Below are 269,350 nucleotides of genomic sequence, written 5' to 3' on the forward strand. Positions count from 1 at the left end.
TACTCATGTCAGCTGTGTGTAAGGAAGGAAAACATCAATTTTATCTGAAAATAGAACCTTCATTTTCAACATTTGACTTCAGTGACCAAGGATGACAATAATGAAGTGTGAAGATAGCAATGGCAAAGATTGGAATGCCTTGGTTTGACGTTTTAGGTCTTATACGCATTATGTAAATGCTTGCATGTTTGCACACAACACTGTAAATAACCAAGAATGTATTTCTTTTCTGTGTTAAGGAATTCAGACACAGGCAAAACATCTTTTATACATATTTGAAATCTGTACTGCATGAAGCTTGCTGCCACTTATGCTCAGCCACAGGTACAAAGATTAATAAGATATTGTTAAGTACTAGAAGTTTCAGGATCAATCTTCTGGTTAAGCCCTACCCAGTCATACAGTCTGAATCCAAAAATATTCTAAATAAATTGCTGAATTTCTGGAAATAATGGTCAATAAGATTTCCTCTACTTACTTCTGTATTGATTTTCATTATTTATATGCCTTAAAAAAAAAAAAAAAAAGGTAAAGAATTAGAAAAAGGGATCCTTCACTTATAATATCAGCTGAACTTCAGCTCAAAGAGGAAAGGAGGATCTGAGATTTTAGCCCGGGGAATAAGAAGACTAGGACTTTGAGATTTGGCTTTGTGTAAGAAAAAAAAGAAAAGGCATTATAGAAAAGGAAAAGCAGCTAAACAAGATTTTGGGGAAGAGAGAAGAGTGATGTGTGTCAGCAGCTGCAGACCGCTCAAAGGCTTTCTCAGAGGTTGGTGAGCCCAAAGGGGGCACTGCACACGTGCAAGGCTCCAAGTGGAAGCACTGTCTTCAAGTCACAGCCAGGAGAAATAGACAGCCTACAAGTTCTCAATAAGTACCCCCAGTATACAAATAAGACTACTATGTAAGCCCAATATTAAGTGTGTGCTGTTCTGCAACAGCTGAAGTACCAGAGTTTGGACTTTTTCAAGTTGAAACATGTTGTGGGGTTTGACATCACACTCAGTGCCTTGTTCTGGCTGGTACACAATGATCAGAGATGACAAACTTTGTTTTGAAGGTGAAACAAAGTCAAATTCTGTAACCTCAAATATTGCCATGAGACAAAGCAGTCGTCTTCTGGCCGTACCTCATCATAGGTACTGGCACTAATCCATTTTCAGGCATCACAGCTCATAAACTCAGAACTATTATGGACTCGATAAAGTCAATCAATACATTAGTTAAGTGAGATGGAATAATTTAGCTCTTAGGAAAAAACATAGGTCTCAGTATTTTCCACTGCTGTTTTTGAGCACCCCAGAATAACTAAACTCAAGAAAACTGACAGCACCTATGCCTTGGCACATTCACTTGAAATAGAAAAAAAGAAAGCAAAGACTTTTTGTTTTGTTTAAATAAATTGAGAGGTCTTGAAAGTAAGGACTGCTTCTTACTATCTGTTTTACAAAGCCCTCTTGAAGGGGTTTTCTTCCGAGCCCCTGCTTCATACTGAAAAGCTGCAACAGCTTGACAACATACTATTTTCATTCCCTATAAATCTGAGAAGTCAAACTCCAAAGTATCATCATATCACTAGTGAGTTTTTCAAAAGTGGAAAAACCTATAGTACTTAAACAACTTTTCCCCAGTGCCAAATCTGAGCTAGATAGAAAACCATGGTATAATGATAATGGGAGGAAATATGGTACACTGGATGCCACAATATGCATTAAAATGCATTTTAATGCAAATTCTCTTCAATGTTACATGTTCATTTAAAGTAAGAAAGGTAAAAATCTGCTTGTATTTACACACATAAAAAAATCAATAATGTATGCTGACTTATCACAGGCTTTACAAGGCCTATTTTACCAGCAACTCTGCTTTTTATTTTAGAAAGTGAACTATATTTAATGCTTCCTATTTTGGAGAAAAATAATTATTCACAACATGGGATAGGAATACTACATTTTTGTAATTAAAGAAACCCTGGAATACTTCAATGAAATTATATACAATACTCAATATTGCAATATTCAGTACTCAAATATACAATACCTTCATATAATAGCAGTTAGATCTTCTGTCTCCTCTATTAGCCTACATTTTCATTTCAGACGACCTTGCTCCTGTCGCAAAAGAAGGGTCCCAAGCTGACATGGACTATAAATTTTATTTTTTTTTAGCTCTAATAAATCCAGAGGCTTCTAGCATAAGCTGCACCAGTTAAAATGTGCAGTGAAAGGATTGTTTAGCATAACTACTAAAACCAGTGAAGTTCTTTCTGACACAGCAAACAAAATAGTAGAAATATTATTTCAATTGATTATTTCTATCAAGTTTCATGTTTCTTGCAGAAAAACAAGGTGTGCAAGACTTCTTATTAACAGTGGTAACCAAGAAGGAGTAAAATCCTCAAGTAATAGCTCAGAAAAGCAGATTACAGTACAACTGTCAACTGCCTCTTCTTTAAGTGTGGCTGAGGGCCAGAGAATGACATGACCAAAACACAGGCATCACTGATAGTTTAACCCTGCAAGCAACCAAAGGAAAAGCATCAGAAAAAAACATTAATATTCACTGGCAGCCTTTCATGCTTTCATAATTTAGATTTTACCTCAATGAGAAACTTGGCCAAAGACTGTTGTGTTCCTGCAATTCTTGTATTTTATGAAAGGACAATAACCCCCCTGCATCAGACCTTCACCGAGAATGCCCAGTAAGAACTTACAAATGTTTGATAACTAGGATTTTGCAGACTAGAACTGAAGAACACTGGCAAAGCTGATACGTGTAGAAGTCACTATGGTTACTGCCTACACTCACTTTGCCTCCAATAAAATCTTTCATTTCCATAAGCATTAAAATTCACCAAATGCACCAAAATTATTCAGATGAAAAAAACCCACCTCTTTGGTTTATAAGCCTGTTAGCTGTGTTGCTTTTATCTTTTTAAGTTTAGACTCTTAGCTGAGGCATATTATTACACATCTGTGCATAAGGACAATGGCAGCAGAGACAGTACAGTGGAAATGCTTCGTTAGTCCCCAGCTTCAGCAGCGTGTGTGGAACAGCTCAGTGCTCTTGGCCAGTGCAAAGCTGAAACCCAGAAAACACAGCATAAGATGCCAAATGAGAAGTACTAGCTGGAGATTTAACAAGCCAAATTCAGATGAATATACTTAGTATTATTGTAAATCTTCCCACTTCTAAGAAAAATAGAAGCTGGTCTTCCCTGCTTAGTTCCCCTGTCTGCTGTGATAAGAAATTTCTACAAGTAAAACTGATTTATTTATTTTTCTTTATCTTACAGTAATCAGCACGATTCTTCCTTTCAGTACTCTTATATAAATGTCAAATAGGCCAGAGCTTATGTTTTCTGAATTCACTGTCATTTGGTATACCATAAAACTGTTATTTAAAATTAAGTCCAGTGTCTGAGTCCTCAACAGTCACTTAAAATCATGTCTTGCTTTCATTCTTCTACTGCAGGTAGCTTTCTCTGTAAATTCCTCCCAGTATGCCAGGCCAGGCCATTTTCCTCCCTACTATAGTCTTTTATTTTGAAAACCTGCCTGAACCACCATAACCACTCCTCCACACCACCATCCAAGTAACCTATTCTTCCTCTTTTCACCGCAATAACTCCTTACAGCTAATTGCCTTTAGTCACCAGGTGACATATCTCACAGAGGTAGATCAGTTCAGCTATTTCCCTTCATTTTCCCTGTATCTGATTTTGCTGATGATCCCTTTAGTTGAAAATTCTTAATATTACTCTTTGAGAAGGTTTCACTGAGAACCTTTTCCCTCTTTTTCAGGGAAGGCAGAGTGCTCACTGCGTACAGGACAGGCAGATAGAATCCATGAAACTTTCAGCAGAAATTGCACTGAACTATAACTACAGATTATAAAGAAGCAATGCTGTCAGAGGCTTAATGACTCTAGAGCAGGGTAGTTTTAGATTGGATATTAGGAAGAAATATTTTACTATGAGAGTAGTGAAGCACTAGAACAGGTTACCCAGAGAGGTGGTGGAGGCCCCATCCCTGGAGGCATTCCAGGTCAGGCTTGAAGAGGCTCTGAGCAAACTGATCTAGTTTAAAAGGTCCCTGTGCACTGCAGCAGGGCTGGACTAGAACCTTTAAAGGCCCCTTTGAACCCCTCACATTCTATGATTCTATGATTCTGTGATTCTGCCTGCCTCTGAGGCAGGATATATAGTCCCCTTGACAACCAATTCCATATAGCCTCTTCTAGCATTTTCAGCCTCAAGTACTCAAACAACGCCTCCAAAAGTCACAGATTGAGTTTTCCCAAAATCATAAGTGCTTTCTTAAAAGATAGGGAAATTTCCCTTGAGATTGACTGTTTAGTTGGTAGGGTATATTCAGACCAGATTTCCAACCTGTAAGAACGAAGAATGCTGTGTATCGTATCATTACTTTCTTAACCCAACTGAAAAACAAAGCTATTCTGTAATCCCTCATTTTCAGGGTAACAGACTTTGTCCAATGCATTCAGTATCACATGGAAAAAAACAGATCAGCAGTGGTTGCTTTCTCATGTGCATTTTCCATTTCTGGCAGCTAGGTATGTTAAAGAGGGAGGAAAGCACTTTCTAGAAGTTCAGAGGACTCAGCTGTTGGTTTCAAACAGTGTAATCTATTGCCTGAAATCTCCAGTGTTCAAGCACAAACATGTCACAAGTCAACCGCTTTATGCCTTCAACGGAACTCATCAGTAGCTATATAACTCATAGAAAGTGGTATGAATAGTATTGAACAATTTTTTGCCCCAAATTTTTCAATATAAATGAGAATGTGAAGAAGTTTTTCCGTCTGATGAAGTCTTACTAAATATGTGTCCAGGTTTCAGCAAAAAAAGAATAGCAGTTCAGTGGGAGCTTATAAAAGCTGGGCAACTATGGAAGGAGAGTACACCAAAAGACTGATACTGGTAGAGTGCTACTCTGACTTTTAAGCAGTTTTCTGTTATTCTTGTCTACTTACTTGTGCTCCTGTCTTCTTTCCTGGGAAAAATGCCAAAAAATGATCTGACCTCTGTATACTAGCTATTAAGTATGTCACATCATGCTACTTAAAATATGTTACAAGCTGGTTGGCACAGAAACACATTTTCTTCTGTTTGAGAACACATATACTCAGTGCCATGAAAATTCATGGCCCCAGCTTCTTGAGAACCAAGCAGTCAGCTAAATATGGCTTCAAACAGGAGTTTACTGCAGCATTACCAGATATGTCAGAGTATCTTAATCCATAAACAAGGTAATTTGGGACATTATTGTCCCATTAAATGGGACAGTATTTAAGACAAATACAGTCCTTGTTCAGATTAAAATAATCCAAATTAGGAATTAAATTACCTTTAAAACTATTAATTATGCTTTAGAAATCATTCCAAGTACAGCTGCAAGTGCACAGAAGACATGCCCCCACTTTACCTAAAGCACAAATTTAGTGCAGATTCACAATCGTAGCAATTGAGTACACAGTATAAAGAAAACAAAGCTATAAAAGAGATGTAATGATATAGAGCACAGCTGGCAGATAGATTTAGAGACACAATGAAGTCGCTGAGGAAACAGTGACTTTTGTGGACCTGGAATATGCTAAGAGACAAAGTGTGCTGTAAGCAGTAAACAAGGAGCAGAGAAAGCTTGCAAGAAAATAGCCAGGGATGGAAGTAGGGACCAAAGTCTTTGCCATAAACAGGGGAAATCTGTCCTGCAGCAGATTCTGTGCCCTATTCTGCCACATCTGTAAGACAGGCAGAAGAGGGTTTGTAGTTGTTGCCCCCTGCCATGCTTGAGCAGGGCATCGGCCGACCAGCTTTCCAGGAGGAAGATTTCATCCTGTCTTCATGCTACTTGCTAGCTCTGCCGTAACACAATGGGACAGCTCCATCTAGAGGGCAAATATTCCCTCAGCTATTAAAATAACCTAATTCCGGCTTTGATGCCTTTTCCACAGGTCAGCATGTATTCAAAATAGCACCCCAAGCTGCTGTCCCTCCAGTGGGAGGGAGCAAGCCATAGCCACCTCACCTTCTGCAAGGTCTAAGTAGCTGAGAATAAACCCAGGCGTTCCCCAAAACCTGCCTCTTTCTTTGAATGGTCTCCAATACCAAGCCTGCCAGACCGATTTTGCGGCATCCATAAAAAGCCACAGATTGAAGGCTACTCTCATTCTGGTGAAAAGAATGGGTCCCAAAGGCAAAAGCCTCATTAACTCCTTACCACTAATGTCTCATAAGAAATAGACCGGCAAAGTATTTCCCACTAATATCCTGATAAACACATCTATATTCAGTAGCAAACAGAGCATCAGTTATTATGAAGTTAAAGAAACTTTTTTTTAAAAGCTGAGATTATCAGAGGATGTTTATAATCCTTTCTGTTGCAAAGGCTTTCTCTACTGAGCAAAGAAAAAGCTATTTGATTTTATCGATTGATTAACAAATATCTCCAGCAGCATCCTAATACTTTTAAGGAGACTGACAATCTCCCAGATCACACACTTTAAAAATTATATGCAAGTCTAACTTCATCTTCTCCATTCCTGTGATGTGGGCTCTGTGCCAAGCTATTCCCACAGAATAACTCCTCTTCTGCACAGATCAGGAATTAAAAAAAAAAAAGAAAAAAAAAAAGAACAAAAAGCCTTTGAGTAGATGTGTCTGAACTCCCTTTTCTCTCAGTCACAGGGCAAAACCTGTAATGTTCCAATGTAATTTTAAAACATTAACTCCGTGGTAATTTACTGTACTCATGTAACAGCTTATTCGAATAGGCAACCACTTATATCAATATTATTATTCCTGTTCACTGTTTTTCAGGCTCACAGGGTATGTATCACCAAATATGCACTTTTTATAAATCAATATATTTAGCTTCAGACAAGCTGTGTATCTGAGCAACAGCACAGCATAGGAGAGACTGTTGTCTATGCATTAAATTTTCTCAGATTACTCATTTATTATACAATAGTGTTCTAAATTTTACCCATCACCTTCTTGTGGTGATTGTGAGGAAGAAAATTTTGACTCAAACCAAGTTTACCTTTTTCATAATTACGTATTCTGCAAGTTAGCTATAAGCAGTTAATATGAACCAATTTAAGACTAAAACTGCTGAGCTGATTACTGTAAGGCATATTGGGGAGTTAGGGGGGGGAAGAAAAAATAAATGCTTCTATAAAGTTTAATTGCGCAACTGGCTACTCATCTCTTGAACTATTCCTCTTCTGTCTTTCTCATTTAGTGTGTATTTTTGCAATAAGAATACAAAGGTAAATAAACAGAAGCAGAGGCAGCAAATCTTACAGCTCTAAGTTTGAGGGTGTTTTTAAAGGGCATATATTTCATGAAGCATTGTTTATTTTTAAGGGATTCATTGCTTAAAAAAAAACCCTATCAAACTATACAGTCATTTCTTCCCCAACTTCTTCCTACTTTAGGAATTCAGATCCCATTTGCTGTTATTCAAAACAAAATTAGTTGCAGTGATGAGTCATAGTTTTATGGCAGCAAAGAATGCAAGATATATGTCTATTTATGTAGCACATGTAGAATAACACATCTGAAGTTTTTTAAGGTATTTTCTAACAGAAATGCAAGAGCATAGAAGAAAAGCAAGCTCAATGGTGGCGAAGAAAGAGCATCGTGGACTCATGTTTGCAAGTACATACACATATTACTCAGTGGCACTGAATCTGTATAAACACCCGTGGTAAGAGCTGGGTATCAATAAAAGGAAAACACCAGAGCTAACCTCCAAGAGGGTCTATTGATTAGCAATCACTTATGCTCAAAGACATTCCCACCTTGCAAGCTCAGCTCCATCCCTTGGCTTCAGACCCAGAGCAGACCATTCCTTGAGCAAGTCCTGCCTCTTTGCAGTGTCCAGCACTGATAAAAATCAATGTCTCAAAAACCAGCAGGCTAGGTGGCCACAAAAGTTGCACTGTTAGTGTACCCCTGAAACATACCCCAGATTCCCAGTCTATACTTGGGTGGTCCAAAACTGAAGCAGATACAGGTGAGAGATGGACAACACCCTTTGATTATTGCAATACATTTTGGAGGCAGTCTCTGCATGAAAACTTGAACTAATCTAATTGGATAAAAGAGAAGGACAGCTTAGGTCAAGGTACAGTGCTCAGAAAGGTGAATAAAGTATGGCGGACAAGGTAACATGCTCTGAAAGATGAAGATAGTTTATTATGGTATATATCTAAGGAAGGAGTATAGGGTAGAGGTAAGTTACAAAAAACATCATAGCCCTCTATGTGTCAGGAACACACAGGAGACACAGGGAATCTTCCCCCTTCGGTGATACTTGGAAGAGTTTATCCCTTTCTTGCTCTAGCTGAAAATGGCAGAATAGAAGAGTGACTTCCAGAGACTGGACTACAGAAGTATCCATGAATGTACTCCCAAAACTTCAAGCAACAAAATCAGAACTAGACTCAGACTATTTCAATCATTGTAGATCAATGTTCCTAGTCTAAATTAGTCAGCTGCCTGTTATGCAAGATCATCCTCCCTGCTAGTCATTCTCACAGGGTATTTACAGAACACTACATGGGAATGGTGAGAATCTGAGTGAAGGTACTAGCTGGAGGAGGCTACTTAAAAAAGAACATACTGCATGCATTTCCAGGCAGACATTTAAGCAGACACTTCTATAAAGTATTTGCTTTTTCACATTCCATCATATACACACACACACATACATATACACACACATGCATACACTGTTCACATGTCATTGCAGGTAGCATGGGAAGGAAGGAATACATCAACTTGTTTAAAAAATATTTCTAGGGCAAGAAATATTTCTGTTACTTCTGGATAGCACAGGCTGACTTGGACATAGCTGTCAAAATGCATCATTTGGAGAGAAGTATTTTACAAATCAAACTGATTCTCTCAAGGCTTATTTTGCCATGATAACAGCTACTGGAGTAGAAGGAAGAGAGAAATCAGAGAAATTTTCTTTATATCATCCCAGTGGATTAAAATCTTTCCTTTTCTGGAGGTTTGAGTCAAATCCTGAACAAATTGTAAACCACCTCATTAAAAAGATCACAATCAAATACACACAAAATATTTTAGCACAATCACCTGCTGCTCTCCTACTCCCTTTCTGTGTTGCAATATAATTTCCTTGCCCTAGCTGGCTTGGGGTCAAGATACAGTTTCATCTGTAGAGGATAATTCTTGTCTTCTTAACTCATGCTAAAAGACTCCTTTTTGGAAAAAACCTAACAAGTGAAGTCAAAATAAGGTGGACTAGCTCACAAAATCTCTCTGAATAGTCTTTTGCTGCTTGCATCACACAAGAGCATTCATTGCTCTGTGTGCAGAGTTATCTTAATTACTGTTCTACCAATACACTCATAAAGAAACCCAGGGAAGAGAAGTCATATTCTGATTTGTCTTCATTATTTTTCCTTATGTTTTAATTTTTATTTCTTAAGAGGTATAGTACATGCATTAAAAGAAGTTTGTTTCAATTTATTCAAACTGAATACAATGTGATCTGCACTGATTTGGGGTCCATCTTACTTGCTAAGGCATGGGATAGGGACTGGGACTGTTGAACCAAGATAAGAGTTAGGCTACTTCTGTTTGATAAATAGCAGCATTTCTCAATAGCACTTGACCAAAAATGCAGGAGTTTCAGCAAAGCCCGCCAAACTCCGAATGGACTGCTTTATGATTTGGCACAACTGGAGATAATGCCGAAAGCATGCACAGCCAAATTAGTACTTGCATTCAGTTGAAATAAATTATACTATAATATAAATAGATCAAAATTGGGCCCAGATCCTGCAATTCACTATGCAGGCAGACTGTCAAGTGCAGAATCAGCACTTTGGTGAGCAGAAATCTAATGAAGGAAAGCTCTAAAAAACTGAAATTAATTTCTAGAAGAAAAACTACAGAAATCCAGCGCATAACTAGAAATATTTGCTAAATACTACAGATGTTAATAAATTATTTACGAGCAATTACTTCCAGCCTATAAATGGTTCTCTTAATGTAGTGAAAAGAAATTCATACAACAATGTGTCACGACAGTTCGGAAAAAGCTTTAAAATAAGCATAACGTTTATGTTTACCTACAGAAAAGCGAGTGTTTTAGTAAGCATTAACCAGTCCAAGAAGCATTGCACTTCCTGAGCGCAATGCAAGTGGCACAGAATTTGGAAGACTAAAGATAAGAGATGAGGAGCAAAAGGTTAAACATACAAATCCCAGAAAGAAAGGAGTCTTTAAATGCTGGGCTTTTGTCAGAATCTACAGTGCAGCTCCTCTGCTTCATGTTAGCTCTGAATTCAAAATAATAACAATAATAGAAAATAAAGCACTTTGATATTCTTAAATAACCAATTTTATACAGAAATCCATTTACGCTAACACGACAGGTTGCATCATGTTATATAAATAAAATCTTATGCTGTGACACAAGGATCTGCTAGGAAAGTCAGAAATTCAACTGAAAAAGATGCTGTGAAAAATCTGCAAACCTGGACAGGAAGGAGAAAAATTAAAGAAAACAGAACAGGTTTCTAGACATTTTACAGAGAAAAATATGTACAAATAATAAAGGAACAACAACAACAACAAAAAGCCTTACCATGATGTTTGCACAACTGTGTGTCTGTAGCCCATGCTATAAATGTGGATACCTTCTGTTCCCATCATCTCAGCCCCTCTAGCGGCCAGTACCTGAAGATCTCGCCTTCAGGAGGGACAAGATCTACCAGTATGTACCATTTGCTGCTGCTCCTGTATCTTGTCAGAGATTTTTTTTCTTAATTGTGCATTTTTTTCTGGAGATATAACTTGTCACCTTTTATTAGCATTTTTGTCAGTGCTGCTGCTACGTGCATACATTTAATTGCTAAGCAACAAAGAATAAGCTCTGCACAGCACATTCAGTCACTGCATTCTCTGTGCCATGCATTGTTACTAGTGTACTTACATAACATGAGATACAAAAAATGGTAAAAATATTTATTTCTGTTTCCATAGCATCTAGAAACCACAATCTGGAATCAAGCTCTATCATGCTACCCAGCAGGCAGAGAGCTAATGACTGAAGAGACCATGTGAGCCAGTGCAAAGTGTAGAAAAGTTAAAGGTAGAGCTGAGTTCCAGCATTTCCAAACATGAAGGCTTAGTTTAAGGCTCAGAGGTGACTATCAACCTACAGCTAGACAGTTGTGATTTTCAGGCATTAGGGAACTATTCCTATGGCTAAAAATCCTCAAATACCTGAGGCATTTGTAAGTATGGTGATCTCAAGGTGCAAAGCAGTAACACCTTGAAAGAGCTTATCACTTTAGAAAAAGAGATACATCTGCGCTGTATCAAGACACACCCTCTCTTCCCTTTTCTCTTTCAGGTGCGTTATAAACAGGGCAGGAAGTGTTTCCTCACCAAAAAAATATACTTCACTGTCTACTTTTCCTGTCCAAATACACCTTCGCCCCTATAATTGAAGGGTGTTGCCTCTGGAATCTGAGCTTGGTGTGGACATGTATTATCTGAGTTTATCACAGAAGAGACTGCAGTTCTACCTTTACTGAAGAACAGATATGTTTATCGAAGGATTACCTTTACTCCTGAAATGTAAAAGAACAGTCATACATACTTGCTCTTGTCATGATTACCAGCCATTGTGCCCATCACAGCCAGCATTGCTTTTCTAAATAATGCCTCATCTGCAATTCGCAGGGGGAAGAGAAGCTTGGAAAATGAAGCCAACATTGTTTAGGTGTTTTGTCCTGCGACAGATCTAATTTGCACAACCACAGAAAACTACATTTATTTCTGCAGTGAAATGGAAATTTGAACATTAAGCCTGACTCTTGCTATGTCTCTGGTATCTCCCAAGTAGTCCAAATGGGATGCAAGCTGGGTGGCTTTGGATGAATCCCATAAAGAAATGAGAAAAAGATTTGTGAGATAAGTACCAAAAAAAAAAAAAAAAGACAGACTTTCCAGCTACTAGAAGGAGCTCTGTGGTTTTCTTATGATCCAGACTGCTACAGCTCCTTGAACTAAGGATTCCACAAAAGGTAGCACAGAAAACAATTCTCACATCACTGGCTTTTAAGATAGAAACTTTTAAAACACACTGATTGAGGTGAATTAATGGCATATTACATTACACTTTGTGTGCAGATAACAGTAAGGACTTAATAATATTCCTACCATTTAACTTCCTAGAATTCAAAAACTACTAAATTAATAGGTATGCTTCTGCATTTTGTAACACATAGCTCATTTCTGAACTCTCACAGTGAACATTAATGGCTTCTCCTGCTTAGCTCAAGACAGCAGATTAACTTGTTTGATGGGATTTTCCCTAAGCACCGGTTTGAACACCAAACACATCTGGACCTAGCATAGTCTTCTTGAATCTGGTGACACAGATAAGCTGACAAAACTTCCAGGGTTCAACTCTTAGCAATGACTGTAGCATGACTGTGAAGCACAACGTAGTCACTGACTTTGAGCTGCAGTGACAAGACACGCAATACAGGCAATAGCGAGGGAAAAGAAAGGTCATATTTGATCATTTCAATCACAAGTTTTACAGCACAGAGTTCTGATAAACGCTTTGGTAATCCCACATTTTTTATGATTACCCTTTCATTCCTTCAAAGAAGAATTGTACCTATCATCTGTTCAGGTTTGAGGAGTTCAAGAGGAAAGCACAGAGGTGAAGTGTTGGCCACAGGAGGCACAGAGATCAGGGCAGGCAGGGATGCCCTGATCCACAGGGGGGCTGGGGGTCTGCAGCAGCGATGCAAGAGCTCTGGACTAATGCAATTTGGAAAGGGAACATTTTTCCCTGCAGAACCCCATTAGAGACCATACATACTTACAATGATAATGAAGGGAAACTGAGCCTGCACTTTCCAGACTCTTGGCCCCCTTTTGCCCAATACAGCACTGACAGCAGCAGGAGCTTTAGCTCATACTTCCCACATAATGAGTGTTAATGGGGCCACCCTTCTAAATGAGGTGGCAAGACAAGCCTTACTGGGCTCAGAAAATTACTTTTTTTTCCTGAAAACAGCAAAATGGAAAATATTTCTATCTATTACAATGACATTTTTCAGGGACTGGATTAATCTTACAGAGACCACCAGCAATAATTTTCAGCCAGTACAAAGCAAGATATCTATACTTCTAACTCAAAACAACTTCAGATGTGAGTCACAGAAGACTGAGTTCAAGCCATATTAGAACTGTGGCTAAAAAAGACATTTTCAAAAAGTATGTGTGTAAAAGGCTCTAAGACATTTCTCAGTTCCAAAAACAAAATTGCTTTTTGGTTGCTTCTTTCCTTTGCAGGCAGACCATTCACAGGAAGCCAAAAACACACATTCACTGAGAACCAGCATATGGAGCACCCAATGGGGCTCTTCCTCAGTTGCAGTGCTTTAGGCATAATTAAGAACAGCTTCCACATTTCCTCCTGAACGATTATTTTCACCTTTTCTATATCCACCATTTTTGTGAGATACATCCCTTACATCCTTAAACCAATCTGTTAACATATATAACTAGTGTGCCCTTGTTTGCAACACCACCATGGGGACAGAATGTTATCCATTATCAAGGTTGAAAGTACTCACAGGACGGACATTAATCAAAGAAGGAGCCGAAAAATAGCTGTGAATTTTATTGTTTTAATATTACTAATTTAAGCCTTCTATAAAACAGTTTGTTAGGGATAGGCATAAGGGAGTGGAACATTATAGGTATTTCTGTAATTTGGTACCTCAGAGCAGTGAACAGTAGAGCACATCTTCAAGCACTTGTCTCCAAATCAATTCTTCCTCGATTGCAACACAGAGGCAGGGAATGTTTTATTTGCAATATTTCAGAAATGGCTAAATGCATCTCAAATGACTAAACTTTTACTTAACCTTTGAATCTGCTAGAATCTGGTAGGATTTACACATTACAGAAAAAGGGATCTTCAGCTCCTGAAATAGTGAGGTGTAGTCAACGTCTATTATGTTATAAACTCTGCTGTCATTATAGTAAATGAAGAATTCTTCTGAATCCCAGACATTTTAGTCAGCTAAAAGTGGTTTATGGGGTGGGGAGACATCAGCATCAATTATATGGGGTGAGGGGGCACTGGTAAAGTTTCAGGAATAAATCAAATCATAGAGTAGTAAGTCTCCATAGAGACAACAAATATTTTATGAAATCTTATCATTTGTAAAAAGTACTTTGTGACGTTCATCAGTGAAAAGGGTCTTTGTCTGCTGACTTCATCTGCTCATGACAGCGAGAACAAAACACCAAAACTGACAAATTTTCAGTGGCCTTTATTAAGACACACATATTTGCATATCCAAGACTGAACTGAATGGCTCTCCTCTACATTTTCCAGAAAAAAAGGGAAGAGGTAGGAGTTAAGAGTGTTCTTCATGTAGAACTCTACTCTCTGTAGCTGTTGCCATCTACCAGCTCTTATGCCCGTGCCAGTAGTTGCATGACATTTGGTTAAGTTTGCCTTTGTCTTGATTTAGTCCAAATTAGAAGGTTATAGAAGAAAGGAGACCTGTTGGGAAAAAAACCCAGTAATTAGAAACTTTCAGATATTGAAGATCAGACTGATTTTCTTCAAGAATACTCACTAGGCTGAAGAAAGCCTTCACCTGTTTTCTAAAATAATGAAGGTATTGGATATGGGGCACTCTGCTATTCTTGACTATAACAAAAGTGGGGACAATTTTTTACTGTATGTCCTAATGTGAAGAAGAAAAATGTGATGTTCTATCAGCATGTAAACAAAAAGTGTATATGAAGTAGTGATATATTATGCACAATATAAAATTAAGTACGTACAGCAGATTTAAGCAGTATGCTCTCCCTCACCAGCACTGGTAAACTTCAAGTGTTTTCACAAATGGAACAGCAGCATCCATTATGTTGTTTCAGAATACACATGCTTGATAATTAACATTATTAGAAGAGGAAAACCGTTCTGCAAAAGCAGTGCAGTGAAGTGACACTCTTCATACCCACCATGCAGCCCATTAACCTCAGCAAATTTAAGTAGCGCCATAGTCATCCATGGCATTTCAAATTTCTCACAGCTTCCAATCTGTGGGCAGCTTCACCAGCTTTTTGCAAAGTTTCTCATGACTAGGACATCTGTAAACTTCCCTCCAGACCTTTTTTCAATTCATCTCTTGTTATACACTCATTATTTCACATCTCTGGGTAAGGATAAAGGTATGTTTTTAAGACCATGCCCTACTGAACACAGTATCTTTTTTTAAATAACTTTTTGGTAATTTTAGGTGCTGTAAGATATTAAAAGCATACTGTTCCTTAATCTTACCTTTTTTTTCCTCATTTCAATGTGAGGTTTTGATGAGCAGTGTTCCCAGCTGAGTCTCATACAGAGGAGTAAAAAAAATCAGATATCAATCTTCTGGCTTTTATCAACTAATCCACCGTCCATCATAGATGTCTTCAAAGGTTTTAGCAACTTCACTATTTAGGTGAAAAAAAATGTATGCATTTTATAGTCACATGAAACAGAGCAACACTGCCTGATGTGTTGCTTAGAAACAACAGCTCAAAGTATAATCCTAAAATATTTAGAGATTGCATTATTATGTGAGTATCAGCAGTTAGTATTTTAATGTTCTGGTTTCATATTTTGTAAAAGTGATTTTCAATCCAGGAGACAGCACAGATAATCCACTTCTCTTCAGGTAAATTGTCATTGAAAGTTTTCTCTTTTGGTTTTTAATTTCCACTTAGTTGCTCTCAAGTTTGGCCTCTCTCCTGAGGTTCCTTTTGCTGAAAATTTTTGTTATTCAATAACTGTGAAAGAAAGAGTACTAAATACTGCTTCCCTGACAAATATTCTTCCTGTATGTGCACTTGGGAAATACGAAAGGGTAGAACTCGGCTGGTAAATTTTGGCATAGTATTCTTTGTTAAATTCTTTAATCCAGAGAGGGAAGAAATTGGGGTATCTTCGTTAATTCTGATTTCATAAAACTCGTATTCTTTTCTGAAAATGAACTGACTCAGACTTCATCATAAAAATGGACGAACTGCTATAGCAATAAAATGTTTAAGTTACCTCTCTTACAACGTACTTGGAGTCCTGCCTCCATGACATAAATACTTTTGTATTTCTGATACAGATACGTGAGAGGCCTATCTGAGGAAACAGGATGATGATGTTAAAGGAATTCAGAGATCAGAATGCACAGAAAAGGACGTCATCTCTTCCCCTCTGGCTAACAGTGCTAAATAATATTGGACTACATAACTCAGTGTAATACAACATGAAATATTTAGATTCTCAGAGCCTGATAGTGTCTAAGAAAGAAACAGAAAATACGCTGGATCTTATATTCCAGGGCATACCTCCAATTTACACTAATGTTAGAGAAGAGGCCATAGCTAGCTGTACTCTCTCAGAAGTGAAATCCTACCTTTCCAGCTTGCCATTCACCTCATATAAAGCAGAATCTAGATACAGAGCCTCCAAATGGCACATGAGTAGACAGCTTTAACTAGCCTGAAGTATCCATAAAAAGCTCATGTCTCAGCCAGTTTAGGGTTTTTAGTCTAAGGGTCAGTCCGCAAATTCATTTGGATTTGGTGTTGGTGGATATGGTTTAGGGGAGAACTTTGTAGAGTAGGGATGATTGTTGGACTCAGTGATCCCAAGGGTCTTTTCCAACCTGAATAGTTCTATGATTCTATACCTGTGCTTATACTCATGAACAAGTTAAAAAACAACAACAACAACAAAAAACCAGAAACAAAACAACAACAAAACAAACAAAACAAACAAACACAAACAAACAAAAAAACCCAGATCTGAATAGAATGGAAGTACAGATCTTGGTTTTTCAGGCAACCAAATTTGCTGAACTAAAAACTAAGTTAGCAATGTCTCATCTGTATTAGGGTAGCTATGATTTACTAACTCCTGGCGAAGGCAGGCAGCAATCACACAGGATGGCTCAGCCTGCTTCCTTACAGTTCTGCCATGCCAGACCCCGCTGTGCCAGCAAAAAACTCACTTCAGCCTGGCAGCTTTCCTAGTCCATCTATTGGCCCTAGTTTAAGCATGCTTTTTGACAGAGGGATGCATTAAATCTGCAGGGATTTCTGGAAATGGGCTCTCTAGAAGCTGCTGGAGCCAGCGTGTCCCCAGGCATGGGGCAGAGCCCACGGAGCCCTGCAGCCCCCTGGGGAGTCGCTGCCGCCTCCGCTCCCTGCAGCTCCCGCGGACGCCTCAGCTCCGCTCCCACAGCCCACGGGGATGGGCTGAGTCACAGCCCAGAGCCTAAAACCACCGTCTGCAAGGCGGTTCCTTCTTTGCAAGCTATGGGAGATGATACTCTGAGTAGGGGAAAAAAATAAAAAACAGGATGTGACTTTCAGCTGAAGAATGATGATGTAGCCAACATCCCACACTCTCAGGCAGCTCCATCTTTGATTGAAACTTGTCCAAACGGGAGGGAGGGAAGGGAGGAGGAAATTTCCTATTTGCTTGTCATGCAAGAGATGACACTTTAAATTTAAGATAAATAATACAGAAATATATTTCTGTACTTTTTAACATATAACCAGTGCTGTCTACGTCACATTTTTTATATATATATTTTTAAGAAAAATATAAACTAACACAACACTAAAAATATGTTTGATAGAACAGAGTATCCAAATTTGTAAGATACACTTTCTAAAGGTCATTTTCTGTAATTTTACACTGATAACCACCTTATTAAATTGCCTGCTGCTCGAAATTTAATGAGAGACCGAAAATTCTCAATGGTAATTGGGACAGCCAATTCTTTAAAGAGAGAAAGTGAGTGGGTAGCTAGTTGAGCACAGAAGAATGCTTATTAGTGTGGAGGTGGAAGAAGTCTTTACTGAGAAAAACAATTAAAAACTATTTTATTTGGAAAACATTGAATTTTTATTTGTACTGTTTCACTGGAGTCCTGGGTACAATATTAATTCAAAACAAGTCGAGGGAAAAAATAAAATTAAAAAAAAGCAACAACCTATAAGCCAGCACTCTCTGTCCTGCCTACAATTGCATACTGTATGGTATATTTAATGGTTTCACATTTTTCAGTACAAAAGATGTGCAAGTATTGTCAGGAACTCACTAAGTTATTTGTGTCACTCCCTGTTTGTCTTAAAAGTATAACGTTTGTTACCCGAAACAAAGCCATTCTCCAGAAATGCAATCACACAGAAAGATACAAAGACAAAGACAGTAACAACTACCTGATTGAACACTCCAGAACCACTACATGAGCAAATAAGAATTTCTTTCAGCTTAATTAATAGCAAGTCCCATCAAGACACTAGGTATTATGCTCTTGCAACAATATTATCAGAAAGTTTTACTGGGGACTGAAAGGGCACTAAAGTAAGGCGTTGTTAAGTATGTGGCTCAGATGTGCACTGAGAACACAAAGATAAAGGGGACAGTTCTTTTAAAAATTACTATATTTTTGAAATCATAATCAGATGTTTTTTCCTCCTAAAAGATAGAGTCCATTTCAAATAAGTATTATTTAATGGAAATCCCATGAACTGCAGTATATAAAAGATTAAGTAAGGTAATTGCAATAGACCTTCTGGGTTCATAATCAACAGATTTACTGATATACTGAAGCTATGATGAGTCTGGGATCTTCAGGTGACGGCTGGTGGGCTGAACAAGATCCCCAGCAGAAAAGCATTCTTTCAGAAGCTGTATTAAATGTTCTCTGTCCATTCTGTGCCAGGAGGATGTCAAAATATGGAAGATTTGTGGATTCAAGACTGGTGTAAAAATCTGTCCTCAAGCATACGATCATGTTTTGTTGTTCAGTTAAAAGACTGACTTGTTGTCTGGTTCCCAAATCTCTTTTCTTTCAGAGCAGGTATTTTATGTAGGGTCATATCTGACAGGGCGAAAAGGACAGACATCAATTACTTATTCATCAGTCTGGCATAAAATGTTTAACAAGGCACTGGGAGAGTGGCAAAATGTGCAAAACAAACAGCAAAGTCAAGCTATAAGCAGCAGAAGAGATTGAAGTGTGAGCAACCACCAGCATGAGCAACCTGGTCTCTCTTCCAAGCAGCCAGGAGAAATGGACTTCAGTAAAATGTTATTTCCTTTTTTAAGAGAAAGAAATTGCAGGTTCAGGCAATTCACACCAGGTCTACTATTATTTACAATGGAGGTGTCCTGCTCAAGGAGAATAGGGGGAGGGGGAAAGCAACAACAATTTTCAGCAGAAGGGAGACTTAACTCTTCACACAGTCATTCTTGTGTGCAATGAGAAGGGACTTTACTGCTAATTATTGGTTATTAGTGTTATTGCATTTTAAATTACCATAAAAGATCAAACAAAACAAAACAATATTTAAAATGCCCAGGCACAGTAGTACTTTCAGATTGCCTGCAGCAGTGGTCCAGGTTAGAAAGCAAGTTCTTGTTTTGAAAATATTCTGGCTTATCTTTCCCTGAAAAGACTGAAATCGTTTTCCCTATAGCATGAATCAAAATTAACTTCCTCTAGCCACATGGTATTAGTCTACCTCTTCAGGCTTGGAGCAGATGCCCCAGTCCCTGATAAGAGGTCTTCTCTGCCCTCAGACATATCAATTTGTAAGGCTTTTGGTTGCAAAGGAACAAGGAAGAAATCTTTGCAGACCCCTCTGTTCACAGGAAGGCAGCCCTTGCTCCAGCTCTTCCCCCCCACAATCCCTCATTTCCTGTGAGAGGTATGAGGGACACAACAGAACAAGATGCCTGCATAGGTGAGAGGTTCACAGAGCTGGCATAAGCTGCATGGGAACCTTATCTATCAATACTTCAGGTCAACCCTTCAGGTCTTCTAACTTGAGGAAGGATCATGTAGCATTTATTCCATCATCAACCTCAAGTGCCTCTGACTTGAAGGCCAGGAAGCAGGATGGCACCAGCTCATGGCTTATTCTGATGCTTGGAACATGTTGTGTCCTCGCCCCTACTAAAGGAAGCAACCTTTGTTAAAGATCCCATTTCCTTACCATATGCCCTTACCACGTGGGGTTTTTTGGACCTGTTTCAATGCGGTTATGTTATAATATGATTGAATTCTGTTCCTGTAGAGGAAGCATGGAAGTTCCTTCTCTCTTCCCCTTAAGCACAGGACAGTGAGGAGCACCTGCAGCAGTGCCCAGTTTTCCTATTTGAGCTTTCCTTCATTTTTTCCTTAAAGACGGAAAAGTAAGACGCTAAGAATGTTTTTGCTTTAATTGAACTTTCAAGCCAATGTTTACCATATGGTTTGTAATTCTGGGAGGAAAAGGGGGTAAAAAAAAAAAGAAGAAAAATAAAAGAGAGAGAAAGAAGAGAGACTGTAAAAGCTCCAGCCATCATTTTTCTAGGACTGTTGCCATATTGCTCACATTCCAAAGGCACTATAAGATCACCATTCAATGATCAAGTGTGCAAATTGCCACCTCAGAGAATGACTATCCTTAACAGAATACGGAGAGGAGAGAGGCAGATAAGTGCAAGACAGTTACAGTTACTGAACTACAGTGTTTATTCATTTCACCTCTAAGGAGAAAGTACATTTCAATATTCACTCCTTCTGAACCCTGTTCTGTAAGTTTGGTTCTTTTGTACACTTAAGACTACATTACTGAAGTACTAAATGGATATAAATAACATTTATTTTCCACTTGTAGTTCCTATGTCATAAAGCTTAAGAATGCCAAGTAGATAAATCCAAGCAAATCTAATTTCACATTTCATGATTGAGAGATTCAGGAATAATAAAGCATAACAATATAATAGTGGAAAGGCAAATAAATCCCTACATCATATTTGGTTTGATTTTATTCTCCAAGAGGTACACATTGCCATTAATTGTGCAGGCTATATACTTAACAAGGACATTTACTCATGAAGTCACTGCCAGTGAATTGAAAATTGTCAAGAATCTGTTCATCATACCACTTGCTTCTTCTTGATTCACTTTAAAAAACCTGAATATTAATGCACAACAAAAATAGTAGGCTTTGCATGCAAAACTTATGTGTTTCGCTGAAGACACCCCCACTTCCTCCTACCAAACAGCTGTGTATAATAGTACATTCCAAAAAAATGTATTTAATCCTAGAGCACCAAAGAATGGCTGAGGTAAAAGGAAGTCTTTTTGTCAAATGCCTTGTTTAGTGAAGATACTTGAATGTATTCTTGTTCTATTTACCAATCAAAAAGCTGCTATCATATTACATAATTTATTCCAGGCCGGAACTAATCTCCAATAAAGCTATGATCTGAATGAATCTTTAAAGAATTACCAGCACTTTCTACACCATCTATTGGTGAACTAGAAAGAGACAACAAAAGAGGTCTTGCTAGGAAAACAAGCTTTATGGATAGACATAAAAACCTGTTATTAACCAACTGTTCATTTGTGCTCAGGGAGCAAAGACATGTTGAGAAGTGCACTTTTTGGTCCAAAATAGGAATAGTAAATCTCAAATAGATACATGATCCAAGAACAATAGTTCACAGTATTTATCTTGCAGCTAATGGTGCACTGAATAAAGTATGTTCTATCAGAGAATCGTAGGTTTAGGGGAGAACTTTGTAGAGTAGGACTGATGGTTGGACTCGGTGATCCCAAGGGTCTTTTCCAACCTGAATGGTTCTATGATAGAATGGTTTGGATTGGAAGGGACCTTAAAGATCATCTCATTCTAACACCCCTGCATGGGCAGGGACACGTCCCACTAGGCCAGGTTGCTCAAAGCCCCATCCAGTCTGGCCTTGAACTCTTCCAGGGATCTATAACTTCTCTGGCCAACCTGTGCCAGTGTCTCAGCACCCACACAGTAAAGAATTTCCTCCTAATGTCTAACCTAAACCTCCCCTCTTTCAACTCTGCTTACAACTGTTACTCCTCATCCTATCACAACGTGCTCTTGTAAAAAGGGCATATTTTGCTACATGCAAGGACATGGTCTGAAACACAAGGCCTTGGATAGTTTTGCTACAGAGAAAACATATGATGATGACACCTCTTGTTAAAGTCCAGAAGCTCACACTAATGCCTTGATCTGTTTCAGCCTGCAAGGAGTTTGTGCAAAATAACGTTAGCTAATTCAGGGTAGCTTGAGTGCTACAAAGGGTAGTTCTGTGATTATTTATTTCAGGACATGCATTTCATCCACTGCAAATTGCAACTGCTAAGTGATGTAACGAAGAGCTACCAGACTGGAAGGACATGTAATGATCATGTACTGAACAAACATCAGTTTTATATTATACTGTACTAAGTTAATGCATGGTGACCAGGAGGTATTCTCACAAGTCTGATCTATTTTTACTAATAAAGTATTCTTGGTGATCATCAGCTTCCTTTAGATTGTGCATAGGGCCTCATCTTGACTGATTTGCCTGTTTGCTATGCACTGTCCTGATTGTGAACATGTTGCTTACCCATTTATCACTAATTTGGGTTTCCAGCAGAGAACTGGAGTAGCCATTTCCTTACTGAAGGACAATGGAGCTGTGGCTAATACCCCTGAATGAAATGGCATTGCACTGAAACTTTACATGCAAGAAAATACTTGTCTGTACAAAACTAAAGAAAGCAAAAAGAATGTTTCGGTTACTGTTTAGAAGTATTTGTTCCCAAGGCTTTACTCTGAGGAAGAACTGGCTGAAAGCAATGCATTGGCTGCTAAAGCTCATGCATCACTGAGCATTGTGCTTGGACTAACATGATGAACTCATTAAACTTCAGCAAGGGGATTCCTGATGATCCAACTTCTCCATTTAATGCAGACAGCAATTTAGGATCTCCTAGCAAGCACTGCTCAAGACAGCACAGAAGTTAGGTCAAGTCAGAACTTGCACTTGACTAAAATACAACAGCAGCAAGAGGCAGAGATGAGAAAAGGATAGGGTAGAGGGAATCTGTCATGTATTTTTAAGGAAAAGAGACATGTTCCCCATAGACTTGGACACAAACGGGACAAAGTATGCTCTGTTATTAGCCAGGAAACAGATAAAGGTTGCACAGAATGCAGTAAGTAGAAAGACATGTTGGAGATACTGTTCATTTGACAATTACACAGGAAAGTGGAAAATCTAAGATGAGAACTACTCCTGAAATGAAGCTGTGGGTTTCTACACACAGACATTGGGGCTGGTTCTCTTTCATATCTTTATCAATGACCTGGATGAGAGGTCTGAGTGCACTATCAGTAAGTCTGCAGATGACACCAAGTTGGGCAGGAGTGTTGATCTGCCTGAGTGTAGAAAGGCTCAGCAGAGGGACCTGGACAGGCTGGATCAAAGGGCTGAGGTTCAACAAGGCCAAGTGTTGGATCCTGTACTTGGGTCCCAACAACCCTATGCAATGCTCCAGGCTTGGGGCAGAATGGCTGGAAAGCTGCCCAGCAGTAAAGGACCTAGGGGTGTTGGTCAACAACTGGCTGCATGTGAGCCAGCAGTGCTCCCAGGTGGCCAAGAGGGCCAGCAGCATCCTGGTTTGTATTAGAAACAGTGTGGCCAGAATGACTAGGGAAGCAATTTGCCCCCTGTACTCAGCACTGGTGAGGCCACACCTCGAGTACTGTGTTCAGTTTTGGGCCCCTCACTACAAGGACATTGAGATGCTGGAGTATGTCCACATAAAGACAGTTATGCTGGTGCAGGGTCTGGAGCACAAGTCTTGTGAGGAGCAGCTGAGCAGCTGCTAAACAGCAACTGGCCCTGGAGAAAAGGAGTCTCAGGCAGACCTTATTGCTCTCTACAACTACCTGAAAGGAGGTTGTAGTGAGGTGAGGATCAGTCTCTTTCCCAAGTAACAAGCAATAGGACAAGAGGAAATGCCTTCAACTTGCTCCAGGGGAGGTTTAGATTGGATATTAGGAAAAATGTCTTCACCAAAAGAGTTGTCAGGTACAGGAACAGGCTGCTCAGGAAGTGGTTGAGTCACCACGTCTGGAGGTATTAAAAGACATGTAGATGTGGTGCTTAAGGACACGGTTTAGTGGTGGACTTGGCAGTGTGAGGTTAATGGTTGCACTCAATGATAGTATAGGTCTTTTCCAACCTAAATGATTCTTTGATTCTTTTCTATAAGGGAAGCACTGCTTGAACTAATAGGCATGGAAGAGATTTTCTTTTCAGATTGGGAACAGAGGTTTGCAAACACGATAGTCAGCTATCATAGAAAGGCACTTTTTTGCTTTCAGGAATAGGAGTCAGAATAGATGTTTTGGATACAAAATATAGACTACTAGCCTCCAGGGGGGTAGTAAGAGAAACTGAACTACAGTTGAACATCAGATTCCCAGACACTGAAGTTGATCTAACAACTTTATTTTCAAGATGCTCAGTTCAGTTAGTTATATATAATTTTCCTAGGCTTGATGTTCACGTTAACTGAGTATAGCTATGCTAATTATAACCTCACTGCACTCTTGCTCTCCATGGGGCTCCTACTTTGCATAGGGCCACATTTTAATTAAAGAGAATGTTTTCTTCTGCACCACTGATACCCATCCAGACCTCCTTGCTGAGGTTTCTTCTGGTCCAACTGTATACATATATAATAAATGGGTGCAAAGGGTAAAGTAGCTGTAGCTTTAATGTGATTGAAAATAAATCTTCAGTCTCTCTTGCTCACAGGTTGCCTCCTTTTTTACTTCAACTTTCAGAGGTTTGTGAACCTGGAATTAATAATGTTTGCTACCTCTGTTTTTTGTTGTTTTTTTTAAAATCTAGAATCCTGGTGTAATAACACTGAGACTTCTCCAGAGGTCTCCACAAAATTCAGATTATGAGAGATACTTATATTCATTGACAAAACTAAAGTAAGAATAGGAAAATGCCTTCTTCCACAGACCTCAAGACTTCATTGAAATACATTTTTTTTTGTATTTTCCTTACATGGATTGGGCTTTTGGGCATAGATCCAACAGATTATAAGTTAATTACTTCCATTCACCTTGAAATATTCAAAATATAAGGTGCTGTCATGAAGAATGTGTAAGGGACCTTCAGTGGAATAATAATAAGCCCTTTTTCCTCTCTTCTCAGGTAGCAGAGAAATAATACTAGAGATAACAAGAACAATATTCTTATGTTAACATCTTATTGACAGATTTTGTACATTCAACAGAAATATTAAAAACTTACTTCCTCTTTGTATCTTCATTCAAAATAATAATCTAATTAAATTTCTGTAAATAGTAATCTAGGTTTCTGTAAATTGCAATCAAGAGAAAACAGTTCATAAAAAAAAAGTGAAAATGCTATAGGCAAATCTTTTCTGCATACAAAGGTCTCTTACACTGAAACCACAATTTTCTATTTCAAGTCAAAAATACTGGTCATCGGTGATCTTGGAGATGTGCTACAATATCCTCCATGTGAAAAAGATGGTCACAAAGCTGCTTAATGATCACACAGAAACAGTTCAACTAACCAATGTATCAGTGACCTAGGTGACATAGTTACCACCTTTCTCTTTGCAGCAACAAATCTACGAGTGTAAAAATAACTGTCTTTTCAGTCCCTCCAAATTGTTTGTCTATATGCAATTTTGCCATTTTACTTAGAATACAGAGGTAGCTACATATAGCCTCACTACAAAATGTGTATGCTGTTTTAATTAAGTTATTTTGGCAGAAGTTGAGGAACATGCTCGCAGAATTGGGAGTCTCTGGAGGACACTTAACTGTGACCACTGAGGCATGGGACACCCCTGTCCTGGCAGGGCAGCAGCAGGATCCAACTCTGCCCTTTCCCAGTCCTGCTAGTCCATTCTCATTTATTCTCACGGATGCTGCCAGCGCATTACTACTGTCATTCTAACATTTAAGCAAAATTCTTCTAGAGAGACAGCAAGCTGTAAGTCTTTGTATCTATTTTTAATCAGAATAGAAGATGTGTGTGATTCAGCATCCATGCCCTTTTCACATCCCAAGTTCCCACCAGTTCCAGCAGAGGCATTATCCGTGTGCCAAGATGGCACTGTGGGGTGTTTGCTGCAAGTGATCAAGTGTTAGGAAGAAAGATGAAAGCACTTGAACAACTCCTGGTAAGAACACAGAGAAAGTGCCTGAGCCAAGAAAACAGCCAAAGACCACTACAGGGAATATGGCATTAACAAAGTTACCAGTTGAAAAAGACCTTTAGAATAATATAGCCTCTGCTTTCAAACAGGTCACTATCAGCTTTATTTGCCTTTTTATTGGAGTAAACATTAAGACCTCAGATACGTGTGTGACCACTCCAAAGAAACAAAGAATTCAGGGCATATGCATATCTTGTTTCTATTTTAACAGTTTTCTTGAGACATGAATGTCCACATATTAACAATGCCCATTATTATTGTGTGTATGATTACTAAGAGGTTGTGACCTTTCCTCCCAGCTACTAAGTTTTCTACACAGATATACTCTTGTCAAACAGCCTTTCTAGTACACTGTAAGCACCAAAGCAAGAATATGCCCTGATCCAAAGCTTCGAAGCCTTACTTTGCTTTGGTTGGCTCATTTCACTAATCTTTCTCCAAAAAAAAACAAAACCAAAAGTATACTCTTATTAAGAATAGCCAAACTAAGAACTTGAGTTCAAAGTACTTCTGCTTTCCAGGGAACACCAGTATTGACTACAATGGGAAGTTCAGAGGTGGAGACTCAGACTTCCTCAGAAAGGAGCAAACCAGGAGCAGGCAGCCTGAGAAGAGATAGAGAACGAGGGAAGTGATGGAGAGATGGAGATGGAGAACCCAAGCTGGGAGAGGTTGAAAATGAGACAGAAGGGATAATTACTGATCACCAGGCATTTAGAATGCTCAGCATTACTTTTTTAGTATTACAGGAAGAACCTCTGACTCTGGCTCACAGGCAGACCCATTGCTATTCAGTCCTGGGCCACAGGCTGTAAACAACCTACCCCAATATTGCCTGTTCTGCTCACAAAGGTCAGTGCCACAACAACACCACTAAATAAAAGTCACCAAGGAATATTCTCTTACTGTGAGGCCAACATGCACAGCCTGTCCAGACAACTCTCTGGACAACTCACTCATCAGAACTAGGGTGGTTACATCCAAGAAGCTGCTGCAGGGTCTTGTCCCTAGCCTCAGTCACCACCTGTCCATGACTGGGAACTGCCTGAGAGACAGATAGTTTTGGGGCCCAAACAAAAACAACAGCGTCAAAAATCCCTATGCCAATAATTTAACAAAACAGAAAATAAAAAAAATCTGTGGATTGGAAAATAATATCTCTGGATCTGTGGAAAATATTAAGATCTGTACACTGCATCATTTCATTAACTAATATATATATATAGCCTAGTTTCTTATTTACAGTTTGGTTAAAAATATATTTGTCATTTCTAATTCAAAAGAAAAAAAGGAAAGGAGGAAGGGGAAGGAGAAAGGGAGAGGAAGAACAAAGAAGAACAAAAAAGAGCTCAGAGAAGCAATCTGAAAAACAAATCAACACAAAATCTGTGTTAAAAATAAACTAAGGCAGTGGAACCTGTAAGTGCTCTCAGATGAAGAAATGTTCATCTCAAACTGCTATGAGGGACACAAATACCTAGCTACCAGCCCTGTAAAAACAAAAATCCTGCAGTTTTGTAGTGCTGGATACAAACAAAATACTTATTTCAGTGTTAATAACACTGTTATTTGGACTTTAATCTGGGAGACATGAGGTAAAGGGAAAAAACAACTTTTAGAAATCTAGTGAGTAGCTATTGAAAAAAAATCAACTCTTTACTTTGCAATAAATCTCTGCTGATACCTAACGTGCAAATCTTGCAAGTGCTGGAAGCTGGAACCTCACACAGTACTGCAGATGGCAGCTCTGCTGCCCCAACATTTGACCGCTTGGTTCTTGTGGCTTCACAATGGGACTTGTAGCTGCACAACTGGGAATTAATACAGGTTGCAAGAGTGAGTATTCATCTGGTTCTTTGATTCCCTTCACTACATGCTCACACAGATGTTTCCATGAGCTTAGCAGTAGGGGACTGTAGATACATCTGCCCCTGCTCAATATTGGCTCCTCCCATGTCAGCATTAATATAAATAATTCTGGGGACCACAGGGCAAGGACAGGCAGCCAGACCTTCTCAGCAGTGCCCATGTAGAGGCAGCTGCACAAAAAATTCCAGCAACGTGAGCCCATGCTTGTGGTGACATCACTGTTAAGTTTTGAAAAATATTAATAAGAATAATCAGAAGTTCCAGAGACCTTTGGGAGCTACCACAAGATAAAAACACACAATATTTTGATATCTCTCTTACTCAGTTTCTCTATTTTGGATTCTAATATCACTGCTGAAATAGGATAGTATCACAGGCCAGAACTGGTCAAATGGGAAATTAATTTATGACTGAACATGAGTAATTCAAGATGAGTCCTGCTTTCAGCTTTTTCAGCTTTCAGCTTCCCCCACAAAATAAAGTAGATTGCATGCCCCAGCTGCCCTCCTCTTGCCACACTCCTGACATGCAAACACAGACAGCTCAGGTTTGGCACGGTTGTTCTCCAAGAGAGCAGGTTCTTACTTCCTGTAGTGCCTCTGCAGCACAGCTCACAGGTAATTACTGCCTCATCAGGTTTCCAGGATGTTCCCCATCCATCTTACCCATTCTTTTCACCAGCTATTGTCAGGAGCCTTACAGATTTGATAGTGTAATCTTCCTTTGCTTATTATTTGTTTGTATTATTATTGTACCATTATAATCTCATTATAGTCTTTTCTAGTTTCAATTATTGTATTTTTTTTTCTGAGTCACTGTAATTGCTTTTAGTTTTTAATAATGTTTAAAATTTCCACTCTCTGAAGCACACATTATCATTCCCATTATAGAATTCAGTTAAGAGGTTGTCAACAATCTTGGTTTGCACTACTCTTGGATTGATCTTTTTGCAATGCATGATACATGGACCCTGCCTTGCCAATGCCTGCAGCCTACAAAGGTAGATTCACTTTTAAACAACAGGCTCATCAACATATAAGAACTCATAGGAGAACTGGTCTTCATATTTGTGTGGAAAATAAGTATTTTACAAAGTCCTTAGAGCCCAGGAGGACTATGAGCTTATTTTCCAATCCATCCAACTGTGGGAATTGTTGGTATTGTACCATGGATGTGCTTGGTAAAACTACAATTTTAGGGCAAGACTCTGAACTTTAGTACAGACACTGGTTGAAAGAGATCTCAAAAGTCTGTGGTAACTGCAGTGAAACAGGGCCGTTTCTGGAATGGCTGTGCAACAAGTGGCACCAAGCTCAACCCTAATTCAGTGCTAAACTGGAGGTAAATATGAAAAGAAAATCTAAAACTTGTATCTGAAACAAACAATTGCAACACCATGAATAGAGTAGACAGTTGTATGAGTCAGTTTCATTTGTGTCTAGTAAGCTGTACATACTCCAACCAAATTATTTTGGTTTAAGTGAAAATGTAAAGGCCCATTGGGACCATGAAAGGAGCATCACAATACTAGAAAAGTAAAGAATATGTTCTTGGAAGTTTCAGCTTTTCCTGCATAAGAATACTTCTTTAAAATCAGAGCTTTCTTTTTTAAAATACCTTTGGACCTCAGTTCATCAACTAGACAAGAATCTGAACCCTTCTTTATCTGGGACCATTATTTAAAGATATGCACAAGTCTCACTGCAACTATGAAAGAATTTTCAAATGCAAGAGGAAAAATATTGCACTATACTGCTCAGGAAACATTTTTCAGTGTTTTGAGAAACCTACCTCTGCATCTAATTACATGCAAGTTGCATTCATCATACACAGCATAAGCATGTAATATTTACAAACATTTAAAATTTGACTTTGAATTCAGCAACTAGATGCTTGAGGACACAGCACATGTATTTACTCGTGTGCAAAACTAAATTAGAAAAGTTCTTTAGTATTTTGTGATACAGGATGGCTGGAGCAAGGGGACCATGGTTCTAGTGGATGAGTGTACTTCTTGGCAAGGTACAGCTTGACATCCTGCTATTCTGTACTGCACTTAACATCCACGTTCATTCAGAGGTACTGCTATGAAATTGCTCTTCAGCGTATTAATCTGCATAACTAATGATCACTTCAGAGACAGAAAGATCCATCCATGATAACATTAAGATAAAAGTTAAAAGCTCTGAAGTTATAGACATCCCAGAATAGGATAGTAATTTAGGTATAATTTCCATGATAATATGCATGCTACATTGTACAGGTAACAGGGTGTGATGAAGAAAGCATTTCGACCTGCTCCTGAAGCCCTTAATTACCAGAAAAATAACTCACATACAGCTCATTGTTTCACAAAGTGCTAGAAAGGATCATTAAATCATCTAGTTTAGTTTCCATTTCTCCACAGGTATCTACATTTTACACAAAAACTCCAGTCAACTTGCTTGTCTAAATCATAACCTTTTAAAGAGGCACACATCAGGTCTACCCAGTGGACTCACCAACAGCAGCATCTGCACCTTGGCCACTGAAACACCAATGTTCAAAGCATTCACAGAAAATGACACACAATAAAAATGGAAAAAAAACCATGGTGTAGATGGAATAACAGAGAGAGAAAAGGGAATTACGTATTTTTAAAATTTAGTGCTTACTTCACTACAGCTAATATCTAGTTTTATATTTAGCAAAATTGGCAAACAGCAATTACAGTCTTAAAAGCAATCAGTGCATGCACCCAGCTATGCAAGTAAAGAAGTACAGTGGCATAGATTAAGATAATTTTAGATTTACCTGAAGTGCATTAACAAGGTATTTGAATGACAAGTACCCTGCAAATTCCCCTAAACCAAGGTCAGAAAGACTAAGGAGCCTGGTGTTCAAAAGGGTTATCATTTGGATAGGTATCATACTGCACTGCATATTTTAGAAATGCCTGACCTCTCCGAGTTGAAAGGGTCAACCCAAAATTCCACAGTTATGTAACAAAACAGACCCGAGCGGGTGCTCTTCAGAGATGAAGTATTTGCCATGGGAAGTGGATGTTCCACTGGCCATTTCTATCCCCATCCTTACCATGGTAAAAAATTGCTTAATATGTAGTCTGGGTTCTTGTTCTACTTGTCTCAGATACATTGAACAGCCTTGCATTAAGTGATTCTTTTACTCTAGAGCAATGCTCATGTGGTTCAACCAAAATACACCTCCACTTCTGAAAAGTCAAAGATCAAGCTTGAAGTCTGACTGTGAGGCATTTGACCCAGATCTTAAGGGTTTTTTTTCTCCTTTCTGCATGTCCATCCATTTTCCCAAGATCACTTAAAAACTGCAAGCAAGAAAACTGTGATGTTCTAAAATCAGATTTAAGAACACCATTTATAATGCCAAAACCCTCTTCCTGTTCACTAGTCCTCTATTTAAATACCATATCCATAAGTTAGCCCTTCAGCTCCCAGCATGATCTTAAAACAATAGTGTTTCCCTTGTCCATCACCACAGAACAAGAAAAGCTGAAACTTCCAAGAACATATTCTTTACTTTTCTAGTATTGTGATGCTCCTTTCATGGTCCCAATGGGCCTTTACATTTTCACTTAAACCAAAATAATTTGGTTGGAGTATGTACAGCTTACTAGACACAAATGAAACTGACTCATACAACTGTCTACTCTATTCATGGTGTTGCAATTGTTTGTTTCAGATACAAGTTTTAGATTTTCTTTTCATATTTACCTCCAGTTTAGCACTGAATTAGGGTTGAGCTTGGTGCCACTTGTTGCACAGCCATTCCAGAAACGGCCCTGTTTCACTGCAGTTACCAGACTTTTGAGATCTCTTTCAATCAGTGTCTGAGTTCTGCTACAACACAGCAACAGTTTTAAAATAATCTGCATGAAGTCGAACAGTTTACAGCATTCTGTACACATTTGGCTGAAATGAACTTTTTTTTCCAAGAAAAAAAAAACAAACTGTTGACAAGACCAATTTTCTGAAAAACACAGGAAAATCCACTAGAGAGACTAAACTTGTAACTGTTTATTAACAAAAAATGTGAGATGGAATTTTGGTTTTATATCAAATTAAATAAATTTGCTTCTGCAGTCATTCCAATTGTTAATTAGAATACTGTTATAATACTGAGATGTCTCAGTTATCCTTGAATTAGTTTAATTTTACCAGTGAACCAGAAAACTTTCTCAAACAACTCTTTTCAGACTCTTGGATGTAAATAACCTGACTCTACAGATACCATTATTCCTCAATACCACTGGCACAGAAAGTCTAAGTGACTTTCATAATACAAGGCTTTGAATCTGAAAAGTCAAATACAGCATAGAAACATTCTTTTAAATCCCCTAATTTTTCTTTTAGCATCACTAATGAAACCTTCTTTGACTACAATAGGTTTATTGCTGTGCTAATTTTTTTTTGTTCTTACTTTATCTAAAGTTCTCCATTACACTTTTTTCTACCAGTTATGCATTTCCTTAGTGCCTTTGAGGGAGCAAACTTTTAAGTGCTTTGCTGTATCAAGTTCTCATCAAGGAAGGAGTCATGCTTACAGAAACTTTCCTATCTGTGATGACAGAAAGCCCAGGAGCCAGTTCCATCTAATTTTAATCTTTACAGCTGTTCTTGGACATAATCTTTGCATTTGTAAATCAAGCCAAGGTGATCCAAACCAAAGACAAACTCATTGGAACTAAAAATATTGCATTAATGGATTCCTCAAAAAGCATTACTGAACACTCCACACAGAAGATAAAGCTCTTTTTGGATTGCAAAACAATAGTCAGACCTAATCAATAGAGATTAAAAATTAAACATTGAGATTGAAGTAAATGCTTCTAAAAAAATTAAGAAGTTATAAATTTGGCCAGCTTCTTCAAACTCCTTCATATCAAAAACAACTAACACACACAGGCTGAAAAAAAAGCTGATTAGGATTTAATATTAAGAAATATGCAGGAAAAACCCAATTTAAATGGAAGGCAATTACACAGCTTTTACTACATGCATATATGCCCTTTAATTAATTTGCATTAAATACTTAATGTTCAAAATCATCATTGCAGCAATATGCCTAACTGAATTTGTATATTTTGTATAATATAAGAAAACCAAGTCATTAAACTCCTACAGATTTACTTCTCAGCGTGTAATTTGAATGTGAACACATCCATTAAAAACACTTAAGTAACAAAACCAAGAATTATCACTGAGATGGTAGTTGTTTCATAAAAATACGCCAAGATGAAATGCAGAAATAGTCAAGGGTAACTGTAGTCAGTCAACTGATTTTTTACTATCATTTACTCATTGGCTGCTGAACTTTTATTATTATCTGTGCATGCCAAATTCAATAACTTTTACATAAATGAAGCTTTAATGTTAAAAATTCCAAGGCTGAAATTAATGAGAATAGGCTAAATGTTTCTTGCCCTTCTGCAAATATTGCTTTTAAATTAATTTTATTAAATACTATGGATAAGGACACATATAGGAACAAATTTTTTTTTTCAAGTGCTTGTTTTAGCACTGATGGAGGTCTGGGGGAAATGAAAGAATGAGGAAAAGGTATATTTGATAATGAAGAAGTTATTGTGCCCTAATTCCTATTTAACTGGGAGACAAACTGTAACTGAATATATAACTGACTTCTTAAAACTCAGCTCTTAAACTAGGGCTTCCTTGTTATGCTTCCAGTTCACATAGCTTAAGAAGGATTAATTCTGTGGGGCTACTGTTTTGGCCTGTGTCATCTCCTTTTCAACTAACATCAGAAACAGAAGAAAGTGTTCAATAATTTTTTAAAAAAAAACAAAGTTGGGGTTTAAAAATAACCACAGGACAAACACTGTTGTGATCTATAAACTCTAATGACATTTTCTTACCTGTGAAAGAGGCTATTTCAATGCACTCACATCACACTTGAGGAATAGACTTTGAAATAAAGAGTACAAGGCAAGATTTTCTTTTCCCAAAGAGGTTTAGAAAAAGTGGTCGAGGGCCAAGAAACTATTTCAACTTTTTTTTTTCCCCAGGAAAAGAGAAATGTCAAATCAAGGGCAATGGTTTCCAGATATATAAAATGCCATTGTGAAGAGAGATGGCAATCATCTATTCTCCAAGGCCATGGTATTACCGAAAAATAATAGTTCAGTTTAAAGTTGCATCAGAGTACATTCAGTTTGAAATACTTTGCACAATATCTAGCAGTAAGATGAATCAAACATAGACCTACATTGCTTCAGAATGTTGTAGAACCTGTCACAGGCTGCACATCCATCAGGAATGACCCCTGGCAGGCATGAAGAGAGCTTGCATTGGACAAGAAGAGACTATATGATCTGCTCAAATTTTCCTCCAGACCTAGAGGTCTGTGATTATTTAAATGATGTAAAATGGAAAAGTACATGAAAAACCTATGGCCATCAAATCAGATAGATATGATTACAATGAAAAATACTGTTTTATATTGGATTAAACAACATGCCTTTAGCCAGAAATCTTGCATATATCACATTCTCCGAAAGGTCAAAATTATTATAAAAATATTTCATGAAACTATACAGAGAATTAGTAATCAATTCCACGAGAAATTATGTGTAGAGGCAGATTGTGTTATAAATTAGCAGTTACTGTCCACAAAGGGAATGCTCCAGTCAGAACATGTTCCTAAAGACACAGAGATACTACTCTACTGTACCAGAGAGCCTGAAATATGGACAAGTCTTAAAATAATCTGAAGAATATTTCTGAAAACCAAATCCCTGGAAATTTGAATAAATGGTGTTAGAAAAGACATGCTGTTGAAAACTCAATCTAAAGAGCAGCAGCACTGTGGTATATGACAGCCCTGCCTTCACCCTGGCTGGCCAGGGTACAAATATAAAAAGCAGTGAAGTTAAAAGAATGGATGCAAATTCCATCCTTAACCGTATTGCTCATCCAGAAGAAAAAAAACAACACCAAAACAAAACAACAACAAAGAAAAAAAAAAAAACAAACAGAAGACCACCAATAAAAAAATCCATATCTTTGTTTCAGTTACCAAATGAGCTGACTCTTGGCACTCCCATCCCATCCCATGCTACCCATTACGGCTTGAAGGACTACATTCAAGAATTAATGACCTGTGTGCATGTGCCCAATGCCAAGAGGAAGCAGAGAGGAATTGAACAGGAAAATATTTTCACTGCCAGCTAAACATCCCAAGCTCTCCTAGAATGCTCAAGGTTAAGCCTTGGCTAACATCAGATTCCTTGAATGGGAAAAGAAATATTTATGGTACAGTATTTATACTTCAGTCAAAAGATCCAGCAGGAAGGCAACAAAATTCAAGTTAAATAACGACAGTTTTGTAGGAAGCCATATGTCTTCTAAAACGCCAAGCAAAGATGTCATTGACAGTTAAGGATGCTCTGCAGTTTACTGTTGAGAGTAATTTGTCAATAACGTGCATGACAATATGCTAAAAGATTTTTTCAGATAAATCAGCCAAGCATTACACAACGTGAAACAGCTAACAATCTGCTAGCCCAAAAGACTACATTACTCAAGTGTAAGGATAGTCAATACCCACCTAGGAAGTGCTTCTTATATGATTAAAAAAAAATAAAAATGAGAGAAATAAAAAGTTAGGTTAAGTTATGAAGAACAAATTTACAATATCTAAAAGATAGGCAGCAGAACTAGAGAGATGATAATAAGCACATAAAATCCTATAGGGAACTCCAAAACATTACGCATGGAAATCAGCAAAATATCTAATAGTGATAAAGCTGCCAAATAAAAAAAAGAATGAAAAGTACTACCAACAAGGGACAAGATTGGAGTTATTGACTATGAGGAGTCATGAAAGACCCCGAAGAAAAGGAAAACACAAAACATCAGATAATATATCTGTGATCTGTGATGCTCTTGAGTTATAATTCAACAAAATAAAAAAAATGAAATGGCATAGGATGCCTTCCACAAGGACTTAAATGGTAGAGTTTCAAAAGAAGAAAGATGACTACAGCCTCCCCACACATAATTTACTTGAGTAAACAAGTCAGAGACCAGCTCTAACAGAAAACAATTAATACAGCCCAGCAACTATTACTTGTACTGATTTCCTACAGAGTATTATCTGCATGGCTACAAGGCTGATATTTTGAAGATGTCCATCTTATGGTCAAAGTCTGCCTTACTCTATGAAGGTGAATCTCATACCAATTATAAGGGCAAGCAATCAAACCTATCCCAGAATTTACCCTTTCTTAAATTTTAATTCAAATAACACGAAGTCAAATCAAAACCAAAAAATCATAAAGCATAAAATGGTTGGGTTGTAAGGGACTTTAAAGATCACGTAGTTTCAACCCCACTGTCATAGGAAGGGACACCTCCCACTAGACCAGGTTGCTGAAAGCTCCATCCAACCTGGCCTTCAACACTTCCAGGGAGGGTTTTTCTACACCTTTTCTTCTAGTGTCTCACCACTTTCATTGTAAAAATTTTCTTCATTATGTCCAATCTAAACCTACTCTCCATTTTAAAACCATTGCCCCTGGTCCTGTCACTACAAGCCTTGGTAAAGTCCTTCTCTTTTTTATAAGCCCCCTTTAAATCTTGAATGACGTATCATGCAATCTATTTTCTTTCAAGTTAACACAAGAAGTGGAAAGAAAATAATACTGAAGACTTATAATCTGCCCCCCTGAAAAGAGCAAGCAAAATTAAACACTATTATATTCAAGACCATCTTCTCTGCCTATGCAGGCTGGTGTTCCCTCATTAGCACCTTAAATTCATCTTTATGAAGAAGCTTGTCTCAGTATGAGAGACTCATTCAAGAGACACAATCTCTCTGAAGTGGTAGAAAATATCACAGAATCACAGAAGGTAGGGGTTGGATGGGATCTGTGGAAATCATTGAGTCCAACCCCCCTGCCAGAGCAGGTTCACCTAGAGCAGGTTGCATAGGATAGTGACCAGTCGGGTTTTGAATGTCTTCAGAGATGGAAACTCCACAACCTCTCTGGGCAGCCTGTTCCAGTGCTCTGTTACCCTCAAAGTAAAGAAGTTTCTCCTCATGTTTAGAGGAGAAACATCTTATAATGAAGTTTGTGTCCATTACATCTTGTCCTGTCACAGGGCACCACTAAAAATAGACTGGCACCATCCTTCTGACACCCACGCTTTAAGTAACGATAAGATCCTGCTTCACTCTTCTCTTCTTCAGACTAAAACGACCGAAGTCCTTCAGCCTTCCTCATAAGAGAAATATTATAGTTCCCTAATCATCCTCATACCTCGAAGTGTCCCTGTCAAATGTGATGGTCTGCCTAAAGAAGCTGTCTCATTTGGATGATACCAAGACAGTGGTGTTTGCACAGACAAAAGTAGATACCTTAAGCACCATCCAACAGCCTGCTTCTTACTGGACAACAAAGCATTCTGGGGCTTTGAGGAGCACCATTTCCTGCCAAACTCCAAAATGTTTCCAAATCAGATAGATTATCTCATTTACTGGAGCAAAATGATATTTCAAATACTGCTAACTTACAAACTGGGTTTTTGGTTCCTCCCATCATCACCAATAGAACAGCAAGGCTTTGAGCAGTGCTTTGTGTTCTCTAGATCAACTTTTTTTCCTTCATTAGTTCCCTCATCCCCATCAATTTCTCAAGAGCATTTTTAAAAGCAACTATCATTAAATAAAGATACCAACTCATTTGGTAAATTCTTGACACAGCAGGTCTTGAATGAAGTAAGCACAATAAATTGTCCATAGCAAAGAAAAAAATGTGTCTTGCTTATGGTATGGCAGTTCTCTATAAGTCCCTGAAGTCTTCTCAACGTTACAAAGCAAAGGTGCCTGCCTCATTGTCACCCTGCAGCCCAGAGGAAGAGTTGAGAGTAAATTGGCAGTAACCTGAGTGCTGGCAATTTCTTCACCACACCAAAACCAAAGAGGCTTCCCCAATCCTAACTTGAACTACGTGAGCTTTGGTGTTTTCACTCCCCATAAATCACTCCACGACTACAGCACAGGCTTACCATTCACCGAGCCACCTGAACAATTCATCCAGACTACCCTTTTCAGTAGCAGTAAGTTATATTGAAACTGGTTTTACAAAAGCAAGTTTCATTTCTAGAACAGAAGACAAGATTGGTCACTGTGCGGGAATTCCAGAGAGTATGAAGCTGGCCTCCTCAACTCCAGGTCCCTGGCTTGGTGCATGTGTCTGCAGGACACACAGTCCTCAGTGCTGCAGGGATGTGCTGCATGCTCCTGCCTGCAACCTGCCAGTCCTGCCAGGCAGAGCAGGAGCAGGTGGAGGTCAGCCTCCTTGCCATCTTTGCAATGTTTGGTAGTCCAGAACATACAGAGCTCTTGTGGCTGTGCAAAATACTCCAAAGACTGCAACTGTGCATTGCTCTGGGAGATGACACTCCACTTTGGGAGATGCAAGTTGTTCCACAAGAGGCACATTCTTCATTCCTAGACAGCAGGCTATGCCTTTCCGGCTATGCCCCTGGAACACCAAGCCACATAAGAATGCTCGAAATAATCACAGGGAAAATAAGTTTTTCTTTCTGCACTAGCTAGCAACAAGTGTACTTCTGCACTTTAAAATCTTCCTACTTCAGAGGCACTTTATAAATATTACTAAGCCCTCACTACTCTCCTCTGAGCTAAGCAAGTCTTACCAGCAGTATTGCACTAACCACTGGCACAAACCACGCTATCACTGGGCTAGGAAAATGATTGAAGACCAAACTAAAAGCCCTTGAAGCTAGAAGATTCTATCTATTTCATTGAAAATGAAATAGATAATTTACAGCTCATAAAGTCAAATGAACAATACCTGTCATCAGACTAATTTAGACAGATATTAATAAATGTCCTGCTAAAGAGGAGGCTTCTAATACAAAGCATTTGTTTACTGTGTCTTCTTACTATTACAGTTTCCATAGAAACAAGAGACAGAAAATTTCAGCACTGGGCAACAAATTCTAATTATCTTTTTAATACAATCATTATATACATATTTAGCACAAGCAGACTATATCAGCAAGACTTATACTCAGGTATATGAAACATGGATCGGCAGTCCTAATGCAGAGGTGCTCGTGACTGCTACATCCTTATGGCAACAAAAGAAAGGACACTTCCTTTCACATGCATTAGTAACAGTCCATGCCATGCTGGTCCTTCCTCTTCAGGCTTTTCCGTTCCATATTGCTTCCTCAAAAAGCCCTCCAAATGAGCAGGGGAGCAAAAAGCACTGAAGCATTTTCAAAATATACTTCCCTTTCCTTGAAGCTTACATTTATAATCACCTACAGCTCAACCATGATGTAATTTCTTTTGCCTTGTGGGCTGATTTCTGTGACTCATAATTTCCAAATATATTTGTGAAGGTGGTTCATGAATTCAACTTCTGTCAGCTGAAGCCTCCAGCATTGTTCTGCCCATGTTCAGTATGGAGGCTCCTGGCTCACAGGAAGTTTTAATGGTACAGTACAGCGGATCAGTCCTTGGTTTATAAAGGACATGCAAGAAGCCATTATATAAGGTAAGAAAGACTGCAAATGTGCCCATGGTTTTTTGTCATCCCATCATTATTCTTTGGTAAGTTTAGGTTTCCTATATATACTACTGAAAACCTTCAGATGATTCATCCCCAGGTTTTGCTGTCAGATGAGCAACATTATGAGTTCTGCTTCTCAAAGTTTTTCTGGTACTGTAGCCTTATCCCTCACTTCTTCCCTAATGTTAAGCTGTGTCCAGATAAGACCTGGGAGACCCTCAGACAGCAGCCATGGTCAACTACAAATTCACACTTTCTCACTTAAGCATTTAACTACCTAAATCTAGCTAAACAACGTATTTTAATAAAAGTATTATAACCCACAACTGACAGCATGCATCTAATATTGTAAAATTATTTTCACAGAGGTATACTGAAATATTACCTGCCTTTCTGGTGTAACATATTCACCTTCCCTGCCCCAGTAATCTTTGCCCCAAGGAGGATAAGCTAAGAGGACAGTTTTTGCTGTTCTGAGGCTCCTTCTCTGCTCTTCCCTGCTTAACAGCATCATTGCTCCTGGCTAGTCATTCGGGAGAGATTCTCTGGAGATACAGCTGGTGTCTCACCCAATGCACAGTCATAATGAGACAGCTAAACCACACGCATGGAAGCATTTGCTACTGTTTAATCTCAAGTGCAGAGGGTGCAGCAGTGCCTCTGGTAATAAGTTTCTACAATACGCACCACTAACAGCTTTGGGGATCATAGGCGTTATTGGTGCAGAAGTGCTTGATATTTCCCATTGTGACAGAAAGGAGATGAGTGGTTAAATTACTGCCTGTTGTGCATGATTGTAGACATTAGCAGCTGATATTTATAGTGCCTATTATGTTATAGTATCCCAAAAGGCAGGAGAACCACATCATACAGCATTACTACAAATAAAATCATTCTAGCACAGAAAAAAACATTGAAAGCATATAGAACATAACTGTATTTTATCTTTAAAAGGAAAGCATGAATAGCTCAGGTGTTTTAATAACAAAGTGTATGTTTTAGCACTCCCACCTCAACAACTAATACAAGAAGAAATAGGAAGGACAGGAAAACTTGCATATTAATAAAGTCAGCTGAAGAAAAAAGGTATGTCTGGAAGAAGTCTCCATCAGTATATCAGTGGAAGTGGGATGTCCTTTTCTGGAAAATACAGAGCTGGAAGAAAAAAGAGTTCTCATGGTTTCAGTCATGGAGAGGCTTGTATGCTACATCTTTTTCAATCTTTTAGTCAATCCTGGGAAGTCAAATACAAGTCCAAAACATGTGGCAGACTACTCCAAATTAAGCAGCATGGCTTAGAGCAAACAGTGTTCAGGCATTTTATGAAAATAAAAGTTATCTAACACTGTGAGCATCCTAGATTCAGAACCCAATACCCAATATTCCCCCACTCCTCTAGTAAAAAGGAGTGGTGGAGGAGTGGTGGTATGGAGAAGGACAACACAAAGCAAAAAAGATTTCTTAAATAGATTTAGTTAGATAAGTTAGCAATGTGAATGCTAGTCATTCTTTTTTCTAACTTTTTTTTTTTTCCCAAGAAAACTTTCATGACATAATCCATCTCCACATCACCTGAAAAATTGTTTGCTCTTCAAAACCTTGAAGAGCTTCCACAAAATTGGAGATTACGATACAACTGAAGTGAACCTGGTAGAAAAGACTGATTGTCATTTCTGATGCTGTTTCTATTTGTTACTCCTCTCGGGGCTGGGAGTCTTTCTAGATCATGAAAAGATATATTTTTAGGATAACAAACACAGAATCATCATGGCTGGAAAGGACCTCTAAGATCACCAAGTCCAACTGTGAACACAAAAACCCCAAACAACCTTGGCCACTAGAGCATGTCCTGAAGTACCAAATCTACACTGCGTTTTAATACCTCCAGGGATGGTGACTCAACTACTTCCCTGGGCAGGCAATCCACTTAAACAGTCTGATTGCAATTTAAGGCAAAATGGAATAAAATCAACATGTTAAGAAATTGGTAACAAATCAAACATACCTATCATGCTATACTTTACACAATCTAATTATGTATGATTAATGCATACCAGCAGAGACATCTGTCCTTGCTTCTAATATGCCTCAAGGTAGCCAGGCAGAGGCAAGACACTACTGAAATGGGGTATGCAGGTAACTCTGTGTGGGAACCCCTGAGACCTTGAAAAGGGGAGGGAACAGTTTCTTTAGGCCCACAAACTCCTCTAGTGGTAATTAAATATCAGTGTGGTCTACTGTAACCATGTGGAAACAATTAATCCAAGATCCCTCCAGCATTACATATATATTCCTCTGAGACTAAATTAATTCCCTTTCTCCTTGACATTAGTTGCTCTAAAAAAACAGTACTAATATTTTATTTTACTAACTGTATGAGTAGAAATGTCTGTCTCTTCATTTCTCTGCTCAATTACACACTCTTTAAGTCTACCCACACACTGCACTGTGTTGGCCAAGTCGTACATTCTGGCAGTGGACTTCAAAACTATGTTCCTCCACAAGAGAGTGCCTGTGTATAGTACACTCACACAGGCATACACACCTCCTCAGTCCACATGATTTATACACTTCCTGTGCAACCATTTCACAAATAGATGAAAGCACTAAAAAATAAAAATCCCAAACTCTGGCATATAGAACTCAGTCATTCTACACACCACTTTCATTCAGCAATACTGAGTCACATTACTAACATGACCAGTTGTCAGAGCTGCCTGAAGCTTCTGATGATGATGATGATGTACACTCCTCCCTTCAGTAGCTGAGCTGTAAGCACTGGGAATGCTTTACAAAACATTCCAGAAATAAAGGTCAACTAAGCTTTCTTGCAAGAAATGTTGTTTTCTGGAAAGAATTTCCTTCCTACACACCTTCATTCATCAGCGCCCTTATGACATAAGCCAAAGAGATTGCAAACACACATACTTACATTTCTGCATCTAGGATTAAGCTTCACTGAATTAGAGCCCCTCTTCAGCCACTGCTCCCTATCCCCACCTCCCCTACCTGTCCCCACCCCCTCCCAGCACATATGAGGGCGAGACTGTTGTCAAAGTGCTATTTTATAGCTAACTGGTTTATATCCGGTCCTGAGAGCACAGGGGCTCATCAGCACTTGCCTTTTAGGGGAGCATGTTTTATTTATCTTGAAACACTTAACATGACGGCTAAACAGTGAAACCTCTTGCTCAGTTTTCTTTTTTCACAACTATATCTTTTTGGGTGAAGTGTAACCGCGCCTCTCATACCAGTAATAAGAGGGGAAAATCATCTCTCAGGAGGAGAGGTCCTCTTCTAGTTATAGTGGAGGACTTTAAATTCCAAAAAGGACTTTGTTCTGTGTTAGCAGCCAGCTAGGCCATTGGTCAAAGACAAGCACCAGCACCTCGTGCTGTGATCATCCTTTTTTCTCTGTAAGCACAGAGATCTGCACCAGCTGGAGTCTTAGAATGGCTCACACGTATGCAGAGCCTCCTGGCCTGTCCAATTATTTTAAGAGGGCTAATACGTTAATTAGCTCTGTACTTGGAAGTCTTGATACTGAAGTCTGAGGACCTATTGATCCTGAGATAACAGACTTGACCCCTTTGAAGTCTGATTCTAGCCCAAATTGTGCATATTTTTGCACCATAGAGACCACATTTTAGTGGATTAAGATGGACAGTTCTAGGTAGATACAAATCCAATAGAACAAGGCAGTATTCTGGCTGATTTGAAACTGAAAGTTATCGTTCTTTATTCTGTATAGACATCTAGCAGTACTAAGTCAAAAATTACCCAAAGGATGCAAACTAACTCTAGAAGATAGTTTCTTCTGCAGTCTGCAGGTTTTGTCTGAACACACTGCGAACTACCTGCTTCTCAGTGCCAGTTCTGCCTTATCCAGAATCTGAGTCCCTGGGAGAAGTGGAACCAATGCCCTGGTCCCTTACAGATCTGTCCCCTGTTCTGCTGATCTTCTGTAGATATACCCATCTGCACAGCAGCTGCTTCACTGTCCTGCCTTGGCTGATACCGTAGTGTCAGTAACGTGGAGGAAAAGAGAGCAGGAATCTCTAGGGAAACGAGAGCCCTACATTATGTCCTGAATGCATTAGAGAATATTCTTTGTTTGTGCTCTTTCAGTCTGGAGCACTTAAATTAGATCTTCCCCAGACTGGACGTTTTCCTGACCCCGGTTCATACGGCATTATTCAATTAATTACTGTCTGCATTTTTCACAATGCAAGCTCTGTCTGACAAGAAGTTCTGTCACAGGTTATCACCTCTGCCACTGGACATTGCCTCACCTCCTTTCATCAGTGTATCCTTGGACAGTCCAGTTCAGTTCTCCCTTCTTCATCCTTTACTGGTGATTCCCAACACCTCTGCAGAGTTACAGTAACAGCTGTTGCTCGTAACAGCTCTAATGACAGTTGTACTTATTTTGCAAAAGTTTGCAACACATGCCTAGCCAACTGAAAGGAAAACAACCTTGGTATCAAGGTTTGAGGACTTCTGGATTAACTAGAAGATTAAGAAAACACTTACTCTTGCTTTACTTTCACCCCTCTAATTCCCATTTCCATGGAAACCAGGCTGGAAAGTACCAGCAGGCAGCCTGCAGCTGAACATCTGAATGGGAACGCTCATGTTAAACTTGGCAAGCAGACAGCAGGTGAAATCTGCAGGAACTGTCTAAAAATCTATAGCTACACCTTGAAAGTAAAAGGACAATCTCAGTTTAAGCAAAGAACTAAAGAGGACAATATATAACCCTAGTGAATATTCTTGCATTACTCCAACTGATAATTTTACTTTCTCTTCTATAAAACCTAGGAATAAAATTTATCTCAACAGCACAAGACAAAAATTCATCACAATTTACTGAGTACTTCAAAATGTTCAGATAGAACATGATTGGTAGTGAATATGTTATTTTTGTAGCAGGACTTTGGTTTCTGAATATTGTCCTGTAATTCCTCCTGTGAAATTAAACTGGCTGCTGCACAGTTCATATATATGCATTGTGTGCCCAGTCATTCGGATGGCTCTTCTTACAAACATTCATTGCATTTGAATAAATATATAAGTGAAAAAAAGTTAACTAGCAGTTAGTTAACATATTTGGTAGTTATAAAACACATTGGTTTTGAGCACCAACCCATACTCCTTTTATTTTAAAAACTACTGAGCCAATACCATTGTAGATATAGGTTTGTTTTCCTGGTTTTGTTGTTGTTGTTGTTGTTTAAAAAAAAAAGTCAAAGAAAAAGCAATGTTAACTTTAGTGCAGTTTAATGCAGGAATTAATTTAATACCATCTTAGATTTTTCTCCTGTTCAATATTTGCTCTTCAAGCAACAGGACAAAAAGCAAACAAGCAAAGGATGAAACATTACTGTCTTGAGCTATACTTTACCCAATGAACAGATTGGTTATTACTAAACTCCTGCTTTTGTATATGAAGCAATTACCACCCCCTCAAGCAGGTATTATTAATTCTTTGCAGAGAGCAGAACTTTGGTCACACTTTTTTCAATGTAATTTCAGCCAATGCAATAGACAAAAGATAATTATTGTAATGAAGGCTTGAGAAAACAAACTTTTTTTTTTTTTTTAAAGAGTGTTCTTCAACGTTTAAAAGAGCTATTTACCAGACTCAAGAATCAAGGCAGACAGATAGGAGCGAATGTTCTTTATTTTACCTATGCTCTCCTTCACTATGAGAGGGGAAATTCAAGCTTAAAACACCAAAGAACAAATCAACCCAAGAAGCTGTTAGTGGCTATTGATTAGTTTCTTCCTTTGGGATCTTCAGTAGAAAAAATGAGCCTGAATTTGCAGCCCACAACATATTAAACTCACGGCTCTGATGGAAAAGGACAGTACAGAAGCTGTTTGTGCCATTTCCTTGTATGACAGGAAACTAATAATTGTGCAAAGAGCACAACAGTGGCAAAGCACACATATCAGCATCTCTGTACTGCAAGAATGTCCATTAAACAGATGCAAAAATGGTAAAAATCACACAGAACACCTTCTGTTAATGAGTCCCTTTGATAACACACGTTTTACTGCACCAAATGTATTTGTGTTCACCTTGAGAATCATTTACTCTGCTAGATCACAATACAAGGAGCTCTGGGATAAATGAAAATCAAATTCCAAATAATTCACTTATCTGGTCTAAGACTACTATAACACAGCATATACAAAAGCAGAAGCTTTTGATAGATTTCCTCTTTTTATTTGCATTAAATTATCCATAACTAAACAACCCATATGTACTTCTTGAAGAGCTCTATTTCGAGCAGGACTGGAAATAAAAATACTTTTTAAAAACACATAGGTTTCAATAAAAATCAACCCACATTAAGGTACATTGAATTCTCTGTTTCAAAGCTGCATTCCTATCCCTCAGTTGTTTTTTTTAGGAATGCCAAATCTTAATTTCAGTAGAAGCTAAGTGTACTGCTCATACTGTGTGAACAGCTCTCTTCACCAATATTGTAACTGAGAACCTTGCTAAGGAGCAAGGGATGGGGAAAGGACAGCCTTGGCATATGTTTCAGGTTTACAGAATTGACAGTAGAGAGAGACTTCTGACTTGGCTAAAGAGTTTCCGTTAGCAGGGGATGGATCATTGCTGGGAAATATTTATAAAGGGAATGAGAGCTGGCTGCATGTGTACACAGAGGGTGGTGAATGTCCATCAAAAGGGGTGGGTTATTTCTCCCAGCTGGAGCTTGAGAGAGAGAGGGTTATCATTCAAGAAGATAAGCAAGCTGCTCCCCACCAGGTCATTAGTACCTTCACACTGTTTCCCCTCATGATCTTGTTAGTAACACCTGTAAGAGCATGTACTGCTTTTCTTCCAATTAACTTCATAACTGCTAATGCATCCCAGTTGCTGCTGGCTGGTTAAGTTATGGGAGACAGAAAGACACTGAGAAGGGACACAAATACAGCTGTTATCGTATGCTTATGGCATATGAGAAGGAAGCGGGGAATAAAGGTGTCTGTTCTAGATCTTCTAGTTTTTGAGGCACAGGGTTTGTGACAAATAATATTTCTGGATACCAGCTAACATGATAAAGAACATGCCTTATGCCAGTGCATGCCTTTTGAGCTTTCTGTTTAGAAATGAAAATATGTTTATGACTAATGGAAAGTCACAAATAAATTTGCACTTAAGAAATGAAACACCACTGTCTGTTAGAAAAGCTTAATGCAAGCAACCATCTAGCAGTATTCAGCTAGATTCAGAGATGGAGATTTTGTAAATGCTTTACATTTTTGAAAAATGAATCATTCTTTAACCTCTGAAACACCTAATCCTGCTAAACACATCTGCATTGATGTAGAATGGCTGAATTACTTCTTTTTATCCTTCCTTTTGAAAAGCTCTGCAGGAGATGTTTTTATAGCCAAGTTATAAGCACTGAGAATAAAAGTTGATGGTAGAAGTGCTACCACACAGTCACCAAGGGAAGGTGATCATCACTCCACTCTACCTTCCCTTTTGTGCATAACTCTCTCTGCTAAAGTGTACAAATACAGAATTTCAATACTGACAGAGTAAGTGTTGCCACTCTTTTTTTCTCCCATCCCTGCCCTAGTCCATCTCTCTTTATCCTTCTGTCCTATTTATTAGAAGCAACACTTAAGTCTGCACGTTACTAAATTCCTTCAAATGTCAGCAACTGAACAAAACCTAGTCCTACAGCTTGCAATCAAGCAATTTTTCTGGGCCCACTTAAGGAGAACAGAACTGGACAAGATTATATATGATTCATACATTTTAATGCAAATAGCACATTCCACATTTACACAAATGTAATTAATGTCTTCTTAATTTGAACTAGTTGATTCAGACATAAACAAGAAAATGGTTCCCCTATCTCTGATAGACTTAATGAATCAAACTCCAAAACTCAGTTTTCTTTTCCTCTGGAAAAGAGCTGAAAAATCCCTCACATCCTGTCTGAACTCTTTTCTCCTTCCCTCTGCCAAGTATTTAAACACCACAGCTGGGGGAAATGGGGAAAAATGGAACACAGACATCATTTACAACTGTTGACAAATCACAACTATATAAAACATAGGCATAAAAATACCTCATGAATCAGTCATACAGAAGCAATAGAAGACATAATTATTTTCATACCTAAGTGAGATTGAGTTGTACAGCAGTTGCTACATACCAAAAACCTGATACGCTTTCTCTTCAAAAAGCTTAGGTCAAAATTTTCAAAACCAAATTTTACATTTGCAAGCTCCCCCCTTCTCTTATGCCCAAATGAAGGTACTTTTGAATGTGACCAGAATTTTAGATAAATGGCTTTCCTGCCACTGCTTAGAAAAGCATATTTCACCCTCTTTAGATAAATGGTCAGTCTTACTGCCCAACTCCAGGAAACACTGGCTTTGACATCCACTTGATACACATCTGTACAAATCAAGACAAGGTGGGTCATCAAAGGAATCTAGATCAAGCTCTTACATTACAAATACAAGAAAAAAATATATCATTTGCCCAGGAGCACACCAACCGTCATTATACCATGATTCCTTAGTCCAGTTTTCAGGAAAGCTTGAAATAAACATGAATGCCAAAGTCTGTCTGCAATCTGTTTTCTAATTCTAAGCTTTCAATTTCTTGCTAGAAGGGTCTTACTATAGTACTTCTCCTATGTTCACAGATGAAAATGGAAACGATATTTTAAATTCATTTGAGCAGCTGCAGGTAGCCACAAGTCACGCTACAGTTCAACACAACTGTTAAGTTCTTTTTACAATTATCCTTAGTGCAAACTGTGCCTGAAATGCAAGTAACAGCAAGCCAAGGAATAAACCAGTTTATTTTAATGGCAGATACTGGGGGAAGGGGGAATGAAGCTTTAGGAGCTACAAGCAATCACATATGGTTCCATTAAAAAGATTCCCAAAAAAAGCTGTATTTTTCCTCCTACCGCTCTGAAATTAGTCTGTTAAATCAAACTCACGATTGCAGATGCAGTCACTTTCACCCAATTTATAAAATTACAAAAAATATTTTAAATCTTACTTTAAAAAAAATTGTTTTCCTGTAATAAAACAATGTAAATCATCACTTTCTTCTCATCCATATTATGTCACCAACTGATTTGTTCTGGTCACAAACATATTAAGTCCCCTCCTGCACAATAACAAGGCATCATTAGTGATACTCTTCCTATCTGCTCCTTCAATCTACTCCTCTAGTCTCTGAAAAACAAGCATAAAGCAAGTATTTATCTGCAGTCAGAGCTATGCATAAGACTTACTGCGTAGCACCTTTTGAATCAATAGGACAAGATGGCTGACTCCAGCATTAAACCTGTTTTCTTGCCAAAACGGTAACTTTATAAATAACAACTGACACTTCAGAAGTTCACACACACACACCATTATAAGCAAGACCTGATAGCAGTTTCTACAACTGTGATAGCTCCAGAAAGTTAACAGAACATACAAAATCTTCATATGAAAGCAGGTAATTTAAACAAAGCATCTGAGTTGTCACTGAGTTGTCTCAGAACTTCAATTACCATAAATAGCAAATGACTTCTGTGTTATCTGATTTGTGTTGGTATTTCTCCAAATCATATCATTACAAAAAGTCATTAAGAAAATAATCAAATCATTAAGAAAAAAGCTTACCTGTGTTCCTGTCAGGTAAAATACAGCAATGCTTCTGCAGTATGCCAGGCAGAACCTGTTGCAACACAAAAACAGACATTTATGTACATACATATTTTAACATAATATGATGAATAGCTGATGATTGCTGGAGTGCATATCTGACCAAGCTTTGAGCTCTCATTCTGCATCCAAATCAGCTATCATGCAATGTGAATGGGAAACCTGCTCATTAGGAACTGCACAAGGAGAAGAATCTTACAAAATTACCTGCTTATTAACTGCCTGTAAAGTTACTTTCATCCTCTCCCATAGACTATAATATTAAAAAGTTGAGTACAAAAATAAGAACATAATTAAACATCCTCAGCTTAAAAAGTCAGTATGTTATCAGTCAACAATCCTCCTGTTTCTGATTTCACACATGTGCCCCTGGGGTTTTGTGATCCAGCTTTCCATAAAACACTCAGGACCAAATTCCAAAGCATAGCATTTCCCTCCTCACAGAGCCAGTTCCAGCAGACAACTAAAAGCTCCAAAGGCTTGAGTAGGAAACTCAAGAGTATGTGGACAAAGAAAATCCCAAGTTTGTGGTTCACCATGCTGAGATGCTGGGGGCAGTCGGCAAGAAACGCTGCAGAAGCCCCCTACCACAACTACCCCTTTCTTACAAGCAGGACCTCACCCTTCTTCACAGATTTATGTATCAAAATCACCTATTTTGGTGCAACCAGCTTTAGTAGTCCTACCAGCAGCAACCTGTACTTGAAGCACCCAAGACCTTATTTTAATCTTACTTCTAAATCTATAATTGACATCTTCTACAAGGGTATTGTCATTGGTAAAACTGTTGCTTAAAGTTTAATGGCTTTTCCTTTGCTATTTCTGAGTAAAAGCCAATTAAAAATCATGCTCTGAGATGGCTTTTTTAGATTTTCTCTTGGAGGTCAACCTGCACCCTTTAAAGTCTGATTTTAATATATATATATATATTTTTATATATATATAGTTACTTTCTACAGACAAGAGGCCAGCATAACCACTGTCTGGAAATACTGAGCTTCTAACCTCTAAGAAGACCCCAAGCACCACCACAGCTTGCATTAGTTTTGAAATTCAGGAAAGAAAATACTTCAGGAAGTAGACATTTTTATTTTTCACAGGCTGCTATTGCTGCTAGGTCAAGGTTAAGGGATGAGACTGCTGAGAGCCAGAGACATATTGCTGCTCCTGCAGCAGCACCGCACCTCCCCACCCCTCCCTGCAGGACTTTTCCAGGAACACCAGGGGGATGAACACCTTGGCTCGTGTGTCCTCCAGCACAACAAATTAAAGCCTTAAGAAACTGGCTGCACCATGCTTCCTCCTGAATGCAAAGGAAGGAACATTACAAAACTCTGCTTTATTGTCTTATAACTTGAAGAGTCAATCTGTGATCAGAAAGCTGCCCTGGACAAAAAACTGTGGGTAGAACTGACAAGGGTAAGAAAAGTTCCCCCCCCCCAACTCCCCTAAACTCTACTCTACTCAAGCCTTTAAATGTAAGCTCTTACCAAAATAATTAACTTTTGGCATAATTCTTAAGTTAAGTTTGTGGATGAAAGGGAAAACAAATGGGGCTTAAGCAGCAGATGTTGGGTCCAGGGTAGTTGAGTCACATGCCCAGAGACACATATCAGCAGGTTCCCCCAACACCTTATCAAGAAACTGCTTTGCTGCAAATACAATTTATGGTCACATTGAGGCTTTATCACCTTACTATGCATACATCTTGTAAATGTTTTTGACTGGCTAAGTTGCTTATACTTCTCAAATGCTCACTCTTTCACAGACACATGAGGATGGACCTTTTTCCTGGGGAGGTGTAGACCTGTAACCACTGGTGCTTCTTCTGGCTGCCAGACCTGTACTTCCTCCCCTTAACATGACATAGGACCTCATGGCCACTCTTGAACATCTTCCCACAAAACGTAGGGAAGAAGAGCTGCTGTTACATGCACATCCACCTACTTCCTGTCTTCACGCTGTTGCGGCCCCATTTAAGAAGCTCCCACCACCCTGAAGTTAAGGTACTTGACATTCCAGCTTCCTGCCTACAGCAACACCCTCATCAGGAGACAGACCACGCTCAGGCACATGTGTGGGCATCTCGTACTTCCAAATTTCTCTATGCTTAGCTGTACCAGCTAAGTACTGTCCTTCTCATCTCTTTTGGTCTACACAAGACCTTTCAATAAGTAAATTGCTTCCTGAAGTAGAAACCCTTCTCCCTTGAGGTAATCTCAAAACTAGCCTGTTTGCTTCAGAGAGGACTATTTGAGGGAACAAAGTAGGACTTGAACCAAAGTATTAGCTTGAGTCACAGGCAGCAGGCAGCTTGCATTTTAAGAAGAATCAAAAGCATAAATAACATCTTCTGAAAAGCACACTTGTCATTCTATAGTGTTTCTTAAATTTTAAAATGAAAAAAAAATCCAGTCATTCTTAGGAGTATGACATCATACATACAAACTATAGCATTTTCCTTATGGCTACAGATATAAATAACAGCACAGTCTTACAGGCATCAAAAGCATAAAAATTAGGAGCAGAGAACAAAGAAATCCGAAAATGAACAGAGACAGTCATTCAAAGCAAACTAACCCAAAGACTGAATTTTTTAAAACGCTGTCTTACTCAGACATAAAGAAACATTTTGTTCCTAGTGAATCGTCATATTTTTTTTCCCCACATTTACAAACCATGGAGAAGCATTATGAATTTATCATGCACACACAGTTAATCAAATTAAGACTGAAATTAAGACAGAAAAAGCAGGGCTGGAGTAGTAAGACAATTTCAACGGAGGAAAAAGCTCTAGAACATAATTTTTCCTTTCTGGTAGACTGTGTATGGCTGAAAGACTACCCATACTGAAAGGCACAAGCCGGAACAACATTTATTTACCCCTTCCCTTCGCTCTCTTAAGTGTTAAGTAGGCAAACAGAATGGCAATGCTTCCTCCTCCCCAGCCCTTTAACATGTTTACCCTGTGCAAAGCCAATTTCTGGCTGGTAGGAGTTTGATATCAACCTCCCACTTACTTATCTATAGTATACAGACTTTTACACTGTGCCCATCTCCATGGTATCCAAGAGCCTCTTCACACTGCTCTCCTCCCACCTTCCCCCTACTTCGTTTCTCTCCTCCCTAGGGAAAATGACAGGAGAATTCCTCAGCAAAACTGTTACCTTTCCCTCTTCATGTCTCTCCTTTCCCTTGCTCCCTTCCTTTCATTCATTTGCATGATGTAACCTTCAGTTCATTCCTTAAAATTCTTTGTCTCAGTGCTTTTTTCTTTAATGTCACAGATAATCCCTCCTTTTTTTTTTCTTTTTTTTTTTTTTGGTGGTTTGAAACTTCACTGACACAGGCAATTTGTGTGAGAATCTTCTGTGAAATCACCTGTAGTGATATCTGCTGTAGAAATCAAAACATGGGAGCAACTGGAGGGATTCATATACAGGGAAAATAAACTCTGAGAGAATAGAATATTGTTTTAGAACATTCTTCTTTTTCCTCAGCAAAAGAGAAACAAGTTGTAATTGTATTAAACTGATGATTTAACCTTCAGTTGTTTTATAAGCTCTCAGCTGGGAGCTAAGGCATTCCAATACTAAATTAAAATTGGACGCATAGATGCAGAAACAGAATAAATAATCCAGCAGGTGGTATGTCCTTAACATGAAGGTGCTTCCCTAGCAATAGCCAAATTAGCTCTGGTTCACTGTATACAGTTAGGCAGCCTTTGTTCATGATGCCAAGTTGCAAGCTTCCTCAAATTCAGTGAAAAATTCTAATTAGTGTTGGTAGACATTGATCAGGACCTATTTACATTTGTTTTCACTGCAGCTTGCTGTGCTTAGACATATAGAAATATATAGCTGCCATAATCAGTTAAATTGCTACTTGTACCAATATGTAATACAGGTATGCAAGAAACTTCTCAGAGCAGCACAGGGTAGTTACATAGCTGTTTACAATTCATTAAAACTATTATTTTTATATGTTTGCTTCAAAACTTTCCTTCATTTCTTAAAAATAAAACATCTGAGTCCTCTGAATGTTCAGCAGGTAATACTTTTTTTAGAGTGGTTTAACAAGAACTGAAATTAATTCCTTTAAAATCATTTTAAGCTAGGAAAGTACTAATCTCTAACACAATTTTTAAAAAGAAAAACTTGCAGAGAAACAGAAACATGTGAAGCAAAGTAATTCTAGTATGGAAAAATGCCTCTGTGAAATGGGTATCTTCTCACTTAAAAGGATCTGCTGCACAAAGATGGTCAGGCCTCTCTATGGTACTGAATGATAAAAATGTTTTGCTTTCTACTCCACTTATAATTGGACTGCTAAGATGGCCATAGGCAAGTGAGCTAATTTCCCTTTTCCATTTACATTTTTTTCTGCTGAAAAGTAAGTCAACTGAAAATGAATGTTTCACAGATCCAAAATTACAGAACACCCAACTCAGGAGTCTGAATGCTCTACAGGAGAAATTCAAGGCAGAAATAACAAGGATTTATACTGTAGATTGTAACTTGCCAGGAGGAAGGAACCTCAACTTGAATTACAGGTCCCAAGCTGAGATACATTTGACTCTGCTTTTCACATCCTAGAAATACAGTAGTCCTAAAGTCTGAGAAGTCAGAAAAAACCCTTTTGGCCGTGCCAACCAAAAAAGCCATGCTCGTGGCCCTTTTGCTTATGTTCAGCTGCTTCTAAGGACTGCCTCTGAGATAGGCCCTATCCTCCTAGTCTCCCTCCACCAGAAAATTATTACAGTTAGCATGTGAAGCATTTTGATTGCAAGAATATGGTAATATGCAGGAAAAAAATGTGTCAAACACATAGTGGGAAAATACACATAAATCTATAAAATTTCAGAGAGAACATTTCAGAAGTTGATCTTTACTCAGGCACCTGTGGTTACATAGAAATGGTCCTTGGACAGAGTCATGCCATCAAGTATGCCTTGCAACTTCTGTGGAAGCAGTACAGTACTGGAGAGAAGAGAGGTTAGATATTTTTATGTGATCCAGTGAGCAAGTTCCTATCTTTTTGTCTTCCAAATGTTGTGTCACTGCTTTTGAAAAGGTGGGCACCTCCTAGACCTTGCTGACCGCACTGCTTCATGCTAAGCACTCCTGCTTTTCTACCATCTGCATTAATCTTGTGGAAGGATATTTAACTGTTTTCACTTTAAGGATTATATTCATTCTATCGCTGTATTTGCCTTTCCTTATATTTGTCTCAGGGCTTTTGTTTTAGGCAAGATTTATTTGTCAGCTACTACAGATATGTTTTCAGATAATGTTTGTAACAACTAGATCTTAAAATCTGTGAAAATCCTGCACTCGTACTTCTCTGATAGTCTTTTGTTGCCTTCTGCCACTACTACAGAGGCTTATTATATTTTGAGTTCTCTTTTTTATTATTGTTTTCTTCTATTTTGGACTTCATACATGAGGATTTTAGTTGTCTCTGTCCCAGTGACACTGTTAGAAGGAGGTCTTACCACTCTGTAGCCAGTTCCCTGCTTGTTCTTAAGCAGAAAGGAAGCACTTGGGGTTGGGCCATTCACAGCCTATCTAACAGGTTTGTAAAGGTGTATGTCTTTAGATAGAGTGTGATAAGTAGGCAAGGTTTCTCATTCACAAGTAGTTGTGTGATTTGAGCCATCTTAAATCAAAGGTTTATCATAATAGCATTACCATATTCCTTCTTTCAGAGCAGACAGGTTCATGAAACCAGGTGCTGAAATACTACACCAAGCTATTGCCTTCAGCTTCCTAACAAGTTGCAGTTGGTTCAACCTGCGAGAAGCTAAATCTGAACTTCATTCCACTCTCACGAGCACACTTATGTTTGGTTATGCTTTTTAAGGGTTATCTAGGGAGTGTATCAACAAACATCTGTTATCATTTTAGTTCCTGTAAGAACTCAAAAGCAACCTAAGATTACTAGTGGGTCTCTCTCTTCTGTCTCACATGAAGCTGTTATTGATACAACCCATATCAGTATAAGTAACAGTTCCAAGTTACTCATAAAATCAGTCCTTGAAATATCTGACTGTCGTAGAAGACAGCAACAGGACCAGAGAGACCTGCCCTCCCAGGGCTTACCTGTATTCCCTGCCAGAGCAATGCAGACCTGGCTTACCATGGCAAAGCTAGCACAGGTAGAAAATAATTACTTGATTTTTTTTGTGTATCTGGTACTGCTGAAAATAGTAGAGATTTTGCAAGGCCTTTCCATCATTGCCTGCTAGCTTTTAGCTCCTCTGCCCTCCCATGGAAACAGCCTTTTCCTGCAGCTCCTGGAGAACTGCACCCTGCTGCAAAGGCAGCCTGTGCCAAAATGTCTCCCACCCACAGCGGTGCAAGCAACAAGCCTGTCTTGTCAGTTTATTTCATGGCATTCTGAGGAAACAGCCCAGATTTGTCCAATTATGTTTCTTGAAGATTTTACTAGACTGCTGTTGCCCAATATCCAATTTCACGTACACACTGGTGAACCTTCATGCTAGTTTAATGTCAAAACAGAACTTGCTAATGATTAATCTGCTTTCTGGGGGTTTTAGTAAAAGTATTTTCTTCTCATATCATTCTCTACCTTAGTCCATCATTCCCAATTAGATATCAAGGACATAAATAAAACATGATTATTTGTCGAAAAAACAAGCTACATTGAAGAAAGATATAACATATTTACCTTGTATCAAATATTTTGATATTGTATCAGTGTATTTACCATCTTATATAAAATCCCATTTACATATGTATATTGTCTCCTTTTCAATAAAAATGAAATACTGGGTTAAGAAAGATAAATCTCAGAAATACTCTGAAAACATTACAATATCCATACTAATATGTGTTCTTTCACGTTGTATTACATGTCAAAAATAGACATTTTCTAAAGCCTTTTCCATGATTAAAGGAAGTATTGACACCAACAACACAAGCAGTATTTCTTTAGCAGAGTTTTCAACTAAAAGTGACAGACATTTAAGCAATGAGGAACTCACTGACTGCATAATCTATTTTGTATGTCTGAATCAAAACTAAACAAGGGAAAGCAACCCTAGGAAACAAAAGGTATATTGCTAAAATGACCCCAGATGGCCTAGATCACCTCCATGCACTGTCTTTGGCTTTATCATTCTTTTTATTCAAGTCAGCATGACAAATTAAGCTGAAACACGGGTTTGATAATTTTTTTGATGGCCCAGGAAAGAAAACATGATTATCATTATGACACACTTCAGATTCATGTTAGCATGAATCCACATTAGCATGAACTAATTATAATTGTCCTATGATTAAGAAGTACTTATAAACATGAATATTTTAAAAGTTATCATCTAAAGTATAATCCCACCACATAGCTTTCATAAGAATATAATATGCAGACTAAATAGAGTAATTAGGCAAGCCTGTGGGGAAAAAAAAAACCTATGTACTCTGAAATTAGCAGCACATCTAGCTCTGAAATGATCCAAAATACCACCTTAAGATGGTCTTTTCTCTATTGAATAGTATGGGAAAATACATGTTGGTATTAGCAAAGGCCATAAACCCATTTCTTTCTGGTTTCCTCTTCAGTGCTCAAACACTTTGAGGACCCAACATCAGAAACAACAAAAATTCCTTTATAGCTTACATTTTTCAGAAGTTTACACTCCTTATTGACAGAACAAGACTTTCCTATAGTGATCCATAGATTTGTGACTTTCAGGTAGAATTACTGTAATTGGCTGCACTTATAAGAGAATCCACAAATTATTTAAGATGCCTCAGACTAAACACAACGTGATAAATACAGCTCTATTGGGAGCACTTCTGCTTGTTGCTCAAATAATTGCACTGTTGTCCAAAACTAGGCCTCTAAAAATCTGGAATAAACAATGTCAAAATTCTCTGAATCTGAGAGATTATGATGTTGCCCCTCCCTGAGTAGCGTTGCTGGGAGGAAGACACCAACACTTTTCTGTGGATGCTGTAATTTCTTTTTCCAAAAGCAAATGAATATGAGGATAAACTTCAAGCCAATTAGACCAAGCCAACTGTATTTTCAGCCTTCCTTCAGAAGGAGTATTCACAACCAACTCATCACATGTACAGTCATTGCTCTTAGATAAAGCAACGAACATAAACAAATTCACTTGATCCTGCAATTGGACCTGACAAACAGGTTTTGGTGTAAACCAGAAATCACAAATATTTCTTCTGCCTGTTACCACCATGAGCAGCAGTAGCATCTCCTACCTAAAGGCAATATCTAGATGCAAGATAACCTACCTCTGGTGAGGGTCATGTGGATCATGGGACAGAAATAACTTAGCAGACCATTGATACTCTAAAGGTTGGTCATAATTCTCCACAGACACTCTGTGTCACCGTTTGACTCAGGTCCGACAACAATGCTCTCGATCCCCTCCCCCTCCCACCCAGGTAGGGAAGGAGAGAGAGAAAAAGAGACTTGGCTGGATTGAAAACTAAGCTACACAGCTTTAATTAAACACTAATGGTATAAGAAAATATATACAATTATATACAGATATGTTCAGGTATATGCAAGAGCCTCTTGCCTCCCCCCACCCCCAGCAACTCCCACCACACTCCCCTCAGCTGAAACAGTTCTGAGAAATCCCGGAGCTGCTGCTGGAGAAAGCAGAGAGTGATGAGGGCCAGGAGAGCTTGAGCCTAAGGGTCGACGGTGCTGGATGGACGGAGTCCTCTGCGGATGCTGGCCATGGATGGAAGAGAAGGGAAGAAGAAGAAGAAGGAAGTTGTCTTCTGTGATCTCTGAGCTTACGTAGATATATGGAATGGAATATCTCTGGCCAATTTTGCTGTCTGTCTAACTCAGCCTCCTACGGGGGGGTCACAGATCTCCCCGTAGTGTCTGAGCTGGCAGAGTAAAGGTGCGACCTTGAAGCCCCAGCAGTTAGAAAAACATTTCACTGTCTTATCAGCCTAGCTAGAACAGAATGTTGCTAGTTAAAAGAAAGCTTACTGAAGGAAAAAAAAATCAGTAAAAAGGAAAATTGGCTTCATCCTGGCTCAAACCAGGACACCCTGAAAGGCCAAGAGCCCATACCTTATCTTGTGCTGATGGAGAGATGGCCAGAGACTACTCTCCAACGGGGGGCTGACAAAAACCCACAGAGTGGTAGAGAGTGGCAGCTAGTGATTTTCAGGGGCTAACCCACAGGTGACGAAGAGGAAGTGATGGGTATTAGCGGTTGGATAGTCCTTTCTGTGTGGACAACCACTTATCTGCTGACAAGACCAGATGTCTCAGGAGTTTGCTGCTTGCCAGGTCCTGCATGACCTCTAGAAGTCTCTTCCAACCTAAATTATTCCACCATTTTAATATATTAGATTTAATGTACTAATTCAGTCAAATATCACACTAAAATATAAGATTAAAATTCTTCAGTTCCTCCATCCTCCTTCAAATATATTTAGAATTGACATATGTAATTTCTATTTCTACTAATAAATCTTAAATTTCAGTAGTGAGCACATTTACATCCACCTGCAAAACCCAAAAGCCTTATAGAAGCAAAGTATCTTTAGAAGCCAGCTAAAGGCAGCTATTCCCTTAGAAGTGATAAAGCAGTCACTCCAGGGTTGCAATTATTTAATTAATTTAAGAGTCATGTGGCAGAAGAAGTTACTTATGAAAAGAAATTTCTGAGTTGTTATGATTTATTTATCTTTAAAACTCTGATTCTGGTTTGGACAAATACAAATTCTAGAGTTTGTTGTGTATATTATTGGAGCAGAACAAACATCTTGAAAGGTCTTTAAAGCAGAGACCTGGAGGTATTGATCAACAGCCAGTTGAACATGAGCCAGCAGTGTGTCCAGGTGGCCAGGAAGGCCAGTTGCATCCTGGCCTGCATCAGGAATAGTGTAGCAAGCAGGTCTAGAGAGGTGACTGTCCCCCTGTACTTGACACTGGTGAGGCTGCACCTTGAGTACTGAGTTCAGTTTTGGGCACCACAGTATTAGAAGGACATTGAGGTGCCGGAGTATGTCCAGAGAAGGGCAACACAACTTGTCAAGGGTTTTGAGGACAAGTCTTATGAGGAGTGGCTGAGGGAGCTGGGCCTATTTAGTCTGGAGAAAAGGAAGCTGAGGGGAGACTTTATTGCTCACTACAAAGTATCTGAAAGGAGGCTGTAGAGAGGCAAATGCTGCTCTCATCTCACAAGTAACAAGCAATAGGACAAGAGGAAATGGCCTCAAGTTTTACCAGTAGAGGTTTAGGCTGGATATTGGGAAAAATTTCTTCCCAGAGAGGGCTGCCAAGCACTGGAAAAGGCTGCCCAGAGAAGTGGCGGAGTCACCATCCTTGGACATATTTTAAAGTAATGTAGATATGGTGCTTAGGGACATGGCTTAGCAGTGGATTTGGTAGAGTTAGGTTAACGGTTGGACTTGATGATCTGAAGGGTTTTTTCCAACCTACGCAATTCTATGATTCTATCTTCATTTACATCCTCTAAAATACAAACATGGTAATAATAGCTCCTTATTTCCCCCACACTAATAGATAGAAAATATGTATGTGCCTTGCAATGCCTAGACTGCAAGGCCTCCTAGTTGGAGATGATGGTACTACATTGGTTGGGATAAACAATAAGGTTGCTCAGGTGAAAGCAGCCCTCCCAGGGAAAAGGATGTCCTGGTATCATTCTTATTACTGCAGTACCGTGGGGGTCCACACCTGAAATGGTACAGATGAAAGTAAAAAGAGAGCAAGGGTACAGCAAAACTCAGTAAATGTTTTCAGGCCAGGGAATTTTAAGCCCTTTGGCAGACAGGTCCTGGCTACCTCTCCGCACATGTCACTTGCTGGAGTCGGCTGTCAGCGCACACACACAGGCACTGCAGATACAGCTGCCACCCTCCCTGTCACATAGGTTTCTCAGTTATTTCTCAATAAGTAGAAGGTCATAGTGCTCCTCATGAGTCAGCCTGTATCCTACATGCCAAGCTGCTCCTTCCACACGGTTCTGGGCTGAATCCCCACCAGTCAAAGCTGGCTGGGCCTGCAGTAGCCTCCAGCAGACCTACTCAGAAACAGACTCCAGTGAGCACTCCAACACCAGTGCTGGCTAAAGTGGAGGTGCCTGGCTATCAGGGAGAGGGCTGGACCTGATGGCACCAACCTTCATCATGCTCCTGGTGCTGCATTGGGCAGTAACTGACCCTTCAGAGGTTTTGTTTGAGGAGAGGTGAAATGTCTCACCCACACACCACTGAACAGAGGCAGCTGTGGCTTGGTCCCTCAGGTTTTAGTCTGAGAAGGTGCTGTGGAATATTATTATTGTGGCTTTTAGCATTAAGTCTTTTTAATGCACAACATCAATAAATTATGTGACTCAAAAGCACAGATTACTCAGATAATAATAATATATACATGGAAAATGCCAGGGAATCCTGAGTGTTACTTCTTCTTGCTGCTCTGGAATTGTATTTCAGATTTATGTGTGAAGTACATGGATCTTAAAGATATTGATACCTGTATTTGCACTGCAGAAGCAAATCCATTAAATATGTAAAATAGAGTAATAATCCTTCCCTGCATCTTTGTTAGAAAGAAACTAATCTTCATTAAAAATTAAAGTTTATGCTTTTGTACTGAGACTTGGCAACAAAACTCTCCCAATGGCCTGCTTTATTCTGTTGTGCAGAAGTCATAGATATACAAAAAAAATTCAGTTCAAAAATTGAGTAACATGAGAGAGGATGTTTTAAGTATAAAAGTTACCACAACTAAAATAGAAAAGGAAACATCCTAACAGTTCACCTGCATTTATGATCCTGGAATCACAGATCTTTCCTACTGTGAATCAAAGAATAGCTCATGTCCCAGAAGTTGTGAATTACCACTTCGACCAGCAGGGAGGTAACTTAATACTTCATAATTTAGTAGTAGTTTAATTATGACATATGGCTGCTTTTAGAAGCTATTTGCTATATCCAATTTCAACTTTTTAATAGCTAACAAAAATAAGTCACCTATGTAAGTGCGGGAAACTGAAGTCCCCACTGTATTAGGACCAGGGTCTACCTGTAAAAACTATCTGCCATTACACTGCAAAGGTAGTTTTTATATGTTTGTCACTTTGGAGAAGCTGAGACTCTAGACATAATCAGCACTCTCAGTCCTCAATGGGACAACTGCAGAGATGAAACAGATGTCTACAATTTCATCTAGCCATTTCCCCTGGCCAGGTGAAAGATGCTCTGAAAACTGGGAACCAAGCATAGTTTTTCCAACAGCTGTTTTGTCATTCCATGTAAATCAAGTCCATTTTGTCATCTTTTGGCCCAGCACTCAAACTGAAGTAGCAGCACACTATAGAATCCATGCATACACAGAACTGGGACATTTCACTCCTGATGGACAACTGCAAGTGACAGCAGAAAAACAGAGAAGGAAAGATTATTTTTAGGAATACTTATTTCATAAATTTAGGTTACACAAATCTTTCATGCAAAGAGAACAAACAGAGAAGGATGTCTGCACCTCATTCATGCCCCTGGCAATGTCTGATAGCAGAGAAGGATATAGATTTCAGAACACAAACTGACTACCCACACCCCCTTTCCAAACAAGCATATGTTCTTACAGAAATAATAGCTTTCCCTTGGAGACAGAAATTTGTCTTTATTACCCATGTTTTGTTCAATATTGAACAATATGATAGCTTATTGCAAGGCCTAGTCATTTGGGGAGATTTTGCTGTAGGTAGGATAAAATAAGGCTATAATTTTTTCAATACCAGTTGAGCAGTTATGCTTCTGGAGGAGATTTCTGAGGAAAGAGACTGCATAATTTGTGCAGTTTTTGAGAATGCAAAATGGCAATAGCAACAGAGCAGTTTTAATCTGTGAGCTGATGGTACTACACTGCTAAAACTATGTAGCTTCCACAGGTTGTTCTAACCTTTACTCAGCTTAAGGTCTTCATATAACAGATGATCCAAAGATGCATACACAGAAAGGGTATTTTTGAGGCCTATAAAGGTGAAAATATGAACTAAAAACATGCATGAAGGTGCCTATTTTTTGCAAGATGGTGCTGCTCCAGTGTTGTGGAAGGAGCCGGGAGCCTAGATGAATCCCCAAGAGTATTAATGAAGCCAGCAGTAATCAAAGTCCTGATATGCTCTTGGGGATTGTCTCAAACTGAGCACTGGAGATGACAGTGTTGCCTCATCTCTTCAGAAACATGCAGCAGAGGCAACAACTTATCTACAATATGGGAGATCGAGCTGCAAGTCAAACACCTGCCAAATAAATATACTAAACCCTTATCTTTTAAAAGGCTGCCACAGTTATTGTGAGATGACATTTGTCTGCTCTGATGAAGATTTGCTTAATTTTGCAGAATTAGAAAAATGTTACTCAAAGATCTTTATAATTTAGCCATCAAAGGACATGCCAAAATAAACAAAAATATAAGTTCCTGCTTCTTTCCCAACACCCAATTTATGCAAGGCAGAATTACTTTCACAGAGTTTCAGAGAGGGTTACCGCACCCTCCAAAGAGCAAGGAAGAGCAAAGGTAGACACTTCACTTGGAATTAATCAAAGGAGTATAAGGACTCGTGCCAGCTACATCCCAGAACAGCATGCCAAGTACTTCCCTAAAAAGAAACAATTACCCTTTCCTTTCAGCTCTGTATGTTTGGGGGGTTTTATAAGGCTTGCAAGGGGCAATGGGGCTGAACAGAGTTAATTAGTTTTCCGACCTCGACAAATATTTTACTGTTCTTTTGTGACACTTCAAGAGCCTTCATTTGCCATCAGAGAAATAAGTACAAGAACTATTGGAAAGCTAGGGAAACATTTATGATTTTTTTTTTAATCTATTATGTGGAATGACAGAGATTTTACATGTGTGCTTTAACTACAAGTTAAAATAAATGTTGTTTTAGAGGGATTTTTTTCCTAGCTTTCTTGGCTATTTGGTTGAAAATAGGCTTTTTTCAGCCTGTATGTTTTTAATTCTTCCTTTCATGTTGCTTTCAAGGAAATGTCACCTCCCGAGAACAGAAAGGTTAAGTCACACAATGGTGAACTATATAATCAGTCTGCCTGACAAGCCTAGTCTGCTGAAAATATCAAAGAATAAGCACCTGACTAGTAGACAAGCCATCTCCATTGGCATAAATTTCTGCTTCAGCATTTCAGTTATTCTCAGGGGTCATCCTATCTTCAGACACCTCAGCACTGGTGTTACCTTATCACTGGTAAACATCAGCATTTATTTTTTTCCAAGGACTGAACTTTGCCTCTTCAAAACAGCATCTAGAATTAGCAGGGCAATTGCTTGAGCCTATCCCAATCTCACTGTCCTGATAAAAGACTAAAGGACTCTGCCACTCACTATGCCTATTGCTCACTCTAGCCAAATTGACATTAAGAAAGCTACCAAAAATGTTATTTTTATACCAGCCAAGATTCCAAAGTGTAAGTGGTTTGTTTATTTACAAAAATATTCTGAAAAATATTTAAGCAAATCATATTGTGCAACTCAAGTGTTTTTGCAGCTGCTGAACACATGACTAGCACTAAAAATCTTGCTGTATTCCCAAATAATAATAAAAATTTTGCAAAACATTGCCCACCTGGAGTAAATGGGTAGTACATGCCTGGACTCTCCTGGCTGTTTATGAGAGAACTCATGTAATATCCAAATGAATTTCAGAGTGCCTTAGATCAGTTCTTGCTATTCAAACATACAAAAAGCCATGAAGTAGCTAATTTGCAGTTTAGAGTGCTTGGAGTAAACTTTATAAAAAGTTGAGTGTTTATTGGCATCAATACAGATAGCACAGAAAATAGTATGCAATCACATGCAAGGAATCTTTGGATGTTTCAAAATTTCACCCTAGAATCCTGAGCATTTTTAATCCTTTTTCATTTTCCTGTGATTACTTTATACTATCTCACAGCAGTAATGGCAATTCATTTTTTTTAACCACCTCATTATACCACCAACAGGAGACACTGTGGTCTATGAGCTGGAACAGATACATTATTGTTATGTGATATAATGTGGAAATTCATATAAATGCAAATGTGGAAAAAAAAGTGTTAAATAAAATAAAAAACTACTTCAACACCCATAGGTACTTGACCCAGCTTCAGGAAAGGATGTTTCTTTCAATACCATACTGATTTTTGTGTCAGGTAAGTAAATGTTTCCTGTCTTTTAAAGGTGACCTGTTATTTGCTGTCCATATTTTGTCATATCTAAAATAATGGAATCAGCAGGAATAGCAAAATTGTGTTTGTGATAACACAAGGCAATACTTATTTTCTTCTACATTTTGTTACTGATGAAAATATATTTGAAGACCTTTCTCCCATTCACTTAAAAAAAATAATTAGTTCATGCTGTAACCTGTTCACATTCACGGCTATGGCATGGTCTGCTCTGGATCACAAAGAAAACAGCATGAATGCTGGCCCACTCCACAGTGCTGGATTCCTCACTGACATATTATGCACTTGTCATCCTTCCTAACAATGAATTTGAACAACTAGAAATGGGAAGCAGACACTTAGCATTCTTTGCTGGAAATCAGGCATTTAAAAACATGAAAAATTGGAAGTCTGAATGTGGTTGCAGATTTAACAACAGGCATCAGGGTGAAATAATGTAATAAGCCTTTGTTTAAGATATTTGCACAATAATGTCAGCACAGAGTAAGGTACACAAAATTTGACATATAACTGGGGGAACCATGCAACAGAGTGATATTAATTAGCCTCAGAATAATATAATAAATATTTCAGGGGTCATGTATGTTTGCTCTTTGACTCAGCACACAGATGCTCGTTACAGTTTAGTATATTGCTGTGATCCATTCACAAGTCACTGACTCGAGCCTTGATTCAGCAGTATGTCCACAGTTAATCACACACTTAACTTTAAAGTATATGCTTTAGCATTTTGTTGGGCTGCAGCATAGATGCTATTATTAATCTAATATTAGATTAACAAATGTTTAAATTAGTGGATCTAGTAATATTTGTCATGGCTTATGGAATCCATACACAAGGCTCTGAGTACTGCTATTTTGAAAACTCAACAAATTTCAACAGAAGCAAATTAGGAAAATATACTTATGATCTCTAATTATTAGCGCCTTATACATGTAAGTACACAGCAGTATTATAAATAATGATCAACCTTTTGGTTTTGATCATGTAAATAAAGGAAAGTTCTGAAAGATTTGGTCAATATTTTTATGCTTTATTGTCTAAGGTTAAAATTCATCCTTCAAGTGCTGCTTTGAGAAGAGGGTGAGGGTAATACTCACTAAAGCAGAAGCAGTCCCATGAGGATGCTTTGCATCTCCAGAACTGTACCAACAGCAACACCAGTTCTGCTGACTCAGTTACACTGGAGCAGGTGGGTTTGCAATGAGAGGACAGGCACTGCTGAGGCTATAAAGGAAAACAGGAATATATAGTGTATTTTCCCATACATATGTTTGTAGTTCTTAGTCCACACAGTCTAGACATATGCATTTTCTGAATGCACGGGGGGGGGGAGGAAGTTTGTAATTGACTTTTATATATATATATTTTAACTAATGCCAGCTATATTTACTATATTTTTGATGCTCACTAGTGCAAATGAGATGACAATTTGGTCCTACTGTCTGAAGAGCTACAACAATGTAGGAAATGCAGAATGAAAAATAAAATGTACAGCATAATTCCTGGGATCTGACTGATAATGCTTTGCCCCCTGATACTTTGCTCAGCACCACAACTGCAAAGAAGCAAAAAAAGAAAACCCATAGAGTTCTAATAACTCAATGGTCAAACTTAGCTCTTCCAAGTTATGCAAAACAATCATTACCAAAATATCACAGAATAGCTAGACCATAAAAATTAATCTGGCTATTAATGGCTCAAATTAACCCAGTAGTATTTCAAAGTATTGGTACATTACTGATGACATTTGTTACAGTAACAGCTTGGAATAATAACCTTTTGTTCTTCCAGTTTACACAGCAAATTTCTGATTTACTATGGTGAAGAATGCTACAACAGATTAGTGATGTGGGGTTTTTTTTATGGAGGGGTGATCAGGTAAACAAGAAGAAAAAGAAAATGTGAATACAGAGCCTAAAATGTCAGGATTTTACATGCTTTCTGATACTTCAAAAAAGCATTATCAGTTTGTGTTTTTCCAAACATGTAATTAGCTTCTGTAATTTCATATACAGTTTTACATTCTATGTGGTATCCTAGATGTGTTATTCAATAAACACTAAAAATAGTAGTGTAAATAGATAAAACAGTAACTCCTTAGTCTTCCCACATTTTTTAACTGATTAGACAGTATTCCAGATTTCACAGCAGCAGATACTATAATTAAGTCTATCAATTTCATTACAACTTCACTTTTTTCATCTGCTTATTCTACTTCTCCAAAATTTTAATTACATATCTGGTTTTATCCAAAATAGCATCTGGCATGAATTATTACAATTTGGGGTTTGTGCTGGTTTTGGGAAGTCCATAAAATACCCTCTTCATCCCTGTGAATTTCGTATACAGGATAAAAGAAAACAAAGATGGGCTCAGAGGCCTCAATGGGGATGGTCTGCCTTGGGAGGGCTGTTGAGGTTCCTGCCCCTTGATATCGACTCCATTCAGAAATTCCACTACATTGGAGGTACCTCAGCTATCAGACCATCAACAACCAGCTGCTGAGCTGCCCCTGCTTGCAGCACAGGGTACAGGGAGGTCACTAAAAGCAACATGAGGCAGTGCTGCTCCTAGCAGAAGAGGCTGTCCTGCTCCTCCCACCCCCTGCCCAGACACATTCTCTTATGCCCATTTGGCTCCTCATCTAGTCTAGCAGGCTGCATAAGCACTAGAACACAGGACATGGTTTTGTGGTGGACTTTGCAGTGCTAGATTAATGGTTAGACTTGATGATCTTTAAGGTATTTTCCAAGCAAAAAGGTGCTATGATTCTTTGATGCTCATCCCATTAAGTTCACTGAGCTGGCAGAAACCAAATCCATAATAAATAAAGAACAAATAAGTTAATTTCTGCTGGCTTAGTGAGACAGATTCTGGCCTCAGAGAAAGCACAAGATGAGGGTGGCGAGACTGAGCAGAACTACCTCATTTTACATCAACAGCCTTGAGAGTTATGAGGTTGGTGTTCTCCTCTGACCTCATCCCGAGTTAAACAAGCACTGATTTCAACAGTTAACCTCTTTGTTCAGTGTTTAAGTTAAACTGACTCCTTTAGATAGAACAGTCCTAGAGCTGAGAGGACAATAACCTCAGTGGAAGGGTGAAGGCACTAAGCAGGCAGAGGCAGGTCCAGGAGGGGACTCGCTTGCAGGGCTGAGCTTAGGCAGATCACAACCATACTTCTTCTCTTGAGAGAAAACTTAAAAGAGCTTAAACTTAAAACATCAAAGCTTAATAGAAGAGGCAAATAGTTACTTTGCAAGAACTGGAGATGAGCAAAGTCAGCACAGTTTTCAGCTGAAACTTCTGTTTAGTGCCACAAAAGGTAAGAACCAGATCTGGCAGCATCAAACACTGCTGGGAGGAACGACCACCAACATTCCTTACACAGTCAGCTAGACTTTGACAGGTACAGGGTCATTTCTAAGAGTACTGATATAGCCAATAATAATGTATTTTTAAACATTCAAACTAAAGCTCAAATTTTGCCCAGTACTGAGGCTGTCATTTTTCCTTAAAATATATTTGAATTTTTTCAATCACCCAGGACAGTAAATCTACTCTATGTGAATGATTCTTTCACGTGAAAAACTCTCCTATGCTCTGTATGCACAAATAGAGTTCAGACATTATGTCTGGTGAAGTGGATATCTTATGAGACTGTCAAAAGCATTTCTGTGCCTTTTATGAAATGTGGGTGACATTATAAAACTGCTGTATCACTGAAAGCCTTTATGTATGTGTAATGTGCTGTTTCTGGTAGCATTTCTGTCATTAATCTCCCAGGCTAGAGATTGTGCATGATTATTACATGTAGAAGACATCCACACAGGGAGGACAGTCATGAAGCAAAAGGCAGACTAAGGAGCAGGCATGACATAGTAAGGCATTCCCTACTTTTTTCTTCAGAGAGATCACTTCAGGCAGTGAAATTTCCCTGGATGACTTCTAGATTTTGATCAGTGACTATATAAATATACACAATGCATCCTGAAGCAGGGATCAGAACCACATGCCTTTGCTCCCTGCAGAGAGCCCTGAACAGGCAGCAAGATCTTCCTCATCTTCTCCTGGAGACTAGCTGAATTTCAAAAAAAATACAATGCAGAGTTTTTCTTCTCTAAAATGACCCACAGCAATTACATGACTTATTCTGACTCATGTTTATACCTCCAAGAGCTGAAAAATTAGACTTCCTCCCCTGCTAGGGACAGAAGCTACTCCAAAATAAGCCAGGGCTTAGATATACCCTGTGAGTTCAGCTCCCAGAGACAGGCACCTGACTTCATATGCTTTTGGGTCTGTATCCAAAAGTCCTAACTACATTTCCCTGCTGCACATTTTTCCTAAGTCAGCTGCTCCAAAGCTGGTCTTGTTCCTGTACCACACACAAAGATCAGTTTTCTTTAGGCAGTTTGCTCTTGATTTCCATGTTAGATGGTGCAGCATATGCCCTCATTTGCAGATAAATTCACAGTATCTTATGAAATTCTGGGAACAGAGTAACATTCTGATGTCTGCACTTTGGCCTTAAGAAATCTTCTTGTTCACTAAGTGTAAGCATTGTAATGTTAAAAAGAATATACTGGTTCTCTCATTCTGTCATTAGAGATTATTATTATGATCATACCCTAATGTGCTATTTTCCAGATGTCCAGTGATTTACAAGATGCTCTGATGCCTTGAAACAAGTCGTTACATATACACACACACAGAGAAAAGGATTATAGCTCTTCAGTCTCAGTCTAATAATGAATTGCAGTATCTCTGTTCTTTCTTGAGGCTTCTTTGATTTCCAGAAACCCAGGGCTGTGTTACAAAAACCTAATGTAACCGGTGCCTGTTTCTCTACAACATCCCATATAGGATGGCAGAGGACACCAATATCACATAATTAAAATCGGAAATACACAGGCTCACTTGTAAAAATCTTTTTTTCCTTTATCAGTCAGATAGTTTTCTGGAAAAGGAAATGTGCAACAGTTCTCTAAAGCATCTTTAACAATTCTTTGTAGTTGACATCTAGCCTGATCCAATCTCCTTTGCTACTCCTTCCTTCCTTCCTTCCTTCCTTCCTTCCTTCCTTCCTTCCTTCCTTCCTTCCTTCCTTCCTTCCTTCCTTCCTTCCTTCCTGCCTGCCTGCCTGCCTGCCTGCCTGCCTGCCTGCCTGCCTGCCTGCCTGCCTGCCTGCCTTGCCTTCCTGCCTGTCTGCCTGTCTTTTTCTTTTCTTAAAAATGCTCCAAAGCTATTACAGAAGTTCCAATCCCATGCTTCAGATGGGAGAGAAGAGAGGAATACATGATGGCTCACTCTCTACCTGTATGTTTAAGCTTCTGCCCAACAAACCGTGACCGTCTGGCCTGAGCACTCAGTTGAAGGGACTGGGAAATGGTCCAGAAATCCCCCAGCTCAGATGTGCTCAAAGTGGCTCTTATGGCTATATTTATTTACTTTTAGTATCCTTTGCAGTCTCTACTAACACACACTTCATAATGATTTCAAAGGAAAATTATATGAATCCATACAGACACTTTCAGCAGTGGCACTTGCAACACACTGACCTTATGCTTTTATAGATGTAGCATCTTTAGTACTTACATTCGAGCATATTGGCTAGAAGCAGGCACTTTGATGACTTGTGATAGTGGCTGCTGCTTGAACTCAAAAGTTACTCATGCAAGTCATGTGGAAAGGCTGCTGAGATAAAACACTGAGAAGAAATGAATGGAGTGGCTAGCAGGCTACTGTACAGCAGAACAGCATTTGCAACTGTGATCAAGGAGCCCACAGTAACACAAATCAATTGGGATGCAAAGTGAAAAGCAAGGCTGACACGTGAGAGAGGGGGAGAGAAACCACTTACAAAGTGTCCATAGTGCAATTTGTTATGGCTCATCACTAACCAGCTCAGGTGCAGCTCAGATTTGCCAGCAGTTGGTGGGACACAGGGCTTTGGCGGTGCTTTGACTTTAGCCACCATCCTGAGGGTAGCTTTGGAGTAGCACAGTGGCAGCCAGCTTGTCCCTTCTCGCTGTAAGATCGTGAGAAGACGTGCTGCAGTATGGGGAATCCCTGTCTTTCACACCAAGCAACAAATAGGCAAGGTGCTCCAAGAGGCACCGTACTCCATCAAAACTCTCAGGAGTGCATCAGAGATGGGTGAAAATGCAGCATGGGTCTGTCCAGAGAGAGCTGTGAAACAGGCAGATGTTGCTGGACAATGAGCAGATCAAGCAACAAAGCAAGATCTGAGGACAAACTCAGGCTGTGGACAGGGATGGGAGGAAAGGCAAATTCTGGAGCTCGTCAGGGGACCACAGTCCCAAAACAGTGCTGGCTTTGCAACATAAGCACAGCCTCAGGTCCTAACACAGGATTTCTGTCTTTCCTTAAAGCCGTATGTCTTTCAAGCAAAGAAAGGTGCAAGAGGTGTACGAGTCATCTGCTGCCCTCTAGAGACCACTACCAAGAACTGAGCCACCTGGAGATACCTTCCTGCCTGCATTGCTTGAGTATCACCTTTTGCCCAACATAAAAGTTGCTTCAATCTTGTCCAAGCTCCGAAGTAGCTTGTTGAAGCAACCTTAATGAATACTTAACTTGTGGAAATGTTCAGCTGCATGTGTTGGTGGTGATGGGCACTGGAGTGACCACAACCTGCTCTTACACAAATGCCTTAAATAGAAGAACATACAAGTCCTACAAAAGGTTGTTATTGCCAAGTACAGATGAGACTTGCAGCACCAGGCATTAAACAGAAGGTCTCGGGAGGTGAATTCTATCTAGAATTACCTACAGGGACTAGTGATCACAGAATCATAGAATGTTAGGGGTTGGAAGGGAGATCATCAAGTCCAATCCCCCTGCCAGAGCAGGACCACCACAGAATCTAGGGAAGGTCACACAGAAGCATATCCAGACGGATCTCAGAAGTCTCCAGAGAATGAGATTTCACAATGTCTCTGGGCAGCCTGTTCCAGTGCTCCGTAATCCTTACAGTAAAGAAATTTTTTCTCATGTTGAGGTGGAACTTCCTGTGCTCTAGTTTGCATCCACTGCTCCTTGTCCTATCAGAGGGCATGATTGAAAAGAGACTGGCCCCTCCCTTCAGATATTTATAGACAGTAATATGATCCCTTCTCAGTCTTCTCTAGACTAAACAGCCCCAGGTCTCTCAGCCTTTTCTCATACAACAGGCGTTCCAGTCTTATCTTGATATCTCTGCTAAGGAAAAATCAAGGGGGAGGACAGACATAAAAGATCTGCTGGAGAATCGAGGAGAGAAAATACTCAGAAGCTGCTGATGACTCCACTAGCTACCAGTCAGGTTAGGAACATATCTTCAGAATTTTGTTTTAACAAAAAGAAAAAAAAGTTTGACATTTTAATGATCTGTGACACAGACATACCAAATATACTACTGTTTTGTTTCCTTACATCCATTACAATATGACTCAAATCAGCCTATTTGTATTGGAACACTTTTAGACACAGGTATCATGAAGGCTTGTCCACTACCAGGATAGACTGCTTTGGGTTTCTTTGCTGGCTGGGTATACTGTTCTGCAATATCTTCAGAATATCTGAGGACCTGTTTGTAATTCCTGTTCTAAACAAAAGAAAGGGGGAGAAAAAAGGGCTTCAGAAGGATGAAGCAAGATTCAAGGAAGCACAGCAGTTAGGTATTTCAAAGGTGACAATCATTCTTTAAAAATCTTCAATGGTCTATCTTCTAAAGAAAGCCACATTGATAATAAGAAGGGAAAACTAGTTTTGAAAGCAAACACTATCTTGGGATTAGGGGGATGTGATAAGGAAGATACCTGTGTGAGTCAAAGGGTTTGGAGCAGGGTAGCCAGCAATGAGGAAGATGAAGTCTTTCATGGGTTTGAAACGATTCATCTTGGGTTTTGTGCCTTTAGCCAAGCTGCACCTGGTATTACTTACAAGGAATGTAAGGTAAGTTCAACATGACATTTACTTTGCTTTCATGCAAATTTCTATATCTTTTTTTACTTAAGATTACTGGCTGTAATGGTAACTTTTTATAGATGTACTTTCTCCTAGACAAGAGACCCTTCTAATTTGTAATGAGAAATGCCAAAAGGTTAATGGAGTTCAGAATTGACAGTTGCCTCATAGTCATATTTAAAGGGCTTGCTCAGAGCAGATTTTGCCGTTTTGTGCTCCTCCACTATTAACAGGTGGGGTGCTGGTGATGAAAGCAGCATCAGCAGCTTGAAGAAGTGCTAAGAAGCAGGGGAAAGGAATAAAGTGGCTACATATCCAGAAAACTTGTCTGGTGCCTTCAAACCAAGGTGGGCCATAAGCCAGACTGCTAGTTCACGTGTCAGCAAAGGTCAGTTCTTCCTGGAGAACCACAAGTGTGAGAGACACAGCTGGGAGAAAGCTGGATGTCTGGTGCACAGTTGAATCCCCTATCAGTGTTGAAAGGAGACCATGGGCAGAGGGTGGTATGAGCTGTTCTGGCAGGTAGTGTGTAGATCACAAGTTGGTCACATCTGATCTAGGAGAACTCTCTGAGTACATTAAAGCACAAAGATGCTTGAGTGATTTAACTGTTCAAGGATGACAGCATATCTGATGGCTGATGGCCTGCTCCTTAAGCGTGGCATAGATACTGTTTTTTGTGGCTTAATTTATTGCTCATATGAGTTAGTTACCCACCTGTATGCATTTTTTTTTTTTTCCCCAAAGGTTACAGGTACATCATTATGAACGAGAGCCTAACACTTTTTAGTGTGACGGGTTTAAGTTATTTGAATTTAAATAAATATGGGAAATAGCTATCTCTATGAATATATTTTTTGTTATTTCTTTTTTGGTGTGTTAAAATTTTCAGTTGTTTAATAAGATACCAGAAAGGATAGTATCGCACTGACAACTCTTGTGTTTTTATTCTGCTTTCCTTAATTTCTTCTTGAAGATCCAGATTAGATTAGGAGACTGCAAGATAAACATAACTTCCTTTACAAAGTGTTCTAATCCACACTTGCAAAGAAAAGCTTGAAAATGTGAGGCAAAGGAAACCTCAAGGTTCAGAAGCGTAGTAAAAAACAAACTGCAGAAGTATTTTTTATAGGAAAAAGGCCCACATAATTTTTAAACAATCCCATGATTTTTTGAGGCTGACTCATGATTTTGTAATGTTTAAAGTTGGCAATACTGATACCCTGTGATTTAGATGACTAATCACACACTGAAAAGCTAATAATCAAAGTAAGCAGTTTGCGAAGTACCCACAGACTAGGAAATGTGTATCTCAACTACTCAGCAAAGGCTTATGCATAAATTGACAACAAATAGAATCAGTTTATATAACTGCTTCACAAAGAGAGAAAAGAGCTAATCAGTTAATCAGTTATTTCATTTATATCACATAATGATACCAGATGCAGTAGTGAGTGTGAAGAGGGAAGAGTATGGAATAGAAAGAATAACAGGGTAGCGCTTCAGCTCTGCCTTTGCAGGGAAGAGAGGGGCATGGATGGCATTCAGAAAGTGAAATGCAAGAGTAAAAATCAACTGAAGGAAGGCTGCAGTTACACTGCCTGCCAGACAAGAAAATACCTGGGGGAAGGAGGGATGCAAGCACAAAAGAAACTCAGGAGAAGTGGTCAGCTGGCTACAAAGAGTTAAATCTAGGTGCAATGTGCAGTCCACAGAGGATGACTATGGGAAGGAATAAAGAGAATCAAACCAGCAGAGGAAGTGTCATTTGAAGACAGGTTGAGGCAACAGGGGTGAACCCTAGCCTCTTGGTGGGTCTCCTGATTAGATCATTTACTTGTGCACAGTAGTTCTCAGCTGGGCTCTTTCCAATCTTTCATCTTTTCTGATACAAAGCAGACAGCAGAAGGTGTATATAGCACGTGCTTGGCACCAACAATGTTTCCTAACAAGAAGATGGATTATTTTCTGAAACTCTGCTCATAGCAAAATGACACTGATAGAAGATAAACTATCTACATGTATTGATGCTGCTCAAGCAGCTTGGTTCCCTCAAAATAAAAAATGGCAAGGAAAGATTATTTCTAATTTTCAGAACCTAAAGAGGAATTGAAGACAAATGGCAAATATGGTGGGACTTCATTTATTAATTTGCAAAGGCAGAAACCAAAACAATTTTGAAAATAAACACTACATATTTATCTAAGTATTTTTGTAACTACTTCCTTGCAAAATAGAAAGAATACATGGCATTGGCCTACAAACTTTTATCCTCTTTCCATAAAATTTATATTCTCTTTATCTAAAATTAAATAGAGCAGTTACTAGTTTCAGAAAATTCTCCTGCTAAGGCATATTTAATTACATGTCTGCCAAATGGGAGTTTCATTTTCTTTTGAAGAACCTGATATAGACAGGATATGACATTAGCAGGATCTCTAGTCTGATCCTGTATGGAAGCTCCTGTATCCCTAGGAAAAGAAAACATAAACCCACACACTGTTTGAAAAAGAAGGTCAAATCAAAGCAGCAAAAAAAAACAAGACACTGTAGTGAACGGGGCAGAATGTTCCATCTGTATTTGGGCTTTCTATAGCAACTGTCACTGACCAGACATCACCATAGTGTCTAAGGTGCTGTGTAACTGGAGGGGACACCAACACTGCAAACTACCCGGGAAAGATGGAGGGACGTATTTCACAGCTGTCAGTCAGACAGGAAAGAGATTCCAGTCTCAGGTGGGGAGGGGTATCAGCATAATTCATCCCTTAGTGTAGTAGAAGTACGGATCACTGAAAATGAGTACTGTCACAGGATTTGTCTCACATTCAGAACCTGTCTATTTTGCTTTTATATTCGTTTTTAATAAATGCCTCAATGTTAACTAGCTGCAGGGGGCCGTTCTCTGGTACAATTTTCTCCCCCTGTTGACATAATTTCTTAATTACCCGCAAGTGCAAGATTTAGCCAAAAACATAAATACTTGTATAGGAAGGCATGCAAGCACACAAATGAAAACAAATATTTAAATAAATATGTTGGAGGGAACAACAGAAGAGTCAATGTGTAAAAGCCCTAACAATATCTCATGCAGCAAGAACAGAGAGCTCTGACATATGTATACGAGGAGCACAGAGTTGCTCTAAACATTCCCAAAGAGCAACTCACCATGCAAAATACTGCCAATGTACTGACAACACCACCGGTATATTTTCACGGGGTGCTTTCAACACCCAGAACATTTCAGTGCATTTATTTTACTGAAACAAGCTATTACTACTAGTGATGCAAAACATATAAAAATTAAAGTGGAATCAATCTTCATTATGCTGCCTTGGCACATAGACGTTGAACAGCACACCCTGCGTGTTCTATCTGCTCTCACTATGCACACCGATTAAGATGTGTTTATGTGATACTGTGTAATACTGTTCCATGCTCACTTCTCTCACTGATCTATTGGTAGTCATTAAATATGATAGTTTGGGGAGCTGCCTAGAGGAACTCATACCTTTCTATTTTATTTCATGAGCATTTTGCAAGCTTGTACCCTTGCTTATGTTTTTTTTATTGCAACCTTGCATAGTTAATTTTGTTTCAAGGAAATGAGATACTGATACATGAGGGGTCGTTTGCATGCACTTCTCTATTGTATTTTGACTAAGAAAAATATCTAGTTAATGTAATCACACCTTTGCTAGGAGACTGCCTGTCCCTAACAGTCACAGTCCCTGAAGAATGAAATGTCAGTCCAGAACAGGCAGCATAGGGAAAAAATAAGGAATTGTGCACAAATTGTTGGCAGAACGAAATCTCAACATGGCTCTGAAGGGCAAGAGGAACTTCAACATTGGGCTCAGGCCTCAGTTTTGGTGCTTGTATCCTCACTTATGATCATATAATCACAGAACCATTTAGGTTGGAAAGACCCTTCAGATCACTGAGCTGAAACCCTTAACCTAGCACTGCCAAATCCAGCACTAAACCATGTCCCTAAGCACCACATCTACATGTCTTTTAAATACCTCCAGGGCTGGTGACTCCACCACTTCCTTCATTGATGCAAAGGGTCAGGCCAAGACATGCTGAACACCTGACCTATTTTTTTCTTACCTCAAAACTGCCAACTGTGGATGCAGAATGACAATAAAACCCAAAAACTGATAGTACTTTATGCATGAACATGAATTCTTGTATTTCAGCCTCTATGTCACTCAAAAAAAAGCTGTTTGGTGTCCACCAGAACCTCATCCTTGTTTCACTACTCACGCTCACATCTCTGTATGCTATGCAGCCTCTTAGATGACCACTGAAGTCTCATAATTAGAGTCCTTCACTGAAGACTAGTCTAGTCTGCAACAGATCTGTGTTTTTTGCTACAGAAAGAAATAATGGGCAGCCGTCACACAGTACCAGTAGGGTACATTTGATTACTGCAAACTGCCAGGATATAACCCTTAACTCCTCCACTGATGATGATGCTGTTAGGTTCCCTGACGCACAGCTAGAGGATTTTTTAGAAACGAGTGACTGTGCCCCCAAGGAAAACTTAAAAGCAGACAGCCAGCATTGCTGCAACACAACAGCTCTGGGCCAAGGTCTGCAATGGGTGAGCTCATCTTGTGGCAGTGGTGAACCCAGGGATAAGACTGGGCTGTGGGTCGGCAGCAGGGACCACCAACAGTGTCAGAGAGCTGCCAAAGAGGCTGGGAGTAGCAAAAGGCCAAACCACCACAACCACACAGGTGATGTAGATAGAGCGGATGGGACTCGTGTGATTCATATTCATGCTCTCAGTAGGCAACAGAAAGAAGCAGGCGCCCTAAGAGAGTGATCCAGATGGGTTTCCATGGCAGACAGATGAGCCATCTCTGAAAGCCTGTTCTCTCCATTCACTGCAAAGGCTGACTACGCAGGATCCAAAGCAGTGTACTCTGCAGCTCAAAGTAAATGGAAATTATTTCACCAAAGTTAGATTAACTCTGTTTTTTAAATATACACTTCATGCCAGACTTCTATGCCTCCTGAATTTTGAAAACCAATTGCTTATTTCTGCTGGTTTAAATACTACAGTCACCTGCCAGTCAGTTTTATATTTTGCTTCTTTTATATTATTTGATGAAAGGCATGGAAGATTTTTTTATTATAACATTTACATTTATCAATATATTTACATGCATTTATTTAGCCTACACATGCACACATGAATGTGATTTTTTTTAAATTCCATTGCCAACCTTTACTGTCAAGTATAATTGTGGGTTTTTTAAAAGCATTCATATGAATATTTACATTTGAAAGCATGCTGCCAGATATTTACAGCATGCTTTCAACATGCTGTATCTCAAATGCATATAATTGTATATAACTCATTTTTTTTTTCAATAGACTTTAGCATAATCTGGTTTTTATATTGCTGGGCTTTTCTGCAGTCTTTGAAACAGCAATGAAACTGCAGTGATCTCAAGGGGCTTTGGATTGCACTTTATATTACTCTACTAAGAGAGGTAGTCAGTTTACTTCTTTTTTAAATTCTCCCTAGGTTGGGAGCTAGAGCAGTAAACACTGTCATTCTGAGAAATACCACACATCTCACCTGAGCAGCAAATTGTACCTCTTGGACAACCACGTTTGCAGATGTAACATGCGCATTTGGAAAGAAAACCAGTCATCATTGTAGAAGTCACAGGTACTCTGAGGTTGGAAGTGAAGAGCATTGAATGTGGTAGCTAACCTGAGCCTTATTATCTGCTCCATCCTTCTGTATAATCCATTTCTGCCTAGGCTGATGTTCATATTGCAAGCTCTACATGAAGAGTTGTGGCTAAATCCCCAAGTCTCACACCAAAGCTCATGTTAATTTAACTTAATTTCCAGCCATAGGTTCTTTTCTGTGCCTTTGCCTGCAAAAGCTGCTCCTCTCCAACCCCTTCACTGTGCCCAACGACTGGTGCACAGGAATCTGGAGACCTCTCCACCTCCCCTTCCACAGGAGCAGATGTTGCTCCAGGCATGCCTGTTGCAGAGCTCTGTGCCTCTGCTGCTGCGGATGATCCCCTGGGATCTCCGTCCAGTACCTCGGTATATCTGCTGGGAAATGCCACCCGCAGACCACAGCACTCTGACCACAGCCCTGCCTGTTGGGACAAACTTTCATCTCAGAGCTTCTGCCTGATACTCCTTCCTCGCACACCTTCATTCTTTGTTCTCAATTAGTTATACTGCACTTTGATTAATTAAAACAAATTTTTTAACAGAAACAATTTAGAGAAGAATTCATATCACTGCAGAGCATCTATATGCCTTCCTCACACTTTACCAGCCATATTTTCATATAGACCACTGAAAAAAGTACTGAGCAGCTTTCAGTCAATAACCAGTCTCTGCAGATCCTCTGCAGGAAAAGACATGGTCAAACCTGTAAATGAGACAGTTGTTTATTCTTCCTAACACAGCTGTAAGTTTTAATCAAAATGCCCTGTGATACTGAGCCAAATACTTTGTAGAAATGAAATTGCTTCTGAATCCACAGAGCTGTTTCCATAAACCAATCTATAGTTCTGTGAAAGAAAGATATCAGACTAATTTGACAAGTCTTCCTTGCCATCAAAATGTGTTGACTGGCATTATTTTTATTTGCTAACCTATACCTTCTGTTGGCTCTTCCAAGATAACTGTTCCAGTATTATACTGGAATCCAGATTCATGCAAGGGGGCATTTCTAGGTCTCATTTTCTACCTTTTTTTTTGACATCAGCACTTTTCCAAGTCTCTGAAATGTTCTTAGCTGTCCAGGATTCACATTAGTGGTTCAGAATCCACCTCAGCTGTTTTTGCCATAACTCTTGCGGAGAAAAATTATGCAGAACTGACAACCTGGAAAAGCTTGGAATGTTTCTATTATCCAAGGCAAGCTCACAGCTTTCACAAAGGGCTCTCTGCCTTTTGCTGAGACAAGGACAGCTTGGCCACTTCTGCCACAGAAAAGGAGAGCTGGGGCTGGAAAGAGAGAGCGCCCTGATGACTCAAGGTTGTTCCCATCACTGCTGTGTGCACTTCTCCTCCATAAGGAATGCCCACCTTTATTACCCTTTTGTTATTTTCTTCTAAATACAATTGTAATCAGTGTAATTATACTTCAAAGACAGCAAAGAATGTGCCTGCCCAGGTCGAGCGGAATATGCACACTTCCAGGTGGGTTTCTCAAGGTGAAGAGCTGCTGGTAATATAACTGCTACTGCCCCTACTAAATAACCACAAATTCAATGGGAGAAAATGACTAAACCTAACTATAGCTCCAATAGGACAAAATAAGGAGAAAGTATTCAGATTTTATCATAACAAGGGGGAGGAAATCAAAGGACAATGATTTGTCTTTTGTCTTTTAAATGCCGTCTTTTGTCTGTCAGATTCATTCATCTTAAACAAAGAAGAGTAATAGTATACATGTTTCCAAGATAAAATCAATTGTGCATTATCTTAGAGTTGTAGAATCTCATTCTCCAAAGAGGCCTTAATATGACTTACATGTAGCATAATTCTTATTCCAGATCTCTGAACAAAGCTAAATTTCACTGACAATTCATTATACAAATTCCAACTTACGGTCAGTTTTTCCAGTGTTCTCAGAGAGTAAGAAATTGCAAAAGCCATCTCTGCTTGAACCAGAATGTGAATCTTGAAATATAATGAAAATAAAGGAGGAAATTAAGAGACTTGTTTGATTCAATTCATTGCCTCAGAGCACTTTTGCTTATAATACCCTCCTATATTTTATGTCAGTTTTTTAAATGAGTGAATAAAGGCTTTGTTCCTCAAAAACTCCCAAACTGTGGCCAAGTTAGCCACACTTTAATTAGTTTCTTAATTTATCTCCATTATGAAATAAATGAGGGAAATTACTCTTGTTTCTGTATTCCATTAAAATGTTCCTGTACAAGTTAAGGGTGGTTTTATTATCATGGTATTCCAAGTTTTAAGCAACTGGTTTTCATGAAAGCTAAGAACAATATATCACAGTTCAGATTATCTTAATATGCCAAGTTTTGGCAGAGCTCACAAAGGTAGTGCAGAATTTGCTGGAAAATTAGTAGGGTTTACAATGCTTAGCCCATTTTCAAAGGGAAAGATGATCCCTAATCAGTTAATTTCCATTTCCAATAAAACTCCTTCAGAAACAGCATACTTTTTTTGTTTGGTTTGGTTTGTTGTTGGTTGTTTTTTTTTTGGAAATGACATTTCAGTTGAATTTGAACTTCTTCTTGACTATGAGAGCTGTGATCATGTAGTATTTCACGAGTGCTCTCAATGGCAAGACCGTGGCCAGTCTGTAAAACTTTTCATTCATTCACTCTGAACAGATCTATTCCCATTAAGTCATTCTCATGACATCTCTTTGGCAAATTGGGAATGGAAGGATAGCTACTGAGAAAGTGAGCCTCCATGCAGCAGGGCAAAAGCTATTTTGAAAATCACAGAATCACAGAACGAACAGATAAACAATATGATGCACCAATAGGTAAGTTCCTAACCTGGACAAAATTTGCTTTGAGAGCACAGACAATGTAAGGTACATTCATTCAGCATATCCAGGGTTTTATTTTTAAAAGGAACTATCACCAAAAAAGCCAAACCATAATCATTGAGTCTATTGACAGAACAGCTGAATGCTGTGCATACAGAAGAAATTTGAAATCTTAGGCAGGAATGAGAGATATGTCAAACCATCTGTGTGAACTGTGTTTTCTTAACCATAAACTTGAATTTCTAAGTAATTAAATATATGTCCAAAACAAAATGTAGCACATAAGCAATGTTCAGAAGAGCATTAATTGTAATGAATAGTACAGAATAATGAAGGTACTCTCAAGTCTACTTGATGTGGGAGTATCTGATAAGAAGGAGTGACGTGTACCAAACAACCCCTGCAAGATGCAAAACAGATTTTTTTAATGCAAAAGAATCTGTCAGAGACTGATATTCATAACAGCCACATGACTTCTCAGGTAGTCTGCATTGAAATGCAATTGTCCAAGTTGAAGAGCAAGACTATTACTGCATACAGTAATCATGGCCATTAGAAAGGCTCTACCCTAAGGTAAATATGCTCAAGCCCAGCTCCTCACTGCCAGCCCTGTCAGTAAAAAGAGATGCTCCTTCTCCTCTCTTCCCTGGTTCGGCTCCCCGATTCCCGGTCAGAGCCACCATCATGCTTGCACCATTTACTGCCTCTCTGCCTCTAGTGTCCCTCAGTGGACATGGATCAAGTGTGCTTTTAAAATAATTTCCCTAAAAAGCAGCTATGTATTTTGCATAATTGTGATAATGTATATTTGCTACCCACTGAGTGCTGTATGTTTTATTCACGCATAAGGAGACAAAATGGAACTAATTTATGGGCTCAGGTGCTACAAGTCTCAATGCTCCACTAACTACCTAGTGCAACCAGGAAAACTCCTGGGACCTAGAAGTGCACCTTCAGTATAAAACTCATGAAAACATGTGCATAAAATGGGAATCACAAGACTGCTGCAGTGAGTATAGGAGTTGTCTTTGCAACGGAAACAATTGAGGGAGGAATGTGACCTGATGCCCAGTTCTCTTAGGCACTTGATTTCAGGCTGCTGGTCTTCCTCAGTTAGAATTTTCTTCCATATATGGTTGTCTGTGACAGCTCTTTCCCACAAAATACAGCTGGAATGCTTCAGACTCTGACAGGAGGTGAGAAAATGGGATTTAAGTTGTTGCCATATCTGACTAGATTCAAACAATGAGCATCTTCTGTCACTGAGGTGAAAACTCGTATTACTAACTGCTTGATCCCTCTTATTACAGCTATTCCATTTTGCATGGTGAACTAATTTTTTCTTTAATTATTTATTTATTTATTTTTAAATTACCAGACAAGGACAAATACACAGCCTGAAATAGTTGCAAATTAATTCTCCCTGTAGTGCATATGGAGCTATTTCAATAAGCATGGAACACTAAGCATTCACAACTGCAGAAATAATACAGGCCTTCCATTGCTCAGACAAGTACTCCCAACTACAAGCTTTAGCACCTATTTCTCTCTTACCTCATTAAGATTTCATTATATTTGGAAAGGGAGAAACTCCAAAGGATTTACTCCAACAGAAAAAAACTAAGACACTCAGACCAATTGCCGACAAACTGGAAGACAAGAAGCTGAGCCCCTTTCAGGAGAGGGAACTGAATGCTGTTCCATCCAGCTGGGAATGCTGGAGCTCTTCTATTCCTAGAAGTGGACTCTGCTCTCTAGCATGCTTTCTTTGTGCAGAGTTCTAGTGGAAAAATGGTTTATCAGAATGAACCCCACAGTTAAATAAACGTGTATTTTATAAATTCTAGGATTTAGGTGGGAGACCTCAGCTGCTGCAAAAATAACTTCCTATTTCTATCACATCTCCTTGAGGTACGGAGCAATTTCAGCTGTGATAGAAAGAAACTGTCTTTGAAGAGCACAGCTGGAGTGTGTTTTGTGGGGATTGCTGCTCACAATACAAAGAAGGACAGGAAAAGTAGTGCAGAAATCAAACCCAGCAGACCCTGGAATCAAAATGATGTAGCTGTTGTTCTCTTTCCCTGAGAGATGGCCTTCATCAGCAAAAGGCTGAGTGTCCCTTCAGCAAATGAATGAAAGGAGCTAGGACCTTCTTTCTGATTCCTATTAGACTTGCTCAGTGGGCTGGGGTTTTTCTGTTACTGTTGGAGGTCTTTTTAAACCCCCATGAGAGTTTTTGCTTAGTAAGTGGTTAGGATAACTACACTCCTTGCTTGATGCATCTAGACTGATGATATAGCCTAGTCTCATTGCCTACTGTGCCTTTGTCTACACACAAATTAGTCAGTATTTCTAGTATAGTATAATACAGTACTCTGTAAAGGAAGAATAAGTGGCACCATTTACTGATAGCAATCAAACTGTACTTTACAAATCTTTCAGCATATATAGCAAATATAAGTCAGAGAAAAAAAACAGGCTAAGTAACATATTTATACATACTCTAGGTTAAATCTACAGTGGTAAATCCCACTCAGAACTAATCTCCTAATTTGAGGCTTAAGAAATAGAATACAATCCACATGATATCTTCCTTTCATTGACTGGATAATAGCCGAGGGGAAGACAGCTCACATAGAAATAGATGAGAAGTAGCAATGAATTCTGCAACAGATACCTTAGCATATGTATATATACATTTTTGTATATATATGCACACACAGTCTAGCAGTTATAGCTAGCTGGATTAACTAAATTATCCTGCAAAAGCTCGAGGCTACCAAGCTTTAATTTAATGAGGCAAAGCTAGCCTCTAGGGACGTGGTTTAATGCTGGACTTAGCAGTGTTACACGAATGGTTGGAGTTCATCTTAAAGCTGTTTTCCAACCTAAATGATTCTATGATTCTAGCTCTGCAAAACTGCCATCAAACTATGTCAGGTAAGCAACCAAGAACCACAGTATTTGACATACCTTACATTATTTGAGCACATGATGCAGTCTGACCATTTGCAACAATTCAGCAAGTCACTTTTCCATTAAAACCTGCTGGACATTTGCCTAAAAAAAAGCCATGCTCCTTTTAAGTGCTTAAAAAGGAACTGACATTTTAAAATTCTAGTATTTCAGGTATTTTTTGTCTGCCATTTGTTTAGGATCATCTTTCATGTTTATTTAGAAAAAAAATAAAAGTGTATATCACAGTAGCTTGGCATAGGATAACCAACTGGTCACTTGTAAAAGAAAATGTAAGATTATAACAAGACATTTTATCAAACTTCAGAGCATGACACAGATTACAAAGCAGGGTCATTGTACATATGATCCAAATTACGGACTGCTTTATCAAGCATCAGCCAGACTCAACAGAGTCTTTTAACTCCCCTGTTGCTGCAGTTACTCATTTCAACCTATTTCAACTGCATTAAAATAATACCAGCATCACCATGCACTAGTTACAGCCTGTGCAGGGCTTTATTTCAGAAAGTGTTGGAACAGTCAAAGCGTGTGGTGCTCCAAGGGAGTTCATAGCCTGTGAAGGCCTCAGACACCATTTCATGGAATCCACAGTAAATATAAAATAAGAGAGGATCTGGGACTCAGAAGCAGTAAGACTGGCTTTAGCCAACCATTAAAGATCGATGCATTTCTGGTTTTGTGATGGAAAGTTCTGATTTGGCCACAGTAAACGGAAAACATGCTAACTGGAACAGATAAGTAACAGCAAGGCAAGCCTGAAGTGGCATTGGTTGTCTGCTTTTATATGCCAGCCATCCATCACTTCTGTTCTCCCAGGGCACAGGTTTCCAGCTGATGCTGGGCAATCGTGTGGAAGCTTCTGCAGTTTCTGTGACTGATGGAAGGCCTCAGGATCAGTTCACGTTACTCAACTATATTAATCTTGGCCACTGGCATGAAACACACCCAAGACTTTCGGTGGGCTGCAGAGAACCAGATCTGCTCCTCCTCCCCTTGCCCAGGTCCTTCTCATCCCCTTGCTGTATGTCCTGTGCTGGCTGAGAGGGCAGATCCTTGTGCTGGTTTGCCCCAAGCTTGCTGCCAAAAAAATGGCTTTCCTTTTCTCCCATGGTGCTCTGACACAGCTCCTCAGTGTAAGATAAGCCCAGGAGTCTGGCACAGGGTGAGCTGCACACCAGCAGAGCCAGCAGCAGCTCACCACAGCTGCCATCCTCCAGAAAAGGCCCATAACAGTACTAAAATTGCCATGAAAAATGGAAAAAATCTGCCCAAAGCCCACAAAGCTAGGTAATGGTAAGTAAAGTGTTTCAGAGATTTTACACATCCTGACAACCCGACATTTTGGAAATCAAAACTTGTGGCTTCTGTGTTTCTGCTCCTTTAACAGCTTTAACTGCTAGTACTCAAGACACAAAACTCAACAGCTTTTCTTTGGTATGTGTCACAAGGCAGCATTGGTTTAATTTTAAGGTCATTTAATTTCTCGTCCTCTACCTGTGTACCCCTGCTCCAGCAAAACAAGCCTTTGAACTTTCTGATGAGAGGTACGCCAGCTAAACTGATCTGCAGAATCTCATTAGAGCCACCCAAACCCTGGCACTCAACTAACTGAGTGTCCGTGTCCCCTGGGCTCCCGGGTGGGGTGCCCAAGGACACCCCACCAGACCTCCAGCTCTCTCACAGAGAGGCACAGCTCCACCACAGAGCCTGTACCAGCTGGGCCAGATGCCAGGGGCACCCTAGAGATGTTTATTTCTCAGCCTGACCCATTCCAGGCTATGTAACCATTCAGAAACTATTCCAGATCTTTCTCTATCCTCTTTCCTCCTTGCTGTTTTTTTTCCACTTCTACTAAATCTTTTTTCGATGACCAGATCTAGGAAAATAAAAATGTCTTCATGTTTTTAATCAATTATGTATTAGCTGCAGCCGTGGTTTGAGTAATTCCACCCTTGATTGCTATTTATTTTTATTTTAAAAAAGAACAGGTGACTAATGGGCTTAGTTTTCCCTATAAACTGTGGTGAACTTCTGTGTAACTGGATTTGAATACAACACAAGTAGTAAATAAACAGATCTGTAATTGAAGTTTATAGCATGCACACTAGAGGTAAGAAGTTCTTTGTACTGGACATGAGGATAACTAATATCCAACTGGAAACCAGTTGCTTCTGTATGAAATTTAGAGTATCACAGTTCAGCAGTCTAACCAAAATGAAGCACATATCCATGCTGCACTTCAAATGACAGTGGAGTTACCCGGTCTTGTGGAACTGCTACTGTGAACTTTTACTCCCCTGATAAGAAAATGTATAATTTGACCTTGGAGGGTAACTAACACATATGCTGTATCTGTATGAAGCTATGCTGGAGAAAAAGCACTTTAGCTGCATCATGAAGTAACCTAGTCAAGGTCAACCACACCAGAGATTCCATACAATCCTACAGATGACTCACCTTTGAGAAAAAACCCATAGTGTTTTCCCACAGTGACTTTATCTCAGAATGGTTTGTGTCAATCAGTTACCCTCCAGCAAAAACATTTTTCAAGCCAAAACTACATGCTGTAGTCAAGGACAAACAGCAGAGATGAAGGCAGCCATCAGCTCCATCTTCAGAGTTTATTGAACAGTTGAACCTGGCTGGCAATCAGGCACAAGGCAATTACTGATATGCAAACAGCACTTTGCACTCAGTTTTAATTTTTTATATATGTAACAAGAAAACACAGATTCCACTAAATCTGTTATGTATGTAGCCTTTCTCTGCAACAAAAATTTACTCTTGCAAAGCAAATTCATTTGATTGCAATAGGAAAGTTCAATACCATGCTCAATAAAAGCAAATATAATGCACTTTCCCTGTCCCAGGTTTTAGTTGGTGCCTTTCTTTCTAAAGACACACAATGTTACAAGGTTTTCCGGTTTTTCATTACTTTTAAAAATTATTATATCTGAGGCTGGAATTATTCCTACAGCAATTTATAACTGTACTGCATACAGCTCTGGAGCCCTCATCACAAGAAAGACATGGAGCTTTTGAAGAGGGTCCAGAGAAGGGCCACCAAGATAATCCAAGGGCTGGAGCACCTCTGCTGTGAAGACAGGCTGAGAGAGTTGGGGCTGTTCAGCCTGGAGAACAGAAGGCTCCAGGGAGACCTTATAGCAGCCTTCCAGTACCTGAAGGGGCCTGCAGAAAAGCTGGGGATGGACTTTTCACCAGAGAGGGTAATGACAGAACAAGGGGTAATGGTTTTAAACTGAAAGAGGGTAGATTTAGGTCAGACATCAGAAAGAAATTGAGGGTAGTAAGGCACTGGAATAGGTTGCCCAGGGAGGTTGTTGATGCCCCCTCCCTGGAGGTGTTTAAGGCCAGGTTGGATGAGGCCTTGAGCAGCCTGGTCTAGTGTAAGGTGTCCCTGCTCATAGCAGGGGGGTTGGAACCTGATGATCTTTAAAGTCCTTTCCAAGAACCTTAACTATTCTCTGATTTTGTAACTCCTTTCCCCCATATCCATAACCCTTCCTTGTCCTTAGCAGCAGTCTAACAAAGGTGCTAACATTTATGGGGAGATTCCCCAAAGCTTGCTCTGCCACTGCACACACATACAGAAAATGTGCAGAATGGCTGGCTTTGGTGTAAAATGTTTTTTTGGGGCAAGGGGACAATGAAGGACCTTAAGCAACCTATAAATTGCTTAAGCTCTGCCTAAGCACTCAGAAAGGACAGATTAGATCCTGTGTCTACAAAGACAGGTTTCTCACTTTGCTTCATTAGCAGTGGGCTCTGGGCGTAGTGGGTGCACAGGCATAACTGCATGCACATATACCAGATGCTTGATAATTTGTCAAGCAAGTTGCAAGAGCTGTGATTATAAAGTATCTGATGACTGAAACAATTACAAGCTGAAAGGTAAAAGAGAACAAAGTGCAGTCCAAAGGCTGCCATACACTGGTGCGACATGTACACAGAGAGTGAATCAAAAGTGTGGGTTTAGAGGTCATACGTTTGCAGCTGATCTGCTCCAGAGAAACCACAGCATTTGGTAGTTACATAGGTTAGCATCTAAGAAAGGAACACTGAAAATTTTCATCTAGGTAAGAAAGAGTGGCTACCAAAAAGTATATTAGAAAACAATGGAATAAAGAAGATAGCTTTCAAGATTATAGCTATCCTATATTAAACCATATACATTTAAATTGCTAGGCTTGGAAAAGGTCGTGGTCTTTATGAATCATTCATAATGCCTTCCTTACTGGGTTACTTTATATATGATGATAAGTATCTTCCTCCTTAAAAGGATACATATTTACATCTCAGGCACCACCTGTCATTGGAAGGCCCTCGTGTAGTAGTAATTGCTTCTATCACTGCAAAGAGAAGTAGCCTGCTCATACTAATGGCCAATAGTTTATCTGCAATGTGGATAAGGATACTGAATGAATTCTTAAAGTGTATGAGATAAATAAATTGCATTTTGTACTGCATCCATCACACCTCTTCACTTTCACTGTTCATTTTTCAATATCATATGATTACTGGGTATAATTAGAAACCAAAATTAATGCCTAGAAAGCAGACAGCTTAAACAGGATTTGTAAATGATGTTATGATGAGAGATCAGGGATGAACTTTTAATCAAAAAATTTTAATATATCTTTAATGATAATCAAAGACTGTATAAATATTAGCCAACAAAGAACAATCACACAAATACCACAGAACCTATAGAGCTGCACAAGATCTACTGTATGTTTATCATATAATGCTTAACTTCAATTAGAGACAACGTAGTTTATAATCCACTTTACCATTAGATACCATAACCCAAAATTGTGCTTGAAGTCCTGCTCCCCTACTTACAGCATTGATATTTAATTAATTATTAACAAGTAAAAAAAAAAACACCAAAAAACCAAACCTACACTTAGTTTAGTTCAAGCACATTCTGAATTACAGTAACATATTTATTCTTTCAGTGTAATAAAGTTAAATCAAATTGTAATAGCACACAAACACCTAAAATGGACTTAAGGCTTAAGAGTTTTTATTTCCTGAGTTGTAAGTTCAGGGGGGAAATATATTACAGTATTATTAATGTTTTGGGAAACTATTCACTCCATTAAAAAAAAAATAATTAAAAAACCCAAACACAAACCAAAACATATAATCAACTAAACATAACGCACAGACTCATACCTTCATTTTTAGGCAAATAATTTCCTACCAGGGCAGGGCGATACAGCCAGAAGCCGCTCAGCCTCCCCGCGGCGGGGCTGGCTCGGCGGCTGCCAGCACTAGGGGGCACCGCGGCACCGCTCCAGCGCCCGCCGCGCCGCTCCCCGCCCCGCATCGCCCCCGGGCCGCCCTGCTCCCCGCCCCGCATCGCCCCCGGGCCCCCCCTGCTCCCCGCCCCGCATCGCCCCCGGGCCGCCCTGCTCCCCGCCCCGCATCGCCCCCGGGCCGCCCTGCTCCCCGCACCGCCTCATCCCCCGGCCGCACCGCTCCAGCGCCCGGGCAGCCGCTCCCCGCGCCGTGTCTCCGGCAGCCGCCCGGCATGGGGTCAGGCGCAGAAAATCTCTCCCGCCCGGTGCCGCGACCAGCCACTTCTGCCCAGCCGGGGCGGGTCTGCCCACCCCAGCCGCCCCGCAGCCCAGGGCGGCCTTGGACACGGGGCAGGGGCCTGGGGCGTTGTAGCTGTCGCTGCGTGGCAGACTGGCGAGGAAGGAGAGTTTGGGGAGGCTTCGGGAGTGCCACTGTGAGGGGAGTGACAAGCATCGCCCAGGAGCAATGACCTCTTGTTGGGTCTCCCCACCCCAGAGGTGGTATCGCACATGGACCACACCATCGCGCTGAGGCTTAAATAACAAACTGTACCATCAACCCTGCTTTCGCCAGAAATACAGGCTGTTGTCCTAGGAGCTGAGGGCAGGACCTGAGCTGACCCCACCGTGTCTGAGCCTCGTGCAGGCACCCACATGGAGCAGCAGTGGGTGAACTTGTTTGTGGTTCACATCCCCATGCCGCAGAAGCTGGGAAACCCTAAGGTGAGGCATGAATAGCAATGGGGAAAATTTGATAAAAACGCAGTTCAAAATGAAAAGAGGAAAAAAAGAGAACAGGTTTTAAGTTCTTGTGGTGTTCATATAATGCAAAAATAAAATCATGGTCCCAAGCAGCTTTTAATTTAATTAAGGGTAGCAATGTAGCATGAAACAAGCAAGCATATGGACACATGCTGCATTTTAAGAACCATATGATGGAAAACTTCTCTGATGTATTTAACTTTGTCATCATATGCTATAAAGGTTGCTCTTTAATATGCAAGATACAGGAAAACAGAGACAATCTGTAATTGAATCACCTAGTCGTTCATTCACCAAGTAGGATGGAGACACATACAGGCAATTAGATTAAGGAAATAACTGAGCTTGTTTAGGATAACCAGCATAGCAGTTTAGGTAATGAGAATTCTACTGAGTGGAAAATGCAACCTATTACTATACTGAACCCTCATTACACAATCCAAGAAACATGATACCACAATGGAAAAAAAGGAAAAGTCGCATAGCTAAGAAAAAATAGTTTAAATAATGACCCTAACTAATACCCAGTACCTTCTGGGTCAAGTTAAACAAACAACAACAACAACAACAAAACCCACATAGAAATGCAGTAAGACAAGTTTTGTATTTGCATAAAAAACACAAATAAAGCATCTTTAGGGAAGGCTGTTAACTTGTTGTTTAGAAATTAGGAAACAGAAACCCACATGGTAAAATGATACAGTAGATTCACAGTGATCCCAAGATATCTGAAAAGGATTACACTGATAGAGCTGGTCTCTTACGTGTGTGCCCCACAGAGGTGACCTATGCACGTGCAGGGATCATGTCTGGGGGACACTGCTGTTGTTAAATAAATGTATGTCAAAAGTGGTAGGTGTATCCAAGGGACACTTTGAACAACATGGCAACTCTGATGACAAGCAGGAACTTGTTAATCTGCCATAATTCAGGCTCATTGCATTATGTACTGACACCCTGTCCTTGGTATACTAACTGATGAAACAACCAAAGTTGAATTTAAAGACAAAATCTGATTATACCCAGCAGAAGGTTTACAGAGGAGGCCCTGAGGGCTTCCCTGGGCAGACACAAGGAACACCATGTTGACATATTGGCAGCTATTTGTCCAACTGTCTGTGAAAGGAGCTAAAAAACAGAGAAAAAAAAGAAAAAAATAATAATCTGGACCTGAAATGTCATAGCCAAGGCCTTACATAGCACAGAAAGCTAACTTGGATATAAGCTGCCATTATTTGTACAGCAGTCAAGGAATTCAGGTCTTGGCTTTATTCCACAATGCTAAGCGATGCAGTACATCTACTACAAGTGATGGTCCAGACATCTCAGATCAACAGCCTCCCATAATCACTGTTTAGGCTTCCTACACCATATTCCTATACAGCCGGCTATGTGACTGGTGCTACAGCCAAGGGTTTGGCTATCTGGATCATGGGACCAGCTCTGACAAACCTGATCTGGTGGGGACTGATGGATTTGTCTGTCAGAAAAGGGGAAGAGCATAGAATCATAGAATCATAGAATCATAGAATCATAGAATCATAGAATCATAGAATCATAGGGGTTGGAAGGGACCTCAAAAGATCATCTAGTCCAACCCCCCTGCCAGAGCAGGGTCATCTAGAGCACACCGCACAGGAACGCATCCAGGTGGGTTTTGAATGTCTCCAGAGAAGGAGACTCCACAGCCTCTCTGGGCAGCCTGTTCCAGTGCTCTGTCACCCTCACAGTAAAAAAATTTTTTTGAATATTCACCTTGAACCTCCTATGCTCCAATTTGATCCCATTACCCCTTGTCCTATCACTGGTCAACACTGAGAAAAGCCTAACTCCATCTCCCTGACACTCACCCCTTACATATTTGTAAACATTGATGAGGTCACCCCTCAGTCTCCTTTTCTCCAAGCTAAAGAGACCCAGCTCCCTCAGCCTTTCCTCATAAGGGAGATGTTCCACTCCCTTAATCATCTTTGTAGCTCTGTGCTGGACTCTTTCCAGCAGTTCCCTGTCCTTCCTGAACTGAGGGGCCCAGAACTGGACACAATACTCCAGATGCGGCCTCACCAATGCACAATAGAGGGGGAGGAGAACCTCTCTTGACCTACTAACCACACCCTTTCTTATGCAGCCCAGGATGCCATTGGCCTTCTTAGCCACAAGGGCACACTGCTGGCTCATGGTCATCCTCCTGTCTACCAGGACCCCCAGGTCCCTTTCACCCACACTGCTCTTCAGCAGGTCAGCCCCCAACCTGTACTGGTACATGGGGTTTCTCTTCCCCAAATGCAAAACTCTACACTTGCCCTTGTTGAACTTCATCAGATTTCTCCCCGCCTAACTCTCCAGCCTGTCCAAGTCCCTCTGAATGGCAGCACAGCCCTCCCGTGTGTCAGCCACTCCTCCCAGCTTTGTGTCATCAGCAAACTTGCCGAGAGTACATTCTATACCCTCATCCAGGTTGTTGATGAAGATGTTGAACAACACCGGTCCCAGTACTGACCCCTGAGGGACTCCACTAGTCACACACCTCCAACCAGATTCCGCCCCATTGACTACAACTCTCTGCCTCCTTCCTTTCAACCAGTTCTTGATCCACCTCACTACCTGATCACCAAACCCATTCTTGATCAACTTATCTACAAGGATGCTGTGGGAGACCGTGTCAAATGCTTTACTGAAATCAAGATATACCACATCTACCGCTCTACCATCATCTATCCACCTAGTAATTTCCTCATAGAAGGCTATGAAGTTAGTCAAACATGATTTACCCTTAATAAAACCATGCTGACCCCCATGTCCTTGATATGCCTAGAGATAGCAACAAGAACACATTGTTCCATCACCTTTCCAGGGATGGAGGTGAGGCTGACCAGTCTATAGTTACCTGGGTCCTCCTTCTTGCCCTTCTTGTAGACTGGAGTGACATTTGCTATCCTCCAGTCCTCAGGCACCTCTCCTGTTACCCATGACTTACCGAAGATGATGGAGAGTGGCCTAGCAATGACCTCCGCCAGCTCCCTCAGCACCCTTGGATGCATTCCATCTGGACCCATAGATTTATGGATGTCCATCTTTGGCTGTAGGCTAGACAAGCTGGTGAAGAGGGCTTTAAACTGATGAGGCTAGGGGGAGGGAACCATGCCGATCATGGAATGATAGAATCATAGAATGGTTAGAGTTGGAAGGGACCTTAAAGATCATAGAGTTCCAACCCCCCTGCACGTGCAGGGACACCTCCCAATAGATCAGAGTACTCACAGCCCCATCCAACCTGGCCTTGAACACTTCCAGGGATGGAGCTTCTACAGCTTCTCTGAGCAGCCTATTCCAGTGTCTCATCAGCCTCACACTAGAGAATTTCCTCCTGATCTCTAACCTAAATCTCTCCTCTTTCAGTTTAAAACCATTACCCATCAATTCCATTGTGATGCCAGCATCCGTAATAGATGCCCAGAACCTACAGAAGGGGTGCAGGGCAGCAGGGGAGTACCTGGAGTAGAGTAAAATGAAATCCCAGCCCATCCATTTACCTTCACTGGAGGCCCAGCTTAAATGCCTCTATGCAAATGCATGCAGCATGGGCAATAAGCAGGAGGAGTTAGAGATGTGTGCGTGCCTGCAGGGCTATGATCTTGTTGGCATCACAGAGACCTGGTGGGATGGCTCCTACAACTGGAGCATCAAAATTGAGAGTTATAGACTTTTTAGGAAGAACAGGCAGGGGAGACAATTGGCCCTCTGCGCTGCGAGCACACACTGGTGGCTCATGTTGAGGAAAAGGACTTGGGGGCGGTAGTAGGTAAGAAGCTCAACATGGGCCACCAATGTGTGCTCGCAGCACAGAGGGCCAATTGCGTCCTGGGCTGCATCAAAAGAAGTGAGCCATGGAAATGCATTAGGAAATAGATTTTTTCCTTCAAAAACTGCAGAAACATGTCCTTCCTTTCAGAAGATGCCCAGAGAAATCCCACTTGGTAGTGGCGAGATATAGGTTCCAGAAAATATTCCCATGAATTCTCCCTATAAATATGGTAACTTCAGTACTTCAGAGCAGGTGGAGCCTTACCAACAGAAACTTTTAATTGTATCTTTTAAGACTTTTTTGGATGTGTACACCTATCTCCTGCCTACAGTTCTCTGAAAATTTAGCTCTGTACATACATACTCTGAAGGGAGGGCTACACTAAGGACAGAACTGCCTTATAAGTCTATAATTCCATCTCTTGGGAGACCTCAAAACACTCCAAACACACAGCAGTGCTAAATCTGGATGCACTGGTATTTAATCACCACCAGCATCTTATCAAGCCCAAAACCCTTCCCAGCCTTTGTGCCTCAGTTTCCCTGTGACAGCATTCTCCTAGCTCAAAGTGCACAGTAGAGATGGGTACCACAGGGCCTGGACGATGCTTAGATATCATCTGAAGCCCCTGCAAGAAAGTACAGAAAAGCTCAGAAACCCGTGCAAGAAAATAAACTTGGTAATCTTCTCAGCCACACCACCCCAAAGGCAGATATAGCAGCTGAGGACCTGGAACCACTCCCTGTTGATGTAAGTACAGCCTGAGGAATGGGGTCACCTCTTAATAAAAGGAGCATCAAAATTCTGTCCCGCCAAAAAATATAGGGCTTCATCAGAGCAGGTGTCAGGGGGTACTCCTACAGGCAAGCACTGTGGATGTGCAGCAGTGTTATTCTTGATCTACTCCTGAGAGTGTAGCTGCTGCCAAAACCACTTCTGTTAGTTATATTGGCATTTAAAACTGAGATAAGCTCTTTGGTTTGATTTACAGTAGAAACAGGACATTTTTACTTTAGCAAAATCAAATCAAATCAAATCAAATCAAATCAAAACAAGTTAATTCCTTTTCAGAAATTAGTAAAATATTTTCTTCCTTAGCCTTTAGAAATAAAATGTTAATTTGACTTTCCTGTCAGCACTGAGCATTGAATTACAGCTCATCTTCACTGAGCCTAATAAACCTGTTTGTAGATACCAAGTCAGCTTGCCTGTCGTTGGAGAACTCATGCCTCCTTCCCAACATCTTTAGTGTATGCAGCATGGTCTACATTCTTCTACATTCATGTGTGGTGTTTATTTCCCCACTGCTTTGCTCTGTGTTGGTTCACAAAGAAAAGGCAGCAACTTACCACAGCTACCAGGACAGTCTTACACGGAAAACAGAGTTCAGCAATACAGGATAAAGTGGCAATTTGGCTTTCTCAGAATTTCACTTCAAAGAAACAAAAAACAAACACACATATCACAGGAACTGATACCTAATAGCAGTGTATCCACCCAAAGGGGAAATAATGAAATCAGCATTAACCAGCTGTGCTGCTCATAGACCCACATGTACCAGTGGTGGGGGAGGAAGCCCACAAGATGAGCTCAGAAGTACAGAAACAAGAGACTTGAAATTGGAGGACAAGCCAGGAGCAGGGTAAGCAAAGCCTGTCCCTACACTCACAACACCAAGCAGAGTGACCCATGGCCTTGAGGACAGGGTGGGCTTGGCCCCTCTGGCAGGGTGGCAGCCACCAGCCCCTCACCTGACCCCTGTACAGGCCCCATGCTACCACTCTACTGGAGTGAAATACCAGGTTTTAGGTCTCACAGCCAGCATCTCATAGTCTCACCAGGCTGCTTCTGTGCAAAGGACTGAGGAAACCCAGCCCCAGGCAGCTGCAGTTCAAAACCAAAGCCACCAGCTGCTTCCCTTTGCAGCCTCCTTCAGCAAGGGGATGCAGGACAAGAACACCATTTCCTGATTCCCACGTTGCAGCAGGAAGGTCCTCCACCCTGTATAAGTCTTTTCTTTTACCTCTGTCCCCCTCATCTCTGGACACATGCTTGGAAACAGCACAAGGAGCAGTGTTACCAAAACTAGCAATTCCACATTATTACTTTTAAGTGTTATTGTATATATTTATTATTTATATTATTATTTAATGTTTTAAATAGTTAAATGTCCTGCTTTGAGCCAGGATGAAGCTTATTTTCCTTTTACTGATTTTTTTCCCTTCAGTAAGCTTTCTTTTAACTCTTAGCAGAGTATTCCAGCTAGGAATGATAACAAATGGTGGAATGTTTTTGTAACTGCTGGGACTTCAAGGTCACATCTTTGCCCTGCCGGCTCAGACACTACGGGGAGATCTATGACCCCCTTGTAGGAGGCTGAATTAGACAGACAGCAAAATTGGCCAGGGATATTCCATTCCATATATCTATGTAAGCTCAGAGGAAGGTCAGATGACAGAAGACAACTTCCTTCCTGCTGCTTCTTCCCTTCTCTTCTGTCCATGGCCGGTGTCCGGGGAGGACTCCGTCCATCCATCACCATTGACCCCCAGGCTCTCCTGACCCTCATCACTCTGTGCTCTCTTTGGCAGCAGTCTGGAATTTTTCAGGACTATTCCCAGCTCAGGAGATGCTGTGGGAGTTGCTGGGAATGGCGGAAGGCAATAGGGGGTTTCTACATTTCCTAAACACATTTGTATACAATTGTATATGTTTTCTTTTATCATTAGTGTTTAATTAAAGTTGTGTAGTTTAGTTTTCAATCCAGAAAAGTCTCTCTCTTTCTCTTTCTCCTTCCCCACCTGGGTGGGAGGGAGAGAGGATCAAGAGCATTGTTGTCAAACCTGAGTCAAACGGTGACATTTAATGGTATTTATTTCAATAGGATTGCATTAACTAGGTTAGTTTATTTAAATTTGATTTATTTAGTAGTGCTCCCTAATTCCTAACCTGACCCTCAGCACCAAAAGTAGTTGAGACCAAACACCAATTTCAGGCAGGAGGGGAAACTAAGGACAACGTAATTCCTTTTGCAAATGCTTCAGGATTCAGAACAGGACCAAATGCCACAAAAGGACAATGGGTTTGCTTCAAAATAAAACCTCAGAATAAAATCAAGAAAGAAAGGATGTAATGACACATGTTTATGAGATGTTAATAATTTCAAATAAGGAGCAGAGGGAGGTCCCTGCCATATGCATCTAAATCTTGCAAAGGTCTTAAATGTAGGTCACATCTATTTAGGACACTGAGCATCCCTTTTGGCTAGTTCTACCTGGCTTCACACCGAGCTACTTGAAGAACTGTCTGGTTCAACATTTTAGCTACTTAACATTCAATTCGGAAATGTTCTTCTCTCCCCTCAGGTGATGTATAAAGTTTCTGTGGGCTTCATCTCAGGACTGAGGACTCTGCTTTTGGGAGACAGGACTAAAAAACAGGTACTGCAGTGCTAGGGACCAGAGTGCATACCTCTTTCACAGATGCTTCTCTCAAAATGCTTCATTGGTAAAAGGTGCCTTAAAGTGACCACACTAATTTAAGTCATCTGAATAGCACACAGTTCCTTTGTGTAAGGAAGAATCTGGCTGATTTTACTTTGACTATTAAATTATTAATATCTGGGTCAAAAAATAGGAAAATTCAATGGGATTATAAAGAATTGATTCTCATAAGCATGGTCAGTTCTTAATTTTGAACATTCTCATTTCTCCAAACTTCCAACACTGAATTCCTTCAAACAGTTGCTCTATCAAAGCTTCTGCATGAACCTATGAATCAAAGAATGTGTTCAGTCATGTGTATATTCTTTGCTTGATGCTAGACCCTCTGATGATTTAGGAAAATAAAGATTAATTTTAGACAGTCATTTGGTTAGTTTCCTTTGAGGACAAAGGATATGTAGTAACTACTACATCAGACAAACACAACCAATGCAGCCAAGATCTGAACACTAAAACATACACCAACTTGATGTTTTCTTATTACTTAAAGCTAATACATTACTTAATTGCTTGTTATTCTTTGAACCAACACAAAGATCAGGAGATTTTGAAGCAGGAAATGCAAGACATAAAAGGGAATGCAAAGTATCTAATCCTCAGACAGATTTAACAAATATCAGATTTAATGTAAGGATTATTGACAGATACAAGCTCATTTTTTTTTACCTGGCAGTCTGGGGCCTTTCTTTCAAATTAGACAGTGCATCTGGGCATTATTTTAGACTATGGCCCAAGCAGAAGCATAACTACAAATTAAGGATTCTTTCAGAGTGTTTTTGATAATATGAGTCAGAAAGTACAAGCAAAACCAGAGAACAGCAATTTTTACCTCTGCGAAGGAAAATTTTCTCCTTCAGCTTGACAACTTGTGGTAACATAACACGCTCTCACTGCTAAGGCGGAAGGCAGAAGATATTCTTCAATTCTTTTTACAGAGCAGTTTGTCTATTTGTCCATGTGTACCTACCAAAGGCTAATGAAGTATTAGGTAGCAGAGGTTATCTGCACCCAAGAAAGGGACCATAGTGGAAGTGGGAAACAAACTGGCTGTAAACTGCTAGGTGTTGAAAAAATAATGATTTTCCTCGGAATACAGTGAAACTGAACCATTACCTTCTCATTTGCTCAAGTAACCATCTCACACTTCAGTTGATTTATTGATGAGGAACTTAGAAAAAGAGCTAATAAGCATCTTAGAAACTGTAAGGCATGTTTTTTATTGCTCACAATTGAGTTCCCTTGAGCTTGCAACACTGCTGCAGATGAGTAAGCTGGATGGCCACCATTTTATCTGAAAATCTTTCTCTACAACAAACTTATTTACTGTAGAACACATTTCCATAACAATGCAAACATAAATAATAAGTATAGTCTATTTCTATAATGTCAGGTTATTGCAATCTTGCCTTTCCACTAACAGAACTAGTGTCTTCATACACAATCTTTTGCATAGATTAGATGCTTGGAGAATATGAGCATTTACAAGCTTAGGTTTTCCTTTCTTATTTGAATTTCACAATTTTCAAGAAAATTAGGGCAACTATTTTCTTTTATTGTGGAAGATCCCTATGGATCAGTGAAGAGGCTCATCCTTCTAGCTATAAATCTGTATCTGTTGTCTTACTCAGCACCTGTGTCTCAGGTCTAGAACAAAACTTCAAATTGCCTGTTTTGTTTAGGGTTCACTATTAACTTAGTTTGTAAAGATTAGTTAGTGCTGGTTTAGGCGTAAGTAGAACATTATATGGAAACCTTTAGCTACATATTACTGATACAGTACATTTCCTAAACTGCATCTGGGACCATTTATTCAGGAAAACAAATGAATGCAAGTCTTCTTAAAAAAAAAAAATAATAAAATAAAAAGAGGGGGCGGAAATGAGAGACCTTTTCTTGTGTAGATTTCAGGCTGCAACAGGCATGGTATCCACCGCAAAACCACCGCCATTCTAAAACACTATAAAAGAATACAAAGATGCTCCCCATTTGCAATAAAGAGAACTGAAGCTGAAGGTGTTTTTGAAATACAAACTTCTTTATGACATCCTATTTTTCTCTTCAGAGAAAAAAAATGAGACTGACTTTTAAGAGTTTTAGAACTCTTACAGCAACTGGGGTTTTAATAAGTAGTTTAGAGTCTTTATTTTCTGGATCCTAAGGAAACCATGCCCTGGGTATGGTCTGGAAATGCTTCATTGAAATAGTGTTTTAGTAACACTGAAATATGTGTATACAAGTAGTAGTGTAACCTTGAGTTTACATTTTAATCTGGTTTGGATGCAATGGCAAACTTTTATACAGTAATTTTTTTACACTGTAACCATGAAAGTAGTAAAATATTTCACGTTTACATACAGCAAGTTCATCTGTAGAACGAGTTTTGGTATCTAGCAGTAGCAATACTTAATCTCTGCTATTGAAGACTGATGAAATGCAAGGGGTAACACTGGCAGAGGCCTGAATCAGTGTAGGAAACCTAACCATGCTCTGAGAGGTTCCCTATAAATGAAAAACACTTTCAGCTCCATGGCATATGTATCAGCAGATTGCAAATTCATGTGTTGGAGAGGCTCCCAAAACAATCTCGCAATGACTGCTGAACACCAATGAAAGGCCAACACTGGCTGGTATTTGAATCTAGTCAGCTCCTAAGTGTGGGTTTTTTCTGCTTTTCCTATTTCTTCAAAGAGATTTGAGAAAGAAAGGACACGCATATCTCTGAACCAAGAGAATAAAGAGCAATACTCTTAATTCCAGCCTATTAATTTCCACAAGCTACCAGGAGCCGCAAGGAACAAAGAATAGAGAACAAAACACTGAGTAACTTTATCCTTTTACCAGCATTTTTGTAATGTGATGGCACCCCTGAGATTTTAATATCATTGCTGAAAGGGGTTTTAAGCACTGCACTGCAGTGCCATTTTGCTTGGAAATCACATTATAACCTTTATTTGCTAGACCAGTTGAAGCTTGTCCTCCTGTACCCTAGCCTGTGACTTGACTGCTTAAAGATGCCACTCTCATCAGTTTCTTGTAAAATTTAAGAAACAGCCTAACAAAATTATAGGAACTAAAAAAAACACACCAAAAAACACCAAAAAAACACCACCAAAAAACACTGCATCAACATTTCCCACATTGAAGAAAAGAATCTGCAATCCATAGTGAAATTTTTAAATCAATCCATGAATGAGTCAAACCAATTGGAAATAGACTCTTTCAGAAGTGCAGCAACTAGTTATCACTTTTCTTTGGATCAGACAGTTTCAATAATGAAGTAACATTAAAACTTCCCAACCAAACAGGCCAAGTCTGTGCTGTAATGGCAGACTCATCCGTGCCAAGTGCAGGTACAGTCTAAGGTGGATGTTGACCCCTGCCAAAAGAGTAGCTTTAAGCTGATGAGTTGGACCATCCAAGAGTAATAAACACTTCCAGTTAATTGTCCCAGAGACATCAAGTAGCAACCAAAAGGCTTTGATGTTAAATGTGTGTAGTATGCAAACTGCTGGGCCATCACCCTATCAGTGCACTCGGGCTAACTGCTCAGCTAAAGAACCGAGACATTTGGTACAAAATAAGGGCTTTTGCCTGAAAAACCAGTGTCTGAACTGAGTTCAGGCCCAGCTGTGCCAGGAACAAAAGTGGGACATGGAGTTTCCCAGGCTGGGCCCCAGGAGGAACAGGCAGTGGGGAGGCAGTGGCAGAGGTCTGAGAATGAGGAAGGTTGCTGGCAAGGAGCAGGGCTGAGCGGGTCCAACCCAAATGCTAGTTCAGGGACTAGCTCCAAATGGAGCCATGGCCGGAGAGAAAAAGCAGACAGGGTAGTGAGGGGAGTGTAGAAAGCAAAATCACTGAGAAATATCTTAAAATGTTTGGAACTGCTACACTAAAATATTTAACTTCCTTAAAAGGAAGTGGCTTTATCCCTTGAAAAAAGAAGCCACTGACTTGTCTGCAATGTGCAGCATAAAATAGTGTACAACCAGATAAATACATAAATTAGCTATGGCTTGTAAAATACTTCCCTCTAATGTTCTGGCTAAATCACTGGCTAAATACTGCCTACACAGTAGCTAGAAAACAGCAAAATGAAGAAGCAGGAGCCTTCAGACAACTTGAATAGAAGCTGAGTAACTCAAATAAGAGCTGGAACAGCACCTAGATTCTGATCGCAATGTAGGTTAAAGGCTGAGCTTACATTCAGAGACAGAACCAGGCATCAGACCTGACACCTGGAGGACTCATTCCAGGGGGACCAGAAATGGGACAAAGATACTATTAATTCCATAACTGTGTCACCAATCTTAAGCAAGGACTCATGGCCAGAAACTTCATATAACTACACAAACCTAGCTCTTCATGCTACATCTCTGTCTGTGTTTTTTGTTTTTTTTTTTTTAAATCACCAACCATTTTCTGTTCGGGTAATACACTCCTTGAACTACTTTCCATAGGAATAATAATAGTCATAGTCATAGTCATAGTCATAGTAATAATAATGGTGTTAGTAATGGATTGTATTGCTCTGTCAATAAAGGTTCAGCTGAAATAATTAAAAATTAACTAGTATTGTTGTTGATATATTGTTGTTGTTATTATTATACCAAGAGTCCTCTATAGAAGAAGATGCTCTAAAACTCTAACTTGTTCACACAGGAGACAAAGGCTTAATATTGTGGTCTCCTCCCCCACTGGTTAATAAGAAAAATTGTGTAATAAAAACAAAAGTTTCCTAGTTGTTTCTGATTACCTTCTGAGCAAAAATAAATCACGTGAACTCCAGAAGTATTTTTGACAGTGAGCTAAAGGTATATTATGAGAGAGTAGGAGGCTTGATGGGTGAATATAACCACTGCTTATCTGTGAGAGGTGTATTAGAATCTATAAAAAGAAATGTTGTGGTTGCCCTGTTTAATGGACATTAGCCAGAAGAGCAGTCACACAATTCATCTTTGCTAGCAATTCTGGTGAGTGCGGTAGGGTTTTATAGAGCAGAGCCATAGCTCAGCATAAAACACAATTATTCAGTTGGATGGCAAAAGCTAGTGCAGCATCTCTGCTTCTGGTAAATGCTATTGTTCACATTTTCATGAGCACAGAAGAATTAAAAGAGAGTAAACATTTTCATTTTTGGCATTCCCTTCAGATTTCCTACCCAGATCTTCATGCAGCTGACTATTACTGTCTTCTCAGTATTTTCTAATACCTGCAAAAGCAGATAAATGTAAACCTGCAATCAAGCACTGACAGTCTGAAAACTATGCTTTGCTCTACTCCTTTGAAATGCATATTGTGATTTCTGTGAAAATATTTTGTTAAATTACCACGTAGTGTTAGTATATATATAATGCATTATATACAGTGCTCTGATGGAATCTTCACAAAACAGTTTTGAGACAGGAACTTAGATAATGTGGTTGGGTTATGTAAGATGATGTTAAATTCTGTTTCTAAATTCTGTTAAAATCTCCTGTCCTATAGGTTCATATTAGGACACAGTGTCAGGATTTGGCTTTGGTGAAACTGGGCAAAAAAAGGAAAATTAATCAGTTACAGCTCCAAACTCAATATGGGCAATTTTATTCAGATTAGTGTAATTCATACAGTAAATTAAGCAACTGGTAGATTGCTTTAATAAGCTGGAGATCGTTTATGTATCTTTGTTAATTTTTAATTATTTCAGCTGGACCTTCATTCACAGGGCAATGTAATCCATGATTAGCACCCATATTACAATTTTCTTCTGCTAAAGTGTTCCTTACCTTAAAGACTAATCTTTGCCGAATCTTAGCATCTGATTTGGAAAGCCAGGGATGCTGTCCAAAAATATGTTCCAGTTTCTGTACAGTATGTACTCCCAACAAAGTGTTTCACTGATACATTTTTAGTTAGAGCACAGTATTCCACATTAAGCATAGCTGTCGATTCCAGCATTCATAATTATATTGCTTACCCATGCAAACAAAGCTGAGGTCTGTTTGGTTTTAATTAATTTGACCAGTATCATTAACATTTCATAAGCCCTCCTATAAACAAAATATTGGGTCAAATCAGTTATTGCTTTAAATCCATTAAAAACAATAGAATTACTCAAGAGAATAATTTAGCCTATTTAGTTTTCATTTGATAGTGCATACTTGACCTGTAATTATCTGCTTATTAAAATGTAGATACATCCATTGTAGCTGGTGGGTCTGGATAACATCCTAACCAGTGGAAGACTGTACTGACCTCAGAGACTTCAGGCTGCATCCAAAATATGCTACACTTGAGACTCCACATTCAGCAGAAAAAGCTTTATTCAGTATCTTGATCGCCAAGCTGAGGGTATCTCCTTAAACTGGGACCTCATGGCCTGACCAAACAACCATATAGCAGGAGAGGCTCAACATCTGTACCTCTCTGAGATCTGCAGTCAAAGCTGCAGGATAAAACAGGAAAGGCAGAGCAGGGAAGGTAGAAGCAGAGCTGTAAACCATTGCTTGAAATGGCAGTCCAGAGTGAAAAGGCTGATGAATATCTGGAATGTTTTATGCCATCCTAATACCCTACTTTACTGCTTCCCCATCATTAGAAACTCTTACAAAAGCACCTCCTGGCACAAGAAAACAGGCACATTTCTGAGTTCATAGCGAGTCTTCTGTCCTAAGTGCTAAACTTCTAATAACGAGAAAGGAAGCACCTGAATCTCTTCTATACTGTAATAGGTTTCTAGGTGGGAGCCAAATGCTGGCTGTGACCTACAATGCCTTGTGTGATGTGGGACCATATCACCCAAGAAATTGCTTCTGTCCCTGTGAAATCTTACTGGAGCCATGATCCGCAGGGATGCTCAATTCTGGTAATATGGCTTTTTTGTGATGGGGGCTCAGTTGGGGATACACTTAGCACCAGGGTTTCTGAAAGCTCAGGTTTGTTAACCTTCAAAGTGTGCTGTAAAACTCCTTTATTCTTGCTTTTCTTAGGCTGCAGTACAAGGACAAGCTCAAAGCAGTGGAAAATGTTATATTCATGAGCTGTCCTCCAGGCACTATTTAATGTGTGTTAATGTATAGAAAAGATGAGCAGAACACAGCTGTACTTGTTGCACTGTCTGTAATGATCATTTATGAATGGAAAGAGGAAGGGCATGTAGAACAGGTGAAGAAAAAGTGCTAACTGGTGAGCTGTTAAACTTGCCTCATCAGCACCAGCCATGTGGTAAGCTTAACAACGGAAGTTCATCTGACTATTCTGCTTGTAACAGTATAGTCTTCTCTGTATGGCTACTTCATTGCTATTGTCTTAATTTATTTTGTTTGAAAAATCAAACAATCTATTTTATTTTCCTTCTCTATTTCCCCCCATTTCATCTCTGTTTTGTTTTTGGTTTTGTTGTTGTGGTTTTTTGTTGTTGTTTTTTCTTTTTTTCTTTGTAGAACAGTAACTTCATTTTTCTTTTGAGAAGCTGATGACTCCAAGCAAGAATTCTTGGATGAAATTTTAGGGGAAGAAGCTCCCAATCGTTGCTGACTGATGGGCAGCATTAACTGATAATCACTTCTGGAATATGCTTTATTTTGCTCTGCTGGCCACAACTGTAGACTTCTTAATTTCAAGCTACCGTGAACAACAACAGGCAGTCTTGAGAGGAGCACAGGTTGAGGATCATTGGTCCCTCACCAGCAGCATTCAGAAAGCAAGTTCAGATAATCACAGCAGCACTTTTAGCCTTAAATTCTGTGAATTAGTGCAGCTGTACTCTATTTACCACAGTGTCATCTTCTTTCTAGACCACGTCCTATAACATAAGCATAAGAGGTGACTATACCTGCCCCAAGCAGATGTCTAGGCCATCCCCACTCTTTTGCAGGTGGTGGATGCAATGTGATACACAGCAGAAATACCATCAGACATGGAGTATTTATAGATGGATTGGATAGGATATTTATAAAAAAGGAAGAGTTGGAAAGCCAAATGATGATGGAAATGCTGTAAATTCCCATGACACCATACTGAATATAACAGGGATATCTTCATAGTGATACATCCTGCCCAAGAGATCTAAGAGTGTGCATTAGGCCTGCCAAATTACCAGCAAAACTGCTTTAAGAGATAAAAAGAGACAGAGAACTCTGAAATATCAGTCATGATGTCCAGGAGAGGAATTCTGATTGCAAGGAAAGCCTGGAGGGAGCTAAGAAAAAAGGTGCAATGTTAAGTTGAGGAAGCTGAAGCAGTGTTGGGAGTGTGTGGTCCCAAACCTGCATACATGCAACTAACTTTAAACATGAGAGTTAACTCAATTAATTTAAGTGGATAATTCCACAAATAGACATATTGGCTACATTGGGTGCCCTCTTTCTGCAGGCTGAGATACACTGAACAGGGAAAAAAAACAGTAATCCTTATAATTCTTATGTATTAATTCCCACTGTATTTACCATTTCCTTTGAAATGTTCTCTTCACAATTTTCTGCAAACTCGAAACTTTAGCAGGCATGTCAATCATGGAGGTACTTTTTGCCTTGCCCTGGAAAAAAATCCATTTTTATTTGGAGATCACTGAATGCCAGCATTTTTTGTCTATGTATCAAACAGCACAGGGCACTGTTGTCAGCCTGGTAACACTCTTCAGTGTTTTATTGCTACTCTGTATACATTGCTTTTAGAATTAATACTGGTTAGGAACAACTTGGTAACATAGATATTTTACATGGAACAATATCTAATTTCTGAAAACACTTCTCAAGTTATGAGTGATATTTTAGTGAGAGTGGGAAAAAACACTAGCAGTCTTTATCTTGAGCACTGAGCAATGACGTCAAAAAGACAAATTAAGTTAAGCCACTAAGTCTATGCACAGTAAGAACTGAAAATTGGTCTTCCTAGAAGAATACCTTAAGCATCTTGATAGTATTGAGGTGGGTGAGGAAAGGGAGAACTGTCTTAATTACAAATATATTCAGTTTGCTTTAAGCACTTGGAATTGCAAAGATATAGAACTGCTTTCCAAAATAAGAACTAAGGACAAAAATAAAAATAAGCAATAAATAAAAATGGGACTTAAATCAGTCTTACTGAGATTATTGAGATATATGGTGATGTTGTATCTCATTCTTTTCAGTCCTAAATGCTGTATTCCTAAGAGTTATTTTTAATTAATTAAATTCTTGTTTACTCATCAGGCCTGTTCCCGCATGTCACTATCACAGTTAAACAGCCATATCGGGGTGGGGGGGGGGAAGGAAGTAAATAATTAACAATTATCAAATGCTCCTGCTGCATTTTTTTTTTTCTTTATTTGTTTATTTATTTATTTGTTGATTTGCTGCTTCTCTGGCAATGAGGAAGCTGTGTGGCTCTGGGAAGCAGCACACCATCCCTTCCAGCCTCATGTCTGTGGGTCCTCTGAATCCTGCACATTTCCCAGGCCATATGACAGAGCAGAGCTGCACTATCTTGTCTGGCATGGTGTTGTCTTGTGGAGAAGACTCTTGGTTTGTAACTTCAGACAAGACACCGCACTTCTCTGTGAGTGCTTTTCTTTTAGACAGTGTTATGCAGATTGTGAGAAACAAATGAAGTCAGGACCTTTTGACATATGCACTGATACAACAGAAATAATTAAGGTCAAGAGAAATACAGGAAAACTATGTCATGTAGGTGCACTGTCTCTCAAAGTCACCCAGGCATCTGTGTGCAGCTAGTGTTGAAACCCTGTGTCACCATTCTCAGTTATTACCCATCTTCTCCCCATGGCTGGTCTAACTAGAATAAATGCCTTCTCTTCTTGTTGCATAAAAGTCATTCTTAAGCATGAGTGACAGAGGTGTGTGGTACCTAATAAGTGTGCTACTGATGTAAAGTTTATTTAAAATAAAAACCTTTAAAAGTCAGCGAACATGAAATGCCTGTATTTGGGCACTTATGAATATGCATTAGGATACAAACTTAAATTACACCATGACTGACTGATGATCAGGACTCCTGTTTCATCCATTCAGTGCAAAAAAATAATTGTCACCTTGTACATAAAGTCATGTTAATGATTAAGGGAACCCTGGTCTTGCTAAGGGTAATAGCAGCCATACTTCACTAAGTATACATGCAAGAGGACATTACAATACTGCAAAGAACAAGATAAATGAAACAACAGGAGAACATCCAACATCTAGACCCCATGCAGAATTGTTCAGGAGAGACTCACCAGGTCCTTAGTGCAAAGTGCAAGTGGGGGTTGAAAGTGCAAGCAAAAAATATTTCAATGTTTCTCAGGGGGAAAGAAAAACAGACATTACTTCAGCCTCTAAAATTTAACAGGGAAATCAAATCTATGCTCGAATAAAATAACCTGAAAAGCTGAAAGCAGGGATAACCTTTTAATCTGTAAAGGGATAACAATATGTAATTACAGAGTTATACAGCTGAAGTCTGATAGCCAAAGGCTTACATGGGATACATTAATTAAAGTAAAAGTAGATTTGATAATTTACTTGCCCTGCTGATGAGCAGTTTTCAAAGCTATTGACTGGGAAGTTGATACTCTTTTATTTAAGTGATTCCTGAATATTAGAACTAAACTCTTTAAGTCCCTATACATGGTTGATACTTTCAAAGCAATCCAAGACACTAGGAAAAAAAAAATATATTTATGTAAAGTGCTTTAATTTCTTTAATGTAAATACAAAGAATTTACTCATGTGGGATTTGGCCAAATGTCCACATCCTTAATATATTAAACTTAAGAATGGCTACACCAGCTCAGACCCACAGCACATGTAACACTAGTGCCCTGCTTTCTCCCACAGTTGGTAGGAGACACTTGAGAGAAGTGAAGAGACTGACTCTTCTGTGCATACATACGCTTGGCTTTCAACATTCAATGGCTGGAGATCCTCCTGACCAGAAATTCTACCTGATCACGCTGTGAAATAGCTGCTAGGGGCTCATTTTTCTATCTTACGTTGAAAAAAGTAATTTAAAAAAAAAAAAAATTAAAATCAGCAAACACATAGAAATCAATAGAGCAATTACACAAATGAAATTACTTGCATGCTCAAAAGTGTAGGCCTGTACAGTGAGCTATTCTGCATGCAGCCATGTCCACTGCTCTTCTGGCTCCTCACTCTGTTCTCAAGTCAACTTCTCACATGCTGTCTTTTTGAGTTTAAGCTGACAACAGATGGTCATAAACAACTGAAATACAAGTCCTTAACAGCTGGGAGAGCTGTTTCCAATAATAGGGACTCAGGGAGGAAACACAGGCTCTTTGAAAAGCATTGCTCACAGTGAAGTTCCCAGAAGGGGAGGCATGTCTCAGCCATGGGAACTGAGAAGCAAGGACGAGGACATAAGAGCTGGGGGATACAAATCAATGATTAAGAGTGTGACTAGAGTATGATAAAGTAAACCAAGTAAAATGGAGAACAGCAGGAAGAGGAGCAGAGCTACAAGCAATACAATGAGAGGTTTTGTAGAATAAAAGCTCTAATTTGATGAAGCTTGGTGTTGCATTAAGTTTTTTTAATAATGTGATATTTTGAACAGCTTCTCTATCTTTCATATAATGTAGGGTTTCTTTTGTCAACTCTTCATTTTTACAATAGCTATTCACAGTTCTAGGGTATTTTTTATCACAGGCATATCCATTCTGAATTTCTGAATCTGCACTTTATATTCTCAGTATACTGATGTAAATTTAGAGGGAAAATCTGAATAGCAAGTTAAGAGGTTACACTGCTAGGCTGCTTTTTTCATTCTCCATTTAGGACAGAAACAGCTTCATTCAAAAGCAATCACATAAAGGCACACTAGAACATTTAATAGGACTGATCTAAAAATGATTATTGAAGAAAGACAACAGTGCTTGACAGATTTTAAGAGATGAAATAACAAACCACATTCATATATGGACTAATAAGACTCCCATTGAAATTAATACCAGGATTGTGACTTTGAACATAACTCCCCTTTGTACGTATGAGTAATACCATCACAGCATTATGTCAACACCCTAATGGCATGAGAAGCTGCTGAACTGCTACAGATTGTGCACAACAGACAACTCGGTTTATCCTCTCTTTACTTATTTACTCTCTTCTTTTCTAAGCAAGGACATGGTAACTATACCATCATCCCAGTGTGTTTACCCTCTCAACAAGCAAAATTTTCTTCACAAATACAAGATCAAAAAAGTTATCTTCCACAGTGAAAATCCAAGTGCATGAATTCAGAAGATAGGTTAATCCAAAAAGATTTTATATGAACTTGTAACAAGCCTTGATGAGCTTTCATATCTCCTTGATGAGATATTACAGTTTTAGAATAAATGTCAGGGTGGTGCTAAATGTAACAGAAAGCTTCCTTTCTACACTCAGTTTGAAACATTAGTTATTTTCTTAATAGAAATGCCAGTCATGTAATTTCTGAATATGCATGATGAGTTGCCATTTTCCTGAGATACACCATGGTCAAGCCCTTATGCTCATCAGCAAAAGTGGCAAGAAAAATCATTAAAACCTGCAATTTAACACATTTGTTCAGAGACACACCAGGGCTTATTAGACCGTGCAGGACATTGTCCTCACGCAGCTTCACAGCTTTTGGATGAGAGGAGACACTCCCTTACAGTTTGCTTTCCCACCCCTCCGTTTAGTTATGCCATTTACACTGCTCCTGATGGAGACAGTGAATATAAGGCTGCTGTGCAGTTGGTACAAGGTAAAGCAAATACACACTTGTCTATTTCTCCTCTTAGATACACACAGCCTCTTAACATGACTCACATTACTCTTCCTGTAACTCCCACCGTGTATAATTTGCCTTTCCTGTGGAGTCCCTGACTGGCAGACTGCTAACATGGTTGGCCTTTTGTATTGCCTGGCATTTTAACTAGGACAAGAAGGGCTCTGGAGTTGGTACTAAATCCAGATTGGTAATCATGGATTTGCCCTTCCCAATTAACATAGCTTACAGCTAAACTTTCCTAAGTTTAACCATTAACATTTTATTATGGATTTTTATTAAACACATGCCTCGTAGCTACAGCACTTGAGCAGGTTTCAGGACATCACAGTTCTGTGGATCCACTAGCCACACTGACTTAGAATGGATAGCCCACAAAGCAACACTCATGGTTTCACAGCAAATACAGGGCTTGAATATTCATCTAAACCATGTTCCTACTTAGAAAGGTTGGACCAGATGATCCTTGAGGCCCCTTCCAGTCTGGCATTCTATGATTCTGTTATTCTATGGTCCATTTTAATCTGAATAAGCAACATGCTGTTTCTTCTTCATATTTACATCATTTTGCATTTGAATAGCAAATGGAATTTCAAAGATTTTCCTAGTTAATTGTATGATCAGCATGTGATTACATTGTTAAAAAAAATGTGTGAGAAATTCAGCATCAAACTATCTATGTGTTTCAGTATCAATGACACAGGTCAATAAAGGACTCGATATAGAGCTTGTAGACATGACTTGACAATCACGGTACTTGAATATTTGTTAATTAAAATTAGTGATGCTCATTCAAAAATTTAATCAGACACAAAAGACATAAAAACCAGGGTATTATTTGGAGGATTTCCAGTGAAAATTTTGAATAAGATTTATAGGCCAAACAGCAGAGAAGGTTAGTTTATGAGAATGGAACTCTTTAGTTGAGGGACTAGCAGTTTCTCATATATATGTGAAAATGAAACCTTGAGTTACCACAGGCAAATAGCCAAAGAAGAAAATTACGTTAAAACAGTATCTAGGTCCTCAGCAAGGCTTACAGATCTACAATGTTCAAATTCAGGTGACTGCAGTTATCAAAGTGCCTAAGCCTCTTGTACTTTCTATGGTGCCTAGGATCATACATTGAGGGCTTAATTCAGCTGCCCACACCAGTGCCTTGTGTCACTGCAGGTGCTCTCAGACCTAACCTCATGCCTAACCTCCTACTGCCATTCCTAGAGAACATATACCCTCTGTAGGTCCTACAACATATGCTCTAGTCCATGCATGCAGTTTTCTCAGATAACCTAAAGCACATTAAATACCATAGGGTGCTTAAGTTTAAAGCACACATCAGCTGATCAGCTGAATTTCTCAGATGCCTTCACTAACTTGTTCTCCATGCACCCTAGTGGGATCTTAGGCACATAAAGATTGAGGTCAGTGCATCAATACAGGTGTCTAATAACTTCTGGGGCTGCTTATTTACTCAAGAGCTCTGCTGAGGCTGGGAGACATTACACAGGACCTAAGAAGGACTGGAGTCCTTCAACATAGTTGCTGAGAGCCACATGGATTAATTTAGGGCTTCTGAAAAAGCGCTAGATGTCTAAGCAGATGCAGCTGAACCCTCTCATATAGAGGCAGACAGCTACATTCAGGTATCTTAATCCTGAACTCAGTATCATCATTAGATTCTGACCAAAATGGTAGCCCAAGAATTTGTAGCTAGAGCATAGAGCTGATTACAATAGGACAGAAATAATGTAATTTTTAAAAGTAACCATTAATGCTCACAGAGAGGTGAAAAGGGGTCTGATGGAAACAAATACACACTACAGTGACATTTAGTAGCTTAGTAGAGAACACCAACATGACCAAAGAATTTACTGCCTGAAAGGTGACAATGCACCAGGCTACAGTTGTACAGAAGAAAAAAGTTTACATACATCTTCCCTACAAAGTATTATTTATCTATGCTTAGATATTAATCTAGAAACCACATATTTATTTTATGAATTAAAAAAAGTAAATGTTTTATATGTTTCTATAGTATTAGAATACAATTAATAATGACAGTGTTGATGAGGATTGCAGGGAGAATAGTTGTATCTGTATTACACAGCTATCTTCTTTTTCCTCAGTGTCCTGCAGAAATAGGCTAAACTAAATATTCAATAATCAAAAGCAAGCAAAACCACTTCAGAAGTCAGTTGGACACAAAAAATGTTACCTGCACATGCAGCTTAAACACAAAGCATACAGGCTCTCTGGAGGAAGAAGAAATATTGGATTTCCAATACTAAAAATATTTAAGGATCTAATGTAAAGCCTTTGGAACAAAGAATCACAAAAATTATTTTATTTCACGCTTACAGGGCAACAGAGAAGGCTCTGTATTTACACAAGAACATGTGCCTATTGAGGATGCCAAACTCAGCAGGCCTAGAATGACTTACAGAAGTTTCATATGAAGCAATGCTGTTACCTATTAGGGCTTTTTTAGGTATTACAAGTATCCAAATGTAGAATATTTTTAATACTTTTTTTATTTTTACATAGAAAAAAATTAAAGTCTTACTCTGAATAATTCCAAGCATTCCCAGCTGAAACCTTCTAATGTTGATTGAGTTTGAGAGAAAATCTGTATGACTTCTAAAAATAGCTGTGTGTGCAGCCAGGTAAAACAGAACTTAACATGCTTAAATCCCAATAATAAGGGCTTCATTTAATTAAACATTTTTTTCAAACCTTAAAAATCGTCAGGTATGTCTGCTCCTGTCAAAGATAATGGGTATGTGTATAACAATGTTCACAATTAATACCTTTTACATTATCAGAATTTTGGATGTATAATGTTCGACTAAACAAGCAGTTTCAATGGCAGTTTTCTCTTTAAGATTCTTATGGTCTGTAGCAGATGTAATTCACAAAAATGCAAAAACGAGTTCAGTTGGAATTAAAATGTGCAAGAACTGTTGTTATTTTAAAAGAACGATATTCTCCTCTTACTTTTCAGTTGTCTTGTAATTTTAAGCCAGGCCTAAGTTCAAGGCAGCACACTATTGTGTTGCCACTTATGAAACCGACAGGCAGGACACGTGCATTCCAAGAGCACTATGGATGGAGCTGGCATTTCCAGGTCACTGTAGAGTTTTCCACTTTTTAGCACGTTGAAACCAGGACCACAACTATTTAGAAATGAAAAACCTTCTCATTAAAAGGACCAACTTAGAGATCAAAGCTCTCCAGCTGAAATGCAGCTGATGAGGGAACACAAACATGTCTCTTACGTGACTGCTGAACTTCCCCCACCAACACTTGAAGCAAAGGCAGTATTGGGTATTCTAAGTAGATGCTTTTGTCTCTGTCTTACACTCCTTAATTCTTAATTGCACCCACTTCTCTACCCATCTACATTTTTCATGCCAAAATATTTTATGCCTCTGATATTTCTATGTACTTAACTACAGGCCGCAATTAGAATGCTGGCACTTCCTGGCTACTAATATTTAAAGCTTCCATCACAAAAAAGGAGCATGTAATGTACTCACAAGGAATAAAATAATTACCAACAACTGCTATGATTGCCATGTTCCAAATAAGCTCCAAACCATCCTTTTTCTATGCCTTAATATTCTGTTGCTCAGCAAGGAATAGAATCATGAAGCAATTCTGGAGATCAGGCAAAATTGTATTTACTGTTAAAATAATAATAATTTTAAAAAATTAAAATCCCACATGATCCCCAACCCTGCTCCTGTGTAGGTCTACTCTAAATCAGATTTTTTCTGCTATTAAAAAAACAACAACAAACCATCTGTGCATGCAGGACATACAGCTCTAATTGCTAATGCAATGTTGACACAATTTTCAACTTCCTGTAGAATTCAACACATGAGAGCAGTGGGCTCAATTTCAGCCTTACACTAATGAAAAACCTATTATTTTTTATGCCTTTGCATAGGTGCTTATTTTAAAAGAAGCTCAAGCAACAGAGAGAAAATACAACTATAAGGTTGATACCTTGAAGACCTGTTTAAATGTATGGCCAAAATTCAACTGGAAGGTATTAAAAAAGAGACAACCTGTAGATTTCCTGGATGGAATTTACCATCCCAAAATAAACATCCTCTATGATAGAAATCAACCTCTGAGACAGTCATTCCAAGGCACAGTGTGGAGATAGCTGGCACTTTTCATGTGTGATGCAGCTTTTGGGAACCTGCTTTCAGGAGAGGCTGCATCATCCCTTAGGACTGCCCAGCTCACTCCACCCCCTGCACAGGGAGCCCAGAAGAACCTGTAACCACTAGTTACTGCTCAGATTGAGGCAGCTAGAACACACACATTCAACCAGATTAATCTCATGTCCAGTAACAAAAGCCTCAAAGAAAGAACTGAGTCCATGACTCCACTTGACCACAATTTGCCTTTCCTCTAAAATCAGGATCACAAAAGCATGTAAAATATATCAAATACTGTGAGAAGTAACAGATGTAAGGTATGAAAAGGAACTAACATATTTCATCCGGATTTGCAGAATTTGCTAGGCAACACTTTCCAGACCATACATATGGGACCAGCATTATCCACGGATGTAAGCAATGTTCTCACTTATTTCAGAAATATTCAATACAGCAAATTAAAGAACCAACATCATCAGAATTATAATGGTGAGGCAAGAAGACAGCAAAGAGAGAGCATTAGGGGAAAGAAAGCTAGCAAGGAAGAGCTGCATTATTTTTTATAAAGAACTTTAAAATGCTTCTTTGTCAGGAAAATCCAATCCACTCCAAGATCTTTGACTGTGAGAGAAGGGGCAGACCCCAGCACCCAGGGAGCTCAGCCATGCACTACCAGCATGCAACAGCGCAGCTGAGGGAGACACAACTCAGGATTTTACCAACACTTGACCTCCTGCTGCACTAGAGACCAGCCTTGGGAAGATTTCCTGACATACACGAGAAGCCACAGAGAACAAGGCCCAGGCTGTGAAACAGGGACCCAGGAGGGAAAAGGGAAGCCTGGAATAAAGGAGGAGACATCACACCTGCACCTGTTACTACTCATGCCTTTGAACGATTTCAGAGCGAGAAGGTTTTGTTGGCTTTAGTAAGCTGTCTGCTTTACAGAAAGCAGCTATTAATTAGGTAATAAAGGTTGTCATACCAGCCCTGACACATACGATAAATGCTGAGGGTCACTGGATATTTTTTTTCTCACTTAAACCTTATCTTATGTTTAATACTACTTATTGATTTAATTTAGACCAAAAATAATTTCATCTTCTGAAGCAGTATTTAAAATAGATCATGCATTGTCAGCTCTTTCAAAGGAAATTTCTAAAAATTATGGAAAAGCACAGGCAGCTCTGTTCAGGGTGAACACTAAATTTGTTCCCCTTCTCAGTCCTTACTGGAGATCAGCAGAGAGGATTGCTGACTGCGGGCTTCCCCAGCACAGCATAGTTGGTGTCTGTGCAGTGGGGCCAGCTTTAGAGCTTGCAATTGTGGTTTGGTACTGAAACATGAGTCACCATCCCTGGAGGTATTTAAAAGATGTGTAGATGTGGTGCTTAAGGGCATGGTTTAGCAGTGGCCTTGGCACTGCTAGGTTAATAGTTGGACTTGATGATCTTAAAGGTCTTTCCAACCAAAACGATTCTATGATTCTATGCTGCTCAGTGTTAGTAGGGCCTGAAGACATCATCTTGGATGGAGAGGGCAGCAGTCTTCAGATGCTCCCTCCCAGGCACCTCCTTCATGTTTCTCTGACATCAGCAAAGGAATGTCCCTAAACGCTGCAGTAATTCCCATTGTGCTGGTGACTGGGGCAGCTCACAGCAAGTTTGGAAAGATGGGCAATTCACTGACACCACACAAAAATGGACTTGCCCACTTGCAAACAATTTGCAGTTGGCCACAAGCCCCAAAGCTTAAGTGCTGCCATGGCATTCCGTGAAGTCTTGCTCTCAGGCACTTGGCACACTGTCAGTGGTCACTGATGGACGGGGAGGCTATCAAACAAAGGGAAATGCAAAGTTTGGGAAGAAAAACTTGGTGATTTGGTGATGCTTCCTTTTCAGGCACCAGTTAACCAAAACCCCAGCAAAGTGTTCTGGGGCATTTGGCTACTTTTGTGACCAAAAAAAAGAAGGAAGCAAAAAAAAGTGCTGTTTCCCAGTTTTCTATTACATGAAATAGGAACAGAGATTATTTGCTCATATATGACATAGAGGAGCCCCAAAGATACAGCTTCTCTCATAGGGAGTCTTAGCTCTCTGTGACTCGAAAATGCCCATACTTGCTCTGTTCAAATTAGGTCTTGGTTTTTTTAAACACATTTTGCTCAAAGAGTTAATGTAGTCAAGTAACTCCTGGGTAAGGCTACAATGAAAAGAACTGAAGTTCAACACGACCCATATATGATGCTAGAACCAAAAGCTCTGCTTGTGGCAAGGTGTGTGCTCACCAACGCCTAAAAAACAGGTCTGATTCCAGTGGTAAAATCTTCCTTGTTCATCCGTAACTCAAACAGCTGAATTAAAACATTTCAAATATTTGAGATGGCTGGATTGCATTCAGAAGTAGGCTAATTTGTGAAAACTAAATACAAATAAGATGAAGTCTGAGCAGCTGACACCTCAAATTTTCACACAGGCAGCACAATGTTCTCCAAGCATATCTGGAGAGCACTTTTATGTGTGCTCATTTATTACATCAAATTACAAATGCAAAGGTGCTTACATCTCTAGGATTGGTCTGGTTTAAATCTGTTTTCCCTGTGAAGTTGTTTCCATCAAAGTCAATGCGTACAGCTAGGCACAAACTCTCAAACAGCTCCCCTGGATGTGATGGAAACACATGCCTAGGGCAGGATTTGGTTGCTTGTAAATGGGAGCCTGGGGATACTTGAGAAACCTGCAGTTTGCTGATACGTATCAAATTGGTAGATACAGCACATGGGTTACATGAACTCTTCTAGGCCAATGGTTGAAGGACAGAAGGCTGACTACCCAGAGTCCCTAATGTGGCCCTGAGCTTTTCTGCAGTGGCAGGGGAAGTCCACCCTGGGCAGCTAGTGCTCTGTGAGAGGCATCGGGTGTCCCCAGTCTAAACTCCAGCCAGTCTTTGTTGTACCATGCAGGTCTGTGTGGGTGTCTTGGAGATGCTATGGCAACTCAGGTGATGCTGGGCCCTAATGGGAGCCCAACTGCATTTAGTTACTAGTGCAAGCCAATCAAAATCCTAACAAAATGTTTCCTACAGTCAAAAATGAGGATGCTGCTTTCCCCTTTACCTCCCACACAACTCATTGAAACACAGAATCAAGCACAAGTGAAGCAAACTGGCTGCCATTGAGCAAGAGAACACTTGCAAGTTTAGAATCATAGAATTGTTTTGGTTGGGAAACACCTTTAAAATCATCAAGTCCAACTGCTATCCTAGCACACTGCCAAGGCCACCACTAAACCATGGGCCTAAGCACCACATATACACCACATCCCACATCCAGAGACAGTGACTCGATTACTGCCCTGGGCAGCCTATTCTAGTGTCTGATAACACTTTCAGTAAAGGAATTTTTCCTAATATCCAATTTTAATCTCACCTGGCACAACTTGAGGCCATTTTCTCCTATTGTTTCTTTTCATAGGGGGCAAACCACAAAAGTTAACAGTTTTCAGTCAGCCCCTTTTACTGTATCAAGACACTAAGTGAAGACCCTGGTTCAGGCACAAACACACACAGAGGGTATTTTTAAGGGAATTCACAATATGTCACTTCAGCACCAGATGAAATTTCCTAGTAGTCTGTTGGGGAGGAGCGGGGGAAGAAAAAAGTTAATATCAAGGAAATTCAGAGAGATGTCATTGCTTCCTGGTGATGACAGGCAACATTCCAGGAAATTCTTCTCATTGATTTCTGAATAAAAATTTTAAGTCACATGTTAGGAAGAAAAAAACTCTATAAATAACTATTACATTATATGATACCATATTTCAATCTTTATAGGAATCAGTTATATTCAGTTTTAGTCTTTCCGTTCATTAATCTTTCCATATACTTATGAACAATTAACTACTTCCATATGGAAGAAAGTGTAATTATTACTAGTTTAATCTTCATAATGACTATATGAATACTAATTTGCTATTGCTCAGTATTGTTAATTCTATATATTCTTCTGACTTTCCACTTTGTTTTGTTTTATTATACTTTAGTCACTTCTTTCATCGTTTTTTTGCTTTCTGTAGGAATATATAAGTTATTCTTAAAATTTATGTGAAATCTAAGGATACTAAAGATGTTGAAAAGCTACTGTTAGGTCTGCAGTCTCCACACTCCTTTGTGAAAGGTATATATATGCTTGGGTATAATCACAATTTGTTGCTTACATATATAGTCAATTTTTAATAAGTTCATGGTATATAGATTGGCACAGATTTCTTTTAAAACAATACATGAAAAATCAAACAAGTAAGACCACCACAAAATAATCTAGATTAAACCACACAGTATTAGTAGCTACAGCCATAAAATAGTAGTCCTCCATGGTAAATTTTCATAGATATGGTTTTAAAGAAAATGCATCAAGAAGTTTTTACCAAGTAATATTTCAGTTCATCTTTATTCTTTCATAACCAGGACATCTTGCATGCACATATACTGCTGTTTATTTTGGTAGTTCTTGCAAATCTTTCAGATGAGATTTTTCCAAGGGAGGACAGGGCTGCAGAAGATGTTTTTTTATGTTTTGCTTTGAAAAAAATTAAGACTAATGATTACACTGATGTCTTTCAGAAGAGAATTCACACGGGAACAGTCTGGCTGCCAAGAATACTTTGTTCCCTGTGCTTCAAAATCAGAAACATAGGAAAAAATTGTTCCATTGGTCAAGAGGAACACAGCTTACATGGCAAGTCGTGGTAATAAATGGGTAAAATATTTATTCAGGGTAACCTGGACCAGTGCCAGGAAAAATGTTGAAAAAGTGAGGTAAATTTTATCCATCATTATGTGGAATCATGCAACTGAAATTAAGAGTGGCATAATGCTTTCTTGCAATGAATTCCTTCTTGGGTTTACTTCCTTTTGACAAGTTATCCTATTTTATGGGTAATCTGTTTTCCACATAAAGAACACTACAAACGCAGCCTGGCAGCTACATCACACCAGCTGAGCCCCTTCAATATGTTTTTAAATAGCAAGATGCATTATATGATGCTGATGACTGTTTCTAATGTCTGTGCAGTTTTACCTTGCACACATGAAAATATTTAAGTCTGTCGATCTTTCACGAGGCAGTTTCTGAACTGCGTATGACATCTCAGAAAAGAGATGTCACGCAGCTTGTTCCTGCCCCTTACATATAACCAGAACAATACAACCAAAAGAGTCATCCCCTCTACTGCCCTATTAGGATCTCTTCAGTGTTGCATTTAGACACTTTCATCTATCTCCTTGATCGTATGCCTCCTTTCCTTCTGGTGCCAAGCAGTATTATGATGCTTCCCTAAACCTGTTCATAATACTTTCCCTTTTTTCCAAGGTGAACCTGGGCTGGCTCTTGTGTCTGCTCACCCTTCAGCTGATACATGGCAACATTAAGAAGTGCAGAAAAACACAAATGTTCACACAACCAGCTGTGCTTATAGCAGTGAAGCAAAATGTTATCTTTAATTTGAATACTGTAATCAGAATATAAGGCTGCACACTCTCTCTTGGTTCCTGGGCCTCACATTAGTTTGCTAAGTTTCACTGTCTATGTACACGCAGTGGAGTAACAGATGGACATTTGTCAGAACATTTTAAATTAAATGCATCAAATTAGGAAGCACACCACAATGTTTTTTAAAATTAGTGTAATTCAAAAAAAATAATAAACACATAGAAAATATTCTATTAAGGGAAGTTTGGAAAAGGCCTTTGTTATCTTTCTAAAAAAAAAACCTGAAAAGTAAAATGCATTACATTACTTGGGTATGCAACTAGATAGAAGGTTACCTAGGAGTAGATGTCAGGAAAGCTCCTGAAAGAGATTGCTGTCTAAATGTAATACAGGTATATAGGAGAAACTTTTATATTTTATTGATCAAAGCAGCCTTCTACAGCCTGGCATGCACTGCACTTCCCAGCTTTATATTTTGCTCTTTCTGCATCATTTTTAGGTAGCAGTTCATTACAATTTTGGAATGTAAAAAGAAACAGAAAATCACAGGGAACTGATCATAGACCTGACACTGGTTAGCAAAGAAAGTGTGTTTTGTAATTTATCCATGACAAGGACTATTTGAGAGTGACTTCCACTCTGCTCTAAATCATACACACAGTACATGTTAACAATAATAATGTATCGGATGAGACTTTCACTAAGGAATGTACTAGCACCATAAAATGAAAAAGCTATTTTGAAACCTGGTAAGAAAAATAATTAAATGTATGCCAAAGAGAAAATTTAAAACCAAACAATATAAAAGAATTGCTCTACAGATGACCTTTAGAATGAACAGACATTACTATAGGAGATCTTTTATTGGTGGGTGTAAGAATATTGCCACTGATTAATATAATCTTTAACAATTTATTTGTGGAGAAAATTTGTATATCTGTAGAGAAATATTTTTAGGGAGGAAAAAGAGAGAAACTTTGGGAAGCATCCAAAATCAGTATATCACTTCTTAATGTGAAAAGAAATATATCAGACCTTCAAACTATTGAATTTAACTATTTAGATCTACTATAATTCTTTGGTCATCTGTTTAATTAGTTTCAAAGGTCAGTGTATGTGCCTTTGAAATTGTAAGTAATATGTAACTTTCTAAATCTCGTTGCAACTGAAATCTTGAAAGTATAGAAAGTTCAAGTTTTCCTAGGAAAGGTCAGCATGATATAAGAATGCACTGCTTTACAAAAGGAGGAATGAGGCTGAAAAATAACACAGAGAAAAGCTTTCTTGTTTTAGAAGTGTCATACATATTAAGATCTTGAAGTAGCAGATTCTAAATTATTATTTAAGAAAATTGTTATCAAATTACCATTCATATTATTATAAAAGTATGGGATATCACAACTAATTGCATCCCTCTTCAACTTAAAATAAGTTCTTTTGAAACACCTAACACACCTTGCATAATTAATAAAAGCTGACATGCATGGAGATGGGAGATGCTAGAGAATCCAATGTATTTCAGGACCGGCAGCAAAAGAAACACTGCATTTTCTGCTGTCTTTTCTGCACATAATGCTATGAACTGCAAATACTTGTGACAAAAACACTCTGATCTACAAATCATAGCATACTGCAGTTTAAATAAACTGTGTGCTGTGAAGGAGCCATACCTAGTCCATGTGTAATATTTTGATTTCTCAGCCTACTAAAACTTACGGAAAAAAGCAGCAGTCCTTTTTACTCACTTCAATTCCAGAAAGAAAAAGAGTAAATTTAAATTTCTGTTAAGCTACTAAGAAAACATCACTTACATTAGTTATTTTCAAATTAATCTCTTAAATACCAGATTTATTTGCTTCAATCCTATGATTTATCCAGCTCTGAAAACTAATTTTGTACATTTGCCATGTGAATACAAACATAGCAGCTATTCCTAAATGACACCATTTGTAAACAGACCCTCAAATGAATGAGATCAAAATCTCAGACTTAAATAAATTTCAAATTATTGTGTATACAATGTATAACAGAAACACTTAACAATCACATTTTCAAAATGTCTTACCTCGAAGCAAAATATTATGGCAAAGATAACGTCAAAATAGCCAAGGAACAGGCCAGATACTAGGTAGTAAACCCACAAGTCACCATCAAAGAAAAGATCAGTTTCACATCCTGCAGCCAAAAAGGGCTGGAAACATCAGAGGAGCTTGAATTCTCCTTCAGAGGGAAGGCGAACCTTATGTCACTCTTACCAACAGGAGCCCAAAGTCTTCCCAGCTGTAGGATATTAATACCTCTTCCTCATATGCAACTTCTTCTTGCTATGGGATGTCTTCGTGCCCCAATTTTAAAGACAAATAAGCATTATTAAGTCTACATATTATTTCACCTCCATCATGCTAAAATGAGAAAGCTTGATTAAGGGTTTGATTAAGAACTCAGACAGATATGTAGTCTTTTCAAAAGCTGGATTGTGCTTTCTCATTTCCTTTTCTAGTATGAAAAAAGACCCCAATAGTCCCCATAGCTTCAACTATGCAGGAATTGAAAGGCTGTATGATCAAGGAGAGTAAATCAAAGGAAGAAAATAAAGCTTTATCCTCCTTTCTGCTCATCAAGGAAGATAATTGTTATTAATCTCTAAAACTAAAGCAAGTTTTTGTTAATTTAAGTGAAATCTGCTGTTGCACAGATGATACAAGGTAGCCTCATTCTGATGCTCTTTGGAAAGAATTTCACTTTGCATGAATGAAGCCAGAGTGTCATCTTTTATCTTACTTGGACTCTGTTTAGCCAATTTCGATAGATTAAGAGCATTTAAACTCTGTAACTTTACATCCCAATGACTTATTAAGCCATAAATCAACAACAGTGTTAAACTGGAAGATGCTCAATTTTTTTTTCCCTTCCCCCCTAATTTTTAGACTACTCTGTAAGAAATAAAAGGAGTAGAAACTATGTGAGATCTTCCCTCTACTGTCCACCATTTAGGAGAAAAAAGAGGGTAAAAACCAACCTCCCACTTGTGGCAATTGAAGCTATTTGTTCTGTGTTATTTTTATAGGCTACTTGTGAAAGTAGATGGCAGGTGTGAAAGCTACAAAGTTCTTCCTACTCCTCACAACCAGTAAAATATGCAATAATACAATAACATACTCCTGTATCCCTGTAGCTGCATGAGCTCTAAAAAAACACCATGCAAAAACGAAATAGTTTGGACTAAGTTTTCTTAAAAGCTAAGTTGATTATATGCATCATTAATAATATTATACATAGTTTCTGTGAAAAGTCACCAGTCTATCCAGTTACAAAAGTAGTATAAGAATTGCTGGAGACTTTGCTGATAGTTTATGTAATATTCATAAAATTATTAAGGCATTAAAAAGTTTTACAATGCAAGTCAAGAAGTAAATGCAATGTCAAGAAGTAAAAAGAATCACAGGAAACAAATGCACAACAATAAAATTAATGTAGGAAACCAACGTATTAAAACTCTGGCATGCTAAGAGCAATTAGATTCCAAACAAGCTTAAACAATTAATGTGCATTCTCCCACACACCTTAGGGATTAGTGAAAATACAGTATCATCTAAATTAAAAAAAGATAATAAAAGACACAGTACAAAAAATGTTTTGAAATGTTATTCTCAGTACCTACCTGCTACCTGTCCAGGGCAACACAGGAGAGTTGTTCCCTCTGAGAGGCAGCTCTCCAGGGGCGGAACACAGATCAGCAGCCTCTCAGCTTCCAAGGTGAAGTATGTACCAGAGACCCCTTAAATGACCACTACACAAGAGACTGGTGTGCAATTACTTCCTAACTTTGTGTTTCTTAGTTTTATGCTTTCCTAACTCTGCTTTCAGCGCCATTATTGAGACTTAACCTTTACACTTGATAGAATAAAATTTCTTTTGCAACAACTTTTTGGGTTCAAACTGAGCTCAGGTCAATCCGACAACTGCAAGATGCCCTCCTTTCCTTTGACATAACAAATCTACTTTTTAAGAGAATATTTTAAATGGAAGTTAAAAAATTGAGAGTGGTTGAAGGATTTCAGTGGAGAAGGAGCAGTTATGAAGGAACCAAGGTGGGACACGATAGATAGATAGATAGATAGATAGATAGATAGATAGATAAAAAGCAAAAAGCTCTGGTACACACTTCTCTTTATATTATTTGAGTATATGTGTCATCTGAATCTCTAAATTACTGGGGTTTGCCTTGTTGGATTTATGTATGTACTTGATGGTATTTTTAAAATGTTTCACTACTGTCAATTTTTCTACTTTATCTGCACACAGCTGTAGCAGCATCTACTTAAGATAAGACACTGATTCCCCTTGTGAGATAAAAGCTTTAATCTATGGTATACCTCAGACATCTCTGCTAACTGCAGGTGTGGTTGTGCAAGTACAAAAAAAACAACAAAGAGGGCAAAAACCCAGTGACATACTGGAAGCTATTTGTTGTTCATTTTCAAAACTGGCAAGGACAGAGAAGTGTGACAAATGTGGAATGAAAATGCATGGAAGAGAAGTAAATTTTATGCACAAAACAAGTGTTTAAGAAAGTACAGTGAGAAACAGATAAAAACAAAGCGAGACCAAATATATATGTATGCACAGAAATGCTGAGAAATCTAACTGCTGTGATTTCCACCTTCTCATCACAACTGAGCATGCACCAAATGAATAAACTGCTACTTGACATTTCCTAAATAAATATCATGGGAAGAGTACTTATTTTACTCAAATTAATCATTTTGGCCCCTGCAACAGAAACTAGCTGTGATGAACGATAATCTGTTTTGGGAAATTAAATTCTATAATGGAGATATATATGGACTGAAATATGAGAAGCTGTGGTCTCCAACAGGTCTACATTAAAAGAGGTTCTGATTCATCCATGCCCACTTCTACTTACATTTGATCATAGCTGCTGTTGACATACTGTATCTACCATGCAGAGAGATATTTCCCTACTGGAGGTAAGAAAGCCATATGGTTTGTAGATGACTGTGAATTTTTGCAAAGCAAACTGAACTACATATATTTGTTTTTCTGTATTATTCAAACAAAACTACCCATTTAAGCAAAGAGATTATTTTGTATTCATGTGGGATATTTTGGCCCATATAATACATTTTAAGCACTGAATGTCTCTCTTAAGTACAGTAATAAGTGATGAGCTAACATTGACTTTCTGCATTAGTCGTCCTCTCATTCACCATGCATGGTTAGATAAACAAACTCACTGTAGTGATGAACTGAAGCAGCAAGTGAGACTTGCCTTGTTCATGGAGTAGAACTGAAGCAGCTGGTTTTGTTCAACCGATGCAGATTGAAAGGGCCCCCTCACGGCGTAACTCAGAAAAAAACCCAAGGGTTTATTTCAACGTTCTTTTTATTCTCAAAACTAGTCAAAGGATTATCACAGCTATACAAGGAAATTGCTTTGACTACATGTAATTGCAAACAGGAAAAAGAGCTCCTGCCAAAGGTAGGTGTAAAATAACATTTTACCACCTTTGTTAAGGGACACAAAAATTATCACAGTAATTACTCCAATGGCCATAATTTAGCCACGCAAAGCTGAAATTTAGTCTTACGGACTATGACTATTAGTATTTCCTATTAGAACACTGTTGCCGGAAAAACACTGTTGAAACTGTGGATTTAACCAGGAGAAGCAATGATGAGGGAAGCCTGCAGAGGGGACCCTCTGGGTGGGATGCTACCTGGTATGCAGAGACAGAAGAAATTGAATACACAGGATCTACTTGGGTTCAGGTGTGAATGTCCTATTCAGGGATACATTTCTGCTATCACATCCTCAAAACTAATATTAAAATATTGGATTTATTAGAATATCATTTTTAGTTACCCATAACAGATCTTGACATTTGTCTCTTATTTGGTAACTTTTCCTTTCAACAGCTTGGCATAGCCAATGATATCATCATTAATACTGGTGAGACTATCCCCTAAACAAACGTGAAATCCCAATCCCATTATGTCTTTACAAACATTACCACTGACTCAGTGAATCTTGGATTTGACTGTGCAGTTTTATGCATTATATAAGCAAAACACATTCTACTGAACACCTCTGTCAAAAGCAGTCTGTGTTTGTTGGTTATTAAATGCTTCTTTTAAACATTTCTGACTTCACTCTATGTGTAACTTCAACTTGTACCAGAAATTTAAAGTAATTTCAGAGGGACTAGGAATTCTAAACAGTTAATGAAGAGGTATGCCCTATACTGTTGCAAACTGCACTTTATGGTGATAAAATTAAAGGCTAAAAATAACCTAAAATAGAAAAAATAGATTTATTTGACAGTCCTAGGTTTTATTTCATGTGTAACTGAACAATGGGATAATCAATGCATTATTTAACTTAGGAATATTATGTCAGATCACACAGGGTCTGACTACAGCAATGAGAATTAAATATCCAATGCATAACATTGTAATTTATAAAAATATTAAACATTGTGTGAGTCCATTTAACTATATACCAGACATCTTGAAATGCATGCAAAATGATGGGGGGGTGAAGGGGGGAAACAAAATTTCAAACCTAAACGATAAAATCTGGGTAGCACTGTAAAAATGCTACACATACATTAAAATTAAAACTTGCTATTCTGAAAGAAAGTGCTTTGTGCACAATATCTGGAAATGACTTGAAAATATAATTGCTATATTGCTGAAAGCACAGAACTATCAAACTTCTACTCTTCCTACATCCCATGTTCTCCACATAAAACATAAAGACACAACTGAAACCAGTCACACATGAGAAAGGCTGATACTTCAGATACAAATACATTCCAAACTCCTGTTATCCCTTGCTCTAAACCAGAGGGGCTTTTAAAAACAAGCCCAGTGCAACTAACAGGATCCCCTGACAAATCCCAAGGTGCAGGACATAGCATTCAGCTACTAAGAACATCATCCCCCCTCTACCCACCACCATCGCCACCAGATTTCTCAGTCATCTGCACTTGGCTTTGCACCCGGTCACATTCAGGGAACCCTTCCTCCTGGCAGGATGACTTGGGGCATTCAGTATTTCGGATGTCGCTAGTGCTCCGCGTGTGACACCGCTCCGGAGCACACAGAAATAGACACAGAACACTCCAGCACTGAGAAGGGCACTTGAGTTCCACAGCCTTGTTCTTGGGCTAACACCACCTAGAGTGATTGGCGCACCCGATCTCTTTCTAAGTCCTTTAATTTGGAAGAGATTCAAGTATCACTTGCCTCCAAAACACACTAAGCCTGTGTAATCCTGGGCCGTAAAGAAGCACAATCGGAACCGAACAACCAAAGGTTCGTCCCTGCAGATGAGACACCTTTGGAAGTTTCAGGGAAGTGAGGCCGAAGCACTTACATGTGCACTTACTGCCCAACGCCGAGTGGTAGGGCACCGGCACCGCCGGCAGAACGGGCGGTGTAACAGCCAGGTAACGACGGCGACAGGAGCGGGGCAGTGGGCGAACGCCCCTCCGGCGCTTCCCGCCGGCTGGAGGGTGCCCCTCGCGCCCCTCTCCCGAACCGATCCGCCCCACCGCACCTGCCCGCACGGCTCCGGGGGCCGCCCTCCCCGCCCCCGCTGCGAGGTGGCGGCCGCTGGGCCGTCTGCCGGCCCCGCTCCGGGAGGCGAGACGAGCCGGAGCGCGCTACGCTTTTCGCATGATGCTCGTCAATGGTTTTATTTCTCCGGCACACGCTGTTCCCAAGGACCGCGGAGGCGCTCGGCCGAGCCGGCTGCAAACGCCACCCTCCCCGCAGGGCGAGCCACCCGCGATGGCCCCGGCGACCGAAGGCAGGGCGGCGGATGCGCCCGACGCCCGCCCCCGCGCTCCGGCTGCGCGCTCGCGGACTTTTCCAACTGCGCGGAGCCCCGCGGGCCCGCGGCGGGGCCGATGCGCAGGGCGGCGCGGGGAACGCGAGGACGCACCCGCTGCCCGTCCTTCCTCAGATGCCGGGCTGCAGCCCCGCAGCCCCTCGGGGCCGGGCAGCCCCTCCGGGGGACTGTACCCGGCCGGGGGAAGGAGCGCAGCCCTTCCGACGTGCCCTCCGCGGCGCGGCGGCCGGGAAGGGAAGGAGGGGAACGGAGAAGGCAGCGGAGCGGCTGCAGCCCCGGCTGCCCCGGCCGCTCCACGCCGGGAAGCTCCGGGAATCACGCGTTCCCAAAATTTAAATCACCACCGGTGCTGCGGCTCCGCTTGCGGCACCCCCCGCCCGCCGCTCCCTCCGGCCAAGCCGGCTGCTGCAAGGTCCGTCCGTGGCCCCCGCAGCCTCTCCCCGCGCTCGGCGGCCGGTGCCAGCCCGCAGCCGCCCCGCGCCGGCACAGGGCACCCCGCCGCGCAGCCGTCCCCGCCACGGCGAGACCCCGCCACGGCGAGACCCCGCCACGGCCAGCGCGGCGCTGGGACGCGCGGGTGACAGGGGAGGACACCACAACCGACGGCGCGGCTGGAGCGCCCGCGCCCCGCTTGCCCGGTCACCTGTCCCCGACGGCTCCGGTCGCCGCACACGGCGGCTCCCGGTTCCCCCGTCCCCTTCACTGCCTGGGCGAGAGCGCCCCGACGGCGAGTCTCTCCCTCCCTCCCCGCCGCCGCCGCCGCCGCCGCCGCCGCCGCCGCCGCCGCCGCCGCCGCCCGTACCTTTTTCAGCGCTGACATTATTCTAGTGCATCATCGACGCGGCGGGCGCGGGCTGCGCGCGGGGCTGGCGGTCAGGGGCACGAGACGCCCGGCCGGGAGCGGGAGCAGCGGCGCGCGCCCAGCATCCCCCCGGCGCCGCTCACCCCGCCGGGGCGGCCGCTCCCCGCGCGCCGCGCGCCCGGCCCCGCGCGCGCCCTCGCTCCCCCGCGCGCGACGGCGGCGGTGCCCGCCGGCTCTCGCGCAGCCGCGCTCCCCCTGCCGGAGCCCGCGGGCACCGCGGAGGGCGGGGGGCGGGGGGGGCGGGGCGGGGGGGGCGGGGCGGGCCCGCCTCCTCGCCCCTCCGCGCCAATCGCGCGCCTCCCGTCCCGTGACGGACACGCGCGGCCGCGAGCAGGAAGAAGCGCGAGCGCGGGGTTGCGCGCCGGGGCTCGCCCGTGCGCGCGGGGCCATGGCCCTGAGCAGGAGGGAAGGTAAGGCCGGGCAGGGTCGGGCCGTGCCCTGGGAAGGGGCGGCAGGCGCGGGTGTCTGCCCTGCCCTGCCCTGCCCTGCCCTGCCCGCTCCTCGGGGCTGCGGCAGAGGCAGCCTGGAGGGCGGTGGCTGACGGCCCCGGGCGCGGCCGCCCGCAGCCGAGGCGCGGTTCCGACCGGGCGTACCGCGCTGCCGTGGTTTCTCAGGGCCGCGCGTGTCCCCTCTCCTCGGCGCCCTGCCCCGCGGGTGGGTGAGAACGGCGGGACGCCGGGGGTGAGCGGAGAGGGGAGCCCGGCGGCGAAAGAGGCGAGCAGGCTGGGCGCTGTGGGGGCTGGCTCCCCGCGGGAGAGGCGCTGAGGGCGAGGTGGGGAGGGCCTGTCGGGGCAGGGCAGGGCGGGGCACGGGGGGTGGGTGTGCAGGGGAGCAGGAGCAGGGCTGTCCGGGCGGCGGCAGCGCGGCCGCGTGGCCTGAGCCCTTCCCGGAGCTCCGTGCGGTACCCCCTGGCTTGGAGGCGGCGGGGAGAGTTCCCGCTGCTGCGTGTTCCTGCCGGGGGACTGGGAAGGGAAAGCAAAATTAGTATTTTAAGATTAACACTTATTTCCTTAGTATACACCTGCATGTGTACTCATTGTCCGTGGCGAGGTAGCTTGGCTTGTTTAAAGTGCGTTAGCACAGTTCTGAAATAATCGCGGCACTGGGCTTAGAAAACAAAACAAAAAAAAAAAAAACAAAACCCAGGAGCTCCCCACTATCCAGGTGCCACTTCAGTCAGTTTGGCCTGCCTTTATAAGGACAGCCTTGTGCAGGGAGAATGCATAATAAAAATACAGTTGTTCTTTAAGTGATAGCCTGTTCTGAAGGGGGAGCTGAGTAGGGCTGAGATAGGAGAAAGCTGAATGCTCATCTAATGTAGTGATTTTGTGGCAGGCTCTTGAGTTTTCAAGCAGTTCCAGCATCCTGCAACTCGAATTCTACTTGCAAGTATAACAATGTGAGGGAGTGAGTCTGACCAACAAGGCATAGTGTTTGAACTATTTGCTGGGTAAGTGCAACAAGTGATAGTTTGGAAGGAAGCATAGAAACCGAGTAGTAATCTCTGTGTGTTAGATGCAGCTCCACTGTGAGAAATGGAGAAGGCTGATGGAATAACTGTTTGTAGTGTGACTTATTTTGATGAAAGGCAGAGGGTTACAAATTGATGTCTTGTGGGAGAAAGTTACAGTTGTGAAGAGTGAGGAAATCGAGACTCCATCAACAGTAGCTGTTAACTTGGGAAGGCAAATGCCATCAATCTGAACACACCCCACTTCCTTCTTCCTGCAGCTTTTTATTGCCAAGCACGATGTCATATGATTTGGGATATCCCTTTGGTCATTTGGGGTCAGTTGTCCCAGCTTTGTCCCCTCCCAATATCTTGTGCTTCCCCAGCTTATTCGCTGGTGAGGTAGTGTGAGAAGCAGAGAAGGCCTTGACTCTGTGAGCTCTGCTCAGCAATAAGGAAAATATCCCACTTTTTCAAGCACAAATCCAAAGCAGAGCCTCATAGTAGCTACAAGAAAACTCTGTCCCAACCAAAACCAGCACAGATTGTTATTTACCGTAGATAGTATGCAATTTCTTATGTTTCCAGTTGTTATTAGTTCAGAAGGTTGAAAACTGCTCTTTAGAAGTTTTCATTTCCCTTAAGGGTTGCCTAATGTGTTACAGTAAAACCCTCTTTATGACTATAAAGAAAAGAAACTCTCTCACTGAAACTTCCAGTACTTTGTAATTGTGGGATATTTGCAATAATATGGGTTTCTGTTCTATGTATATGTGGAGACATTTGCAGAAATTGCTGGATATCGTGCTACAAACAAATACTCAAGTCTCAGCAAGCAGTGATATATTTAGTCCCTGAAGAAGTCTATATAGACATTAAATTGTGTTTATATTTTATATAATATGAACTCATGAAGATTCCTTTTAAACGAAACTTAAATGATGCACAGTCTTGTTGAACTTAGGCCTGTGCTCAGTGATATTACCCCTGCCAGTTTCAGTTTCTTTTGTAAATACTAGTATATAGAGCTTTGCTTTAATTTCATAAGATCAAAGGGAACAAGCTGTCTCTTTAAAATTTTCAGATTTGTCCTGGTTTGGCAATACGAGCTCTGAACGACTTTTAGTTTCAATGGTGTTCAGCTGTTCTTATGGCAGTGTGTTAGGCCGTTGTAGCACTATTCTGGTTTTTGTGTTATCCCCAACATCTACCATAACATTTAACTTTAACCCACATGTATAGTATAGTTTGATGTTCACTTCATGCCATATGCTTTTTGTATCTGGATGAGAGTCCTTTAGGTTGAACTGAGGTTTAAACTTTCAGGAATTAAAAAGTTTATACCTGTACTGGCAGGGACTGGTCTTGGTGATGTTACAAGCTCACAGCCTTTTTTCTTCCCCCCCCCCCCCCCAAAATCTTACTTGGAAGAGAGGGGAAAAAAGAGTCTCTCTCTCAGCTAAGGTTTACAGTTGACCCAAATTTGAGTAGTCAGAATTATTATTAGCAATAGTAATATTCAGCAAAGTTGAGCTTCTTTAAGGATGGGTGAGATATCTTAAGATCAAGATAATGGTGCAATAAGGAAAATGTGTTGTGAAGTGTTTTGAAAGATGCTTGGCAAAATGGACAGCATGCACAAATTGAAATAATGGTGAAGATGCTCTGTTTTCCCAGGGCTGTAGTAAGGAACACGCGTCTTACAAGGTTTCATTACGAAGCAAATAGGGCTCTTATGAACAGCTGGAACAAAATCGTGATGTTCTCATTGTATTGATTATGTAGCTTCCTATTGTCTATGTCTTGTCAAGTTTATTAGATGTCTAGGAGCTTGTGGCTGCAATTAAGGTGGCCTACTGAGAGATCTCTAAAGCCTTTATTGAGGCAGGATGGCACAATCTATTAGATTCTTGTTGAACTACACAGTCATGCAGAATTTGTTGACAGATGTAACACTAGTCTTACTGATTTAAAACTGCAGTGTGACACAGAAATCGTGCTTGGTGAAGCTGAATCACTTTTCGTTTAAGCTAAGGAGAGAAAACAAATGTCTGCTTTTTGTAGCTAATAACTTACTGTTTTGTATCTCTAATTGGTATGATTTGTGTTGACCCATGTGCATCCAGGCCAGTCTTTGAGTGGTGAATCACTCTCCCATTGTGACTCATTCCTTCATTTAGGTGAATACATAAATATGGGGTATGTAATCAGTATATTCTTTTAATTTTATTCCTTTCTATCCTACTGACATTTGCTGCATACTTAAATTCACTGCACTTCTTCAAAAGTTGCCTCAAATATAGGAGACTGGCGTATTACTGAGTCTTGGATAATAAAGTAGTTTTCCATATATAATGATAATTAGTGCTAGGTTAAAAGATAAATGGAACCAGGTTTTATGGGCTACTATGTTAGAGCACAAAACTAGTTTTTTACACGATATGGTTCTTGAACTTTAATAAAGAAAGACAGGAGTAAAATTGAGGCAATTACCATCTGATTTTAATGTCTAATGGGATGTTGAACACTAATAGATGCTGTTTCAGTGAAACAGATAGAGGTCCCAAGACCAACTTCAATATCATTAAGTTAATATTATACACTAGATTTAAAATGACAGCATCTTGTGCAGCTCCCTGTGATGTTTTGGCTAACAGCTGTACTGAGATGCAGACAGGTGATACCTGGTAGTTCAAGCATAGTATTCATGTGACCTGGCATACAAGCAGCTCCTTCTGTTGTTTGATTCCCCAATATTACATGTGGGTTCTCCTTTTTCCCCACTAAATATGTAAGAATAGCTTTAGCGCTTGAGAGTGAAGTGATCTCTGTTCTATGGAATGTCAATGTGATCAATTAGAAAACTGGGAAAGAGGAACATTCTCACCTTATGTGCAGACATTTTGTCAAAAGCTGTACAGATTGTTCCCTTTAAAGCTCAAGTTTTGCTCAAGTTTTATGAGGCTACTAAAATTAAAAGATAGTCAAGTTCAAAATAACCAGTTTGTGGTAACAGCATTTCACCATGGTCTTCCTTCTCCGTCTCAACTCCAGAGTTTTGTAGTTCCAAAGATGCCAATACCAGGCAACTCACCCTCCTTGACTGCTGCTGATCCAGATGATAATAGCACCGGGAGGGGTGGAAATGGGGAATGACCTTTGTTTAAAGAAGTGCTTTACAAGTAAGGTATGTGAGGCTCTGAGACTCTGCCTTCCAAACCAAAAGTCTCTTCAGAAACTAGGTTTCTAATCTATAGGTAAGTCTTCATAACAAACAAATTACTATGTAATATTAGATAATATAGGCAGGAAAAGGACCAAGGCCAGAAAACATGAGATTTTTCAAATGTGAATAAAAACACATGGTGTGTGTGCTTTTTGTCAAATATGATTAAGCACTGAAGGAAAAAAAAATAACAATGGAACTACTTAGTTTCTCCACTTTTTGAAGGGCCTCTAGAGTTGTTTGATATTCAGGCACAAGTTGCCAGTATCATTATGGGTAGATGTGTAAGGTTACTTCTTCCTGTCGTGCATACAAAGTAGCCTAGTTCTTTTTTTCTGGTCTTAAGGTGCATGTGAATTTCACCCTGAAATTTGAAGTTGAAAAATAACTTAAGAAAGAATTTCAGAGCATAACAGTGCTATTTGGAAACAAGAACTATAAATTTATGGATTAATGCAGTTAATTCTGAAGTGTGAAAACTGAAGATGATGTAGATATGAAGAATGGCATCCTCTGTAACCTAACACGAGGTCTTGTAAGATGTTATTTTCTGTCTTTGTCTACAAGTGCCTCTTTCAAGAGAGAGTCAACTTGAGCCTGAATTTTTTGCAGCAGATCTTTCAGTCCATACTTTTATTCTGTTTTGTCCTTTACTCTTGTAAGAGGCTGTTACTGTAGCCTCACCTGCCAGATGAAGACTGCTTGCAGACTGTGAACACAAAGCAAAATACTGTAAAATTGGAGGCTTCCCACTCCTATATACATAAAAGTGTACTTGGACCATGACTAGAATTCTGTGGATTTCTCACTTTCTTTCACCCTCTGAAAAGATCAATTTTGTTATTCCCCTGACAGTGCTTTGCTTAGGTTTGTGCATGCTCTGTGGTGGAACAGCTAACCTCACTGGTAACAGGAAAGCTATGCTGTCCTTTTTTTTCTCCTGATTTGAACAAGAACATCCATTCTTAAAAATAACATACACCCTTATGATGATCTGAACCATCAGGCTATCAGGATGATATGTTGCATGTCACTGCATTTTTCTTTTTCTCGTGTCTCTGTGCAGATTGAAGGTTTTTGGAAATCATAAGTCATAAAAAATGTCAAGGAAGTCATAAAAAATGGGGGTAGTGGGAAAATGATACACTGTTCAGCTGTCATGGGATGTTTTGTTCTAGTTAATTCCTCCCTTTTTCCTCTTTGATTTTAATCTGTTGGTAGGTGCTGAACTGGTATCCCAAGTCTGAGAATCTTTAGCTAAGTGTTCTTTAATCAAAGATACATTATTTTTTTTTTAAGTTAATGTTTAAATAACTAGTCATTGCCTTCAGGCCTAGAAAGTGTCTGTGTGTCTGTCTTGACATAATCCAAGCTTCTGTTCTCTCCCATTTCTAGCAATGGTTCTGGGTCTTTGAGCTTTCAGCTGTGTCCTTTTTGTTTTGCTTGTGGGCTTTTGACTGTGTCAGTTGCTTGTTGGAGTTTTCCATTTTTCTCTGGGAGCAATGCATGTGTGGCTTTTCTGGTACTATGAAATTTAGGTCAAGACTGATAAATTTATTCTCAGACGTCTTGTGTATTGATTTCCATTGACTATAATGGGGACTTACACTCAGCGCAATATCATCTGTACTGAGTCCATCGTGAACACCAGTGGGTGGTCAGCAGAATTAGTCTTGTATACATGAGGTCTTGGGATGGAAGTGTCTAGTGTGTAAACAAGATTATGGTGCCTTGAATGTGTCTACCACTAGGCATCATAAGTGCAAGCTGAATTTTGCCCCTAGTATTTGAAATATAAACTAGGTCTTTTTGAAACTTGCGGAGCCATGACCCAAGAATCACTATGTTAGACCAAACAAATAGGCAATAAAGAGCTTTGTTCATCAGTTTTGCCAGTTGAGCAACTCCTTCAGAAAGAATCAGAAGACCTAAAACATGAATGCCTTCAGGGAATTAACGGATAGCAGCTCCCAGCCAGAAGCTGTCATTAATCTTCCAACTGCTAGCTAATAAGAATGGCAGTCTGGCTAACACTTTCTCTATGTAGAAGTCTCTTTAAAATGCTTCTACACTTCATTTCTTTGGCTCCTAATGGAATCCAGGTATCTCTTTTTCAAGAGCCGCTCTTTCGAGTGGTCCTCTTGAGCCTCTCCAGACAAGAGTTGACTATCCAGCAGTAGGGTTGTTATACCCAATTAGACAAGACCCTAAGGTCTGTTCTAGTTGATCCTATTTTGAACATTAGGATTAGGCTAGGTGATGTTAGGAGCTCCCTTCCAGCCTTAATGGTTCTGTGATTTTTATGACATTCTGAAACTGTCCAGTCATAGTGTTTGTAGGAGATGATACTGTATAAGAGACTTCAAGGATTTTTAAATCCTTTTGAATGTAAGAGAGTAATTCTGCACTAGCAGAGATGAACTCAACATTTTAGCAAAGCTTTGTTCATGGACATGGATTATCATCCTGTCCGCTCTTTCCATCCTATTCTGTTCTGCTGTACTATCTTTTCTTCTGCTTTAGCAGAAATAGCATGTTAACACATGGGATGGTTTCGGAAGAAATTCCTGACTCTTCCCTTTTTGGAAAACTATTCTGTTTATAGGATAGAGAGAAGAAGTAGGACAACTTGCAAGCTTCACAGAATTCTGATATGTTCAGCACTCGTGATGCCACTTACTTTATTCTTGCTGCCCAAGTTGCCTTTGAATAGGCAGGAGGCAACCAATTGAGAAACAAGGTTGGGGTGCTTACAGTATGTGTGGCAAGTAGCCAAAAGTACGTGGCAGTCATTCTCCACAGAAATGCTTTTGAGGAAACTGTTGCCTCCTACACTCAGCTAGGCAGGAACACTTCTGATGTTGTTCAGAACTGTATTTTAGTTATGCAGCTTAAGTTACACTCTGGTCTTTGCTGAGTTTTAAGTCATGCTTTCAACCCCAGGAGAGCCTTTGTAAACCTGCAGTGCTGTTCCACTGTTGGCATGTGTGTGCTTGTGGGTAGTCTGCTTATGTACATAAAGAAACTTAAATTGGTCTTGATTTAGTACATAGATGCCAAACAATGCATTTATTTGAAAGAGGCTTTTTACTCTTCTCACAAAATTGTGGTATAAAGATCCTGCGTGTTTGTTATTTGTATGACTAACCAGCATCTGTTCTGCACTCCGTTTCTTGGAATTATACTTTGCTTTGTTGATGTTATGTCAAACTGTAGAGACCTGATGCTTATTCAGCTTTCTGATGTATCTGTACTTCACTGTGTCCACGTGTGAGTTGTCAAGAATTAGCCATGGAACTAGTTTAGTACCTATTGCATCTTGTTCTCATTTCTGAAAATACTGGCTCCTTTTGGTCATTGAGGAATTCCTGGCAAGGTAAGTCTTATGATGGTGTTGCAGCTCATTGCACAGTAGGAACATTCAGTTCTTTCAATTACAGGCTAGGTATTTTGATAATGTTGCATGTTTTCAGCTGTAAAACGAATTTTCTTTACTTTTGAAATAGATAACTTACTCAGAAGACTAGAGTATGTAAGCTTTAGTAGGTCTATTAGAACTGAAGTTTTGTACTGAATACCTGCAGGCAGTTGAACTAGATGATCGCTGTAGGTCTCTTCCAACTGAAATACTCTAACTGCAGAAACACACCAGCTGTTTTCTTCCATCTTGAGTTTACAGCACTCTGCATCTCAGATACAAGACCACAGGGTTTATTGAAGCTATAGAAGTACATAGAAGCAAAATACTTCACTCTAGAATGGCATAGGCTCTTAATGGTGTGAGGAAAGGTCATTAAAAATATAATTAAGCATATGAAAATACAGTGGCTCTACAGGTTAAAGTCTTCCATTGTTGGCTTCTAAAACTGTTATTTACCACTACTATAAGCCAAATTACACTTACTTTTCTTAAGTAGAAGCCTTGATGTCAGTGTGATTTCTGTGAGGAAACTGAGCAAAATCTCATCCTCATGATCCAAAGGAGTTGTGTGTATGCATTTTTATGTACTGCCCTTAAATGTGACTGCCTTAGGTACTGCTGAAGTAGGAAGTGAAGTTCAGGATCTTAATTATTGCACTAAGACGTAATGGGCTTTTTATCCCTTTTAAAAAGCAACAGTTGCATAGTGGGTGTAACTAGTAACTTACTCTTTCTTTATGAATGTCTGTTGTACACCATTCATGTACCTAATGAAGGTCAACTTATGTGATTGCTTTTTCCTAGCTTAAACTTCAGAGACCTGATTTAAACCCCTTTTTGGTCTAATTTTATCATACAGTGGTGTCAACATGTTGTGCAAATAATCCAAAATTTGTTTTGTGTAATAGATCCACCATTATTTTAGGAAGAGTTTTATTTCTGTGGTGACCTTGGTGATAACCAAGATAAATTTTGTCTACTTTTTAACAAATAAAAGATTCCAGTGTGATCACATACATCTGATCTTTGGCTTAGTTTGTGTAAATGTCAGTAATCAAATGTAGGGAATGTGGAGTGACCTGTGAAGAATATAGTATTAAAGGCAGTTTCAGTGCAGTGATTCTGTTTCTAGTCAGCCCTGCAGTGTTTATAGGAGTTAGAGCTTGATGTAAGAGACCTCTCTAACTACACTATTTCATTCTTTTAGCTTACTACGAGAGTGTTGCAATGCTTCTAGATGTTCATCAGCACATTTAGATTGGCAATTCTCATTCATCTTTAGTGTCTAATATTTTTGTGGCGTAATCTAATGCAATTTTATTCTTCAGCTACATAACACTACTCCCTATTTGCTTAAAATTCTTTTGGCCTTTGTATACTTATGCTAAACAGCCGAAGCTTTCCTTGTTCTTCTGTGTCGTGTCATTTAATATAAATTTTTTCTGTTTCCCCTCAGGTTTTAGTTCAGCTTGATTTGTACACAGCAGACTTAAGGCCGGAGAAGATTTTAATTTCCATGTCTCTAGATTTATATATTAATGTATTTAATTTTCCTGATTCAGATTAAAAAAACTCTTGGCCCTATAGAGTCTCAGATCATATTGTACATTACCTCTGTCACAGTAGTGGCTCAGTCTCTCTCATGATTGATTAGCCACACAGGTGTTTATTTGTAGTCACCTCCAGCTTAGTAATTGCCAATTAGGAATGTTTGCTTGTTCCCCTAAGTGTAGAGCCCCCCTACCTCCCCAGGGGTGAAAAGGGCTGTAAGGTTTTATTTCTCTCGTTAATCTTTATAACCTTGGTAACAAAGGCAGCAGAAGACTGAAGACTGTCTTTAAACCTTTAGGATTTGGGCCACGTATTTGTGTTTAATATTATTACCGTGCAGTACCTCCTTTTAGTCATATGTCTAGATGTAGCATTGGGAAGCATTATTCCCTGTGTGTAATCTCAAACTGCATTCAATCTATTCCACAAAACTGGTGTGGCATACACAACTCTTGCCCCTGCCACCCACCATGTGTGTGCACACAGAGTCTGATGTGTGGCAAATCCAGGCAGATTCAGAACACGGTCATCTTTAATTGATGATCATAAGAAGTCTGGTGCTTCTCTCACCTTCACTTACCCTCAGTGTCTTGTTTTCAACACTATACATCTTACAGCATAAAGAATCTATCAATTGTAGTATTAAAGCCCTATCAGATTCCAGGAGGTGAAAGACCACACAGAATGTGGCAGGCACTTCTTCACAGTTCTGTTTGTGCTTCTGTTCAGACTCTGGAAACATCGGCATGGAAACAATCTTTCTACACACTACTCAGAAATAAAATGACAGCTAAGTCTGCCATGATAACACAGAACTCCGAAATATGGTGGTCCCTGGGCTGTGCTCATCTAACCTAGAGTCTTAGTACTTCCTCCAGTTGTCACCATGTGGCCAGGTGTTCAGAATCGTGTCTTCCTGCAGTAACATATAGCAATTGGGGAATTTTTCTTCAGATTGCAGAGTACATTTCCTATATTTCAAGTTCCTATAGAACTTGAAAAGCATCTTTAGTCTTCAGTAGGTTGGGAGTAATGAGCTATCAATTATACCTTGGAGAAACGGAGACATGATAAGCTACTGTTTTTGAAGACTTACTGTAGATTAAGTGAGCAGATGTTCTACTTTCGTTAATTCTTGCCTGGTCTATACCCTATAAAACTTCTTGGATTACTATCTGCTGTCCCAGATTTTGTAGGGAAGCAAGAGCAGCTGAAAGCAGTGCAAAGCATTCTCTGTTGCTTTCAGCTGCATCCACATCACTACCATTCCTGGCCCCTAAACCTCTTAGTTTATCTGTTTTCCTGTCCCACTTTCTGATCTGTTAGTTTCAGAGAATGCTTTGTTCTAAGAGGATAGATTTGCAGTGGTCTGTGCAACAAGGCTTCCCTTTTTTTCCTTGTAATTGTCTTTTTACTGCTGTTCGCATTTCTTTCCTGTTTCACTACAGGCTCAGTTCCAGATAATTTCCCTCAAACTGATTTTTCTCTTCTACACGGGTGCACCAGGTTTTGTAATGTGAACACAATTTTCAGTAATTTCCACAAAAAAATACCCAGTAGAATATATTTAATTAACTCTCTTGTAGGTTTTGCATTAAAGCTGTATATAAAATGGGCAATTTTCATTGGTTCTGACTCCCAGTAGTGTATCCCTCATCTTTGTGGTCTCTCTAGTCTTTCTTGAGGTCTTTTTAAAATCGCATCTCAAAATTATATGACCATGAGTCAGCAGTGTGCCCTTGTGGCTAAGAAGGCCAATGGCATCCTGGGGTGTATTAGAAAGGGTGTGGTTAGTAGGTCAAGAGAGGTTCTCCTCCCCCTCTATTCTGCATTGGTGAGGCCACATCTGGAGTATTGTGTCCAGTTCTGGGCCCCTCAGTTCAAGAAGGACAGGGAAGTGCTTGAAAGAGTCCAGCGCAGAGCCACAAGGATGATTAAGGGAGTGGAACATCTCCCTTATGAGGAAAGGCTGAGTGAGCTGGGTCTCTTTAGTTTGGAGAAAAGGAGACTGAGGGGGGACCTCATCAATGTTTACAAATATGTAAAGGGTGAGTGTCAAGACGATGGAGTTAAGCTTTTTTCGGTGAAGACCAGTGATAGGACAAGGAGTAATGGATACAAGTTGGAGCATAGGAGGTTTAAGAGGAATATCAGGAAAAATTTTTTTACTGTGATAGTGACAGAGCACTGGAACAGGCTGCCCAGAGAGGTTGTGGAGTCTCCTTCGCTGGAGACATTCAAAACCCGCCTGGATGCCTTCCTGTGTGATGTACTCTAGGTGACCCTGCTCTGGCAGGGGGGTTGGACTAGATGATCTTTCGAGGTCCCTTCCAACCCCTAGGATTCTATGATTCTATGAAATCAGTCTGCTACAGAAAATGATGAAGTGTTCTCAAATCGGTCTATTGAAAGACCACATGAATCTGTACAGGTCCTCCATCAGTTGTGTTGACTGGAAAATAACAGCAGTAAATAAGTATATGTACTTGGCTGTTATGTGGGTACAGTGAGAGCAACTCTTACTCTATTTTGGAACTCCAACAGGTTAAATACCTGATGCTGTATGCTGCCAAAGACATCAGGTGAAGGAGAGTTTTGAATAGGGCAGAAAAGCTGCTCTGTAGCATCAGACAAGACCAACCTCCTGAGGTTAAGCCATAAGCCAATGCTTGTGAATATCACAGGATATTTTTTAAGTAATTGCAGTAATAAAACCCAGAGGAAGGAGCATCTTCTGTCATCTGAAAAATGTTTTAGAATCTCAGCTCTGAGACTGTTAACTGCAAAGCAGAGTGCTTCTTTGGAGCATGCAAGGCTGCTGAGTATAGCAAGATAGATATTCTTCAAGAGTGTAATTGCAGTGTTCGTTGGTACATGAGACAGACTTGTCCAAAAAGCTTTGGGCGGCATGCAGATTTTTTTTTTTTTTTTTTTTCACACTAGAATATATTTAGAGTTCCAAACAGATCACACTCATGTAGTCACGGGTTTTTTTCAGCTGCATTCTAGTGATACCACCTTCTTCATTCTTTCAAGGAAAATGTACTGTTGGGATACATTGCCTCCTCCTCTCTTCCGAAGGCTTGAAATACATCTGGTTCCAAGCAAGGACCTTGTCATGCTGTGACGATCTAAGTAGGGCAACCCAGGGAGATTCAGATTAGACCCCCTTGCTTTCTAAACTCCTTCTCAGAGAGGAGCCCAGGTGTGGCTGGATCCAACCTTTGTCTCAGACCTGGCCCTTCCAGGGAGAGTGATTAAAATGTCATGGAAATGCTCAACCATTAGTTACCCTTTGATCAGATTAATGTGAAACAACACTCAAGGTCTGTATTTACATATTAGGTTTAATTAAAACTATAGAAGGAATATGGACACTGCAATTACTATCTTAGGCTGCACGATCATAAAGGCTGACATTTATATCACAGGAGTACAATACATATATGTTTAACCTGCACAACCTGAGAAAAAAATCGTAGTTTGGCCTTGCGTTACTTAATGATGGTAGGAAGGGAGAGAGAGAGAGAGCAGGAGAAGAAAAGTTTAGAGAGAGAGAGATAATAGAAAATTACCAGTCCTGGATCCAGCGTTGGGCCAGCTAATGGGGGAGAGTTGGTGTCAGTGGGGCTCCCCAAGCCCACTATTGCAGTCCCCTGTTTTATAGGCAGTTTCCTTGTTTTGAAAGTATGAGCAAGCTGTTTGAGTCATAAGCCTGAGCAGCTGGAGTGGACCTCAGCCCCCTGTCACTTGCTGTACCTGCAGGCCATATGCAGGCCATCAGCTTTGCCTCCATCCTCTCAGGCAGTCCTTTTGGGATGCAAATGACACTTTATGTTTATGGGTTACAATGGGGTTTTGACACCAATTGCAGCAAGTATAGGTCCTGAGAGCTGGTCCCTCACACATGCCTAGGTATCACTGCTGCTCATTTCCATTCAGTTGTCATTATTGGGACTTACTAGTCATCCTAAGAGATGACTTTGCAGTTCTGAGAGGCACTGGCACACGTGTGAAAGCTTTGCAGGCAATAAAGATATCCCCCTCTCTGCACCCAGCTGCTGCTTCTTGTCTGCTGAAAACTCCTGCCTGTAAGATTGGATGCTGTTTTGGTGCTGGCAGCTAAACCACATCTTTGCTGAAGTAAATCTGTGGCTGCTACTGTTCTAGATATTTTTTCTGAGCAGGAGAGATTTCTGTGGAGGAATACTTCCCTCACTATTCATCCCCTCCCAAGGCAGGTGTTTCAGCTTGCTTTCTCAAGCATAGGTATTGGAGATTATGAGAGCCCCATGTGAATGAGGATAAATGAATATATCAAAACTGGTCTGGTTTGGCTTTCTGAAGCAATGCTAATGTGTGTATGAGTAGAGTCCTTGTATTTTAAAAAGGAAAGAAAAAGAGTGAAATGTTTTATTTGGTTTTGGTTTTTTGTTTTTTGGTAGTTTTGTTTGTTTGTTTTTTTGTGGGGTACCTGAACAGATGATTAGAGAAGCCACATTTCAATATGAGAAGCATAAAATCCACTGTAGCTTTGAGGAGGCTGACTTTCCTCAGCAGATTTCGAGATGTAGAACTGTATATAGTTCATCAGTATCTCAGTGATCATTTGCTTTGGGAGAGCAGCTTCCTCATGTTAATTTTGTGTACAATGTTGGTTAAACTCGAGTTAATTTTCTTCATAATAGCTCCTGTCTGCTATGTTTCTGATTTTTGGTGAAAAAACTGTTGATAGCACACCAGTGTCTTAGTTATTGCTGACCAGTGCTGGTACACCACGAAGGCTTTTTCTGTTTCAGGGACTGCCCTGCCAGTCAGTAGGCTGGGTTTGTACAAGGGGATGGGAGGAGACACTGCTGGGCTAGCTGACCCCAACTGAACAAAGAGATATCCCTATACCATGTGACATTTTGCACAGCAACAAAAGCTGGGGAAGGATGAGGATGGGGAGATACTTGTATTGATGGTGTTTGTCTTCTCAAGTCACAGTTGTATATCATGGAGCCCTGGAGGTGGTTGAACACCTTCCTGTGATGGGAAGCAGTGAATGAATTCCTTGGTTTTTGTTGCTTTTGTGCACAGCTTTTGCTTTATCTAATAAACTACCTTCATCTCAACCCATGAGTTGTCTCAGTTCTACCTTTCTGATTGTTTTTCCTATCCAACCCCGGGGGGGCAGTGAGCAAGCAGCTGGGTGCTGCTTAGCTGCCTACTGAGGTTAAATTGTGACATTTAGCAGCAGCCCTACTGGAGTGTTAAATGCTGCAGTGTTATAGCAGTACTCAGGGAAAGGATCCAGGATAAAGTTCTTAGATAACTTGCTTTAGAACCAAAGATCTGCAAAGGGCAGTTAACTTTATCTTACTACTCATTTCTTTCTACTTTCTCTAGTTGGCCACTGAGGAGAGCCAGTTGTGGATTTTGTCTTGCTAGCCATAGAATATCCTGGCAAGAGAACCTTATGCAAAGAAAATACACAGTCACATGTTGGTATCTCTTTCAGGGAACAGTAGTCTTAATCCATAACGGGCAAAATTGATTGTGTTTACTTGATGAAGACATCACTAGCAGCTTGTCACAGGTTTTTTTGCATCATAGATAGGCATGGAAAAACTAAAATTCAGGTTTCATGTACAAAGCTTTTTTCACTAGTATCTTTTCAGGCTTACATGTTGTCATAGGCATTTCATAAGGTCATCAGTTACTCTAGAGGTTGGACACGTGTGAAGAGTAAGTTATCATGTGTAAACTAGTAAGAGCTCAAAAACAGCTTAACAAGATGCTCTAGTTAGTAATTTTCATGATGACTGAAGCATATCCCCCAGATACATGTGGAGATAAAATTTATCAAGGTGTAGTTCAAAAACTTCTCAGCTCTATTAAGGTGATTTTTTTTCAGTTGTGAAGGAAAATAATTTATTGGAAAGAGTTATAAGATGATAGTGTTCTTGTGTTGAGCTGCAGTAGGAGCCATTCTTATAGCAACAGTAGTCCTTTTCTCTCAGCAGAATTGTTTTGTTAATAGTCTGCACCAGGTTACTCATATAGTGTCTGTACACTGGATATTAAGTTTAAAATTGGAGTTTAGATAACATGTTTTCCTTCAAATCTCTTCTTTCCTCTTCCAACCCACAATATTTGCTTAACCACATAGAATTGATGAAACCAAGGATGTTCTTTTGCAACAGATAAAAAAAATCTAATTATGTAATTTCTTATTATATAAAAATAAAAACTAATATGACATCATTTCAAGTTACTGAAATAGGGATGCATATGAAATGTGCTTCCATATAAAGATTATTTTGTTGATGAGTACGTTATCATTTAATCAAATGATACTTGCATTTGAGTAACTGGTAGCAGATTGCCAATGTCATCAGAAAGGGGCCCATAAAAGGAAGAGGCACATAAGAATACTGCTAGTTCTGTAGAAGTAATTGGGTTACCATGTGTTTCTGCTGCTGTCTACTTCTAGTTTTTCTGTGTGATTAGTAGTTGTAGCTTACTGAGTGATTCAATTGCCATGCCTCTGTGCCAAAAGAGACCTGCATTTTGAGCGGCCTTATAGCACTTATGTAGGAAGATACCTTTTTTAAAAAAATAAATTAAAATTAATGTTATGTTTAGTCTGTAAATGTACTGTATTAATTGTCAAAATATAGTCAGAATACTTAAAAATGTAACCTTGCTAGTGAACTCTGGGGTTTTAAAGCTGGTTTTCTGACTCAATTTTAGGCGTTTAATATGTTATTTTCAGCTTTACCTGTGAAAGGATATGGACTACTGAAGACAAACTGGCATGGAATATGAGGGAAATTCTTGCATCAGTTGTTGGGGTTTTTTAAGTCTTAAAATACCTTTAAAACACTGCATTTCTTTAATTTTTTTTTTCTATCCCACAGTGTTCGTACAGAAAGTACTGAAAAGACTCTATCCTGAAACTTCATCATCTTCTCATGTTCATACTTGGAGTGGAGAAGAGGAGGCATCTCTCAGAAATTTAGGCTCAAAATCCCAAGAAAAGAATTTGGATAGTGTTCAGACTTCATCAGCAGATGCTAGTACATCAACTGATACACCCTGCGAGTCATTTCAAGGTGAGACTGCATTTTTCTAATAAGATGCTTTAAAATATATTTTCTTAAGAACAGCAAAATACATACTTTTTTCAGCTATTGATACCAACAGACACCTTTGAATACAAGCACTAGTGGTACTTAATACCTGAAACACTTGAGGTTCAGCACCTAAGTCTATGAAAGTCAACAAACCGTGTTGGTATATATATGTGAACGCAATATTTAGCAGCAGCTAATATGAAACAGTGTTAGCTGTAACTGTCTTTGATGTGATGTTTGAACACAGAGAAAATTATGCTCATACAACTCTGCTCAGTTATTAAAGATAAGCCCAAAGACAGGGCTGGGTCATGTGTTCCCACCATCTGCTTGGTCTCGTTTTGCAACTAAAACTGCATGGGGAACATAAACCCAACAGAAGACAAGTATCCATTCAGGGTGATGTTAGTACCCTGCTAAAGAGCCTTTTTTTGTGTGTTTATGCAAGGAAAGTGGCACCTGAATGTTTTGACAGGTAAGTAAAATCCCTTTTTCAAGTGGATTGTACAATGTGAATGTTATGCCAAAAGATGGGGTTGCAAAATGAGGTAGCTGTGATATTACTAGTGGGTAAAAGGGTTTGTGCTTAAGTATAGATGTGGGAATTGCTTTGTGTTGTAGCTCACCTAAAATCAAATGTTGCCGTGACTGAAAGAGGTTATTAAACTGACTGGAAATGAAAAGGCATGTTTCCTGAGAGTATAAAAAGCTTTCTGTACGGGAGCTACTCAGCCAAACCTGTTACTTTCAATGCTGTCTCCCATAACATCCTCATTAGGAAACTGAAGGAGTGTGGGCTAGATAAGTGGACAGTGAGGTGGATTGAGAGATGGCTGTGTGACAGAACTCAGAGGGTTGTGATTAATGGAGCAGGGTCAAGTTGGAGGCCTGTAATCCGTGGTGTCCCCCAGGGGTCAATACTTGGCCTGGTCTTGTTCAACGTATTCATCAACAACCTGGACGAGTGGACAGAGTGTGTCTTCAGCAAGTTCACTGATTATACCAAACTGAGAGGGGGTGGCTGACACTCCAGAGGGCTGTGCTGCCATCCAGTGTGAGCTTCACAGGCTGGAGAGCTGGGCAGAGAAGAACCTAATGAGTTTCAATAAGGGCAGGCGTAGGGTCTTGCACCTGGGGAGGAAGAGCCCTATGCACCAATATAGGTTAGGGGTGGACCTGTTGGAAAGCAGTTCTGAGGAGAAGGATCTGGGAGTCCTGGTAGATAGTAAATGTTCATGAGCCAGCAATGTGCCCTTGCTTCCAAGAAGGCCAATGGAATCCTGGGGTGCATAAGGAAGAGTGTGGCCAGTATGTCAAGAGAGGTCATTCTCCCCCTCTACTCTGCCCCGGTGAGGACACCTCTGGAACACTGCATCCAGTTCTGGGCTCCCCTGTTCAACAGAGAGAAAGAACTACTGGAAAGAGTCCAGCAGAAGGCAACAAAGATGACTGGGGGACTGGAACATCTCTCTTATGAGGAAAGGCTGAGAGAGCTGGGACTCATTAGCCTGGAGAAGAAAAGGGTGAGGAGAGACCTTATGAATGCCTGTAAGTATCTAAAGGGTGGGTGCAAGGAGGATGGAGCCAGACTCTTTTCAGTAGTTCGCAGTGACAGGACGAGGGCCAATGGGCACAAGCTGGAACACTGAAAGTTCCATTTAAATATGAGAAAAAACATCTTAATGGTGAGGGTGACAAAGCACTGGAACAGGCTGCCCAGGGAGGTTATGGAGTCCTCTTCTCTGGAGATATTCAAGACCCACCTACATGCAGTCCTGTGATGTGTTCCATGTGATCCTGCTTTAGGAGGGGAGTTGGACTAGATGATCTCTGGAGGTCCCTTTCAACTCTGACAATTCTGTGAAACAAGGAAGAACTGATCATGGATGTGGTCTGGGGCAGGACACTGAAGTCCTGAAAGAAGTTAACAAAATGAGTAGTAGGATTAGAACTGTGTACTATGGAAGGTTGTCTGTTTTACAGAATCTCTTGGCAGCCTGTTCCACTGCTCTGTTGCTCTCAGAGTAAAGAAGTATTTTCTCATATTCAGGTTAAAGCTCCTGTGTTCCAGTTTGTGGCCATTACCCCTTGTTTAGGGATCTGCTTTGTAGGATTGAATGGAAGACTGCTCTGAATTGCAGAGGTGCTCTGAAGACCTGGTTGATCTTCAAGAATAATTTTCTCAAAGCACAAGAATCACTAATTTTGATATGCAGAAAACTGAGCAAGTGTGGCAGGATGCCTAACTGAGCTCAGATGTGTCAAAAACCAGCAGGGGGAAGGTGAAGAAAGGCTAGCTGGGACAAAGAAGCACAGGAGCTGTCGTCACTATGGAAGCAGTTCCACAGTACCTGAAAAAGGAGGGCAAAGCATGTCTGATAACAGTAGCCAGGTTTGGTCAACAGTCTGGTGACACCAGGCATGTCAATAGTGACCAGGCAGGTCTAAGGTCAAGCCAGTATGTAAATTCTGTGAGTCAAGGTATGCATAGCATGGCTGCATTGTAGCTCAGGTTGGGAGCTGCTTTAAAAGCCTCAGCTTAAAAGCAGCTCCTGAGTGTTGTAAATGGAGCCCCTGCTGAGGTGGCTTCTTTCATGAAGTCTTTCATAAGTAGCTCTTTCTTCACAACAATCTGAATCAACAGCTGCCTGTAAGTGCAGGCTGGTAATCTTATAAAAGGGAACTTTGGGCCCTTAGACAAAAAGTGAAAATACAGAGAAGGTGAGAGCTGGTATTGGCTACCCAAGAGAAGCACAGAAAAGTTGCTTGAGTGTGCGAGAATGAAGTTAGAAAAGCTAAAGCTCACCTGGAGTTGAAACTTGTGAGGGATGATGGAAGAAACAAGAAGGATGGGAGCAACAACTGGAACACTAAAGAAAATGTGGAAGTACTGTTACCCTTGGGCTCCTTAGTCAAAGAAAGGTAGTGACAAAGTAGAGCGAGTCCAACGGAGGGCACCTTAATGGCCAGACAGCTGGATGATACATATGAGGAGAAACTGACAGAATGGATTTTGTTCAGTCATAGGAAAAGAACAAGAGGAAATCTCATTACTTCAGCTACCAAAATGAGTAGGAGAAACATAGAGAAGACTGAGCTGTGAACTTTCTGGAGATGCTCAGCAATAGGAGAACAAGCAACAAACAGGTTGTGGCACGAGTGATTCCAACTAGATGGGGGAGGGAATGCCACCTTCGGGATGATCAAACATTGGGAATGGGCTACCTGGAAAGAGCGTTTGGTGTCTTCATCCTTGGAGGAGCTGAAAACTAAACAGTATACTAGAAAGCTTGGTCTAATTGGGTCAAATTTTAATGGGATTTGGGCTAATGACCTCCAGAAATCCTTTCCAACGTGCACAGATTTCTAGAGTAATGTTATTGTGGGTTATCAGTTACCCATGTGTGAAACCAAGAGATAACCATTCTCTCATTATGATTTTGTTCAAATTTATGGAGCCCTTGCATGAATAGTCATTTACATGCTGGGATTCCGTGGCATTGGACACTGCATGTTTAGTGACAGGCTTTAAGGTTTGGAGCTGCAAACTGTGTGGCCTCTGAAAAGGAACAAATATCAAGGCATTGATTGAATTTTTAGATCATATACTATTTTAAGTAACTTTTTTTCTGATAGACCAAAGGTTATGAGCACAACTATGAAACAGCTGATAATTTAAGTAGCAGTAGCCTAAGGTGGACAAACGAAAATGAGAGGGTTTGTTTTTTTTTGCGTAGATAGAAGCTGCGTTCTAGTTTGAAGGTGATTATTTCAATCCTGCTAAATCTACTGAAAAATGTAGTTTAGTTTCAGTAAATTGACGATTTTTTAATAAAGAAGCTGACTTAAAGTCTAAGTGCTTTCTAGCATTAAGTAACACCTATGACTCTATCTTTTACTATGAAATTCATCACAGTGTTCTATCTGGCTATAATACTTTTTTTCAAGTTATGAAATTACCATTACTGGTATGTACAAATTAACCCCTGCTAGATTCTTGTGTTGGAATCCAGTTGGCAGCATTGCTTTAAATGTCTGCATGTTGAAAGCATAAGAGGAACTTAAGCTCATAACATTTAAAGATTATACTTGTATATCCTAAAAATATTTGCATTTATATGCCTCTTTTGAGATCCAGTTGAGATGCTTGAGTATATAGAAGATCAGGACCCGTGTTAATGACTGGTTCTCATTTAATTTTGGAAGATTAATAATTTAGTGTCAGATGGGCTTGTCACATAAAGCTCAACTCATAGCTCTGGAACTAAAGCTTAGAATTAAACCCAGAATAACTGCAGATTGAAGGAGTATTCTGAGGGATGCTGTCCTTTGTGACTACAGAGTAATCTTTGGAATGGTATTTGCATTTCCTTTAGGAAGGTGTTAGCTCTTTTAGAGATGGAGAAAACATGTGGAGGTATCATGCTTTTGAACCTCAAAGGAAGCTAATTGCTTGTATCTTAAATATTTTAAGTGATTAAACAAGTAAGCCAAACAATCTGCCTGTGGCCAAAATTTCAGTTCAAGGATATACTAAGGTACATCTTCCCTTTGGATTCTAGCTGTCCTAAATCAGATGTTTTTTCCCCTCTTCTACCAAAATACTCAGAAAATTAATGTAACCAAAACGGGGGTTCCCTCTTCCCCAGAACAATTCGATAACACTGAACATTTCTCCCCTTGAGAAACCTGATTCTTTCATTGCAAGAACTGTACTTCTCAATTTGAGATGAAAGAAATTTTTTCTTGCTTCAACATAAAAGTAGAGGCTCTAGATAACCAGCTTTATTACCTTAAACCATTTGCAAGTTATGCATACACGTAATAAACCTGAGCCTTCTTGACAAGCAAAGTATTAAAGAGCAAATGGCAAGCTGCAAGGTCCTAAAAATAAGAAGATTTAATTTTTTTCCCTAAGCTTGTGAATATGCTTCCAAGTACAATATAATAAATTCTTAAAAACTTACTGTATTGCAAAAAAAGTCTGACAGGAGACTGAGAAAGCATTTGTAAGTATTAATTCTTCACTTGGATATGGCCTTTGACTAATTTTTGTACTGACAGTTGGTTTTGTTAATTTCTGACCTTTGCTAGGGAAAGATCTACTTGCAGTAAGCATTAATTTAATGAAGAACATCTGATATTTTTTCATAGAATCATTAAGGTTGGAAGAGACCTTCAAGATCATAGGGTCCAGCTGTAATTGAACTACCACAATCACTGAACTATATCATGAAGTGGCACATCTAAACACTTATTGACCCCTTCAGGTATGGTAACTCTACTCCTTCCCTGGGCAGCCCATTCCAGTGCCTCACCACTCTTTCAGGAAATAAATTTGTTCCAATATCCAACCTAAACCTCCCCTGGTCCAACCCATTTTCTCTCATCCTATCACTGGTTACTTGGGACAAGAGACCAACACTGGCGTCTCTGCAACGTCCCTTCAGGATGTTGTAGAGGATGATGAGATCTCCCCCTCAGCCTCCTTTTCTTCAGATTAAACAGCCCCAGTTCCCTCAGACTCTCATTGTATGAGATGCCTTCCAAACCCCTCACCAGCCTTGTTGATCTTCTCTGGACACACTGCAGAATCTCAGTGTCTGTCTTATACTGTGGCACCCAGAATTGAACACAGAATTCAAGCTGTGGCCTCACCAGGGCAGAGTACAGGGGCACAATTACTTCCCTACTCCTGGTGGGCACACTGTTTTTGATACAGGCCAGGATGCTGTTGGCCTTCTTGGCCACCAGGACACATTGCTGGCTCATGTTCAGCCAGTTGTCCACCAGTACTCCCAGATCCTTTTCCACCAGGCTGCTTTCCAGCCACTCTTCCCCAAGCCCATAGCATTGCTTGGAGTTACTGTGACCAAAGTGCAGGACCTAGCACTTGGTCTTGTTAAACCTCATTCTGTTAACCTCAGCCCATCTATCTAACCTTTCCAGATCTCCCTGAAATGCCTTCTTACCCTAGCACAGATCAACACTCCCACTCAATTTAGTGTCGTCTGCAAACTTGCTGAGGGTGCACTCAATGCCCTCATCCAGATCATTGTGAAAAGTATTAAAAAAAACTGCCCCCAGTACCGAGGCCTGGGGGACACTGCTTGTGACAGGCCACCAACTGGATTTAACTTGATTTGTCACCACTCTTTGGGTCTGGCCATCCAGCCAGTTTTTAATCCACTAAAGAGTCTCCCTGTCTATGTCATGGGCCTCTTGTTAAACCTCTGAAATCTGCCCTCCTTCTTACTTCACCAAGAATGAAGAATTCTATCACTTAATGGTCACTAAGCCCAAGACAGCCTCTGACGACCACATCAACCACTAGTCCTTCCCTGTTTGTAAGCAGTAGGTCTAGCAAGGCACCTCCCCTGGTAGGCTTATTTACCAGCTGTGTCAGGAAGCTATCTTCCACACACTTGAGGAACCTCTTAGTTTGTTAGTCTTAGTCTCTGCTGTGTTTTTTTTTCCAGCAGATGTCTGGTAAATTGAAGTTGCCCATGAGAACAAGGGCTGGTGACTTGGAGACTTCTGCCAGCCACCATTAGAATGCCTCATCATCCTCCTCAACCTGTTTGGGTGCTCTGTAACATACTCCCAACAGGATGTTTGCCTTGTTGGTCTTTCCCTAATCCTTGCCTATAAGCATCTGACCTTACCATTACATTTATCAATTCCATGCAATCAGAACACTCCACCACCTCTCCTTCCCTGCCTATCCCTTCTGAAGAGCTTACAGCCATTCATTGCAGCACTCCAGTCATGGCAATCATCCCACCACATTTCTGTGATGGCAACTACATCCTAGCTGTCCTGTTCCACAGTGGCTTCTAGCTCCTCCTGTTTGCTGCCCATGCTGTGTGCATTGGTATATATGCACTTGAGCTGGACCTTTTTAGAGAACCAGCGTGCTGCGCACGGGCTCCTCTCCAGTCAGCCCAGTCCTGTCCTCTTCCCCCTTTGAGTCTAGTTTAAACACCTTTCTATAAGCCCCACCAATTCATGCTCAAGAATTTGATCTCCTTCATTTATTTAAGTAAGAGGTAATGAGAAAAAATACTCAGCTATTATTCCCAAGTGTTAGGACTTTTTTTAAAAAAAGAATCCATATTATGCTATATAAATAAACAAACTGCAATTTACTCTATATTCATTAAATGAAAACATTAATGTCTATCAACTGTGAAATACTCCAGCATTGTTATCCTATATAAGGAATTCTTGTTAAAATTCAGTACAACTGTGTGTTTCCAGTCTTTTTCCACTGAAGTTATTAATGCTAGCAGTGTACCGTGTTCAAGAAAACACTGGGACACCTGAACTGTGTCCTTTCTCTTCCTAATCCTGTCTTCCTGCAGACATTCTATTATAGAAAACTTAAGCTTGATAGAAGTGCCTAAGACAAAACGTATGGACTGCCCTGGCTTTTAGTTGATCAAATTGATAAAGTGCATATGCTTGCGAGATTAAACTCTAGCAGTACCCAATGCATTAAACAGCTTTAGAGACTTGCTAACAATTCAGCTTCATTTTAGTTAACTTCATTTTAGGTACTTACTCTGAAAAGCTGTCTATTGTGAATAAACTAAAGTGCAAGTGAGATAATTATTACGTAACAGTGTTGTCACACACTCGTGCTTATCTTGGGGGTTTAAAAATTCTCTCATTACATATTATATTACAGTGGTATTATACTCTGCAAATGGGACAGATCTATCCAGAAGTGAGTAGAGTATTTGATTGAAGACCCCAGCCTTTCATGGCTATGGTAGAAATGGTGCCCAACCAGATTTACAAGTTCGTAGCTATATGCTTGAGGGGAATGTAGAGATCTGGGGCTTCTGACAAAAACAAAAACCAAACCTGTCTCTGTTCAGACTCAGTGGGCTGCCTGTATAATATCTGTAATTTGTGTTGTAACAGAGACAGCTTTGTAGTTCATTTTCCAGTTCCCCTAGCAATGCCTTCCCCCTCTCCCCGCTCGTTGGCAGGTTCCTTCCTTTTCCAATGTTCTTTGCATATACATTGACTCTCTCTTCTCTTCTTCACCTTCATTTCAAACAACTTAGCTGTCATAGAGAAATCTACTGGCCTCTGTGACAACTGAAAATAAATTAACAAGTATTAGTATGTAGCTGTTGCCTAACTGGAGTAGAAAACGCCAGCTTTAGTTGTAAGTGTAAGCAAGCTCAAAACTTAAATGTAGCCAACTGCAGGAAAACTAATTAGCTTGGGAAAAGAAAGAGAAAAATGGCTTGTGTAAGAAATTGATAAAATGACCTTGTTTCATCTAGAGAAGGGCTGATAGTCCTGCCATGAATCTCCCCGCAGCATGGTAATTGTGTGTTTTAGCAGTCTCGCAGTACACCTTGTCTCCCTGTTTGAAATTATTTTTAATGTGTTGATGACAGAAAAGGTTGTGTGAGATGCCTCCTCTGCTCCCATGTACACTGCAGGCTTTGTTACTTTAAGCTGCCATTGTCGTAGTTCTTCAAAGTCAAATTCGATGTTTTCTGCTGGTACATGTGCTTACTTCCTGCTTGTCTTTCCTGCTATCTGTAGCCTCTAAGCCATTTGAAAAGGGAAAATACTTACAGTGGGAACTTGGTACTGAATTAAGTACAGGGCAAATTATTTTTCCATATTTTTGTGCTTTTGTGGTTTGCATTATTTTTGTACACAAACAGGAACGGATTTTTACTGTTTAACAATCATAGAATAAAAAAATTATGTGTTTTGGGGAAAACTTTACCACCTTAAACTTTTTTGTTCAGATGAGCATATCTGTATTTCCTGATCTGGTTGTAGGTAGGTCTCAGTAATGACATAATCACTTAATCAGCAAGAGTAATTAAGTATTGCAACTTAGAGATGACATTTTAGATTCAATGGTGTTGCATTTATTTTTTAAAAAATACATTGATTGACAGGCATGTATCTGGCATTGAAAAAGTGTGAATAAAGGTCTGCAGCACTATTAGAAACAACTGAGCTGAGTACTGAACTTGACATTAATAGCTTTATTCTGCTGTTTATACAGCTAGAATTCTTAGACATCTAATCAGAATATTTCCTATAATCTTATACCAGGACATATGTGAGACATTGAGGCTTTCAAGTTCAATAACTTAATATTTAGCTGTACAGTTTGTTTCATCATTACTTCATATGTTTAACTTTCAGGAAAAAAAAAATAGCATGTACCAGTTTTGAACATAGCTATCTCACAATTTTAAAACTGCTATCTGCCTGTATTCAGATCCTGCTTTGGGAAGTGTTCTGCTTCTTCATATACTCAAATCAAGGTTTTTCCCATACTTCACTCTCTCTTTATTGTTCTTTGTTTTCATTACTTTTTTTCCAAGAGGATGTAGACTTTTTTAACAGTTCATAGGTAAAAATTCATTCTCAGACTGTGAGAACAAGAGGAAGAAGGATTTATGCTTTTTTAATGTTCCTTCTCTGTGACAAAAAATTTCACTTCTAATGTAATGAAACTGAGGCTGAGTTGTAATAGTAAGTCCTGTCTCCAATAAAATGGGCTATAATACAGCCTTTCTAGATATCTACAAAATAAAAAATTGAAGAGTTATTTTCTGAGTGAGTGGTGGTAAGAGCTTTCTTGTTCCTTTTTATTAATTTCCCATCCCAGCCTTGGGCCATCCATTGTAAAATGGGTATATTTTTATTGACCTTAATTTCCTTCTTAAGTTTTTGGTTTCCATCAAGCTGAAGGAAAAGACACTAATTAGGATTGTCTTTTCTTTTTCTTTTAATGCTCTAGTCTTCTGAGCATCAAACCTCCTCTTTTCCTTCCCTTTCTTTTCCCACTTATCTGAAAACTTTGTTAATGTAATGAGGTCTGTAAATTCCAAGTTTGACCATGTCACCTTGATAATTTTTCCAGTTATTCCACTGGAAATATTAACAAAGCAGAATGGTTTAAAGTGTGTTTTGTTTAAAACTTAGACAATCATATCATTTTTTACGAGCCACAAAAAAAAAAATGCTTCTAAGGAAGGAAAAGCAAGAGAAAACAGTATCTTGGTTGTTTGGTTTTTTTTTCATTTGTATAGATATATAATGACCTGTGGCATGGTTTAAAATAGGAATAAAACCTTTATATTAGTTTTTATGTTAATTCTAGGCAAATTTGCCACCAAAAAAACCCCACCCTACTCTAAAGCCCTCAAGAAGGGTAGCTTTATTTGCCCTTTTGTTGCAAACAAACCGTTAATGGCAGTTTTAGGTGTTGAAGATCTCAGGACTGCTGGGTAGCAATTATATAGTTATATGCTTTTCAGTTGGGTGATGAATTTGAGTAAGGAAATATTAAGGTAATTTTTGTAACAGGTGTTTGAACTTTAGTACAGTAGATTTTAATAAAATTGAAAGGTAATGCACAAGGCAACTTAAAAACAGAATAAATCAAATCCACAGTAGGTGGCTTTTCCTAACTGCACGAGGCTTCACAAAAAGGTAACTAAGAAATATTTGAGATATTTAATATAGGATGATTACATCATTCATTTGGATGCTGTCACTCCTCTTTACATTCTCTCTCCCTTATAACCATACTTATGCTTGAACAGGAAGATGAAATGTGGCTTGTTGAATATTAATTAGACTCTTGTTTCAAAAAAATACTGCCATGTGCTTAGTTTAAAAAGGTTGGGAAGACTTCCTGCAAAACTCATGGGTACCACTGAGTAATTGTATCTGGTTTCACTGCAAATCTAGTCATCTAGGACAAACTGTAAGACTGACCTGCAACTACCCTCTTCCTTTTCCATTCTCTTCAATTTGCATGTCCTTCACGGGGGGGAGTGGAGAGGAGAACTGCTCTAGGAGTTGGTTCCAGAGCATTCATCTGAGTTGGTTCCAGACTGTAAGCTGTAGGCAACTGTTAGCTCCCTAGAGATCTGCCTAGTGAAACCTTATATTCATCTGAACTCCTGAAAAGCCTGTTGGTCATGGGGAACGTGCAGATTGTCATACACTAGTCTTCCTTAGTTACGTGTGGAAAAGGTGGGATGAAAAATAAATTACTTGTTCTCCTCCATCAGTGTGATAACTGGCATATATCATTACAGGCTAAGGAGCCTCAGACTAGCTAGAAAAAGGAGTTTTCATTCAAAAAAATGTTCAAGACCTAGTTTTATTTATCTAATCAAGTGTACTGAGTAACTAAGTCTTAAAAAGTAATGCTTAGGAATTACTCCCATAACTACTGCCTTTGTTTACTTCATAATAATTTCCATTATTTGAGAAGAGGGAGTAACCTCTGTAATCTAGACTTGCTCTTTTTAATGAAGTTAAGCACTCCTGGTGATGTGAAGTGTCAGGAGGGAGTTTGGAATTAACTGACTTGAGTGACAACATGCTACCAGACACAAATGGTAAACACCTTTAGAATAATGAGCAGCCTTCTGTAATATGGCTAGGCTTCTACAAAAAAAATATCTGGGAATGCAGTAAAAATGTTCTACTTCTTGAACATCAGAGCATAGTGTACTTGTTCTGTTTGCAGATCAAGTAGCAGAAATTGAAGTCAGTCAAAATTCAGTAGTGTTGTCTGCACTTGTAAGTAGTGACTGACAGTATTGTCAAAAAGAGTATTGGAATAAATTGAGTATATTATACTACTTCCTCACAATTTTCTCCAACAGTTTGCTGCTTGAGGTTTTTCTGATCCAGAGGACAACATGTACCTATTTAATTATCTGGGGGGTTTGTCTTTTTTTTTGTGTGTGTGTGTTTTTGTTTGTTTGTTTTTTGTTTTCATTAATTTGTTTTTCAAATCCATGCAATAGTGCAATTTGGAATAGAACAGCACACTCTGAAGTTTTAGCTGGCGAGCAGGGAAATTTATCATTCAAAACAGAATAGCAGACGCATTCAAATTGTAAAGCTGAAGTAGACTCTGCAGAGGGAAATACTTTTGCAGTATTCTGTTATGAGTATTGGTTCTAATAAAATATATGACAGTAGCAAATAATTTAATATGGTATTATAAGATGTCCAGAAGACATTGAGTTAACTTTTTTTATTTAGAAAGCAATGAAGGTTCTTTGGAAGGAGTTTATCATCTTCAGCCAAAAACTGGCTTGAGTGATTCTCCTTGTTTATCTTAATAAAATACAGATAATTAGAAGGCTAGATTTGGCAGTAATATTTGCATATGAAATTTTTCTGTTAGTTAAATTAGTAAGTCTGGGCAGTAGAGGTGTCAAAGCAAGCTGAACTAATTAAACTGTAATTAAAAAAAAAATACTAGCTCTCCATAAAGGAAGTTTCATAATTTTGGGATAGGTAAGTTCATACCTGCAGTAGTGAACTTGTATAGAAATAATTCATCAGCTACTCCAATCACCCAGCAAAGTAGCACAACATTTTCATTATTGTGTGATGATTATTTGAGTAACACAAATGACCAACAGTAAGTGACTGTCCATTCTTTGCTAGGCTGCTTATCATCACTTTTTCTCTTTACCCAGTATCAGTTATCTCGTATTGAGGGAAAGATTCCTGCTGAAGACTGAGGTCAAGTACCAGGGATTATGCAGCACTCCCAAGGAAAAGGATTGTGCTTTCCAAATTCACAGAAGATTACTTGAGCTAAAAGGCTCTGCCTTTCTGGAAAGCACTTTACTGAGTGTGTTGACTTGAGACTAGAAAACAATCCTTTGAAAGTCAACCTGTTGACAGAGGATGATAGTACACAATATAACGTCTCATATTCCTGGAGTTACTCTCACATACCTTACTGTGACAGACTAAAGTATCTCTAGCTTGATGTTCAGGAACTTGGATATCATCTGAAGAAAAATATGCATACATCAGGGGATGGAGGAGTATTTAGGATTACCAGATTTGTTTTAAAATGTTAGTTCTGATGAAGGACAATTTGGTATCTTCACATTGATCATCTGGAAAAGTACATATTTTTCAGTGCCACAGCTCAGGAGGACTCTCAAGGTGTGTATGTTCTACAGTTGGTCACTGACATCACCTTTGCTACACTTCAGTTTATGAAGATTTGGTGGAAGCAAAACTCACTTGCCAAGGATTTGCAAGTGCACTGTCTTTAAAGGAACTTACTTTGCTAATTAATGATGGCAAGGATGATAGTTCATCTGTATTGTGTAGAGATACAGAGGAGTTGTAAATGTGCATTGGAAATTGTAACAGTTTTCAGGTTATCTCACTTACATGTAATAAAAATGAGGAATGGCTATAACGTGGTCATATTCTGCCTTAGTAATATGTAAAAACTTACTTTAACCAAGCTTTTTAAAGCAGATAATAGACCTACTTCAAGCCTTACTTTTGTTCAGGTCCTATGTACTGTAACTCCACACAGTAAGAGCTTACTAAGAATATTGACCTTTGCAGAAGGTATGACACTCAACTAATATTAGACCTTGAGTTTAATCCAGTGTCTCTTCCTGGGCCTTTCTTGTAAAGACCTCTTTTTGGGGGGGTGAACTTTTTTCTTTCATTTGGAGAAGTGGTAGTGCTGTGTTTCCAAGGGATAATTTTCTGGAAAAGATCACAGTCTTGGTTGAATTGAACAAGTTTGATGGTTGCTGGGGAGAGCCTGCAAGATATTCTAGCTGACCATTGGACTTGGATCCTCTGTTTGGTGAGTCCAGCCCTATGGGAGCACAGCAGTAGGTTGTTAAGGCTTTCTGATTTACAGGGAAGGATTTCATGAGAGACACAACTTCGGATAAGATTTTGAAACTGTACTGTGTGCGGGTGCCCCTGTGCTGGCAGGGGGGTGCAGGAGGGTCTTTGTGAGGAGAGGCTGGGGCTGCCCTGTGCTGGATATTGCCAGCTCCAGCTGACCTCCACAGGGCACGGCTGAGCCCCCCAGCCAAGGTCGTAGTGTCTCTGGGGAAACATATTTAAGAAAGGAGAAAGCTTTCCTGAGAGAGAACTAAAAGGAGTGACAAACAGTGTTGGGAACACCAGTGTCAGAGGAGGAGGTGCTCTGTGGTTGAACTGCCACCCACAGAGAACCCCCACTGGCATAAGTAAGAGTGAGAAGAGAGTGAGAAGAAGCAGTAGAGAGAAACCATTATATAGTGACTGTAAACACCCACCACCACCACGCTGTGCTGCTTGTTGCCTCACTGAAGGGACTGAGTGACCTGTAGGGAGAAGTTTGGAATGAATATGAGCTGGGGAGGAAAGGTATTTTTCCAAAGTGTTTTCATGTTTGCTTCTTTTTATTTTGTTTCTGTTTCCAGTAACTGAGTCAGTAAATAAATATTTCAAGTAATTGGCAGTAAATGAAGTTAATTTTCCCCAAGTTGAGATTCCCTTGCTTAGAGCAGTAGTTGGTAAGTGATCTCCTAACTCTGTGAACTCTAATTCCTGTTCTTCCCATTTTTTCCCCCGCTTTCGTCCTGCTGAGGAGAGAGTGAGCAAGTATCTGGGGGGTGTTTGGCTGCTAGCCAAGATCAACCCACCACAGAAACTAGAAGTGATTCAGTCTTGACCCAGGATTTAATCAGTCTTACAAGCAAGCAAAGGAGCAAGATTACATATATATGTTCTGGCTCTGTCTGTATTTGAGGCAAGCCCAAGCATGCTTTGTGCTCAGACTATCTGGGAGCCATACTAGTGTTATCTACCACCATTCTGAGCAGCAGGTAGGGGAAAGTTTAAGGATACTGAAAAGTAGCCTTAAAATGAAATATTCTGTGCTTGCTGTTGATGATAACAGACTGTGCAGTTTGCAGTTTTACATGGTTAAGAGGAAATGGAGGCTTTACCATCAGCTCCTTCTTAAAAGGTCTGATACTTGTTTGTAGCAGGTTAGCAAGAAATAACATAGCTAGCCAAGCTGCTGACATGTTTGCAGATGTAACCTTGGTAACAGTGTAGTTAGGATGTGCTTCCTCACTCTGTGCACAAGGTTGATTTGCGTGGAAAGGAGCTCTTTGTGTGGGGAATACTGGGGAGAAAAATATGAGTAGGAGACAACTCCAAATATGCTGAATTTTAGTTTGCCATTAAGAGTAATGTTTGTTCTTTGTTTTGGTTTGTAAACATCCTTCAGATGTTTTGGTCCATAAAACTTCAGAAGTCAGGTTAACGACTCTTAACTAGCTTTAGTGTTTATGATTTTACAACCAACGCATCTCATCCTTGATTTATGGTTTACAAACCACTTGAAGATGTATTTGGGGTGAATAAATACGTAATTTGGGGACTCCCATTTAAACAAATCAACTTTAAAATAAAGTGGTTTGAGTTGTCACTCATTTGTATAGTAAAAGTTGTTGTTGTTCTTTGTAAGATTAGATGCTACAGGTAGTCCCCTGTATTCTCTTATGTGTAACTGTTTTGTCCTGGGAAGGAAATATCCCCATTTATCTACTACTTCTTTAATTGAGTGTTTGAGTTAGTCAGGACCATTGCATATAATAGATTTTACTGTTTCCATGGTCATCTTTGTTTTACAAGGACTAAATATAAAGGGAACAAATAAGTTTATACTGCCACTCCATCTTGTATTTTTAAATACCTTTTGAAGTTGAAAGAAAGCATACAACAGCAGTCTACTGCCGTAATCACAAATAATTTCCTGTACAATTAAATAGTTGGAAAGCTGGCTCTTGGCACTCTTCCCCCCACAGAAGGAAGAAGAAAAAGGTTGAGATGAGCCCTCTTGGGCAGGCACTGCTGAAGCTTAGTTGATTGTGGCTTTCCAACTCCCTTTGTTTTGCATCCTTCAGAACGCCATAGGCTATGTTTAAAAGGTCTCCAAATGGGCAAAACACAGATCCGTGATTCTTTTTTGTAGTGTCCATCACTTCATAATCAGCTTGTCTCCATCCATCTTTTATGGAACAGTTCTTAAAGAAATAGCATCTGTTCATGCTGATTGGGGAAAAATATGTACAGTGTCTCTTGAAGTATTGGTGTAACTAGAAGCTTCTTCTAAAGTTGAGGCAGAAGAGTTGTCTGACCCAGAAAATTAAGTGGTTTTGGTAGAAGTAACTTGTGGAGGTATTTGTTTATTTACTACAACTATGGAATTTGGCACAATCTTGTTGGTCATAGGATAATTTCGGTGTTCCACACCTACTTTCTCTTTCTTCATTTTCCTCTGTAAGGATTTTCAACACCACTTACTATCATTGCTGTAGTTGAGAGAACATTATGAGAATTTATATTGAGACCAATAGCCGTACTTTTTTTCTGTGTTTGTAGGTACTGACAATACAGTTCTGTCTCCAAGGAAAGTGTACACAGTGAATCTTCCTCCAGAAGGTTACGTTGCAGTTATTCCAGATGCTGTTAACACTGCAGTTTCTGAAAACTTAGACAGTAGTGCTGGCTCAACAGGTAAGTTTGTGTAAGTGTTACTGTGATGCATTTGTTCAAGAAACTTTGTAGCAACTCTTATCAAATAGATCAAAGTTGCAACAATTAAACTGTTGCTGCCAGTGGGTGTCACTGTTTTGCAACATAAGCAAAATGCAGATGTACATTCCTCTGGGTTCATTTCCGTTTGAGTTTGAAGACCAGATTACAGGTTTGGTTACAGCCCTACAGTGCCACTGAATTTACCAAAAGTACAACTGAAGGAAGTCTTCAGCTCCTCCCAGTCAAGTGCAACGTATATGTTCATATTATGCCTATTTGCAGTCATTATTTTGAAGTGTAAATGGTAGATAAAGCTATTTTAATAGGCCTCACTACTGATGTTCTTGAGGAATTGAGCAAAGACTTAACAACCTTTCAAATGTCCGTCTTTCAGTTAGATGAGACATTGACCTGATTTGAGTTGATGAGAGGAGATACCAATTAATTATAATTGAGAGGCTTTCTGATGAGAAACTGTGACCTGGTAACTTGAGAGCCAATATTTAGTGTTGTCAGATGATACAAGAGGAACATCACAGGGTCTGTAAAGAATTTTTCTTTAAGTTTGCTTCAGTTAAAAATATGGTGTTCTGAATGATGTTGCCAGAATTCAGTTGATTCTGTCTGTCTTAGAAGTCTTAAAAAAAAAAAAAAAAAAAAATAAAATTAGTCTTGGCTTCAATTGCTGTTTTTCTGTGGATATGTATTTGTTCAAAATTGTGTAACACTGTCGTCTGCTGCTAGGGGCAAGCTACAGCAAAGCAAATACCCAAGTCAGCCTGCTGAAGTAAAACACTTGATAAGCAGTATTAATTAAACTACTACATCTATTTCAGCCTGGAGACTGCCTAAATGTAAGGAAAACCTGAGATAAAATGTGCAGATACTGAAAGGCAAATGCTCCTTGCCTTTGAAAGCAGTACTTACAGGAGTGAACTTCTGGCTTGAAAGTTAGGTCTGCGCTCTGCTCCGAGCTCTGTTCAGACACTGAATACACGTAAAGCTATCAAAGTAGCCCAAGTGACTGGAGCAAAATAGAGCATGACTGGTGGCACATCAAGAATGTTCTTTCTTGCTGTGAAATGGTTTAAAGATGCTGTTTGGATTGGGGAAGAAGTATCTCTATCAGAGTAACATAACAGTAGAACTTGATACTGTTGGGATTGTTTATAGGAAGATACTCTAATGCACAGCCTCCAGGTTGTACTTTTCTCTTTGTTAGATAGGCTTCATGTTCAGAATCAAGAACCTATTCCTAGGCTGACCTGAAATTTTGGTTACACAGTTCTCTTTGGAACGTACCAGTTTAAAGCTGCTTATTCTGATATTGAAGCACCCTTTCTCTCTCCACATCATGTAATCTGTTTGTTCTTTGATGTGATCTTCTTTCAGATATTAGATGGACTTTCTCCTTTATTTTACTAATAAGACTAAGTGAAGTCTCGTAATACTTTCTAGGTAAATAGACTTCAAACATCCACTTTTACAGAGGGACATCAGTGACTTCTAAATAGAACATTAGATTACAGGCCTCTGAACATTACTGCTACCGAGATATATCCTTATTAAGGTATCGGAACTTTGGCGACACATTTACTCAGCTTTTGTGTAAGATCTATGAATAAATCTGTATGTTGTGCATATTAGAAGTTGAAATATTGAGTAGCAGTAAAGTAGAACAGAATTTAGGATTGCAGTATATTGTCCCTTTTTAGGCTCATATAATTATTTTCTGGGTTTGTGGTGGATAGATTTTTGAACAATGGCTTTACTTGTTTGTTTTTTGGATTTAATCTTTTCCTCTATTTCAAAATAAACATACTGACTGAAGTAAGACTGATGGGCCTATAATTATCTGGGTCCTCCTTTGAACATTCGTGAAGATAGGGGTGACATTAGTCTTCTTCCAGTCTTCTGAAACATCCCCCAATCTCCATCACTTCTCAAAGGTGATGGAGAGTGGCCTCACAATGATGTCAGTCAGCTGTCTACACCTTTAGGTGGATAGCATCTAGTCCCATTGATTTGTAGGGGTTAAACATACCAATTCTTCCGTTACTGATAGGGGGTCAGTGTTTGTATCAACCTGAATTTTTGTTCCTGTGGCCCAAGAGTGCTGGTAAAGACTGAGGCAAATAAAGTGTGTTGGGAACCTCTGCCTTTTCAGCACCGCACTGTTGGTAACTAATTCAGCTCTCCTGTTTAATGGTGGGCCACTGTTTACCTTCTGTTTCTCCTTATTTATGTACTTAAGGAATCTTTTCTTGTGTCTTTTTTTATTTCCCTGGCCAATTTCAACTAAAGCTGAGCTTTTGCTTTTCTAACTGTATCTGTGCATGCCCTGCCAATGCTCTTGTAGTTCTCAGTGGATATTCATTTGCTTTTCTATCTCTGGTATGCTTCTCCTTTGATTTTTGAGCAGACTCGGAAGCTCACAGTAAAGCCAAGGGGGTCTCTTGATCTGCCTAGTTCCCTTGCCTTTAAAGGGGCTGAAGTGTTTCTGTGCTTCTAGGAGAGTGTTCTTGAAAATTTTCCAGCACGTTAGCTCTTCTATCATCCATGGAAGCATCCCACGGAATCCTCCCCACTGAGCTCTAGTCAGCTGACGTTCGTTCTTGTAACATCTAAAACCTTTGTCTTAGTACTAACCTTAAGCGTTGTCAGCCAAGATTCCAAACTCCACAATATTGTGGTCACTGCAGCCAAAGCTGTCACTAATTGAGATATATCACCAAGCAGGTTTTCTTGGTTAGTGAGTACTGAGTCCAGCAGTGCCTCATTCCTCATTGGAACATACAATGCTTGTATGAGGAAAGTCCTCGATATGTTCCAGGAACTTGATAGATGATGTCTGAGCTGCTGTATTGTTCTTCCAGTAAATGTCTGGATATTTGAAGTAACTGTTAAGAACCATATTCTGTTGACCCAAAGCCTGCTTAAGTGATCCAAGTATTGCTTTTTTGGCCTTATTGTCTTGGTTTGGAGGTCAGTAGCAGATTACTACTGTAAGATCCTCCTTGGAGATGGCCCTTCTAATCCTGACCTAGGGGTATTCAACAGGGCTTCTACAGTTGCTGTAGTGAACTTCTACGTGTTCAAGATTCTCTTTAACATAGAGCTTGACTACTCCTCCTCTTCTCTGTCTGTCTCTACAAAAGAGCCTGTAGCCATCCATCGCGATCCTCCAGTCATGTGAGTTGTCCCATCTTGTTTCAATGATTGCTATATCACTGGATCTGTATAATTCCTGTATAATTGGACCCAGAGCTCCAGTTCCTCCTGTTTGTTCCCCAGGCAGCATGCATTGGCTTGCATACACATGAGGTGGTTGATCTGGTTCTCATCCTAGGAGGCAGCTAAGGAGCCTGTGTCACTGCTATGGTTGGCCTGGCTTGTAATACTGGAGAGTAGGGACTGGAGCAGAGTCCTGCTTTTATGGGTCATTAGGGTCCAAGATGCATTGTTTTCTGTCGTGTCCACCACAGGAGTATGGTTCTGAAACCACTTATCTCTGTCTTGACCCCTCTAACATTTCGCAGATTTTGAGCATTTCCTGCAACTTGTCCTCCTGGCGCAACAGATTATCAACCTGTGCACATCTTTTGCAGGTACTTACCTTTTCTCCAGGAGAAGGGTCTGTGCACTCATTGGCAACCTACTATCAACCTACTGAAGTTTCCTTCCTTACCATTCCATCTGGGTGGAAGCATCAGACATCTCAGGGGCTTTCCCTGTAGAAACACTGGTTTTAACTCTTGATGCAATTCCCCTCTATTATGGCAGAGAGCTAGAGCTAAGAATGGGCCAGCATTCTTAGGATAACACATTAGACTTGGATGTCTAATCTTTAAAAACTCCCTTTACTGTTTTGGAGGAATTGTCATTGTGATGGTGTGATCATGTCAATGTTTTGTTGACTGAATTAACAGGAATTAGACGGTCAAGAAAGGCAATAATTTGATAATTTCTTCAGTTTTTCATATGATTTTTGTATTTACTTTGGTGCATGTTAATGCATTCCTAACTTTATTTCAGCGATATACCTTATATATTTGCAAGGGCATTAAAAATGTGTAGTGTTCAACTACAGATAACTAACCAACTATCAAATTCTGGTTTTTACTCAGAGTGGTCAAGCATTGAAACAGGGAAGTGTTTCCCTGCCCAGTGAAGTGGTGGACTCACCATCCCCAGAGGTGTTAAAAAACATGTACATTTGGCACTTCAGGACATGGTTTAGTGGCCATGGTGGTTTTGGGTGTGGTGCTCTTACAGGTATTTTCCAACCCTAATGATTCTATGGTTGTCCATCTGTAGTGTCTTGATTCACTTACTTGTTCGGGCAGCCATTTTAGGACGACTTAATAATGCTTAAGCCTGTGTTTGTTGTTAAGGAGATGGGGAGATGCTAGTATGAGTCATGTGTTGGCTACTTATGTTCTTGGCAAGTGGTTGGGAATGCGATACATTCAGATACATTACAGAACTGATATAATCAGCAGCACATCAAGGGAACAATGTATTTAAAGAAGCTAAGTTTGGCAGCAAACCTTTTTCACTGGGAGGTGAACCCCTTGTGAAACTTGAGTGTTATTAATCTCTTTTCTAGCCTTCAAACCAAAGGGATCATTAGACTGTAATTTAATTCTCTGTACCTGTTAAAAGAGGTCTTACCCCATATTGAACTTAGCAGTTAGTGTTTGGAAAAACGAAAACAAACAACAACTAAACAAACAAAACACCACCATGCACATTTCAAAGATGTCACAGAGCTTCCAATGTTTTATGGTGATTTGCTCTAATAGTTGGCCTCACACCATTAAAAAAAAAATAAATCAGAAAATTGCTTTTTTCTGCCTTCCTCTATTTGGGTAAAGAGCATTTATTTTCTTCCCACAAAGCACAGTGATCAAGTCACCATCTATCTTGTTTTATTAGAAAAACAGTGACTTATTTATTGTTCCGAGTTATTTACTTCAATCCTCAGCTTGCTTTTGTAGCTCTTTTTACTTATCTCCCTTTTCGCAGCATCCTTTTAAGACTATGAACTCCAGTACTTCACCTAGTATTTGCGGTTTGAATGAGGCCACATGCTGAAATAAGTCTTTGTATTTCTACCCACTCCTGGGGTTTTTTGTATGTCAAAAAATTGCATCAACATTTTTCTGCCACAGCATTCCACCAAGAACTCCTGTTTGATACATTGATACCTTGGCCATTGCGAAGTCCGTCTCTTGAAAATGTTTCCTGTTGAGCAACTGTGCTTGACCATATTTTTAAAAATATTTGGCTTAGAGTCTGGAGGTCTTCTCTTTGTCTGATTTTGTTGTTGTTTATTGTGGGGTTTTTCAAGAACTAAGTTACCAAGTACCGTTCATGTATAGCTTCCCTGTTCTCATTACTTTTTTAATAGAAATAGTAATTTTAATGTTAGTCACTGATGAAAAAGAGAAGTAGTTACAAGCTTCCTGCTAGTACCTGCTGAACTGGGCTTTTTAAATTTAAAGTTCAGGGCTTTTTTAAAGTCAGCTCAAACCATAGACTCAGACAGTCATTTAGGTTGGAAAAGATCCTTAAGATTATCAAGTCCAACTGTTAACTTTACCAAGGCCACTGTTAAACCCTGTGCATAAGTAGCACATCTACATGACTTAAGTGTGTCCAGATGTGGTGACTCCACTTCCCCAGGCAGCCTGTTCCAGTGCTTGGCAACCGTTTCTGTGAAGAAATTTTTCCTAATATCCAGCCTAAATAACTTGAAGCCATTTCCTCTCATCCTATCACTTGCTACTTGTGAGAAGAGACCAGCACGTGCCTCTGCAGCCTCCTTTCAGGTAGTTGTAGAGAGCAATAAGGTCTCCCCTTAGACTTCTGCAGACTAAATAGCCCCAGCTCCCTTAGCCTCTCCTCATAAGACTTTCATCCTCAATGCCCTTCACTAGTTTTGTTGCCATTCTCTGTACCCACTCCACCTCAGTGTCTTTCTTACGCTGTGGTGCCCAAAACTGCACACAGTCCTTAAGGTGCAGCCTCACCAGTGCTGAGTACAGGGGAACAGTCACCTCTCTAGACCTGCTTGCTACACTATTTCTGATGCAGGCCACGATGCAGTTGGCTGCCTTGGCCATCTGGGTACACTGCTGGCACATATTCAGCCAGCTGTCAATTGTCTCTTTCTGCTGAGTAGCTTTCTAGCCATTCTTCCCCAAGCTGGTAGTGTTACATGGGGTTGTTGCAGCACAAGTGCAGGACTCAGCACTTGGCCTTGTTGAATCTCATACAATTGCTGCCAGCCCATCAATCCAGCCTATCTAGATCCCTCTGAAGAGCCTTCCTACCCTCAGGCAGATCAACACTCCCACCTGACTTGGTATCATCTTGAAGACTTACAGAGGGTGCTCTCATTCTCCTCATCCAGGCCATTGATAAAGATATTAAACTCTATCCAGTTTATCCCCAGGGCCAGTACTGAGCCCTGGGGAACATCACAAGTCACTGGCTGCCAACTGGATTTAACTCCATTCACCACCACTCTCTAGGCCTGGCCATCCAGCCAGTGTTTGATCTAGTAGAGCATATGTCTGTCCAGGCCTAGGGTAGCCAGTTTTTGTATAAGAATGCTGTGGGGAACAGTATCAAAGGTTTTACTGAAATCCAGGTAGACTACATCCTTAGCCTTTCCTTCATCCACCAAGCAGGTCACTTTGTTAAAGCACAAGATGAAGTTTGTTAAGCAGGACCTGCCCTTCATGAACCTCTGCTGGCTGGGCCTGATCACCTGGTTGTCCTGTAAATGGTGTGTTATGGCATTCGATTATTTGCTCCATGTTCCCTGGCACCAAGGTCAGACTGAAAGGTCTGTAGTTTCCTGGATTCACTTTTGGGCACTTCTTGTAGATGGTCATCACATTTGCATGTATTTCAGAATTTCAGTGCTAGGAGTTCATAGGCTGTGTATGTTACAAGAAAAGGGTATCTAAAGCTGTAGGTATTTTTATTTTCCCTATATATTGATATAACACATGTACAGTTGCTTTTCTAAATCTGGTATCTGAGAAAAATTGCTATGAAAAAAAACTCCCGTGGGTCAGGTTGTCCTGTAGTATGTTCTGTCAGCTGCACCTAGATTGACTGTCCTGAGTTTTATGGAAACTTGTTGTGTTCTGAATATTTACAGCTTTTAACAAAACCAAATTGTATTTCAAAATATAGCATTAGTAAGTGAATATGATTGATATGCAAATGTTCAGATATTTCTTACAACTTACTGAAAAAAGAGAGAGATTTTCTGTCTTGTATTCACCCACTTCTAAAACTATTGCTGTGAAGTTTTTCTCCCTCTTCCTTTCCTCTGACTTGCTACCATGGGTCTTTCTTCTTCTAGAAGAAAAAAAAAAAAACAACCAACAAAAACCCCCAAACAAACAAAAAAAAAAACTTGCAGGTTGAAAACTTATTTGTAAAAAAGTTACTACTTTTTAAAGTGGTTTTCAATAACTCAGCAAGGAAGAAGCAGTGATTTTATGGTGGTTCTGACTCACTTGTATTTATAATGATCAGGCTGTCTTTTTTAATTTCTATTAATGAGTTCCTCTAGTTAATGTTGAATTATCTGGTTTTAATTCTCTGCAAGTTTGGATGCCACTGTTTATTATTAAAACAATATCTTTGCGTATGATAAAATTACAGGTGGTTGTATTCTGTAATTTACTCCTGTCCTTGTGGAAATTAATGCATGACTCAGTTTGTGGATGGCAGATTTGCCTGAGCAGCTTCAGGCATTCTCATCTGTATGTTACCCTCAGAAGGTGAGCTATAGCAACAATGACATCTCTGTTAAGGCTGTTAATATAAGCCTTTCCATAATGTTCCTGGTGTTTATAGATTAATCAATAACTTGGAAGGGGGAAATGTCTGTGAGGTTAAGCAACTTTCTTCTCTGCAGCCAGTTTCTTCTTCATTTTAAGTGTACTTGACATTTTGGAACCAGTTACCACAAAAAATGCCACAAACATGTAGAGATGTTGGACAGCCATAGCTGCACTTCAGATATTTTGTCCTTGAATGTCCTTTCTGTAGACCTTATATTTGTTAATAGATGCAATGACATTCCTAACAGATTAAATTGCCACGTTTCTTTCTGAAATTGAGTTAAGATTAAATAAGCACTTTTATTTTCAGAGTTCAGATGAAGTATTTAATCCTTTGTTATCTCAGGCACAATTTTTTATTAAAAAAAATTCTATATCCAGTACTGCTTGTATTTATACTGACTGTTATCAGTTGACTTAGATCACTGGAATTGAACTGCAAGGTTAAGACAAACCTAAATCAACTTGTCTAATATAATACTGGTTTGGAAAAGTTTTAAAACCTGTCTAGTCTGAACAAGAGAATGTTTCTTTTTTAAAGTGACAGCTGGTTTAAGAGTCATCCAGAATTCTAGTCATGTTTTTAACTTTTATCATCTTAACTTCCAAGGAGTTAAATGTGTGCTTAAAAGGAGTTGCTGATGTACCATGCTGCTAAAGCCACCTGACCAGTGTGATAATTTTAAGTCTTTATTTCTTTTGTGTGCTACATGAAATACAGCTTTATAAACATTTGAGGTAATTGTAGTTTGGGCAGTCACTTACAGAAGACATTTCCAGATTACTGGTATCCTATAGCAGTATTATAAGCAATTTTAGTGTCAAGCAGCAAGCTAGAGGCAAATAATGAGGTCTCTTGATTTCATAACAAATAAGACTGAACCTCCTGAAAGTCAATCTGAAATTCACCAAGAGATTCACTGCTGTCCCCACTGTGGATTTTTAAACACAGGATTGGGCTACCAATTTAAACTGTAAGTATCAATCACTACTTTCGGTTTACATACAATGTAGAAACCAGGAATTTAGGAGTTTACATACAATGTAGAAACTACCACTGTCTGTAATTATTTACATCTTCTAAATGCCAATATATCCACAAGCATATGGGAGACTATTACAGAACTCATGCGTTGTGGTATGGATTAGAAGTTGTTTAATGTCACTGAAATCTTAAGTAGCTCTTATGTGATCATTTCTAACATTAAGACATTGGTAGCCACCTCATTAAAAATACCAACACACACACACAACAACTCTGGAAAATGTCTTTGGAAGTAGAATGACAAAGATTTCTGCCCCAGATTTTTAGTCCAAATTTGTGTGTGGTATTAGGCTGTAAATGCTGAAAATGTATTGAGGAAAAAGTAAAGGTAATAATAATGTGATACTCTGGTTATGGTTTCCTTTAGCCATTGCTGCATGTTAAGGTTTATTAAAGATCTTTGATTTTATGTTTCTATAAATGTAGATAAGTACACTTAGAGATACTATAAATATTAGTTAACTTTCTGCATGCTTTTGGGAAAGCTCTGAATACTTGAATACCAAAAACCTTTTATTTGCATTGAGATCTCCTAAGTGTTTCTGTAGGGTGGAAAATGATGCTCTCCTAGTCCTGGTTTATGCCTCTACATTTTAATAAAGTAAGGATAATGCTCAGTTGGAACCAGAGGGGGAAAGTATGCTTAAGCACAGTAAAAACTTGACAACGAGTGTATTTTTAGTAAGAAGTGTTTACTCTGGTAGTTACCTGTATTTTCTGTGGTGGTTCTTGTCCTTTTCTTTGTTTCTTATTCCTCTGTGATACAATCAATGTCTCAAACTGAATCTCCTCTTGTTTACCTGCCGGCTTGGTGAGGCAGGCTTTAAACTGAAGGACCTGGGGAGAGGGATCCAAAATAGCAATGATCATTCCACCATCACCACTACAACCAATTGGGGAATAAACCAGGCCAACCAGAGAAGTGTAAAATATGCTTCAACTGTCATCTTAAATGAGAACCAAAAGATCAGCCTCCTGAGGTGTATGTATACAAACGCACACAGTCTGGGAAACAGGAGGAACTGGAGCTCCATGCCTAGTCAGATAGTTAAAATATCATAGGAATAACTGAAACTGGAGGATTATGATAGATGGCTATAGGCTGTTTCGTAAAGACAGGCAGGGAAGAGATGGAGGAGTCATGCTCTATCTAAAGGAAAACCTTGAATGTGTAGAAGTCAACTATGGTAATTGTGGTAGCCCTATTGAATACCTCTGGGTCAAAATCAGAGGGGTTCTCTCCAAGGTTGACCATAATTTAGGCATCTGTAACTGATCCCCAAACCAAGACGATGTGACCAGTGAAGTGATAGTTGGATTGCTCAGGCAAGCTTCAGGTTGAGGAAGCCTGGTCCTTATGGCAGACACTAATTACCCAGATGTTTGCTGGAGGAGCAACACTGCAGCTCACCTGACATCCAACAAGTTCCTGAAATGTGTAGAAGGCTGCTTCCTCACACAAATGTTGGATGTGCCAACCAGGAATGGGGCATAGCTGGACTTACTACTCATTAACCAAGAAAACTTGCTCTGTAATATCTTGGTTAGTGACAGACTTGGCTGCAGTGAGCAGAGTATTGTGGAGTTTGGGAGACTTCTGAGCACATGAAGGTTAATTCAAGGACAAAGGTTTTAGATTAGAAGAGTTAGCTTCAGCTCACTCAAGGCTCAGCTGCAAGGGATCCCATGGGAAGCTTCCTGTGGGAAGATGAACCTTGAGTTCCCTTCCAACCTGGCATTCTGTGATTCTATGATATATCTATAAGTCTGAAATTAATTAGATTGAAGTAGGTTCAGCTAATCAGGTGGCAGAAGGTGAAGAAGGAAGAGAGGTAATTAGAGCCTTAATTTCTGTGACAATATTTTCATGCTCTACTTTAAATGTTTGTCATCGCAAACATTTTGGTTGAGTAGCCCCTCCTCTAGTAGATGAGCCTCACAGAATGAAGAGGCACTGTGGCCTGCTATTTTCTGTTCTTTCCTGACTTCCCTGACTACATCCCTTTAGCTTCCTATATCATTTTTTCTGTTCTTGCCCCCCACCCACTGAGTCATTTCTCCCCTCTCAGCTGGAGCATACTCTCTCTTTCTCCCTTCTTACAGCTGTATTTCAGGCTTCCTGTTGTCATAGTGACAGGGATAGGAAAAGAAATAGAGAACAGCAGAAGCAACCACCTTAGTTCCCAGCAAAATGCTAGCACTGTTATAATTGCTGCCTCACTTCAGCAGACACCCAGCACTTTGGAAATCCAACACTGCTTGGCTACTTTCCCCTCATTATTTCAAAACAAAAACATAATTGAGACCTAAGCTTTTCTACTTAATTTATCACAGAACAGCAGGGTAAAGTCAATAGGGTGCTAGATTAAGGAGGAAGGCATGTTGGTAAACTTACTGCTCAATCTCTAGCTGCTGAAGTGCTTCATCATTCTTTGTTCATCATTTGTGAAAGCAGGAGATTTGTTTGTTTTATAGATCTTGGAGAGGTTTCTGATCACAATACATAATACATGAATTTTGGCTAGCAGTTGTGTGGTTGGTTGCATGTAAAATTCTCACCTCTACTGCTCTTGCTATTTCTTGTGAACCTGTTAATATTGAACCAAAGCAACATGTTGCTGTCATACATGTCAAGAGCCAAATATCCACTCACAGATGACAAATGCACTTGTGAATACTAAGCACAAGAATGCTTTCTTGATCTTGTATGCTTTGCCTTCGGTTACTGCCCTCTGTAAAATTTACAGGTCTCTTAAGTACTGAACAACCCCCTCTGTATAACTGTAACTTGTGGCCAGGAAGCTCTAAAAATTGTCCTGCATCCATCTCCCTTTTCCAGTTCTTTTGTTAAATAATTTTGTCTGCTAGCTTCATGCTATCTTCCATCTATATTATCCCTGCAAGTAGAAAGTGGTTCATAATTAGGGTATGCTAGGTTGGTAATTTGAACTCTGTCAGAGCCTTCTGTAGAGTAGACTAATGGAGAAAAAGGAAGTTCCTTACTTCACTGTAGAATCATGATTGCTCAGCGTTAGAGGATTTGCATTGTTGTTGTAGCAGAAGACAAGTACCAGCACACAAGAATTTAATGCTGTAATCTAGCCAAAATGCACTCCAGGCAATCTTAGTGCATTCCAAGGATCCTCAGTTGCTTTGCATAGCATGTTCTGGCTGAGCAAAGCTGCTGCAGTTTTTCTTATTGCTACCAAAGTTGTGTATTCCTTTGCTCCATCTGTGTACCATTCATTTCATTTCCTGGGTGATTTGGCAGTGTGCAACTGAACAAGTAGGCATTAGGGCAAACATGGAGTCTCTACTGATAAAGAGCAAATCACAAGAGTTGTCAGAGTTGGAAGGGACCTCTAGAGATTATCCAGTCCATCCCCTGTTAAAACAAGATTGCCTGGAACACATTACACAAGATTGTATCCAGGTGTGTTTTGAATAGCTCCAGAGGAGAGTCCACAACCTCTCTGGGCAGCCTGTTCCAGTACTTTGTCACCTTCACAGTAAAGAAGTTTTTCCTCATGTTTAGATGGAACTTCCTGTGTTCCAGCTTGTGCCCATTGCCCCTTATCCTGTCACCAGGCACTACTTAATCACTTCATCAGCTGCATCTCTCATTCACAGTACTGGATGATTTGTATATAGATGATGATGCTCTACTTCACAAACTTCTCTGCATGAAGTCTGAGGGTTCTTGGACTCCCAGGTGGTATAACCAGCACAGCTGTACTGATGTAAATGAATCTGCTAGTTTACAGGAGTCAAGGACCTAGCTGTGTATGGTTGTAGCAGGGAACATGTCCTTCACTGTCCTGTGGACCACTGCCAACATCTGACACTTTCCTCCTTGATTCAGACATTTTAAACAGTCTTGAGCCTCCAGCCTTGGCCTAGCTGGTCTAATGACAGGTGACATTTTGTGTGATTTCATATCTGGTTTTCCTGCTTTTGTACTTTTCTGTAAGAGCTGAGTTACCTTTCTTTCTCATCTGGATGGCTTGGGTTTACAGTATGTTCACAGACAATTCCATTTTGTTTACATTCTTAGAATGTACTCAATTCCATTACTGTATCACCATTTATTGAGTATTTACAAATGGAAACATCTTTTCTCGGTATGGACAAATAAATGGTGCTCTCTAGTTTTTTGGTCATCATCTCTAAAACTGGGGAGTTAGAAGCTAAGAGTGCTCTGTAATCCAGATTATGAAATGAAGAGTAAGATATGATTTCTAAAAGTGACAGAGATTTGCAGCTGTTGATAGGAAAATTATTTGCTGTGAAACTTTGTTAAAAGTGGCTATCATTAAATACAAGGATTATTTCTGTAGTTACTCAGCTAGCAATCTGGAGAAAGCGGCAAATAAAGTGAAAACATCTCAAGAGTTCTTAGTGCTCAAGTATAGCACTATACTTTTCCAGCCTTCATTCAATGTACTAAGAAGCCTTAGTTCTTTTATACTTACTAAAACTTTAGGTTAGTTTTCCATTTACTTATAAGTCCTTTATTTGTCTGTTCTCAATCTTAGCAATTTGTTGCGTCTTTATATCTCTGTCCATCATCTATACTGATGCTGACACAGTAAGCCCAAACTTTTTTGGGTGCTATTTAAGAGTCAGTCCTTAGAGAGGTTGACTTTACTCACTGCTCAGATCAATGTACTTTTCATATCACAAGTGATGTAAAATAGTAGAGCCTCTGCTGTGGAAGTTTAAAAGTATAAAGACATTAGCAAAAGTATTCATATAGGAATGTGGCAGAGATTAAGACAGTCTGGATAAATCAACAGAGAGAAGGACCAACTGCTTCTGTTTTGCAGGTCTATAACACTTCATACTCTGAACTGCTGCAATAGAACAATTTGTGCAAGGGCTTGATTTTATTCCACCTCTTCACTGAAGCATATCAGAATACCCTACTAAACTGCCTATATAATTAGAAGAGTAGTAATATTATAAAAAGTGATTATAGTAAAGTCTAGCTAGGATCAGACTTAATTTGGATGAGCCTGTCTCTTTTTATGTGACCACAGAAAGGAGAGTGAATGTCATGGTAGCTTATACGTCTCTGTTAAATACCTTAGCTGAACGATAGCATTTTTATTGAAAAGAATATGGTTTCCATCCTTCTGCCAAAGAAAAAAATTGATTCTTCCTTCAGTACTTCTTTATTTGGTATATAGGTGAACACTAGAGGAGAGAAATGTTAATTTGAGCTTGTTACAGCTCCTCAAGAAATGGAAATACATAACTTCAGCATCAGCTGGAAGCCTTAAAGTAATAAAACAGTGATACAGCTCTTGGTTCATCTCAGGATCCAGGTTTAACCTTGTTCTCCTTTGCCAGTTTTTCTTCTCTTGCTAAAAATGCCAGATTTTCTTGGCATCTTCTTCGTAGCACTTGCCAATGGAAATCTCACATTTATCTCCATTACTAACCCACTGTCTCTTGGGATTTTTGTTTTTATTCTGGTTTGGGGTTTTTTGTTTTTTATTTTCCCCCCATGGATTTTCTGATGCCCCTTTTGGTTTTTCTGCTCTTCAGTGATTCTTTAACTACAATTGTCTATGCCTGTTTTAAGACATTCAGGTGCCTGGTAAAGTAAGTTCTTGTAGGCAGTTCTGAAATGCTACTCAGCTGAACTTTGATACCATAATCTTGAATATACTATCAATGAGTGGACTGTTTAATGCTAAATATTATACACCTTTGAATGGAGATTTTTAGTTCTGAAAAGGAGACTACTATATCAAGGAAAAATGAAAGATGATCGGATACAATATGCTGTATTTCCTTAATTCATATGTTTTACATGTATGTATGTATCTGTGTTTTTAATTTCAAGTAGACTGTAAGAAATTTTAGTGATCTTGTGGAGTTTGGATGTATGTTTATTTAATCTCAGAAATTACTGTTCCCAAGAAAAAACCCATTACAGTATTTTCTTTTACATGTATTTAGAAGTCATAATGGGATACAGTATCCAGTAATAATCAGAAATGTTTGCATTTGAAAATAAATATCACACTTTTCTTAGTGTAAACCCATATATATATGCATAGAGAACCTCAGCAAAAGCTTTATAGATGGTGTAACAACTTTTGCACATACGCAGAAAAATAGCTAAGTAAAAATACAATTGTTAAACTACTTATGCATTCTGCAGTGGTTATCTGCCGTGCTTGTTCTTTTCATTCCAACTCTGGCTTTTTTATTAAATATATTCTTGGTTAAATATATATATTAAAGTGAAATGCCTCTAGCAATTATATCACAAGCTGTATAAACTTTCATTGTGTATTATATATCTGTTAGTTCAGATGTATTTGCAGGTTTATTAATACATCCCTTTTTTATACCTTCTCTTTTAATGGCAGTATTTCTGTACACTTAAATTTGCTTGCAATAAAATGCTTATTTTAAAAGCCAAGTAAATGGAAAGCCCTGAATTATTCTGAGCGGTTCACAGCCTCTTTTCTGGCGACTTCTGCCAGCTTTTTGTGTCACCATATTTGTTAGTACAATGGAAGATCTCTGTACTTGCTACAGGGTAAAGTGACAGCATAAGGAAGTGATCTTGTGTAAAGCCCCAGTTAGCATGTATCTTCTTCAGAGGATAAGTGAGTAGTAAAATTTAGACTGCAGTCTTCCTTGATGTTGCTTAGCTGGAGAAGTAGCCAATACCACAGAGCCAGACACCTGGAGTCTCCATCCAGATGGCTGCCATTCCCAGTCCTGCTTTCACAGAAGTCAGTGCTCTAGTCCTTATCTCCAGATAACCCAAAGACGTTGCTGTGATTTGTTGGTCATGTCACTTGCTGAAAGATTGTTGTGATTGTTGTGTGTCTTTAGTATTCCAGAATTTAAAAAGTTCTCTGAACGCAGAAACTGACTCTCAAAGTCAAACTGCCAATTCTTTGAGAAGACAGAAGCCTGTACTGTGTGGCCTCTTGTCCAGCTTGACTAAAAATAGCTTTCATAAAGGGGGCAAGAAGGGAACTTAGCAGCCATTGTGTGTGTTAATTTCAAACTCAGCATTCCAGTGAAACCTGAAGAAACTTAGTTTTTCTAATGAGATTTGCAGGTAGCTTGTGGCCTTAATACAGATTTGTTGGACTTTATATAAATTAATTTTGAGTTTGTCTTGCTTTCGCTCTGCTGCTCATTGGCATATAAGAAAATGACCCACTTTCTCATGGTTATTTTGCATCTCTGTCAGTTGTCCTTTGAAAATTATTGAAACAGAGCCAAGCTGTGCATAAAACAATGTGTCTTTAGAACGTCTATAAAACATAGTATGTTGGTTTGGGGGGTTTGGTTTGGTTTTTTTAGGTTTTTTAAAGCAGTTTTCGTAAAGCAGTCATTCAGGAGTCTTTATATAATAAGATAAAAACTTACTTTCCAAGAAAGCAGTTTTCATCTCCTCCATCCCCACAGAAAATATTGAGGTCGATATAGATGCAATAATTTTTCATATGCTTCATGAGTAGCCTGTAATACAGCCATGAAAGTAATGGTAATATAGTGTAAAAGTACTTGGGTAGTTTGTGCAGGTAGGAACAGCAGCAAGCATGTAAGATATATAATTATTACAGAAGCACACAGGTAGTTTTTAAGTTTGATACCTCCTTAGCCAGTCTTCATTATCCAATCAGCTATAAAAATTTTTGTGGTGTTAAGGTGAAAAAGGCCAAATGAAGATACAGCCTTTTACTCCAGCAAAACATTTGCATTTGAAATGAAATATTTTTTTTTCACCAGACTTGCATTTGTTAATTAAAGGAATGTCTTATTCCTTAAACAAATTTAAATTTTTTTCTCAGACCTATATTATTTGCATTTAAACGAGCATATTCACTTTATGCAATTGGCTTAATGATGTAGGGCAGGATCTTGAAAGTGGGACTTACAAGCAGGCTCCTTTTTGTTCTATACAAGTTAAATGAAGAAACAATTTTTACCTTTTGTTTAAACAAAAATCATGTAATGAGGCTCTGAATATAAGAATACAGTACTCCTTTCATGTCAGAAAACTTTCTGTGGTGTAGTAGCCGTCTTTGGAAAAATCAGCTATGACTTGACTGCCCTAAGTATTGGTGGAAGCAACTTCAGCAGATTAAGCATAGGAAGCCTGAACACTCCTTTGACAACAAGCGTAAGTGGGATGAGAGGAACCAGAAACAAAGTCTTTGTGAGGAGGGGAAAACAAATATAACACTTAATTAGTTTTCAGATTTTGAAAAGTTTCAGATTAAAGCATAACAGAAATCCATTGCAGAAGATATACTATAGCAAATAATGTGATTTTGTAAGCTTGTCATTACTCCAAAAGAGCAGCATGATTGAAGCAGGAAGCAGTATGTTCTTCACTCTCAGTTGGAATGAATAATGTCAAATTACAAACATGAAGGGAAGCAACAATTTTGCACCCCGTGACAAATTACTTCTAGGTGGAACCAGACTAGGAGGACAGAAGGGAAAGCCTTGAGGGGTCTTTTGTCTGCATACACTCATTAGATTTTAAGTTTCTGGTCTATAGTCTGATAATGTAACTGTATCTCTTCAGGAAAAACATTTTCGAGTAGATTTTAGAGATAAATTACTGGAAAGAGTCCAGCACAGGGCCACAAAGATAGAGGAATGGAACATCTGCCCTATGAGGAAAGGCTGAGAGAGCTGGGTCTGTTTAGCTTGGAGAAGAGGAGACTTAGGGGGGGATCTCATAAATGCTTATAAATATTTAAAGATGGGCGTTGAGAGGATGGGGCCAATCTCTTTGCACAGTGTCCAATGACAGGACAAGGGGTAATGGGCACAAGCTGGACCATAGGAGATTCAGGTTAAACATAAGGAAAAACTTATTTACTGTGAGAGTAACAGAGCACTGGAACAGGCTGCTCAGAGACATTGTAGAGTCGTCTTCTCTGGAGACATTCAAAACCCATTTAGATGTGTTCCTGTGTGATCTGCTGTAGGTGATCCTGTTCTAGGCAGGGGGTTTGGTCTGGATGATCTTCGAAGGTCCCTTCCAGCCCAAACAACTCTGTGACTCTGTAAGTATAGCAATGTTAGAGGCATTGCAAAAATGCTGACAGCAGGATCCGTTTACTAGCTGAGAAGGCACCCTCGGAACTGCTGTGGCAGGAGGATGAGAAGATGACCAGAACAGTTCTGCCTAATGTATTTTTTTTTTTTGCTGTCCCAATCATGTGTAAGCTTTTGTGATGTGTCATTAATTACTATTAAAAGGTCAAGAAAAGCAAAATGAAGCCTGACAGGATAGAAGGCAAGGTGAACACTATGCTGTGCTGTCCAGTGCCATCAAGATTAAACTATCAGTCAGTTACACCTGTGTTGCCTTTTTTCAGATTGGAAGGAATCAGTTTAAAATGAAGATGGAGGAAAGGTGATTTTCTTTGAAGCTTTGTCTTCCTGAAGTCCAAAAAGTCTTCAAAACACAGTGTGGCATCTGTACTGGCAGTATCCAGTACAGCTTGAGATGCTTACAACAAATTGTAATTGGTCCCCAGCCTATATTCAGTGACATAGTTGTACAATAGCCTCTTACATCAGAGCTGCCAAATGACTTGTGTCACAATTTCTTTGCCCAAATATGTTGTTTAGGTTGTGTAAGATGTACAAAAGAAACGTCGTTAAGTTCTAGAGAGGGACTTATTAGTCTTGAATTTATTCCTCCTCTCCTCTCACCGATTTCTTACCTGCTGCTGGGAATTTAATTTAGGGAGAATGTCCTAACTACAAGTCAGCATATAGGTTAAAGTGAGATGCTTGTGGTGAGATAAATTCTCTTTGGAAGAACCCTTTTTATTCCTTTGCTGAAGCGATGGCGTTTTATGCCAATGAGGGGATTTAAGTTCCTTTGAATTGGATAAATAGTAGTATACATCCACCAGTTCACAAAAGCATGTGAGATGCTCAATTAGTAATGAAAATCCAAGTACATGTATAGATACATCAAAGGAGGGAAAGAAAAATTGTGTGTATCCATATCATGCGCAGCCTGTGACTTACCGATACCTAAAGTTCTGTGAAGTGAAAAAGAAAAATTAATCTTCCAGTTTGTAGAGGTGTCAGGCAGTGCACCAAGTAGAGAAAAAAAGTAGTAGAACCACCATTAATCTTGACTGGGGATGCAGAGTATCATGAAAAAAAACCTGTGTTCTGCAAGCAGGTGACAGATTTTAAAATATGTATGAAATATATTGTCAAGTGTAGACAGATGAACATGTTTCCCTTTATCATAGCAGGGTTATTTCACAGATACTGTCATATAACTGAAGAACAGTAAGGAAGTATCTTTCTTATTTTCAAGGGAAGATTCTATGCTTCAGTGAGACGCAGAGCAACTCCTCTTTTTCAGCAAATTAAATGGGAACTAAGATTTGCTAAGCTGAATGGACAAGTCCTTGTACTTGCACTGCCATTTTAAGTGCTTTGCTTTTGGGATGCAGTACAAGAAATCTTGGAAATTCTAAAGACTGAGTGATCCATGTTATCCCAGTAAAATTTTACTGTGCCTAGAGCTATGTGATTTAACAGTATGAAGCAGGTGATTCCTAGGGATCCATGCCTAGGAAAACGGATTATGCATAGTACATGATCTCTTGTTGAGAACATTATTTCAGACACTTCTTAGATGTTTAGAATGTGATTAATAGAAATAAGCTAGACCCAGACCCTAGAGCAACCCTGCTTTTATAAAGGTGCTTAGAACCATAGAATTATAAAATAGTTAGGGTTGCAAGATACCTTAAAAATCATCTAGTTCCAGCCCCACTGCAATGGGCAGGGACACTTCCCACTAGAACAGGTTGCTCAAAGTCCCATCCAACCTGGCCTTCACCATTTCCAGGAATTGGGCATCCACAATCCTGGGCAACCTGTTCCGATGTCTTGGCACCCTCACACTAAAGATTTCTTTCTAATATCTAATCTAAATCTCCCCTCTTGCAGACTGAAGCCATTACCCCTCATCCTGTCACTATATGCCCTTGTAAAAAGTCCCTCCTCAGCTTTCCTGTAGACCCCTTCAGGTACCGGAAGGCAACTGCAAGGTCTCCCTTGAGCCTTCTCTTCTCCAGGCTGAACATCCCCAGCTCTCTCAGCCTGTCTTCACAGGAGAGGTGCTACAGCCCTTTGATCATCTTTGTGAGCCACCTTTGGACTCACTCCAACAACTCCATGTCCTTTGTCTGTTGGGGGCTCCAGAACTGGACCCAGTACCTCAGGTGGGGTCTCAAGCAGAGGGATAGAATCCCCTCCCTTGACCTGCTGGCCATGCTTCTTTTGATGCAGCCCAAGACACAGTTGGTTTTCTGGGCTGCAAGTGCACATTGCTGACTCAGGTTGAGCTTCTCATCAACCAGCACCCCCAAGTCCTTCTCAGGGCTGCTCTCAGTCCATTCTCTGCCCAGCCTGTGTTTGTGCTTGGGATTGCACTTGGGCGAACTATGTAATTAAAAACTAAATTAGAAACTATGCTTTCAGTATAGTACTTCCCTTTGATACTGTTTTATCCATTTTTCTGTGATACTAGATAGCTGTTTTCAATTAGGTTGCTTATCTATCTTTTAATAGTCTGTATTCCTGTAGTCTAATCTTTTTACACATTACTATATTTTAGCTGGTATATTTGGAACGAACATTTTAAATGCTGAACTGGATTAAGTTTTCTTTACAATTTCTGTTACTCTGTACAAATTCTGTTATTCTGAACAGAGGGAAAGCTTTGGATTATTTAAACTAAGGATTGGTTGAAAATCAACTCTGGGCAAAAAAAGGCTTTAAAGAAAACTCTGAATCTATATTGTGTCCTGCAAAGTTAAAGAAGAATTTTTTAAAGTGTGTATGTGACATTACAGGTTTAAAATATTTCCATTTTTTTAAATACAAGTGTTACAAATCACCCTCTCCAATTCATAGTGATGCTCTCTGTTCAAATACAAAGACATAATCTCATTAGCCAAAGACTAAGAAGATTTCTGTATTTAGAAGTAATTAGTCTTTGTGACTGCTAAACTGTAGAAACTCCATACCCAGCTTTAGGATTCTTAAGCATTTCTGATTTAGTAGCCTTCAGAACAGTTGCTGATTGTCAGTGAATCTCTGTTCTTCTTTGATGTCTGTGAATATGCTCAGCTCCATGATTTTATTTTATTTTTTTCACTGTGCCAACATAATTCTCAGTGGTTTTGGAAAGCACCACCCAGCCCATTTGGGAGGTGCTGCTTGATACTTCTACACAGTGATGTCTGAATCAGATTTTTTGCACTTCACCCCAAAAAGCCAAAAATAATTAAGACAGTGAGCTTTAAATTTAAAAAAACAATCACGAGAAAGATCAATTAAAAGTAAAAAATACTTGTTTTCTGTTCAAAATTAAATCAATGAACAATACAGAATTTGTATCAGAAAAGTAGTTATTTTTTAGAAAACTTGTGGGCTTCATCAAGCATCGCTTTTCACAGGAGGCCCAAAGCACTGTCAAAAGTAATTTATTCATTGGAATAGTTTCAAATATTTCCTGGATGCTTTAGGTCAATGTGTGTGTGTACCGAGTGTACATATCAAAAAGCAAAGCAAGCTTAGAATCTGTTCCATCATGTATCTAGCTGGGATTGTGAATCCTCATTGCTGAATGCTGAAATATGAGAGAAGCATCAGAGGGTATAGTAATGGGATCTTCAGTTTCTCCCTGCTCAGATGGTGTGACTCTTGCATTAGGATGTTGTGAAAAGTCTCCGGTTTTAGGCACAGTCAATAACCAAGACACTGTTTGTTGGGACTGCAAGAGGAACTGTGACTCTTGACTTTGTCCTGGGTGCAGTTTGGTTCAGAAGAGTCACATTGGAACAACAACCACTAGGTTCAACATCCTACTGAAACAACAACAAAAACCCCACAACAGTTGTGATCCACTTCAAGAAGGGACGCTACACAAAAATAAAGTTACTTACTAAAAAGAACTTGAAAAAGGTCATCTAAGAGAAGGAAGTTGTGCCAGGTGGTGTGGAAGCTACGTAAGGACACCATATGTGATATTTAAGGCCAGCGCCCACCACCTGTCATGAAAGGCTTGAGAAAAAGTGAAAGGAAGACAGCAGAGCTAGACAACAGAGTAAAGGAAGCTGTTAGAAGTAGGTGTCCTTTAAAGAACTGAATTCACACCCAAAGTATGGTTTAGGCAGAAATAGATATAAAAATGTGGTAAGATAGGCTAGGGAATATTTGAGCAAATGGTACAAAGAATTAAAACCAGTAATAGGTCCTCTGATGCATCAGGGGCAATGTGCCTGCCAGGCTTTTGAGCCAGTGATCATGATGTAGAAGAAATACCTGAAGAGGCCTGTTTTGGAGAAGTAAATTCTTTGCATTTATGTTATCTGTGGAAAAAAAACTATGAAGAATCCCATGCTGAAACAGTCTTTCTTGGGCTTGCTCAAAGTATATGGGAAATTTAAGTGATTTAATGGTCATACAACAAAATAAATGTTAAAATATAAAATCATTAGTGCCAGATTTTATTCACTTAAAATTTATGAACAAGTTTAAGGTAGGGAATTGCCCACTTTACTGACAGTGATGCATAACCACTTGTTTTTTCACATGCCTTGTTATCAGATGTTTTGAGGCTGGATAGTGTGATGCTAGTTTTTTTAAATAGTTCTTAAATTATCTAGGGAACTCCTAGTCTGTAATACTGGTGTTTGCCTTAGGCAGTTCCTACAAATTATAATGCAAAATAAGATCTATGGATGCCTGAAAACCTGTCATCTGCATGGGAAAGATCAACATGAGGTTTGCAAAAAGAAAATCTACACATATTTTGGAGTTCTTTGAAGAGCCAGGAAATACGTGGATACATGCACTACAGCTGGTTTGGTTTCTATGTATTTCCTTTGAAGTTCCTTGAATTTACACAAAAATTTTGCCAAAGCCTCAGAAAGTTGCTTGTGACCGAGTACAGTTCCTCTTATGGCTGGAGTTTGCTACAGCTTATGAATAGTAGAAATTTGTCTGTATATACAGTCAGATAAACATTTAGGATTGAAGACTGTTGCAGACCATGATATCTGCCTTTACTTATTGTCATTGCTGTTTATTGGATTACTTTAAATCCAAGAGGTACTCTATTGTGGTAGGCAGCGTATATATACAACATTTGCCAGTTTTATATTAATTTGTCATTTGTTAGTATAATGCACAAATGAGACAATCCCTATCCTAAACAGCTTCCAGATTTTTGCAGTTTTGTCCAATGTCAGAAGTTTTGTAGATTTGAAGTGCATTTTTTCCTGATTTCAAATGATGATTTGAAACAAACAAACAAAAAAAGGCTGTAAAAATGTTAACATTGCCTTGTGCTCCTGAGATCTTTTCAGTATTGCTTTTATTCTAATTAGCATTACATTCTATTGCATTGGTTAGCCACAGCTTTTCACTGTTGGCCAAACTGTGGCTGCTGATATCTAATTGGCACCAAAAATATTTTTTTTTTCCCTTGCAAGATCCTAAACCAAAACTAAATTCTTCTGCAATGACTGCTTGCTTTACCACAGAAAATCTACCCAGTATATCAGGGAGAAGAAAAGAGTTCAAACTGAATGAAAAATCAGGAGGGGGACATGTTGTGTTTCATCTGAGCAAACGAACAAAATTACCATGAACAACATCCAGAAAGCCTCCTGTGGAACTTGGTCCTGGAGCAGGAGAGCCAGCTGCTATGCTTCCGTCATGGTGAGCACGTTATAGGGGAGATTACTAAAGCTCAGATATTCTTTTTCTTTTCCTCAGTTTGCTTTACTTTTTTTTTTTTATGTGCTGTCCTAAAAGTTTGTTGTAAGGACCTTTAGGGACCTATTTTTTAAAAATCGTTAGTACCACCAGTTTATTCTCAGATACTCAAAACCAAACTTCAGTTTGGCATGCTGTGGAACTTTGTATACCTTAGACTTACAGACACCTAAGTAAATAGCCTTCCATTTTTCATTGCCTGATTTGATGCTTTCCCTGAATGTTTCCATCTGCCATTATCTGAAGGAACTGAAATAATACAGATAAACTTAAGGAAGCTCATCTTTTCAATCAGAGTTGCCAGCAATGTGTTCGTGCTGATGTTTAGATTGGATGAGAGGAACTGTTGGTAGTCAGCTGTTGCTGTTAGCTTATGTTAAGTTCTGTATTTAATCTCTTTGTGTCTCCAGGTGTCCTGGTGATGAATACAAAATAACTTGCTAATTTAATAGAAGTTAATAAATAAAAGTCATCTTATTTGGAGTCTTTATGTAAATAATTTTTTTTATTACTTTGTATTTTTCCTTGAAGATATAAACTGGATGTGTTGGCCTTTTATTAAAAGAATTAAGTAAGCAGTATCTATAACCTTGACTCCTGTATTTCATTTTAAGTCTGTTTTTTGAGATATTTCTGCCTCTTTTATGTTACGGAGACATGCTTTTTGCACAGAGAAAACTTCTAATTGTTTCAGGCCAGGTGATACAGGCTGTTAGAGGAGGACACTTTCTTTTGGGGCTGACTTTCCCTTTCAGGATACTCATTCCGACTTGCATATCATTGTGTCAATCAGGCTAGTGTGACTGTGCAGCTGCGTGGTAAACTGCATCAGGAAAATAATCTAGACTAAAAATAATCTGGGAGGGTGGGGGGGACACACAAAGAAAAGTTATTTTTAACTCTGAACTGTTCCTGAGGAGAGTGTTCTTATTAAAGCTGAAAGAAATGCATATGGAAACTATGACCATTGCTGGAAAATGTGTATGGGCATTCTGTCTGGATACCACTTTGCTCAGTCTGAGAGGACACTCAGTCCAGACTAAAACAGTTGAAGACAATTGCTTCTGGATAATTGGATTATGTGATAAATTAAGCCACTTGTGGAGCATAGATGGGTCTTAGGTGGGAGAGAGGTGACAGGCTATTATGGAACAGAAAGAGAATCATCGGCTCTTGTAGAATTAGGACAAGCTGTAGCTGCAGTTGTGGGTATAGTTAGTGTGATCCAGAAGCTGGTAGTTCTATCAACATTGTTTGAGTATGTATTTAACTTTACTAAGATTGCGTGTGTAGTATATATCCCCTGCACTTGGTATAATTATGCTACTTTTATATAACAGACCTCTTCAGTCAGTGGGAGAAATTATTGGAAGCAAATTCATCAATTTTTTCTGGTTTCCCTACTGGTTTGAAAAGTAAAGAATCAGTCAAAAGTGTAGGGTTTTTTTAATAAAACGGTGAATTTTATAATTAGTTAAAATCAGTCTGATGAGCAGACTCATGTTAAGAAGCACCTTCCTCCATACTGTTCATTTCTGTAAAAGAGACTCATTCTTCAGTTGTTGCAAGCATCTAGTCCAAATTCATTGTCTATATTTCCTTTGTAGTTAATGGAAGGGGAGAGAGATATGAAGACCTGCAGGGTGCATTTCCATCCCAGCTGGTTTAGGATGACGTAAATTGCTTTCTGAAGATGCTAGCATCTTGTTTTATCAGAGAGAGCACAGGTCTAAGTATGCACTAAGTATTTTCCTTTCAAACAGCTAAAGTTGTGGGAGGTGAATCCCACTCAATATTCTGCTCACCTTACCTGTCTTCCAGCTCAGGGGACTGGGTACCTGGAGAACAGTTGGTCTTACTGCTAAAGACTGAGGCAAAGAAAGTTTGAAGTACCTCAGCTTTTCCTCTTCTTTAGTCACTATGTTTTCCCCATAATCCAATAAAGGGTAGATATTCTCCTTACCCCTCCTTTTGTGGCTAATATATTTATAGAAACATTTGTTATTGTCTTTTACCCCAGGAGCCAGATTAAGTTCTAGTTGGGCTTTGGCTCGTCTTGTTTTCTTTCAGCAAACATCTTGTAAACTGAAGTCCCCCGTAAGAACAAGAGCTAGTGATTTTAGACTTCTTCCAGCTGCTTATGGAATATTTAATCTGCCTCTTCCTCTTGGTTGGGTGGACTATAACAGACTCCTACCATTGTATCTGCTTGTTGGCCTTCACCCTGATTCTTACCCCTAAATGTTTGACCCTTTCATTGCCATCATTATCTCTAGGCAATCAAAACGCTTCCTGACATACAGGGCCACCCCATCACCTCTCCTGCCTTGCCTGTCTCTTCTGAAGAGTTCGTAGATACCTATTGCAGCTCTCCAGTTGTGTGAGTCATCCACCGTGTTTCTGTGATGGCAACTGTATCATAGTTTTCCTGCTGCACAGTGGCTTCCAGCTCCTCCTGTTTGTTGCCTGTGCTGTGTGCACTGGTGTAGATGTTCTTCAGTCAGACTATTGATCCTGCGACCTTTTTTAGGGGAGAAGTCCTAATCCTGAGCATGACCATTCTCAGGTGCTTGAGGAGGCAGAAAGAGAGCCCATTTAGTTACTCTTTCTTTCAAGTCAAGTCATATAAATATTTTTGGAGTTTCTTTGGTAGCTTCTATAAGATTCCTCCTGTTGTCTGCCCAAGTCTTACTGTGGTGGGATTACACTAAGAAACATAGTGTTACAAGCTTGAAGAGTACCACAGATTTATTTAATAGCTTTGAAATATTTTTGCTGTCATTTTCCATCCTCTTTTTTATGTATGCAAACACAGTGTTTGCTCTTTTGATCACTGATACCCACTGAGCAAATGTTTTAATTGAGATTTCCATACTAATCATAGAACCATAAAATCAGAGAATGTCTTGGGTTGGAAGTGACCTTTAAAGATTATCTAGTCCAACCCCTCTACAATAAGCAGGGACATCTCACACTAGAGATTTGGCTTTTGTTTTGTTTTTCCTGAGTTGATAACAGTTCACTCTAACCCTAGAAGTGAGTTCTTCAAATTAATCCCTTTTGTGTACATTGCTTTGCATTTGTCAGCATCTAATTTCATCTGTTCCTGCTGTTGAATAGTTAGTAGCTCGCACATATGGAGCAGTAGATACTAAAGAGATATTAAAATATGGGGCAAAGAATGACAGAAACTGCTAGAGGACTGCCAGTTTAAGTCCTCAAGAGAACCAGGTAAAGTCATGTGTTTGATTTATTATCGGTGTTGGAGGAAAGTCAGCATGGTTCTGATTTCCTTTCAATTGGTTATTTATCTTAAGAACATACACATGGGAAGACTACATTAATTCTGATTTGTGACAGCTTTACCCTGGTCTCTTCAGACCTTCTGTGGTCCTGAGCTACCAAGGATAAGCCAACTTTTGGATTTCACAGAATCATAGAATTGTCACAGTTGTAAAAAGACCTCCAAGGTGACTGAGTCCACCTGTCCCTGTTCTGCCTTCTGCACTGTCTTTTTTCAAGTGGCTTCAAACCATTTGAGGGTGGTTGGCTGCAGAATGTGGTATAATTTTGCTGAGATTTAGTGATTTTTGAATTCTTAAAGAGCACATTGGGCCACTTTGCTGAGAGAAGAGATGAGAGTAACTTTATAAGCAAAAAGTGTGGTTCAGGTTAACAAAGGGCTGAGAAATTTTATGGAACAATGTATCTATGTTTATAGTGAAATTTATCTATTATAACACAAACACTCCCATGAAAATCAAAATTAGAACTTAAGTTGAAACATTGATGTTTTGTTTATAGCATCTTTCACCATTCGTATCTGCCTTCAGTTCTGATATTTTGTTCCTACAGAATGACACAGACGTTGTTTTCCCACATCCCATATGTCCAAATCATGTATAAAGATATTTAGCTCAAATACCATGCCTGTGAAACATTCCACACTGTGGGTATGAGGTGACATTTGGTTTGTCTTTAACATGCTATGGTGTTCAGTTACAATACAGCAAATTTATTTTTATTCAGTGTTCTTCACAGAAAGTATGGAAAATTGCTTTGCAGTGAGTCATCTGTCAGCTAAAGAACTAGAAGTCTTGTGGTGGTGTTTAAAAAGAGAAAGTGGCTCAGAGCTGACAGAGTTCAAGACAGAAAAAGAAACAAATTAAAGAGAGGGCCTCCAACTGTGGAGAAAGTAGAGGCAAAGACTGGTAGGGGAAGGTATGATAAGAAAGCCAGACAAGCTGAGTGTCAGAGGCAGTTCAGGAGACTGTATAGATCATTCAGAAACAAGTGATGGGCTTCATTTGTCTCTCCTGCATTGTACCAGCATTAGCCAAGCAAGGATTCTTTGACCCTAGGGGAAAGCAATGGTGTAAAGCCAGGTAAATAAGAGCACTGGGCTTAGTGCATTCCAAGGAATTTAGAAACAGGCAGGTAGAGGTTGAGGGAAGAACAAATGGCTTAACTTTGTAGAGCAAGACATTAGAAGAACACTTCTATTCTGCACACCATGATGTTTAAATGTGAGGATTTTGTTAGACCACTAAAGAGGGAATTTCATTCAATGACACTGGAGTTACTGTAGGCGTTAATACGGACTTCAGCAACAGTGCAGTCAGAGGGAAGAGGGATTCTGACAGTCTTCCCTTGCCAGTGCCAGGATGGCTTACACTTAGACATGAGCATGTGGGAGAGGCAGTCAGTTCAGGGTCAGAGATGACTTTAGAACTCTGGCTTCGTGTACAGGGATAAGATCTGAGTAAAACAGCATGAAAGCTGTATTGGAGGGCAAGAGGGACTGCTTTCCCTTGACATTTGAGCCTTTTGAAGAATAAGCTAGTAAGGAAATTATAATGGAGCAAGGGCATGACAAAACCAAGACAGGCTGTTAAATAGATCAGAGCTTACTTGCCAAGGTCATTCATGTCTTTCATGCTTTGCCTATAAAGTTGATGTCCAAAGCTGAGCTAGCAGTAAGATATCCCAAAGGAAGAACGTGTTTAAGGAGAAAGTAGAATCAGAAACAGATGCCTCATGTTTTTAAGGCACAGAACTATTGTATATATATCATCTATATAAACACTATTGTCTTGTATTGTGAATTACATGCATTTTTCTTGTGGTTTGGGGCTCTTGGGGGAGCTCTCTCATCCTGTGTCCCCCATTCTGCTCATACTGGGTTTTGCCCTAGCAATTCTTGTGCCCTCACTCTCTGTATTGAGCTGTACTATCTGCCTTTAAAAAGTAAATATGATGTAAAGCATGTAGCATGGAGATTACAGACTTTACTGAAAGCAGAAGGGAAAAAGAACTTCTTACTCAATGCATTTGGAAAATTTGGCTTTGACATTGTAGTACTGAAAGGCATTCTAAGCATAAAAGTAATGTTAGAGCCACTCAGACATCCCAGAATTTGAAGAGAGTAATATTTCATTGTATGCAGTTCCAAAATGCTTATTACAGATCTTCTTATTTACAACTATCATGTCTCTCTTGAATCTGCAGAGGAGGAATATCAAGGACAAACCAAGAGAAAGCGCATTCGAAGGAAGAAACAAAACAATAGTTTGCAAAACTCTAATAATTTACATGGGGAACAAACAGAATCTGGTATGCAAAAGACTCTTGTTCAAGGTGATTTACAGCTGCAGCAGATAGACAGTCCTAAAATAAGCAAAAACAAGAAGAGGAAAATGAAAAAGAAGCGACGGAAAGAAAAAATGAGGGCAGCTGGCTTAGTAACAAAAACTACCAGTGTGGATTTTACGTATCAGCCTGACAAAAGCAACAGAGAAGAAGCGGCAGACTTAAAAGACATAGATGAAAAATCAAATAGCATTTTGGACTTCCTGCAGGCAACACAACAAATTTATTTTACTGACAGTATGTACCACTCTTTCTTCTTTCTTTTCCTGAGTATTACCATGTAGAGGAAAATAGAAGTGTACTTATTATTGCTGTAGAATGGGTCAAATCTACCAGAGAAGCGTCTGGTTTGAACTCAGTAAGACATGTGAATAGTTACTATTTGTCCCATTTTCTGGTGTGTACATGAATGTGTAAGAATACACATCAACAGGAAAAGCTGTGGTCCTAATCTCTTTTTTTTTCTGTCTTTGAAAATATATTATTCCTTGGTGTTTTTTAAAATATCCCAATGCACTTGGGCTAAATGTAGTCGTTAAATAGGACCAAATTCTTATTTCCTCTGCAAGCAAATATCCAGAAGGATTGCATGTTTTCAGTTTCAAATGAGGCTAATAATTGCTATCCTAAACTAATGCTTACCATTTCTGAACCAACCTACTTTTCAGAAAGTTCTCCCTCCCAGGAGGAGATTTATTTGTAGTATATAAGGAAATCTAGGCAGATAACATTGAAGAGGAGTGGAGAAATACTGTTGGCATTGGGAAAGTGTATTGACCTGAAGCACTTCTGAACAAGATGAACTGATACTCAGACATTATGCTGTTTACCTTTTCTAGCTGAGTGACTGTAACACTCGCCATTTTTTTTTTAGGTAAAATTGGAAGCCATTGCTTTTAGCAGCATTTTCAAAGGGTGACATTGGATTATGTTTCTTGTATTTATGTCAAAAAGCTGAATTGGAAAAATCTGTTATTTTCAGTTGGCTTGCTGGTAAAAAACAGGCAAATTTAAAACATTGTTACTGGAATGGAAGAATGAATTATGCACGAGTGCTGTAGAAGCCACGCATGTCCTCTCTGCTGTCTTGCATGCTGTAATAATCTGCTTTTTAAATAAAAATGTAGAATTACAAGAACAGTCTAATTGGATGCCTCCTGAAGAGCTTTGCAGTAGTTCCACAGAGCTGATCCCTGTCTCAATATGTGTGTGCATTTTTATAATACTTAGTGTGGGGGAAGCAAAAACACAGTGCTTTGGCCACCAAATAGTTTCTTCATCACATCTTTTTCCTGTGCTAATCCGAAAATTTAGGTTCCTCTTACTTTCCTGTCACGATGAATCCTATGGTCCTTTTTACTTTTTGAATTTGATACTTTCCCCTCTTACCATTGTTTTAATATTTAATGAAAAACGGGAGGAACAAACTGCTCTCTAGTATATGATATTTGTTTGTGAGTTGTACTAGAAAGGAAGGCACTGTCTTCAAAAAGAAAGTATGAGGCAAGTTCTCTGTGCCCGTTGAGTATTTTTAATGTAGTTTTCTAATTGTTTTTCCAGATAAATCAGAATGCACGGATTCTGCTGTAAATTCAGCAGCTGCCCAAGAGCTTTTACGATATATTGAATTGCGCACCATCTCTTCCTCAGATTTGACTCTTCTACATCAACTGAAATCCCTTGTATTAGTACAGGATATCGAGAGATTGAAGGATGCTTTGAAACAATTCCAAGAACAATCCATGATGCCTCCTGGTAGGTACCATTCACTCACGTTCATTCACTGATGTTCTTTTTTTGTATGAATTCAAATTCGGATTTGTCACGTATTTTTTAACTAAGAAGCTGTAAAAATTATGTAGTGGTAAATATACAGGATTTAAAAGCATAGTTCCAATGGAAAATACAGTGATTTTCCCAGTTTCATGTTTGGTTACCATCAACAAAGAAGCTTTTTTTATTTTGTGGCCATTGTAGAGTACAAGATGATCCAGGTTCTTAAAGCAATATATTTTAAGTCTTAACTGTTTTAAGATTTCTTCATGTTTAAAGCACATTTTTAGTACATTCTCTTTGTAGAATTTTTAAATCACAGGAATTGACTTGTTTATCTCAGAAATTTCATTAATCCAGTTAAGGATTAATTTTTACATGCATAGGAATGAATAAAGCCCATTATTTCTTTTCTTCTTGGTCACCTATGTGGCTTTTTTTATACATGGATTTTGCATGCCAGAGTTTGATTTACAGCTTGATTTTAATTTAAATGTATAGATCTGGTCTAAGTTTCTTAAAAATACTGTAAAAACGTAAAGTCACTCTTTATAATGAATTATATTATGAAGAGTGACACAGAAAGAAAAATTATTCTTTTACTAAATCTTTTTATCCCTGTGGCACAAGTTAGACTTTGTTCGTGCTCCTTTTGTTCTATATTAAAACCCCTATAATTTTAGTACAATTCCTTCTTGGACAGTTAATAGTTCCTCAAGTGAATGTGGGAACAGCATCTAATCCATAGAAAGTATAATAATTCATTTTCCAAGTAATCTTCATTTAAACAGTTATCATTAAACACTTATCATTAGTACTTTTATTGCAGCATCAGCCAAATCTACAAGGTGTGCTGAATTTTCTTGCCCCTTGAAGAATTTAATTGGAATTGAGAGCGCTTGGTATGGCATGAGAGAATCTCAACAATTTTCGATAGTGCTCTAAGTCTTTTGAAGAGTAATGACTGAGCTGGTAGTAGTGTGGTAACAGAATACATGAAACCATAGCCATCAGGGGCCTAGCAGTAACATTCAAAGAAGAGACTACTGCTTGTAACATCATTAAATCATTTACAGCATAATAGTAGCTAAAGATCTCGGTCCACAACTGGAGCCTACTGCATACTATGCATGGCAAGAACATGGACAAGAGGGAATTCCTGCCTTTAGAGTTCATAGCTGATGCATTTTGAAAAGGACACTCTTAGGGATGTATGTATGTATTCTTTAAAGTGTAGATATGGACTATGATAGTCCTTAAGGTTCTGATAGATCTGAAGTATCCACATATACACGTAACAAAATTCTTCTGTGCATTCGATAATTAATTTGAAGCCTAGATTCTATGATTAATTATAAACAGATTATCGCATTGGATATACTTTATATTTCCAAACAAAGTAGGATTCAGCAGGAGTAGTAGTAATGGTGTTGGCCCTTTATTAAATGACCTTATTCAGCTTCTGTTGATTAAATCAAAATGGAACTTCTGAAGTGACCACATTCAGTATAATCCTTACAGGCCTTATCCAAATTCTACTCAATGCAGTAGGAATTCTGTTGGGTTTTGCAGCCTTTAGGCAAGCCACTTTGTTTACTTTTTTGAAGCATTAATGTCAGACTGAAGAGAGACTACAGAAGCAAATTAGAAACAAATCCATGCAACTACCCTAATTTGCTGATGTGTTTTTTGTCACTTGTAAAAGCAGAAGATGATTTACTGAGTGATTTTTAAAATTCATGGATGCTTCAGCTGATGCAGCCTGAATTGGTTTACTCTTCCAGTTGATTTTTTTTCCTAGTAACTGTTGTCACTCTGGGCTCAATTCTATAATCTCATTCTAAGCTCACAGTGGTGTAACCATAATAGCTGATTTTATATTCATGAAGTACAACAACATAAGAAAGAGGAAAACACATTGATTGTTAATTATTAAAGGATAATTAAATACCTGCTAGATATTAATTTGTCTGAGCAGAGTTTTATAATACATTCTATTTGTAATTCAGGAATGCCAGTGAATGAGAATATAGTGCTCTGAAACTTTACCTTGGATCACACTTTTAATTATATTTTTTTCTTTCTTCTGGCTCAAAATTAAGTCATCTTGCCCAAGTTGTTTTTTTGTTTGTTTGTGTTGTTGTTGTTTTTTAATGTAAAATTTCATTCCAAATGAACAGGTGATAAAAATAGAGAGTTTTTGCAAAAACTTGTCTCAAATAATTCAAGGTCTTGTTATAGAATTACAGGTTGGGATTGTTCATGAAGATAAAAATGTACATTACATCATAGTGATCTCAATTTTTTTTACAAGTTTGATTATTTTTTCTGTTTTGTTTCTTTTTACTGGGGCATGATGTACTAGCAGAGGTTATTCCTTATTAACATTATGAAAATAAAATTATTTTTCTTAATTTTGGAAAGGCTGTATTATTTTTACAAAATAAACCTGTTTTATTCCCTGTAGTTCAAATGCAACAAGTTAACCCTTTTTCCCATGGTTATGAGTCTACTTAAGATGCTAGCATCAAAGGAATAATTGTGGGTGCTATGTTTTGTTCAGTTTTGTCTTTAATTCAAGGAAGGAAAAAGTAGGGAAAAAAATGAGAAATGATCCATCTCTTTCATGTAAGTTCACGTTCTCCAGTAGTAAACTTTATAAATTAAGCATAACCATTATGTATATTTTATTTCCTCATATATATATATATATATATGTGTTCTGGTTTAATCTAATTTTTCACTGGAGCTATAAAGTCTCACTTGGCAAGTTTATACCTACTGATGATAAACTTACTTTCCTTATTAAGTTTTTACAGACCCTTTAGAGTAAAGCTATGGGCTGCCCAAGGTCTGTAGACCACAAATTTGAAAACCGGGACCATGTTTTGGTATTTCCTTCACACCTCTTAGCGTGTTACTCAGGTTGGGAATTGTGATTCAACCAAAAGAAAAAAGAAACAAGAAAAAAGCTACCATTTTATCTTAGACTCTTAGATCTCAGTTTCTGCAGTCATATCAAAGAAAGATCTAACAACATTGGTGGTAGGGTCTGAAAATTTCTGCAGGAAGAGGAACTTGCTGAGCAGATTGAAATAGAAAAATTATCAATATCAAGGTATTATCTTTAACTCTTCATTTAAATGAGAAAACATACTTGAACAAGAAAATCTTTGGGATTAAGAGAGACATGTGGTTCTGTCTAATTGTCATTTTCCATCAACTTACCTTATACTTTATCCTTCAAGTTACTCCATCAAGTTACTTCTAACTTGTACTTAGCAATCATGCAAAGTTGAGGTTGGTCAAGTTTTTGTTTGAACATGGCTATTTAAAGTGTCATTGTTCTCAGACTGTAAAAAGGAATGAAATGTCCTACTAGTATTTCCGTTTATCTGGTAGTCTTTAAAAAAAAAAAGTACTTACATCTAAATAAACTCTTCTGTAAGTGCAAGGAAGAGAATGTTTCAAATTCACATAGACACACACGTTTCTTGTGATGTGGGCTTGGCTGATCTCGGTCAGAAAGTCAGTGGCCACGTGCAAAAGGAAGCCAGACACCAACACGATTCTGCACAGTGCGGTGGGCAAAGGAGAAGAGCTGTGACTAGAAATAATGCTTCATTTGCTGGTTGGAAACTGTAGCTTTTGAAATGAGGGCTACTTAATTCCCATTTCACATCAATTATTGAAGCATAGGTGATTGCCTAATAAAAAAAAAAAAAAAGTCACTATCTCCTAATTTATGAACTGGTTCAGCTTCTACTCATCAACTTGATTCCATCATCTATTAACATTTCCTTTTGCTGGTTAGTACCAGGTCTCAAATATACTTTTCCCTTGTTGCCTAGGAAATTATCACTCACAGAAGAGCTAGAAGCTTCTTTTAACTACCTTTTTTTGGAGAGTTGTCCCTTATATATGTCTCCATTGCACGGGTTGGAGAGGTACATTTTGCAGACCAGAAGTAATACAGTTGCTGTGTGCCAGCAATGCACAGGCTGGATACACAGAGGCCCTAAAAGGATTAAATTTAACTTTTTTTTTAATGAACATTCAAAGAAAAGGAAATAAAATGGGAAACCTGTATAGAATCATCTTAAATGTGATATTATGTGATGTTCTGTAGAAAGTCCTGTCATTAGAAATAAATACAATCACACAAATAATCTCTTAATGAAGACAGAAGCCATGCATTTTGATCCTTTAATGCAGCTGTTTGTACATGACAAGTCATTCTCAACTGGGACTACTAGGTGCTACTGCAAGATAAATAATAATGTGTGAAATTACTCTCCAGACAGAAGGAGTTGGAGAAGATTGCACTCTTTTAGCCTTACCTTTATGATCGTGTCATTTTTCTGAATTATTGTATCTTAACAAATAGGACATTCCAAAATAGAGAACCAAAATTGTTTTTCATACAAATAATCGACCTCCTGAAAGAAAATGCACCTGTTTATCTATAAATTTGTATGTATTAGACTTCAAGCTCTGATTTCTGCATTGATTTTACTGAAATGCTAATATTGAATGGAAACAGATGTTTGCACAAGTCTTCTTCTATAACATTGAGAAATTTCATAAAGGTATTTCAGGACAAATGTCTTTTCTTTGTTTCAGATCATACCAAGATAGTCACGTCACTGTTTCACTACTGGATTACAGATATCCTTCCTGTGAAGGACAGGAAATAAAGCCTCACTTGTGTCCGTTCGCGCAGGGTTAAAATTTAATACACAAACTCTTAATCAAGTAGCAATTGTTCAGGATGAGCATTGTCAATATGCATTCTACACCTTCAGGTAAATGAAATATTGTTCTGTGTTACAAACTCCAGCAGACAACAAGAAAGTATAACTACATGAGATTTTTGTGTTTGGTTCGTCAAGAATATGTATATGCTGTGGGCCTCAGTCTTCAGCTGGATTACTATGTACATTTCACTTTAGGATAAGAGACTTACCTGGAGTGATAAAGTCTGTATCAAGTATTCTGTTTGAGAAGTATAATTTGTTGTTGTTGTTGTTTATAAATTGATAGTTCCTTTCTGGAAGTTTAATTTCTTGACGTTTCTTGTTTATCTGATACATCTGTTCACCTAAAAACCATAAATATATTTTTATATTTAAATCTAAGCAACGATACATCTGAGGAGTGTATTTTTGCTGAATAAACTGCTAAATAATGTAAACAGATAAATATCTATGTGTGGGCCATGTAGGTATTGTTGGACCTATGCAGACACTTGGGTGGCATTTTCAGAACTATTCCACAGCCCCGCCTGATGCAATCTGTTGGGCTTCACTGACTGTAGAATTACGAGACTGAGTTCTCTCACTCATTACTACGTAGTCTTTCTGCAACTGCATTTTCCATATGTAGATGCTAAAGTAAATAATATCCATGGTTGTAAAATATTTTGAAATCCTGAAGAAAAATATGCTGCATAAGTGAGAGCCACTTCTCTCAGCTGAGTCATTCACCTGATAGGTGATTATCACGGTTTGACTCGAGTCTGGAATTAAACCAATGACAACGATTCTTTTGATCCCCTTCCCACCCAGGTAGGGAAAGGAGAGAGAGAATAAGGAGAGAGGCTTCTGGATTGAAAACTAAACTAGACGGCTTTAATTAAATACATAATTATATATAAATAAATTAAATTATATACATAATTAAATAATTATAAAAGAAAATATATACAAATATGTGCAGGAATGTGCAAAACCCCTATCATCTCCCCCCACCCCCAGCAACTCCCACTACACACTTCTGAGCTGTGAGCAGTGCCAAAATGTCCCAAACTGCTGCCAGAGATAGTGGCAGAGCAGACAGGAGCTGAGGGTAGAGATAGCAAGGGTCAGGAATGCACAGGCCAAGGGATCAAAGGAGATGGATAGATGGAGTCCTCCCCAGACACCAGCCATTGACGCCAGAAAAGGAAAAAGGACATGACTTCCCTGATCCCGGAATTTATACCGAAAGCTACATAGATATGAATGGAATAATTTGGTTGGCCAGTTTTGCCATCTGTCTAGGCTGCTCCTCCCTATGGGAGGGTTGTACATACGTACGTAGTGTCGAAGCAGCAGATTCAACAAGCAGAGCAAAGTGTCCTTGGTCTCTCAGCAATATCTATAAACATTCCGGCATTATCAGTCCAACAGCTGGAAAACTTGCTGCTAGTTTCAGCAAGTGTGCTGCTTAAAAGAGAGTGCACTGAAGGAAAAAAAAAAATCAGTAAAAATAAATTTGGCTTCGTCCTGGCTCAAACCAGGACAGTGACACAGAGCAAGGCATTTCTCACATTTAATGTGTGTTAGCTTCCTCATCAGTAGGGTAGGGGCAACATATTTAACTCCTCCAACATGTGCTTGGAAGTGGACTACTGACAAGACTGTATAAACTGTATGGGTTTTTTGCTTTGTTTTTATTGTATTGCCTGATAAATCCTATTGCAAGGCATTGCTTTTAGTGATGCTTAAAAATGTGTAGTAAAATTATACCTCTTTCTCATTAACTGAAGAAGTTAAAAGTGAATCAGTAACATGCCAAAGGATTGCAGGTGCAGACAAAATGGTCTTATGGCTAAAGCAGCTGCATGCAGCTCTGGAGAGCTTGAGTTAGGTCTGTATCTTTGAGGATAAACCAGGCTTTGCAGAGGGGAAATTAATGGTGTGTTCCCTGTTTTAATGCTCCTGACTTGCTAACACATAGGCACTGAATTGTAGCTGTGACTTTTCACAGAGATGCTGTGTGCTTCAGTCTCACCTCAGGAGAATGAAGTAAGTATCACTTGAATGTGAAGCGTCTATATACTCTTTTGACAGAGTCGACAGGAAATTAATCACTTTATCCTCAGATTCAAGTTTGAACGTTGTGCAGTAAATGAGGCCTAGGAACTGCACAAATAGGATAAGCAGCAACTCATTAGGTAAGCATCATCTGTCCTAGACAATATGAAAAAATAAATGAGAACATGTAATTAAAGACACAAAACACAAGTACAAGCCAGGTGAAATTAGGACTGTACAAACAACTGTAGTGCCTGCATTTCCCAACTCTGGAGTGGCTCTGCTGAGGGATATTATGAAGCTGCTGCTTTGGGTAGACCCCAGGACCTGGGAATTCCTCCTCCTTGTCCTCTGATTCCCAGGATGGTGCAGCTGGAAACCTGGATGTCTCTCTGTCCCATGCCAGCAGAGGCGACTGCAGTGTTAGTGTTTCCGGGTTCAGCCAGTAGTGATGCTTAGCACATGTCTCGGGGACACACACACACACCAGAGGCTGCTACAGGCGGAGCACTGCCTGGAACACCACCTGTGAGTAACACTAAGCATGAGTGCTGTCATCTTCTCTGGCTAATTGGCATTGAAGTTCATGAGTGGAAATACACATGCCCTTCATATCCTAGATTCACAAGCATACCCCCATTCACAGATGCCTTGAATACCAGCACAGACCCCCTGTCTGTCTTATATCCCTGCCTCCATCCTGGGCTCTCCTACCTGCCCTATAGGTTTCCTGTTCACCAGCTAGTCCAGCCTGACACACACCATCACATATTCACACACTCATTTCACAAGCACACGCTTGTCTCACAGTTTTGTTTGTTGCTTTCTATTCTGTTTCAGTGCTTGGCCATTTCTCATAATATTAAAGTGATTTTTTTTAAATACACTGAATTCTGAATAGCTGGATATGGAGGAGATGTGGGTATTTTTGCCAAAGAGAATTTTTTTTGTACTATCAGTAATCTAATCCCAGAACGTGAGTAAAATTTCTCAGGTCAAAAATGTGTGTTGCTTGAATCAGGTAATGGAGAGGAAAAGATTTCTTTCATTCTCTCTCTTTTCCTTTCACTTTAGCCACTCTAAGAGCCTTATATTCTGTGCAGAAATCAGCTGATCCTAGCAAAGCAAGCCTGGGAACAGTTTCAGAGCATAGCTAGTTAGTCAGTGATATCTGATGTCTTTGCAAATGACCTGCGATAGGATCTGAATCTTAAACTTATCGAACCTGCCACTATTACACTAACAAGGATTATAAAGAGTAAAGAATAAAGTAAAATATGAGTTGTTGGAGGGTTTAGAAAATCAGACCCATTTCAAGCAGGAAATAGATTGTCTTTTTGAAGATAAATACAATCCCATAAGAGTGTATTTGTTTCTGAAAAAAATGTGCCAAACAATGGTGTGCTTAACTGCAATGTGCTTAAGGACACTTCAGAGCAATACATGAGAGAACACAGCAGAAAGATCTAGTTTAAAAGCAAAAGAAATGGACATTACTCAGCCTAGAATAATACCACTTAGGCAATGTACTTAAAACAGCAGAGGGAAAGGATTGTTTGGTTCCATGTTTAACATCCTATTTGCAGTCAAAAAGATTTCTTTTCAGAATTGTAACACCTGGTCACTTACTTGTGCTTCTTCTCTAAAAGAAGGGCTGAATATTACTACACCTTCTATGGTTTATTTTAACAGTGGTAAAACTAACATGCTGTGGTATAAAACTGAAAATTTTCTATTAATATCCACCAGTGAACACTGTGTTTTACATTTCACTAATCATGGCTTCTTCAGCATCACAATAAAACATTTATTACTTTGGACTTTCTTGCTAAACTTATAAATAGCAAAGGATGTATATCTGAATTGTTGCTTCTTCTGCATCATTCCATCTAATGAATGTGCAGTATTGTGGAATTTCTGAGGCATGGAAGTTTTTTAGTGGACTTTGCATCAGAGCTATTATAAGCATATTTCAAACTTCTGGGAAGTTCAACTTTAAAATTTTATTTTTAAAACCTACTCCAACAGTAGGAAGAATTTAAGGACCAACTAGAAAGTAGCCTGCATGTGGCTTCAATAGCTACTTTTTAATTTGCATAATTAAACGTTACACAGGAAGGAAGGAACAGCAGCACAGTGGGAGAGAGATTGTTCTCTGAATAGGTGATGGTCCCTTCCCTAGGCTCCATGTACAAGGAAGATCACAGAGGCTGAAGTAGTTTTGGACATCTGTAGTGGTGAATAGCTGATCACTACGCTTGTATGCAAGCCTAACAGTTCAAAGCCATTATCTCTATATAGGTACATATTTTATTCTCAGAATTGACTGGAAGACCTTAATTCTTCTCTTTTGTGGATACGTAATGTGGGAATCAATCTCTGCTGTTACAGATTTTTACTGCTTCGTAAGTGGTGCAATATTTTATATAGTTCTTTACAATTATATAGAGTTATAAATTCCTTAATGTGTTTTTTATGGCAGCTGGCTTTCCTCCCCTGCACCGGTGCAGAGGGGTACTGCTCAGTAGGCTGAATTTCTGAAATTACATCTGGGGAAAAAAAAAGAAAACACTTTTTAAAAAAAGTCAAGGAAGGAAAAAAGTTGTGAGTGGCAGCATGAAGGCAGAAAATTATTAAGCTGTCTTTCACCAAAGAAAACATATTTTCTGCAGTAACATCTGGTTAATCATAAAACCAAACGTAGAGTGGAAAGTGGTGTGTGTTATGCTTGTACAGTATGCTACACAGTAAATGTAATAACCAGGAGTGGTAGTGAAAAAACCAGCAAACTGTAAGATGGGAAAATGCATTATATTTAATATTTAGGCCAACCTCAGGTTATAGCTATGTAGATTTTGTGATTAATTGCTTCAGCCCTTGATTGCATCTAAGGAGGGCTGCATCACACATGTTTATGCAGGTAATTTAGCTTCACTGTTGACTACTTTATCTTCTGCATTGCCTTGTTGAATAGGCTAATATAATGTCTGATTATTTCACAGTTTAATATGTATTTTTCTGAGATGAAAAAATGTCTGTTTGTGAATAGCTAGATTTATGCTGAGCTAAGCCATGAGGGAGAAACACTACAGAAGTATAAAGAAAAAACAGGCACTTGATTCTTCCTACTAGACACTTTGGAGGCAGTGCTCATCTGCAGCTTGCTAAGGTGGGCTTGGAGGCATGTAGGGTGTGATTAATTTCTCCTAGCTTTAGGTGTTCCATCTAAGCTGCAATCCTAAAGGACTTTATAATCACTGGGATGAAATAGATACTTGTACACCCCAATATAACTTGTTGCTTCTAGACATCTATTTTGGGATAACTGTGGTACAAATAGGATAATTTATGTCTTCACAATGACTGTTATGGGAGCATGAACAGGTAGGTCAGATGGAAACATCTGCATCGCTGGCATCTTTATCTTAGAAAAAAGATTACTGCATCTGAGAGAGGGACAGAGATGTGCATGTTTCATGACCTAAACATCACCTACTCACAGTGCTGGTCTGGCAGTGGCAAGCTGCTTCAACTTGGACAGGGCTGTGACCCCCCGCTTCCTTGCTGCTTTCCTGTCTTCTGTTGGGATGCCATTGCCCATTGCCTGGGAATGGCAAAAGGGAGAGGGAGGAGAAGGAGCTGTTTTACAGCTTTGCTCGGAACTCACCCAGCACAAGCTAAGAAGGTGCTTCTCCTGCTGTTCCTCTTGTTCCCTTCATGCAATCATGCACTAAGTGGCCTCCATAATTTCTCAGATAGGTTCAGAAAAAGATTGCTGTGGGATTGATTCCTCCTCCCAGTAACAATATTGAAGCAGAAGCAAATATAAATGCACAGAGAAGGAGTAACTATTGCTAGGAATATCAAACTGATTACTCATTACCTGTGTTTTAGAGAGTGAATCAATAGCAAATATATTTTTTCAGCATCACAGGAGTAATCACCAAACTGCAGACATAATAAGAGCTATTTGATCTCTGTCTGGTATGTGGGAGCTGAAAATTAAGGTCATGTTCAAATCTTATTGGGATTCAGGGAAAGCATCTTAGCTTATTACCATTAGTATAGTGCTGTATTCTATTTACATTGGTAAACAGTTTAGAATACTTGACATGTTATTCAATTAAATCTGTGATTGCTTACTGACAGACCGAAGTGCATTGATTTTTCCAACCACATTAAGCTAAGTACATGGCACAGTGTTTCATTAACCTGTCTGCTTAACCCTTTCACATGAATTCAATTACCTAGTATAAAATTAATGTGTAAAATATTAAATAACACTACATTTATAAATTAGAAGGCGTTACAAGAATATAGTCATCTCTATAGTTTCTGATATACATTTATTTCTCGATGATTTACAATCTGCTACAGCTCACATTGTTATCCAGACGGCAAAAGTCACTAAAAAGCTTTTTCTCTGTACTCACTCAGTTGATACTGGTAGATTTGTAGAGGGTAAGACTAAAATGGATATGAGATTATCTTCTCTGACCTCATGTAGCTCCCTGGTCATAAATTTTCCTTTTACTTCAGGGTGAAGACCAGTAACCTGAATCTAACAAAAGCACAATTTGTGGTTTTTGCTAAAGCAAGTCTTTTGCAGAGACAGGCAAGCTTGATTTAAAGACATCAAGAAATGAAGACTTAGCCCCTTCTCATGGCAGTCATTCCAGTACTCAGTCACTTACATGGTTAGACATGTGTGTCTTATTTTAAATTTGAATTTGTCTATATTTAACTTTCAGCCATTAATTCTTGGTATGATTTTCTGCACTGGGTTAAGTAGTCCTTCACTAGCAACTGTTTTCTGTCAGAGGAAGTTTTCTAACACTGCAATCAAGCTACAATGTAACCTCCTCTTGCTACCCTAGATCTCTTTAAATGATTTGCTTTAAGGCATTTTCTACAGCCTTCAAGTTGTTTTTGTGGCTCTCTTGTAATTCTTTCCATTCATTTAAATTCTCAGCAGTGCCAACTTTCATACTTACTACTCTGTTGTTAGTGGGTCCACTTTTTGCTACAGGATTGTATAGGGAGCCTGTGTTTAATTATTTGTCATAGTAGACAAGTACTTTTGAAATTTATTTATTTCCAGGCTTTAGTTCCTGGTTCCATACTTTTTGTTCTTAAATGTCTGACTTTCTGTTTGACCATATTAATGTCAATTTCCTTTGACTATATCTAGATAAGTAAAATGATGGGTTATTTTGTGTGCCCGTACTGTTTTCATGAGTGCTGACTATCTTCTAATCTTGTAACCTGCAAATTCTACAAGCAATTATTTTTTATTTACTTAATGATCATAAATAAAAATGCTGAACAGTGTTAAGTAATTGTCGTTCTGGGATCCAAAGAGAAATGATGTCGTGATTCCCTATTTATACCTTCTTTTTGAAAACAGAAAACTGAGATAATCAAGTACATTTCTAATGTATTTAACATGTACTTCATTCTCTTATACTCTTTTTTTGTTTTGATCAAAAAGTCATGTGGCACTAGGTAATTTCATGGGAATCTAAATAGCACAGGGAGTAATGGATTGTCTGCTGCTGACAACAAGTATTTCTTCAGTTTTCTACAAGAAGAAGCTTTAATTTTTTAAGATAAGGATAAGAGTCCGGATTAAAGGCACTGTACAAAAAAGTATAGAATTGTGTTTTAGGGTATGTTTAAGGGTTAGCAGAATAATTGAGAAGTAGTCAAAGTAAATAGCCTCTCAAATTTTTCTTACATGTTTTCAATTTTTTGCTGTGAGAAATGTTTTCCATTACTTAAGAGAATAAGTGATTGTTGCAAAAGATGCCTATTTTTAAACATCAAAGGAAAATTAATATTTCTTTCTTTTCCTGCAAGATGTGATCCACAGCTTTAGTTCTAAAGGTGTCTAGTGTGAGCATTACCTGTTTATTGCATTTCTTGCAGCTGGTAACTGCAGAAAGATCCATGCAATGAGTTCATTAACTAGTGATGAAAAAAATCAAGTTGGAGACTTAGAAGTTTGCTTAGGAAGTTGCATTCTTTATAGTGGGATGTGTGAATTTTCAGGTTTTTTACAGAAGCAGTTCTCAGAGCAGATATCCAGGCCACAGCACAGACATTTTAACTGTCAGTATCATCATTAACTATCTAAACTTTTTATAAACTCTAAGTTGTTGTTGGACACCAGTGTAAGGATTCATCAGAGATACTCCTCAAAGTTTAGCTTGGTCTCCCAACTTCTGCTGCTCATGGAGTACCAAGTTGCAGTTGGTATCATGAATCAAAATGCAGGTAGTGTTAACGTTTTCTGTTGGAGCTAGAAATGGCAGAGAGAAGTCCCAGTGACTCTCTGCCCACAGCTGTTACAGTCCAGAGAGGAGCAGAAGCAGATTCCTGGAGGATCCTTGTATGAACCAGAACCTCTGGTGCGATTCCCACTTCACTGCAGTGGTTTATCACCCCAAAGGCTTGCTTTAGTCAAGGCTGTGTCTGAGGTTGGGCCCAAAGCTACACAGTGCAAAAACAAAGGAGGACTAACACCATTGTGGCACAGTAACCAGGAAAGTCACAGTAGGGCCAGTTAGTACAGGAGCTAAACATGAAAGGAAAAGGATTTTAAAACAACTTGCAGCTCAGTGTACCATTCCTGCACCAGCTGCAGGAGCCCACAGTTCAAAGGCAGAAGAGAAAACTGAAGTGTTTTGTACCAGAATTTGCAAAAGGACGAAAGGTAAGAGGGATTCAGAGCAGTAGACTGATAGGTTTTCTCAATGTGAATAAAGCTGATGAATGCAGTTCTGCTTTATTTGAGGGAAGTCTAATTGCCCTAGCCAGAATCTGACCTGCGGCTGTGTAAAGCCCTCGCATAAATAGCATACAGCCTGTGTTCTGCGCTAGCCTCATCCTGAGAGGAGGATGTAGTGAGCTGGGTGTTGGCCTCTTCTCCCTAGTGATTAGTGATAGGACAAGAGGAAATGGGGTTGAAGTTCTCCATGGGGAGGTTCAGATTGGATATTCGGAAAAATTTCTTCACAGAAAGAGTGGTGAGGCATTGGAACAGGCTGCCCAGCGTGGTAGTGGAGGCACCATCCCCGGAGATGTTAAACAAACGGGTAGACGTGGTGTTTCAGGAGATGGTTTAGTGGGCACAGGAGTGTAGGGATGACAGTTGGACTTGATGATCTTGGAGGTGTTTTCCAACCTTGATGATTGTATGATTCTGTGATTCTATGATTCTCTTCTCTGGGTTCAAATCTGAGTCCACGGACCTGAGTATTATCTCAGTCCATGGAATGGTGTGCTTGCATTGCCATTATGCCCTGCAGGGATTTTCATTCTCTTTCCCAATCTGGCAGTCTGTGCTTGCAAGCGTCTTTACAACAGATCATGCTGTTCTATGGTATGCCCTAAGGTGGCGGAAATGACTGCAGTCCAACTCCCAGCTCAAGAGTATTGTTCACCAGGATATTAACTGTACAACTGGCAATATTGCTTTGTTGCAGAATCTTCCTCCAGGCACCCACAAGACAGATGGCTTTATCAGTACACAGCCATTCACCCCTGCATTTCAATTGAGAAGAAATACAAACAAATTTCCAACTATCTTTGCTAAGCAATTCTACAGCTGTCTATCTGAAATTAAAGCACACTCCCTTAGTTGTGCTTTGCATTTTTAGAGTAACTGGCTTTTTTTTTTTCTTTTTTTCCACAATGCTACACTCAGCCTTCCACCAGGTTTTTAACACTCACATTAATACACTTAACAAAGATGAGTGCTTCAGACTGTAGAGAACCAAGCAAAGATTCTGCATAATCTGTCTGCTTGGACACTTCCTATAGACCATCATGTCTGGTAGGGAAATATTTTTGTATAAAAGTTCTTAGGGATTAATCTATATGCACCTCATAGAATATAGAGCCTATACAAAGGGCAGTTTCCAGTCTGCAGCCCCTCAGTCCCTGTTCCTCCTGATCTGACCTGTGCACCAGCCTTTGAAGGGGATTGAGCCAAGGACTGAAGCAGTGTGTTTCTCCGTGACAGCATATGTGTCTTTGGCTCAGATGAATCCACAAACATGTCTCTCAAGCTGGAGTCAGTTTTCCATCAGAGTCAAAAGCTGCTCAGAGCTGAATTTTAAGATGAAACATCCAGGTCATTTGCACAACCTGGTTGTTGTAGTACCTGTGCTCCAGTTTCCAAATAAAGTTGACACAAACTTTCCGTAAGTGAGAGATAAGACTGAACTGTGCTTAACCAGTAGGACCACCTTGCTATCAGGGAAAAGTAGTTGGCTGAGATTTCTATAAGTTGTGAAATGGGAGGAGTTCGCAATTGGATCTGAAAGTAACTTCTAGGTGGGACCATCTGTCACAGCGGCTCCTAATCCACAGAGGAGCTGTGCACTGACAGCAGTCTCTCCACTTCCAAACTAGAGAAGACAATATCTGATAATAAAAAAAAAAAAAATATCTTGTTGACAAGGCTATGATGCAGGAAGGAGGTAAAAAAACTCAAATATTTTTTCCTTTGTATTTTGGAGGCAGGGGGGTTGGGCGTGTGCAGTGAATCCTTATGCATTTCCTGCCTTGGAGGAGTATGGGAAGATGGGAGGAAGCCCTGACTCTGAGTAAGGAAAGAAAATCCCAATGGCTTGTATTTCAAACCTCCATTTGTCTGCAGGTCAGGGAAGACTACAACAGGAATGTGACAGGGAGAAGATGTGCAGGAATTAAGGAAGGCAGGGAAGAACAAAAGGACAGATCCAACTTGAAGAGTCCTGTTCATTTGTTCCTCATAAGGAAATGTTTCCTACTTTTTGTTATTCCCATTGTGCCATTTCCTATCTCTTTTTTGAGTCTATGTCATCCTTTTGGAGATGGGAGGACCAAAACTGCCCACTTTTTTAAAAATACAGATTCATTGTGCATTTTTTGAAATGTGCTTTGATTTGTTCTCTAGTCCTTACCAAATAAATTCCGTTGCTTTTTTGACCCCTCACTGGGTGCTGAGCTGACATCATCATAGAACTGTTATTTAATTCCCAAGCAGTCCTTATCAGTTTATGTAATTATGTGCACCACTTTGCAGTGCCCTACACAGAATTTCATCTGCCATTTTATCACAAGTTGTTCATGGCCATAGTGCTCTTCTGCAGCTCTGCACAGTCAGCTTTCCATTTTACTCCCTGTGATAAACGTCGTGAAATCAGCAGTCTCTGTTCCCCCATTATTCATCACCTTTTCCAGGTCACTTAGGACTTTGCTGAGCAAGACAGATCCTGGCACAAAGTTCTCTAGGATTGCATTGATGATTTTGTTCCAGTGGGAAAACTCTGCATTCCTGCTTTTTCTTTCATATCTTTAAATTGCTTATTAATTCAAATGAGGATGTTCTTAGCCCATGGGACTTCCTTTTTAAGAGCTTTTTTTTTTTCCCCAATGAATTTTAAAAGTGCACTTTAGTAGACCTTGTCCACTTCTTTGTCAATTTCTCAACAAAAATTTCCAATAGGCTTGTGAAGTATGTTTTTCCTTTGCAGAAGCTTAACTAAGTGTTTCCCAATGTATTTTTCCATTTGTCTGCTCATTCTGTTCCTTGCAATGGTCCCTGCTGATCTGCTGAATGAGGACATCAGGTTCACTGGTCTGTAGTTCCTCAGGTCACCCCTTGAATCTTTTGTAACAATTAGCTATTTCACCACCTTCCTGGCCTGAGACAATTAATTCCCAGTGAGAGGTTGCACACCACGGCTTGCAGATGTGTGATTTCATCCTTCGGTTGGTTTAGAGCTCTTAGATGAATACCCTCTGGTCCTAGTGGGCTGTTAGTGTTGTGCCATAGAAAATATGATCTGCTAAGTCTAGTGCATCATGCTTAAGTGCAGTCGTTCACTCTTGTTTCATTTTCCACCCCTAGGTAATTTGAATTCTGTTTCAATAATTTCTGCTTGACCTCAGCCAAACAGCCACAACATTTAGTCATAATAAAGTCATACTTAATGAAAAAAAAAAAAAAAGCTATAGAAACACTACTCTTATCATGTATTTTTTGTGCTTTATTTCCTCCATAGATTGTTTTGCACTCTCTTAAGCTATTGAAAGAATCCTCTAGGGTTCAGCTAGAGATGTTTAACTTTATGCAGGTTTATACCTACAAAGAGATTCCCAATCATGTTAAATAGCCACGACTGTGCTGGCACAATGTCATGCTCGAAGTCTCTTTAAGGGATTAGAACATTTAAATAGGCATATGGATAGTAAGGGATAGGAACCTTGTGTAATTGGCAATTTGAAGGCAATTACAAGGAGACAAAACAAGGGCACATGTCAGAAAGTGTGCAAGAGCAGAAATTCAGCTAGCAAGGGTCCCACTAAAGCTATGTAATTAAAGCTTTGAAGCATTTTCTATCGTATTTTGAATGCTCCAGTAATTCATATCCTTTTATATTGCATTTTAAAGTCTCACAAGAGAAGGTACAGACCTTTTCTGTTTTGGGTGGACTAATTAATTAATTTACCTGTTGCATCCGAAACATGCAGCATACAGAAATATATATTCAAGTCTTTATATCTATAAGGATGGATCAAAGCATTTACAGTACCTAAAGCATTTTGGATATTACAGATCTAAGTATCCACTACTGCTAAAATTAAGTAATTTTCCTAGTAGAGCACTAAGGAAGACTTGAAAACCTCTCAATGTTCAGATACATTTGCTTATGCAGGAATGGTAAATGTCAATAAAATTCTACATTTGGATAATAGCTCTAGATTAATTTTGACTGTGATCACATGTAGAACAAGTTCCAGCCCTTCCAAGAAGAATATTCTACAATTTCGTTTAGAAGGTGGATCAGGTGTTTTGAAGTGTAGAACTTAAAGTTTGGGAGTTAAAAAAAGGGGGAAGAAAGACCCCACAAACTGTCTTTGTAGGATTCATGACTCACAATTTATAAAGCCATATGGAATATTGTAACCCACACATTTTGACTATCTGAAAATTTTGTTTGAAAAGAGCAGAGAGGTACCAGTGAAGTGATTGACTGAAGTTTTGTATTTCTGTTGTAAATCAGTGCTTTAGAATCTGAGCCAAAATTCCGGTCGTGCTTTGAATCTCTCTCTGTTACCTTCTCAGAATTAATCGTTTTCCATTCCAGAGTCCTGGTACCCTCCCTAAACATCCCTGTTGTGGCTATTTTTTCACACTGTGGCTGTGCTCTGAAACAAAAATGTCCCTAGCTACAGAAAAGCACAGGATACTGTATGTTACAGTTTTTCTCATACATAACATAGGACAGTTCTTTGCAAGCCTCCCAGTCATTTGCAAGCACTGCAGGAGATCTCATGGCCTTCTGTCCACAGCTGGTAGCTGAAAAATGACATGTTAAACGATGATACCTACCTTCTTCACAAGCTGTCAGGATTGCATTGCATGTCCTTCCAGTGTGCTACCTTGCTGAAGTGGTTGGCACGTGCTCTGAATACTGAGATCATTGCAAGACGGTGCATTGCATTTGTGAGAAAAGGGAAGCTCGATTACCAGCTGTTTTCCAGAGTTAACTGGGACTCCAAACCTCTGCTGGAAGTCTGTCCAGTGCCTGCCAGATGTGAGGCTTCATAAAATAATGGCTGCAGATAAATCTTTCCACCAATATTCACCCAGATAATTCTCAGGCCAATGCAGATGGTCCATACTAATGTGTTGTGCTGGTTGATTTCTGACAGCCCCAAAAGCACAAGGCATAAAGCTGTTGCTCTGCTGTATCTTTGAACACTCAGTCCACTTTCCAGGATTGAGTATTGGCAAAAGACACAAGAGGGTGATGCAGTGTCACTTGCACAGCAGAGGCAGGCAAGCTTCTTCCTGCCCTTATCTGCTAGACCAGTTTTTTATTGTAGTCCAACCTACAGATTCTGCGAAATTGTACAAATCATTAAGGTGGACCCAAATGTCAGAGTTGTCAGTGGTTGGTGTGAGTGTAGCTGCCTCTTTTTGAAAGGTGATAGCTTCCATTAAGATCTTCAGACCTGCAAGACCTCACCAGGTCTCTCTGTTAATGCCTGTTACTTAATCTTGGTTTGGGGTTGTTTGTTTGTTGCTATGTTTTTTCATTTTGGTGGAGTCTTTTGTATTTTCGGTTGTAAAATGAATATGCATCCACACTTGTGCACATCTTCATTACAGCAAAACTGACAGTGAGTTTATTCACCCAACTGATCACTCATGGATCAGGAGCAGTCAGGACTGGCAATGTTCTGCATGACAAAGACTGTCTTCTGGGACATTGGAGATGGTGCCCCCAAAGATGCTGTACTTGCACATCAGGTCAGACAATACCTGTTTATGCAGGGCCTTAAATGCAGTCCTGGCCAACTGGAGGCTTGCCAGTGACTCCCATCTGCAAGAAGGGCCCCAAAGAGGATCCAGAGAACTACAGGCCTATCAGCCTGACCGCAGTACAAGGGAGAATCAGGGAGAGTCTCATCTTGAGTGCGCTCACATGGCAAGTGCAGGGCAGCCAGGGGATCAGGCCTAGACAGCAAGGGTTCAGGAAGAGCAGGTCCTGCTTGACCAGCCCCATCTCCTTCTAATACCAGGTGACCTGCCTGGTGGATGAGGGAAGAGCTGTGGATGTTGTCTATCTGGACTTCAGTAAAGCCTTGGACAGCATTTCCCACAGCATTCTCCTGGAGAAGATAGCAGCACATGGCACTCTTAACTGGCTGAGTGGCCGGGCCCAGAGAGTTGTACTGAACAGAGTTGGATCCAGTTGGTGGCCGGTCACCAGTGGTGTTCCCCAGGGCTCAGTTTTGGGACCAGTCTGTTCAATATCTTTCTTAATTATCTGGATGAGGGGATTGGCTACAGGAAGGACATAGAGGTGTTGTAACAAGTCCAAAGAAGAACAACCAAGCTGGTGAAGGGTCTAGAGAACAAGTCTTATGAGGAAAGGCTGAGGGAACTGGAATTGTTTAGTTTGAAGAAGAGGAGACTGAGGGGAGACCTCATTGCCCTCTACGACGACCTGAAAGGAGGATGCATTGAGGCAAGCGTTGGACTCATCTCCCAGGTGAATAACAATAGGATCAGAGGAAATGGCCTGAAGTTGCACCAGGGAAGGTTTAGATTAGACATTAGAAAGAATTTATTTAGTGAAGAGTGGGCAGGCACTGCAACAGCCTGCCCAGGGAGGCGGTGGAGTCACCATCCCTGGAGGTATTCAAGAAACGTGTGGCACCTAAGGGCATGCTCTAGTGGCCATGTTGAATTTTTTGTGGGTTGTGTGCTGTTGTTGGTTTTATGGGGTGTGTGGTTATGGTTTTGTGGAGGAGTTTTGGAGGGGTTAATGTTAGGGTTTTTTCCTTGTATGGACTGTTGGACTTGGTGATCTTAGAGATCTTTTCCAACCATGACTATTCTATTCTATTCTATTCTATTCTATTCTATTCTATTCTATTCTATTCTATTCTATTCTATTCTATTCTATTCTATTCTATTCCATTCTATGTAGTAGGCCACTCAGTTTTACCAGTGTTACTTTACCTCTGTGAAGACCTCCCTTGATCAAGGGAAGGTGACACTAGGCTATTGACTGCATCCAGTAGCTGGTGAATGAGGCAGAATGTTCAAGGACATCATCACTGCTCATCAGTATCTAATTGGAGAGGAAGGGTTTGATCATCCTCCTTTTGTGAGGTTCAACTTTTTTTTTATATATAGTTTCCTCTTGTATTACCTACTTTCCATTTGCTTTGAGCATCTTAGTAGCCATTGTTCATAGCAGCTTCACTTTGAATTCTCCTGCTCTAATCTGTAAGGTGCAGTTCATGTTACTGGGTATTTACACTATTGATGTCTGTGTCTGCACTAGCTGTATTAACTCACTGTACTATCAAGACTCACTTCTTGTCCTGATCATAAAATAAACATTTAAAATAGTTAAATGGCAATGGGAGCTTAGATCAGCTAGTTCTGAGGCAGGCAGGAGTTAGAAGAGCAAGATCCGGCCCTGCTTGACCAGAACTGGGTTCCAGATGAGCTGTGTTAGTGCCTTTGCACTACAGTTATGCTGCTGCCAGTGACAGTAGCACTTAACCTGCCTTTGCTTTGGATGTACTTCTAAAAAACATCCCAGGATTATTTTTTTCCTTGTAGTATCTAACAAACTGCAGCAATTTCTAAGATAAGTTCTCCATTCTCTGTAGCAGAAATTAGCTTACTTTTCTGCTATTAAGTCTTTTGCTGTTCTATTTCATCCCTCACAAGCACTGTGGGTAGGCAGGCTGCAAATATAGGAGTAACCACTCGGCAGAGGTGCTGTAGGAAGTGAAGGAATAAATTCTCAGCAGAAGATAAATGAGTAGTTTAAGCTATTTCAGTAGTAGCTCCATAAGCCTCACCAACACAATCTCTTGCTGCTCTGTGATTCTATCCATCACCTTAAATGACTGAGGACTGAACTATCTGCAGTTGTCTGTCTCAACTCATCTACACAGTATTCCAGTCTTCTTTTTTTGACAGTATTTCCTACTAATGTTGTCAACATATTCCAATACATCTCCCTAATTTTGTGCTCCACAAAGATATTACCATGTATTGCAACAATATGACTAACATTGTTCCTGTTCCTTGCCTGCCTTATCATCTTAAAATTCATTAGCCACCTTCACATCCCTCCTTAACATTGTGCTGTGCTGCAACGCCTACAAAAATTTGGAAACAATCTGACTGTGAGTGAGTAGAGAACATTGCCTTGCTTGCCAAATGATATATTCTCTTTGTTTCCCTGGGTTTCTCCATCTGCTGGCATCCATCTGCCTCCCCGTGGACTGTAGGCTCTTTGGTGTGGGACATCTCTTTCTTCTGTGAGCTGACAGTGCCCAGTCCTGTTCCCCCTAAAGAGCTGGTGTTTTAGTTACCTTTGTTTTAGGCAAAATTGCTATTAGCTTTTGATTTTTTAAGTAATGCACAGAATGATTTGCGAGGACCTACTCTCAGATCTAATAACTGTTTAAGTAAAAAATTCCAGAATTAGTCATACAATTGTGTGTAGAGGAAAATTGACTGGTTTGCTTGCTTTATATAGTTTGTTTTATGTATTTGCCTACAGCACTTGGTGTTTGCTCCTGTCCCTCACAAAGACACACACTGAGGCACATAGAGAAAGCAACAAGCCTAAGTTTGTAAATCTGCAGATGACACCAAGTTGGGCAGGAATGTTGATCTGCTTGAGGATAGGAAAGCTCATCAGTGTGACCTGGACAGGCTGGATTGATGGGCTGACATCAGTTTTAATGAGGTTCACCAAGGCCAAGTTGGGTCTTGCACTTGGGCCACAATGACCCCATGCAACACTACAGACTTGGGGAAGAGTGGCTGGAAAGCTGCCCAGAGGAAAAGGACCTGAAAGTGCAGGTTGACAGCTGGCTGAACATGAGCCAGCAGTGTACCCAGGTGGACAAGAAGGCCAATGGCATTCTGGCTTGTATCAGAAGTAGTGTGGCCAGCAGGAGTAGAGAAGTGATTGCGCCCCTGTGTTTGGCTCTGGTGAGGCTGCACCTGAAGTACTGTGTTCAGTTTTAGGCCCCTCACTACAAAAAAGGCATTGATGTGCTGGAGTGTGTCCAGAGAAGGGCAGCCAAGCTGGTGAAGGGTCTAGAACACAAGTCTTAGGAGGAGCAGCTGAGGAAACTGGGGTTGTTTACTCTAGAGAAAAGGAGGCTGAGGGGAGACCTTATTGCTCTCTCCAACTACTTGAAAGGAGGTTGTAGCAAGGTGGGAGTTGGTCTCTTCTTCTGAGCAATGGAACAAAAGGAAACAGCCTCAAGTTGTGCCAGGAGAGGTTTAGATTGGATATGAGAAAAAATTTCTTCACCAGAAGGGTTGTTAGGTGCTGGAACGGGCTGCCCAGAGAAGTGGTGGAGTCACCATCCCTGGAGGTATTTAAAAGATGTGTAGATGTGGTGCTTATGGACCTAGTGCAATGGTGGACTTGGCAGTGTTACATTTACCATTGGACTTGATAATCTTGAAGATTTTTTCCAAACAAAATGATTCTATGATTCTATGATTACAGTAGACTTTCAGCCTAAATATTAGAGGCATCTGTATTGGAGTGGTCAACAGCACGGGCTTGCTGTGGGCCACAAAAACTACTGAAAGAGCAGGGGCCTGAGCTGCATGGTGCCATGCTTCCCTTGTCACTTGCCACTGAGCCGTGGTGGCCAATGCTGACATGAGTGGCCCTTCACCATGCTCCAGAGAGGCAAGGATGAGCTTGTGGGCAGCACAGGCAGCAGAAATTTTCAGAGAGTGCCAGTCAAGGTGGGGCTTCTAATGCTGTGGAAAGAAATTATTCCTGTCGGTTGATTCTTGCTGCATTTTGGGGAAACAGTCCTGGCAGGTCCTAAAGGCACAGGGTGCAGTGAATAAATACCTAATTTCACTGTTGATTTATCTTCTTAATGGAAATAGAATACAAAGTGGTGAATATTGGCAGTTGGGTTCAAAGTGTCCCTCACCTTTAATTTTGGGATGGGGAGGATGTCAGCATATCATTTGCATTCTTATCTGCTTGATGCCTCTTGGAAAACAACGTCTCTATCAAGCAGTGAAGGCATTAGCAGATGCAGGAGGCGAGTAGTCTGCACTGCATGTGGGACCCCAGTGTTTTTGGCAAAAGAGCCCTTTGCTGCTTGTGCTTTCCTTTCTCTGCTAGCCAGTCCGCTGGCCAGGAGGGGCACATTCATCTCTGCATTGGGGCTCAGTTCTCAGAAGCTTGAATTTCAAAAGGAATGGAGGCAGCCCCTGGTTTTTTCAAATTTCTCCATAACTTTGGAAAGGTTATTCTTTCAGATACCTTAGGAATTTAACACAGGTTCTGGTAACTCCTACAAATATAGAAGAATTCTATGATTTAGCTGTGTTGAGCATGGCCAAGAAATCATTTTTAAAGGTAGCTGTGGCATTCAAGGCAGAGTCTTTCTCTTCCCGTTTATTTTCTACACAAAAAAACTTGGTTGGAAAGCTCTTCCTTTCTGAATACCATGCCATAGGTGCCGTTCTCTGAACAGAAAAAAATACACACAAAATGACAGAAATTGTCAGTAATGCATTTTTTGCAGCTCCTGAAACTATGGTACTGCACTAAGTATTTTTTTTCTTTGAATGCAAGCAAAGCCGAAAATCTAAAGGAAATACTCAGCATGCCGTGTTTCCAGCAGAACACAGACTCTGCAGCATTAGTTCTGTGCTGCTCTGGGCAGCAAGCCCAGGCCCTCTCCTGTTTGTGCAGGGAAGTCAGCCTGAGACATACGGTGAGAAAGAAGAACAAGACAAAAGCCTTTGACATTTTATAGTGTAGATTTTCATCCCAAATGCATTTAGGCCAGTCCAGTGACTTGTATTTACTGCTATGATTTCTATTAACTTCAGTCAGCTCCCAATTTTATGTTGTTTCCTGTTATTACAGTATTTCCTATAGTTACTGTATACAGGACTTAACGTTTATCACAGTGTCACTGTGCAAGTTGCACATTTAAAAAAAAAAACGGCAGATTGACAGGCATTTAGTATTTAGATTGATGCTATAGGACTAGTTCAAGTTACCTTTTTTGTGAATGAGACTTAGCTCCACTGGTTCCCGCTGTGTTCACCTGGTATAAATGTGATGCAGTGAGAGGAAAAGGAGATCTGCCCACTGCATGCTGTGTCAGCCAGAGCCTCAGAAGAAAGCAGCATCATTCCTTTATGTATATCATTAATTCCATGTCTGCTGAAAAGTAAATGAGTTATGAGAGCTCTTGATAAGTGGTATCATTATGGAATACCTATTGTAGAGTACTACTTCTAATAGAAACATTTCTTGTTTTTCTGCTTTTACAGGAGGAATATTTCTTGGAGAGCTTTAGGCTGCTGTAGCAGAGACTAAATGGGTGTAAATCAGCACTGTTCTTTGACACACTTGTGATGAAAACTGATGTGGGCTCACTGTGCACACTGGTTCTATGCTGATTTACACCACCTGAAGGTTTTTACCTTGCATGCTTAGAAGTATGACTGCAACTGGAGCCAAATTCTGCCTTGCTTTCCTTATTCAAGGTTGCATGTATTGATAATGGGGAAAAGGAGCATTCTCAGCACAGTTTACCCATGGGCACTCCTAAAAACAAAGAGAAATTAATTTTGTAGATTAGATTTTACCACCATTTTTCAGATTATGAGCTGTATGATGCGAGGAGCAGAACTGAATCCAGGCTCAATACAGTGAAAAGAAGTCACTGTTAACAGAAAACAACAATAGCAGTAATAAGTATTTTTTAGTGCTAAAGCCTTAGCAATAGTAAAAGGGGCAAGAATGAGCCTAATGCTGAATGAAAAATAATGCTATCAGAAAAGAAAGAACTTCTTTTTAAATGTGCCTCCAAATAGCCCTGTTATATTAGCACATCCTTTCAACTTGGGTCATGGCTGCATTAAGCTTACTATCCAGTCAGGTTGACCTGTGAGTATAAATACATGCTCTAAGTTCCTAAAAGCCATCCAATCCTATTTGCATTGTCACTCTACAACACAAAATGCTATAATGACCTCCTTTTTTTTAGGTCCAGTGCTATCTATAAAGCAGACTTAGGCTGTTTTGTTCTTAAGGAGGTCAGCTGTCGTGTTGCTCTCTTAATGAGCTTCAGGCACCCCTAGAGAGCTTCCCAATATTGCCAGACATACCTGGCTCCGGGCGGGACAGAGGGGGCTCTGCCAACACCCAGGAGCTGCAGGCAGGTCCCATGTGACGGGTTATGCAACTGAGCTGGGCTTTATATACCCCTGGGACCTTAAGCGTGTAAAGGGCTCCCGGGACAAGAGCATCAGGTGAGGAAACAATGCATCCTGTGCTCCTTAGAGTGCTTTTGGCATTGTAGCAAACCATATTGGAATAAATCTTCTGTTTCACTAGGGGATCAACTTGTAAAAAATCCCTGGGATTTTAGTAATGTTTTGTGTGTTCTGAAATTGTAGGGGCTGAAATTCTACGACTCAGAAATCATGGTTATTCCTCTCCGGAGAATGACACCTGGGTATATAAGGTTGCTACAGGTACGAAAATTCTGACTTTTTTTCCCCACTTTTAATTAGATCTTTGAAATACTAGGGTTTCTCTTGCTCACACTGATTTTATTTCAGATTATTGCATTATCAACCCAAGGGAACACTGGCTTCTGGTGGGTTAACTTGCATAACAACTCAAAGAAGTCTTAATTAAGCCTCTGCTGAAAAGTAAATGAATTATGATAATTCTTGATAATTGGTATCATGCTGGAATACCAAATGCAGAATACTTTGAAGGAATTTATGTCTGCAGTGCTCCAACAGAAACTGCTTCATCATTTTCTCTTGCAGTGGCTTTGTGTGTTTGGGGCAGTAGGAAAATGTTAATGGTGAGGAGAGTGATGGGTTCATAAGTGACCCATATGAGCTGTCATTGAAACACTTCAACCAGCTTCTTTGGTCATGATAAAGAAATCTCAAATAATATTGACCTCTGGAATATTAAGGTACCAGGATATTGATAGTTACATGAAGAAAAAAATAGAAGCACGCATAGAAAATATTTTAAATCAGGTAAATAATTGAGAATAAAACAGCCAAAACATGTATACCAAGTAATGCATCTTCCTTACTGTACTCCATATTTTGGTATTTACAGAGTATAGATCCTCTTGTTGGAGAATTTCACAGCTCTTGGCAATGTCATCTGCATCCAAAACCATAGGCTACAGGAGCTGAAAGGTGATTAGTTGGATAGATAAGAGGCTGAGCTAAGTATACCATGTTGCAGTCCTAGCAGTGAATTTCTTTCATATCTCCCTGTGTATCTTTCAATATCAGCTTACATAGTAATTTTGTTTGGAATTTCTTTTGTCTTTATTCTGCTGCTGAAGTAGCCACACTGTCAGCCCCACTTAGCAAGGTCAGAGCACTCAGCTCTGATTATTTAAATTTACAGAAAAAAAACCCGCACTAGAATCTGGAAATGAAAATCAGGCTCCCTGGAATCTGTCTCTCCTGTTAGTGGTGTCATACTTACCATCCCTGGACTGCAAGGGAAAGCATAAAAAAATCACTCTTTGAGGCCTCGTTATCATTCCATATAAGAAATGCTGCAACTAGAAAGATGCATGATATGTTTTAATTTATGGTGCCAATATGTATAGAAATTTGTGGTTTGCTCTCTAGGGAGTCCATGCAACTGTGTTTCTGCTTCTTGGTCACTGTATCATATGTACTAGGCAAGCAGCAGTAACTTATTTTCTGATTGCATTCAGATAATCAGAAAAATAATTAATTTTTTGTCTTTACTTTAGTTGGCATTTTCTGCTTCTTTGTTGGACTCGATAAAGAGGCTGTGTTAAAAGTTGTCTACTTGGTCTAAGTCCTACCTGTGGAACTAATAAAGATATTACTGATCCCTGTTAGCCTTGCTTTCCTGAATTAATAACTAGCATTCAGGGGAGCATCACTGTGTTTGTAACTAATGTGTGAGAAGGAAAAGATCATTGTACTGCACAGAATAAGAGAGTCCCTTCTCCTTTATGCCTAAGCCTCTACAGTTGATTCAGCTCTCCTGCTCTGCCTGGTAGCCAGAGGGAACCCCCTTCAGGTCACTGAGAACAATGAGTTACGAATGAAAGAAAAATCATGTCAGAAATGGGTCCTTTCTTTTTAAAAGTGATTGAAAGGGGGGCCTTCCAAAATGTGCAATAGTTTGTGCTGAATACTCTTCAGCAGGAAGTGGAGTCATACTATATTTAATGACATGGAGAAGAAAAAAGTGCTTTGTAGGTTTCAAAGAATGGCTTTTTGTCTTGCCCTCAGCTGAATCAGTGTGTGACTTGCCCTGTTTCTCCCATAGACTCAAGCTGCAGGGAAAATCGTTATCAACTCATCAGACACACTGCTGCAACGGGCAGCATTGCTCCTGGGAATGTGTGGGATCACTATATCCAGCTACAGCACACACCAGCTAACTCAAACGAAGAGACTTGCCTTGACCCGTTAAGCTGTGCTGGGATGTGACCCGAGAAGGAAAGGCTTATGTCAGCAGTGCTGGTGAGTGGCTTTTCTGCCTCAGCTACCAGTGTGGAGGTAATGAGACACTTTGCAACTGAGATTTCTACATGCAAAGTTAAAAAGATGGAAGAACTACAGGCTTCTTTGGGAAAGAAAAAAAGAATAAGGACTGGCAGAGGCATTGCATTTCCAAATAAGATGAATTGTCTGTAAATACAATGAACTTCTTCTGTTATCCAGTGCATAAATAGAGGGAGATCTAAAGATATAAAATGCAGTTAAAACTGGAGTAGGTGTAAACAGATCAATGGGGGGGTCATGTTTCATTGCAGCTTTTGCAGATTGAGTCCTACGTGAAGACTGATTTCAAAAACGAGAGTCAGAAGTAATATATTCCTTATGACAAGAGTTAGACCAAATAAAAATAATCTTTCATAGAGTCTTTGTACTGTTATATCTAGCTAGATATGTACATTTGTATCTATTACAGGATTTGTGCTCTCTAACCTTTATTATTGAATCTTAAACATTTCTTGATGCCTTTTGTGTAGAAATATTAGTCTGCTTTAACACAAGCTGGTAGCCTTCTGCAACCACAGAGATGGCCAGAGGCTGTGCCATCCATATGGTGTTGGGAAGGAACCATGGCACCAGACCAGTTAACTTTGTAATTCTGTACAGAAACACTCTACTCTAGAAAGTATTCATAAAAATATTGTGTTAGGTTTTGTTGCAGAGCTCCATATCTGATTGTACTCCTCTGCAAAGCCCACTCATCCTGTAATATACATTCTGATTAAAATAAAAATAGACTGACCTTTTTTTTTTTTATTCCCTCCTCTTCTGTTGTTTTCTTGTTCTTCTCTCTCAATGCAATAGCTTATTCAGGAATGTTCTGTTACTATTGGTTTGCATTTTTCCAACTGTTCCTGATGTTTTATGCAAACATGGCTTTGTAGGCTGTTCAGTGCATATGTTAGTGTTTAAAATCCTTTGTTCTGAGATAATAAACACAAATATTATTTCTGGGGTTTTTTTCCACGTTTGAAATTATTTCTTCTGTCAACAGTGTTTATATTCAGCCACTAAGGGGCATCCTACACAGCTGAATATTTTAAAGTATTCAGATTGCTCATTGCAATATTACAAATCACAAACTGAATCAGGTTGAAAGTTTTGCCATTTTTTAAAATTATTTTTAAGTTGTCCTTGCCCCCTTTTCCCTTTCTCACCCTTTCCAAGATAATGTCTCTCTTCCCACCACAACTGCTGTTAAATTGAAGATTAGAAAATCTGTGATCATTTTTTATGATGTACCAGGTCACAAATTACCTCCATACTTTACAGCCTCCTGTTTCTGTTTAAAATAATAACTCATATAATGGAATATTCCATCTTCTGCCTTCACCTACAAGAAATGAAGGAAAATACTTGATCCTTTTGACAAAAGTAAGAATGATAAACCTGGAAAGCATTTAATCACATCGATTGAAGATATACAGTGTGACACACACACCCCACCCCCCGCATGCCATATTTATGGCCTTATAATCAATGCATATGATTTGAGGCAGCTGTTTTTTGGTCACACAAATTCCTGCCTCCATGCAAGGTGGATCATTAGTTGTTTTCAGTGCTGTTGCTATGCTAAAACAAATTTTTCTGCTAGGTAAAAAATAAGTATAATAGTATTATGCAGTTTTTAATTATAATATCAGTAATATATCAGAAAATATACTAAAGAAAATGATATCTGGACCAGTGAGATGCTCTCATGGTGCTGTATCATGGAATGAAGCTGATGAGGAAATTTATTTTTTTCACAAGAAGTGCTGTGAATAGTTTTGGAAGTTGTATTTGTTACCAGTGAAAAGGACAGGAGGACAACAGTGGCGATAGGCAGATGGAGTGTGGAGAGACTGAACAAAGGTACTGGCCTTAGGAGCCTCAGGAACATACAGTGAAGGGGCAGGAATGTATAATTGAAATTAATTACAGGAGGGAGACATTTAAACTTGCTGCTGATGATTTAGGCCTGGGCTAAAATCATGTTTTAGTGGAAAGCTTGGATTCCATCCTTCAGGAGATGTAGGTACCTATTACTTATCTATTTGCCCCTGTAAAAATGCAAATCCAAAATTTAGCTTTCCTAAAAGCACGCATTTGGTGTAATGCATGGCCATGTGCCCATCAGTTTCCCTGCTGCAGCTCCCTGGAAGATCTTCTCTCAGGTTTCCCCACAACCAGGTGAAATTGGGGCACGTTGAGCACCAAGACAATGAAACCTTGTGGGGTTGCATGAAGATATTCTCACCTTCTCATCTTCCCTGTGGCTGGAAGCACAAAGGTGGACTAGAGGCTGCCCAAAATGTGACTGGAAACTGGTGACCCCTAGCCTCTTTTGTCCTGTTGTTTGTTAGAACAAACACTGTTAGGCAGAGAAAGGAAAGGTACCTGCACAGTGACTTTCACAAAGGAGCCCATGGTGCTGTATCTTCCCTCTGCATGTTTTTTCTGAAGGACCAGCATGGTCTGATGGGTCCTGACTCCTAGAGGAGGCTCACTGAGTGAACTTGTCCCAGTTCTGCCTCCACTGCAGCAAAGGGGCCCAAATTCACAATCAGGACAATCCAAAGACTTTTTCCTCCTAATTACCTATTACCTAAGTTGGCCCCTGTCCCTGCAGTCAGTGTGCCTTGTGCTTGGACGCTACCTAACTTTGCCATGTTTATAGTCATCTAACTCCTGCCTGCAGGCTCAGTACATGGCAGAGCTCCCAAAATCTGGGCAGGATACTGCTCCATGTGCAATTCCCAAACCCGCCTGTGAACTTAATCTTCAAAGCTCTGAGTATGCCAAACTTCAAGCATATGTTTATGTCCTGCCTAAGTCAAAGGGAGGTTTAAGGAACATCCTTATATCCTTTGCCAGACTGAGGTATTTAATCTTTTCCTTGATCTCCCCCAAAAAGCATTTACATTTTAAACATATTTGTACTTTTGTTTATATGGCTTTTACTTCAAAAATGTTGGCAATTCATCAACAATTGAATGCTGATGAAATGTGGGAGCCTGGTGAGTTTGGGGAGGTTAATACTGCTTTACTTAGTTTTGCAAAGCTTCTAAGAAACACCGGCAACGGATTTCATTTGGCACATAAATTGCTATGTTTGAGGAATTACACTCCAGGAATTACATTTTACCTTTTCTTTCTTGTAAAAACATTTAAATAAAATTACTATTTAAGCTAGTAAATATTAGACCTTCTTTACAAACACACTTTAAAGCCATTTCATAAAATATATCAGCTAGGTTTTACCTCCAATACCAGGCAAGTATAGGCTAATATGGCCAAGCAATTTTAACTAAACTAATCCACTTCTGCCAGCAGTAACTTCTTTAGTTTGGATTATGTCTTGATACGTTTGATTATGTCTTGATCATGTTAGTTATTTTATTCTTTGAGAAGGGATCCCAAGATATTTTGTGGGTGTTTAGCTTGTATGCCTGAGTCCACTTCCTAGAGGCAAGTGAAATGAAAAGTATTAAATAATCAGAAAATCAAACACTGTTGGTATTCTCTTCAAATAGAAGTAGTGTAGACTGGAGAGTTGTTTGAGACAAAGAGCATCAATAGTGAGTATCAGAGCATTCAGGCTTGATTTTTTGTGCTAATGTTGGGCTAAATTCACTTGAATGTTTTATAAAAAGCTCTTTCACAGAAATATGCTCAGTTGTCTAATGCAGAATTTCTGTCTTTATCCATCAGGACAGACACCCAGGACAATTATGCAGGGTAACACTCATTTACTAATAAGGGAAGTATAAAATGAAGGCAACCTCTCTGACAATTTTCATGCATCTTCTGGAAATTATTTATTATTATTGTTGTTATTATTGTTATTGTCCCTTAAACTGAAGACTACAGAAGTGCAGATTGTGCATTTCCAGATTTACCACAGACCAAGAAGGCAAACTTCAGTAGTTACCAATGAGAAGACATTTTTTCACTTATTATGCAGTGCTAATGACATCGTGATGCTGACCCTTTAATTTATATATCAAAGAGCAGAATACAACCAAGAAAATTGTAATTTTTTACCCCTAAATTATGTGCATGTCCTTTTGTACAGCAAATGTGCTGCAGGCTGAAGAATCAGATCACTTGAGTGGGCTGTTTTCTGTCCTCCAGCTACCTTGAGGTCTTATGTTGTGCAGAACCACTATCAAGCTTCTAATTTGAAAAGGATCCAAAAGGATCCACAACAGCCCTCAATGGAGGTACCAAACAGCTTGGGGGTTGTTCTGGCAGCATGACTCTCATGTCTTCGATGCCTTCCTGAGAAGCTTTCATTTCAGACCATGTATTAGGAAAAATTAGAAAAGTGCCAGACACATGGAAGTCTGGCCTCAGCTCAGGTTTTTGGGTGCTGCTGTAATGGTAATTAATACCACCAATAAAACTGGGGCACTGACAGTGCATGGGAGCTTCCTTCATAAAATGTCCTGTGTCTTCATTGCGTTTTCATTGCAAGTTGAACAGTGGGTTTATTGTTGGCAGAGCTGTGTTTTAGTGGTAACTCACCTCGCTGGTGGAATTGTGGAATTTCTGAATGGAATGTGGCCACAGGGTTTCAACGGGGAAGTGGTTTCTACCTGTGCAGTGCAATGGCACTTTCCTGTGAATATATTTGTGATAATATATATGTATATATATATTAATGCTTGTCACGTCTTTTCTTACCTTGGATGAAATGCCTTTTCCCCTCTTAGTTATGAGTAGTTGATGACAACACAAAATAACCCTCTAAATCAATCCTGTCTTTCATATGACTTTCTTGTTACTCTTCTACAACTATTGCAATTTAATAAGGTATCTGAAAGGTAGTTTAATCAAATGGTAGATTAATACGGTTCCTGGAGCTGCGTTCACATCAGCTTTCAGCTAAGTGTGTAATCATGAGCTACAGTGTGTTGCTGACTTCTAATCAGAGGGCCCCTGTCTTTGTAGAGAGTGTGTTTGTAAGCATAAAACAGGGCAGAAGGCTCAGAAAGAGCAGTTTCTTCAGCTCCTTAGCAGCATTTTTGCAAATGACCTTTTTTAAAGAGCGCTAAATATTTTAAAACAAATAATCTACCCCTTTTTGAAAGCTTTTAGGAACTTCATGTAATCCACAGCCCCTCACCAGCAAAGTCCAACCTGCAGAGGAGATATTGGAGGCAGAATAATCAGAGAAGGTGTCTGATGCTGAGCAGAGAGGGGGTTTGAATTAAGTCACAGTGGGTGCTTCCACTTTTTTTCTGTTGAGAAATGAGGGCTGAGGTTCAGCTCAGCTGACACCAGCAATGGAAAGGTTGACCAAGCCTGCCAGTCCACTTGGCAGCAGAGGCGGGTCCTGGGAAGGCCACTTCCACCCTACCACCTGGCAGCTGCCAGAAGGTGCTTTAAGATGAACGGAAGGAATGTGGATGGTTTCCTTACACATGAAAGCACGTAATGTTTGGGGTTTCTTTCTGCTTTGGCCCAATGCCATCAGAGCATTGCTGAGCCTTCAGTGAGGTTCCATGTCTCTGCCTTGTTACCTGCTCCCAGAGCAGACTCCTCTGCAGCATGTGGAGCTATGACTGACCTCCTCTGTCTGTCTGTCTGTGCATGTAAGAGAGAGAGGGGGAAAGCAGCCTCTGGCCCTCAGGCTGCAGGAGGTGGTAAATACCACCAGGAGCATGAAGAGAGATGCCATCAGATCATCCATGCTTTGTGCAGCTCCCTGGCTCTGCTCTGAGGAATGTGCAATCTCCTGCTGCGTCTGCAGCAGAGCCATGGCAAGAGATATTTCATCAGGTAACTTGGAGTTCTCTTTTCACTCATTTGCCAGTTATATTCATTAGCCCAGAGTCCCTCTGAAGGGATTATTTGTAATATTTCATCCCCAACTGAATCTGACTGTTAATTTGATAGTGTAGTATCAGGAGAAGCTAAAGAAGCTCTGGGAGTGATTGTCATGAAAAGATACGTACAATGTTTCTTGCCACTTTCCTCCTTGCCAATTTTTCAATAACAATTCTGCTTTTCTGTGTGTGTGTCCCTGCACCTCCCTGCATTTTCCTTGCCCAGCCGAAAGGCACTGAGGCCTCAGCTGACCCTGTCTTGCAGAAGAGCGTGCAGTGGGAGGGGGGCATCGCTCAGCACAGAACAAGAGAAGCAGAACAAGCGTCCCTCCTGCTGGGTGAGAGGAGCTGTAAATCTCGACTACCGGCCACACAGTGAGCCCAGGATCATGCTGAGCCCAGGGTGGCTTTCATGAGCTGATGCTCCTGCAACCATTTAGCAAAGCTGGGGACTCGCTCAGACTGGGTATTTTCAGCTGTGGTTAAGTAAGCAACTGTCTCCCCAGCAGTTCGTGCTTAAGTGACAGGAGGATGAATGGAGAGCAACCAGTTTATACTGGGTCACTAACAAGGTGTTGTTGGGTTTGTTTTTGGGTTTTGGGGGTTTTTTTTTGTTGCTTGTTTGTTTTTTGTTGTGGGTTTTTTTAATCATGTCTGAATTCCACTTCATAAGTACTCTCCCCCAATAAAGCAAAATTAGTTCCTTGCTGAGCAGTGCATTAAAAAGCCCAGAGTTTGCTCAAGGATATTGACACAGGAGTGTGATGCTGCACCTTTATCTGCTATGCTTTAGCACGTTAAATAGCCAACCTGAGCTATTGCCATAGATTCTCTCTACACTGAGTACAAAAATAGGAGCACCTCTAGATAGCAACTCCTCCCCTTCAGGAGGTGGCCCAATTCCCCATCTGAATCCTTAGTGACTATGGACTGGACACTTTTATAAAGCTCAGGTTAGGAGACACAGGTCAACCCTATATCTACAAAAATGTTTTGTTGCTATTCCAATAATAGCAATTCTCCATTGAAGACAGAGTAGGAGTAATCACACAGCACTGGGGACAACTGCCTGAGGGTTTCCAAACCACAGTGTTACAAAGTGAGACGATTTCCGAAGAGTCAGCTTAAGTGCCAAATCTCCCACCACTAAAGACCAATCTGAACTTGCTGCCCATATAAACAAAACCCACAGCTCTTTGCATTTGGTCTTCCTGAGCAACAAAGCCACAGCTGTGGAATAGCATCATGGTGGTCTGGGTGGGAATAGACCTTCAAAGATCACCTAGTCCAATACCCTTGCCCTGGGTAGGGACATCTTCCACTAGACCACATTGCTCAAGGCCCCATCCAACCTGGCCTTCAACACTTTCAGGGATGGGGCATCCACAACTTCCCTGGGCGACCTGTGCCAGTGACTTACCACCCTCATTGTAAAAAGGTTCTTATTCATGTTCAATTTAAATCTACCTTCTTGAAGATGAAAAACATTGCACCTTGTCCTGTCACTACAGGCCCTGGTAAAAAGTCCCTCCCCAGTGTTCTTAAACCACTTCAGGTACTGGAAGGTGCTCTAAAGTCTCCCTGGAGTCTTCTCTTAGCTCTCTCAGCTTGTCTTCATAGGAGAGGTTCTCCAGCCTTCTGATCATCTTTGTGGCCCTCCTTTGGACTCTATCCAACAGCTCCACATACTTCTTGTGTTGGGGGCCCCAGAACTGGACACGGTATTCCAAGTAGGGTCTCACCAGAGTAAAGTATAAGGGGAGAATCCCCTCCCTCGACCTGCCTGCCATGCTGCTACTGATGCAGCCCAGGATCTGGTTGGCTTTCTGGGCTGCAAGCACACATTGACCTTTTCATCAACCAGCACCCCCAAGTTCTGTTCCTCAGGGCTGCTCTCAATCCATTCTCTGCCCAACCTGTATTTGTGCTTGGGATTGCCCTCATCCAGGTGCAGGACCTTGTACATGGCCTTGCTGGACTTCATCCAGTTTGCACAGGCCCACTTCTCAAGCCTGTCCATGTCTCTCTGGATAGCATCCCTCCCTCCAGCATGTTAGCACACACCTCTTGGTATCACCTGCAGCCCTTTTGAGACACAAGCATGTTAGTTGTGCTGAGGTACCCCACACTCTGGCACCATGCGATGCATGTTGAAAGGGATGTGAAGCAGCACAGCAAATGATCTGGCAAGTGTCAGCACTGCCCCTAAGATGTCTTGTTTCTTGTGACCTTCACTGTCATCCCTGAGATTTGACTAAAAAGTGACTTCTACTCTACCACCATTTTCATGGTTCCTTTAAAGCTGGACAGTGTGTACTCATTGAAATCTAACAACCCTTTAAATGAAATATTCTTTTGTCGATAGCTATATTATAGTATTCTTTCTGTTAACACAATGTTTGACATAAAATGTTACTGGTTGTTATATTCTTTAATCCCAGGGACTGCTGAGAAGTTCTCAATAAATAATACTTTTCATTTATTTTCAACACAGGCATCTGTAAGTAATTGCATAATATCTCTGAGGGTGAATTATCTGCAGGTCCATGCTGCACTGTAAATAAAGTGCTGTGTGTGCTTTGTGCTGTGAGAGCTGAGGTGGTGCCAAGAACCTGAAATCATCCACTTTACCAAGAGAAAGAGAGAAAAAGAGATTGTGCATGGAGAACACAACTCAGACTTTACTTTTCCATCTGATTAGGGACTCCAGTACTTGTTACATTTCCCCACCTGCAACAGGCAGGTAATTTTATTTTTCTCAGGTTTCTGCTCTGTTGGTGGCAGTGGGAGAGGTGCTGGTGGTCAGGTTCTGCAGGCAGGGACATGCTCAACACCTGTGCAGCACTTTGGGCTGCATGTGTTACCCCTGCTGACCGCAGCCCCCTCAGTTGCCTGATACCATCATGCACTTGTGCTAAAGAGCCTTGGTCTTTGCATGGAAGAATATGAGCTGCTGCCATACATATAAATACAACAGTAAAAAAAATGGGCTGTGGTCTAAAAAAAAATGTCTCTTTAATAGAAGTGTTGGCTCCTGAGTGCTTAAGGTCCTCCCCTCCTGCAAAAAAAATCAAAACCTGCCAAGATCTTAAAGTCATCTGGCTCCATATCTATCTGCAAGTGATTCAGCAGTCTTCCCTTCCTCCAGCTGCATAAGCAGTGTGTCAAGCGTCCTAAAGCCAGGCATGGTATCAGCCTTTGATGAATGAACATCTACTACTCCCATTGCAGATGCTCCAAAAGGCCCCTGGGATGTCCTTGCTGTGCTAGGCATGTACCAAGACTATACACCATTTCTCACCCCAATTTGCTTTCCATGCAAATGAACAAGCTGCAATGTTTGGCACGTTGCACTGGTGACCTGCTGGTGTTTCTGAACAGTCAAATGCAAGCAATAGAAATTTTTTCTTGCCTTTTTGCCAGTGGCTCCTAATAAAAGCTCTGGGGAAAATATCAGTAAGTTTGCACGGGGAGAACAAGGCAAAAACTGAATCACTCAGACCATCAACCTCTCTGAAAATGTCTGTGATGTATTCAATAATGTTGAGAAACAGTTATGCCAATGCCTCAGATGCTTTGTACATACCAAGTCTGAAACAGTGCTCTTAGTTGTGATATCTAATTAATATAATCAGGAAATGGTTATTTTAAGCAATATTTTAGCATCAGAATCCATTCTCTTCCATTCCCTGAGTGATGCTGCTACCTGAGAGCAAGTAATAACTGTGCTATTATCAGGTGGGCCCAAGGAAATTCACTTTGGAGTGAAAGTGAAAGAGTCTTAATGCCATTAGTGGTTATAGCTGAGGTTTCTTAAGGATGGGTGAGCTCCTAGAAGACTGCAAAAAGGGTAAATATCTTTCAGATGGTTAAGCCTAGGATCAGTTTGCCAGTCAACGGTGCTCAACAAACACTCAACAGTACCCAACAAATGATCAATGCCATCTGCAAACCCACAGAAAAATAAGATGATAAAAAGCAGCTAATGTGTTTACCAGGAATAAATGATGTGCAACCAACCCAGTTTCCTTCTTAGACAGGCAAGTCAGCAAGCATCCTACCATATGACTGTAGTAAGACGGTTGGAAATGACATTCTTATGCACAAGCTGGGGGAAAGCACTCGTAAATGAACCACATTAATGAGATTACAGATCTTGTTCAAAAACTTACAAAGAATGAATAGGGTTTTTTTGAGTGTCTGGGAAAATAAGTACAGAATAGGTTGCTGCACACTGCTGTGAATGGGGGCTGCCTGATATTTTTACTAATGACTCATGTTATGAGAATGGGTATGCATAAACCATCATCCTTGGAAGGTCTGCAGTCACTGAAAGACAGGAGCAGAATTCACAATTATCTAAAAGCTGCAAAGTGCTCTGAGGTCAGCAGTGGGATTCAAAAAGAACAAGCACAAAAAGCTTGATGCTTTGGCAGAGGCATCAGCTGTGTGAACATGGGGTGGGGAGCAGTGCAGGATAGATGGAGTGAATCACAGCACCAGCCAGCAGCATCCAGTTCTTTTGGGGGCAGGAAGCAATCTTGTAGGCACATTGAGGGAGGAGTGCAGGCTGGAAGGCGTGTGGAGGGGTCCTCCTGCTTTGACTGGTGCTGGTGAGTGCTGTGTCTCATTTTGCACACCAGTCTTCGAGGGACATGTGGACCAGTTAAAGAGAGCTCAGAGGAAGGACAAAAATAAAAATATGAATTGCAGAAAATGTGACCTGCACAGAAACACTGAACAAACTGGTAGTGTGGGGAGGGGTAGGCTGATATATGCCATGAACCTGACCATCTCACCAGCCCCAGCTGCAGACACTGGGTCCACAACATGCACCTCTGCTGACTCTCAAAAAGCAAAGTTTTTTTTTCACTGACTGATCACATGCTCTGTGTTACAGCACTCTTGCAAAGCTAGGGCTGCCCTGCTTAGCAATGCTTTAGTGGATACATAAAACATGTTACTGCGCCTTCAAAGTGAGTACTGGATAAAGCTGGTGCAAAGAGGAGGCTGAGGAGTGGTTGGTTATCCCAGAACCAGCCAACATGCAGACCAACACTGTACTGCAGAACCACCTGAGGGAATATGTCATTTAATGTGCCAGCAGGGATAAGCCATCCCAGACCTTTTCCATACCAAAGGTTGGTATCCAGGAACATCAATGTGCATGGCTGCATTGCCAAGTGCTACCAAGAGTTGTGAACAAGGACAGTACTGGAAATTGGCTTTTATTTTCAGTTCTATTTGGTATAATAAACTCCAGCATGATTGATCTCTTTCTCTTCTGTCCACTCTGCCTGGGAAATGGCCCATAGTATTGGGAGGGAAAAAAAAAATGCTTGCCTTAGACTTGTAAAGACAGTGACTTCCTTCTTCATGTGCATTTATTCAGGTATCACAAAGCTTGACCTCACCAAAATGAGCCGTACCATAACAGGAAGGTGCCAGGGCTCCCCACAGAGGCAGGGAAAAGAAGAGAGACTACAGAGCAGCCCAGTGGATCTGCAGAACACTAGCCCCTGCTTGGGTAGCTTCTCCAAAATATCTGAGCCTCCATTAGTGCTTGGGCAGCCCTGGTCATTCAGGACCCACCAGCTGGTGGAAACCTCAACACAGGCATCTGCAGAGAGCTCCTACCAAGGAGCACTGCAGCCCTGGCCTTAGCCACCTCCCAGCCTTGCCATGTGCCACTGGTGGTGGGCCTGGATAGGAGGCAGGTCCCTGCTGTGAGAGAGCTGGGCATGAGGACACCAAAAGAACACGAGTAGGAGCATGGCTGTAGGCAAACTGCTAGAGTAGGAAAGGAGGCCAAAACCTTTAAACCACAGACAGCTAGCACTTTTCTTGTGCTTTCCATGGCTCTACAAACAAATGCAATTAAACACTGAGGACAAACTGACTGAACTTCAGCATAAGTAATCTATTGCATTTCATTCATTCTCCTTTTCGTTATAAACTCTGAGACAAAGCTGTGATCTTGTTTGTACTCTGCAGAAGATTGTTTGCAAGTGGTAAACAATAGTCATTATCTCCAGTGCAATACTCAGTCAGATACCCAAACAAGTCACACACAGCAAGACTGCTCAGTTCAGGAAGTCTGCCATCTCACATGTAGGCAGATAGAGGCTACTGTCTCATCTTTACACTTACCTCCCCCTTCCCTAATGATGTGGGGTTGTTGGATCCACCACAAGCCTTCAGTGTTGGACATTTGGTCTCCTCAGTCATAGCTGCACATCTCCAGGGCAAGCCCTCTCCCAAGGCACTTCAGGTAAACTTCCCTTGGATCAGCCTCCCATTTGCCCAATTGATGAGAAGATGAGGGTGGTGTCCAGCTTTGGTGCAGTAGCTCAACAGATACAAAGGACATCATAGGCTAAAGTATTCTCACAGGAAAGCTATCTACAGCTTGTAACATTAACTCTTCTGCTTTGAAACATTAGAAACCATACACCCAAATGTCCTTTTTTAGATAATAGCATAATAGCTCTTGTCACTACTGCTTTTCTTCCTATCCTGGAGTTTCCACTTGTTTAAAATATCTGTTTCATGCCAGTGTAGAGTTTGACTTCAAATACACGTGATTTATTCTGTTACTTTCATTGCCACAATGGTCCAATTCAATAGCCTGTTTGGGAATTTTTAAATCCACTAGTCCATACTGTGCAATCCAAATAATAGTTTATATGCCTAAGGTAAAGTCAAGTTAATGTGACAGCAGAAATCCCTGGTTTAGTTTTAGGAAATGAGCTTATTTCATACGTTATTGATCATCAAGAGACAAAATGTTGTTGCAGGTCTCCTTCTTAACCCTGAACTGTTCCTGTAGCACCAGCATGGGTTGGATATGAAGACCAAATGAGCAGAGAAATTATATTTCTTTCAGAAATTTAGATGCAAATACAACTGGAAGAAAAGGAAAGGAAAGGAAAGGAAAGGAAAGGAAAGGAAAGGAAAGGAAAGGAAAGGAAAGGAAAGGAAAGGAAAGGAAAGGAAAGGAAAGGAAAGGAAAGGAAAGGAAAGGAAAGGAAAGGAAAGGAAAGGAAAGGAAAGGAAAGGAAAGGAAAAAGAAAAGAAGAAAGAAAAGGAAAAAGAAAAGGAAAAAGAAAAGGAAAAAGAGAAAAGAAAAGAAAAGAAAAGAAAAGAAAAGAAAAGAAAAGAAAAGAAAAGAAAAGAAAAGAAAAGAAAAGAAAAGAAAAGAAAAGAAAAGAAAAGAAAAGAAAAGAAAAGAAAAGAAAAGAAAAGAAAAGAAAAGAGAAAAGAAAAGAAAAGAAAAGAAAAGAAAAGAAAAGAAAAGAAAAGAAAAAGAAATATATACTTCGTGAAAATTTCCACTTCTCTGTTAATCTCCTGTTGAAATCTAGGTCTTTTTCTGACCAGCTCTAGGACAACTCAAAGGACTTGGGCAAACACCAAACTGGTTTTGACAGTGTTCTGAAAATATTGACTACCTTTTGCAGTTGGACATGCAGAGGGGTTTAAATTTAAACATTCCCTGTCAAAACTGGTATCTTCTTATCATAGCTGCAAAAGCCAGCCAACTTCCTTGCCCTGGTGAAGGTGATTACCTCCATGCAAGCCCTTGGTGAGATGTCAAGTCAGTATAAATGAGCTCCCAGAGCCAGCACAGCCGTCTCACAGCCAGCAGCGCTGGGGAAGAAAGCAGGTCCAGAACTGAGTGTACCCACAGGATCTGTTTTGATTCACTGTACATCATTTTTCTATCTTGCCTACCAAGGCTCTTCTATAAAAATGATTCACATTTCATTTTAAGTAATCTCTGGTGCCTTGTGGATTTACTCTTTCAAATATCAGACACTGAATATCCATTACTGCAAGGTATTTGAGGGCAGATTTCCAGACAAGATCCCTCAGCCATCCCTGCAACATGCATGTGTTCACAAATCCACCTGTACAAATTCCTGGAGTTAGAGTTTTGTTTTGTTTGGTTTTGTTGTTGTTGTTGTTTGTTTGTTTATTTGTTTTTTTAATGCATCATGTGTTTTGCCTAATCAGGAAACTTTCACAAGGTAGGAACAAATAAGGGTTCAGTCAATGCCTTGCATCTGTGCTTAAAAGAGAAAGGAAGGAGCAGAAGAAAACGCAAATCTGTGAAAGCTGTAATGCTAGCAAATTTAATGTTTCCTCCTTCCTATGAATGATGAGGTATTTTCTTCTTTGGGAGTCTGTCTGGATGTGACTGCCATTTACCAGCTGAGTGCACAATCAGGCTGAGAGGTTTAGATAAATGAACAATTTTCCTCCCCCCTGCCAAAATACTGCCTCACCCACAGAGCCCCTTATGGGGAATAAGGTAATCTTGGTTGCTTTGAAACAACTCTTAAATAACTTTGAAGAAGGTGGGGGTTATAAATTTGAAGCAAAAGCTCCTAGGTGAGGCTCTTTCTGGTGTGTTGTGGTCTCCCACTCCAATTTCACATAATGCGTCCTTCCACCTGCTCATGTGTTTGTGGAGAGAGTGCAGTAAATACTTGGAGTTCATAGAATCACAGAATCACAGAATCCTCACGGTTGGAGAAGACCTCCATCATCAAGTCCAACTGTCCACCCTACAACCCCAAACCACTAAACCATCTCCTGAAACACCACAACCACCTGTTTTTTTAGCATCTCCAGGGACGGTGCCTCCACCACCTCCCTGGGCAGCCTGTTCCAATGCCTCACCACTGTTTCTGTGAAGAATTTTTTTCTAATATCCAATCTGAACCTCCCCTGGCACAACTTGACCCCATTTCCTCTTGTCCTGTTGCTAGTCTCTAGGGAGAAGAGGCCAACACTCACCTCACCACAATCTCATCTCAGGTAGTTGTAGAGAACAATGAGCTCTCCCCTCAGCCTCCTCTTCTCCAGGCTGAACAGCCCCAGCTCCCTCAGCCTCTCCTCATAAGACCTATTCTCCAGACCCCTAATCAGCCTAGTTGCCCTTCTCTGCACCCTCTCCAGCAGATCAATGTCCTTCCTATACTGCTGTGCCCAAAACTGCACACAGTACAGCAGGTGCAGCCTCACCAAGGCTGAGTAGAGGGGCAGGATCACCTCCCTAGTCCTGCTGGTCACACTATTCCTGATGCAGGCCAGGATGGTGTTGGCCTTTTTGGCCACCTGGGCACACTGCTGGCTCATGTTCAACTGGCTATCAATCAACACCCCAGGTTCCTCTCTGCTGGGCAGCTCTCCAGCCACTCCTCCCCAAGCTGTAATGCTGCTGGAGGTTGCTGTGGCCAAAGTACAGGACCTGACATTTGGCCTCATTGAAACTCTTACAATTGGCCTTGGCCCATTGATCAAACTTGTCCAGATCCCTCTGCAGAGCCTCCCTGCCCTCAAGCAGATTGGCACTTCCACCCAGCTTAGAGTCATCTGCAAACTTACTGAGTGTGCACTTGATCCCCTCATCCAAACCATCAATAAAGATGTTAAACAGGAGCAGTCCCAGCACTGAGCCCTGGGGAACACCACCCGTGAGCAGTCACCAACTGGATTTAACTCCACTGAACACAGCTCTTTGGACCCGGCCATCCAGCCAGTTTTTTATCCAGCAAAGCGTGTGCACATCCAAGCCTTGAGAGGGAAACCTTGCCCAAGGCCGTGCTAAAGTCAAGGTAGACAACATCCACAGGCCTTCCCTCATCCAATAAATAGGTCACCCTGTGATGGAAAGAGGTGAAGTTAATTAAATACGGTCTGCCCTTCATGAACCCACCCTGACTGGGCCAGATTGCCTGGTTGTTCTGCATGCACTGCATAATGGTACTGAGGATTATCTGCTCCATCAGCTTCCCTGGTACTGAAGTCAGACTTACAGGCCTGTAATTTCCTGGATCATCCTTCCGTCCCTTCTTTTATATGGAGGTTACATTAGCTGATTGGCTGAATTTTTACTGCTGTAGGAAATGCTGGGGACTGAATGCAAGGTTTGCCTTCTGTAGTGGTCTGGTCTGCTCCTTTTGCAATTTATGGAAACAGAAATTACCTCAGGGCTGGTGTAGCAGCTTTGTAAATCCCATCCTTATGCAAGTGCCATAGAGCAAAGCCTGCTCCATACAATGGGCATGAGAGGATTTCTGGGGTGGATTTGGACTTGAAGTGTTTCTGTGGACAGAGAGGGATGGGCTGCCGTTTTTTTCCTTCACTTTGGGCCCTCATTCCAATTTTGGATGTTTAGATTTCGTATATCTGGCTCAGTCTTGATTTAAGTGTGTATGCTTATGCCACCAAAGTTTCTTTAATGACTTCAAATATTTCTAATGGTTCAAATATCTCCCTCTGTAATAACCTCCATGGAAGCATAAGTTTTATGAAACTTCTCTGTGTTGAAACAACCAACAAACTAGCAAGGGATAAGTTGGGATAGTGTTAGAATTCTCAGGTCCTGTAGTGGGGCACTACTTCTCCATTCAAGTTTTCCCCTGTTCCCCAGGTACTGCAGCCCCACCACGCTGCAACTCCACCACAGGCTTGGCCACACGCCTGCCTGTGCTGCTTCCGCTACCAGAAAAGTGTCCTCATTTCACAGATGTGCCACAAAATCTTTGGGAGGTTTTGGTGCATGTTCAGGGAGAACCTCTGTTCCACCCACCGCTGCCAGGCAGCTCTAACAACAGTGCCCATTCACTGAGGTGGCCCCAGAGCAGCACCGCAAGCCAAGTCCCCCCTACATAATAACCATACCATCACAAGGTCAAACCTGCTGGCAAAATACAGATGAGTGGTTATTATAGGAAAGATTCAAGGTAAGAATTTAACTCTTATAAGTTTTTCTAGATACTTAGTATTATACTAAATATATAGCTATATATATAACACATTAGCAAGTTTTTGTTTGTTGGTTTTTTTTACACTTACTGGTATATGTGGGGAACAGGGCAGGGGAATATTCTGTAATTAATCTGTGAGCAGGTAAAAACTTGCTCTTTAGAAGCATTTTTTTTCAGGGACAAATTCTAAGGTAAAGTGTGACTCCATGAGGCATGGTACTTTTTCAGGGAGTGGTAAAAAAATATAACACCCCTTTAGAGAAATAGCTGAATGACATCACAGAATCGGCAGTTCAGCTAATGGGAGGAGCAATACAAGGTATCTCAAAACACCCCAATCCTAAATACCTCCAGCATTGCTCTATCACTTTGGAAAAAATAAAATTTTACTCACATTGATTCAACCCCACTGAATTTAATAGCACCCTGCAGTGTTACTGGGGGAATGATTTGACAAGGGAGTCCTTCAGCATGAGAACTGATTTAAACTTTTCTCCTTGCTTGCACCTCATTTATAGCCCACGCTGTTTGCTCAGTCTTGCCTTTCCAATTTTCTGTTCCTCTCTGACTTCATTGATTGGTAAGATGCCTTCTGACAACTGAGTCTTGCAGATGTACTGAAATGTGCTAAGAGAGAGCAAGTGTTCACCTGTCATAATGCATCGATCCACCACAACAACACCCCATGAATAGCAGAGAAGATATACTGACCATTATAGTTCTTGTGTTCATTTCATTTGGTTTGGATTAGGATCTAAAGTTATGCAAATCTACCATCAAATATACATCACAAAACTTCTAATTTTGTATTTAACTTTTGGATTTTCCATACTGATTTTTTATTATGTTGTAGAGTTGTTTCTGAATGTTCAGAATGTCAGCAATGGTATTCAGCAACTCATATTTGACCCTTGTGAGAGTATCAACTTTCAAAATATTTTCTCAAAAAGACATTAAGAAAAGCTGCCTGCCAATTTAGATGAATAAACTGGAGGTTCTGTCATAAATTTCAACTGAAAGTAGTTCTATGGAAAACCACAGAGGAAAACAAACACGCACACGCAAAATATTTAAAAAATCAAACCAAACCAAAACAAAAAAAGCCTGCTGTTCTGATTAGATGAGTGTCAGTGTCATTGGAGACTGGGAAATCAATCATGGCTCTTGGCTGTCTCTACACATTGCTTCCTGTGCCCAGTTGTTCAAAGCTATTTCTCAAAATTCCTGTCTGAAGTCTCTGCAACTGCCGTCCTTCACATAGAAACTCTCTTTTTCCTAGAGAATGATGAATATTTTGTTCCTGTAAGAAGTAAATGCAGTGCAAGTTATTATCTTGAAAGTGTGAAACATCACATTCTGCCCAAAAAATACTTTCAGAGTACTTCAAATAATCAGCTCTTCAGACGTTTGTACTGGGGCAACTTCACAGCTCTGAGGAGTGCTGAGAGTTGTCTTATTCCCAGCATATAAATCTCAGCACTCTGGAGAAATCTATCTTCAGATCCATCTTCAGAAATGTTTACCAATTTTTTATTTTCTTTTGGTTTCTTCCTACACTGTTTTCTGGGAATTAAACACAATCCATAAAAATAAGAGCACTGGAACAAGCACCTCAGGGACGTGATCACAGCACCAAGCCTGCCTGAGTTCAAGAAGCATTTGCATGATGGTCTCAGGCACATGGTGTGATTCTTGGGGTGACCTACATAGGGACAGAAGTTGGACTCAAAGATCCTGATGGATCCCTTCCGACTCAGCATATTCTATGATTCTATGAAAATAAAATAATAAACACCTGGACAAAAGTGTCAGGGCAGGGATGTCCTGCAGCAGTGGGGTGACATTAAAAGAGCTGCTACATTGCCCTCTTATTGCCTCCCAATATATTTAGCTTGAAAATACTATCAGTGGATAAACAACATTAAAATTAAGAGAAGTAAGAGCTGGGCACCCCAATGTTATTTCTTGTTTAGAATTGTTACAAGATGACTTGCTAAGGCACTACTGCTCTCCTCGTGTCTCCTCTTCAGGAGCCACTCTGCATTCTTTCCAGTTAGTGACTGAACTCCCTACCACTACAGAGGCACAAGCAGAACCTGACAGATCCACTAAACTATTTCAGCTAAGGTTTTAATGTACATGCATATATTACTATGTATAATAGTGATACGTATTTTATAGATGAATATATGTAACACATACACATGGTATATTATATGCATATTTTATTATGTGTATTATATGTCTATTATAATGTACAAATATACAAGGATGTAAACCTATTTTAGGACGTATGTTATCTATATTATATAAATATACAATGTACCTTATGTACTATAGTGTATATATATGATATGTATATATAGTTATAAATCTACCGTTACATTGATGTATTATATAATGCATATTGTTATTTACAGAAAAAAATATTTGAATGTATTTATTATTATATACTTCATAGAATTATTATATATAATTTACCTACAACCATATGTAACAAGTTTATGTTCTGTATGGATAATTACTGTGTTAATATAATTTATTGTTATGATAATCATCCTTCTGTATGGATGCATTTCCACCAAGGCAGGCCTCGGTGTGTCTCCTCCAGGTGGAGGCGTGCACAGGAGGAAGGTGGACACCAGTTGCCTACGGCATGCCCCAGGGCCTCCTGGCTTTGCACTTGGCAGTGCCAGGTTCATATTTAGACTTGATCATAAAGGTCTTCTCCAACCAAAGTGATGATTTTGTGATTCTCCAGCACAAGGGTGGCAGTGGCAGCAGCCTTATTTTTTAATTTCAACGGACATTACATAAAAAGACTTCCAATTGTAACTTCCTCACCAGTTACCTCACCTTATAGTGCTTCTGTGTATCTTCTTAGAAATGTAACATATAATTACATAGCTCATAGCTACTTATAGCAGTGGTTACTTGACCTTATAGAGCTGCTTCTTCAGCTGATGGCACTTCTGTAAGAAGCAGATGAATAGCAGGTAGCAAGTTGCAACTTAATTTTACTCAGAGCTTCACAGATGTTACATCCTTTTTCAGGGCACTCAGAGGAAGGAGCCACTGATCTGAGCCAGAAAGGTTAAATGGCAGCAAGCCCAAGCACTCTAAGGACACAGTTTTTTTGATCCTGTTCTTGTGCACCATCCACGTGCTATTTGTCCAGAACCTCACGACATCAACATCGACTCCAATACACAGCTCCTGGAAGATGTCTACATATGCACACACATCCCCATACAACCATTTAATTTTTTAAATATCTATATATAAAAACTCAAAATGGAAGCCCATGTTCTTGCTAACACTGTCACCAGAAATTCAAGCAAACTGCCATGCCATGGGGATTTGGAGCTACCGATACAAACAGAAAACCAAACCCCTACTAAAAAGCAGCAAAACTCCCTGACATGCTGAAGCTGTAGCTCTCTTGTGTTTAACATTTTAATGAGACACAGTAAAGGCATTTTAGGGGCTGGTGTGGCAGAAACCAGAACACCCTCAGCACGGGCCCATGACACCAAGGCTAAAGCAGGAACAGATGGAGGGAATCCATGAGCTGCCACTTTTCAAGGGGAAATAGGAAAAAAAACCCAACATACAGAGTGTAGAGAAACCAAAGTCAAAACAGGAACTAGAGTATGACCCAAGACAAGGAAATATAAGCATCTTTTCAGTCAGACCCTAGCAGAGAAGGAAGCTCAGAACCCTCAGCACAGATCTTGCCTTCTGACCTGTAATTCCTGCCCTCATCAGGCAATCAGTCATGTCAAAGAGCCACCTAGGTCCATCAGCAATTTTTCCATCTATCTAGTAAGAAACATCTCTCAGGGTATGGCTTTTCTTAAATTAACTAGTTTGGGGAAGAGAGCAAAACCTCCTCACCTGACACAGCTGCAACAGACAAACAAGTGCAAACTTAGTTATTCTGATTAATTAGCATAAGATTATTAGTTTGGTTCATTGGTTCCACTCTGATTGGAATCCTAATTGAATTAAACTAGTGAATAACCTATTCCTACTGTTTGCTCAGGCTTTTGTTCTCAATGCTGCTCTCACAATTATGGACTTGTAAACACGGTATCCTCAAAAGTTACTATGTGCTACCCACAGCACAGTAACTTTTATCCGAAGAATTTTATTCCATGGCAACTAAGAGATGATCTAACTCTCAGTGGAAAGGATGCAACCCATCTGGAGCTACCCTGAATTTCCCATTGGGTAAGAGAAATGTACTTGGGCAATTACTGTTCAGCAGGTGATTGAAAATAGGTTGCTACTCCTCAGTGTGTCACTGTCTCAGTTGCATTGGTGTGAATCAGGACTGGTTCCCTTGAAAATAACAGATGAAATCTGTCTGTCAGTAGCATGGTTTGATCTGATGGGAAGCACTTGTTTCTCTTTGTCTCAAAGAATCATAGATTGCATGGGGTTGGAAAGGATCTTTAAAGGTCACCTAGTCCAGCCTCCCTGCAGTTAGCAGGGAGCTTTTTAACCAGATCAGGTTGCTCAGAGCCTTGTCAAGCCTGATCCCTTGAATGTCTCCAGGAATCGGGTCTCCACCACCTCTCCGGGCAGAACATTTTTGTTACTCCCTTGGGCTGAAGTATTCAGCCATGCATGGCTGTTGCAGTGACATGCATTGGGAACACCTTTGGTGCTGTCCCTTCCATTTCCAGCAAGCAGACACAAGAGGACGGATGTATGCTATCTACATGGAAGTTCCCTTGACTTCCATGATCAAGAAGGAGAAAGTGAATTAGTGCAGGAGTGTAATTCCATTGTTAAATTATGTGTTTGTGACCATTACAAATTCTTATTTTTCTGGTTACAGTAGGACTTAGTAAATTATTTTCAAATACATCTCCTCTCTTCTGTGAGGCTGTACTGTCTGTGCTCTCTCAGAATCCTTGATGTTTTTAGCTTCTGGTGTTTTGACATGAACAGCTGCACTACAATTAAGCACCCAAAGTCCTTCACTTGGGATTAGATCCAAGTACTTTTCTACCCAAATTAATTCCTGCTTAAGCCTTTCTGTGTGGCCCAGTGTTTTGGCCTGCACTCTGCTATTTCAGTTGCTGTAATCCATAAAGAAATACCACACTGGAGGGTATTTTAGTAAAATACCTGCAACCATAGACCTGCATAAAAAAAAAATAAAATTCTGAGATCAGGATATAACACAGGGTGACACGTGAAACCTCCCTAATTCAAATTTGTGCTGGATGGCCAAGGCTGAACTTCTCTTTCACTTGGAGAAATAAGCCATAGTTCCCACCTTGCAATTGGTCTCTTTCAGGGTAAGATTTCTGTAGGTGCTCTCACCTGAGCCAACCCCAAGCTGTCTACTGGAAGACCATCAGAATTGGATGAAGACCCTGATCCTCCTTCTGCTGCACAGTTCTTTGAAAGAGCAGGAGTGATGCACAGGTTAGACACCTAGAAGTACTGTATTAACCAGTGTCACCTCCTCTAACAAGGAGCTAATAGCTAATAGATCAGATTGGCTACATCCCCCAGATTGCACGTATGTCTCTGGGGAGAAAGAAGGCCAGTGAAATGTTGAAGGCTTCAGCTACTGGTCTGACATGATGGGAAAGCTGCTGTAAGACAGTTGGTGCTGGGACCACTTCTTGAACAAAAGGCTGGACATTGTAAAGTGCCCTCAAATAAACACTGTGTATTTTCTTCTATCAATGCAACAGGTATGCTGAACCAGTGACATACTGGCTTGAGGACAGAGTGCTTAGGAGAACACACAAATTATCTGCCAGTGGGCCTGTCATCACTGTTGACTTGTGGCAATGGGAAAGCAGGCTATATCTACGTTTCTGCCCTAATGGAATGGCCTTTCAAACCAGTATCAGAAGACTTTGATAAATAGGCATCGCCTTCCTTGGCTGCATGGTAGACCAAAGATGGCTTTGTTTGATTGCATATAAATTTCTCCTATTGTCAAATTCCATATAGCAGCCTGGGTTGCCTTGCAGTTTAACGTGACGTGTGACAAATTAAACTTGTTGTTCAGGGCTCAAGAACTTGGAATAGATTATTATATCCTTCTGAGACCCATTTCTTACAGCTGGAAGTGATTAAGGAGTGTTTACTTATTAAAAAAATTATTATTGTGATATGAACTCGTAAAGGCAGAGAGAAGCCTAATGACTTGCGTGGAACTGATAAAATGCACATGTTCTTTCTGCATGTTTAATTGACAACACAGCTCAGCACATGTAGGTACAGCCTGACCAACTCACATGTGCTGACTTGCCTGGAAGCCCTGCAGTCTATCTGACAAGTTTAGTTTGATTCCTACAGAGGCTAACTGCAGAGAGATCACCCTTGGGCTAGAAAATCAAGTTTCTGTGGGTGAATTCCACCCACAACCAGTTCATAGTGGGGCCTGCTCACAGGAGTGCAAGGTATAGTTTCAGGCAAGATCTACCCTTAACCTGCAAATTATCTAGGTGAAAGTAGGAATGTCTTGCCGGTGACGCTTGGCCCCCTCTGAAAATCCAGTGTGTTGTGTAGAGACACAAAAATACTGTGAGCTTGCCTGCGTAGCTAGTGGCAAAGAAAATAAAAAAGCCATCCTGATTAAAAGCTGCCAAAAATACCCAGGTTTTCTGAATCTCATCTTGTCTGGGGTAAGAGGAATAGGAATCTCTACTTGGAAATTTGAAATTATAAAAGGGAAGTATTAGACAGTGAAGTTTTTTCTTCCTTATATCATGGATGTATCTCCCTTTCAGCTCCTGGGCCATACCAGGGGTAGTAGGAGAGCTCTTCTTGACTCCTACTTCACACTTTAGTTGTTTTTTTAATCCTATTTGATGCTGTGCTATCTTTTTTCCTCAAATGACAATTCATTGGTTTTGTTGGTTTTTTTTAATGTTATGCTCTTTGTTTGTTTGTTTCGGTGGGGTTTTTTGAGAAATTGTTTCTGATCATGTGAATTATGGAGAACTGTATTCAACAATTAGTAACTCAGATATAGCCTTGTACGTTTTTTAATCAGTGAGATTGTTTTTGCTTGCAGAAAAACTACTAATTCAAGGCTTATATTGCTGCTTTTTTTATTTCCTTCCCTGACACTGGAAACACAGATATATGTTAACACTGGGCTCTTCTCTATACATTTTACCTCTTCCGTTGTTGCAGCTCATTAACATTTCATTGTTGGCAGGGCGTTATGAATGCAAGGAATAATCTGTGAAGCTGATTAAGGGGTCTGGGTTTTAGTAAAGCAATAAAAATGTGAAAGCAACTTGTAGACTTTTGTAGCTTTGCTGCTGAGTTCTCCCCTTTACTATTTGTATTAATTAGAATGTGTGTAAATCAAACAAATATAAATGTCAGTGACAACAGTAGTTAGCAGAAATTTGTGTGCTTCTCTTTCCTTCTGTACTGTATTTTCTCTTTTTGATTTCACTATAAAGGAGCAGTAAAAAGAAGTACCACAGGAATTTCTTCCCCTTTGTTGAAAATAAATGTGCGAAGAAGCAGAAAGTTTTAAGTAGGAATGAGAATGATAGAGAGTAGGAATAGGAAAAAAGAAGTGAGGAAAATTAGAAAAATACAATTAGATTTAAGAATATGGAAGAGAAAAGGAACACCTCTGCATGGTAATACTCATTCCATTGATTTTTTTAGGATTTTCTGCTTATTTATTCCTTTTTAAAATGCATTCTCTGTGTTCATTACATTTCAGCAAAAACATTTCATCCATCATTATTCTTAGTGTTAATGTAATGTAATGCATTAAGAATAATGGATGGTCACTTGTTCTGGAAAACACTCAGGTGTTTGTACCATTCTGAAGCTGAGGAACAGTAGCTAGCAGTACCTATTTAATCCACTGAAACCCATTTATTACTCAATACACTGAAAACTAATTATTAAGCTGAGGCTAGTCCTGTGGGAAATAAGCCATTGCAAGGAGAGTTGTCGTTTCATGAGACCAAGATGCCTGTGGATGGTGGAGGCAAGGATACTCAAAGTCTTTGCTGACTAACATCTTTTGCATACAAACACAGCAAAATGTAGTAACCTGTTAGCAGTTTGGCATGGGATTAACACATCTACTCCTGGATCAAGCAAGCCAGAAGTTGGGTGTCATTCCTCTTGGCAAGGAGGCAGGATCGTTACAGATGGTTCTTCGCTTCTTCCTCAGGAAGGGGTGTTGGCTTCTGTCTCTGACAGTCAGTGGAGTCCTGTGCTACCTACAGTTTAATTCTCATTATCTTCTATATACACATGGCTAATGTATTATAGGTGTTGGCAGGACATCTGATAAGACAGTGAAATCATCCTATTTTCAAGTTATCTCATCCCAGTTTCTACTGAAAGATTTTTGTGCTGGCAGCCTAGAAAGCCAACTGTGTCCTGGGCTGCATCAAAAGAAGTGTGGGCAGCAGATCAGGAGACGTGATTCTCCCCCTTTACTCAGCTCTCGTGAGACCCCCACCTGGAGTTCTGTCAAGTTCTGGAGCCTCTGACATAAGAAGGACATGGAGCTCCTGAAGAAATTACAGAGGAGGGACATGAAGGTGATCCGAGGGCAGAAGCACCTCTCCTACGAGGACAGGCTGAGAGAGTCGGGGCTGTTCAGCCTGGAGAAGAGAAGGCTCCAGGGAGACCTAACAGTGGCCTTCTAATACCTGAAAGGGCCTACAGGAAAGCTGGGGAGGGGCTTTTTACAAGGTCTTCTAGAGAGAAACAAGAGGTAATGGATCAAAACTGGAAGAGAGGAGGTTTAGGTTAAACATTAGGAGGAAATTCTTTAGTGTGAGGGTGGTGAGGCACTGGAACAGGTTGCCCAGGGAGGCTGTGGAAGCCCCATCCCTGGAAATGTTCAAGGCCAGGTTGGATGGGGCCCTGAGCAACCTGTTCTAGTGGGAGGTGTCCCTGCCCATGCACGGGGATTGGAACTAGATGATCTTTTATGTCCCTTCCAACTCAAACCAGTATTTGATTCTATGATTCTATTATTTCAACAAGAAAGAAACACACCTAAAATTCCCATGTAGCTGCAGGTCTCAGCAAAAGAAGAATTTAATAGTTTCTGCTGGGCACAGCTGAGCCTGTGCCATGGCCTGGGATGCAGCAAGTGCTGTGTCCATGCTGCCAGTCTTCAGCAGGACTAGAGATGGTTGCATCAGAACTCATAGCTGGGATATCGTGATCTTCTATTTCAAACCATCAGGCAACTTTCAAATATCTGAGTAGAGCCCTCAGATGCAACAGATCAGATATAATGTTTTCATTCTTTTCATTGCAAACATTTGTCTTATGTGCAGTTCCTTGGGCACCCTTCTCAATAAGAGACAATGATTACAGCTTTCTTGGATACAGTCATGTTTATTGGCAAATAACATTCTCATAAGCATGAAGGCCATACAGAGCCAATTTCCCTTTTCACATTTTTAGATCTGTCCTTCTACTAGCATTCTGTCTAAAAAGTGGTCTCAGGTTTTCTTTCTGACTTACAAATGTGACTTTTCCTGTCTGCATGTCTTTCTGCGGAAATTCTGCCTGTTCTATAAGTCACACACACATATATACCCTGAACTAATTATTTCCCAGTGTTAGTGTTTATGTTCAGTCTAGTCCTTGGCAACCACTACCATGGATTTGGGTCTGACTGAGCAACAGGATATTTAATTATTTGCTCATTTAGTCTGAAGAGAGAGCAGCCAACATAACCACAAAACCCAGTGAGGATTGTATGTGACCAGCTTGAAAAACAAAGGTACTTTTGCTGGATTTCACCCAACCTCCTGCGGAACAAAGCATCAGCAGTGCAATTTGGAGCAGGGCAGCTGCCTTCGTGGACTCAGGGTAAGACTGAAACAGTCTCTTATATGGAGAGCACAGATCCTCTGCACTGCCTCTGCAGCCCACAGCCCCTGACATGCCACTTGCTCCTGCCACTGTGCATTGCCACCAAGGGAACATTGTAATTAAAAAAACCAAAACAAAACAGGAAAAGAGGAAATGCTCTGTAAAAGTCAACAGTTTTAAAAAAATATTATTTAATACACATTTAAAAAAAAAGAAAAAAAGGGTTACTCTCCTGTGTGGAAGTGGTTCTATCAGCAATTGTCCAGACATAGCTGAGGAGCACAGCAAGGTCAGGGAAAAGAGATACCTTAAGCTGGTCTGCTGAGCCCACAAAATCATTAAGCCAAGCATTGCCACTAGCAGTGAAACTGGTGCATGAAGCTTAAGAGGAAGAAAACCCTGTATCTTACTTCCCTTGCCAGTCCTGTGCCTCACATGCCCATCCCCATATTTCTAAGGACCACCTTAAGATGTTATTTAACAGCAGAAAAGATTTGAGGTTCCTGAAAGGAAGACAATGCCATTTATAACAGAAGTTTTTTTACTTCTAATACCCACAGGTGTTAGAATCAATAGGACATCAATAACATCAATAGGACCATTTCCACCACCACAGTCACTCTGTTAAAGATCCTGTGTACATGTTTCCACTAAATAAATGATTGGATGAAGAAATATAATTTACATAATTATTTCATATTTGTAATTTATACATTTTCAACACTCATTAACTCATAATTTATAAGAACAATTTATTTCTCTGTACTCATCTAGTATTTATCTCTCTGCTACAAACAGTGGTGGCCTATTTTTGGCCAGAGCTAGTGAAGAAATTAATAGACTTACTGTATTATTATTTATCACCCAATGTCTTTGTAGCAGTAACTATGACAGTCCCAACAGCCTGACATCTGTCTTTTGACAGATGTAGCATCTTATCTTTTTGGTCTTGAACATGGATTTAGGGGAAATTCAGACTTTCTGTTGTTGCTGTTTGCTATCATTGTATTACGGACCTAAATATTTGAAAGCTGTTAACATCAGTTGCTGTAAGAGTGCCTGTTTGACAGCTGGGTAATCTTCTTCTACAGGCAGCGGAAAGTAACTCTTCTAGAGAGTGGCTGCTCCGACTTGTCCTTTGAGGGACTACTGACTATCAGGAACAGTAGCTGTTCAAGTACCTTAAGCTCATGGCACTAATGCCTTTCCTCCCGTGCTTTCTGACACCCATCTGTACAATCTATTACCAGAAAATGTATTAAATGTATAGTGGTCCTTACTGGCATATATACAATAAACAACTGGTTAACTTCTTTGATTCAGCAATGTTTCAGCTGGTAACTCACTGCAGAGCTGTGAGGGACAAATATAGAAAAGAAAAGCTACAAAGGGCCTCCCTGGACATTGTCCTTCAGGCAGAAGGGCACAAAACTGACTCTGTGTGCTTTTCACTGCCTGGAGACTGACAGAAATTCGGCAAGTTGTGCTCAAGCATGGAGACAAGAGCTGTGCAGTGTGGTTTGAAGTGGCTGTATCCATGCTGCCTTGCTGGTGAGCTTGGGTTTGAGCCAATGCCTGCCAAGCCTGCTGCCTCACACCAGGGTGTTCAAACAATTAAGTAATTTTAGTTTAAATGAGATCTTGAGACCCAAGTACAACCTTGAGATTACCCCTTGAGTAACAGAGTCCAGCACCTATTGTCAATGCCTGTAAAATCCAACCTGAATAGCAATGTCAAATAAATAAACTGCTGTATTATTTCAGCATCCTAAATGGCATTTCTCTTCCTTGCCATTAATTGCCCATGAATCATCTTTAGTTAATTTTAAGGCAATGAGTAACTCAATGACGCAACAGAAGCTACAGCTCAGAATCCATCTCTTCAGGCACCAGAAATAAAGTGTGATACCTTTGATTGATCTATTGTCAAAATAACTGCAGTCTAGAGCAACATTTTCTTTTAAAGGGTTTTTGTTTTATTTTCCAGGACTTCAACAAAAGGCTTTTTCTTCACCTGATTGAGGAAAACACAGGTGGTAGAACACTCAGGGCTCCATGTGGAAATGGACAGAAAGAACATAACCGTATCTGATACAGAAATGAGAGCCATAATTATTATTGCAGAATAATTATTTTTAATAGCTATTTTGGTTTAATTCTCTCTGCAGCCACACTGTTTCTGAATTAGCTCTGAATATGGATTACAGTCAGTCTAAAAAACCACTCCTATTCTGAAATAGGAGCACCCAGAGAGGACATACGCCCAAATAGTGTTCTGAAATAGCTATTTCAGAGACTTCCCAAGCACTGAGTCATCCTCAGGGCAGGCAATCTGAGGTCTTCCAGCAGTGTCAAGGCGGCCAAGTTTTGCATCACCAAAGTGTGAAGTGGTGTCAAATCCAGGGCAGAGCTGGGAAAGCTGCCCCTACCAGCTCTCAGTGGGGCTTCTGGAGGGGCTCAGAGTGTGGGGCTTCTTGCAGAGAAACAGCTCCTGTCCTTCAGCACACGTTTATCTGCTCCCAGGTCTGAGTAAGCGTGATGCTGAATGGGCCTATGTCCATCAGTTCTGCCAAGATATATATTTTAGCTTGATGTCCTCTCTTTCTTGTGTTTGGGCAGACCTCCAGTCACTTTTATGGAGGTAGCCTGAAGACGTACTGAATACTCTGAAAATATGAATTATAATTGTCTGCTTCTCATTTGCCCTATGGTGTCTAGCATATAAATAACTCTTTTGCATCCACTCTTTGATTTCATTTTTATAAGGCCAGAATCTGTATGGGACTCTCTCCTTCTTATTCACTTTTTCTTTTAATATTTTATAAAGAACACTAAGGGCAAGGGTGTAACAAATAGATATGTAGGTCTGGAAAAAGAGGTAGGTTCTCAGAGAAAAATTGTTTTTCTTTTCCCATTCTTATTATCTTTCTTCTCTTGCTACAGAGATCTAAAGAACAGCTGAAATAAAACTTTCATGTGAAACATTTTTTCTCAGACTCAATAGTGAGATAATTATTTGAGTTTTATTTTCAGTATAATGACTGTATAAATGAAAGCATAAAACATCTGCATATTCATTTTCCTAGCTTCTTCTACAGAAATACAGTATTTCCACTGTGTTGCATTGCAACTTATTTACATATACAATTATAGCTTTCTTTTTTGCTGGTGAGTCAATAGCTATGGCTTGTTTTCAGTGTTTGTGTTATTTTCCTATAATTGCAGACATATGTTAACAAGTACAGTATATATGTAAATAACTTCACATTCCTCTTATCTGTGAATGCAGTACAAATTGTATTTGACATAACCCAAAATAAAAATACACTTATTTATTAAAGATATATAGAAGTTTTGGGTTTTCTTTTTATATATACACAAAATACAAGGTATCTTTAATTTCTGAACAAATTAATATTGTGCTGTTTCAGTAAGCATGTATCTACTTCAGATATTTCTAATTTTTCTATAGTCTGATTTTTCTGGAAGATATTTGTGGAAAGTTTTGTATTTCTACACATTTTCTTTAGACACTGAACCTCCCTTGCCTAAGTGGGAGTCCAGTAGCTCCCTTGCACCCCTGAATGCAGGCAGGCAGAACTGACCTGAGTAAATGGCTGATGGGGTATGAAGATGCTGGAGTGTCCTTCAGGCAGGGGAGCTGACACTGGGCCCACAAGAGTGGGTGGGATACCTCTCCGAGCAGCATTGAGACCTGTGGTCCCAGTAGAGCCTGACCAATTCCCTGTCAAAAAAACTACATCTCAGGTGCTCCTGAACAAATCTGACCAAAACCTAAGTAAATGTGAACCTTAAAGGGAAGAAGGTAGGATTGTTTGCTGATGGTAGGTAAGGCTGATATCACTGCAAAGCCTGGTGGAAGAAAATGCTAAGGCTGCGGGTCCTTGATGCAATAGCACTGAGGACACAACCAGCATCATATGGAGCTGTCTGTGGGTACATGTCATAAGCCAGACTAGTGTACTTATTCAGAAAACAGGGTATTAATACAGGTTGCTCTGCTGTTGTTCTTTAGGTATAGAATCATAGAACTGTTAAGGTTGGAAAAGACCTGTAAGATCATCCAGTCCAACCTTTAACCTAACTCTGCTAACCTGGTTTGACCAGCCCGCTGCTAAGCCATGTCCCTAAGCATCGTATCGATACGATTCTTAAACACATTCAGGGGTGGTGATTCCACCACTTTTCTGGGCAGCCTGGTCCAGTGCTTAATAACCCTTTCTGCAAAAAAGTTTTTCCTAACATCCAACCTAAACCTTTCCTGGCATAACTTAAGGCCATTTCCTCTCATGCTATTGCTAGTTACTAGCGAGAAGAGACTGACACCACCACGCCCAACCTCCTTTAAAGTAGTTGTGGAGAGTGATAAGGTCTCTCCTCAGCCTCCTCCTCTTCCTCAGACTAAATAGCCCCAGTTCTCTTAGCTGCTCCTCATAAGGTTTATTTTCCAGACCCTTCACCAGCTTTGTTGCTCTTCTTTGGACTTGTTACAACACCTCAGTATTCTTCTTGTAGTGAGGGGCCCAAAACTGAACACAGTATTCAAGGTGCAGTCTCACCAGTGCTGAGTACAGGGGGACAATCACTTCCCTGGTCCTGCTGGCCACACTATTTCTGGTATGAGCCAGGATGCCACTGGCCTTCTTGGCCACCTTGGCATACTGCTGGCTCATATTCAACTGGCTGTTAATCAGCACCCCCAGGTCCCTTTCTGCTGGGCAGCTTTCTAGCCACTCTTTCCCAAGGTGAGTTCTCTGACTTCTCAGCACAGACATGCAAAAGGTTAAGAAGCAGAAGGAGGTAATGGAGCCCCAGGTATCATTAAGGATAACGGTAATGAAATACCAGGCAGAAACACAAAATTAGGGTTTGCTAGGAAGCAGCGAGAGAACAAAGCAGAAAACATTATGCCATTACAGAAGCTCATGATGTAGCTGCAGCTTGAATACCACATGCTCTTTTCTTCTCCCACTTCACAGAGGAAAACAGAGCCTGGTAAAGGAGACAATGTATGTTTCTGATGATACATGACCATAGAAAGTAAGAATTAAAGCCAAATCTTGTGAAGACACTATTGCTCATTACCTTGAAAGAGGCAAGAGTGATGCCAGTTTTGAGATAGGTCTTTAAAAGCATGAATGGCATGGATACAAGAATTACAGAGCCTCCTATGAAATAATCTTTGAAAAGCTTTGAAATTAAAAAATAAGAAAACATATTTTTGTGCACTGGAAAACTAAAATGTAACCATGTATTGCTGCTGGATAAAAGGGCTGTGTTTTGTCAAGGCTTAATAGTTTCACTGAGTGGGAGATTGCTGGAAGCTGGAGGCAAGGTGTACTAGGATACTAGGAGAACATCATGCTATATTGTAATACCTTTCCCCTGAGGAACAGCTACCAGGTGTTGACAGCCAGAAGAAGGATAGACCTTTGGTCTGGCTCACTGTAGCTGCCATTATCTTTGTGGGGAGAAACTGATTTTCATCCATGGCTGCATGAATCCTTCCTGCAGAAATTTTTGGGACTTTTTAAATGTTGACATATTCTGACTAAAGGGGAAATAGATGTTTCAGAATAATTCTAAAATAATACATCATTTGCATTTGAGTCATGAATAGAAAGCTCAACTATATTAAAGACAGTGAGGAAAAAACCCCAGATTTTTCCTTTAGTAAGTTTAACCAAAGTGGCCCCAGGTGATTCTGTGGGATAACATTTGCCCTAGTGCTGTTATTGCACAAGTTATTATCTGTAAAAAGGGAATCTCAGTGCTTATGGTACAACACATTAATTTCAAGTTTGATAAAACACCTGTAAGAGGTCTTTCTCAAAGTTTACCCTTATATATCCTAATATTGTGAGTCCCTCTTCCTGATCCTGAGGTTGGCAGATACTAGAAATAGTGGGGGAGGTGGTACACCAGCTAGCAAAAAGACTTAAACCCTCAAGCATCTCTTCTGTCACTGAACCATGGCACTCCTCCCCTCACTGCTTTCCCCTCCATGGTCTATTGCTCTTGCACATATCCGTCTTTTCAGAGGGATTTCAGACTATATTTCACACGAGGCATAATTAAGTACCAATTTTGAAAAACCCAAGATGGTCACACCATCGTAGGGGTGGGACACCCCTTACAACTCAGCTCAGTTACCAAAGCAATATAGTGATAGCACAGAGATAAAACTGTACAGAAACAATACGAACCTTGATTAAGTGCATCTAAGTGTGTGTGTATGTGTTGAAATATGGCCCAATTATTGCCTGAAATTGCAAAGAGAATGAGCCATTGTGTTTCACACAATCTGTCTTGGAGATGAAGGATATGAAAAGTTGCATGGACGTTTGCTTTTTTAAATCTTTTTCAGAAGAATAAAAGGGTCATAAAAGAACTTTTTTTTTTTATACATGGTGGAGGAGTGGGAGAAGAAAGAGTCCTGTTCATGTGCTTATTACTACTTCCTTTCACAGAATCATGGAATCTTGGAATTGCCAGAGTTGGAAGGGACCTTTAGAGATCATCTAGTCCAACTCCCCTTCTAAAGCAGGATCTCCTAGAGCACATTACTCAGGACTGCATCCAGGCAGGTCTTTAATATCTCCAGAGAAGGGGACTCCACAACCCTCCTGGTCAGCCTGTCCCAGTGCTCTGTCACCCTCACCATTAAGAAGTTCCTTCTCATATTTAAATGGAACTTTCAATGTTCCAGCTTGTGCCCACTGGTCCTTGTCATGTCACTGGGAACTACTGAAAAGAGTCTGGCTCCATCCTCCTTGCACCCACCCTTTCACATGAGGTTGAGGGGTCTAATCACTGGGGTTTGAGGTCAAGCTACAGTGACCTTGGCTATTCAAACAACATGGAGGCATCTTGTGAGAGGAGAGTAACCACTTCCCAGCCAGGTGGGCAGGCCACTGCCTTGGATGGGGGAGAGAGGACTCTTTTGGTTTTGTCTGTTCAGCCCCATTACCCTGTGTGAGTATGAAGATTGCCCCTCTCTACTGGAGCAGGTATTTTTGGTCCTTCAGGGATCGGGACAGTTTTTGATGGTTGAGGGAGACTTTATGAGCTCTGGTAGAATCGAAATGCAAATACAGATTTTATTTTGTTGGGTTTTTTTGTTTGTTTGTTTGGGGTTTTTTTGTTTGCTTTGGGGTTTTTTTGTTGTTGTTTTGGTCATTATTTAGAATCCCCTCTATTTCTGCTATTTCCCATCCAGCACTAAAGCTCAGTGTGCTTTGAACTTACCTTTTTGTTTCCTCTTCCTGATGTAAAGCCATATTCACTGCTCTGCACACTCCTATAGCTCTGGTTTTGATTCTCCCTGGAGGATATCCCATGGACCTTTACCAAAAAAACCCAAGAAAAACATTTTACCTTATAAAAAACCCCACACCTTACATTTTCTTTTGTTCCTGGATGTAACCTAACCTTTTGTACTGAAGTAGGGTGCTTTTTCAAGCTTTAATGCAATTCAAATACAAAATACTTATATACCTCCACTGCAGTTTTTACTAGCTCCATGTAATGAAACAATGAGCATACTCAGCTTGTGTCACCTTTGAGGTTTAGTCCCCTATTTGCATATGTTAAAAGACACCAAAACTGCTCTATTGACTGACATTGTGAGAAGAAAGGTGACCTATTCCCAGGGGAACACTGGAGGTGAAGGAGCAGAAATGTCAATGTGACCAAAGCTGCTGTTGTTTCTCAGTTGCCTACAGAAGGTTAAACCTGACCCAAGAAAATGCTGTGCTGTGGTAATATTGTCTAGGAGTGCCATTTTAAAGGCTTAAACATTATACAAACAAATTATACTGACAAAATACATTATATATTTTCACCTCTTACAGTTTGGGAAAATGACATAAGGTCTACCAACCAATTCCACAAAAACAGGGAAAGGCTTAAACCAACGGGATCTAGTGGCACAAGAAGAAAACATTATACTGGTGTTCCAGCTAATTTGGTGATCCATTTGGCTTGTATGGCTGGGGTATATTTATCTACAACAACTGCATATATTTCCTCATTGGGTCAGCAGGAAATGAACATGTGTGATGTGTTGCTACTTCTGTTGCTTCAGTTAACTGCATACAGAGGTACAATAAACTCACTTAGGTGGTGTCATCTGCTTCAATCAGTGGCTATCAGGCACTAAAGAGAATGCAGTAAGCATTTCACCAGCTCTTTTGTTCTCCATAGACTATTAAGCCCTAAAGGGAAGGACAAAATCTCAGACATAACTGGGAGGCAGAATTTTCTGTTTATTGGTATATAAATCTCAGGAAGTGTCTATTTTGATCTTTCCACTAGCTTTTCACTTTGTTGAAAGTTAATTTGAGTATCTCTGCTTGACCCAGCATGGATGTGTCCCTAAGCCCAGGCTGCCTCTGTGGTGGTGGTGGTGAAGAGAGTGGCATAGGGTCTCTAGGGTGGAAAATCCCACACCTTGTCCTCTTACTCAGTCAGTGTCCTTGCTCAGCCAGACTCTGGGTAGCATAAGCACAGATCTCATTTAATGCCCAGCCCACACACAGTAGCTAAAGGTACCTTAAATTATTTGTCAGCAAAGCAAATGGAGTCACCTTCTCTGATTCCAGCATTTCTCCACAGCATCCAACAGTGTTTTGCTTTATGTTCAACCACTCACAACTGTGCAAAAGGGCAGAAAGCACTTAGAAGTATGCAGAAGGGAGTAAAAAGCTTACTCCCACACTGCATTTCTTTCCATGAGCTTCAATATTTACAGTGTGCTGGGTCTGCTGACTCCAACCCAACATTTTCACTTTTGCAGCTAGTACTTCTGCCAGAGTGTTGCCAACTGTTGATTTGAAAGAATGAGATTTAGGGAGTTATTTCACCACCTAGAAAAGAAGAAACCTGTTTCCTTCATGGTTTTACTGCTATTTACTGAAAGCTGTCCCATAGATCTTTCAAGGTTTAGAAAAGGCTAACTGCTACTAATAGAGGATTTGGGGTGGTTGGGTTTTTTTCTGTGTTTCAGTTATCCAGATGCTTCAGGCAGCATCTTTGAAAATGAATGTCTGAGGTTTACTGGCATACTTTGAAGATGGTGACATCTGGAATTCTTCAGCAGCTGTAAATTCCATCCCCTTTAGGTGTCTCAGCATGGATTTAAAAAAATAAATAAATTGTGTCTAGATCTTATGATATGTACCATGCTTTTATCCCTCCTTAAATATGCTAACACAGTCCTACCTTGTGCTCACATTTATGGGTAACCCCTGTGAGCTTTGAGTAAAGCCTTTTTCCCATATGAAAAATAGAGAATTTGATTGAAGTGGGTCACTGTCATTATTTCCATTATGTCAGGTCCCTAATACATGACCTCACCAAAGCTCAAAGTAGTGATAACAACAATATTTTATAGTTGTCTTGTGCTTGTTAGTCAGGAATCTCAAAAAACAGTTCTGAAACACTGAGCCAAATAATGACTGTAACCCACCTAATTTTATTTGGAAGGCTTCTGCTAGGTAAGTAGTCTTCCAGTTTTGCAAGTGGATGAATTGAAATTTGGTAAGAGTAACAGAACAAAAAACAAGATTTAAAATGTAGATAAATGACTGCAGTAATAACAAAAAAATAAAACCTTTGCATTCCATTTTTGATCTGAACTTTTCATTCTCTGTTGTTTATTTGATCTTCTTTCATCCCTTTTCTCAAGACTAAGGCAAGTATTCTTCTAGATTTTATTAGATTCAGATCTTTCACTTGCTCCAGCTTCTTAAAGGAGCAGAATGAGGTATTTCATAATACTGAGGATCTGTTTGCACTGCTTTTCTCTAGCTTTGATTTCAGTTGCTCTCTTTTTTCCCCAGCCTCCTTGGCCTTCCCACTCATCTTGCACTTCTGCTTTGTCTCTGGGAGGCTGTGTCTCCCTGTGCTGCCAGGTGTACTCATATTCAGGGGAACATGGTAAGGAACTTGCCTTGAGCATGTTGTGATTGCCTGCCTCACAGCCTGCAAGTTTGGGGGTGCTTTCTTTGGAAACTGAAGCATGAGGAATGGGAGCCTGGTGCACACAGTGGGATGAACAGGTCAGGTTCACTGCAAAATACTGGAGGTCAGGAGCTCTGCTCTGCAGACCAAGACTATCAGACCTTTAGAAAAGCCAGATTATCCATTCTTCTACTACTTGCAAGGAAGAAAACAAAAGAGACTAATGAAGTAGCATTTATCACCAGAAAATACATATTTTTACTGAGTGATTCAGTAGAAAAATATACATAGAACAACGGCTCACCCGTGTGGGTTTTTTAAATTATTTTTTTTCCCCTATAAACCCGTGCCATTCCATACCCATATCAACATTGAATGAAAAATGTGGCCCACAAAGCTCTAGGATGTATAAACTTGACATTTCTACCTTGCTCTGTTACACTGTATTTGGACATAACAAAAGTTTTAGCTCAGTGAGTAGTGCTGGCCATTTTGCACATCACATTGTACACCACACACATCAATTTTGGACTGAATATAAAATTTACCTTTCCATTTTTTTTTCTACTTCCTACAGCTTATGTCATGAACTTAATAACACTGGCACATATTTTTCTTTTTTAATGCAGTTTTCATCCACAATGTCATAGCTTCAAGCCACAGCTTGTAACACCAACGTAGCCACTGGCAGTGCTAAGTCATAAGCTTTACATTTCTATACAATAGCTTAACATGAAATCTTTAGAGAATAATTCTTACAAGGAGAGGCTGAGGGAGCTGGGGTTGTTTAGCCTGGAGAAAAGGAGGCTGAGGGGAGACCTTGATGCTCTCTACAACTATGTGAAAGAAGGTTGTAGCAAGATGGGGTTGGTCTCTTCTCCCAAGTAACAAGAGATAGAACAAGAGGAAATGGCCTCAGGTTGTGCCAGGGGAGGTTTAAATTGGATATTATGAAAAATTTCTTCACCAAAAGGATTGTCAAGTATTGGAACAGGCTCCCCAGAGAAGTGGTTGAGTCACCATCCCTGGAGGTATTTAGAAGTTGTGTAAATGTGGCTTTTAGGGAGATGGTTTGCTGGTGGACTTGACAGTGTTAAGTTTACAGTTGGGCTTGAGAATCTTGAAGGTATTTTCCAACCAAAACTATTCTATGATTCTATGAAATAGCTCCTGACCATTCTAATGGGCAAAAGAAACAACTTACTGTGGGTCATGTTTCATGGAACACCTCCAGCCACATGTAGTATTAATTTGCTGAAAAGCAAAGGCTACAATAATTTTCCTGCTTGCACTAAATAGCAGAGGGACTCTGCTAATTCTGATGGCACATGTGCTGTGCTCTCAGGCTTTTAGTTGAGACAGAAGTGCAGTGTTATGTTAAAATGTTCTTTCCTTACATTATAACTAACAAAGAAGCATTACTGGTGACAAAAATCAAAATTATCAGCAATAAAATTTTTAATACCAACATCTCTCTGTGATGAAGATCATTCTTCATCCTTTTTTAAGTCTGTGTAAATTATCCCTGCAGTGGCAGAATTGGAGTAGGAAGCAAAACCGAGTAGGAAGTGAAACTAAAGTGTCTTTCCCTGGTACTACCCATTGGTGCTATGGGTGACGCTCTGTCCTACAACCAATGCACTTGACTAAGCTGCCACATACCACTTTATCAACATAAGGAAACTCACTGACAAGGCCACTTTTTTTTTGTTATTCTTTTTTTTCTTTTAATAAACTGGTAAAAAGGAACATTAGCCCTGCAATCAAGAAGTTTTCTGCTGATGATCTAGCTAACATTGCTTCAGGAGCAACGTCTGTCTGCAGAGAGAGGCCAGTGTACCCAGTGTGCTTCTGGAACAATTAGGAACTCCCCCATACGGATATCACATGGGCTGTGGGACCACAAGGAACCAACATTCACTTAGGCTGTATTGAATTTCTAAATTGTAATTCATCAGATAATTTGCATCTTTAATGAGCACATGTAGGAGCAATCCATTAGAAATGCAGTTACCTTGCCAGTGTGGGCAGGTGAGGAGTATTCACCATTTAAGTCACTCTCCAGCTGTGTTTGCACAATTCAGACTTGGTGCTTTTGCATCTAAATCTGTGCAATGTTATTAACTTCTGCTTCTTTCAGAAAGTAAGAAAAAATCCAAACAAAAGACAAGACCAAATATCTTTTGAGCACAGGGTCTCTGTGAGTTATTCCTGACTCATGTGTCCCACATTTTAACCCCTACTTGGAATTACAGAATCAGAATTGTACTGAAAGGCAAAACTAGGCTTTATTAATGTTATATTAATTTTTCCATAGACCCCCAGGAGAAACACCAATTACTTTTTTTTATAGAGGTGGATCAGCACTAAGATGAGTGTTTTTATTGACTAGATGTATTGATTCATATGCTAGTGTAATTCAGTTGTTTCCTCAGGCATTTCCTTGTGGGCTTGTTTAATGGAGAGAACCTCTGCATGTGACTAGCAGGGTTTCTTTGGTCCTTTATCCATTTAGTTTAAGAACTTTTTTGTTGTTGTTGTTTGTTTGTCTCATTATTGTTACACTTACTGTCAGATATAATGTAATGGCCAAGTTTTCCAAAATTACACAATAAAATTATGCTTCCAAATCTCTACAGGACACTAGGCTCAAGTAATTAAAGGAAAATAGGCAACATTTTATATATTCAAGCATATCACCTCTGAAAAAAATTCTCATTCTTTCTTGTGGTGCTTGTTAAGGCAGAAGCAGCACCGCCTCTGCTAGAGAGCAACCAGAGGTTTAATGAGGTGTCACAGAAGGGATCTTTCATTTTCATGTGTTCAGGCCCTGCCTGTTGAGGGGCTCTCTTCACTAGCATGAACAATACTGGCAGGGTTAAGATGAGTGTGCTGGTCATTGGACAACCCGGGGATCCATATACCACCACTAGGTCTCCGTGTTGAGTCACCCACCAGATGCCATCTCCCTTCTTACATTTGTGCAGCCTTAAAAGACCTTCCACGGGCCAGATAACCAAGACCCATTCAAGGGACCTCAGTAGAAATAAGATGGTTCCTTTCTTAACACCCAGCTGCAGAGGAGATAAGGCAGGCACCAGCCTCCCTTCTCCCCTCAATAGGTGCTGCCAAACCCAGGGATGATGTAGTGCAGAGAACTTGCAGGCCCTGTGCTTAGGGAGTTTGCTGCTTGGTTTAAACAGTACTGGAAAGCAAGCTTTCTGGATTGCAAACTTTATTATTATTTGTGATTTAGCTGATCAACTGGTACCCATCTCCAATCTAGATCAATGGGATGTGCTTCTTTTGCACTGAAACGAACTCACTGTTGAGTCTTCATTAGCTTGCACATGAAAGATGTGGTGCAATACTGGATAAAATGCCAAGACTTTCTTTGTAAAGTAAACAAAAGAGGACTGTTAAGGTACATCATGTATAAACTGAGTTGGTGGCTTTGTAGCTGAATTATCCCAGGCTGTCCAGAACAGTTCAATATCAGCCTTGAAAGGCAGTAACAAGCTGATCAGCTGCAGGTTTCTATGCTGCTGAAGTCATCCAGAAACCTTGCACAGAATGACTAAGCCAGATGTTATTTGCTTTCAAATTCAAAAGAAACTTTACTTATTAGGTATTTCTTAAGATCAAAACGTAGGATGAATGACTTCTTACACACAGACAACAGCTGCTTAACTTAAAGATCAACAGGACAATGACGAAATCTAAGGTGAAGATCCAAAAACATTTTTGAAGAAGCAGGATTATGAGATTATAGCCCTACAACAACATGAAAACAGGAAATAATTGCCATGGCATTTGTAAATCTAAACATTTGTCCTCATAGGAAATGTCAGTTTACTAGTTTTGATACTGATTTAAGCCTTTCCTGAAGCTTATGAATTTCTTGGTCCCAGACACCTAATAGAGTTTTTTTGCGTTTTGTTGCTAACAATAAACTTCAGCTCTTGACCAAATGTAAAATTACACTAGAGAGTAAATTATCGTGATTTTAAAAGCAACAGAGACTGTTAAATACTGAGACTATTAAAGCCAGGAGGAAGATACAGTAGAATTTCAAAGCAGCTAGTGCTTTTCCATTATAAATGTAATATGTGAACACGTAAACTCATCATCACTGGATGAAATAAAGGAAAGCTATGGAAAACAACAACAATATTATTTTAAATCTAAACTATACAAATTTAAGTTACAAAATTCTTACAAGAAAAAAGTACCAACATGCAAATTTACCTACAGAAGTAAACTCTTGTAATTGAAGCCTTTGCTAAACTCTCTGAACTCTCTAAATCAAAGTAAGCTTCTTAAAGCATAAGCAAATTCTCAGCCAGTATAAATCTCTCCAGCTTTAGCCTAAACTGAATTCCTAGATTGGAATAAACCCCTTGTGGCTGAAGCAAGCTTTATATTCCTTTACTGCCAAACATAAAGGACGTAGTCTCTACCTGACCTACATTAAGCATAATACACACAAAACATTATCAGCATTTAGCAAGTAACTATCTCACCTGTATCTGCTTTACAGCAGACCTTTCTGTCAAGCTTGACTGAGCATATTACTAATGCACACCTGGGGAAAAATTTACTCACCACTAGAATGTTTAGGTGCTGTAAAAAGGTGGGAAATCTAGATTATTGTAGATTTACGTCTCACTGGAGATATGCTAAGAAAATTGTAAGGTAGCAAGCTGCTGGTTTCCTTGGTGATCTGCACTGGGTTTACATGTTAGTGTATTGAGAACAGAGACAAACAGCAACTAATTCTTGAAAACCTGATGATTTTGGAAGCACTTTGTACTTGCTTTCTGGTTTTGGAATAAGTAAATGTTTATAAAACTATTGTCAATGAAAGTGAAGTTGGATAAAAGCAAATCTGCAGAGACTCAGCCACACAAACTGATATCTAAGCTTGTAAAATTTAGATTATCTATACAAATGGATAAAGTATGTAGAAAACTGGTAGAACTGCTAGTATTAGCTGGTCTCCAAGGACTACCTTTAACAAAGATGTCATGATTAGAAAATGCTTCCACTTTGAACTGTAATCCTGAATGTTTTTTATTTCTACAGCACTATACAGAAAATTCAAACCTTCCTAGAAGACTGGAACAATGTTTTCAGAGGGCTGGATTTCCAGTTTTGGAGCTCAGTTTGTCATCAAGTGAGAGGTGCCTCAGCATTTGGTCAAGTTTTTTTTAAAACAAAACAAAACAAAACAAATATCTTTTTTGCAGGTGGAGAGTTGTTTTAACCATTCAGGTCAAATCACTTTTAAAAATTCAAATAATCTGTATTTTGCCAAAATAGAATTTAAGAGCCTGGTCCAGCATCTACATCCTACATTTCAAGTAATCATTCAGAAACATTTTATGTAAGTGTCTGTCAGGGAGATGAGGCAAATGGAACGTCTCCTTTCATGTTAAGCATCTGGTGTTACTGCTCTGATCAATAGGGAATAGAGGGGGGAAAGTTGCTCCTTTAACTAGTTTTTGAAGCATATCTTTCTGTTGTGAAATTTAGCTGGATAACTAAATCTCATTTTTAAGAACAATCTCAAATGCGTAGAAGAGACTAAAACTACTTGGATGGATTATTAATATTTTTATTAGCAGATTAGATAACCTCAAATTACGAACATCTTGATCTATCCATAGAGAAAAGTCTTACCAAGAACTAATCTGTAGATTTCTTTTCTTTTCTTTCTTTCTTTCTTTCTTTCTTTCTTTCTTTCTTTCTTTCTTTCTTTCTTTCTTTCTTTCTTTCTTTCTTTCTTTCTTTCTTTCTTTCTTTCTTTCTTTCTTTCTTTCTTTCTTTCTTTCTTTCTTTCCTTCTTTCTTTCCTTCTTTCTTTCCTTCTTTCTTTCCTTCTTTCTTTCCTTCTTTCTTTCCTTCTTTCTTTCCTTCTTTCTTTCCTTCTTTCTTTCCTTCTTTCTTTCCTTCTTTCTTTCCTTCTTTCTTTCCTTCTTTCTTTCCTTCTTTCTTTCCTTCTTTCAAAGTACACCTCTGCTAAAGCCAGTAAAAACTCTTATCAACCACGTCAACGAGGCCAAGGTTTCAGTAAGCTGGTCCAGGTATAGAAATAAAAAGCATTTTTACCTTGTGCATGGGAACATAATTTTCATGCTAAAGAAAATTAATAGGAATGGCAAATACTCTAGGCAAATTTAGGCAAATGCCACTGAGTCCTGCATAATTTATTAGAAAACTGATTAGCAATCAAAATTGAGTAATGACTTCTGTAGAAATATTTATAGCCCTCTTCCTTGCTCTGTCATTATTCAAGGCTACAGCAGTTTCCCATATTTGTGTGTCTCACTAGCCTTTATTATGTAGGAGCACCTAGGAAAATTACCCGAAATAACTACAGGTGTGACTTTAAAGTTTATTAACAAAACTCCCTTTAATCCTGTGTGGACACTGGTTCAGAATTAAAACACTTGTAATTTATTTTTGCATCCTTTGATTCAGAAGCAACTTAAACAAAGTGAAATCAAGTAAATTCAATACAGTATATATGAGGAGTAAATGTAAAGTACTACACTTTATAAATATTTCCAAAGTATAGTAAGAAAAATCCTTAATTGCAAGTTGCTTCATTCTGAGTAAGAGATTCACAAGCAGTTCTACTGAGGTGACAATACCTTGCTTTAAAACTATTTTGAATTTTCAGCTTCTGTGAATGCCAAGTCTTATGCTACAGATTTGTATGGAGAATATATGGCTATGACTTAATGAGACATAACTCTAATACCATTTGTCACAGAATTGGCTCAGTTTCGTTGCTTAGCTAGTATTTTGTTTGGTATTTTTTTAATTCCCCTCAAACTCTTAATTTCTCAGTATTATTTTATTTAACTAAAATTCTATGCCTCCACAGTATGCTTCTACACTATGTATAACACTGTACTTCTGTGAATTAGAAATCAAGCATATTTCTCAGGTTCTGGATGCTGCATTCCATTGGTATTCTCATATCCACATATTTTAGAATGCTGAACTTTTAAAAGGGCAAGAGATTTTGTGTCTGTATCTTATAATCACAATAAGACTTGAGATGCCCAGTAGTTCAGGCTAGACCTCTATCTTCTGCCAGCAATAGAAAGTTAAATTACTGTAAGTCCCATCATCCTCTCAAAGTCCTTGCTAAAGCAAATGCACAGCTGGGTGCTGGGCAGGCACCCTGGCTATGTGTAGAGGTGGGTGGAAACTGGAGGGATGTAAAGATGGGCATGGGGCTGTCCTGTGGCAATATAAATGAGGACTTTTTTGCGGCAGATGTCATTGTTCCACCAATAGGACCAGGAATGGGTGTTCTGGTTAACCTTGTCCCACATTCTCTTTCCCATAATGCAATCAATATTCTTAACTTTTGTTCTGCTGGTTAAAAGCAAAATTCTCCTTGGATTTTTTTTTTTCATTAAAACAAATGAACAAAACAACAACAAACAAACCAACAAACCCCAAAAAGAACAAAAAACAAACAAACAGAAAAAACTAACCAAAAAAACCACAAACAAACAAAACCACACACAAATTAAAAAAAAAAAAAAGAGGAAACACTTTTTACATATCATTTTAAGAAGCTGAATCCATAGTAAAGACTCATGGAAGAAAAGTCCATCAGGCTTTATTAAAACCAAAGATGCTGATATAGCCTCTAGTGTAGGAAGCTGATGTTGGCAAGATATGTCAGGTAAGGTATCACCCCAAACTTAACCTGGTGCCTTCTTTCTTTTCTTAAACACCATTATCTGAGATGGGATGTTGGGTCAAATGGACTTTTGGCCTAATTCAGCCATAATAAAGTAAATTTCCCTTTACTGAAGGATGTTTGTCTTTTAGCAATGTTGCTTCTTTTTCCTTGGGTTTGCATCTCTTCTATTTTCCTCATAAACACGGCTATTCCTATAGTTGCACCATAAATAGCCTTACACATTCCCTCCTCTCCAGGATGAGGAGATGTTTCCCTTCCCTTCCCTTCCTTCCTTTCTTCCACAGAAATATCTTTAAGTGTCTTCTCAATTTATGTCAGACAATGTCTGCAATGTCTGCTTGCTTGCAATCTAGGCTAGTAGTGGAGAAAATAAAAAGTATTTCTCAAATATGAAGGTTTCATATGACATTGACCCTACAGCAGTAGGAATAAAAAACTCAGTGGGACAATCTCATTGAGAGAACAGGGCACTGAGGAACTGGAAGATTGTTCATTAATGAACAATTCAGATCTTTGTAACAGAATGGGCAGTAAATACAGGATATATTAATTCATCTTCTCTTTGTCATGGCCGAAGTGGCCTTTCATGTTACCAGCAGAAACAAACTCAACCAGGAACACCCTGCCAAATGAATCATTTGCTTCCAGCCCCTCATCTCATGTCAATGAAAAGAGCACTGGCAGGCAGTATCCACTGCTTTCCTGGGCACATTCCAGGAGAGACTAGTGGTGCAGGGGACTGCCCTCTGCTAGTGTCCCTCAAACTCTTTTTGAGTCTGTGGAACTCACACACCTTCCCTTTAACATTTCTTGTCCTCTGGAATAACTCTTTGTTCTTCTCACACCTCTTTTTACCTCTTGCCCTTTCTCTGCTCAGAGGGTTTGAAAGTTTGGTTACGGCTGGGCTGGCACCTGGCTCTAAAGGGTGGAATGACAGCTAACTTGGTTTAAGCAGGACATAATTAAAACTTTTTAGTTCCTTCCTGCATGGCCTAGTGAGAGCTTATGTGCTCACTGCATCACTGAGAAATACTTGCAGAATAATTGGCCCCAGGAGAGTCATATGCTGGTGTCTTGAGATTCTCCTTTCACATTGAGTAGTTTCCTTTGTTATCTCTCCACTGCTGATGCCAACCACCAGAAGTAGCATTGAACTGGAATGTTCCTGTGGTACTTTTCCTTGCCAAACACTTTCTTCTGTCTTTTCAGAGATTTTTTTGTGAGAACTGGCCTCACAATGCTCTGAGCAAGGACAGAACATGGAGTGCACTTTGCACCCGGGTGTTTTAGATTTGGTCCAAACCAGCAGGTAAGGATTGCCCCTCTGAAGAAAACTGAGACCCTCTCTGCTATAGCCTGGCATATTCCTGTAGTGCAGAGCTCCACTGGTAGATAGCTGTGTGTAGGCAAATCAGCACCCATTTTTCTCTTAATACACTTTGTTTTGTTCGGAAAATGGTGGAAATACAAAACAAAAGGCCCTATCTACAGTTAAAGTGCTTTGCATGTTTGGAGTGCTGGTATTTCCTTGAAAATATTTCAGGCTGAGATCACAGGTTCACCAGGCAGAGAGGGCCTGATCAACATAATACAAAACAGAGCATACTTCAAAAAATGGAGAACAGCACCCATTTCAGATTATGATATTTGTTTCCTGCAGACAATGAAATTTTAGTACTTGCAATCTTCTGAGTGCTCTTCGATCCAAGATGTATTGCAGAGAACAGCCCTGTTTCAGATCATTTTAATTTAACTCTTTTGTGCCTAGGAAAAATTCCTGAAAAAAAACTTGTGGGGGAAAAAAAAAAAAAAAAAAAAAAAAGAATGTAAAATCAGAGAGGTGAGGTACTGGTATGCTTTATCTAATATTCTATTTCCAGTAGACGTCACTGCCAATTTGATTTACATTACAGCAAGAAATCCATCAGTAGAAAATAATGGGATATATTATCATAAAAAAATGTTATTAACATCTAGATTGCAAAGATGAGCATATTCCCTGAAATTGGAGCTTTGTACGCTATATTAGCTTTTTCAGTTTTACTTGTGTTACTTGATGTTCCTGTTATCCTCACAAACTGCCTTTTTCTTGAATCCTGCTTCAATGACATTCTTTGGAAATAAGTTCACACTGTGCAATTACAAAGTTGAAAAATGTGGTTTTTTTATCAGTTATAAATGCATTTTCTTTTGACTAAATGGGTGCCTCCTTCTTTATAACTAATGAGAAGAAGCAATCCTATTAGGTCTATCTACCTTTTCAGTCTTTTTCTGTGTACATTTATTCAATTTCCTCTTATTTATTTCTGGTTTAAAGCATAGTATTAATTTATCTTCTAATATGAGAGTATTTTTCCATGTCTTACAGTCTTTGTCATCAGTTCTGGCCTTCCTCCATTGTCATCCCTGGGGACATAAATTCCCTGTAATAAATCATAATGATAGAGTATAAATTAATTTAGCATGCATTTGCACACACTAAGTCTCCTTCCTCTAGGACTCCTGATATTTCTTGAACTGACTTCCAATTGATTCAACCAGATGTCAACTTTTTTTTTAATAAGAGTCTTTTCCAAAAGTATTTTGTTTTTCTCTCACACACATATTTTTTGGACAAACGGCTACACTGAATAAGTTAGATGCCAAGCCACAAACAGCTTTCCTATACATGTCAGTATTTTAAATTGAATTGGTTTTGTTATCAGTAAGAATGGAGTTTGGCTAGAGATGGAAGATTTCCTTCCCCTTACAGGGCTGGACCTCATTTTTCTATTTGTAAGACTTTAAATAGTCATATAAGAATTAGTTAGACCATTTTTGGGTGTTTTCTGGCTCCAGAACTGCTATATTTTATTATTTGCTTTAATCAGGAACTAAATTCCAAAAAAAGTAAATTGCAATCTTCAAATTGCTCTAGAACAGCTTTTCTGTAATAAATGTTACTTATGTGCATAGAAGGGTGAAGTATAAGTATTTGATTTGAATGAGCTTGGACACTGTGATGACTTGCAGAACTCATGTTATAGTCATTCAGAATTCATATTCATAAAGACTATGCATCATATCACATAATATGTATTATCTCATATATATTACATATGTTTTAGGTTAAAGTATTGCTGGAGAACAGCTAAAAAGCATGGGGGAAAACATGAAGAAGAAAATCTTGCTGTCCCTGGGCTATGTTATTGCTTTTTGCTGAACCTTCTTCTGCTTTGGCAGTTTGAAAGATGTAGCCCTGGCATTGCTTATTTTTGTGAACTTTGGTATGGTTATAGCTAGATGCCTATAGGAAACACCTAAGAAAGCTATAATGAAAACAGCAAAACTACACAGTATTTCTCTCCAGCACTTAGAAAGGGAGATTATCTGAGATTAAATGTCCAGGCATTTAAAATTTCATTAGATGAATTTCAGCCTAGGATTCCGGCACTATCAGCTTCCAGAAAGTGAAAAACAGTTGCTGTTAAACAGGGATAGGAATCCAGGAAAGGATATACTCCTGTGCCTGTGCTATGTTCTGGCACAGTGCCATAAAGACAGTTTTCACCGTAAAACAGCTAACAATGGGCTGCCACAGGAGAAGTCTCTCTAAAGCTCGTGGTGCATGTCTCACACTGCTGGGAAGTGGTGAACCTCATCTTGTTGGCAATAGTCTCCAACAGCTTGGTTAAATGGTGTGAGGGCCAAGTGTAGCTGAGAAGGTTGTCTGCGGTGGCAGCAGTGGTGGGTCTGTGGTCCCCATTGCAATGTGGCTTACTGTCCCTGGGCTTCTTTTTGCTTCCTGCTTAAAGCAGCAGCACTGCAACTTGTGTTCTCTTCTGCAGCTTGCAAGCTTTTCAGAGCAGGCAGCCACAGTGAGGTTATTTTCCCATGAGAAGGGTGATAGACCCCTCATGTAAGATACCAGTTGTGGCACAGGTGAGTGAGAGATGCCAAGAAGAGTAGCAGGGATTTGAAAGGCAAACAGAGAGTTCTTGGGGTAGATACAGTCCCTGAAACCACTGCATGTGTATCTGAGAGTGTGGCACTATACAAAGGCCTGCAGCCTGAAGTCACGCGAGCATGCTAAAGCCACCAAGTGTCATGCAGTTACTTGATATGACAGAGGGCAGCACCTCTTTACTGCTGTTTCCTACCTTTCCCATTTTTGCTTTCTGTCTCTTGAGAGCCCAGTTTAGTCCATCAAGAGAACTCCACCCTTTTCTCCCCTGGGTGACAGCCTGGAATAAAAGACCAAAGGAGAGACTAGTTTTTCAGTAGTGTAATGTTTTCCTAGGTCATGAAGTGGCTGTTAAAACCATGTTGTCTGGCTTTGCTTTCAAAACAGCTCAGTGTTCCTATGGATGTCAGAAACAAAGGCTGCATTTTC

At 39.7% G+C, this 269,350-nt stretch overlaps 1 protein-coding gene and 1 long non-coding RNA gene across 4 annotated transcripts; one reads left to right on the forward strand and one right to left on the reverse strand.

Annotated features, from left to right (window-relative positions):
- Positions 1–18,063: 18,063 nt before the first annotated feature.
- On the reverse strand, positions 18,064–128,569 carry LOC127383051 (uncharacterized). Its single transcript, XR_007889100.1, has 3 exons — positions 128,521–128,569; positions 49,305–49,359; positions 18,064–18,988 (listed from the first exon to the last, which is right to left on the reverse strand). It is a non-coding gene; the product is annotated as an uncharacterized LOC127383051 (long non-coding RNA).
- Positions 128,570–128,919: 350 nt separating this feature from the next.
- Positions 128,920–198,034, forward strand: ERICH1 (glutamate rich 1). Of its 3 annotated transcripts, none has more exons than XM_051615204.1 (6): positions 128,920–128,990; positions 145,134–145,328; positions 161,583–161,717; positions 190,983–191,360; positions 192,684–192,878; positions 197,520–198,034. In XM_051615204.1, the coding sequence occupies exons 1-6, from the start codon at positions 128,969–128,971 to the stop codon at positions 197,591–197,593; spliced, it is 999 nt and encodes a 332-aa protein (XP_051471164.1). In that variant the 5' UTR covers positions 128,920–128,968; the 3' UTR covers positions 197,594–198,034. The 3 variants fall into 3 exon arrangements, with proteins under 3 accessions (XP_051471164.1, XP_051471165.1, XP_051471166.1); XM_051615205.1 differs by having other exon boundaries at positions 192,774–192,878; XM_051615206.1 differs by lacking the exon at positions 161,583–161,717.
- Positions 198,035–269,350: the final 71,316 nt, after the last annotated feature.

Source organism: Apus apus, chromosome 3 (genome assembly GCF_020740795.1).
Source record: "Apus apus isolate bApuApu2 chromosome 3, bApuApu2.pri.cur, whole genome shotgun sequence".
NCBI classification, from domain to species: domain Eukaryota; kingdom Metazoa; phylum Chordata; class Aves; order Apodiformes; family Apodidae; genus Apus; species Apus apus.

What these genes read in the sequence shown, in the direction of transcription:
- ERICH1 (XM_051615204.1), top strand. Translation starts at nt 128,969, where the DNA reads ATGGCCCTGAGCAGGAGGGAAG. An exon ending in GGCCCTGAGCAGGAGGGAAG is followed by an intron (nt 128,991 to 145,133) that starts GTAAGGCCGGGC and finishes TCTATCCCACAG; the next exon opens with TGTTCGTACAGAAAGTACTG. An exon ending in ACCCTGCGAGTCATTTCAAG is followed by an intron (nt 145,329 to 161,582) that starts GTGAGACTGCAT and finishes CTGTGTTTGTAG; the next exon opens with GTACTGACAATACAGTTCTG.